The following is a 288358-nucleotide window of genomic DNA, read 5'->3' as shown; positions in this document are numbered from 1 at the left end:
TGAAACTCCCTCTAAATTAGACTGAGATCAGCTGATTGACTTGGCCATTGAAGAACAGTCTATTTCTTCAGTAACTTTGGTAGTATGTCTGTCATAACTGATCTGCACTTCACGTGCCGTCCTATCAGTTCTGAAACTTTTGGCTGAATGTGAGCAGAGCACAGCCCTAGAATATTTGGAATGAATTTTCATAATTCTTTCAGCAGTCAAATCACAAATAAATGCTAGGGACTCTGCTCCACTGCCAGAAATACATGGCCATACCATAACACCACCTCCTTCATCCCACCGTACTGTATCATCGTATCATCGCATCCCATCAGATCATATCATATCCTGTCATACCAAATCATATCTTTTTATATTGTATCCTATTGTATTGTAACCTATCACCTTCAATCAATCAATCAACCAAGAACTTTATTTGTCCCCAGTAAGGGTGATTCAGTGTGCAAAAATATGGGGAGCATAAGAAACATAAAAGCCACATAAAACACGTAAGAATACATAAAAACATGTAACAGCATGATTGACCCATTAGGCACAGAGTAACATAAAACAAGTAACAAATTTAAAACCCAACACTTACATGGCATCCTAACCCTTAATATCATATATCCTATAATATCATGTCATATATTGTTGTATCTTATCCTATCCGATTGACCTCATTGTATTATATCATATCATATCGTATCATATCATATCATATCATATCATATATCACATCATATCATATCATAAATCATATCATATCATATGACATATCATATCATATCATATCATGTCATATCATATCATATCATATCATAAATAATATCATATCATATGACATATCATGTCATATCATATCATATCATATATCACATCATATCATATCATAAATCATATCATATCATATGACATATCATATCATATCATATCATATCATATCATATCATGTCATATCATATCATATCATATCATATGACATATCATTTATTATATCATATCATATCATGTCATGTCATGTCATATTATATCATATCATTTCATATCATATCATATCATATCATATCATATCATTTCATATCATATCATATCATATCATTTCATATCATTTATCATATCATGTCATATCATATCATATCTAATGATATATCATATCATCTATCATATCATATCATTTCATATCATATATAATATCATATCATATATCATATCATGTAATATCATATCATATCATTTATCATATCATATCATATCATAAATAATATCATATCATATGACATATCATGTCATATCATATCATATCATATATCACATCATATCATATCATAAATCATATCATATCATATGACATATCATATCATATCATATCATATCATATCATGTCATATCATATCATATCATATCATATGACATATCATTTATTATATCATATCATATCATGTCATGTCATGTCATATTATATCATATCATTTCATATCATATCATATCATATCATATCATATCATATCATTTCATATCATATCATATCATATCATATCATATCATTTCATATCATATCATCTATCATATCATTTATCATATCATGTCATATCATATCATATCTAATGATATATCATATCATCTATCATATCATATCATTTCATATCATATATAATATCATATCATATATCATATCATGTAATATCATATCATATCATTTATCATATCATATCATAATCATATCATATCATATCATTTAACATATCATATCATAAATCCTATCATATCATATATCATATCTTTTATCATATCATATCATTTATCATTTAATAACATAAATCATATCATATCATATCATATCATATCATATCATATCCTAATTAAATGTAATTATTTTATCATCACTTTAAACACCATTTTAGTCATTATTTCATGCTCATATGTACATATGTGTTTGTGTTAGCCCTTGTGCACCTGTAAAGCACTTTGAATTGCCTTCTGTCTGAAAGGTGCTATATAAATAAACTTGCCTTGCCTTATATCGTATTGTATCATATTATATTGTATGGTTTTGCTCCTATCCTATCATACTGTATCATATCATATCGCATCATATATTATCGTAGCTCATCGTATTGTAGTGTATCATTCCTATCCTATTCTATCCTATCATACCTTATCATATCGTATCGCATTGTGGTATTGTATTGTATCATATCATATTGAATTGTATCGTATCATGTTGTATCTTATTGCTCCTATCATATCATATGGCTCATATCATATCTTACCGTATCGTACTGATCCTATCCTATCGCTCCTATTCTATCCTATCATAATGTATTGCATCGATCCTTTCCTATCATGGCCCATTGTATTGTACCTTCTCATATAGCTCTTATCCTATCCTATCCTATCCTATCCTATCCTATCCTATCCTATCCTATCCTATCAAATCGATCCTATCCTATCATATTGATCCTATCCGATCCTATCCTGTCCCATCATATCATATTTTGTCATATTACATCGTATTTATTATCGTATAGTATTGTATCGTATCTTAACGTACTGTACCATACTGTACCGTAACTTATTCTATCATATCTTATCGTATCTTATCCTATCCTGTCCTGTCATATCGTATTGTATTGTATCCTAACATATTGTATTTTATTGTGTTGTACTGTTCCACATCGTACTGCACTGCATTGCATCATTTCTTTGTTATCCTTTCTAATTGTGTCTTTTTACACCATTTTACACTGTATCCTATAATTTCTTGTCGTTTGGCATTTATCTGTATTGCACTATACTGTAATGTAATTGTGATATGCCACACTGTATTGCACAATTTCCTGTTGTACTCTTTCTTGTCATATCGTATCACATCCCACTGTAGTGTATCATATTGTATCATAAGTATGTATAGTATCACATCACATCCCATCATGTTGTATCATGTTACATCATATGGTGTTGCTTCATATCACATGTTGTTGTGTCATATGACATCACATGAAATCATAATGAATAACTTCTTGGCCTTTCCTTTTATTGTGTTTTATCATACTGTATGATACCATATGTTACCACACTGCATTGAATCCTATGGTATCGTATCCTAAAGGACTGTATTGCTGTATTGCATTATCTCATATCCTATGGTACCAAATCTAATCAGTCTATAATACAATGAGTTCCTCGCTACCATCTCAAGGGCAGGGAAAAAACTCTGCCACGTACGTTAGAGTGATGGCAAGCAGTCACATGTCTACAGGTCCAATAATCCAGGCTTTGTGGTGTGAGCCGTTGGTGCTTTCTACAGGTCATCAGGTGGGCACCCCCCATCACAGGTGTTTCACCAAATTAAGCTCACAACACCTCTGGAGGGCTTGACAGCTCACCCCAGCGTCCTGAGGTGGCCCCCTCAGCCCCTCAGGCTCCACCACCACTCTGTCCTATCACATCTCCCCTCTGCTAAGTGGTTTAATCCAGCGCTCGTTACGCTTCAGCCACAGCCACCTCGATGCTGCCTCCGCTTGCCTGGTGATGTTAGCCACAAGATTTCTTTTGATGGAACCTCTGATTCCGAGTCTGGATAGGGCGCTCCACAGCCTACTGCCACTGGGAAGTTCCATGCCCGCCATCCCACCTGTTGGCATTCATGAATAAGAGCCTGGTACTTCCTAAACTTCCTCTCGTGAGCCTCCTCCATCCTCTCCTCCCATGGCTCAGTCAGCTCCAGAAGCACCACTTGTTTGCTGGCTCTGGACCAAAGGACTACATCTGGTCTGAGAGTTGAGATGGCAATCTCCTCTGGAAACTTAAGTTGTTTCTCTCATTTCCCAGTCAGCACCTGTTGCCAGGATGCCAGCACCCACCGATGTCCCACTGGAGCTCTCCCCTGCTTTAACAAACCTGATGGGCCCTATCCCATGGTACCAAATCTAATCATATTATATCACATCATATCACATCATTTTGATCATGTTGCACCACGTTGTTTCATAGCACACAGGACTGCATCGTATCATATTGCATTGTATCATATCCTGTAGTACCATACTGCATCCCATCGTATCCCATCACATCGCATCAGTTTTTAGCTTTTCCTTTATCATATCGTATCATGTCGTCACATATCATATCATATTGTATCGCATCATTTCTTTCCTATCACATTGTTAGGGTGGCGTATCATATCTGATTGCATCACCTTGTTTTGTAACTCATCAGGTCATCTCGTATGGTCTTGTATCACATCTTTTCACACTGAATTGTGTCACATCAGATTGCATTATTTCTCTGCCTGTATTATTATATGTCACATAGAATCATCAAGTATTATTAAAAATTTGTTTCATAATAAAAAACTTCTCAGAGGAGCTTCAAATACAAATCAAAGGATGAAAGGGTTAAAGCCAACATGATGGAGAAAAACAGCGTCAATGATGATTAAAAAGGCTTTGAAAAGAAAGAGAAGGGAGGAGGAAAGCTCATCTGCTCAAACTACTCCAACAGCCCCGGCGACATACCGCTCATATTCAGAATTTAGCTAGCCACTTCAGTCAGCACACATCAGCAAAAACATCAGTGATGTAACAACAACACCAACGGCCTCTGAAATGTTCTTCACTTGTCTAGAGAAACCACATCAGCCTCTATCATAGCTTACCCTTTCTTTTTGTATTGTTCCGTATCTACGGGATCAGATCACATGGCATCATGGTGCATTGTATTTCACACATTTGCTAGATACTGAAACGTAACGCAACATATTCTATCATATCATACGATAGAGCTGTGTACCATTTCCTTATCTATATATATATATTTTTCATTTCAAACGGTTTTATATCCTGTTAAATTGACTTGAATGTGCCGGATCATTACACTGAACTGCTTCACATATCAGTCTGGAGCATTTGCTCCTATTTTGTCATGTTATGGTTCATGTTGTATTGAATGAAACACATCCTGTCATGTCAGTATATGGTTTCACAGCCTGTGCTAAGGTATCATCATATGGTATGTAAAGGTAAACAGTATTGTCATCACCCTTCTTATCATACATCACACAATATTTCAAAATAAAAGCATGTAGTATGCATGATGGCTTTTTTATCATTGTATGGCAACTCAGGTGTTCCATTATCACATCACACTGTACTGTTTATTATTAAAGATTTGTAATCGTGTTATATATCATTACAGATAATTATTAAATCATACCATTAATTATTATACAGGGTTTTTTTTATATTAAATGTTTTCTCATGTTATAGTTTATTGTTTCATATCATGGAGGATCCCACTGGACCATTTTGTATAGTATCACATCATATGGTTTTGTTATGGGTGGTATGATATCGTAACGTATCCTACAGTATCGTTTTATTCATATTGTTTATTTCTGTAGTGTACTGTAACATACGGTGGCCCTGAACGATCATCAACAAAATAACTGACCCTCTGCAAAATAATTCCCCTGCTGCAAAATATTATAGCTGCAAATAAAATGAAGCCGCTGCAAAATAAGTTAACTCCTGCAAAGTTCTACAGCTGCTGCAAAATAAATAAAGCTGCTGAGGTGGAATAATTCACCTTTTGCTGAATATTGCAACTGCTGCATATTGAATAAGCTGCTGCAAAATAAGTTAACTTCTGCACAATGTTACAGCTGCAAATAGAATAAAGCTGCTGCAAAATAAATAAAGCTGCTGAAGTGGAATAATTCACCTTTTGCTAAATATTACAGCTGCTGCAAAATAAATAATGCTGCTACATATTAAATAAAGCTACTGCAATGGAATTATTCACATTTTACTAATTATTACAGCTGCTGCAAAATAAGTCAGTTTCTGCCAAGTGGTACAGATGGTGCCAAAAAAAAAAAAAGTCTGCTGTGGAATAATTCACCCTCTGGCACAGCTGCTAAAAATAAAAATTAAGTTGCTGTGAATTAAGTCACCCTCTGCAAAATATTACAACTGCTGAAAATAAAAATAAAGCTGCAGTGGAATAATTAACCCTCTAAAAAAATCAGCCACTGCAAAATAAGCTGGAGGTAAATTATTCCACAACAGATTTTTTATTTATTTTTATTTGCAGCAGGTCAATTATTTTGCATGTGCTATAATATTTCACATCAGGTGAATTATTTTACAGTTGACCTTCAGGGCCACCGTAGTAACCTACTGCATTGTATCATGTTGTATGGCATTTGGGCTGACTGCGGCTCACTAGGTAGAGTCAGTCAATGGTGTTTAAATGGGTATGGTGTGTTTGAATGGGATTGGCTTGTACTGGTGGTCAGTTCTCCATGGCAACCGATGGTATCTATCATCATTGTCTGGTGTTTCTCCTCATCATTTCATACCATATTGTATTTTATTGTTTATTTTGAAGAATTTTCCCATTTTTACATACATAATGCTGCTGTCAGGCCAAAACCTCCTATCTCCAAAATCATCACTTTTCGGGGAATAAAAAAAATCTCTGTATTTTTCATATCATTTACCACTGAATGGTCAGAGTTAGCATTTTTGACACTTTTGGCCAAATGCTAAAGATTCAATTTGTTTCATAATCAGTATAAAAAATACAAGGACTCCAAAGGATTAAAGGCAACGTGACAGAGAGGATGATGGTATCACTTACAGTTAGAAGCTGAAAGAGAATAAAAGATAAGTAGGAGACTGGCTCATCTGCTCAAACAACTATGACAGCCCAAACAACATACCACTCATTCATCCTCTTCACACACCTCTTCTCTGTTACTTAGAATTCATACCTGTTTACCCAGAGGATCTGATGAACGCTGCTGAGGCTTTGAGGTCTAAATGAGTCCATATGAGATCAAGAGTCTGTGGAGTCTTATGGCTCCATGGTGTGCTTATAGGCAGGTCTAGATGTGCCGTGGGAATCTGTAACTCTGTAGGAGTCTACTGCAACTATATGACAACTAAAGATACTCTAATCCAGTGTTACTCAACCCTGCTCAACCAGAGAGCCAAATTGTTAAAAAAAAAAATACCTCTGCAAGAGCCACAATCGAAGTGGTGAAGAGTGGCAAAAACGGCTTGAAGTAGCAATAAAAATATGTTAAAGAAGGCAAAAATGGGATAGAAGTGGCAAAAAATTGGACAAAATGGGCAAAAAAGTAGAAAATAAATGGTATTTAATGGCAAAAGACAGCTTAAATGGGTGAAAAGTGGCAAAAATTAATTTAGATTGGGAAAAAAGTGGTAATAAATGGGTGAAAAGTGGAAAAAATGAGCAAAAAGTAGAAAAAATAAGTGGTATTCAATAACAAAAGGTAGCTTAAATGAGTGAAATGTGGCAACAAATGGTGAAAAAGGAAAAAATGGGGAGAAAATGGGGCAAAAATTGGGGGGAAAGAAAACAATTGATATTCAATGGCAAAAAGGAGCTTAAATTGGAAATAAGTGGGAACAAATGGGGGAAAAGTGGCAAAAGAAGTTGCAAAAACGGGCAAAAAGTAGAAAAAAAGTGATATTTAATGACAAAAGGGAGCTTAAATGGGTGAAAAGTGGCAAAAAATGGTGAATTAAAAAAAATGGCAAAAACATGAGGCAAAAACGGGGGGGAAGAAAACAATTGATATTTAATGGCAAAAATGAGCAAAAAGTAGGAAAAAAAGTGGTATTTTATAACAAAAGGTAGCTTAAATGGGTGAAAAGTGGCAAGAAATTGTAAAAATGGGCAACAAAGTTTCCCTTTTTCAAGGGTTTCTTTGGGAATAATATTTGAAATTAACAAATAAATCAAATTTAGACCTAAAAGAGCCACAAATAATCACAAAAGAGCCACGTGTGACTTTGGAGCCTCAGGTTGAGTACCACTGCTCTAACATGTTTGAAAAAGGATATTTGGTAGGGATACTAATAGTCATGCCTTGGTTCCCAACCTGGGGTTCGGGACCCCCTGGGGGGGGCACCAGAGATCTTAGGGGGGGGCGCGAGGCTATGTCTGCTCTGAAGCTGCCAAAAATAGGTTTGCAAATATTGACTAAAACCATGATAAAGCAGCTATAAAGTAGTTCATACAGAGGTCTTTTGTTAAGAAAAGTATGCATGGACCTTTTTTAGGATTTTATCAGTGGAACAATTAAAATCTATGTTGATTTTTGGCAGCAATGTGTCACTTTTTCTTCTCTCTTGGGTCCTAGCGGGGCTCCGCTTTTCTGAGGAGCGTGCAGGGGGGGCTCCAAGGAAAAATGGCTGGGAAACACTGCCTTAAGATGTCTTCTTAGTGTACCTTGGCCCGCTGCTCTGTGGGGCCTTTGTGTGGATAAAATGGGGCACAGCGCCCTCTAGAGCTCATAACGTTTTACCTTGGAGTCTCCCTCAGGAAAATCTTTATTGGCTGTCTGCAGCAGAAACAGTGAACTGATCTCATTGATAACTTCTCATTTAACAGAAAATATAAATACTAATTCAACCCAAATCCCAGAAAAGCTGGGACACAGTGTGAAATATAAAGAACAGAATGCAATGATTTTGCAAATCTCCTAAACCCATATTTCATTCACACTAGAACATAAAAACACATCAGATGCTGAATCTGAGACATTTTACTACTTAATGAAAAACATTAGATCATTTTGAGTTTCAAAAAGGTAGGGACAGGGCAACAAAAGGCTGGAAAAGTAAGTGGTACTACTGGATAAAAGCTGTGGGAGCTTTTTGAAACTACTTAGGTTAATTGGCAACAAGTCAGTAACATGACTGGGTATAAAAGGAGCATTTAAGAGAGGCAGAGGTTCACTAATCTGCAACAAAATGTGTCTGAAAGTTGTGGAGCAATGTCAGAAAAATGCTCCTCTATGTAAATATCCTACCATCTACAGCAGGGGTTCTCAATGCTTTTCAGCCCACGACCCCCAAAATCAGAATCAGAATCAGAATCAGAATCTTTATTGTCATTGTACACAAGTAGCTACAATGAAATTGTGCGCAGTTCTATTCAGTGCAATTAAATGGCAAAATAAAGGTGCCAGAGACCAGGGACCCCCCTGTACCTGAAGGTGGTTTAACAGCCATGCACAATTAAGAATAGTCATGTGCAGACAAGAGACAAGGCCGTCCATGAAAGGGGATAAGTGGGAGAGAGTTCTGGTGCCCAGTCAAACTGGGGGCCCATGGAGGTCAACAAAAACCACGGTCCATTGTAAAGTTAAGCTGTGACTGCCATATTTCATATTTAACCCGAAAAACCACTCTTCTCAAAGAAACAAATCTTTTTTTAATCATTTGTATAGTAAAATGCCTTCTTAAATATGTAAATACCTTTTGTTAAAAAGAATTAAAATGGGGTAAAAAAGGATTAAATGGGTTAAAAATTGCTAAAATTGGTTAATAATGGTAGAAGATTGTGGAAATGTGGTGCAGTTGGATTTAAAGAGTAGCAGAAATGGGTTAGAGGTGGCAAAAATTGGATAAAAATGGCAAAAAGTTAAAAAAAATTTGTTAGTGTGGAAAAAAGGGGCATAAATAGTGGATAAAAGGAGTTAAAATGTGGCTGAAATGGTTTTAAATTGGCAAAAATAGGTGGAAATTTGGTGAAATGGGATAAACATTCATATAAACTACCAAAAAAAGAGTTAACTGAGAAAGAAAAAATAGGCAGATATTGGCAGGAATTGGTTAAACTATCAAAAATGGGCACATCAAATGGTGAATAAATGGGGTATAAATGGGAGAAACTGGATGTAAAAAGAGGGGTTAATAGTAGCAACAAGAATTGGTTTAAAAGTGGCAAAATCAGGCAGATATAAAGTGGTGGAAAGACTTCAAAACTGACAAAAATAGGTGTTAAATAGTAAAAATGTATTTAAATTGGTGAGGAAAAATGATCAAAAGGGGTTAAAAAATGACCAAATTGGTGTGAACAGTGTAATTTAGAAAATAATCTTAGTTATTTTTAGAGCAACTGGAAACCCCCTCTCAGTGTCTCGCGACCCCTATGGGAGTCCCGACCCAAGGTTGAGAATCTAAAGTACATCTAAATCTCTGTGCACAAGGGACAAGGCCAATGCTGGGCCCTCAGGCAGCACACGCATGACAAAAGAGTCCTCATGGGGCGCCAAGGGCCTCGTGGTCAGGTTGCGCCCTGTGTGAGCGGGCGGCCCCGGGTTCAAGTCCGTCCAGTCCAACTCTCCACTGTCCTTCTCTTTGAATAAAGGTATAAAAAGCCAAACAGATGTCTTTAAAAAACCTGCCATCCACAAATCCAAGCTTAAGCTATATCATGCAAAGAAAAAAGAAGAGTGCAGGTGCTGAACTGGTTTGCCCATTGTCAAGAGCTTTCACCAATATAAAACATTAACACAAAAATCCTCCAAAGAAGACAGCTGAGCAGCTCGAATCCTACATCCGACAAGAATGGGACAACAATTTTCTCCCAAAACTTGAGCAACTGGCCTCCTCACTTCCCAGACGTTTACAGACTGTTGTCAAAAGAAGAGGGGGTGCTACACAATGATAAACAAGGCCCTGTTCCAACTTTTTTGAAATGGGTTGCCCCTTAGCATCAGTTAACACAGTATCAGGCCCCTAATCTGGGGTCTCCATATATCTTAGTACAATGACTGTACAGTACAAAACAACACACTGGTATGCAAGAAGACATGAAGGAGAAAAGCTGTTAAAGAGGCACCGCTATAGCCTCTTAGCTTATGGCTCATATGCCATTCATTCTAACTGCCACCAGCTTCACTGCACACAGCATGTAGGGACATAAAACCACATCAGAGAGCCACAGAAATGATGTACATGGCAGAGGTGCAGGATGCTGATGGTACTTCCTTTAACTGTGCTGAGCAGACATTTAATTGTGTTTGTCTGTCAGGATAATTAAGAAGACGAGGGAAGAGTGGAGAAGCAGGAGGGGGTTGTAAACACACAGTAGGGGAGGGAAGGTGGGGTGGCTCATTTACACATCTACAGGCCTATATTTATCTTTTCAGCTAAGCCAAATTAACTGCTGTGATACTGCTTTAACACCTGACTCACCTTTAGGGCGAGTTTATCCAGGGCTGTTTGAAGACTGTGCCCAACTTTGTGTTAATAAACCATTACAGCATGACCGTCTTTAGCTAAACCTCGAAGAGCGTTGTGTGGCGGGTGGTGTTGTTGAATAATGTTCACATAAATACGGGTTTGGACTTTATACCTAAAACCGCCATTGAGGTCAAACTGACCCTATAAGAAAGCACTGATTTCCATATCAGGTTATTATAAGCCAGAGATGCTGCTATGGAATGCCATCTGTTTGCTACTGCACTGTCTAACTGACCAAATATCATGCAGCAAAAATTCCAAAAAAGTTGGGACGCTGCATCTAAAAAGAGCCTAAGCTCATTTAAAATGGACTGAGGGGAAATGGAAAACTGTTCTGTGGTCACACGAAGCAACTTTTGACATTTTTTCATGAAACCACTGATGACATGTCCTGAGGACTAAAGAGGAGACTAAAGAGCATGGGTGTAGCACAGGGGGGAAATAGGGGTACTGGTAGCCCAGGCCCACAGTAGGGGGGCCCTGAGAAGCCTGCAACCAAAAGTGTGTTTTTTTTTTGTTTTTTTTTTAATTAGTTATTAAGTAATAACTAATTACTAGTAATTAGTTATTACTGTCATTACGGAATTAAAAGCCACTAAACTGTACGAAATAAAATGAAATAAAATACTGGAGGGCCCCTGTTTCGCCATTAAAACTGTCCAAATGCAAAATAATGCAAATAAATTTAATCTAACATAGTAAAAATGTTGCTCATAAATGGGGAAATTAAGGTTCAAAAATATTTTAAAATGCAGAGATATTTGTAAAAAATAATGCAACATGTGTTGCTTGGCTAGCTGGTTAAGGGGGCCCCTGTGTAATATTCTTTCTGGGGGCCCTAAATCCTTAGCTACGCCCCTGGTAAAGACTGTGAGTGGCCTTTTTCACCCAAGCACCCCTCTCGGGGGTTTCCAGGGCAGCTCAGAACTGGGTCAGACACAGACAGATCAAGCTGTGAGCCTAAATCCTCGGGACAATGCTGTGAAGTGGACTGTTGAACAGAACTGGTTTGATTTAGGCAAGACCAGGAGAAATCTCGTCTGTCAGGAAGGGTTAACTGTGAACTTCAGGATTGTTTATCAGTAAACTTGTAATCTTGCTTTTCTTGCAAACCTCAGAAATAAAACATTTTAAATTCAAATGCTTAGGTAAATCTATGAAGGAATTCATCAAATAAAGAGTGTGACGGTCCAGTTAAACCATAAAGAGGTCACTTAACTTCATCTTAAATTAGATTTCAGAATGTGAAGGGATTCCTTCAACACGTCTGATTTGTGAACCTCTCATCAAAGACGAGTTGAGGTGGAGCGCCGGTGCCTAAAAATATTATCCAGAACCTGATGAAATCCTGTTTGGGATGTTGTCATTATTGGGTGGAGTAAAATAATGAACCCACGCCCTGTCAGCAGTTTGAATGTTGTGTTAACACAGTTTCAGGGCGGGTGTGTGAGCACAGGTTATTTAGGTTTGTGTTTGTTATGTAGTTTTCCTCATTCTACGGTGGCCCTGAAGGTCAAAGACAAAAAAAAATCACTATACACAAAAAATCTTACTGAATAAAAAAAAAAGTTCAAAGAAATATGAAGATATTTTCACAGGACAAAATTAAACATTTAACTGACCAATCAATATTTCTCCAAAAGTGCGAAGAAATATCACGAAAATATTTCAGTAAATGTAAAAACATTTCATCAGACAAAAACCAAGACAGCAGTAAAGAGTATTTTTAATTAAATCCACATATTTTGAAAAGAAAACAATTGTTGGTTTATAAGAAAACTGGACAATTAAAAATGAATGATTTTTGGATTTATGGTGGGATTAAATGAGTGTATACTTCTTACCACTCCCTCCTCTGATATGTTTACTGAATCACATCGAATCTTGTCAGGAGTTTTTCTTTCATTTATGTGTAAAATTACTTTATCCTGTATCCAGGTGTTTTTTTAAATCAAAATTTAAAATCCACTTCAAACATAAACGCCAGTCAGAAAATGCCAATAGTAAGGGAAATGCAAAAAAGGAAAAATAACCACCAAATGCTCGACACATCTGACCTCCTGCAAAAAGCAACAATGTTTAATGATACTCCCAAAAAAATCATTAAAAACTACTCCTTGAACAGGAAACACAGCAAAAAAGAGCACAGTAAGCACACAAGTTTAAACAAAAGGGGGAAAAAAACCTTCATAGAACACAATACATTTTTCACAATACAGGCAGAAAAAAAAACAAAAACCATTTTGATTCATGAAAACACAACCGTAAATAATAACAAAATGCAATAAAAAAAATTCACAACATACAAAACAATGTGACATTAAACAAAACAATTATATATTACAAAAACGGAAAAAAGAAAATTTGATAACAGAAAAAAACACCAAAAAATACTCAAATAAAAAAGTTGCAAACTTATTTAAAGGTAACTAAAGGTAACATTTCTCTTAACAGAGAAAAAAATCATGAAAGTGTTTCATAAATATATATATATAAACGCTTTTTATAATTTATATATTTTGTATTTTTTTTACAAAATAATTTTGTAATCTTTGAAGTGTTTCTCTGTTTCATAAAATATTCCTTTTAATTTGTGAATTATTTTCAGATTTTGTTTTTTTTGTTTTTTTGTTTTTCACTTAATTTTTTTCCATATCAAATTTTTGTTCAAACATTTTTTTAGTGTTTAAATTTTTTTTTGTATAAGATAAAAAAAATTGTAGTGTTTGAATTTTTTTTTTTTTTACAGAACGTTTTGGAAAATATTTTTTTCCTTTTGTGAAATGCTGTTGCATTTAATTTAATATCTCTGTGTTTCATTCAATTTTTGATATTGCTGAATTTATTCTCAAAATTTTTAAGCCTCATGTGTATTTTTATTTATTTTTTTTCTAGTCCTTTCATTTTATCTGTCATTTTTTAAATAAGAAAGTGCTTTTGAGTTTCCATAGAAATATTCTGAAGTTTTTATAGTCTTTGTGTTTAGCATTTTTTATGTTCTTTAAAGTCTTTCTATAAATGATTTTGTGTTTCAAGCATTTTCTTTTATTTTGCAGAATTTATTTGTTAAAACTTTTATGCTATTGTGTGTTTTTTAACTTTTTTTTTGGTAAAAATTATTTCTTAAGTCATTAAATGTTTTTCTGTGATTTGTTTCTTGTATAAGCTGAAGTAGACATACTTATATAGTCTCTAACTGCTTTTGTGTTTAAAGAGAATTTGTAAAGTGATTTTTTGTTCAGCGGGTTTTCTGTTCTGAATGATTCTATAAATGTTTTTGTGCTTTACTGAATATTTGATTATCATGTGAATTGTTTTTGTGTAGTGTTAAATATTTTTACATCATATAAAATGCTTTTGCATTTCATGCACCATCATTGTTTCAGAATAACTGTGTAGCTTTTAAAGTCTTTTTTTGTGTGTAAAATATTTTTACACAAATGTTTCCTGTCATATGTTTCTTTTTCTTTGTAAAGTATTTTATATTCCGTAACTTTTTTCTGTTGTGAAATGTTTATTGAATGTTTTTATGTATTAACCCTACATTTACCAATGTTTATGAGTTTCATCTAATATTATTACACTTACATTATTGCACTGACTGAACTGTTTTCTCGCTGTTGCCCTTCAGGGCCTCCGTAATCCGCTCTCTTTTCCCCTAAAAGTTTCTTCTTCTCGCCATGCGTCCACACCTTAAAGCGGAATGGAGAAAGAGGGAGGAAGGAGGGGTAAACCGGTTCAGCAGGTATACAGAGGCCTAACCCAGGCTGCCTCTGAGTTTGTTGTCACCGTTATTTCTGACGCGCATGCGCGGTGGCGCCTGTTTCCTGCTTTTCAAATGAGTACCTGTGCTGCTTTTTGACCCACCTCTGCCGACTCCTTGTATGTGTGCGTGATCAGGATACAATCCGCCGTGTTTTCGGTCCTCACACCCACTCTCCCGTTATTTCAGAGCGCTGCTGGAGAATCTACGACTTTACCTGGCCGGGCTGCACACCTGGGCAGACTCACCTGTCCTTTCACCGAAGGTGTTTTTTTCTCTGTTAACGTCAGAGCTGCCAAGGAAACCAGCTTTGGAGAAAGAGTTAAAGAGAATTAAAGCAGGAGAAGCTTACGAAACAAGAAGAAAGGTGCGAGAAGGAAGAAGAGGGGACTGACACCTTCCATTTTTTCTTCCATATTTGGAGTTTCCTGCTTTTGTAACTTTTCTCCCGGGTTCTAGAAGAAGCTTTTCTGTGAATTAAGAGGGACTTGCTATTAATTGAGCATGCCGAGGGCCTTTCTGGTGAAAAAGGCGAACGTTTCGCCGGGAAAGCGGAACTGGAGTGAACTCCCAGATCATGAACGAGGCGACGTCTACATCCCAGGTGAGTCCACGCTGCTGCGATGAGCCATATTTGTCGTAAATATGCGAGAAAAGCCACCTCTGTGGAGACTTTGGCGGGGTTTGACGCGTCTTTTGGCGCTTTTTACGCACGGATATTTGATTTAATGTTTGTCTTGATAGAGGAGGAATGTCAGAGTGGCGGATGGGGAGGGGGTCGGGTTGTGATTGTAACGGGGCAGCTGCCCAGGGACACCGAATAACGGGAAACACAGCGGGCCACGGGGAGAGAAAATAGTCCCTGCGCAAGGGCTGAAACTGCGTATTTCTGACTTTTTACGCTCTTTTACGGTTTGGCTTGCTCTGAAAATAACTTTTTACATACATGTATCCAATTTAAATTAATTTAAACATTAAATGTGATAAAATTCTCCCCTAAAACATCAAATTTCAACACTAAAATCTGTATTTTGCGCATTTATCCATATACTTTTAAAGCTATTCTTGTCTTTTACGCAAGTGTATCGTTTAGTTTGCGTTTTTACGCACTTTTATCAAAATTTAGTACATATGTACACAAAAATATCTAACTTAAAACATAACATCAAGCACAAAACAGTAGGTTTACGCATTTATTTAAGCACTTTTGTCACATTTTTTGTCTTTTTAACGCAGCTATACAGTTAACTTTATGTCCAAATGAACTTTTACGCACATTTATCCAACTTTGGTAGGTTTTTTCACACGGAAATCCTACATAAAACTAACATTTCAGCATTTTTTTGCCTTTGTGTGTCCATATCTTTATGATGATTGCCACTTCATCGTGCGTAAAGGCCTTAGGAGTTATCAGAAAGGCCCGTTGCTTTACCCATGTCGACCTTCAACCCTAGATTGCAGCTTTCTTCCTTGAGGCTTCACCATAATGTTGTTATGTAGCCCTACTTATTCCTAGGCCTACTGAGGAAGGGATTTGGTGTATTTTTCGTCTTCGGTTGAGATTTTGGCACAGTTTTTAGCCATAATGAAGCTATTTTAATCACCCAAAGGTGTTTAAATGTATGTCTTTTTAAGATCCTGTGTTAAAAAGTGGATCAACTCTCAAATGAAGGCTTCTTTTCCCTGTTTGGAGCTGCTGTTTGGCTGTCAAATTGACGCTTTGCATCTTTGCATTTAAATGACAAGTGGAGGGAGCCCACCTCTTATTGAGAACAGTCCCCATTGTTGCCACCGGCGCAGTTTTGATTGTAAGACCCTGTCGGTATCAGATAACAACTAACGGACTACACCCTCTCTCTTCTCTCTCTCTCCAACCATCCCCCCCTTTTCCTCTCCCACTTCTCATCACCGTTAACTTTTAATCATTGACTTCTGCATCCTCTTTGCTGCTTCACACCAGCACAAACGGAACCAATGCTGATTAGTTGACGGTTAAAACGCGTAAAATGAACCGTTTAAGGACGCTTTGCTCGTGTTTGGAGAATTACGCACACAAACCACAACAAGCTCTTTCTCTGCGTCATAAAGTTAAAATTTGGACATGTTTCCTCTCCGAAAGATCTGAATTAACGTTAATAGATTATCGTGAGAACGTATCTCTAAGCTTAAATCTGAGCACCGGTGCGTAATTACGCGGAGTTAACACTCCCAGCAACGGTTTCTGCTCCTGTTTCAGGTATGTGCCGTTACTTGACGTACCTGCCTAACGTGTGTTTTACTGTGAGGGGAGGACACACACTGACACTCTCAGAGGTATGATAATTGGCCTCAGAAACAGACCTGGTGATGAACACCGTCAGGTTGGACAGTTGGAGTTTATTTTTATCGCCTGAACCACAAAACATGCAACCAGGCCTGTTTGGAGAGGCCGATGAGGGCCAGATTAACCTGGTGTAACCCTCATGGAGAAGGAAAACACAACAAAACAAGAGTCTAAAACAGTGTTACTCAACCCTGCTCAACCAAAGAGCCTAATTGTTGAAAAATACCTTTGCAAGAGCCACGATCTAAGTGGTGAAAAGTGGCAAAAAAGGCTTGAAGTAGCAATAAAAATAAGTTAAAGATGACAAAAACGGTCAAAGAGTCGCAAAAATGGGTGAGAAGTTACAAATAAATGAGTTACAGGTAGTGAAAATGCTCCAATAGCAGCAAAAACAAGGCAAAAATAGAACAAAAAGTCACTAAAATGGGCAGAAAGCAGTCAAGAGTGGCAAAAACAGGCAAAAAATAGGAAACAAGTGGTATATAATTGCAAAAAGATGCTTACATGGGCAAAAAATGGTGAAAAGGGCAAAAATGGGATAAAAGTGGCTAAAAGAAGTGGCAAAAATTGACAGAAAAATAGAAACTAGTGGTATTTAATGGCAAAAGGCAGCTTAGATGGGCGAAAAGTGGCAAAAAGAGGAGGCAAAAATAGGAAAAAAGGAAACAAGTGGTATTTAATTGCAAAAAGTTGTTTAATTGGACAAAAAGTGGCAAAAATGGTGAACATGTGCAAAAATGAAATAAAAGTGGCACAAATTTTTAAAAAAGGTAGGAAAAAGAAGTTTCAAAAATGGGAAAAAATGGGAAAAAAGGAGTATTTAATCGCAAAATATAGCATAAATGGGCAAAAAATGGCAACAAAATGGTGAAAAAGGAGCAAAAGATTGGGAAAAGTGGCAAAAAGAAATGGCAAAATGGGCAAAAGGTAGTAAAAAAGTGGTATGTAATGACAAAAGGTGGCTTAAATGGGTGAAAAGTGGCAAAAAATTGTAAAAATGGGCAAATATTTTCCTTTTTCAGGTTTTCGTGTGGAATAGTAGTTAAGATTAAGACTTAAAAGAGCCACATGTGACTCCAGAGCCACACATTGAGTATCACTGGTCTATTATCACGCATCGCTCTCTCAGACGGCCTACATGCAGGTTTCTCTATGTGTGTTATAATAAACTGACTTTAGTATCAGGCAGAAACAAAATCAATCTTAAAACCATCTTTGAATCAAACTTCACAGAGTGAACTTGAATGGATTTGGCGTTTTAACTTTTATTAAAGTGGTTTAAAAATCTAAGAAGCTATGACTTTATTGACAGCATATAAAAGCATCAAACATCTGATCAAACAGATCATGAATTAAACAGCACTAAACAAAGGAAATGAGCTTTTCTGAGCTCTACTATCTCAGCTAATAAAGGCTGTAGACACGTGAATGGAAGCATGTTTACCTTCTTATATTAAACTGTTAATAACTTTGATAAATAGTGCAGGATTGCAAAGGGTTGATACTTTAAGGACATCAAACTCAGCTGCATTTTTACACCTTTATGGGTTCAAAGTTAAGGCAAAGTGAACTCTTCATTTGTGAATAAATTAATGTTTTGCAGTTGTTTATTTGACCTGAATTCCTAACATGGGCAGCACAGTAGTGCAGGGCTAGTAGGGCTGGGAAATATTGCTTTCTGAAATTTACAAATGGCATAAGTTGCAATGTTTCTTTAACTTGAAATGTGTCAGAATACCAGTTTAATGCAGGGATGACCCGAATCAGAGCCAATGTAAGCGTTTTTAATTGATCGGAGATCGGCAATTTGATCCGCCAGTCATTTACGTCAGCTGTTGTAGACGGAGCACAATTTACAGCAGGCTGTAAACGCACCAGTAGCAGCAGCAACATTAGCATTCCTGTGTTTCAAATGTCAGCAGTGTGGAAGAACTTCAAACGTGAGTCCAGTGGCCTCTTGGAGCATCTGTAAAAAGACCGTTTCACGAGGTGGTAGCAGCAGTTAACACGACAAATTTGATCCATCGTCTCAGAACTAAACATGCAGCGGAACACGGTGACGTCACTATAGCAACAGGCAGCTTCACTGCCGTTAGCTTCACTACATTTAGAGCTGTGATGTTTGCCCCATGCCACTGCTGAGCCTCACTGCACAGTCCTCCACCTTTGAGTTAAAGCGTGCAGTATTTCATGCACGCCAGTTTAGTGGGTCTCACACAGCCGAGCATGTAAAGCAGGTCATCGAGAATGTTCCTGAACAAGAAGCTACGCTTCATTTTAAAGTAACAGTGGGTAAAGAAACAAAAGTGAGGGGGGGGAATGTGATGTGGCAGCTCCAGCTGCACTGTACTAACATGACTGCTTGTATTTGATATTTGGGTTTTATTGCAGTGTTAATGTTTTGGTTCATTTCTCTGATTAAAGCTGCAACATTTGAATCAGGATTGTTGTTTTGAATCTGTATGGTTGATCCTATTTAAGTTAAACAGTTTTGACTTCAGTTTTTGTTGTACTAATACAGTCGTGTTAATATTGAACTTTATTTATTTATTGACAGATTATTAAAGCGAAACAGAGCTAATACACCATTTTGAGCAGAACTGTGATTTTATGGGTTTTACAACAATGTTGGCTGTACTGAGTTAAATGGACTAAAACTGAGACCTCTAGTAGTTATTCTGTTCAGTTAATTTTGAAAACAAAAACTATTAAAACTCTAATCTAGGTAATTATGAGTATTGTATCGGGACTCGGTATCGGCAGATATTCAATATTAAAAAGTCAGATCACGTTCGGAGGCCAAAAATGCTGGTCGGGACAACCCTAGTTTAATGCATTTATTTTTTGCAGCAGCAGAGATTTTATGCACATTATGCAAACATTCCAGTGTTTAGTTTTTTAGAATGGTTTACAGAAATCCTCCTTTCCGTGTTTATAAATGTTTTTCTTAACCAGAACAAGCTTCCCCATGGTTGTGTAGGCTGCTGATCCAGACTGAGAGACCATTTAAAGACTCAGGAAACCTTTGTCGGTGTTTTGAGTTTATTAGCTGACACCATGACTCTCCAATATTGACATTTTCACATTATTCTAATTTTCTGACACACTGAGTTTTGGTTTTTCATTATCTGTAAGCAATAGTCATCAGAATTACAAGAAAAAAACCTTTAAATCTATGGGTGGGTCAGCTTTTTTAAAGATATTCTAATTTATTAAAATGCACTTGTATGTCCCAGACATGAGCAAATGTGCCGTGCATGCAAACAAGGAAGGGATGCACGATATTATTGGCACAATATTCTTATCAGCAGATATGAAAATTTCTGCAGAAATGTGTAGCCAATATATCAGCCATACATATGTGCAGTATAAACAATTTATCAACCGTACCCAGCACATTCTTCACTTTACTCTTTCCCTGTGACAGAGGCATCAATTTCACAATAAAATGTAGGTCTCATGTGCAAATAAATAAAGTGCACAAATCCAACATTGTGCATCCCTAAAACAGAGAGGATAATTCTTTCAAAGTAAAATAAAATAATCTGTGTTAGTCATGTAGCCATGCTATGATAACAGGTGCTAAAATGAGCCTCTTAAACTGCCAAAGCTCATCCATTAAAGCAGTGGTTCTCAACCTTTTCAGCTTGCAACCCTCAAATATAGGTGCCAGACACCGGGGACCCCCACTGCACTTGAAGGTGGTGCAGACAAGGCCGTCCATAAGGGGGAACAATTGGAGGGCTATCTGGGGCCCATGGAGGTCGGCAAAATCATGGTCCATTGTAAAGTTAAACTGTGAAATCCATATTTTATATTTAACCTGAATTATAACCACTCTTGTCAAATAAACAAATACATGTCTTATTCTTTTGTGCTGTTGTAAATAGCCTTCTTAAAAATGTAAATCCATTTTCTTTAAAATTGAATTAAAATGGGTTAAAATGGCAAAAAAATTATGGAAAAGGTAGTGAAATGTGATTTTGAAAGTAGCAGAAATGGGTTAAAAATGGAAAAATTAGAAGTGGCAAAAATAAGCAAAAAAATGTCAAAACTGGGCTGAAGTGGCAAAAACGAGCACAGAGTGTGGTAATAGGGATAAAAAAAAGTGTCCATAATGGGTTTGAAGTGGCAAAAATGGGTGAAAAATTTGGTGAAATGTGATTGTAAATTGGTTTAAACTGAAAAAAATGGGTTAAGTAAGGCAGAATAATAAGTAGAGATGGGTTAAATGGCAAACCTGGGTATAACAAATAGTGAACTGTGATGATAAATTGGTTTAATGGGCGTAAATAGTGGCTAATAGTGGCAATAATGGGTCAAAAGAGGCAAAATTGGTGGAAAATGGTTTAGAAGTGAGAAAACAGGAGAAAAAGGTTGTGTAAAGGGTTTAAAATGGACAAAATTGGTTTTAAGTGGCAAAAATGGGTGAAAAATTTGGTAAAATTGGATGATAAATTGGTTTGAACTGAAAAAATGGGTTGACTAAGGCAGAAAAATAGGTAGAAATGGGTTAAATGGCAAACAGTGAAATGTGCTTAAAATGGGCATAAATAGTGGCTAATAGTGGCAGTAACGGGTCAAAATAGGTAGAAAGGGGTTTAGAAGTGAGAAAACAGGAGGAAAATGTTGTGTAAAGGGTTTAAAATGGACAAAATTGGTTTTAAGTGGCAAAAATGGGTGAAAAATTTGGTAAAATGGGATGATAAATTGGTTTAAACTGGAAGAAAATGGGTTAACTAAGGCAGAAAAATAGGCAGAGATGGGTTAAATGGCAAACATGGGTATAGCAAGTAGTGAAATGTCTTTAAAATGGGTGTTAATAGTGGCTAAAAGTGGCAATAATGGGTCAAAAGAGGCAAGAATAGGTGGAAAGTTGATTAGAAGTGAGAAAACAGGAGTAAAAAGGTTGTGTAAAGGGTTTAAAATGGACAAAGTTAGTTTTAAGTGGCAGAAGTGTGTTAAAATTGACAAAAGGGGTGGGAAAAAGTGATGGAAATTGGTTAAAATTTGGCAAATGTGGTGTAAATAGCAAAAATGTAATTTGAAAAATATTCATAGTTATTTTTAAGGCATTTGGGGGGCCCCTCTCAGTGTCTCACAACCCCCAAGGGGGCCCTGACCCCTACGTTGAGAACCCCTGCACTAAAGTGCTGTAGTATGGATGTTTAAACAGAACCCAGCAGGTAAAACTCCTCATCCTGGAGTGCTTCAGTAATGTCTGACAGCCTGTGCAGACTGAAACTCTTGTTTGTGCTCTTTTGATTTTGCATGAATTAAACAAATGTTACTGAGCGTGTTCACAGCGAGGCTGCAGACGCAGATCCATCCTCCACTGATACGATGGAGGGTTTCCTCAGGCCGCTGGAGGTTAATGTTTATTGGATGGGAGGAAATGTAACGGACCCTCCTGACAGCCTCCTGCTGCAGACAGACCGCCCTGAGCAAACACACACCATGTTTGACAAAGTTATCTCCACTGTTGGCTCCATCTCCTCTCTGCCACAAACTGAACGGATAAAAATAATGCATTAAAAGTGACACAGCTCGGCCTCTACCGCCAACATTAAAACCATAGAGTATTATAATCCCCTCCCCCAAACACAAACACGCTAATTAAAGCACACACTTTATTCAGTGCAGAGGGAGAAGGAGGGGTGAACAAACAATACAGATCAGATTAAATGTCCAGTAAATAGCCGTCACCACAGAGACTATCAGAGCACTGGGATGATTAGGAATGGTTTAATGTGAGGAATAAAGCCAGTCAGGCTGAATTATCTAGAATGACTCCTGATAAAGAGGAAGATGAAGAGTCACATCATTAATGCTCCATGTGTCTGTGTGAGCGGCGTCTCTTTACCAAATATGACATAAAGCAGCTGATGAAGCCGTCCGTGCACCGTTAACTCTGCTGTCTGCATGTCTGCTCACCCCGGAGCTTCATTTACATCTTCATTTGCCTTTTATCTGATCGAGGCTCCTCACAGTCAACTGATTCATTGTTTCTACTGAGCACGGCTCAGACCGGCCTGTGGGCTACCTGACACACTCATACACTCAGAGAGGCTTTAAAACAGACATGGATGTGAGGCAGCGGGTCCTCAGGCACCGTTATCCTTCTTAGACATTCTTCTTTGTGGCTCCTTCTGTCAAGCTTTGGTCAAATTGCAGTTGCACCTTTTCACACTATCTTTTACTAGGTTGTAACAATTTTGGTTATTTTGAAGCTGTTCTTAAATTTTGGACACTTTCTGTATCTTTTGATGGTTACTCTGTCTTTGTGATGACATTTTTATCCCATTACATACAGTACATGTGGGGTTTCTTGGTGGTTACTTTGTATCACTTTTTGGTTGTTTAGTGTCCCAACAATTCTGCCACTTCTGTTTTTACCCATTTAAGTACATATTGTGATTTTTTTATAGTGCTTTTAATTTCTTTTGGCTGTTTTTTGTGTTGCTTTTAGACTTTTTGAACACTTTGTGTCTCTTTTTGGTTCAATTGAATCAAAATTAAGTTGTTTTTGGTTGTTATTGGACACTTTGTGGTTAATTAGTGTCTCCTTTTGGTTCTTTCTCTTTGTGATGTCATTTCCATCCTTTTTTAGACACTTTTCATGTCTTTATGGTTACGTTCTTTAATCTTTTTTGGTTGTTTTGTGTCTCTTAAGTGTCATTTTTTTCTTAAAACATTTTGTCTTTAATTTGTGCTAACCCTGTAACCTTTATCTGTTTGATGTCATTTTTATCCTTTAAATCTTCATGTCTGCTTTGTTGTTACTTCGTGTCTTATTTCGATTACTCTATCTTTCTGATGTCATTTAAATCCCTTTTTAATTAAAAACCTTTGATCCCTTAACTTTCTACGTCTTTTTGGTTGTTTTTGTGTCTCTTTAGTGTCATTTTTTAAACGCTTTGTCTTTAATTTGTGCTAACCCTGTAACCCTTGTCTTTTTGAAGTCGTTTATATCGTACATTAGAAAATTCTTTTATCTTTGTTGTTAACCTGAATCTTATTACCCACGTCGATGAAATCGGCAGGGGGTTGTGTAAAGGGTTCCATATCTTTGTTTTTTTTTGTTTGTGTACAAGCTAACTCGAGAACGGAAAGTCGGATCTTCACCAAACTTTCAGGGAATATTGGGATAGTGACAGGGAAGAATCGATTAGATTTTGGTGATGATCCGTGCACCCGTTCGATTTTTGTTGGACTTCGAAATTTTGAACACCATCGTAATCAATGGGAGCGTGAGTTCCTCAGTGGCACTGCTTAGGCGTGGGTCTGCCGCCTCAGACGCCCATTCTAGTTTTGGTTACTTTGTCTTTGTGATGTCATTAAAATCCTTTTTTTTAATTAAAAACCTTTAATCTTTTAACTTTGGACCTTTTTTTGGTTGTTTTAGTGTCTCTATGAGGCCCCTTTTGTCTCTTTTTTCTGTCATTGTGGTAATCTTGTATCTCTTTTAGTTACTTTGTCTTCATCTTTGTCATCTCAGTTGTATCCCTTTTGGACTGTTTTTTGTTTTTTTTTTCTCTTTTTGGTTACTTAAAAAATATATTTTCTGGGTGTTTTGTATGGAAGAGGATTAGGGCCACTGAAAAAAAAAACAACTGATACGCAATATTTTCCAATTCTGAGAAAAAAGTCAAAATGTTGAAATTAAAGTCAGAATTCTGTCATCTCAGAATTAAAAAAAAAATTGCATCTCCAATTTTTTTCTCCAGCAACTCTATTTTGTCACTTCTTTTCTGGGGGGTATTTTGTCTCTTTTTGTGTCCTTTGTGGTTTACTTATTAACTTAATTTTTTAGATTTTTTTTTTTTGCCTCTTTGATACCATTTAATTCCATTTTAGACATTTGATGTTTTTGGATGCTGTTTTGTTGTTTTGTGTTTTTTTCTAGTTCCTTTTCTTTTCTCTTTGATGTCTTTTTTATCCTATCTTCGACACTTTATTTTTGCAGTTCATTTTTTGTTGCATTCTTTTTGTGATGCCATTTTTGGACACCTTCTTCATGTCTTTGTGGTTACTTTGTATTATTTTTTATGGTTCTTTTGTCTCCATGGTGTCAGTTTTTGACACCCTTATTTAAGTCGTAATTTTTGTCCATTTCTGTACTTTTTGTGATTAAGCTGTAAACCTCTTTGGTTATTTTTGTCTCTATGATACTATTTCTTTTTCCACTTTTAGACGTGATGTATCTTTGCATTGGCTTTTTATTTTCTTGTTGGTTACTTTGTCGTTGTGATGACATTTTTATCCCTTTTTAAAAAAAAATTCTGATTCTGTGTTTTTAACTTGTGTTGCTTTTTGCTTTTTCTTTTTTTTAAATCTCTATCTGGACGCAAATTTTAGAAATTTTTTTGTACATTGTGTTTTTGCCCTTTTCAAGCACTTTTAAAAAATCTACCTTTGCAGTTACCTTTTAACGCCTCAACACTTTGTGTTTCTTTGTAGTTAATTTTTGTTTCTATTAATTATGGCTGGGCATTTAACCAAAAATCCAATTAAATTGCAATATGGCCTGCTGCAATTTCCAAATCAAAGGAGGTGTATTATTTAACCAGACATTTGTATCAAAATAGCAGTTTAAAACTGTTTTTATGCACCAGAGATGTTTATATTACATGTCATTCAATAATTTAAGTGCCAATTTTTGAAATAGTCTACGAAAAAATCCTACTTTCTTCATTTTTGTACATTTTTTTTATTATATATGAAAGTTTCATAAAATATCACTCCCTTCAATATAACATTTCATATTCAGTTTGCAGTGCAAGTCAAAATCATCACAACTAGATATTTTTTCAAAGTTGTTCAGCCCTTGTTAAACTAGTCTTGTGTTTTTATAATATAGTTAGCTCATGTCTTTTAGAAAATGCTTGAGATAAGGAAGAAAAAATCGCATATCAAGTTGCAGTCACAATATTGGAGGAAAATGCAATTTGATGATTTTCTCAAATGGTTCAGCACTACTGTTGATTACTTTGAGTGTCATTTTGGTCTCATTTTATAAACTTAATGCCTTATTTGTCCTGTTTGTTGTTTTGTGACTTGCTGGTACTGCTGTTGTCTGCTCATTAAATTTATTGCTCCATTAGACTATTTAGTGTCACACTGAGTCGGTTAAACCACCACCAACAACTGTCAGTCTCTCCAAACCATTTTTTTAGGTCTAATTGCCCTGTGACCCCTTAGACCTTCCATCCTGTCCAGTAATCTATCCATGGCCTTAAAGGCTCCTCTGTCCCTACATCTCCGTGTCAGTTTTGGTGTGAGTGAGCGTTGTGTCGTTGTAGTTTGCTCGTATGAATGCAGAGACAGTCAGGCATCCACCCCTGCGGAGTTGGATTGTTTGAGGAAGGTACAGAGCTGGTGCTGCAAGACCGTCTGGTTGGACGAGTCCAACTGCAATGGTAAATGTGGTGTGGATGTGTATGTAGGGCATGTGTGTGCGTGCAAAATAAACCACATTAAACAATAGTCCAGACATGTGCACACCCACACCCATGCTCGTGTCTACATACACTTATTTGACTCTGCGTGTTTGCTAATTGAGAGATTGTGCAAATATGAAGCCGGGCAGGCTGGCTGCTCATTGGGAAATCCTCTAATCTTTGCCTCAGCTCCCCTTGTTCTCCTCTTTTTCTCAAGTTTAACCTCTACTCTTGTCTATTTTATTGTCTTGACTTAAATTACATTAACTTAAATGAATAAAGTGAAACATGCAGAGGAAAACATGTATTTGCATTCATTTTTTGGAAGATTTACCAATGCAACAAGTGTGATATGCATCTCTGCAGACCAAAGACAAACTCACTGGGTGATCAGTTGTACCGGTTTTTACTTTGCATGGAGATCCTTGCAATTAGGGTGAGATAAAATGCATCAAAAACCAGTTAAAGGCCAACTAAGACAGCAAAACTAACCCTATATGCAGATGATGCAGTTGTTTTTCTTGCAGCCTTAAAAATCCCCTCTAAATGCATTGGACTTAGACTGATATATCTCTCTCTTCCTCCAGTCTCCATCTTCCCTCCATCCACCCTGATGATGGAGGCTGAAGCCAGCCCCGCAGAGACGACACCGCTCTGCCTCACTAGGAACTCCCTGACTGACCTGCAAACGCACGCCGAGCTGCCGTCCAGCACCATGCTGGGCCGACCGCAGAGCCCAGCGAATACAACACAGGAGAGATCGGAGGTGAGGAGGAGGACGCCAAGCGGCTCCACGTACATCAGGTCGAAAATCAAGGTGAGGAAACAAACAGGGACTGAAGAAGTGGGGCTTAAATGGAGTGTATTTGCAGTAGTCTTTAATAGGAGCAAAGGAAGCTTTACAAAAAGGCAGATGACATGTTTTGGGTGGCAGATTTAGGAGGGATTGTAGGCCTTGTTGAGCAGAAGGAGCATTGCAGATATCTGTGGGTAGGATGTTTCAGAAGGTAGCGTCTGTATCGTAAAGGCTCTGTCTTCATATGTATGTATTCTGGTGTTGGAAACAGAGGGCAGGCCGTTGCTGTAGGACCTTGCACTTTATGTGGGGCCAAAAAGAGTGGATCAGGGCTGGGATGATGTGCTATCAGGGCCTTGTGAAGTTGAGTTTTGGACCTATTGGAGCCTGTCCAGAGCTTTTCCTTGGTCTCCGTTGGACTCCATTACAGTGGTCCTAACCAGAGGTGATGAACGATTGTGGTTTTGGCCAGTCTGAGCCTTGAGATATTTTTGGAAAAAGGTGGACTGATGTAATGTTGGACTGGAAAGACAAAATAGAGTCTAGAATAGAGCTCAGGTTGCACACCTCTGAGGATGGGTGAGTGGTCACATATTGAAGAGATGCTAGGCTAAATTCCTTAGTTGGACAGATGCTGAGCATTCCTGGGATCTGAGCATATGGATGAAAGTCTGAGTCTTTCAGTCCATGGTCCTCCAGGTCCTACTCTACTCTTGTGAGGCCTAGATGTTGACTTATGCCCAGAGGTGTCAGCTGGACCCCTTTGTGACAACTTCTCTTTAGCACATCTTTGGGTATAGTTGGCAAGACCGTGTGCCAATGCTGAGATGAGGACTGGAAGGGTTTGCTGTTTGATATGGGACCGGCAGCTGCACTTTTACCAGCACCTGGTGCCTTTCCTGGGCCTGATCCAGCTCACTGCATATTGATTGCCCAGGACCTAGTGGGCTGTTTCAGATGCCGGGGCTACTTGTTGAACTTGTTTTAGGAAAAACACCCCCTTATAATCGTCACTAATCACGTTCTGCTCTCTTCCTACAGGTTACAACAGGGGAGCTACCGTCCACCCCCTCTCGTCTTCCTCTCTCCCTTCCTCCCATCCCCTCCCCTCCATTAGTAACCCTACAAACCACCGTGATCCCAGTCTCCCTGACAACAACAACAGCCCCTACCCCCCAAGCTGAAGCTGTCTCCATGGCGACCAGATCAACAGGTGAAAGTCCGAGTTCAACAGGGCCTGGGGGGAAAGCGGCATTTGTGTGCCAGGTACGCTCACAAAACTTGACTCCATTTTTGACTCAGAATGCTTAATTTCCTTATTTTTCTGTCTAAATTTAAGTTACAGGCTTACATTTTCAGGTTGTACAGTAGGTAATAAAAAATAAGTGTGACTGCTTTAGCCATTGGTGTCAGTGAAGAGAAGCCAATACGAGTAGTGTCGTATACAGTATATTTTTCATAAACTGTCCATATTTTTTAGACTTTAAATTAAGCAATTGTTACATCCCTAGCCCCTGTATGACGGTAAGTAAAGGTTCCCTAACTGGACTGTGTTGTTGCTGTGTAGGTTTGTCAGAAGACCTTCCAGTACCAGCGGATGTTAAACCGACACGTCAAATGTCACAACGAGACCAAAAGACACCCGTGCACCTTCTGTGGAAAAGGCTTCAACGACACCTTCGACCTCAAGAGACACGTCCGCACGCATACAGGTAAGACTTATTCCTGGAAATATCGCCCGATTTGGGCACCAAGTGGTAACCCATAATGCTTTGTGTGGATGTACTTCAAAGAAGATTTGATATCTGATAGCTCAGACTTAAAACCAGGGTGGTAAGGGAGGCCTTCATCCGGATTGGTTTGCCATGTAGATGCTCATGCATTAGGGTCTGTGTCCGCAGCTGATGTTTCTTGCACCTGTAGCTTTCATTTTCAATATCAAACCAATGTGATTAAAGGTTTTTTGCAGCACTCAACTTTTGGAACAGCATCTTGCTCACTTTTCTCTTACAGGCCAACCAAAATAACTTGCTTGGCACTTGAAGGGATATTTCAGTATTTTTGGGATTGAGTCATATAAGGTACCTGTAAGTAGTTGCTGCATTAGCCTCCAGTGATTTCAGTGAGCACTGTACCTTTAAGAAGGACTCGCTGGTTGCAGCTAGGCTATACAACGTAAGAGATGAGTACAGTTTCTCAGTGGAATTTAGTACAAATTTACTAAATTACTAAATTTACGAATTTAGTCGAGCTTAGTGGGCAGGCCGTTAGGTTGATCCAAAGTTTGGTTGAGACAGCAATATGGAAGCCACCGCGGATTAGCTTCAGGAGCTGTTTGAGTCCGCCTATTGTAAGCAGACAGCTGACGTCACACGGGGTTTGTCCAATTCTTTCTACGGTCTATGGGTACAACCAGCGAATCCTTCTTAAAGGAGCAATGCTCACTAAAAACGCTGGAGGGTAATGCCACTTCTGCTAGATACCTCATACAAAAATACTGAAATATCCCTTTAAACTAGCTTTGTAATCAGTTTTGTCAAGGAAACAATTTAAAGTTTACACCTGTTGCTAATGCCAGGAAAGGATTCCATTTCATTGTTTCATGTTTTCCTAGACATTTTTCTTTGAATAAAGAAAAATATTGGACATATGCCTTTAACCAGTGTGCGCTGTGGTACTCTGTCAGCAAGCCTAAGATAAGATAAGAAAAGGTCAGCTGATTATTGTCTTGCAAGTAAGAAATTTGTGCTGGGCTCTTCACCCATGCTGCAGACATAAGACAGCATTCAACAAAACACATAAAATAATTCCCTCCCAAAATTTAAGATAAGAAAAATACCAGCGGATTCTCAGAGTATCAGTGCAAAGACGAATCAAAGTGCATTGCCAGTCCAGCCTTGTTTGTAACTGTTCAAAAGCAAATGAAAACAGGAAAAAGCATGGCTTTCTTACATCCATCCACCCCTGCTGGTCACTTGTTATCTTGAACTGAGTTGTCGTTTCAGTCGTACTAGTACCACACAGTTTTATCCACAAAGTTTATCTGCTGATTAGCATAACTCTAACCTTGCAAAGTCAATGGACTGACTAGATCAGTGTCTGTCATCAGGTTGATCCATCTTGCACAGTTTTAACTCTTCTCCTGATCGGCTTCAGTAGGGGCTCAATTCACTAACTGGCTCCACTGATAGTGAACAAAGATAATGGCTGCCTATTGGTGCTCTGGTCGGCCTGTAATGAATGTGGTTGACAGAATGTTCATCCAAGGTTTCATTTGAAAGATTCTGCCTTTCCCAAACACTGGAGTGTACAATAATTGCATCGCAGTTTCCTTTAAAAGCATATTTATTCCAGAGTGAGGGAGAAAAGCGGTTAAAAAGGCACTGTTGCCTCTAACTGCATGGCAAACTTGGACCAATTCATTAGCAAGACCAGCAGTTTCACTGGACACAGCATCTTGGATTTGTAGGCCACAAGCTAAAAGCTAGCAGCACCTTTTCAACAGCTTTTCTCCCTCTTTTTGTCATACTACTACTCTAATTACCCAGCATGGACGTAAATGTCAGCAGGGTGTCTCAGGATAACACTCATTTACAAACAAGAAATTTTTTCATATTTTCATCCAGGTGTCCGTCCTTACAAGTGCACTCTCTGTGAGAAGGCGTTCACCCAGCGCTGCTCCCTGGAGTCCCACATGAAGAAGATCCACAGCATCACCCTGAAATACGCCTACAAGGAGCGGCGCAACAAGCTGTACGTCTGCGAGGAGTGCGGCCACACGGCAGGGACGCAGGACGATCTGCTCGTCCACCTGCACTCGCTTCACCCCAACAGCCACCTGCTGAAGGGGAAGGCCGCCAGGAAAACGGGAGGAGTCAGAGAGGGCGGGTCGGTGGGAGGATCGACGCCTGGGTCTCCTCAGGGTGGGGACAGCGATGATACGTCAGGATCAGGTGATCAGTAAAGGAAATAATGCTGAAAAAACAATCTCAGGGAGGAGAGTGAAGGATGCGTTTACTGATGGACTTTAAGCTGAAGAGAAGGGGAAAGGGGAGATGCTTGTATATATGTGTGAAAGTGTGAATAGTATACGTGTGAATGGATGAGGGTATTTGTATATAAAAGTCTGCAATGATAAATGAAATAATGCAGCAAGAAGTTTGACTTTGGCTAATATATTTACTGTATATTTAATGGGATTGTGATGTGGATGAACTCATAAACGTGTCTGACATTTTGCCTTATTTGTACTGCATGTGAATATTTCTTGTGGGCTACTGTGTACAGAGAAATGCTGGTTTTGTATTGAAAAGTGCTTTTTCATTAAAGGGGGTAATATATTACAACAAAAACTGTGTCTTCAATTTAAACTCAAGCACTGATTTAGAGCCAGTTAAAAAGATGTTGGAAATGCTTCTAATTTAAGGGCTAAATTATCTGAAAGCTCTGGGTTTATCGGGTTTATTTCTCATGTAATCAGGTTAATTTATGTGGATGGTTATAAACACTGAATTACCCTGATGTCATATTAATGTGCATATATTGGCTATGAAAGGACTTGTCATATATGCTAAAATGCATTTTTCTGCTACATGTAGGTGCAGTTTAGTTTCATAATATGGACTTAAAGTGAACCACATGTTAACTAAAAAAGCTGGGCATTGAGTATTTAGACTTCAGATAACTACTGGCAGGTATATATTACAACATCTGTCAGTATCTATCCAGTTCATCCTTGAGTCACAGTGGACATCTAAGCAAAGTTTGAAAAAAATCCCTCAAAGCATACTAGAGATATTGTATTTACAAGCAACAGATTAACATGAGGCCCAGTGACCTAAACCTTATTTTTCATGTCCAAAATCTGGACAGTTCATCCTTGAGTCATGGTGGACAAATAAGCAAAATTTAAAGAAACTCCTTCAAAGCATCCTTTAAATATCAGACACACTTGCAGGAGATGAACATGACGCCAGATGACTTGGGTCTTCTCCTACAACCTCTAAAATCCTCAGAGTTTTTCACTTTTTTAGAGTGGAAGTGTCTGCTCAGTTTGAGGAATATTGCTTGATACCTTCTTACAATATTGAATTTCAAGCAAAGGATGAACATGAGGCCCAGTAATCTCAGCCTTGGTTTTAAACCTCCAAAACTGAATCAGTCCTACTTAAGTCTGAGTGGTCATTCATGCAAAATTTGAAGAAAATTCATTAAATTGTCATTGCCTTGAGACATCTTTTTCACATGCAAGAGATGAATATGAGGCCCAATGGCCTTGGCCTTTGAGTTATTACCACTGAAATCCTATAAGTTTTTCATTGAATCAGAGTTGGAATTTAAGCAAAGTTTGAAGAAAACCCCTCAAAGTGTTTTTGATTTTGATTTTATAGGTAATGGATGAACATGAGGCCCAAAGACCTTAACCTTAATTTTTGACCTCCAAAATCTGTTAATTTCATTCCTGAATCAGAGTGGACATCTGTGCAAATTCTTAATAAATTCCCTTAAAGTGAACCTAAAATATTAACAAGCAAGGGATGAACATAAGGTCAAATGGCCTTTGTCCTATAACCTTCAAAATCCTAACATTTTGACATTAAGTCAGAATAGACATCTTAGCAAAGTTTAATAAAATCCCTTTGATGTCCTTGAGGTATAGTTTCACAAAAGGGATAAACATAAAAACCAGCAACCTTAACCTTAATTTTTGACCTCCAAAATCTGATCAGTTCATCCTTAAATCAGAGTGGATATCTGAGCTAAGTTTAAAGAAAATGCTTTCATCATCCAAAATCTTATAATTTTATACTTGTATCAGAATGATCATCATGGTAAAGTTTCCCTCGAAGCATCCATTAGATGTATTCAAAAGCAAGGAATGAACATGAGGCCCAATGCCATAAATATTTGACATTTTTTATGGATAGAAATGAGGCCCATTTGGCCCTGGCCTTTGACGTTTGGACTTTATTGAATCAGAGAAGAAATTTTTGCAAAGTTTGAAGAAAGATCCCTTAAGCATTCCTGAGATATTGAATTTACAGGCAAGGTATTAACATGAGGCCCAGTGGCTAGATGTTTGTTTGGTTTTTAACCTTCAAAATCAGAAAAATGTCACCCTTGATCCCTGGGTGGACATCAGAGCAAAGTTTAGAGTAATTCCCTGGAAGTGCCTTTGACATATTGTATTCACTTTCAAGGGATGAACATGAGGCCCAGTGGACTTGGCCTTCCACTTTTGACCTCAAAAATCCTATCAGTTTTTCCATTTAATCAGAGTGAATGTGTAAGGTTCTACCAAAGGTCCCCCAAAAGCTTCTGAGATATTAAACAAATGAGCAAGGGGTGAACATGAGGCCCAATGACCTAAACAACCGATTTGCTTTTAACATCCAAAATCTAATGTTTCATCCTTGTGCCTTTGGGAACACCATGGTAAAATTTGGAGAAAATCCCTCACTTGTTTTGTAGATATAATTGCATACTGATGGATGGATGGATGTTCTGTATGTTAGGACTGATAGCCTGAAAACATTATTCCTCTAACAATCATCAACGCAGAGGCATAAAAATCCAAGATACTCTGGTCATCAGGTAGTTAAGAAGCTGAATTAAATAGTACCAACCCTAATTATTATCTAAGTGTTGAGAAGAATTGAATTGATGAAATACAATGTTGCAATGGAACAAAGTGAATTCTTGCTCTGTCTCTGCGTGCGTCAGGCGTGTTTACACAAATCCATGTGGTCACATATTTTACATTTTAATCCAACAAGTCAATTTGCATCTTTGAATGTGTTTTCAGTACGTTGGCAGCGGCGTTTCATTCAAATACAGACACGTATGAGGGTTATGCTGTATGGCGTATCTTCAAACCTCGTGTGTCACTGCATAAAGTTGCTTGCTTAGCACTTAAAACGCAACTTTTCCCCCTCTGAGCTCTAGTCTTTGTCTTTGTACCACACTGAGAGGCTGTGGTTGGGAGGGTGAGGTTGGATTCTTGGTCTCTGTCAGGTCTTGTTGGAGGATTCCTGCTAACTCTCCTCAGCCTGAGGACACGAGGAGGCGGACTCCAGCAACAGCCAGATAACGGTTTGGAAAGTTAACTGACAATGAGCTGGATTTCATTCATGACAGGTATATTGTAAAAATATCCTGCCTGATACACCAGATTATTACACCAGGCTGATTTAAAGGCCTTACTTAAACACTTCAACAATGCAAGTGGGACACTTACATTTACATAGATCAGATTTCCTTTTAAATGTAGTGAAGGTGAAGAAATTTTCAAAAAGAAATGTAGAGTAAAAGTGCAATGAATATAGAGAAAGGAAAAGTTCTGGCATAGGCTTAAATTTGATAACTAAACCAATGATATTCAATCACATTTACTCAATTTGACCGTTAGATATCGCTGTTTCATTCCCTGTCCATTTGCCTGCCGTATTTTCTGGTCACGTGACCGCTGTCAACAAGGAAATGCGCTTTGTCTTGAACACAAGGCGCCAGCAGCTTCTGCTAACCCACAAGCTAAAGGTGAGTCATATAACATGCCACAACACGGTTAAAACGTCAATTGTGAGCCAAAACTCTTAACTCACACTGCATATTCTCAATACTATGGCTGGGTTCTTTGCAAAAACTCCCTAAAGGCTAATGACGGTGTTTTAGTTAAATGAGTGACCGTGTTAACTAGTGACTTCAACCAGTTTCGTTGGTTGTCCTAGTTACAAAAGGTGCTTATTGCCCTCGTTCCTGTTATTTTCGTTTTAGCAATAAGTTGGCAAAAAAGGGGTATTAAAAAGGGATATTTACGTTTTCAGCATTTTTGTGACTTCAACAAATACAGACGTATTTGGCTAACTCGGTCACTGATTAACACCGGTGTTATGGTTTAAAGAGTGACCGTGTTAAATGTTTACCTGTAGTTGAGAGCGTCAACGCGGACGCTGAGGTTGTCATAGTTACAACGGACGTTGGAGATGAGAGTCCTAACGAATGCTACCATAGTTTACAGTCTTTAAAGGGCATATCTGATAAATATTCGTATATTGAGTAAAAATGTAGTAGTTATTCAATAAAGAGGCGTCCGTTTGGACCACAGTCGTATTCGGTCGCGAGTCTCCAGTTACCCTGCCACTCGTTAAACCGTTTGCTAACGTTAGCTTTGTTACCTAAAGTACCCCACCGTTGTTCTTCTTGTCGTCTTTTCTTCTTTTTGCTTCTGTAGGTGGAAGTCTTACACATTAATATTCAGTATTTTCTCTCAAAACATCGTGTTGTTTGTGTCTCGCTAGGTTCAGAGGGATGCCAGCCTCGGAGTCGGTTCGGTTGGGTCGGAAACGCGTCCTGCCCTCCTGTCCGAACCCTCTGTTCTTAAAGTGGCTCACTGAGCTCCGAGACGAGTCCAAAGAGAAGGGGCACAAGATCCAGCACGTCTACCAGAAGGTAAAGACGAGGGAGAGTTCTTTAGAAGTCTAAACAAAACACTTCACTAGTTTTTGTTCTTCAGACTTCTGTTTATTTTCTGGTTATTGGATTTGCACAATACCAGACTCATACTTTGAGAGGACGACAAATAAGACGGTATTGATAGCACTTTTGATGAACAGAAACAAAAACAGAGGTTCCAATGGGTGTTCCCAATGCATCCCACTAATTTTGTGCTGAAATAGTTTGTAAAAAAGAGGGTAGAAACTACAAAAAGGTAACCATGCAACACTGAAGGATTGGTCAGTTTCTTTGTTGTATGACTGGACTGGTTAGCACCATTTAAGGAGAAAAAGGCGGTAGTTGTTGAAAACCAGTCTTCGATGCCAGGGGTCAGCATGCCTAAGCTTTGATCCTTGCCTTCCACCTGGTCTGCAATGCACCTGACCCTCATGTCCATCCCTGCAGGTGGTTTAACCACTGGGTGGTGGCTCCAGGGGGGCGCCCTGGTTTCCCTATTAGGAGCGAGGTAACTTCAGACTTTGAATTTTGAATCATGATTTCCGAAAGATAGCTTTTTGTCTGGATGCTCCCCCTGCACCAGTTTGCCTTGGGAGACCCTACTAGGGGCTAATGTCCCAGACAATGCTGGTTCACTGGGACACACAGTGGTCAAAATGAGATTCCTGAAGAGGGTGTCTGGGCGCAGCCTTAGAAGCAGCTCAGAGTGAGCAGCTCGGACATCCGGAGAGATCTAGAAGATCTAGAAGTAGAGCCGCTGCTCCTCAGCATTGAAAGGAGCCAGTTGAGGTGGTTCAGGCATCTGATCATCTGATCCTGGTAGCCTCCCTGTGGAGGTCTTCTGGGAGAACCCCCCCTAAACTCTCTGGAGGGATTATATATCCCATCTGGCCTGGAAAGCAGGAAAATCCTTGGCTCTAAACTGTGGGTTGGGACCCAGAAGTGGGTTGTGAATCCTTTTTTTTAGGCTTAGGTGGTTGCAGATGTGTTCGTAGAAAAGAAAGTCCATGATGTGCTTTATTTGAAGAGTATATCTCATGGTTTTGTCACATCTTTTGCTCAGTTTCAAGTTGTAACTGATCTTTTTTATTTAAAAAAATTTGGGTATGATTGAACAGTTTAAGAAATAGGGGTCCCAATTTGTCCAAAAGGAGGCTATAGTGGGTCCTGACCTTGGACCAGTTTGGAACTATTGCTGTAAACAATGGCAAAGGGAAAAGAGATTATTGTTATCTTCACTTATTTCTGTCTTTCTCCAGGCTATCAGTTCTCTGAATAAGTACCCATTACCACTTCAAAACGCCAAAGAGGCAAAAATACTCCAGAACTTTGGAGACGGTATCTGTAAAATACTGGACGAAAAACTGCAGAGATACTACCGAGAGAACGGTAAGACAATAACAGATTCATGCTAACATTTCTTTACTGATTGAATTGCATTTTGATTTGCTGTTGATTGATGGTGTTTCTGCAAAGAGCTAACAAGACAGGCAGCTAAAAAGTTTAACAGTTAACCAGAAGATGAATTAAGATCAAGATGAAGGGGTAAAAAGAAATGATCAAACACTAAATTATAGGAAGAACCCAAGAAATAGACGAATAAGTACTTTAAAAGAGAGGGAATGAGTAATAAAAGATTGGTGGGAAATATCCCCATAAAAGAGGAAATGACAAGTTTAGATAGCAAATATTTAACACACATTAACCATAGAAACTGCGCATGTTTTTAAGCAGAAGGTGAAGGAATGGAAAAAAAAGAAGTAAAACAGACAAATGGATTTGGATTTGGACCACAGAAGGATGGATATCCTTTAATACGAATGATGTTTCCTTAAAAAGTGGATGGTATCAATCAAAACTAACCATTCTTTTTCTGTCGTCCTTTTTTCTCACAACTTCCTCTCCAGGTCCAAACGCTCCTATCCACTCTCTCCCACAAGGGGCGCCCCCTCCTGGCCGACCTGACAACAACAACCTGGCACCCAGAAAGGTAAACGTCACAATTTACCCCAACATTACCGATCCATACATTTCCAGGCACCAAGACGAAGATAAAAGCCTTCTTTTCCTTACTTTTCATAGTCTTCTGGTAGTGATGATGAAAATGCTGTCTCTTTATTGTGGTAAAAATGTGAAATTTTTATCAATATTACTCAGCTTTACTGCAGGAAAAAAGCCAAATATTGCCACGTATCCTGTGTACGTCATATATCTGCTAGAAGATGCCTTTTTCTATATTTGTTTGGGTAGTAGCTGTTAAGGAAAGAGGTGATGCTAAAAGAAACTGAGGATTTCTTAACCTCTTAAACCTGGTGTCCCCCAACTGGAGGACTTTGAGAGGCATTGGCAAACACAGTGTGAAATAATGCACTAATCACGAAATAATATAGTGATGTTGCACATCAAATTAAACAGCAGATCCTGGGCTATAAGAATATATAAAACTTTTATTTTTACATGCCCCAAACACAACTCAAATAACAACTTAATGAATTATGACATACCAAACTCTGTACAGCTCCACTGTGTCAACCCACTCACCATATTTCCGGCTCTACCGCTACGACACTTCATGCAGAACACACGATCAACACCTCAAGTGAAAGCAGAGACTCCACAGATTCTGATGATATATGCCAAAGCGGTCTACACCAAAGTATCTGAGAGATAGAGGCCAAAGAATCACGAAAACAGAAATTGCTTTTTCAAACTATAGTTGTAAAATTTCTCTTTAAAAAAAGATAAAAAAAGAAAAAGAAAAAACTCTTCTTTACCATTACACCAAAAATATTCAAATAGACCCTGTGGTTGCAGAGATATACCCATTTCTGTTATGGGTATGCAATTTTCGAGCAGAAACCTAAAAAATAGGCGCAGGGTTCAGAAGGTTAAATACTAGTGTAACAAATCAGTTTGTAAAGAAAGTAAACATTAAATCTTTTCTAAACAGAAATGCTGAACATCACTTTGGTATTTTTTCAGCCATAAAGGACAACAGTGTTAGATGAAACTGCTGGAGTTGATGATTTAGGGCCAGCTTGTGTATTTTTTGTAGAGAAATGCAGCTGGAGATAAAGAGAAAGACAAAGGAGGAGGAGGGAGGAAGAAGAAGAGGGAGTATGTGCCTCAGAAAAGATCTGGAGGTTACGCCGTTCTGCTCACCCTCTACAGACAGTCACAGGTACGTCTTTGTCCAGTGAAATATGTTTATTTTAATGCGCTACAACAGCAGGTTATCATGCAGCTTCCCCTCTCTGTAGATCCCTGGTAGTAAAGGATTCATGTTTAAGATGGAGCTCCAGACTGAGGCACAACTTCTCTGTGACAAGTCCTTCACTGTGGTGAGTTATCTATCATTTCTATCACATGTATGATATTTTACGTAGAAGATTAGCTATGCTTGAAGTTTCTTTTTTTTCTTTTTCTTCTCTGTTTGCAGCCTGATCTGGGCAGTAAATACACAGCCTGGTCTTCAGTCAGCACGCTTATTCAGAAGAGTTTGGTGATAAAGACTCACAACCCTGCAAGGTACGAAATAATTAAACAATGTTATTTTCACACTCTGCTTAGCATACTCGTAAACAGCTCAAAACATGGCCTTTTGGCTGGGTGACGTCATCTGCAAAGAACCTTAAGAACTGTTCAGGTGTGAACCAGGAAAGACACTTTTAACAGTACAGTTTTACAGATCTTACCTTTAACAGTATTTGTACAGGACTCAGCAAAAAGTGCAGCAATTTTTCTAAGTCAAAGTGAAAAATTGCAGTCTCACACAGTAAATTTCAGGGAACTTTCAGGAGGTTGTGTATGTGTAAAAAGAGCTTCATGCTTTTCTTCACCGTCTACCCTGCACAGGTATTCTCTGACAGAGGAGGGTCTGGCTTTGGCACGGCGACTGGAGTCTGCTGATCCACAGAGTAAAGATTACGCTGATGGGGACAGAGAGGAGGCCAGGAGTGAAGGAGAGGAGGAGGAAGAGGAGGACGGTGATCCTGGAGTGGTAGATCTCACGGCTAGTGATGATGACGAAGAAGAAGAGAAGGAAGATGACAGAGAACAGTGAGTTTTCATTAAATACTCTCCAGCTTCTGCTCTTTTTCTTCCTGAACAATAAGACTTATTTTATCTTTACAGCCCTGCAGAGAAGCTGGCGCGTGTTTCCCAGCCGAGGAGTGAGGTTAATGTAACGAGCTCTTCGGGAAAACCTCAGAATTCACAGCCGACAGGTGGAAGAAAGCTGAGTGGAGTGTGTCTTCTACCTGGAACATATGAAATCCTCCTCTGTGTTGACTTCATTGAAACGACAGGGTAAAAGAGCAGCCGGAGACCTGAGAGCCAGAACGCCGTGGTCATTTATGATCCATGTTTGTGGTATAAAATGTTGATTATTTTGTCTGTGCAGCGGCAGCCACCACCGTAAGCAGGAGCTGGTCAAAGAACTTCAGAGAAACGGAGTCAGCTTCGATGTGAGAAAGCTAAACGTTGGAGACTTCCTCTGGGTCGCTCGAGAGAAGGTTGCGCCTGTTCCAGGTAGAAGACTAAAGGCTGTTCAGAGAAGAATGATCAGAGATTAACTACCTGTTTTGGACCTTCAGATACTAAATGACGGCACATTGGTCCACCCTATGAATTAACAATAGCTCTTTTAGGACGACCTGATATCAGAGCTCACCTGCCTCTCCTGGGCAAAACCACCCGTACATGATTCCTGTGACTCTCTTACTGTGTCTTAGTATTCTTTCATGCTGTATGCAGTGAGTGAGTGAGCAACTGAGGCAAATTAGCCACAAGCTAAGAGGCTAGTGTTGTCTTTTAACAGCTTTTCTCCCTCCTTTGCTTATTTAATCCTACTCATTCATTTTAGGTCATTTCTATCAATACCCTCCTGATTGAAATCAGAAGATTGTCTTAATTTTACTTTTAATTTTTTAACTGATATACTGTAGATGTATGGTGAATACTTCATAAAGAAAAGAGAAAGGAGAGCCAGTCTTATGTTGTAAATTATTCCACATTTTCTTAGCATGAAAGCTAAATTAGCAAGAACAAGTTTGGTCAGGTCTTAGCTTAACGTTAGCCGTAAAGTCTCAAAGTAAAACATGAACATAAGTCCAAAGTCTAAAGTCAATACTTTAATTTTAACATAATTTATATTTAGAATTGAGTCTTAAATTGTGCTGCCTGAGTTGATTCTGAAATAAGAAATCTTCATCTCATCCCCTCCTTTCCTCAGGTCAGCTTCGCGCTCCTGCAGGCCGGGAGCTCGTCCTCGATTACATCGTAGAGAGGAAGAGGATGGACGACCTGTGCGGCAGCATCATCGACGGACGGTTCAGAGAACAGAAGGTAGAGATAAAGCACATTTTTACTTTTCAGTTACTTTAACCGCTTCTTCCAGCTCTAACCCTTAGAGCTCACATGGCACGGATCCATGCCTCAGGCACAACCCTTTATAATCACTTGGTAACGTTTGAACCTTAAGTCATAGGCGCCTAATTGTTTTTTTTTATCTGAAAGCTCTCTGTTGTGCCTTTTTGATTATGTTCTCCATACATTAGTATCTTTAACAGAACATTTTCTAGTGAGCCCAGAACTTGGATGATTTTCCAGGGTCTCTGAGGACGGTGTTGTTACAAATAAGTTGATAACTTTTGAACCATAAGTCATAGACTTTCTTGTCGTTCATTTGCTACCCTTGATGTCTCAGTAGCCCTAAAGGACACCGTTCTAGCAAGCCCTAAACTTTGGTGACTTTTCGAGGTCTTTAAAGATTGCGTCCATGTCGTTAGATCCAATAATAAGCATCTTTTAATCAATTTTTAATCAATTTTTGATAATTTACTTTGGCTTTCTGCCCAGGGCATTGCCATATAGTTTACCGCAATGCATTGTGGGAGGGGCAGTCAATCAGTTGCGTCTCTACTGCTTTGAGGAATGGCACAAATGAAACTAACTGCAAAAAAGCGCATGGACTTTTTCTTTGTATAGATGTAGATATTTTGAAAACCGTTAGCCACAGAATGTTTATTTTTTCCCTGTTTTGTCCCAAAGAGATGAGAACAATCTGTGAAAAGAAAAGGCTTAGTCACTCATGTTTTCTGTGTGTTATAGATAAAAATCTCAGAGTTTCAAATTCTGATTTGTTTTTTCTTGTGTCTTTAGAGTCCTATAAATTTTTAAAAATAAAGTGACATTACTGTAGTAGATATATGCTTAAAGCCCAGGTTGAGCTGAGAAAAAAGATGTATAGAGCTTGACGGTGCACCACAGGGTTGAGGATTTATAAGGTTTTTAAGACAAGAAGTCCAGACGAGATATGATTGTGAAAAAATAGCTGAGCTCTCAGGGTTAATAGAGAAAAAGTTGCCGCCATGAGCAATAGTATCAAACACTGTGAGAAAAATAGTCAATAAAATGAAAATATCTGTCGATTTATTTGCTGTTCATCATACAAAACCACCTATTTGAAGTCACCATTTACTTCATTTTTATCCAACTGTTTCACCATCCTATACTGTCTTTTTTTATTTCTTATGATTTATGGTGGTTGTTTTTATTTGTGTACATTTAACAGCTTTTCAAACACTTGATCAAACTCCTTCTGTTGTTAAACTAGATCAGACTGGTTTTATAATCCTAGAGAAAATTCTAAAAACAGGTATTACAAGGTCGAAGAATGCTAGTCGACCTCACGGGCTCAGCCTTAGAGATAGGGCAAGAAGCTTGGAAGGATCTCGAAGTAGAGCCCCTGCTCCTTCACGTTGCAAGAAGCCAGCTGAGGTGGTTCGGGCATCCGATCAGGATGCCTCCTGGGTGCCTTCCTGTGGAGGTCTTCTGGGCACATCCAACTGGGAGAAGACCCCGAGGCAGACCCACATCTCACTGGAGGTATTATATATCCCATCTGGCCTGGGAGTGCCTTGGAATCCCTAAGGAGGAACAGGAAAACGTTTTGAGGGAGAAGGATGTCTGGGCTGACTTACTTTGCCTGCTGCCACCGCGACCCAACCCCGGATAAGTGGAGGAAAATGGATGGATGGAGGATGCTAGTAAACAAATAAATCTAAAAAAGAAATTTAAAAGCTGCAGAATAAATAGGACTGTCTCTAGCTAAATTGGAAAACATATTTTATTCCCTTTTTTATACACCAACTCTTACCCCTTGTCTCTCTCTCCTGTATCAGTTTCGGCTGAAGCGGTGCGGTCTTCGCCGGCCCGTCTACCTGGTGGAGGAATGTGGGAAGGCGGCCTCTCACCTGAGTTTACCTGAGACTACGCTGCAGCAGGCCATCGTCAACACACAGGTCAGTATACACAACCTCAAAAACACTTTACATGTCAGCTCAGTTTAACTGACAGTAGATCTCCTGATAAAAGCTGGTTTTAACCAACAAGGCCAGAGCAAACAATTAAATAAGTAAATAGTGTAAAGAGTTTTCAGAATATAAATTTGACTTGGACCAAATCTGTAATTTTCTCATTTCCCTGAGCTCATGTATGTACATATAATGTTCTTGATATTGTTTTAATCTGTCTTTAGTTGTTTTATAGAGCGCTTCAATTGTCTTTATCAACAGCCAAGTTGAGAAACCTTTTTTATAATATTCATTCTTGTGATTTTGTGTTAAAAGTGTCAACATTTGTGCTTTCTTGTGCCTTAGGTAGTTGACGGCTTCTTTGTGAAGAGAGTCCAGGATGTGAGAGAGTCTGCGGCCTACCTCACCGTCATGACGCGATACCTGACCAAGCTGTACCAGGTGAATCACCATGAGCTGCGGCGGAGGAGTCAGGCCAAAATCTGTAGAATTTTTGTAGTCTGAGCCTGGTGCTCTCTCTTTGTCTCGGGGTTAGGGGTTAGGGGGCTCTCTCTCTTCTGGGCTTCCTGTCTCTCTTCAGCTGTCCTATCAGAATAAAGCAACAAAAAAAACAAAAAAAAACAAAAAGTATCAAAAAGTTAAAACTCTGACAACCTTACCATTGTGCAAAATATCCAACAGATTTCTCTAATTCTGGCCTCATCTGGGACTTGAGCTTTACCTGTTTTGTTATTTTATTTATACTCCTTTTCAGAACCGTACACTGATCTGTCGCTCCAGAGAGCTGGAGGGTGACGGAGCGAGTGATGAAGAGGAGAGAGGGAGACCCTCCTGCTCTCTCATTTCCTTTGCAGAGTTTAACCACGGAGCCGTCAAAAACAAGGTTTGTGTTCAAAAACTCTCACCGTGGACTTCTTAATGACCCTGTTAAACCAGGAAGTAAAGATCAATAAAGAAAGGCTCTTTACGTTAGCGTTATACTGGATTTGTCTGTGTTTCCTCCTCTGTAGTGTCAGACGGTGAGAGAAGTGTTCGCCAGACAGCTGATGCAGATCAGCGGTTTGTCTGGAGACAAAGCAGCAGCTATACTAGAGATATACAGCACCCCACACAGGTAAATACTTAGTTTTTCAATAAGCAGCTACAATTACCTCTCAAATAGAAGAGAGCTTATATTTTAGTTGACAGTGTCCCCATTCGACTTCACTCTTATTTTTCCCTGGCTGAAGTTTAAGGATATTGTTCGGGAGTAAACACAAGTAATTTTCATTTGTTTGTCTCAGTAGAGATGGTTGTTTGGCTCTTTATTTGGTCCCAGATTGTTTTTTTAATTAAATTTTAAAGGATAGAGGAAAGGAAACTGGCACTCAAATGTGAGTTAGCTACAGTCGCTCGCTCCACAGTTTCATTCAGTTGAAAGTACATCTGTGTATCAATTAAAAGCATGTTTGGGACAACATGAGGATTTTTTAAAGGGGCTCAGCTAGCCTCTTAGACCAGGTGTTCTCAACATTGGGGTCTGGACCCCATTGGGGGTTTCGAGACTCTGAGACGGGGTCTCCAGATGCCTTAAAAAACTAAGAATATTTTTCAAATTACCCTGTTGCCGCTTTACACCAATTTTGCCAAGATTTAACACATTTTTGCCACTTAAGACACATTTTTTCTCGTTTTAAACCCTTTCCACCGCCTTTATTCTGCCTGTTTTTGCCACTTCTAAACCAAATCTTGACTCTCTCCTCCTATTTTTGGCTCTGTTGTCCCATTATTGCCACTATTAACCCCGCTTACCACTTTAATTATTTATTTAGTATGCCGATTTTTGCCAGTTTCACCCATTTCCTCCACTTTTTGCCACAGCTAACCCTTTTTTGCCACTTTATATCATTTTTTTCATCACATTTCACCAAATTTCCACCTATTTTTGGCACTTTAACGCCATTTTAGCCACTTTTTTTAATCCCCTTTTACCACTTAATATGCCTGTTTTTGCAACTTTAACCCACTTTTGCCATTTTATTTGGCTATTTTTGCCACTTTTATCTAATTTTTGGCACATAGAGTCCATTTCTGCTACTTTTAAAATCCAATTTCACCACCTTTTCTACTACTTTTTTTAACCTTTATTCACCCATTTTAGCTATTTTTAACATATTTCAATTGTTTATAACAGAAGGATTTACATTTTTAAGAGGGCTACTTACTACATTAATGAATTAAAAAGATAATGTTTCTTTGAGAAGCATATACCACAGCTTAACTTTACAATGGACCATGATTTTGCTGGGCCCCAGAAAGCTCTCCCATTGTCCCCCCTGATGGGTGGCCTTGTCTCCACATGACTACTCTTGAATGTTCATGGCTGTGGTTAACCACCTCCAGGTACAGTGGGGGTCCCCGGTCTCTGGCACCTTTATTTTGGGGGTCACGGGCTGAAAACGTTGAGGACCACTGAGCTAGACTAAGCTAGATGTCAGGAGGTCTGCAGGACTGTGTAAATTGTGACATTGATCACTTCCACACAAGAATTTTCAGTCAGAAAAAAACACTTTATTGTTTGTTTTATAAATTTTCTGATGATAATTGCAGCACACAGGTCCATTTACTCTGTTTCCATTCATTCTTTGAGTGTCCCTCACTTCCTGACTCTCAGCAGACATTTGCATGTCGTCACAATCATGTGACTGCAGAGAACCGTAGGGCCCTTGGAGCATGAGGCACCAGGCAGCTGCTTATAGTAAATCCATTAATGGTCCAGTTAAAACGACATTTCTGTAATATTTGTTGCTTTTTCTCTATGTTTTAAAAATGAAATTACAATGGAGGTTTTTAAGTTATTAGAAAATCGATAATTTAATAAACCTTTTTTTTTTTTTTTTTTTTTTTTAAGAAAGTATAAATTTTAAACTCCAACTCCTTGACCATATTTAGTCAAATTTTTGCTGTTATGAGAAAACTCCAAACCTCATGAGTGGAGGGTTTAGTATGGTTAAATAAATCCTTGTTTCTTTCTCTCAATCTCAGTCTCCTGACCACCTATGATCAGTGTTCAAATGAAGCAGAGAAAGAAAAACTCCTTTCCTCCATCCGATACGGTAAACTCAAAAGGTTGGTTTGGTCTTATTCATCGGTTTCCAGTGAAATGTTTAATGACAGGATGAGATGGTTTCTTATTTAGACTTTACTCACATAATACTTGGCTCTAAGAAATGCTCTAAAACACCCAGGTACTAGTTAAGGTCCGCACAAAATACTTAGGCAACTTTATTTCAGACTGTGGCGCCCTCTTGTGGACAATACCAAGCATAAATTCTTTTTAAACCATGTACGGTAATCCTTTAAAGTCGTCAGGTTGATCCTATCCTGTCATTATCAGGATATGAAGGAAGTTAATGTTTAATTTTGTTGATTTTGTTTTTTCAGAAATCTCGGCCCAGCTCTGAGCAGAACTGTTTATCAGCTCTACTGCACTCAAGGAGCTCTGACATGAAAACTGCTTCACTCATTCACATTTTAATCTGACAAACGGAGGTAGAGTGAGGATGACTCTCTTCATCATGTGGAAACCTCCAGTGCTCATTAATTCCAGGATGTTGTTTACATGTTTATTTAAACGTAAAGATGCTGCTATATTCTGATCACTGTTAAATATTGATTTTTGTATGAAGATTATCACAGGTGCTTCTTGATGCTGCATTAATAAAGTTTATTTTGTCAAATACTCTGTTGTTTTAAAGCTAGTCTTATCTTTTAAAAAAACAAAGAATAGAGGGCCTGTGCAGGCTTGAGTACCCGTTGACCGTCATTCATACTCAGTTCAGTGGAAACGTCAGTCTCTTTACCGTTTATGATTCACACCAAGACTCTGAAGATAAAGCTGCTTCTGAGCCTCTAAAGGAACTCATAGTGAGCCGTCCTTTCTTCACAACAGAGACATTGCATAAGATTATTACCATGCTGTCAAGTCTTATAACCTTTGACTAAAAATACAACTTTATTTAGAAGCTCAGGGCTCTATTCTCATAATTTGTTACTTTACTCACACTATAAGCATGGCTTTAATTTTAGGACTTTATTCCCACAAGTTTTTGACTTTATTGTGAAATTATAACTTTCTTATTAACCTGAATTTACACAATTAATCTCATGAAAGCATGACCTTATTGTTAAAATTACATAAATTTAGGGCTTTACTCTCATAAATTTATCACGTTATTATAATTTAACTTCTGTTAAATTACACATGTAATGTTATAAATTAAACACTTTGTTCTCATATTTCTATGACTTAAATTGTAAAAATTAGTCTAATAAATTGGAAAATTTAAATGCATAATTTTTGGACGTTGTCTCATAAATGCTGACTTTGTCATGAAATTTTCAAATTTAATCAGATTAACTGACATTGATTTTAAGAAGTGAACTCCTTTGTTCTTGGAAAGTAACACATTTTATAACAAAAGCGTAAGATTTTGCTCTCATCAATTCCTGACTTCATGATCGTAAACGATTGGGGATTTTATTTTATTCCCGTGAAGCTTAAATTTAACTTTTTGGGACTTTTTCATTTAGAATTCTTCAAAGATAAAGTAAGGTAAAATCACTTTTTTGTTTAAATTACAAATTTAGTCAATTCCATTTCAGGGGTTTTATCCTCCTTAGTTTACAACTTGAGTCTTAAAATCATGACCTGATTCTTTATAAAAACTTTATTTTAAAAAATTTAATTGCAGAAAATTTGCGACTTTATTCTCTTGATCGACAGCTTCCTTATTTTAGTCTCATAAAATAGCAGATTAAGTCACATAAATGTAAAACTTTCTCTCCTAAATCACAGGTGTCAAACTCAAGGCCCATGGAACAGTTAAATCCGACCCACAAGATGATCTCAGTTTTCTGTTAAAACCGGCCAATCAGAGGTCTGCAGGTTTCCTCAAGTATAAAAATGTGAACTTATCCTTGATGATTTAAGATATCTTCTTTAAGTTACAAAATCTGAGAAATTAAGAAGTAAAAATATTTAGATAAGAAGTCAGGAATGTGGGAAAAGAAATTAATTTGTGTTTTAACTTCACATTTTTAATTTTACATCTAACAATTAGGACTCAAATTTGGAATTTGGACTTTTTAATTCATAATTTGAGCATTTCAACTCATAATTTTGACTTCTCATTAATATTTTGAGCTTTAAGATTCATAATTCTATTTTTAAGTGATATTTCGACCTTTTTAAGCAAATACTACTTTGTGTTTTACCTCATATTTTCAACTCCAAGCTTTGACGTCATAATCCCATAGTTTGACCTTTTAGACACAATTAAAAATTTTGAATCATATTTTCACTTTTACTTTCATGATTACAAATTTTATTTCATATTTTGACCTTTTAAACCCATGATTTTGACTTTCTAATATATTTGCCACAAAAACCCCCCATTATTTTTCAATTTCAATTTCAAGTTTTGACCTTTTTGAACTAATAAATTTACTTTTCTCAGATTCTGAGCCTTTAAACTTATTTTTTTAACTTTAAATGACAAAACCGTTTATCATCAGTGCTGCGTTTTGGTTTTTTTCATATTTCATTACCGGTAAAAGAAGGTTGACAGTTTATGGTTGAAAAGGTGACCCTGTTAGGCCCTCAGGTTAGTCCTGAGTCCAGAATCCAGCCCCTGCTGTGATTAAGTTTGACACCCATGTCCTAAATTAACAACTTTCCTCCAGTAAAGTCATGACTTTATTCTTGAAGTAAATAGAAATGTATTTCAGTTAATTATAATTATAATAAATAAGTTTAAAATGTAATCCTTGTAAAAATTCACAGTTTTAATCCTGTAAAATCCCAAATATTATGGCTTAAATTTAGGGCTGTAATCTCTTTAAATGTCAGCTGTTGTTGCATAAATGAAGGACTTAAAACTCACTCAAATTTTGTATTTTTAATTACAAATTTAACTGCGTAAATGTAGGATTTATTCCTTAAAATGTACTATTCTAATCTAATGACTGTAGCTAAAAAATTACTTAATCTTGGCTGTAAATACTCTGTTCTTGGTATCCCTTAAAGTCATAAACTTAATATAGTTTGTTGTCATTTTCGTAGCTGGCTGTTGGATTATGACAAATCCAGAAGTATTTCTGAAGAACAGAAAATGTGACATCCTTTTTGCACAGTTAATCCTGTTTAATCAGAATTCAAACAAGGCGGTCAGGTTGTGGCGTCAGCTTCATTAAATCCGTCTTATTTCAGCCGTGGTACAAAAACAAATGGATTTTGATACGAGGGGCAGAGATGTTGATTTATTCTCAACAGACCACAATGCAGTGCAGAAACTCAAACATCATCTGGTTCAATGTAAAAACGTACATGGTGTAACATAACGATGTTTAAAGGAGGATTTCTCTGTTTAATTCTAAAATAAATATCTGAAAAAAAAACCTGACATTATCTGTGGTCAGAATAAACTCATGTGAATCTACTCGCAGCATTTAAAGATAGTAATGAGTAAATCCATCAGATTTAATGGAAAAAGGATGTCGATATGTAGAAAATAAAAACACAGCAAGCCGGACGCTCCAGCAGTCAAGAGGCTTGTTTTTCTTGTCAGTTACTGGTTGAATACATGAGACTGGACAATGTGCACACATACAAACTGGGAATCTCAGGAGTAATACTTTCCTTAAACGGGGTGTGGATATAAAAGTGTTGTAACCTGCTACAGCCGACATGTTTACATGAGAAGAGGCGTGAAAGCTGACAGCATCTGTCACTGCGACTGTCCTCATACTGGCAGGTTTAGACTGAATAATATGAGAATCTTCATCAGTGATCTGACGCATCATCCTGTTTAAATATAGTGTTCAACTGAAATAGAAGAGAGTGATATTCTGTAAATACTCTTATTCTTTTTAATGTGTTTTAACCTCTGGTCCCTAAGTTTGAAACTTCTGTTATTTACAAGGAAAGAAAAGGAATATAAAAAACGGACAGGTCAGACAGGACTCCTCTGCAACAGACTAACAAAGTGCCACTTCTACTGGTCTCTTTTTAAAGGAAAGGTTCACATTTTTTTTGGTCTGTTTCACTTCTAGCCTTACGTCCTTTTTCTAGAAATTTTCAGGAGTGCAAATGTGTAATCGGCTACAGGCGTGAGTCTTTCTCTATCGTGCTGTGGGCGTTTGGTAGGGTCTGAATAGAAAACTCAGAAGGATAAAGGAAGTTTTTTATACATGGATTAAAAAATGCTACATTGTTGAGAGACTGATCTTTGGCCACTGTTCTGCCTCCTCTGCTCTGCACAGACCCTTTCTGTTAGTCTTCATGCTTTATCCTGATTCTTCAAAACTACCAGAGACCGCTAATACAGACTGATGACATCATGATCTCAACCAAAAGATTTCAAATTCATAATCCGATTTCTGAGACTAATGTAAGAATTCTGAATGTAACCTCAGGATTCCAAATGTAATCTCAGAATTCCAACTTAAATTTCAGAATTCAGACTTTAATCAAAGAATTCTGATTTTGACCTCAAAATTCCAACTCAAATTTCAGAATTCTGTCTTAAATTCCAAAATTCTGGTTTTAATCCCAGAATAACTACTCATCTCAGAATTCTCAGATCAATCTCAAAGTTCTGCACTTAATCTCAGAATTTTGCATTTTTTTAAGAATTTTAATCTTAGAATTCTGAGATTAATCTCAAAGTTCTGCCTTTAATCTTAGTATTATCCATTTTATCTTTGAATTCTCACTTTTAATCCCAGAATTCAAACTTTAACTAAAGAACTGCAATTTTAATCTCAGAAGTCAGACCCTAATTTCAAAATCCCAACTTTAATCTTGTTATTCTGACTTTAATCTCAGAATTCAGAATTTGATCTCAACATTGCAATTTAAAATTTCGGAATTCTGTCTTCAAATCCAAAATTCTGGCCTCAATCTTAGAATTCCAGCTTTTATCCAAGAATTCTCCATTTTAATCTCGGAATTCTGACTATAATCTTTGAATCCCGTTTTCAAATTTAACAGTCTGACTTAATCTCAGAAATCAGACTTAAATCTTAAAATTCTGGATTTAATCTCAGCATTCTTAGTCCCATCTCAGTAAGCAGAATTTTAATCTTAGAATTCTGAGATTCAAACTTTAACTAAAGAATTCCAACTTTAAGCTCAGATTTATGACTTCAATCCCAAAATCAGGGTTTAACCTCACAATTTGACTTTAATCTTAGAATTCCAATAATTCTGACATTAATCTTGGATTCTGACTCTTGTCTCGGAATTCTGGCTTTAATCTCAGTATTCCAACTTCAATCCCAAAATTCTGGCTTTAATCTTAGTCTTCTGGCGCTAATCTCAGAATTTTGACAATGATCTCAGAAATCTGACGGTCCAGAACAGATCTACCCTCATCTTTCTTCTGTACATTAATGTCATACTTCCGGTTTTCTTTTTTCCTCTTTTATTATCAACTGTTTTTTGTCTGAGGAATAACGTACATTTAAAAAGGCTCTGTCAGGCTTTAGGTAAAGAAACTGTTTAGCCTTTTTGCCCAATCAGGTGATCAATCAACAATGACGTTAATACTGAGCTCACCTCATGGTGTGGGAAAAAGCAGGAATAATCAACGCTACTATAACTCCTTGAATGCATGTGGGCATTTGAGCGCTGCCAAACAGACCAGAGAAAAACTGGAACCTTTCCTTTAACCCCGCCTCTTTGCTTTCTCTTGCGTGGTCAAGAGTGAGAACTTTAAGAATACGGATCCCCCACTTTAAACTAAAGCATCTCTCCAGTGGTCCCATCAAAGAAAGGCAGGAGTCCTCTTCATTCATTCACACCTCAGAGATCTACGTTAACAGAGTCAAAGACGAGGAAGTCCAGGCAGATCCAGCTCTTCTGTTTAGTTTCAGTCTCAGATCTGAGAGCGTCTGCTGTCCCTAAAATTACTTCATCAAATTGGTTAAAGTGGGAGGAAGGAACACAGTGAAACTTCAGGTGAAAGTCAACACAGTCCTCTGTTTTGGTTCCAGGATTTAATCCTCAAAACAGCCGCTGAAAGCAGCGCCAACATCCTGGATCAGTTAATAATCCACAACGTTTCTGGTTCTCATGTCTCACCTCAGGCAGCCACGCTGATGCAGAGTTTTTGGGTGAGGGGACAGCAGATAAAAACCAAACCCAGTGTCCTCTGCTGATCTGGCTTCAGAGCCTGAACGCATCAGTACAGCAGTCTCTGCCCCGGCGGCTCTGAGCTCTAGTCCGGCATGTCGATGCAGAGTTTAGGGGGCGGGACAAAGTATTTCCCAGGACTCTGTGTGATCACCACGCCCGTCTTCTTGTGGAACATGGGGGCGATCTTTGGGGGAGGCTCGGGAACGGGCAGGTCTTCGGCTGCCTCGGGGTCCTCGCTGCGTTGGAGGTCGTAGGAGACGTTACCGTACTCTCGCAGGAAGGGGAGGAGCTCCAGCAGGAAGTGGCAGAAGTCTTTACGGATGCCAAACCACCCTAAAGGAATATCAGACAAGACAGGAATTAAATAAAGAAACATTTCAGCACTTTTTACCAATGAAACTTCTTTCCCAGCCAACTGTATAAAACTTTTAGACATTTATTTTATGTTCATGTTTTTGGAAGAAATGCAAAATACTTTCACCCATCCACTACCCACTTAAGTTCCAGTCTCTCTGATCTAAAGTTTATAGTGACAATCCTATCAAATGCCCGTGTAGGTCATCATTTATCCAGGTCGAAGCTTGATCAAAGTGTGGCAGCTAGACTCAGTTAAGTCTTCAGCTCTAAAGAGAAGAGATTAACAGCAGCTCTTCAGTGTCTGTAAATACTCACAGTGGTTTCCTCCTTTCTGACCAAACGTTGTGGCCATGAGTGTGAGCAGAGAGAGCCAGAGCGGGACGAAGACACAAACGTAGCTCAGGCTGTTGTGACCGTCCAGCCTGTGCACTAGAAGAATCTGAAAAACATATTCAATGTGTAAAAATATCTGGGAGATGCACAACCAGAAAGGTGGTAAGACTGTGTTTAACATATTGTTCTTCTACACAAATGTTGGAAGCTAAGCTAAAGCAACACAGCAAAAGAATTAAGTTTAGTTGGACTTTTCAGCACTAAAATAAGGAGATTTAATTTCTAAATTATGAGGTAAATTTGTTACATTAACCACAATGAAATGCTCTGATGAAAAAGTGTCTTCTGTCTCTCTATTACAGCTGGACAGAGGTGATGTCTCATCATGATCCCCCTTAAATTATCTTTCAAACCAGCCCTTGATCAGCACCACAGAGTGGCACACTTATCCTGAATAATAACAGCCTTAAACCTCCTCAACCTGGTTTAATCAAAGTACTAAACGTCTCAAATTGGTGCACCGTTTTGAACATCTTAAAGCATTTAAAATATAACAAATCAAACGTTTAATACAAATGACTTTTTACACAGGACATAAACCAAATATAAGAAATAGGCCTGAACGAATTGGGAAAATAGTCTAATTGTGATTTTTTTCACCCAACATTGCGATTGCAATTTAACATGTGATTATTCTTAAGGTTCCTCATCTTATAAACCATTCTATATTATAACACACAAAGCTATTTCCCCCAGAAATTTATATCTAATCAAAACGATTTACAAAATCCCAAAATCTACAAATAAATGTTCCAAATTCCTCCAGAATAACTAAGAATTATAAAAATGTCCCCCACCCAAAAATATTAAATTAAATTACCCAAAAATTTAGAAAGAAATTCCTCAGATTTTTATGAAAATTAAAAAAAAAAAAAATCAAAGCAAAGCCCCCAAAATCAAATCAACTTGTTAAAAAATTACAGACATTTCTCAAATTTTCATGAAATTACCTAAAAGTTTCAAAGCTAATTCCCCCAGAAGTTTGAATCAAATTCCCAAAATTTACAAATAAAAGTTTTTTTAAAATCCCTAAAATTTTCTAAACAAATTTCCAAAGAAATTCAAATCAAATTCCCAGAAATTTACAAATAAATTTGTCAAATTTTTAGAAGATAATTTAAATTTTCAAAGCAAACCTAACCCCCAAAATTCAAATCAAATTCCTAAAAATGTCAAAATACATTTTTAAAATTTATGCAAAATATCTTAAAGGAAAGGAAAGGAAAGTAGGAACCTTGTCAATTATTCTAGAAAATATTGGCACTTGAATGTTTGCATGATGTGGAGAGAGAGCAAAACATGTCTGCCTCAAAAAATGTATAAAATTGATATTTCAAAACACATTTCAGGTCAAAGATATATTGCACCCGCTACGATTTGAAAACTGCACTCGGTCATACTGCCAGTTAATCTACAGTTCTAATTGCCCAGCCTGAATAAGAAGTGAAAACTCACCTCAAAGGTGAGAAGAGGGACCACGATTGTCATCCAGCTGATCGCCATCGTGATGTGAGTTCTCCTTTGCTCGGCGATGATGTCAATAGAACGGAGGAAAAGGACCGACCAGATGATGTAATAGAGGACAACAAGGCACAGGAAGGACATCAGGATCCACAGTGGGACACACACCACCTGGAACCATAAATGCCACAAGTTAGGGCATGATTAAAATTGAGGGATTAAGTGTGAAAATTCTAACTAATAGCTCATTTGTGACGTCTGTTGCGTTTGAGTATCTCACCAGCCATGGCCAGTTAATGATCCTGTCCAGCCTCAGAGCGATGAAGATGAACTGAAGGATGTTTACTGAACACAACACCTCGAGCTGAGGAGAGGAAGAGGGATGAAACAGGATCAGCGCTCTTGTTTTTTTCAGTATTATTCATGTTAGACTATCAGTGTTAATTTAGCAGCTATTTTTAGTTTTAGTCTTTAAATGAAATGCATTTTAGTTTTAGTCACATTTTTGTCATTTCCATCCTTTTTAGTTTTAGTCGACGAAAACTGAAAACATTTTAGTCTAGTTTTAGTCTATGAGAAGACCTCGCATTTTAGTCTTTACTTTTAGTCCAAGCATTTATTCTCTTGTCTAAATCTGGAACCAAGTCATGGTAGTGTGTTCTCTGCACCCTGCTTAACCCGGGGTCCCTGCTTTCTACAGCTTGGAGGCAGAATAGCTACAGGTGCATTGTATTTCGACAGATTTACCCACAGAGGAGAAATATCACAGATTTTGAATGTCCGACAAAAACTACATTACATTTTAGTCTAGTTTTAGTCATCTTGGCAAAAACTTAACTTAGTTTTTGTCAGTTTTAGTTTAGTTTTAGTTTAGTTTTTGTCATGGAAAAAAGGCTGTCAACACAAACATTTTTAGTCAGAGTTTTAGTCGTCAAAATTAACACTGCTGACTTTTTCAGTCTAAAAACAAATCCAAAAGCATGTTAAAATTTGGATCTTCTTTTAAATCTACATATAGACAGTAACATGTAGATTAAACTCTGTCATATGTAAGGCAAATAAATCCCCCAGAATTCTCTTCAAACAGAGAAAGACAGTCCGACAGTTAAGTGATTTGCTGGGGTTATGTGATGATCTACATGTCTAGTCTTGGGCTCAGACTCCTCACCTCAAGCGAGCGGTCGTGTCTGAACCCCCACACGCAGGCTGCTACAGAAACAGGCGACACGAAGAACAGAGGCATAAAGACGAGGAGCCAGAAGTAGTTTCCTCTCGCCACTCGGTCGCACACCAACACCTCGAACATCAGCAGGAGGACGTGGAGCCCCACTGCGATCAGCATAGCTTTAAACTCCACACACGTCTCCCCCTCAGCCCTGCGAGAGATAGCAGAAGAATTTAACACCTAAACTAACTGATTCCTGGCCTGCTGTGTGAGAGGATTTCTCTTTACCTGTACTGAGGGTTGTGCGCCCAGACTCCAGTGCCCACAGAGGCCCCGATGATGACCAGCAGCTTCCACAGCCATATGGGAGTGAACACGGCCCAGTAGCTCCACTGGATGACTCCATCAAGTCTCAGAGACAGCAGCACGGAGAACAGCAGCAAACAGGAGTAGATGAGGAACTTACTGCATTCAGGGAAAGACAGAATGATTACAACGACGTAGCAGTTCAATATCTCTACCTTTGTGAGAGCTACTTCTGGTTTCAGTTAAGGTTTAAGAGGGAAGAGTAAACATCACTGTAAGCTGTCGACAAAAAAACAAGATGTGGGATAACATAAAAGAAGCTGGAAAGATAGAGTCTTGAATGAAGACTATACTTTACATAGAATAAGCTCACTTAAAAACTTTAACATCATTTCCTACCTTAAATACTTCATGCCACCATTTAGCAACGTAAATAATCACCTTAAACATGTAAAAAAAACTTTTTAAAATCGGTTTCCTTCTACGTCCATAGGACTTAACAGATAAATTAATCTGCCAAATCCCAAACGTTATATAGTTAGCATGTTAGCCAGGCCTTGTTCAGCCAAATGTTTTCTTTCCGTCATAGCTTCTTTATTTATAGTGACTAGATATATTCCACTAATACTTCAGCTAAAGTGAGTGAGCATAAAAGATATATAATTGAGTCAAAAACGGTCGTATTTTGTTGTTTCGTACGGTAAACACAAACGCTGCCAGTGTAGCAATGCTAACCGTAGTTAGCTGAAGTGCTAAATTGTAGCATACGTTACCTGGGATTGAAATCCTGAAATAGTCCTCTTAAATTCATGTTGTTAAAAGCTGGTTAGTTTGTCAACATTAGTTGTCGCGTTACTAGCTAATTCACCTCCCAGAAATGTAAGCTACACATGGTAATTTCGGCGGAAGCTAAGTTTTTTTGGTGTAGTTTCATTACAGCTATGAGCTAGTATCTGTGTTTTGTTTTTTTTTTTCTTCAGCGGAAATGACGTAGAAGGGACCAAGCCGAAAGTTTCCGGTAGTTGACTGATGTCATTTTTTTTGTTTTAAGAGATAAAGCGTTGATTTTCGAACATAACAATACTTCATACAGAAAAAGACATTTTTTAAAGCATTTTTGTGATGATTAAAATATAAATAAAGACCCCCGCCGGCTCAAGTTCCAGTTAGAAAAGTTGTTCTCCTGGGTATACATAATTTTATCTTTATTGAATAAGTTTTCATCTTACGCCAAACAAAGACAGGTAAAAATACACTGATTTGCTGATATTAAGCTAATTTTATCCACTGTTTATCCACCTTATTCCTGGCCCCATACTGCCATACTTTGCGTTAAATGTGGGGCAACTTCCGGTGCCCTCTGTCAAACTAATTGAGCATACTAACGTGACATAAATCCTGATTATTTAATCCTAATGTAGATCATAATTATTAAACGTCACCTGTTACAACTCAAACTAGATACTATTACTCTCCACATTCTACTGGAGGACAAAATTAAGAAATTGCTTTTGTTAAAGTACACTACTAATTTAAGCTACCTTTATTAGCTTTTATCAGTATTTGCATTCATGCTCTAGTACAGTGGTTTTCAAACTTTTTTCGCCCAAGGCACACCTAAGGTTTAGCCAGAATCTCTAGGCACACCATATTTAAATGGATACATAATAGACTTTTTAAATAATGTTACAGTCAATGTGGCCTGTAAGGGGAACTAAAGGGGGGAGCTTTCTGGGGCCCAGCCACCTGGGGATCATGGAGATAGAAAAAGTGGCAAAACTACAGTAGACTCCTAGGAATAGGGTGGATAGGGGAAGTGGGGAAAGACGAGACAGTGAGTAAGTTGACACCTGGCCCCTGTGTCAAGGCAATGGTGCATAGTTCTTATGATAAATCCATGAATTCTGGAAATAGTCATTATTTCTATCTTGCTGTGTTGGAGAGAAGCTCATGAAAGAGTAGTAAGTACTTTTACTCTAAAACAGCTTTTTGCTGTTTAAAGTAAATGTTAATAAAAACTAGAAAAGCACTCATAGAGCGCAGACCTCCGCCATCAGCCCTATCTTCCAATAATGAAGAATTTTTTAATAACATTCCTGGATCCAGATGGTGAGCCAGATCGCTCCCTCACAGTGGGGTTGGAGACATGGTGAGGTAAAGCATTGGCTTCACTACGTGTGGACTGTCCTGGTGGAAGCGTTGCCTGCCGGTGCCAACAGATGCACTGGCAGTCTCACCCATGGTGTCATCCGACGACTGGGAGTCATGGCAGAGGGTAAATATTCCTCTATTCCTCCCAGCATTGTGAGTATTCTCACTACAATTCACTGTCTTTCTCTCTGTTACGCTCTGACTCATCTCCTCGATCGGGCGTGCGTCTTTCAAACTCTGTAAACTCCAAAACTTTGAATAGAAACACACCCACAAATGCTGCTGGGATTGAAGTTACTCATCTCCACCATCTCCTGGTGTAAAGTGGTCCGCCGTTAGCCCTATCTCCCAATTGTAAAGAATCCTTTGAAAATTACCTGGATCCAGATGGTGATCCGGATCATTCCCAAAATCTAATCAGTTCTTCCTTATGCCATTTCTGACATGTCCTGAAAATTTCATCAAAATGCGTCCATGACTTTTAGTTATGTTGCTAACAAACTAACAAACAAACCCACCCGATCACATAACCTCCTTGGCGGAGGTAATTATGTGAGGATAATACGTTTAAAAGCACATAAGAAGGTGCCCCCTTTATTAGGGCCCGAGCACCGAGTGGTGCGAGGACCTAATTGTATTCGCAAGGATTATCTTATTTATTTGCCATCATTGCATGGACTTTTTAGCCCCTTAACATTTCTGAATTCGCGGGAAACTTTGCACGTACATCTGGTTTTGCGAAAATTTTGATATTTTTTAGGTTTCCTGTGCGATCATTCAGAATTGCAAAAGTAGCGCCCCCTAACAGTTTTCAAAGTTAAAGCCCCCCCCTTTGACTTTGTCATAGTTTTATGAAATTTTATGTGCAGGTGCAGCTTGGGGAGATCTACAAAAAAAGCCTCATGGGCCTACACTCTGTCTCCAACAGGAAATCCACCATTTTGAATCAATATGCAAAAAAGGGGCTGTTTTTGGCCTTTTCCAGGGGTCATAACTGAACAAACTCGTCTGGGGAATTTCATCCGATCAACTTGTACTTCAGCAAAGTGGTAGAGGGATAATAAGGTATCTTATGGTATGCAGTAAGACATGGTAGATGAAAAGTTATTCTGGGTTTTCTCATTAGTCGAAAGGTGTGGCCATGGCGAGCCCTAAAATTTGCATATTTCTGTGGTAAACAGGAAGTAGTTTATAACTCAGCTGTGTATTGTCCAACTGGACTCATATCACTCAGGTATATTGATGGTCATGGTCTGCACCCATTCATATAGCCAGATTTTTTACAGATCAAAGCACCAACTAGTGGTGACAGGAAATGTCAAGGTTTATGGTGCAATCTACAGTTAAAAAAACATCCAAGGGATCCACTTCAAATTTATATGTGTGCCAGGCCAGTAGATGGCAGTGTGACTGACAATGAAACACATGCATGCACACCTTTCCTTCCTCCTGGTGGTGTCAGCAGACAAACATGGCTGGCACATAAATGTTTGTGTGGACAGATGAAGTCAGAATTTCATCTTTGTTTTTCATCAGAGAAAAGACACGAGAAGTCAGGAGAGGAGAAGGAGAAGGAGGACATTGACAGACACAATGGGGACAGGGACATAAAGGTGAGGAGGAAACTCGTCACTGAGAATCTCTGTTACAGAAATGTGAAATAGCTGAATGTTTTTGTGTCTGTGTGGCACAGAAAACTCTGGAGGAGCAGCTGGAGAACCACAGAGAGGCTCACCACAAACAGCTGAGCCGACTGAGAGACCAGATCGAAGACAAGCAGAGGATGCTGGACCAGCTCACAGAGTAAGTCTGACTGTTTTAAATCAAACTACATTTTCAAAGACGTGAGAGACCACATGCATAAGAAACACATGGCATGAGATATTTTAATCAAAGTCTGCAGTAAAATAAGTAAACTATTTAGACCAGTGTTACTGAAAACTGCTCAACCAAAGAGCCACATTGTTGAAAAATACCTTTGCAATAGCCAAATTTTAAGTGGTGAAAAGTGGAATAAAGAGGCATAAATGGTCAAAAAGCAGAAAAAAATGGTGAAAAGGTTCAAAATTGGAATAAAATGACAAAAACTGGGTCAAAAATGGAAAAAAATGAGTTACAGATAACAAAAATGGTCAGAAAGCAGCAAAAAATATGCAAAAAATAGTGAAAAGTGACTAAAATGGCCAAAAAGCGGAATCAGATTTGGTAAAAAGGTGAAAAATAGGCATTAAATGGTAAAAACTAGGTAACAAGTAGCAAAAATGGGTGAGAAGTGATATGAAATAAAAGGAGTTATAGATGATAAAAACGTCAGATGCAGCAAAAATATGGTTAAAAATAGTAACAAGTGACTAAAATGTGCAAAAAGTGGCAAAAAATGTGATATAAAACAGTGAAAATTGACTAAAATGGGCAAAAAGATGCAGAAATGTGGTAAAAATGAATGAACAGTGATTAAAATGACCAAAAGCAGCAAAAAATGATAAAAAGGTGCAAAATTGGAATAAAATGGCAAAAACTGGGTAACAAGTAGCAAAAATGGGTGAGAAATTATATGAAAAAGGATTTATGGATGATAAAAAAGTCAGAAGTGGCAAAAATGTGGTAAAAAGTAAGAAGTGACTAAAATTTGCAAAAAGTGGCAAAAATGCGGTAAATTTTAATGAAAAGGACTGAAAAGAACGACCAAAAGCAGCAAAAAATGGTTAAAAGGTGCAAAGATGGAATAAAATGGCAAGAAATGGGTGAAAAGTGGCAAAAAGTCAGATGACAAAATGGTCAGAAAGCAGCAAAAATGTGGTAAAAATAGTGAAAAGGGACTAAAATGGCAGAAAGATGCTAAAATGAATGAAAAGTAACTAAAACGGCCAAAAGCAGCAAAAAAAATTGGTGACTAGGGGGAAAAATAGGCATTAAATGGCAAAAACTATGAACAGTAGCAAAAATGCATTAGAAGAAATGATGAAAAGTGACTGAAATTGTAAAAAGCGGCAAAGAAATAGGTAAAAAATTGTGAAAATTTGTTAAATAGTCAAAAGGTGGCAAAATGGGGCAAATTATTGGTTAAAAGTGACTAAATGGGAAATTCTGCAAAGACTGACAAAAATGTAAAAAGTGTGATTTAATGTCAAAAAGCAGCTTAAATTGGGTGAAAAGTTGCCAAAAAATTGCCAAAAGGGGGAAAGAATTTCAAATAGCAAGAAACAGGATGAAGATGGCAAAAACTACAAAATTGGCAAGAGGAAGTGGCACAAATGGGCTTAAAGCAGCAAAAATGGATTAAAAGTGGCAAAAAAAAGGAAAAAAGGGAGAAGAATTAGAAATAAGGGTAATGAAAACACCAAGAGAAAAAATAAAGGTTGACAATTAAAGCCTCCTGTATAAGAGTGGAGACAAACTGATTAATGTTACTTGATATAGATCATTCCTGAGGTCAAATGTTTTTTAAGTTTTTATGGTGAAAAATATTTAAAATGCAGACATAATAGAGCCACAAACCATTCCAGTGAAGCCATACGTTGAGTTTTACTCATTTAGACTAATAACTGTTTGTGACAAGACTGGAACTGGATCTGGAATTTAGTCTAAAACTGTCCAAACGGGGCCTAAAATTTTGACTCCAAGTCCACAGAGACGAATGAAGATGTAGAAAAATCAACAAATCCATTCATGTTTGATGTTTTTTAGATCTGGGATATTTCCACAGATTTGATTGGTTCTCATTGAACCACTTTATGCTGGTTTAAATGATCCTAAAGTTTGTTTATTATTGTTTTTTCAAACCAAAGTAGTGACGTCATTACGACTGTCTACCGTGTGTGATCCTCATGAGGAAGGATGTAAAATCCTCGTACCACTCCTCTTTACTGAGTCAGGAACTTTTAGCTGCATACGACTGTAGTCTGGCTTTACACTGGCTCTAAAAGTCTACACACACCTGTTACACTGTTGTCATGTGAAGGTTCCCTACCTGGAGTCCAGGCACCCCAAGGGGGGGGTGTCTGTAATGAACTTTAATTTATAGAGTCATGATTGAAAATGTGATGTAAGAGGAAGTATTAGAGCCCTCTAAAAGGTCCAACAAAATAAAGAGGATCTGTACATTTCTTGGAAAAAGGTGACATTAAAAAGTACATTTTTAAGATGACAAAGTCGTATTTTTTCAAGAACCTGAACTCAGAATTTTCTAGTTCAAAAGTCCTAAATTTTTACATGATACACTTTAAAATGTCAAGTTTGTAATGTCAGAATTAAAAAAATTCTAAATTTGTGAATTTACAAGGATCCAAACTGGAAACAGTGAACAGAAATGTCTCTTCAGAGTCTGGGGAATAATGATCATGTGATCATTCTTGGATCATTTCCTCACTGATCAATCCTACTAAGAAAAATCTCCTGATTAGGCGATCGACTGTAGGACTTATGGAAGGAAAACAGCTTCTTCTCTTGTCATTTTCTTTTTCCACGGCTCTTTTGGATTTTATAATGTCAAAAAATTCCACCTTTTAGTTGACATAAATGTCCAGTTTTCTTTTTCTGGTAAATTTATGACTTGTTTAATTGTAAATTTATGAGATTTTACTTAAAAATTGACTGAACCTTCTCATTTTTGTATTCTTATGGTGGCTCTTAATGCCATTGTAATGATGGAAAGTTTATATGCAGATATTTATGAAGAACTGGTTTATGCAGGCCTGTTATCCTGGGATTTAGTCAATAAAACAATTAAAAATGATGTTTAATTTCTCAGAGATTGTCCTGGGGGGCTTTAGAGTGTTTAGAGTAGAGGGACCCCAAAGAAAAAAGGTTGGGACCCACTGATGTAAAGGTCCATCATTTCAGAAATGTTCTGCCTTGTAGCATTTTTGGAGCCAAATAAGTGTTTGGAGAAATTTCCAGAAACCAGATGAACAACATGAATATATGTTGATGTGGTTTGTTGACATTTCTCTAGACAGGTACTCTGCCGTTAAAAAGCGTCCAATCAGAGCTTAGCGAGTGTCTCCTCTCAGTCTGAACCAGGGTCTGCTGCTGGAGCAGGAGAGGCTGATGTCAGACTACGACAGACTGAAGAATGAAGAGCAGGAGAAGGACGCCAAGCTGCAGAAACTCCTGTGAGTAAAGGACTCATCCGTACGTTTATTTATGCTGAATGTTAGTTAATGTGGTTTTTGTTTGCAGGCTGCTGAATGAGCAGAGGGAGCAGGCCAGAGAGGACCTGAAGGGCCTGGAGGGTCAGGGTACCAAAGTATCATTTATTTTGAAAGAGCATTTGACTGTTCGGTAATCAAGAAAACGGACAACTTCACTCATTTTTCCATTTGTGTCCAGAATGGAAAAACGAGTGAAGTTGTCCATTTTCTTGATTTCCGTACGTTCAAATGCCCTTTCAAAATAAATGATCCTTTGGTACCCTGACCCTGGAGGAGGCGGGTAAGTATTTCCTGTTTATACAGCGGAGGAGATGATGAGTGATCATCCATGCATGCAAATAAAGACTCCATCCTGTAAAACTCCTGCTGTGTCTGCGTTTTTGTTGCATAACCCCCTACTTACATCTCTGACGGCTCCCCAGGGGGGCGCCGCGCCGCGTCCCCCCTCCTCCATCAGGCATGCCTTGATCCAGGTACCGGCCACAGTGGGGTTTGAACCCCAGCATCCCCTGCAGAACTGGTCTAGTCCAGTCCTCTGTGCTACTGCCGCCATACCTTTCACACTACCACCTCTTCTCCTGGCGCATTTATCCTCTTTGTTCAGGATGTGGCTTTAAAATTCACTGAGACCAAGATGGGAGTTGAACCTGGAACCTCCAGACTCTGAGTCAGTCTACTATCTCTTTAGGCTACAGAGCCAGACATGCAGCAGAGCCTTAGAGGGGCTTTTCCTTCTTTACTTGGACTCAAATCTTGAAAACTTAAAGACATTGGTTAGATTTGAAAGGCCAACTCCTGTCCAGGTCTCCTGAAGTCTAGATTTGGACTCAGACTTTTAAAATAGATGAACCCATGGTAAGATTTGAACCTGTGACCTCCTGGTTCACAGTCAGTTGACTTTTCCACTAATCCACTGAGACACACACCTGTTTATGTTTCTCAGAGGATCTGCTCTCTGCTTTTGGGGACTGGACTTAAAAATGTACCAAGACTCAAACCCACAACCTTCCAACTCTACAACAGTCCTCTTTACTCCTGTGCTTGATCATCCACACCTCCAGCATGAGCAGTGTTTACTTCTATTTTCCTGTTTCTATGCCACTTTGTCTTCATACTTTGTGTTTAATCTTGTGTCTTCTCTTTGAAGGCTGGTGTATTGCAGAAACATAAAAATGATTTTGGTAATTACCAATGCTGTTAATTTAGGGCAGCTGTGGCATAAACCTTACTTTGTGTGGTGGTCTAATAAATTTGTTAAGCACTGTACATACAGTAGATCGATTGATCATTTGGATATTTTATACTTCACAAGACAGAGTTTCCTACGTGATTTAAGTTAATAAAGCTAAATTACAACATAGACATTGTCCTTGAAACATCTGAACATGTTTTCCTACTCAGGAGTATCACACAGGCTTCTTCTTTCTTCGTCTGAAATGTTAAAACAAAACAAGTCAGTAATTTTCAAAATCACCACGATAGATGTTATAAATAAGGAAATTTAGTAATGCAACAGTGTCAAGCAATGTTTGCTTGTCAAGAACATAAGTAAAGCCAGCTAGTTTACTGTCCACATTCTTCCTTTTCAGAGGAAATCTCAGCAATTTTAAAAGCATTATCGCAATAATAATGTTCCTACTCATGCACATAGAATATGTCACCATTTCCTGCATGTTTCTCCCCACTCTCTTCCCTGTTTCCAACTCTATCCACTGTCCTATTAAATAAAGGCAAAAATAAATCTTAAAAAAAAAAGTAGTTATTGTGCTCCAAATGTGAAACCACAGGCAGAAAGCACCTGTTTCACCACAAGATGAAGTATGCTACTGAGGGAGCCCTTCTGCCGTGACTTGCTCTGTATCAACACACTGTTGCTCTGTATCAAAACACTGTTGCTCTGAGCGGTTGTAGGAAGCTGTGCAGAAGCGTGATCACAACAGTTTGCTTTTCTGTTTGTGTACATTTACAGCTAAAAGACACACTAAGAGTCCTTCTTTAAGTGTGCAACCATTACTTTAAGATTGAGCAAATCCATCAAGGTTTAAAAACATCATAAACATGCTGAACTACAAATGTGTAAAACCATGTAATCACTTTAATAAAGATTTAGTTAAACTGCTAAAGTAGGCATTATGTTACAAAAATGGTAATTATGGGGCAAAGTGAGCCAACGCTGTCAGGCATTTAAGATCATTTAAGTCTCTGAAGTTTGAGATTACTTACTTAGGAACATCACTGACTCAAATGCACTTCACAAGTGAATGTTGTTTTGCTATTTCTGTATGTATGAGCAAATCAGGCTTTCCTTTTTCCTTTTATCTTTAAATCAGATGTTTACTGGGCTTATCCGGTGATTTTGGCATGTGTTATGTATATTCAGTTCTTTCTCTTTTGAACAACACTTCTAAAATGCGAGTGTTTTTGCCATTTTAAAAAAGAGAAAACTACTTTCTAACTGCCAGACTTTGTTACCGTTGGATTAAAAAATTACCATCATAAAGGCTCACGTTTTCTAATTCTTCCTGATAGAAACCAGATCAAAATTAGACATTAGACACTCATCTGACTACTGCACATGCTGCATTTGTTTATTTCCAACCCTAGGGGACTTTCTTCCAGGCAAATAGTAATCACATGTAATATGACTCATACACTCTTGTAAACACTTAGTATTTTCAGTGGTTTAATAACCAGTCTCACTCTTGTAAACAGGTTTTTAAGTAGGTGCTTCCCTACTACATAATTGTTTGTGCTTATGAAAACAAACAAGCAGACCGAAACTTCATGATGAAAACACAAACAAATATAATAAAGTCATGAATAACTTTTGAAAAAGTCAGAGCTGGACCTAATGAGTGATTTGAAGATGAATGTCCTGCTCACTCGAGACACTAAAACACAAACACAAAGATTAATATGAAACAAGATAACGTCAGATATTATATTGTTGAGGGAGTCAACGCTGAACTTCAGCACAGATTAACTGCTGGTGTAAAATATGACGCATGCACGGTGTAATCATTTAAATATGAACATTTAATCACTTTATAACAGCACACACCATTCAACTTAACAAACACACATCTTATTCAAAAACAGTTTACTATTTCATCTAGTTAAATTCAGTGCAGAGACTTTACAAAGATTTCAGATATCTCGCGTGTAAATAAGGACATGGAAAAATAAATTAATAAATAACAGGATATTATAGAAATAATACATCATGAAGCCACATCAGGTAGACTTGAAACTTAAATAACTAATACACAAAAAAACTGATGAATAATTCAACCCACAAAAAAACAAAGAAGTGCAATAATCATGTACAGTGCAGAACTTGAGGTACAAACAAACACATTTATGGATAATGAATTAATACTAAACAAACTAAAATCACATCAAATATGCAACAATATGAACATCTCCACCATTTAATGTTAGTGAACCCTGCTCAAAGCACAGAGATAGACATTGTTTAAAGTAGAAAATAACACTTTAAAAATATAATACAACAAAAATATCACTAAAATAACAGGTGGCAAAAGTACAATTACTTTAGTTAGTTTTCTTGGGTAAACATATTGGTCTATAAATTATTCATAGTTTACTCCAGTACTGAGGAGCTACTGATGAGTCGTACAGTAAAACATGTTCTTCCTTATTGGCAAGAATAAGGAAATAGATCTCAAACCAGGTTATTCAAGTAAAGTCACACCTCTATCATAAAGTCAAAGACACAGAATCATTAACATTGTCAATCAAACTGTCAGAGAGTTAAATTTAACACTTTAAAAATTCTCTATTACACACAACATAAGTCAAACTTTGGAGTTTTCAATATTTTGCAGTATGACAGAGCTGCAGGAACTGTTGAAAATGTGTGGTATGGTTCTGACAAGAACAAAGCAGAGAGTCAACCTCAGAGCAAGGCCATGTATAGTGATGAAGAATAAGCACTGTGTGTCCCTTAGAGCACCTGAAGTCACAGGCAGGAACTCTGAGGGGTCGTCTACATGGAGACGAGTTAAGGAGTATCCGCAAAAGTATTTCATCATTTTATCCACAAAGAACTCTATTTTTTTAAACTGGGTCCCAGAATAAACAAATCTGTGTACGCCAGACTCTGTGTGTACAACCAAGCTAGTCTTTCCTGAAATGATGGCCACTTAACCCACATGCGCGAGCCCAGCGATCCACAATAATAATGGCAGATTGCATGACTGTGTTTGAGTCTTCTCCCCTACAACCACCGTAAGCAATAATCCTCATGGAAAACAGGCAACGCCACATATTACAGCCACCAGGGAGTGCAACCACAAGGGCAGCCAGGAGAAAGTTTGGGGTAAGCAATCGCTTGCTCCATAACCATCTTCTCTGTTTTTGGTGCATTTCCATGCCAGTGTTACAGCGCCACTTACATGCCTGGCATATGAGCTACGCGTTTTCAGTCCTTTTCAATTCTTTCACGGTTACACAGACATTTCTTATATGATGCCATTTTGTACAGAAAACTTCAAAATTAAACAGAAATAAATCACTTTTGTCTCCATGTGAAAAAGGCCTACCTTGGTGGATAACAGGGTGCAGATGTGTCTCGCATCAAAAAGAAGCTACTAAAAAAGCTACTAACTAAAGTAAAACTTAAAACGTCTTTTAAACACACTGTACACCACAAGATAAGTTGTCAAGGTAATTTTTAGAACCATCAGGTAATCAGGCCTTTGCTGTCTTTGGTCTGCAATCTGCACGACTACCATATCTTGTGTTGAAGCATCATTCTCCATATACATTCATGTCAGTCATACATTTTCCCACAGATGTGTCGTTACAGCCATCCTGCATTTGGTTTTAGCTGGTGATCTACACTGCAGCATGTCTTAACACAATATTCAGTCATCATTTAACATTAAAACCAAAACCTCCTGTAACAATTCAGACAAAAACAACCATTTAAATGTAGTATTACATATTGCTTTCTCCCAACAGAGACCAGAAGTGATTCTGGACCATGTTAATGGCACATGCAGTTTTGGTCAATGAACTATGTTCAGCACAAACCATTTATGTGTGGATGTCATGGCAAGTTTGTGTTGGCCGAGGCAGGAAGAACTGAAATATTCCCTTAGTTTCCATGTACATTAAATCCATACCTTCTGTGTATTATGGACTGTTTCAGTGCACACTTTATATCGTAGTTCTCAGCAAACAGCTAACACACCAATACAAAAATGTGATGGCACTTTCATGGTGGGTAGTGCCGTCATCTCTGTCAGCACTGATTAGCAGTCAGCAAGGTTCTAGACAACTACGACCTGGAAGGTGGAGAAAAAGATAAATTAGTCAAAAAAGTCCCCAAAAAATTACCGTCCACTAATAAAGAGAAACTGCATTTCCTGCCTTTGTTGAAACTCAGACTGACCTCTTGTTTTTGATGCTTTTCCACAGATCACAGATCTTGTGACTAAAGTGCCTATGACCATCAGAAAGATGATGAAAACCCCAGCTGGGATCAGTCTTCTTCTTGATAAACAACCTAAAAGGAACAAACAAGCAGAGATGACATAAGCAAATCACCAAGCTATCAACATGGATCTTATTCCTTGGTAGTGCTGATAAACACAAAGCGTTCTGGGGCTTAAGAACTTGGCCTCTAGACTTCTTGATATGAGGACATAATGGTAGTGGTTTCATGCTTAGAGGACTATTTCAGCCCATGCAGTGATTTCCAGTGCAGAATAATGCCTGTTTTTAATGCAGATTCTCTGAATCGTTTGATGCTATTATGAACTGTAGATGGTTGGTCATTCAAAGTCTGGAATTTTATGTTGAAGAACATTTTCCTGAAAATTTTCAACACAGTTTCTCACAGACTGGTGAACCTCTGCTCATCTTTACTTCTGAGAGACTCTGCCCCTCTAAGATGCTCCTTTTATACCCAGTCATGTTACTGATATGTTGCCAATTAACTGAATTAGTTGGAAATGCTTCTCCAGCGGTTTTTCATTAGTACCACTTACTTTCCCAGCCTGTTGTTGCCTCGTCCCAACTGTTTTTAGATGTGTTGCTGCCATCAAATTCAATTTAAACAAATACGTTTAATGAAATTGTAAAATGACTCTGTTAAACATCTGATATGTTATTTATTTTCTATTGTTGTACATGAACTGCTGTTACCGCCACAAATTAAACCCAGGAAGAGTTATTTGCTGAAGAGATTGTATCTGATGTAAAACTGGCAAACAAGATTGAAAAATCATAATGTGTTGACCTAATAAAACTGTAGATTTAACACAGTTTAATGAATTTTCTCACCAATTATATTTGTTTCTCCATGAAAGTCAGGTGTGTAGACAGTTGTGAGTTGTGGCGGCATCTCTGTTGGAGCAGTGAGTGGTTCTGAAAGATTAAGACATTTTGTTAACAAAATATTTAAAGGGGCAGCCACTAAAGAATCAGCTGCATTTACATCATTAGGATGCAAAAATGTACATATATTTGGAGAACTTCTGTGGTATGTATATTAGTTATTAACATTAAACACAAGGAAAAAGGTGTAAGAAGCAAACCCTTAGCTTGAAACTTAAACATTTCAGATTTTAGTAGGTGACTCACCAACAACAAGCTGAACAACTGAAGATCGTATCCTGCTCCTCAACTTTGGGATGAAGCACCTGTACCTGCCTTCATCCTCCAGAGTTATATTAGTTATTTTCAGTGAAATGTTTCCTTGTCTCAGATCGTTCGTGAACAGCTCTGTCCTCTGTAAGAACGACGGGAGCTTCATGTCCAGGATCTCACGCCTGTCCCGGTACAGGTGGACGTAGTGGTCATTGTGGTTAGGCTCGAGGTCCAGCTTGGACCACTCCACCGTCAGTCTGACCACGTCAACCGGGGGCTCCACATGACATGGCAGGATGACGTCAATGCCTGGAGAAGCTTTGATTGGCTGAGGTGAACCAATCACCTTAGACTGACCTAAGAATGAGAGAAACATTAAAAAAAGCTGTCGAAAACAAAGTGAAATTATTAGGATTGGCGTTTAGTCAGAATTCTTAGGGGTGAGTCAGTTTGTACTTTGGTTTTGAAGAAAGAACTTCGCCACTTGCATATAAGACACCTGACGGGTAAATAAAGATCATAATTTGTTTGTATGGCGAGTCTGAAGTTTCGTATTACAGCCTAGGAACGATTCATCATTTAAACATAAACGAAGGAGAAATAAAGACTTTGATTTGATTTGCGTTACAAAACAGCTTGGGTTTGGCAAACTTTTGTAGATGGACCATTTAAGTATTACGATACATCTGAAAATTGGTGAACTTTGCCACTTGCTTATAAGCCACTATGAGGAGAAAAAAAACAATAAATGCGATTGAATTTTTCTTTCAAAAGTACCGCTATACAGCTTAGAAATAACAAACATTGCCCTTTTTTGGGAGAAGTACAGATTGAAGTTTGTATTGCACTTTGGGAGTTTATAACACACCAAATAAGCCAACTCCATTGTAACCCCCCAATTTAAAAAGCATAAGAGATTATCAAATAATTTACAAAAACCTCATCTGGCACATTCCCTGTTTTAATGTTTCACTGGTGATTTACAATATAATTCAACATTTTTTAGGTATTTTAAATGTAGGAATCTTCCTTTAATGTAAGACTACATGAGAGGGTCATGAATCATACGGCTTTGGCTAAGGTTAAATTACAAAGTCAGTTAAAACCACATCTGTGATGGCACTGCACATAGGTTACAGTCTGGGATGATGAATCTGGCTCAAACCAGTTTTTTAGCCAACTCAGCTGATGACAGCAGGACTTTTATTACCAAAATAGGTCATAGAAGAGGACCAGATTTTCTGTTGGAAAACCAGTAGGCTAAATGTTACAGACTGATTTGAATGCAGTATTTTATTTTGAAAGAGGTGGTTCATCTGTTTAGAATTCATGCGCTTGTTTGGCCTAAAGACATAGTCTGGATCACAAAAGTACTAAAATACTAAAAAGACGGTTTTATCCCTAGAACAGCTCGGTGGATGGATGAATGGACGTTATTGTGCTGTTCTGTTAAGTGTTTAAAGCACTAAACTTTCACTTTATTTAAAGAGAGAACACAGACCCTAACTGATACGAAGTGGTGTGGTTGCCATAGTTACAGCCCAGCTGCCAAGCAATGGCGTCAGTTTACTAACGATAAATAACGGCTATTTTAGCGTCAACTGTAAAGACGCAAACGAGACATTTTAACAACATTCAGGATGCCTGTTAGTTAAATTTAGCTAAACCGTTAGCGTTGATAACTTTGTATTAACCTTGTAAATGTGTGAAAATGTTGCAGTGAACTTACCTTGAACAGGTGCGACGGTGAAAAGTAGAAAAAGGACAACTATCAAAGGAGAATATACAAAGCTAAACTCTGACAGGTCCATTAAGTCCTTAAAGAATGACAGACTAAAACGAAGAGAGTAGAGAGCAGAGAGACCGACGGCTGAGCAGACAAAGACCATTCTACGACAAAGACGCTCTTGCTCAGGCTTGTCTCAATGACGTAATGACGTCAGGGGAAAAAATCCCCTAAATACGTGAAACATATCGCGTTCGTTATTCTGATTAAACGCCATTCCCCCTTTACAGTCTTAAACCAAGAATAGACTACATCACTTAATGTTCAGAAACAGACCTTTGGGCAGATCAATGATTATGCGAACTTCATCAGTGAAAAGGAAAATTTGTTATGAGATGAAAAGAAATAAGGAAACAGTAAAGGAGCAAAATTGGCATAATCATAAATTTACATAAAACGATTCAGAACAATTAAAAACAGAAAATACAGGGACATACTCGGAATAATAAAACATTAAAATAATACAATTTACACACAGAATCAAAAACAAAGACATTCTAAGGTTTTTCCTTTCAAAGACTCCCATCCTTCAAAAGCTCACTGGTTCTTGAACTTTAACAGCAAACTCATCTTATCAGAGAGGGCGCTGCCCAGGCATAAAGAGAGGTTTGGTCATTTATGGGTGTGTGACAAATGGTACCCAAAAGATAGAACCACTGGAGAATCATTAACAGACACTACTTCTTTTCAGATTCTTGGAAAAAGTCAGAATCCAGAGAAAAATAGTCAGAATTCTGAGGTTTACATCAGAACTGTGAATATTCATCATTCAGAATATGTTGCCTCATGTGATCATAAAGAGGTCAAATGTTAAGGATGTTAGGAGAGATTACACATCATTGCATGTGACACGTGAAACTATGATGACTCAGTGAAGCTACTCTGACTTTAAATGAATTATTGATTCCAAATTTTAAGATAAAAATTAGGAGATTAGGGATAAAACGTCAAAACTATTTGATAAAAAGTCATAATTATAAGATAAAAAGGCATAATTATGGGACAAAAAGTCAAAACTATTAGATAAAAAGTTATAATTATAAGATAAAAAGTCAAAACTATTAGATAAAAAGTTATAATTATAAGATAAAAAGGCACAATTATGGGACAAAAAGTCTAAACTATTAGATAAAAAGTCATAATTATAAGATAAAAGTCAAAACTATTAGATAAAAAGTCATAATTATAAGATAAAAGTCAAAACTATTAGATAAAAAGTCGTAACTATAAGATAGAAAGTCAAAACTATTAGATAAAAAGTCATAATTATAAGATAAAAGTCAAAACTATTAGATAAAAAGTCATAATTATAAGATAAAAGTCAAAACTATTAGATAAACAGTCGTAACTATAAGATAGAAAGTCAAAACTATTAGATAAAAAGTCATAATTATAAGATAAAAGTCAAAACTATTAGATAAAAAGTCATAATTATAAGATAAAAGTCAAAACTATTAGATAAACAGTCGTAACTATAAGATAGAAAGTCAAAACTATTAGATAAAAAGTCATAATTATAAGATAAAAGTCAAAACTATTAGATAAAAAGTCATAATTATAAGATAGAAAGTCAAAACTATTAGATAAAAAGTCAAAAATATAAAATAGTAGGTCATGTTTAAGACAAAGAGCTGAAATAATAAGACAGAATTGTGAGATGAACTGTTGATAATTTAAGGTAAAAAGTTGAAATAATGAGATAAAAAGTTGGAATTATTAGCTATACATAGGTATAATAGTGATGAAAAGTCTTAATATGAGATTTAAAATATCTAAATTATGAAATCAGTTACAGAATTATGAGATTAGAAAGTCAAATTTATGAGCTATAGTAAGTCATAATCATGAGATAAAAAGACTAAATTACCAAATAAATAGTTGAAATTATGGATTACAGTAAATTGTCAAGATTATTAGACTGAAAAGTCAAAACTGTGAGATATAGTAAATCTATGTGATAAAAAGATCAATTTAAACAAGTCAGTAACTTTTCAGTTACTTTACACATCTTTTCCCTTGTCAGATTTTACTTCTTTATTCAGACTAATCTTATTATGACTTCACGGATTTCACAGTTTCAACGTTTTACCCATTATAAGTACTTTTTATATCATGATCATGACCTATTATCTCATCATTCCTCTCTATAACTCATAATTTTAAATTTTGATCTTATAATTTTGGCGTAATATTAATTAACCACTAGTACTATTCTCATAATAACCTTACTCTCATATATTTTAGCTAACTATAAAGCTACAGCTAACAGCAGCTAGCTTAGCTCACCACTAAGACTGCATGGAGGAAAGGAAAAAACTCTGCTTCCATGAATCTAAACTATCAGTTATTTTAAACCATGATACCTTTACTGAATTCCTACAGAAACAGAAACAGAAACTAGTTCAGTCTGCTTTAATCAGACCAGTTTTATGCTAATGTAAGCTAGCATTAGCTTCATGGCTAGTGCAGTGACTTGGTGAAACTGCTGTCAGAATTCTCTCCAGACTTTAAGCCAATAAGAGAAAATCAAATCCTCTAACAGATACTTAAAAGATCAAACTTCTTAGTGTTCTTCAGCATGTTTCCTATCTTCTAAATTTAGAAATGAACACACTAAAGTTAGCTTAAAATAGCCCAGAGTTTCAGCAGCCTGACTCGGCCTGTTTGGGCTCTTGCTTTGCCACGTGAGACAAGTTAAGCCAGAAGGAAAACACCTGTATCAAAGCCATGCCAGGAAATACTTTTGGTTTAAGATTTCTTTTTCAGATTCTTTTTTTTTTGGAATTTCCCCTTGTGGGACTTATAAAGGAATATATTATCTTGTGACCGATAACTTCGGCTTTTTGGGGACTTGACAGATTAGATTTCAATCACCACCCTTTTTAATACACACCTTAGAGAACTTTTTGCCAAGTGAAAGAAATACAATCTAATTCTTATAAAATTTATGTTAAAGAACTGACCTATTTTTCATTAATGGTGCTACAAAACAAGGTTAATTTTATACTTACAGAGCCTATAAAAGTATTCAGCCCTTTGGATGTATCACCCTTTTACTGATTTTTATACATCAATCATGGCCAATAAAATTTGACTTTTTAACATATTTATAAAATATAAACTCAAAAATATTATGTAATGCGAAATAAGTGACTGCATAAATGTTCATTCCATTCAAGTCAGTATTCAGTAGATGCACCTTTGGGTGCAATAACAGCACTGAGTCTGTGTGGATGGGTCAGACCAAAGAACTTTCTCCCACTTGACCATGGAGTCTCCCACATGCCTTTTGGTGAACTCTAGTCCAGATGTATTCTGACTTTTCTTTAACAGTGTCTTTCTCTTTGCCTCTCTCCCATAAAGCTTTGACTGGTGAAAAACCCGGCCAACAGCTGTTGTCTGCAGAGTCTACCATCTCAGCCGCTGAAGCTTGGAACTTCAGAGCAGTCATAGGAGTCTTGGTGGTCTCTCTCACGAGTCTCCTTCCTGGACTGCCATTCAGTTTGTGAGGACGGTCTGATCTAGGCAGGTTTACTCTTTTGACATATTCCTTTCATTTCTCGATGATGGATTTAACTGAACTCTGGGGGATGTTCAGTGCCTTGGATTTTTTAGGTTCATCCTGACTTCCACTCTTCAATAACTTTTTCTCCGAGTTACTTGGAGTGTTCTTCTGTCTTCATGGTGCAATGGTAGCCAGAATACTGATTAACCAGTGGCTGGACCTTCCAGGGGGGTGAATATTTCACACTACATATTTTTGTTTAACTGACATTGCTTTATAGAAATATGTTTTCACTTTGACATTGAATAATTTTAGGCACTGTATCAAGAATAAAAAGATCTCAGATTTAGCATTACACTGAAGTCTTCCTCAGTATTATCTAAGTGAAATAACTCTGAAAAGTCACGCTCAAATAAAAGAATGTCATGATTTTTCCACCAGAGGGGGCTGTTTATTCATCACAGTTTTTTAAAGGTGTGTAAAGACAGACATAGTAGTGCTCTTTGTTTTGTACAGAATTATACAAAGCAAAATTTAAAAAAAATACAAAAATGAGATAGCGTGACCACTGGAAATGATGATATAAAGTGCTACAATAAAGTCTGTGAAAAAAATGCAATGTACAGTGCAACATGCAAAAATAAAGGTCATAAAAATACAACAGAGATAGAAAGTGCAGTCTTTTTTCTACAAAAGTAAATCAATTTAAAAGAACAGTAAAAACTGTAAAGGTGAAAAGACATTCAGGAGTGTAACAGCTGCCTCACATGTATTTTAAAGAAAGTCAACATCAGATAAGAGGTTGATCTAACCACATTCCAACCTCTGTATTGTTCTAAAAAGGATGAGAAGAAGGTCGATTTCAGCTGGCTGTGTTTGACTGGTGTTTTGAAGTGGGGTGGAAAACTGGTTTGGAAAAAAACTCTGCTATAGAGGAGTGGAGGTTTCAAAACTCACAGCAGAACCTCTGATCATTCAAAAAGTGTAAACAGCTGTGTTGTACCAGCTCCTCTGAGCAAAAACAAGTCAACTGGAAGGTGAAATGTGCTCGTCAGGCTTTTGCAAAGAGACTTATCAAAGTAAAACCAGGGTTGTTCAACCTTGAGCTGCCACTTTGGTCCACCTTCTCTTAAAGGAAAGGCTGGTGTAGGACCATTACGCACCATTCATAAGGCACAAGCGGTCACTGAAAAACCATAAAAGTCCCCAGATGTCTTCCCTGTTTAACATCTAAGGTAGGTTTTGAACCAAACTTGCCATGTCTTCCAGGAACCCTTGTTTTAGACTCTTTAAAAAAAGAGTGACATTACTTTGTTAGAAAACATTTGTACAGGTAAGGATGAAATTATTAATTTTTTAAAAAGTCCTTAGTGCTGTTAAACAGAGCAAGGATTTTTGATGCTTACATTATTTTACAGGGAAACAAAATTATTTCACAAAAACCAAAAACTACCAGGGGCTGAATTATTACCCCCCTTTAGAACTGAGCATTTGGTGGAGCCAGACCACAAACCACTGTTGTGCAATGATGTTCTTTGACTTTGTAATACTCAAAGCTCAAGACGAGCAGAAAATAGAGAAAAAGTGGTCTGCTGAGGAGACAAAATGTTGGGTTGCGATCCAGGCATCGACAGAATTCCAGGTGAAGCTGGAGAGTAAAACAAGAGCGAGCGAGTTATATGCAAAACTTGCGGAAGAGATGGTGAATGCCGGGTTCATCTGAATGCCATTTCAAATAATTATTAAACTCAAGAAACCGACTGGAACCAGGAATCTGGTAAATGATAGATTAATGATAGTGTCTTGTCATTGCATAGTACAAATACAATGAAATTCCATTTGGCAGTTTCCTCTGTAGCAGCAAACACAGTCATCCAAGCGGTGGTTAGAAATCCACAGCCCCACGTCATCCATCCCGCTGGTGAGGGGGTGGGCACCCACAAGAAAGATGCTTGGTATGGCAGGTTTGTGTGGGTGATGCTGAACAGTGTCCAGGGTGCGAGGGGTCCATCAGAATCCTGGAGGCCCACTTGTTGAGACGACTCTGGTAGATGTCTTTAAGGGGAGGGAGGGGAGAGCCAAATACCCTCTCTAGTCTTACTGGTGCTTGGTACGGCAGATATGTGGGGGGTTGCTCTTAGCCTCGCCTGCAGCCCAGCTCGTTTGCCCTGCTCCCGCCTTCTCGCAACAACACCGTCTCCACCTGGCTGTAGGAGTCGTGCTGCCTCCCCATCCTCCTCCTTTCAGTCTCCGAGCGCCCCGTTCTACGGGTAATCTCCGCCAGTAAGGATGTAAACTCCATGGGCACGCTTCCTTTGCAGTAGTCAAAGAAGCAGCCTCTTACACACAGAATGTCAGTTCTGGTATGAGTGTAGGACTTTGTTTTGTTGCTAGTGATGGAGCCCCAGGCTGCTGCATCAGTACTCGCCGCCACCATGCTACGTAAACAGGTAGCATTCAGTAGTCTGCTGTTGACCAGGCAGTGTTCTGTGGCAGTTATTGGCAGTTGTGAGCTTCAAAGCTAGCCAGGAGTTGTAGTTGAGACTGAGGTCTTCTTTTTCATCTTTTTCTTGATGTAAGGCGGAAGGAATCATGAAGAAAGAAGGATATGGGAAGATTCTGAAACAATCAGCAACAAAACTGGGTCTGGGTTGTTGCCTTGTCCACCAACATGACAACGACCCAAAACATAAGAGAAGAAACAACCTCCAGAAGACCAGAGTGAAGGTTACTGACTGGCCAGCATAAAGCCCATACATGAATCCCACTGAAAATCTTTGTTGTGAACTGAAGACCAAGGTCCATGCCAGAAGGCCATCAAATCTGAAGAAGTTTAAGAGATTGGCCACAGAAGAAGGGCAGAGATTACTCAGGAGACGTGTCCGAGACTTGTTAGAAACTACAACAACTACGGCAGGCTGTTATCCAGCAAAAAGGAGACTCAACTGACTACCAGCGTCAGTGGGGCTAATAATGTATTACCCTGCTAGTTTTTGTGAAATAATTTTGCACCCGTGTGCAAAGTAAAATAATGTAAGCATCCAAAATAAATCTTTGAAAAATCTATGAAAAGCTGTGTTGAAAATTTCATGCTTTTTTTCAACAACACATCTTTATAGGGGATAATAATTTCATCCTTAACTGAAGGAGCCGAGTTATCCTCAGAGGTTCGGCAAAAACACTGAATATACCATTCCACTTTGAAGACGGCATTTTTCCATCAATCTCTTTGGCAGACCAAAACTGTCAGAGTATTGCTGGAAAGAATAAGACCTTAAAAAGACCCGTACATCCAGACTAAAAGCACTGACAAACACACTGACAAATATTCAAAAATATCTGTTCTATCACAAGTGCAAACCTAAGTGCAAAACTATTTTATTCATTGACATTCTTATTAGGGGAGTTTTATATTTACTCTAGGGGAAGCACAACAGTTGCGTTATGCACTGTGCAAAGACAAAAGAGGAATTCCTTTGTAGGAAGTAGCTTATTATTTATGAGCTTGTTTTTAGATTTAAAAGGGTTTCTAAAGTGTCTAAACAAAAATAAAATTAATGCAGTTATCTACACTTAAAAAAACAGGCATTAAAACCACTTATAAAACTAAATCAAATCCCTTTAGAAAATCCATATCTCCCTCAGGCCTTTTAGCAAGCATGAAATAAACTCAAAAATTAAAAACTACAGTAACATGATGTGAAACAAGTGATAAGAAGTCAATTGAGTATGCGCTTTTGTCAATAGCAAAACACTTAAAAAAGAAACACCTAGAAGGTTAACTGTGACGCTTAAGTTGGCTGGTATAGGAAGTCTGACTTAGCATTAAACTGGAAATAAATACAAAAATATTAGCTTTTAAACAGATCAATACGATTCCTCAACAACATTCAGACTTGTATAAACAGACAATATCTTCTGGATGAATGCTGTAAATGGTAAATGACTTGAGCTTGTATGGCGCTTTTCTAGTCATCAGACTACTCGAAGCGCTTTTACACCACAGGTCACCTTTACCCATTCACCACAGAGGCAGCGAGGAAGCAATTTAGCTTCTGACTGAAAGACGACCTAATAAAGGATGTGATCCATCTATTCAGTCGAGCTCAGACACTTGGAAAATCAAAGCTTAAAGCAGAAGTGCAGCTGGTAATAATATTAAAGAGGTACGCCACTCTGCACATCCATCTACACATTCCAGACTGTTAGCACTAGCCTATATACGGCCCATTAGCCTTCCTTTAGCTCATAAGCTAGCAAACTATGGTTAACTTTGAAGAAAGATAAAACTAAAGTGGTGCATTTAAGTCACAAAGAGGTACCTAATATTAAAGCTACTTGTTTGAACGCTGGGGTAATAAAAAGTCAAAATCAAGACTCTTTTAACCCTTTGATAACCCAAGCATTTTAAAATATTAGCATTTAGCAATTAGCATTAGCCCATATCAGAGTTAAGCCTGCTGTCAGGTCATAGCTAGCAAACCATCATTAGCATTGGCAGGAGATAAAACCCTAGGGATGGGCAGTGATTTCTGAATATTTGAACAGTTAATTTATAAAGCTAATTCATTCAACTATCAATTTCTGTAACTCTCTATAAATCTATATCTCTATGTCTATAACACATGCCTCTGTATAGATCATGGCACTGTCAAAAGTGCTTGATTGAACTTTGAGGTTGACAAAAAGCTCACTGAACTTGCACTGACCAGTACCACTAAAATCCTGCATCACTACACCTGATCAAGCTTTTTGGACGTGAGTAACTGCTCCAACTCCTCAGGTACCATTTTAAGACGAATACTGTTTCTAGGAAAGCCTGAATACGTGTATCTACGAAGGGGCCTGGCACTGTCTGAAGGAGGCCAAGACTCAGACATGTGCTTCGGACCAGCAGTATTTGTTTCACCTGAGGAAGACACCGAATAGGAGTCAGGCAACTCTGCAACATCATCAGTAAAATAAGCAGGACAGCTGTGAGTCGAGGCGCTGGAGCTTTGACTGTCCTGTGGTACGTTTAAGGAGTCAGGATTGTTAGCAGGAATCTGCATCAACTTCAGTTGATTTAGCTCATTGGTTAGTTGTTGGATGATCTCGTCTTTGGCATGAAGGGTTCTCCTCAAGTCCTCACAGTTTGTCTGATGCTCAGCCTCGGAGTCGCTGTCACACTCTTGGCTTGATTCTCGACGGTTACCTGCATTCCTGTCTGGTTCTTGTTTACCTGCTGTGTAAAGAAAAAATAGTTCTGTTAGCACCAAGACAGCAGTTTTGTTACTATACATTCTCAAAATGAACAGAAACTGAGCAAAAGAGAAACTGCTAATAACAAGATCCTTAAACATTTCTTTTAATATGTTTACCCTTTCAGTGGATATATTTCCATAGTTGGGCTTAAAATGGTCTCCCTTAGCCATGTTTTATCAAAAACCTTCTCTATTTTTCATTTTCAAAGGAGTGATTGTTTTGCCATATGGGATGAATTTACAGCTATTACTAACACACTCTTGCAGTGTGAAAGAAACTAGCACACTGCTCTTTATAATCTGTATATTGTGATTAAATACAAGAATATTTAAGTTGCTTGGGAATACATATGATAATGCCTGTAAAAGTGTCCATAATCAACAAAATATGCACAAAGAGTCCACAAATCCCTCCACATGAACTCCTCTTTGGGAGCATAATTAGGTCTGTCCTGTTGAACACATTTAAAAACCTGAGACAAATAAACAGCACACTCTAGTGGACAAATCATATTGTCTTATAGGAGAGTTTTCCTCATGAGTTATATCACTTAGATAACGAGTAATTTTAATGCTAAATCTTAGCTCCTTTAATTTGATAAACAGACCTGTGAAGAAGTATTTGCCCCCTTCCTGATCTTTTTTTGCACATTTGTCACACTTAAATGTTTGCAGATCATCAAACAAATTTTAATATGAGACAAAGAGTAAATTTAGAAAGCTGAGATCAATTTCACGAGCCACATCCCTTCCTGACTACTGCCAGACCTGTTGAATAAAAAAAAAATCCCTTAAATAGAACCTGTCTGACAAAATGAAGTGGGCCAAAAGATTTACAAAAGCAACAGATCATGGCGCCATCTAAATAAATTCAAGAACAAATGAGAAACAAAAGTCATTGACTTCTATAAAGCCATTTCGAGCCATACTGAGAACCCTTATCCACAAATGGGGAAAACTTGAAACAGTGGTGAACCTTCCCGGGAGTGGCCAGCCGACTAAAATGACTCCAAGAGCGCATTGACGACTCATCCAGGAGGTCACAAAAGAACCCAGAACATCGTAAGACCTGCAGGCCTCAATTGACTCAGTCAAGGTTGGTGTTCATGATTCCATAATAAGAAAGACACTGGGAAAAGTGGCATCTATGGGAAAGTCCACAGGTAAAAACTACTGCTGACCAAAAAGAACACAAAGGCTCATCTCACATTTGACAAAAAAATTACATCTTGATGATCCCTGAGACGTTTGGGAAAATATTCAGTGGACTAATGAGACAAAAGTTGAACTCTGGAAGGTGTACATCCCATTATGTTGATAAATAAAACTAACAGCTTTTCATGAAAAGATCATCACACCAACAGTCAAACATGGTGGTGGGAGTGAGATGGTCTGGGGCTGCTTTGGTGTAATTAATGGAATGACAGAAGAATTCTGTTCTCTACCAGAAAATCCTGAAGGAGAATGTTCGACCATCAGTTTGTGATCTGAAGCTAAAGCACACTTTAATTATGCAGCAGGACAGTGATCCCAAACACACCAGCTAGTCCACCTCTGAATGGTTAAAAAAAAAGAACACCATAAAGGTTTTTGATTGGCCTAGTCAACATCTGGACTGAAATCTGATTAAGATTACCTTAGAGAAGCCACTCATACTCTAAAACCATCCATGAATTTAAACAATTCTGCAAAGAAGAGTGGGCCAAAATTCCTCCTCAGTGATGAGATACACATACCCAGACATGCCCAAACACTTGCCTACAGATGTTGCTACCAAGGCACAAGGCACAGAGAGTTATTAGGTGAAGGAGGCAATTACTTTTTCACAAACCTGTACTACCAAAGTCTTTTTCTAAAATCCTTGCAAAAGGAGCTATCATGGAAATTAACAGCAGAGAAAAAACGAATCAAGCATCCATGTAATCTCAACAGAAACAAAAGTCAGGAACCTACCAGAGCCTCGTAATTTCTTGCATAAGAAGAATATACTTAGTCCACACAGTCCACACAGAAGTACTGATAGTGCTGCTGTTGTGATGATGTCTATACTGCAGGTTTTCATGCATTCATCTGAAATGATAACGAAGGCAAAAAAGACAAATACAGCACATTTAGAATGTAGAATTTTCACTACAATGACTGTATTAATAAATAAATGACTACTTGTATGCTTCATGTTGTGTAACTGTGGTGTTACACTACCTCCAATGTTTCCAGCAGTGAAACAGGATGTTAAACAGGATGGGTCTTGTAACATCAGCTGTGATAACACAGCCAAATATCTAATCAGCCAATCACATGGCAGCAACCAGTGAATTAAGGAATTTAGGTGTGGTCAAGACTGTGTGCTCAGGCTCAGACCGAGCATGAAATGGGGAAGAAAGCTGATTCCATGGTTGATGGAAATACCCAGATCAGCCTGTCTGGTGCCAACAGTGAGTGTAGCCTTCACTATTGCCCAACTGTGTGTTTATCAGAGTAACTGGTAGAGTTAAAGCATAAAATGAATTAGTACTCATATACCTGGTATGAAAATCTCGGTAGTTTTCATCTGGTTCATCTCAGGCTGGGAAACTCTGCAGGTGACTCTGTGAAGGAGAGACAATTCAGTTTTGCCATCTTAAATAAAAATTCAAGTTTCCTTAAATTTAGCTGTAGATCATAAAACTTTAATCTCAAAAAGACACATGACATCAGTGTCTGTAGTGCCATAGCTGTTAACATAGCTGGTACCCTTTCCCAGCTCTTCTCAATTATGTTTGGCCAGTAAAGAAGTGGCACTGGTCCATAAATTGAATGGTTTTTAACAGAGAGAGAAGAGAGCTCTGTGATATAAACACCTGATGCCATGGGCATTTTTGAGCACTGGACTATTTGCATGGGAAGGGATGTTTTCCCCCAAATAACTGCATAATGGCTCAGCGTCTCTGCAGACCGCACAACAACAGGAGCACTGAAGCTGTTCCTCTTGGCTGATTAACAAATTTAAAAAGCTATTGTGTTTTATTCATGGGATTTTTGATAAATGAGAGTATAAAAATAAACATTAACCTGTTGGTAGGGTTCTGCAAAGCCACTCTCCTTGTGACGTTGAAACATCCCTCGTAATCCAGCTCAAACTGTGGCTCATCAGCACTGAATTCTCTTCCAACGTCATCAAGAAATGTTACCTCAGGCTTCGACGACCAGCAACCGGACTCACACTGCAGAGTCAATCCAACACCATTCAAAGGCGGGATTACTGAGAGTCTAGGCTCAGCGATGGCACCTAAAAAAAAGAAGTAAATTAGACATGTTTCTATCCACAGTACCTGGGGGTCTAGGTTTTTAGCCTTTAGCTTTAGCCTTCCTACAACATCAGAAACAATCAAAAGATGCGTACATTTCCATATGAGGCACAAAAAAGTAACTACATTAAACATTAAAATCTCTGGACATTTGAAAAGATCTTTGTAAACTACTGTTCTGTACGCTTGACATCAAATAAAATTGGTTTCAAATGTTTATTTACTTGCTCTGATGAAGTCCTTGGCTATATTCTCAAACGGGTGCATAATTGACCAAGTACATTCTTTTTGAAGACTCGATTGCTGTGGCACTCATCGTTACAGTCATGTGCAAAAGTTCTAGGTATGTAGGACATGTCGACATGTGTCGCTGGGAATCCAAGGTCAAGCTCAATGGCATCTCTTTTGCCTGGACCTTTTCACCCCTGGTGGTATGCCTTGAGACTGGCAGGTACCAGTGGTTTTTGGGAATCTTGGGACATCCAAAGCATGACCAGGGGCTTGTGGCAACCTTACTACATTCCTAGATGGCACTCCTGGACATGCTTACTTGCCAAATCCACTTCTTACTCTGCCCTGAAGGTGTGGACTAGAGCCCGACCGATTTATCGGCAGGCCAATTAATCAGGCCGATTATAGCATTTCACAGATTAATCAAGATCGGCCAAAATGTATCCGATATATTAACTTTTTTGCTCCGTGGTGATTGTCTCCTATCGCTCTGTGTTGTGTCTCCATGCTGAACTCAGCCCGAGTGCCTGTCCCCTCCCTCTCAGATGCAGAGTGCAGCAGCAGCTCTCCTTCACTCAGTATTGCCAACTCAGCGACTTCGTCGCTATATTTAGCAAGTTTTCAGACCCCTCTGGCGACACTTTTTCAAAAAAGCAACTAGCGACAAATCTAACTTTTTCTGGTGTTACTGGAGAGTTTTGGAGACTTTGACGTAAAAACACGTATCCTTGTAGTCCTTCTCACTGAGCAGTGCTGCTGCCGTGGGCCTTTCCCCGTCCCTAATCACTCACAGGCAGGCTCGTCCTTGCGCAGTTCGACTGCAGCAGAGCAGAGGACTTACGCTTGTTTCAGATTGGGATCGTGTTTTGCTGCTCGCATGTGCCGCGCGTGTCAGCTCCGGTTCCTGCCGGTGCGGCTTTCACACAGGGCGTGAGTTTTGCATGTCAGCTGCATCTCCATGCTCTCAAAGCCCTGTCCTTCTTCTTAAGTTTTACCTTAGTAAACATCGCTAAAAGCTACTTGATTTAGTGTATAGAGGAAGTGTGTCGGGAACTTTTCAAAATAAAAGCATTCTGTACAAGTGAACAGAGTTTCTCTATAGAAATGCTAAAACAGTCTTTTACTTTGAAAAGCACAAACCAGAAAAGCATTCAAACAGTGTTTATCTTTCCTATGACATATTCTACCAGTGTGGAGACAGAAAGTTTCACTAATAGTAGATCTTTAGAGAACAACTTTATAAAACAGGTGCATTTAAGCTTGTGGCCTTCCTCAGAGTTATCAAGAAACACATTGTAAACATATTCTATGTGCATATTTGCCACAACGATGTAAATATGGCTCTCCAGTTATCATTTTCCTGTCTAATATTGTCCACAGCCACAGTATAAGACTATTATACAGCATTTTAATGTCGTCCAAGTTGCATCTTTGTGAAATAAACAAAGATAAATGCAACTGGTTATTCAAATGTCCACATTTGTGTTCATGTACAGTATATATCTTGTGTATATCAATGCTCTTCTTTCATATATCGGCCAAAATATCAGTTATCAGCCAATATATCGGATCGGCCGATGTATTGGTTATCGGTTTTTCTTTAGCCCCCAATATCGGTATCGGCATCAGCCCCAAAAATCCCATATCGGTCGGACTCAAGCGTGGACCTTCAACAGATTATTCCCCCATCCCCCCGGTAATATGCAAGGACATCCAGAGCAGAACCTGGGTTGTGTCAATCCTCCGTACCGCCCAATGGTGTCCTGAGGTGGCTTACTCACCATTTCTGTGCCTTATTTCAGCCTCAATGTTTGGCCGAAACATGCCTAAAATTTCTGCATGGTAACAAAACACTCAAAACACAATTCTAGATTTTAGCACATCCATGGATATCAAACAGTGGAGAAGGTAAATGATTGTGCATCCTGTGTATGGAAAAGTTTAGTGGAAGGTGGACTGGGCAACCATGACACACTAAATCTTTTCTTTATTTAAGCAAAAACAGATAGCTAGAAACATTATTGTATAAATTCAAGGATTACTGGACATACCAACAACAAGTTCCACTATAGTGTTCTTCTGGTCTTTCATGTGGATGGTCTTGCAAGTGTATTTCCCCGCATCAGACAGCTTGACATCGGTAATCCTCACCGAGATGTCTCCATATTTCAGATTTCTCATGATGAGGCTGGTCCTGTACCAGAACGCTGGGTTCTTCTCTGCGTGGACCTCAAAGCCGTCCCGGTAAAGGAAGATGATATCAGGGTCCAGACCCTCTTTGGACCACTCTACTGTTGGAAGGCCTTTCTGTGTATCGGTACGGCAGGGTAGGATGACCGTTTCTCCAGTTAAGGCCCATATTTTCCTCAATTCGGTGGTCCCAAAGGCTGATCATAGAAATGACAAGAGAAGCGGGAGAGTTTTATTGTTTTGTAGTTGTAACCAGATCCAAAGCAAAGACCAGGACTGACTGAATTGTCTCTGTTGTAGTATTAAAAGTACTATCATTTTTCTAAGTCGTATCAGCCCATTCTTTGTAATGCCAGTCACCATACCAGAGTGGACAAGACAAGGCATCTTTATTGGGAATGCTGGATGTTTTGTCAAAGACGGCTACAGAAGGCGGCGTCAACTGCAACTGGAAACTGCCGTACTTTATTCATATTTTCTGCTGCTTGCCTGTGATTGACAATATTTGTACTTTGGCATTTGATGCATGTTCTATTGCCCATGCTACCCCAATGTTTACCCCCATTGCAAGTAGCCTGCAAACCCAGAACTTACGAAAGTTGGTGAGAGTCTCTTGCACTTCAGCCCCTCCACTGGTGGAGGTCGGTGCTCACAGAAAGGACCAGCAACAATCGAGGGTGTTTCAATGAATAAACCAGGTAAACCCAGTGAAGAAACTGGGGAACACGAATCCCTTGATGACGTTTAATCAGGTGCAGAGGAATAACGTTTCGACGCGCACTGCGTCTTTATCAGAGTCAGCATGATTCGTCGATTCAGTTTCTTCACTGGGTTTACCTGGTAAATCCATTGAAACACCCTTGATTGTTACAAAAGTTGGGGTGCAACTTCTCTTTAAAGATGTAGTGATAGGTCCTAGGACTAGTTTAGAAACATTGATCTCGATATAAACTTAAAACAAAAGTAAGGCAATTTGTGTTTGGTACATTATTTCTTTGCTGTAACGATGCTACCTATCAGTGACCTGATTGGCAGCACCTGTACCAGAAGCTCAAAACAAGAGTCAATAGCAACAGCAAAAAAAGCTGTTTGGCATTGGCAGAGAAGATTTGGCACATTTTTCATGGGTGCAACCTACATACTCAGCTCTGCTGCTCATCCCACAAATGCATTATCCTTACAAATGTGGCATCATTTAAAAGGGTAATAAACAGGCTTTCCAATGGTATAAGATTCATTACCAAGAAGCATTGTTACAACACAGAAATAATGTACCAAACACAAATTGCCTTACTTTTTGTTTAAGTTTAGAAGAAAGCTCATGTTTCACAGAGTGTTAAACCTGAGCCAGGTTGTATAACAGGGATAGCTATAATCAAAGAATGGAAAGAAAAATGCTCATATTACAGCTGGGCTTTGACAACTTCTGGTACCTAAGGAAATTACAATTTACCTGTTATCTTTCCATCTCGAAGCGGCCATTAAAATCTGAAAGGTTTAATCCAGCTCTCTGTAATCAATCAAAACACTGCATGTGACTCCCAAAGGAGCCTGTGCATCCCAGCAAAGTAACACTGTTAGAGAAGTATCATGTATCAGGTCACAACTCGGAGTATGGTTTCAATTTCTCCTCAGCATTCAGGCCAAACAAATGTTAGTCAATCCAGCTGAAAGAAAATCCAGGACTAAATGTGCTTAAACTTTTAAGTAAGATCCAACATTACACCATGAACGCTACATAGCATATTTTCTACACATTTATTATTTTTTTGCCCAAGTTGGGTAAAAGTTTTATCAATAAAATAAGATAAGAAAATAGCCAACAGCTAAAAAGTCCTTCAGTAAGACAGATAGAAAACTGAAAATAGAGTAAAGATGTTGTATTTTAGATGTCAGATATGTTTTTTAGTGGATATTTATTTAATGAGATAACAGTCATTTTGCCCATTAAATTCAAAGGTGATTAACTGTAGATATGATTAGGGTTGACAGAGTGGGGGGAGGAAAATATCTGCAATGTACAACTACATCATAAGGAATCATGACACAGCATTTAGTAAAGGGGTAACGATTCATCTTTGTATATCGATCAGATCGGATCGATGGAAAGTCAAAACATCGATCTAAATGGATGCTTCAAGCTATGCTTTTATTTAGAAATTCACGCCTGAAAGTACTGCCCCCTGACGCTGATTGGTCCTGTCACTTTCTAACCAGGCCCAAACAGTTCAGATGGGAGCTTTGCAAGATGGATTCGCCAGTGAGAAACGCGGATATGGGCGAATCCATCTGCCTTGCAAGGCTGTTTTACCAAGGGGCCTCTGTTAATTTGTCAGTTACCCCCTGATGTCAGTGTTTGGTGCGATGCATTTGCACAGGACAAGCAAAGTGTGTAATGTATTCAAATTTAGACATTTCTGAAGGAGGATATGAAGGTGCTGCATTGCAGCAGCAATGACAATGCACAGTGATTTTTTTATTTCTAAAGTTCATGTAAAAAAGTGCAATCTTGTGCATGTGAAGTTCCACAGGTGCCATTGTCTTAATGTGTCCGATACATACTGTTAACCACAGTTTCCAATATCCAGATGTTTTTTTCAGAGGACTACACTGATGCCACTCCTGCAGCTTGGACAAACGTTGCTTGATCTCCGACATTCAGATGGTAGAGTCAGAATTTGGCGTAAAAAACCTGAACCCACAGATCCATCCTGCCTCGTAACAACGTTTTATGCTGACGATAGTGGTGTAATTGTGTGTTTCTTGGCACACTTTGGGCCCCTTTAAAGGCCGTAGCCTACTTGAGTATTGCTTCTGAGCATGTCCATTCCTTTATGATCACAGTGTACCCATCTTCTGATGCTTATTTCTAGCACGATAATGCACCATGTCACAAGGCTCAAATCATCTCAAACCAGTTTACTGAACATGAAAATGAGTTCACTGCACTCCGATGGCCTCCACAGTCACCAGATCTAGCTCTAATAGAGCTCCGCTGGGACGGGAGATTCGCATCATGGATGTGCAGCCAGCAAATCTGCATCAACTGCATGATGCAACCATGTCAATATGGATCAGAATCTCTGAGGAATGCTCCAACACCTTCTTGAAACTATGCCACTTAGAATTAGGGCAGTTCTGAAGACAAAAGGGCGTCCTATCTGTTATTAGCAAAGTGTACCTAATAAAGTGGCTGGTGAAGTTATGAGCATATTTTTCCAACAGGTTAACATTTGTGTATTATTAATCCTTTTATTAAAAACTTCTGTTCTATGACATTCTTATACTTATGATTTTCATGAGCTGTAAACCAGAAATAATCAACACTAAAACAAAAAATAGTTATGAAATATTTCACTCTGTAATGATGAAGAAAATGTGGAAGCTTCTTGAGAGTCACAGCTGAACTGAACGAGGAGTGAATGAGTCAGCATGGAGGCATGAGTGCAAACCCACTCTGGCGGCTCATGGGTGGAGAACTCACCGGGAGAAGATGACATCAGAGCGGCGGTTAGCAGGAGAATCCTGCACTGCATGGCAGCGGACATTTAAAACCAGCATGAAAGGACGGAGAAAATGCGTTTAAATGAACGGTTAGCTTTATAGAAACAGACCGCAGAATAACACGCATGCAGAGCGAAGTCCAGACCAGTCTGAACTTCAAGACGTCTTGTGACTGCGACGTAGGACGTTCAGGCTGCGGACGTCGTGCGGTGTTGACGGACGAGTCGGTCGTAAAGGCCCAGATCCATTGTTAACAGTGAATTCGGATCGTAAGAACCGTTTTTCCACTGAAAATTTGTGAAAGAGTTATAAAACGATCAGTTATGTCAAACTGTTTCATACAGAAATGAAAAAGAACCAATCCAATGTGGAAAATGCAAGTGTGGCGGAATAGTTTAACGCTAGAAGTCGCTTCAGAAAGAGTCGAGTCAAATAAACCGGCTCAGCCAACGGCAAACAGGATATCCTCCCAAGGCCCTGCGTGCACATGTGGGGACATAACACTTTAACTTTCTTCACAAACTAATAATTTCTGCTTTCGATTTTTTGAGGTATTTGTCCAAAATGTAAACTAAAGTTTAAGGAATTTGCTTAAAATTTTGGACAGTATGCCATTTGGATATTTCAAGGTATTTGCTTGGAAATTTTCAAGTATTCTCACGGAAATTCAATATCAATGTCTTAACATTTTTGAGCGATGATTTTGAAAATTTTGGGGAAATCTGCACTGAATTTTTATTTTGGCGTATTCATGGGAATATGGGAAAATTTGTTTGGAAATTTTCAGGCCTATTTTATAGAAATCACGGAAATTAATTTGAATTTTTTTTAGGAATTTGAATGGGAATTTGGAGGTGAGGAGTGTTCCTTAGAATGCTGAACAATTCCCATGGACATTTTAAAGGATTTGTTTGAATGTTTAGATGTTTTGTCTTTTTCATGAATATCTGGAGAAAGATTTTATAAATTTTTACGGGTTTTCTGTGGAATTTTTCAGGTATTTACTTTCAAATTTTTTTTTTTTTTTTTTAGGAATTCCTTTTTTTTTTTTTTTACATTTTCACTGTTAAAAAAAGACCTTATGATAAAGTTTCACTGAAACATTTGGGGACTTTTCAGAGAAACTTAAGGGTACTTTTTATGGGTTACCTTTGTAAATATGTTTGAGAATTTCAAGCAAAATTTTTGGCAATTTCCTTGAATTTTGGGGGAATTTGAGTGGATTTTGGAAAGAAAAAATTTCCAAGAAATTCCTGCTCGAAGACCATCTATCCTACTTATCCCAAATAAATGGGAGAAACTTAAATGCTTCCAAAACTAAAGCTCAGGTCTCAGGAGGATATACTTAATGGCTGAGGTCGCTATGGCGCCAAAGGCTGTTATAATGTTTGTACACTGTCAGCTTCATTCATGGGAAGGATTGTTTTCAAGTCCAAAGAATGACAGCTCTAAAGAGCTGGAAAAATGTACAGAAATAATACATCACTGCTCAGCTAAGAGGAAATGTAGGAACAAAGCTGATGCCAATCTATTAGTCCCTGTATTAAGGCCCATCCTCCTCTTCCACCTTGTGGTTTGACTAACTTGTGTTTAAGCAGAAGTGGAAAAAAACACAACTATGAATGTCAGAGAGGCATCTAATGAACTTAAGTGGATTACCAGAAAAGCATTTTACTCTGATAGTTATTTAAAATATGAGAACAAGGAAAATCTGACAATAAAAGGTAGTCCTCGTGTTAATCTGACTCATAGATACACACAATTTTATTCATTTTCCACATTAAATTAAGATTTACTTCAAATGTGTTAATGTACAGAGAAAATCAACAGTGGAAAACCTACAACAAATACAAACTTAATGGTTTACAAGGACATAAAGATAAAATAAACAACAAAAAGAGTTATAATCTGCCGCCGTAATCCTACAGTTCACTGTGCCGACAGTATGCGATGCTTACAACTACAGGGTAGATTTCTACGCAGTAAAGCTTCATGCTTCTGGCGGGAATGTCTTGATGAGCTGCTGTGTGTTTCTCTCTAAAAAAGGCACACAGTCGAGGTGCTTTTCCAAACAGACGATACAAAGTGAGAGCCAACTTTCAGCCAACATGACAACTCTGTTTCCAGTCGGAATAAGAGATTCATTACACAAGAAAAGCAGATTTTTGTTCAACATAATATAACAATACGCAGGAAAATTAATACAGAACATGTCTGATAAATAACAAGACTTAAAAGAAATTTAAAGATACAAAACATTGGCAATACACAGCATGTAACAGAAAATAAAGGAGGCATTTAACAAAACATTAGCGTTATATTCTCCCACTGACATTAGAGCAGCTTTATGTGTTTATCATTCTTAATGGGATATGTTACAGAAGATTAATGCCTTTTAAAATGTTTTATCTAATTTAGAAACTGACTTTTGTTCTCCTTTTACATTTTCACCAACGACACATTTTCCTGTCTGGATGACAAAGAAAAGAACAAGAACTGGGCAAAAATGTTGATGTCTGTATGAACAGCTGAAAGCAGAAGTTCACTTGTTAATGCTTGCTTTATCCTCGCCACTCTCCCTCAGTGCACGAGCTCCAGCTGGCTGGTGGAGAAAGGCAGGACCCCGCTGACGTAGTACGCGATGCCCAGAGACAGCAGGGCGATGACCACCAACAGGAGAAGGACCCTCCAGAAGCCAAGGTCCTCCACGAACTCCTGCCAGGTGGTCCTGAAGCTGGACAGGACGCCCTCGCTGCTCTGGAGGTTTGGGTTGAGTAAGGAGTGGCTCTCCATCGCACTGAGACAGACAAAAAAAAAAAGAAAACGGTCAACTTCTTCCCTTCTTTTAAGAGTTACTGTGATTGATTAAAAATCCCATAATTCTGCTTCTGTAGATGAGCTCTGAAAATGTTTCCATACAACAATCACAGGGGCTGTTCTAGCAATTGGGAGGCCCCAGGCAAAGACTATTTTCCACCTACAATGTGACCTGTAACACATATAATACAGTTGAAAATAATCTTAAATTTTATATTTGTTTAAAGACACCTGTGTCTGGAACGTCCACTCACTGGTTAATCAGTATTCCTGGCTACCATTGCACCATGAAGACACAAGAACACTCCAAGCAACTCAGAGAAACGGTTACCGAAAAGTGTAAGTCAGAAACATTTCCAAGGCTCAAATCTACCTAGATGAGCCAGTCCTGTCAAACTGAGTGAGCGTGCAAGAAGGAGACTAGTGAGAGAGGCCACCAAAACACCTATGACCACTCTGAAGGAGTTACAAGCTGGGAGAGACTGCAGACAATAACTGGTGGCCGGGTTCTTCACCAGTCAAAGCTTTAGTGTGGCAAAGAGAAAGCCACTGTTGAAGAAAACGCAGATTAAATCTGGACTAGAGTTCACCAAAAGGCATGTGGGAGACCCCATGATCAAGTGGAAGGAAGTTCTTTGGTCTGATGACCACGAACACACCATCCCCACTGTGAGTGGTGGCAGCATCATGCTGTGGGGATGCTTCTCAGCAGCCAGCCCTTAAAGGCTTGTAAAGGACAAAGATTTAGGGCGCATTCACAAGAGAGCTGTTTGGTCAGCTTTAAACAAACTCTGGTCCTTTTTCCTGGATAGTCCGGTCCGTTTGGAGTGGTTTGAAAGCTCACACGAACTCTTGTGCGGACCAAACAAGCGGATTCTGGTCTGCTTGAAAACAGGGGGTCTCGGTCTGCCTCCAAACAAACCCTGGTGTGGCTCGTTTGAGGTGTGAAAGCAAAGCGGACCAACTTGTGAACCAAAGGCAGTAAGTGGCATAAAGTGTAATGACATGCGGATTTACAAGTGATTTAATACACTTAAAAACATGGCGGTGCCTTGCTTGGCATCTGTGTAGCCATAGCAACACGTCGTAGTCGGTGCGGATTTATTTGTATCATTTAAAGAACGACATGCTGGACAGCTCACCACCTCGCTGGCTGCTTGTAATGCCCCAATGCAAAAGCAGAAACCGCAAGATGGCATAATTCAGTGTTTTTTCATTGTTTATGTGGAATAAAAGACCGGCGGAAGGAGATGGATTTCCGATTTTGTCTTCTTCTACGCCTTCTTCTCTTCTTGGTCACCGTTTGTTTGTGACGACAGCGCCCCTAACGGGCAGAGGTTGTAGGTGTTCAGAGGGTTTGGTCCCTTTGACTAAAACCAGTGTGAACCACACCATAGGACAGTGCAACAATGTTGCAATTTCCGTTCCAAAACAGACCGAGTCCCCCGGACTATCAGGTGTGAAAACGACCTTATTTTCCAGCAAGACAATGAGGCGAAGCATACAGCGAAAGCTACACAGAAACGGTTTAAAGATAACAAGATGAATGTTCTGGAGTGACCCGTCCAAACCCAGTCCTCAATCCAACAGAGAATTTGTGGCTAGACTTGAAAAGTCTGGATTGATAGAATTTATCCTCAAATTAAGCTCACTAGTCCATCATAAATCACCATTATCAACACTTTCATCTCCTTGCTGCAGTCTTTTTAAGTGCTACGCATTCTCACCTCTCACTGTCGGCCATCTGCATGGTCTCCAGCTTGGAGTGCGCTCCTCTGTTGAAGCCTTTCACTTCCTGCTCCTCCAGTCCTTCCAGCAGACGAATGGCGTCCTTGTTGACGCCGCGTCTCTTTGCCAGTACCAGCGGGGTCGATCCATTGTGGTTACTGTAACATGAGACAACACAAACACACAGAGCTGTCAGGATTACGGAATGACAGAGGAAATATCAGGGGTTGTAACTACTTAAGAGGAAAGAACAACATTTAAAATGAAATTGAAGACACAAAAGACAGGTCCCATTTAAAAAGCTGCTGACAATAGGTGCTCATTTAAAGGCTGAGTATGTTGAAATATGTGACAATGCACTTGACGATGACAAAGCAACATAGCATTGCACCTCTTATGGCAGGCAACTAATGCAACACACTTACGGCACCACTACAAAATGCAGTCTATCAAATAGACCAGGGGTTTTCAAAGTGTGTGAGAGTGAGCCTCCTCTAAGAGAAAATTATTCATTCGGTGGACCCCCACCCACAGATTTAGATTTAAAAAGAACTTAACCATATTTTCAAACATTTATGTCTAATTTTAAATATTTTTAACATTTTTATATCTTTGATATTTTGGTTTGCAAATGTTCTTAAACATCTTTAACAGGTAATCAGTTATTTGGTTTCAGTAATGAATTTATTGCCAATACTAACTGATTATTCTGCTCTGATTATCCTTAAAGCAGTGTTACTCAACCAAAGAGCCAAACCGTTGAAAAAAATACCTTTACAAGAGCCACAATCTAAGTGGTGAAAAGTGGCAAAAACAGCCTAAAGTAGCAATAAAAATAAGTTAAAGATGGCAAAATGGTCAAGAAGCAGCAAAAAAATGGGGAAAAAAGGGAAAAAATGGGGATAAAAAGTGAAAAAAAGATGGGTGAGAAGTGACAAAAAATGAGTAACAGGTGGAAAAAAAATAAGCAGTCAAGAGTGGCAAAAATGGGCAAAAAGTAGGAAAAAAGTGGTATTTAATGACAAAAGGATGCTTAAATGGGCAAAAAATAGCAAAGGAAACAGTGAAAAAGGGCAAAAATTGGAAAGAAGTGGCAAAAATGGGCAAAAAGTAAAAAAAAAAACCCTGGTATTTAGTGACAAAAGGATGCTTAAATGGACAAAATGTGGCAAAAAAAGGTTAAAAAATTGCAAAAATTGAAAAAAGTGGCAAAAAGAAGTGGCAAAAATGGGCAAAAAGTAGGAAAAGTAGGAAAAAAGTGGTATTTAATGACAAAAGGATGCTTAAATGGGCAAAAAATGGCAAAGGAAACAGTGACAAAGGGCAAAAATTGGAAAGAAGTGGCAAAAATGGGCAAAAAGTAAAAAAAACCCCTGGTATTTAGTGACAAAAGGATGCTTAAATGGACAAAATGTGGCAAAAAAAGGTTAAAAAATTGCAAAAATTGAAAAAAGTGGCAAAAAGAAGTGGCAAAATTCGGCAAAACGTGGAAAAAAGTGGTATTTAATGACAAAAGGATGCTTCAATTGGTGAAAAATGGCAAAAATAAAAAAAATGGTGAAAAAGGGCAAAAATTGGAAAAAAGTGGCAAAAATGGGCAAAACGTAGGAAAAAAGTGGTATTTAATGACAAAAGGATGCTTAAATGAATGAAAAGTGTCAAAAAATTGTATAAAGGGGCAAAAATTTTTCCCTTTTTAACGTTTTCTGGGGAATAACATCTAAAATGAAGACATCAAAGAGCCACTAATAATCACACGTTGAATATCACTGCCTTAAAGTAACTATTCTAATCATTTTGCTCTATGCACAGCAGAAGTTAGCAAAGCAAATCACTATTTTTTTGTCTGGTTTATGGTTCCGTGCCTCTCCTGAAGTTCTGTGGCGCCCCCCAGAGGAGGCCCAGCTCACACTTTGAAAACCGCTGAAATAGACAAATAAATATTATATTAGATAGATTTTCCAGTGTAAAAACCATCTTCCTAATACATATACAAACGAAACACTCATGTACAGTGCAAAGAAAACATATGAAGGAAACCATTCCAAACACTCAGAAAATACATGAAAGATAACAACTTTACAAATGGATAAAAATAAAAAATAGTGAAATATGAGGCTGAGTATGGAAAGGCGAGATAAATGTATTTCTAGAAGCATGACTTGAAGCTTATAATTACCAGATATCAATCTTGAGTCCATTGGACACCAGGAACTGTATAGTATCCACATGACCACACAGATGCAGCGCCGTGTTTCCTTGATAATCCGTCGCTAGCAGATCGGCCCCGAACTTGTGCAACAGGCGACATATATCCACATTCCCTCTAGCAGCGGCTAGATGCAGACCAGTGCGGCCCCTGTTGTCCCGTATGTTGGGGTCACATCCGGTCTCCAGGAGCCTCTTGGCAAACGGCAGGTCTCCATCTATGCAGGCCTGCAGCAGAGGCACGTTGGTCTGCGATGAGTCGTTAATGAAGACATAGGACATGTCCGAGTGGGTATCAGAAAATTCCAGCGTACCTGCAATGAAGACAGGGCATATGTCTGTTAATACATTTAATGTAAATTATTGGCATTAAGTTTTTCTTTGTGGTTGTTAAATTGAAAAAGTGTTATCAGAACCTTTGACTTCTGTTACATATAGTTTCTTCTCCACCTAATGTCTGTCTGTGTCCACATAAAAGACCTGTTGGACCAGCTGCGTGTAACATGAAGGTGGCGGGACAAAGTCCCAGGGACCTTTGTTGCCAGACAAAGAGGAAATCCCAGCACAGCAAACACTGATCAGGTAGGTTGAACGTTGATGGCGGTGCTAAGGTGTTGTCAACTGTTTATCTGAGGCTGAGTTGGCGCCTGGAACTTTTCTTCATGATGACTCTTGCATCCTGTGATGTTGAGGGGGCTTGCTTGGCTTGGGATGGTCGTTGCAGCCTTTCTGATGTGAGGCCCCCCGGCTCTGGCAAGACTAGTATGGGTGGATACACCTATAACCGCTCCAGCATGCCAATGGACATCACACTGGTGTTTGTGAGCTGAGTGGCTGCCTTGATATCAGTGCTAAGACCTGTCAATGAGCGCATCAGGTGTTCATGGGCACCTGGCACACCTTCTCAAACCTGATCCAGCTCACAGCATACTGGGGGCCCTGTGGGTCAGACCAGGCCCCCAGGGCAACCACGTTGGGGCACATGCTCTTACGCCTGACCTGAAGCTCTTTGTTCTCATTCACTATTGTATTTTAATTAGGACTGAATAATTTGGGAAAATAATCTAGTTGTGATTTAGTTGTGTATTGCAATTGTAATGTGATTTCTTAAGTTCCTTACATTATGTTTTTTTCCCCCCAACAGACACAGTCAATAAATCAATCCATATTATAACAAACACAATGTTAGATAACACGAGAGCTGATCAATTTTTAAAAAATGATTTGACTCGTATTGCAAATTTGATAAGAATTGAAGTATTGAAGGGAGTTATAATTTTCATGTCATTCTCATATTTAATAAGAAAAACATACAGAAAAGTGGGATTTTTGTAGACTATTCTAAAAAAATTGCCTATGGGTGATTGCATGATCTGTAATGCATAACTACTCTGCTGCTGCAAAAAGTTTAAACTGGTATTTGACAGAAATTTCAAGTTAAAGAAATATTGCACCTTATGTGAAAATTGCAGCAGGCCATATTGTGATTTCAACTAATTTCTGATTAATTGCCCAGCCTTAATTTTAACCAGCCATGGTTTCAGCAGACATATTGTACAGGGAGGCACAAAATCATTGCCATCATATTGGTATTGGCAGATATAAAATCAGTGTATGTGTTGGATCAGTAGCATTGGTGCTAGCATCCTAGCTAATAGTTACCTCATTTGGCAAGCTATTACTGAGTTGGAACTGGTGTTGAAATTATTATTTCATCCTACTTTTAACCAAGTCAACCATTTTTTTACCCATTTTGCCACTTATTATGACAAGTTAAAAGATTTTTGCTGCTTTTTGAAATTTTGCAACTTTTTCAAATACTTTTGACCCATTTTGGCAACTTTATTTGAACTTTTTACTACATTTAACCGATTTTTGCTACCTTTCTGTCAGTTTTTGCCTACTTTTGCTTTCAATTGGACATGTTTTGCCAATTTTTTCATCACTTTAAACCCTTTTTTACCACCTTTTTATAACATTTGAACCCTTTACGGACACTTTAAACCCATTTTACCACCTTTTTGACACTTTCAACATGTTTTTGCCACTTTAAACCCATTTTTTGGCCCCTTATGCCATTTCTTACCCATTTTTGACTTTGTCTTGCCACTTGTTGCACAATTTGCCATGTTTTTTTCCCATCACTTTTAAACAATTTTTGCCACGTTTCAGCCACCTTTAGCCACCCCCAGTTGGCTGGGCCCCAGAAACCTCTCCCCTTTATCCCCCCTTATGGGCCACCTTGACTGATAAATTAGTCTATTTTGTAGTGATATAAATATGGATTTTGGCTTAACCTTGGGTGTGCCTTGGGTGAAAAAAGTTTGAAAACCACTGGGCTAGGGAACACACTCAAGAAGCATTGTAAACACTGAATAGTTTGAATGAAGTCCCAAACATAAAGCTACTTGACTGTCTACTTCATGGCTCCTCTCTCAGATCTGCCCAACCCAAAACTCTTTGCACAAGAGACACTTCATGTTCCTAACAAAAAAAGCAAATACTTCAATACTATATGGTGCCATGAGATACAGTCCCTATTATTACTTTAATGATAAGTGGTATCAAAAAGTGTTTAAGACATATTTCTAATCTTTCTGAAAGCTGCCAGTGAAAAACAACAACATATTTTTGCAATTCAGAAATCTTCCAGGTATTGCCCTGCCTTTATTGATAGCAAAAGCAGGAAATTGTGTAATTTTGAGATCTTAGGATTTTTACTTTAGCTGTTGTGATACCAAAAGAGCTTTGAATACCAAAAACATGTTAAGGATTCAAAACGGAGTAACTATTTCCCCCTATGATTTTACAAGACACGAATTACAAGACATGAGGCCTTCATCTTTATGCAAAAATAAGTGATAATACACACAAAAATGTATATAATTTTGCCATTCAAGACGCAAACGTTTTTACCTACTAGCACATTTATTTTTTATGAAAATACGTTTCGTTCAGTGTCAGTTTTCAGTGGAATTCTACCGTAAATTTCGATCCTCAGCCGTTGTCATGGAAATGTACGAGCCGTTGTTGCTAAACGTTTTAATTGTGAGACGGCGATGACGTCACTGCCCGCGGCCGGAGTAGTGTCCGAAATCATTTTTGTGTTTTGCAGTTGAGTCCACTATAAAGTCCACTATAGAGGATATAGGGAGTAGGGAGTAGGGAATGAGTGTGTGGTTTCGGACACAGCCAATGTTTATTGCAACCTCTGGGCCTAAAAGTAGTGCAAAATCAAGCTAGAAGATCATTAATTCCTTCACCTAGTTATAAAACAGCCTTAATAAATCACTGTTTGACCACATTAGTGTTGCATAAATAACTGTTTTAGATTGGAAAATAGGAGTTTAGCGTGTCTGTCAGCTAGATACGTTTAGCTACACCGTTACATGGACCCATTACCACTTTACAGTGAACACAAGACACTCACGTTTAACTACAACTCAATAAATGGCCTTTATGAAGAATTTTTATTCAGTTTTGCACGCATCGATTTCTTCAAATAATCAAGACTGAAAACGTTTGGAAGTGATGCTGATGCTGCTTAAGCTAACAGGCTAGCGGAGCATAGTTAGCCCTCAAGCTAGCGTTTCACAAAACCTATTAAATTTAATACATAAATTGACCGACGTAGACACATGCACATGATACATAATCACATTTTAGATGCTTGGTTGGTTGCTTGTTATACTGCTCACCTGTTTAAGGGTCCAAAATCAGAAGAAAAACAGTAACAGTCGCTTTCCTTCTGAGCTAAGGGTGCTAGCAGTGTTGTTGTTTTGATGCGTCTTCTTCGTCGGTTGGCTGTTGTAATATTTAGGAATCTGTCGCCATCTACTGACAATTCAAACGACTTCCTTTGAGTTTGTTAGTGATACTCAACCCTGCTCAACCAGAGCCAAATTGTTAAAAAATACATTTGCAGGAGCCACAATCTGAGTGGTGAAAAGTGGCAGTTTAAACTTAGTTAAAGGTTGCAAAAGTGGTCAAAAAGCAGAAAATACTGGAAAAAAAGTGGTGAAAAAGGGGGAGAATATGGCAAAAATGGGTGAGAAGTGACCAAAAAATAAGTTCAAGGTGGCAAAAAATTTGTCAAAGTTGCAAAAATTTGAAAAAAGGTGGGAAAAATGGGCAAAAATCAGTAGAAAAGGTGGGAAAATCGGCAAAAAGTGGAAAAACACTGAAGGAAAAGTGGCAAAAATGGGCAGAAAGTTGCCAAAAATGGGTGAGAAGTGTCAAAAAATGAGTTTCAGGTAGCAAAAATGGTCCAAAAGTGGCAAAAACGAGACAAAAAATAAGTAAAAAGTGACTCAAATGGGCCAAAATCAGAAAGAAAGGTGAAAAATTGAGAAATAAGTGGAATTGAACAGCAAAAGGCAGCTTAAATGGGCGAGAAGTTGCAAGAATAGTCAAAAAGGGGCAAAATAATGCAAAAAAGCAGAGTGAAAGTGTCAAAAATGGGCAGAAAGTTGCCAAAATGGTTGAGATGAGGTAAAAAAAAAAAAAGAGCTACAGGTGGCAAAAATGGGTTAAAAATGACAAGAACCATGGCAAGAAAAGAGTGAAAATCAGAAAAAATGTGGGAAAATGGGCAAAACGTATCAAAGAGTGGCAAAATGGGAAATAGGTGGCATTTAATTGCAAAATGCAGTTTAAATGGGCGAAAAGTGGCAAGAAAGGGAAAAAATTAAAAGGGGCCAAAAATTGCAAAAAGTATGATAAAAGTGGCAAAAAGAAGTGGCAAAAATGGGAATCTATCTCAAAGTAAGACATAAAAGAGCCGCAAATCATCACAAAAGAGCCACATGTGGCTCCAGAGCCACGCGTTGAGTATCACTGCTTTAACGTTTATCTGGGGGAAAAGTGTTTTCCCCCTTCCTGTTTTCTTTTATTTCATACATATCACACCCAACTGTTTCAGATCATCAAAAAAGATTGTGATAAAATGCAGTTTTTTTAAATGAAGACTTCATTCATTGTTGAATACAGAAATCCCTCGAATAGAGCCTGCCTGACAAAGTGAAGTAGGCTACACGATCCCAAAAAGCAACACTTCGTGCCACCATCTAAAGAAATTCAAGAAAGGATGAAAAACAACTTCATTGACATCTATCAGTGTGGAAAGAGTGACAAAGCCATTTCTAAGGCTCTGGGACTCCAGTGAACCACAGTGAGGGTCATTACCCACAAATGGGGAAAACTTGGGACAGTGGTGAACCTTCCCAGGAGGGACCACCCCACCAAAATGACTCCAAGAGCGCATCCATGACTAGTCCAGGTCACAAAAGAACCCAGAACAACATCTAAAGACTTGATTTCCTTGATAGATAAGATTATCAATTAAAACCTACATTTTGTATTTTCTCAGGTTATCTTTGTCTAATATTTAAATGATTGAATGATCTGAAACATTCAAGTGAGACAAATATGCCAAAAAATAAGAAAGCAATCATGCTTAGAAGCTAAACACTTTCATTATTCTCAGTTAACACCAACAATGTCAGTGTAAAGAATCTGAATTAGACACTTGCTTAGTTTAGAGACTTTATTTCAAAGTGTGTGAGCATAAAAATACATGTAACAGTATCCAACATCTTATGACATCTTTCTTTCTTTTGTTATGGATCCTCTTTGAGGAAAACTGAATTTCTTTTATGTCAAAAACTCAACTCCAGGCTCTTGTCACTGCATGAAATATGCGATAAGACCAAATGGACATTCATCCTGTTATTCTATCTGTAAAACCATCAGCAATAGAATATATTTTCCATATAAAAACATTGTCCTAAAGGCATTGTACCCAATAATATTTAATGTACACATCATTATCTTCCCATTCCCTCCCATTGCAGTAAATAAAACCAGGGGATAGTATCGTGACTTAAGTAAAATAATTACAATCTAGATTACAAAAAGACAAAGGAAGACAAAGAAAGAAGGGGAAATAAAATAAAAAACAAAATAAGTAAAATGAGACACAAAATCAGGGCTACCAGCAGAGAAACAGAGCTATGTGCTCAACAAAGTGGTCTTAGTGGTTACAAGTCACCCAGTAGCTTTCACTGCACAAGGATTATCAAAAAGGAGGTTAAAGTTCAACCAATTAACTCCATTTAAAACCAGCTATGTAAAAAGTGATCAGTTCTGATGTAGAATGAGCAAACTCTTCCTCCTTTTATATCCAGCGACAGAGAAAAGACACATAGTCAGAAAAAAAGAAAATAAAACAAATGGCAGACTTTTTCTCTAGCATACGCTGCTGGGAAATCCCGTAAGCGCTATCTATATACAGCAAAAATTAACAACCTAACAGAGAGAGTGTGCTTGGTTTAAAACTGAATGAAAGCGAGTTTTTTTATTGTGATTTTGAAAAAATAAGACACTATTTTGGTCACTACATACAAATTAAGTCAGCAGAGGTGGAACTGTGAATGGGTTTACCCTTTAATTTGACATTAATTATTACTATTTATTGATAGAACCAATCTGAGGTTACATCAGTGCAATATCTATATGAATGAGTGGCCTCAGTCAGGTTGTGTAATAATACAGTTTGATGCTGCAAAAGTTTGACTGTAATGTTTATGAGGAGATTTATTGCTCAGCCATTCTTATGCATGCATTTTATGCAGAACTTACTGTAAATATTGCCTTTCAAGTCAACTGTCAGGGTATTGTAGCACCATAATTTACAGAGATCATATGAAACATGCATGGTAATGACTGCACTGGTGATTTAACATGTACAAAGCCTAAACAAGTATAGTCATTGTTACAGTTTAAGTGGTTGTAGTAAGCTGAAAATACAAAAAAAGCAGATTTTTTGGCGGCTGTTTCACAAAAATTGTGTTTTTGAACCAGCTCTGATAGAAATCTACTTCAGATAGGCCAGCCACAAAAAGGAGACGTCATTCTCCACCATCAAGACTTTGGATTAAAATCACAGACCATAAAAAAGGTGACTTAGCCTCCTGGTCTGACAAGTGACACAAATCCAAAGTGCTTTAGATTGATTTTCTATAAGTAAAAATTAGCTGAATATGTCCCAATTTCTAGGTTATAGCCTTCTCAGTTAACAAAATGTCATAGTTTAGACTGGCAAGTAGCCACCATGGCTAACTGGTAAAGCATGTCTCTGTTTTAGTTTTCACTACAATACACTTGGAAGTCAACTGTTCATTATTCTAGGGTTTTTTTTTGTCTGGCATTTTCTTTTATATCACTGCTACTGTAAAATAAGAATGGGCTTTGTGAAATCCTTCCTGGGCTAGCACCAGCCAGAATCCATTGTAACGCACTCCAAAAAACATACTTCTAAACTTAAGCATTTTCTTTATTTACTCCCCTTTATTTATGACTTTTTAGCTAGCTGAAAGTAGCATTATATTCACTCAAAGAGGCTTTTGCTAACGCTGCTTTTGTTAACACTTATGCTAGTGTTAGCTAATTAAAAGTGTTGGATACTCAGTCTAGAAAACAACTAATGACCTTGACATTTTCTTTCTTTACTTTCAGGTTAACAAGTAGCTTTAAGCTAGTCATAACTTGCATTCAGTTTAATATCTTTCTTACAAGGACGTCAAAACAGGCCTCGCATGCAAACCCTACTGATACTAGCATTGGCTAATGACAAAGAGTTTTCTAAATGACCTCAAAAGCAGATGCTTAGTCTGAGGGTTTTCTTTCTTTCAGAGTTTAATCAATGTTTTTTATCTAGCCAAAATTAGCATTCTTTGAAATATTGTTCCTGGTATTTTGAATGGGCCTTGCTAACCCTACTGATGTGCTAGTGTGAGCTAATGAAAAAGAGTTGGTTACTCAGTCCATGAAACAAACTGTAACTTAGCATTTTCTTTCTGTACTTGCAATTTTTATGAATAGCTTTTAAGCTAGCCAAACTTAGTATTCTGTTTAAAATCATTGTTTAAAGGAATTTTGCATAGGCCTTGCTAACCCTACTCATGCTAGCGTTAGCTACTGACTAAGGGTTTTGTAACTCACTGCTAAACTTGAGCGTTTTCTTTGTTTATTGTAGTTTTATTAAGGACTTTTAGCTAGTCAAAATTAGCATTCATTTTACTACCATTATAAGGAATTCTGAAAGTTCCTTTTTTTCGTCCCTTTACCCACTGTAAACATAAAAGAATGGGCTATATAGCTTGGACATTAGCTGATTATTTTGCTTGTAATAACCCTTTCCAGCTCTAAACTCACAAAAATATGGACTCCTTTGTCTCCAGGTCTCCAAAGGAACAAATGGGCTTTTTTAGGGCTTCAATGCATAGATGGCTGGGTAAAGTCATATGAGCTACATATAGTTTATGTATTTATTCAGCCTTTCCAAATAACTTTACTTTCTGAACTGACTTATCTGAAGCAGACGTCCAGCTCTGGTGTGTAAGCGGTGCAGTGCTTTCCAAAGGGGGTGGCACTCTCCGAGGTAGCCGAGAATGATTCTCGCCAAAAACCGTAACGAGAAAACAGACACAAAATAAACATAGAACATAAACAATAGCACCATTGTCAGTGATAATCTAGAGAAGAGCGTTCACTCTGCAGCCCTTCTCTTCTTTCATTTTCTCCCTCCAGCTCTTCTTTTTGTATAATAAACAAGCCATTCATTCCTAAAGCGGATCAAAAACTGATTTCTGGTACATCAGTGAAGCAGGAGAGGGGCTCATTTTCAGTCAGTCATATGTTCTTTTTTTATGGATTTCCTTATAAATCAACGCCACCTTTCTTGTCTTGTTGAAGGTGTTTTCATCACCTCCTGATGTTTCCCTCCTCCTACTACAAAATCTTGCTGCAGACTTGGCATCGGCTGACTTTGGAGCGCTCCTGACCTCCCTTCAGGGTCTCCTGTGCTGGCGAATAGACAAACTCCAGGCCGGGGTCTACAGTGGTGAGCCAGAAGCTGTACTTGTTGGCGAAGTAGTGGCAGGTTCCTTTGGCTCCGTTGCACTCGATGAATGGTGTGGCACGGAAATCCTCAAGGCAGGAGCCTGGGGACACCAGGGACTGACCACCGCCTTCTGCACCAGCTGCTGTGTGCTGCAGAAGAGATTTGATAGACATGAACTGTTGGCTCTGCTGGAAAGCAATCATGTAAGTCTTCTAGCTCAACACGTTTAACTTTTAAGACGAGTACATATAAGGGTATCACAAACTGGGTGCTTCTTAATTTAGAGTACCATGAGGAAAGAGTATCCAATCCAGAGACTTCTCCAGCCGGGGGGACAGTTGGGGATGGTCAAGTCCTGACTGTGGACCGCCACAGCCTGAGATGGAGCCTCACATACAGAACACCTGCAAGGAAAGCTTTTTAATGCACCTGTACTCAAGAACAGTATGGTTATTCATAAGAGAACCCGCCAAGTATGGCTTACGATACTTGACCCCATACCTATTAGTACACCAAGACAAAGCTGAAGACAGTACCTGCTGATGTAAGGGCGTATCTGCTCCTCAGCCACAGGCATCATGGGAATTGGAGCAGTTGTGGAGAGCCAATAGGATTTGTCATTGCGACTGGCATAGTAGCAGACCTCATTGGGGGAGCAGTAGAGGAAGGGGATGGTACTGAACCTGGGGAGGCATGATCCTGGCTGACCTGGAGAGACAAAACAAGAGAGGAAGCTCATACCTTTGTTTTGGCAGCTTCAAGGTTATAATTGCTTGACTTGTGTTTTTGTCTTTCCCTACCCAGATCCTGGTTGTGGGCCTTCTCCTGCCCCTCCACATAGAGCAGACTGTACCCATCCCAAAGCTTAGCCATGCCCTGAGGACACATGGGCACCCGGGAGTCCTGACTGTGCTTCACCAGAGTGTAGCCGATGCTGAAACTGCGGCCAACGCTGCCAGGGGAACCGGGAAGACCAGCTTTACCTGGAAGACCTGAACAAGAAGGAACAACAGAAATTGTTGGTTTTAAAGATTGAAAGTTGCGGTTTCGTTATCTTGCTAACATGTTGATGGTGCAGGATGTAGAATGGGAAGATTTAAACACATGGACTTCTGACCTTGTTCTCCAGTGGGTCCAGGGAAACCTGGAGGTCCAGGGTCACCGACAAATCCTGGCAGACCAGGAGATCCAGTCCTGCCAAGTTTGCCAACAGAGCCTGGACGGCCTTTGGGTCCTACAAAATAAGTGGAAGACAAATGGCTTAATACACTATATACTACGGGAAATGTGTTAATCCTCTTACAGTTAAAAGTCAAAAACAGGTCAACCTAGCTTAGTTTAGCTTAGCATAAAAAAAAAAACAAATAAACATCTAACTTGGAATGCAACTTGGCTAGTCGTATGTAAATATCGGGGCTCTTACAGTCCAAACAAAACCTTCCACTAAATCAAGACTGAGCCAGATTGTTTACATCCTCAAAGACTTGTGAACAAGTTTGAATGTTTCTCCCTTTACCTGAGCGTCCAGGTAGTCCTGGCTGACCGGAATCTCCAGAGCCACCAGGGAGTCCATTTTCACCGGGGAAGCCCACTTCTCCGAAGGGCCGGAATTCTGGCGGTGGCACATTCAGCGTGATTCCTGGAATGCCTTTGCGACCGGGACGCCCTAAAAGCGAAAGCAAGGAAGAAGAAAAGATGGAGGTAGGGAGAAAAGAAACACAGCATGAACATTTAAGAGGAAAAAATGAGCTGTATCTTGAAGTTAATTCATGGATTAATAATTAAATACCTCTTAGTCCCTTTGCTCCTTTGTTTCCATAGTATCCAGAGTCACCAGAAAAGCCTTTGAGACCAGGGCCTCCGCTGAAGCCGGTTTCACCTCGTTCTCCTGAAGTGCGATATAAAAATCTTTCACTATTTGATCATTTATTGTTAAAACAGTAATTCTGGGTGCCTATAAGATCCATGTCATATTTGAGTTTGAAACCCATAAGGAACTCCACTTCACCTTTAAAACCTGGACTGCCAGAGAGCCCAGGGCCTCCATTGAGGCCTGGTTCTCCTTTCTTGCCAGGAGACCCAGGGAAGCCTGGGAGACCGCCATCTCCTCTGTCTCCCTGTATAGAGCCTGGACCAGGAGGCCCTGGAGGACCTGGAGGGCCTTGGAAACCTGGATGAGGAAGCAGATAAGTGGTTTAGAAGGAGGGGAAAGAAATGGCAAGGAACAAAAGTCAAAGAAAAAGACAAGGTAATAGGCTTAGAGGAAAGAAGAAGAAAGGATGATTAATTAAAACACCTGCAAACACAACAACAACACACGTATGCAATAAAATACAAACATAACACAAATCAGCAGCTTTTCATGTAACAATCCCACAACCCTTAAACATTTCCCATAAATGTAATGGCAGTTGCCTTCTGCAATTTTAATAACTATTACACCTGAAGTTCACTTAAATGTAATGTGAACAAAACAAGAAAAATTGTGGTCATTGTTTGTGTAGCTTTTTTTACAACTGCCAGTGGGTTCAAGTAAGTTCAAGCGCACCCTCCCCCCCCCAAAAAAAAAAAAAAAAAACACAGTCATGGCAATTTTTTGTTCGCCATGATACAGGAAGTAGTTTTTTCTTGAGTCTTACAACACTAGTTGAGCCATGAATCTTAGCAAAAACATTTTTAAATAAGAAAATGAGAAGATTTATGTTAATTTGGGAAAATTTGGCAAAATTCAAAGGGTTCCTCATGGATTAAGCCCTCAAAGGGGTTCATCTGATCCAAATGTAAGTAATTGTACAGTCCATAGAAAGCTGGAAAAAAAGCTTTTTCTGGATGTGAACAAAAATCATGGACTGTGCAGGCTCTCCCGGTTAAAGCAAAAGGCAGTATCTTAAACATATAGGGTAAAAACTTCCTGTTACTGAAAAACAAATTTGAGTGGACGAGGATTTTAAGGTATTACAAAACAATAAAACTGGTTGGGTGAACAGTATTTCTGTGCATTATTCATCATTTCCTCAGAATGCTGTTTGGACAAATCCACTATGCTTAGATTCATGGCTCTTTCTGTGTATTTAGACTGAAAAGACTACTTCCTGATGCATGCCGAACAAAAAGTTGCTATGACTGCATTTTTAAATGTGACTTGAATCTAAGCTGACTTGAACCCACTTGCAGATGTTAAAGCTACAACAAACAATGACCACAAAAAAATCTGTTTTCAAGTTCATATTGGTATATGGTGGGAAATTATTACAATGTTTAAAAGACTGACATTTTAACTTTACCACAAACATATCACATCCATGCCAATGCTAGTAGTAAGTAGTAGTTAGTAGTAGTAAATTTGTCATGTTTGTGGAATTATAAGGTTAAAACTGCAGAACTGCATTATGTTTGTAGTTTATAACATTTGTGGACAGTTATTACATTTGCAAGTGCAAAGGTTGAATGAGCCTATGAGAGAAAAGGTATCAGAAGGAAGAAAACAGGAAAGGAAATTGTGTTATTGAAAGAAAAGGAAGTGGTAGGAACTATTAAGAAAATAGACTCAAGGAAGATTCAACTGAACTTCAGGAAAAGGAAGGCAAGGGGAGTAATGGCAAAGGAGACAAAGTAAAGGAAAGAAGAGGACATTTGGTGAAAGTGGAGGGAAAACTGTATTATAAAGAAAGGGGTGAAGCAGTCAAGTCTTAGATTGGGCAATGAAAGAAAGGTAACGAAGGATGCAGGGAACAAAATGGATTAAGCAACAGAGAAAAAAACAGAAGTACAGAAAATAAAGGAAAATAGGTTTGCAGAAAGAAAAGAAAAGGTATAAGAAATTTCTAGTAACAGAAAATATGATCGTATTTACCATATTCTCCATCAAGTCCAGGAAGACCGGGGTCCCCCAAAGGTCCAGGAACATCCGACCCCACAGTTGGACCAGGAAGTCCTGGTCGTCCAGGGAATCCTGGGAGTCCCTGACCACCTGAAAGAGAAACAAAGCAATTCATTATTAGAAACTAATATCTAAGTCAAATCAGCATTTTAATTTCATTAAAATCTATCTCACCTGAATCTCCTCTCTCTCCCTTTGGTCCAGGGAAGCCTGGACCTCCAGGGAAGGAGACCCCTCTCTCTCCCTTCTGGCCTTGAGTACCTGGAGCACCTGGGCGTCCACCTGCACTCCCACCTGGAAACAAAAACAAAACAATCAACAGAAGTTCAGCTTTAAAATTCATACACAGCAGTTCAACACTATCTAGGAGCTGATTTCTGTGACTTGCTTTAACCAATTTCATCAGCCCAAATTATTGCACTTAATTCTGTAACTTTGACTGTTCTTCGCAAAATGAATAGCTGGTAGTCTACAGCTCAGATAATCTACCTTATAGTCATCCAAATCTGAAATGCTCTACCCCTTTATATTGTAAAGGTCAAAGTCAGAACTAACCACCTATAGGAGGGATATTACAGCAGTACATGACAGAAAAATGAGAATCTTGATAGTGTTTCATTCTTCTGTCCATGAGAAGCCTAAAAATAGGCAGCTGTAAAAATAAAATGCATTATCGAGCTCTAGAGTAAGTATCTAAGTCCTTACCTGGGGTTCCAGGAAGGCCTTTAGGTCCACCAAGTCCATTAAGTCCATCCAAACCAGGGGGCCCGGGCAAACCTGCAAGAAGACAACAGAGTAAGTAGGTATGCGTGTAGTCTTATATTACTTCCTGCTCTGATACCACTTCCTATTTGGGAACAAAAGTTAAAATCAACCACAAATATTTTCCTCACCTTTGGCTCCAGGACCTCCAGGACCCCCAGGGAGTCCAGGAGACCCATCTGGCCCACGACTTCCTGGGAAGCCTTGCTGGCCTTTTGGTCCAGGGAATCCAGGAGAGCCTGTAGAGGCAGATATACATCTGTGAGTGAAGGTATATAACGGCACAAGGAAGTTCGGAATGCAGGAATGATGGGTAGAATGATGGGAGAACAAGAATTGGGGGTTGGGGTTCTGGGAAGGCAGAACCATATGTCGAGCCTTCTTGTGGTGTTTTGGAGCTAACTTGACAAACCCTTGTTAAGGGAGGTGCCCACTTGATATTCTGATGATGCTCTCTCTTCCCATTTATTCCCTGTTAGGGTTATTGGGGCCATTTAGATTGCTTGGAAATGCCAATACCTGGAGCTTGCATTTACAGAGCTAGGGCCTGTTGGAGACGGAAATGTTTGAGTTGCAGTGGTGAATGAGGGCCTTGTGGTTAAATATATACTTAACAGTAGGACATGAGAGTTAGAATTCCTCACTGAGCACTCGCCCTTTCATTGGGAACAATTATTTTACATTTACTCCAAAGAAGTGGTCATTCAAGTATTTTGTTTAAATTCTTCTGTTCTTCTCACCGTTTATACCAGGTCGTCCTCCTTCACCAGGAGCTCCCTTTGCTGCAGAGAAACCTGGACTTCCTGGAAAACCGTTGTCACCGGGAGCGCCATCATTGCCACGGCCGCCTGAGGGGGTGACAATTGGACAAGAGGTTAGGTTGATGGAGTTCAAAGATAAGCAGGCCAAGAAGACATGAACACACGTTGGGGATTTTGGTTTTCGGTATCTTCTCTTTTGGTAGGGCAACTGAAGGTATTACTTTTGGTTATTCCAGAGGCACAAGTGTGTTTTTATGTGCACATTTCTTTGGGGTTCACATAAAAATATGATTAAACAAAACATAAAAAGTCAAAAGAGATTCATTAAGTCTTCTGTTTTGTCAAACAGGTGTCGTTCCTTGATCTTCTTTTGAGGCAGAATCAACATGGATGGTTGGTTTTACCAAGTCTTACCTGGGTAGCCTGCATCTCCTGGCTGGCCTTTGGCTCCAGGACCTCCTGGATAACCAAAAGTATCTCCGGGTTGACCTAAAGAACAGGACACGTCAGTCCATATAGCTATAGAATTAGGCTGAATAACATGGTTTGATGCAAAATTATTTCAATGCTCACCTTTGCCACCAGGACGGCCAAATTCACCAGGGTTTCCAGGAAGACCAGGTGCACCATCATCACCCTAAAATAAGCCATAAGTGTTAATTTCATTGTCTGAACTCTTTGAACATATACATTTAGTATTTTCCTTTCTTACCCTTGGTCCAGTCATGCCAGGGAATCCCATGATTCCACCTTCTCCCTTTGGTCCAGGGAAGCCTGGACTTCCTGGTCTTCCAGGAAACCCAGGCTGTCCTGGCTGTCCTTTACTCTGCTCAGCAAAACCTGGAAGTCCAGGCAGACCCTGACGACCAGGCAGACCTGGCAGACCTTTGTCGCCTGAAAACAGACCATGAGTTGGGAGTTAGAGGTGCAAGATAGTGGAAGAATCAGAGCATACCTTTTGTCTCCCAGCTGTAACTTAGAAAACAGAAACAGAAAGTGGCATCACCTCTGGGTCCTGTAAAGCCAGGAACGCCATTGACACCAGGGGTCCCAAGTGCTCCTTTCTCGACAAACTCAGATCTATATGGAGGTGAGGGCAGGCCAGGGAGGCCGGGGTATCCTCTGTCACCTACATAAGTGAAAACAGAGGCATAAGTCTGGCTCACTGAGTACCTGAAGACAACTTTGGGGTTATTCAGACAACAGAAAAGAACCTGAATTCCCATCACTCCAAGCGAAGATGAAGTGACATTAACCATGCCTATTGTTTGCAAGTAGAACACCACAAGTAATGTCAGTTGAAAGGGCAGTCTATGACGCGTACCAGTACGTGTTGCATCTACACAACCAATCTAGCCCCTAATAAGGCATTCCAGACCAGTTTGGTATGCAATCCGAGCTACAGAGCATCAAATTGTTTTCAGTTGCCGCCTAGCGTTAGGGACAGAGACCAGCAGTGCTGCATGGGAAAACATTCAAACACAGTAGCTATGTCTCAATTCATTGACTACAACCTTTGAATGAAACTCCCATTTCAAAGGCTACCTCTTCTGGATCCATCTATTGCATACTTTATGACCTCACTTGTTCAAAATTAGTTGATCCTGAGTGGCCCATGCGAGTCAGGAAAGATGAGTACTTCAGAGGATGCTTACCATGAACTGAGACACAACTTATGACCCCCAATAGATCATATTTTCTCATAGATCCTGTTTATCTCAACACTGTTTTTATTGATTCCCAGGGTTAAATTATCTTAGTTGTCTTCATGCTTTTCCTAATACCTTTCAGTCCAGGAAATCCTGGGCCACCCAAGAATCCGTCTCGTCCAGGGCCTCCAGCAGCTCCTTTTCCTCCGGGAAACCCTGGAGATCCAGGACGGCCTGGAAGACCTGGGAAACCCATCAGTCCTGGGAAACCCCTCTCACCTGCAAAAAAGACGCCACAAAGAATCAAAAGTTTTAGTGTTTTTTTATGGAAATTCAAGTGCTCTATCTCTGACAACAGACAGCAGCTTTAGTGTACCCTTAGGTCCTGGTATGCCGGGGATTCCCTCCCTGGTTCCTGGTCCTGGGGGACCTGGGGGTCCTACTGGCCCTGGTGTTCCAGGGGTGCCGGGAAGTCCTGGGGTTCCCTTCATCCCAGCAGGTCCCGGAAAACCTGGATCTCCTCTGTCTCCCTTGCGACCAGGGAAACCTGGAGATTGAGGGACGATGACAGGCGAGAAAGGCAAAAGAAGAGAGATTTCATCAGATATAGGTCATAGTCAACATTTTAAATGGAAATACAGACAATAATTTGTATCTCAAAAACTGTATTGTTACAAAACTATGTCATTTGTTAAAAACATCACACTTACCTCGCTTAAAAAATACATTGACTTACCTCTGAGTTAATAGTTCCAGGTTAATTACCAAACAAAGGCAAATCAATGTCATTTATATCAAGGTTAAAGCAACAATATGTACCACTTTGGTTTCTACCAACTGTCTATGAGTGCAACTGTGCAGTCATAAAACACATTAAGTGCTGTGCTAGCACCATAGCTTTAGTCATTGTATTAAACAGTGCTAGGATGGAATAGCTGGTTTCTTTTCAGCTGAACATCGGTGTATGAACTAGTGCTGTAAAGTTTAGCACATTTGTCACAAGAAAGGAATCAAGGCGTGCTGCCAAAGTTACATAGTTCTAAAAGCAGGTGACTAGGGCACTCTGTGGAAATGGGATGGATGTAATTCTCCCTGTTGAGAGTTAATGTGCTATTCTTTTGACTTTGAAACTATTATTGTAATTAGTATTATAGGAATTAGTATGTACTGAATGAAATCCATGAATCTCCAGAAGGTCCTGTTTCTGCAAAAAATACAGCATTGTGTTGCTTTAAGGGCAGATGTTTTGGCAAATGTTTGGGTCTTCAGTCAGTAAGAAAAGCTGTCAGTCATTGAGAGAGGTAAAGTGGAATCATTTTTTTAGTAATTTTGATGATGGATCGCAAGGATTTAAAAGTTCTTAATTTCTTGAACAATTTTCTTTCCCAAAATTCACTCAAAGTCTGTAAAATTATAAAGAAAAACCTAAAATATCTGTGAAAATTCCTAAACAAATTTTAAAGTACTTCATGAAAAGTACCCCAAATATTTTTTTTTTTAAATTTTCCAAATGTGAAAGTTTATCATAAAGCCTGAACATTCAAAGAAATAAAACCCCACAATACAATTTAAATGCATGAAAATTTCCATTTAATTCTCCTTAAATTTGATCTAATTACCCCCCAAAATGCAAATCAAATTCCCCAAAAATTAAAATATAGACATCTCTCTTTTCCAGTGGTTGCTAAAGTAGGGGTTAGGGTCAGGACACCAAAAGGGGGTCATGGTAACCTGACACGCCAAACCTCCCATAGACAGTGTTTGGGAAAGGGCAGGGACTTGTGGGTGAACATTCTGTCTGTCACATCTTTATGGGCCAATCAGAGCAACAAAACACGTGATGTAGCCGCAACAGAGGTGCGCCGCTACCTAGGGGTAAACTCCATGGAGAACTGCATAAAGCGAACCATGGCGACTGTAGACATGTCAGTCCAAGACTTTTGTCATTTTTGTAAAGAAAACAACTCACTGCTGTTCTTTGTTCTTCTTTTAACAAAGAAGTGTCATCAAGTTCTGATAAAACTGGTGCTTTAGCAGCATCCATGCTTATGTCTTCTGCCACAATTGCACCCGCCTCTTGTCGCTGGTGGCTTACGCCACGACTCTGCCGTGCCCAAAACCACTGCCCCTTGATGCTTATTGGTCCTGTCACTTTCTAACCAGGCCCAAATGGTTCAGACGGGAGCTCTGCAAGATGGATTCACCAGTGAGAAACACAGAAACGGGCGTATCCATCTGTTTTGCAAGGTTAGGGTCATGAGATGTTTTCTGAAGAAACTGAATTTTTAAAACTTATTTAAAGTGGAGTAATTTACTAATTATCAATATCTTCAATGTAAGATATAACCATAGCTATTGAGGTAGATTCAAGCTAATATGAAAGTAATGTGGGAAAAAAAATCCTCAAAAATGCAAATTTGAATTTGATAATATATCATGCTTTAGCTCCAGGGATGGTGGGTCCACAGTTTTTGGCATTTTCATTTTGGGGGTCATATGCTGAAAAGTTTGGAAACTACTGCTCTATGCTCATTAACATATATTTCCAAAATTCCCATGAAACCTAGTAAATTTCCCCCTAAAAGAGCCATATGAATCTCCAAAATACACAAACATATCCCAAAAATTTCCATGAAAATACTTGAAAATTTCTAAATATATTACCCAAAACAAATTCTCTAAAATTTCCTTGAAAATTCTCAATTTTTCTATTGCAAATTTCCCCAACATTTCAAGCAAATTACTTAAACTCAATAGGCACTACGGCCGTTTTTCCCCAAAAAATCTAAAAGCGTAATATATATCTTTGCTGTTGGAAAGCCAAAACATAATGTCCTTATTTGCACATGCAGAGTCTTAAGAGGTTAAGGTAGAAATGTTACATATTGTTGCTTTAATCACTCTCACACAATTTGTCAAAAAATGCACAACAATGTGGCCCCAAAGGGTTTCCTTACATTGTTTCTTTGCCTATTTTGAGCTGAAATTGCACTTTATGTGGGTACATTACTAAAGACACATTATTACAATGATGTGGCTGTAAATAAAGTAAATAAAATGGCTATAAATCAGGGTATGATATCCATTAGACCATATTTGCAATCATACTATACCCGCTCTTAAAGTGTCAAGTGCAATTCCAGACTGAATTAGACTAAGTTAAAGCATGGCATACTATGCACTACTTTACATTCTTAAAAAACAACTGATTTTCAACACATCAGAGCATCTGGAGTCCAACTTGTTTCTATTGATGGAAAAAGCAGAGATGAGTTGAAAATTATGTCCTTTTTAAGAGTGTATAAATGGCTTCTACGTTCACTGACACAACATTGACGTATCAAGCCATCACTCGAGCATTTAACCCAAACTAAACTCATCTAGTACAGATTGCGCTCCAGTTCATTAAACCATGACATTAGTACCATCTGCAAAAACAAAACATCAGTCGAAACATTTTTATTCCGTATCTCTTGCAGCAAAAATGTCCATCTTTACCCACCGTAATAAATGTTTTGATTTATTTTAAATCAACTCAGGAATTTCTAAAATCAACTGTCTTAATATTTTTGCCATCATGAATAAAATTTGTGTATTTTTTTGGGGATGGACATTTCTTGCTGTGCAGATGAGAAAAGGAGGAGTCCGCACACACTTTGAAGAGCGTTGCAGATAAAGCGTTTGGTCTTATGCATAAATAGCAGAAGGATGAAGAGATGGAAGCAAAGGATGGATGGATGAATCGGGGGAAGAGTTTGTCTCACCTGAGCAGCCTATAGCGAATGACCCAACACCAAGAAAAGGATGGAGAGATGAGAGGACGGATGGAGATAATGGTGGTGGTGTGTAGGAAGGAGGGAGGAAAGGAAGGAGGAACACAGGACAGAGAACAAACAGGAGAAGAAGACATTCTTTTGGGTGATGCAGAGTTTCATAAACACAAGAACAAAACAGGCAACTGTGGGGATTGATTTGTAAATGGAGGATTGTGGAGGAAATAAGAGGAATAAATGAACAGGGATAAAAGTGAAGGGATGAGGAGTGACAACAGCATAAATCAACACCATGGGATCATTTTTCAGACAATTTAAACAGAGTTAGAATTTTGAAAAAAGGTTTGGTTTTCCATGTAGTGTCATAATGACAGACCACTACTGAATTTCCTTCCCTTACCTGGTGGTCCACTCAGTCCTGGGTTTCCACGGGCTCCAGGCGGACCAGTAATACCACCGGTCGGCTCACCTGGGGGTCCTGGAAGACCTGGGATACCTGGAAAACCATCACCGCCTCGCTCTCCCTTCTGTCCAGGAATACCAAAGCGACCGTCACCACCTGAAAGAGACAGGAAGTCAAGTACAGTCCCAGTTCCAAGAGTCTTACAGACCCAGATAGGCAGACAGGGCAAAAAAAAAAAGGCTGGAAAAGTAAGTGGTACCAATAAAAAACCAGCATTTTGGGTTAATTGACAACAGGTTACTTGGCATTAAAGGAGCAGTTCAGAGCATTTTTTGGAATCGAGGTTGTATCTAAAAGAGGCACTACTGTCTCACCAGGTAATCCAGGTCCTCCAGGTGTCCCAGGCTGGCCCTTGTCTCCTGATAATCCAGGCAAACCGTCCCGTCCAGGAGCTCCAGGTGTGGCTCCTAGCACCTCTCCAGGCTGGCCCTTGGCTCCAGGACGCCCAGGAACTCCATCCTTGCCTCGACCTCCTTCAAACGACCTTCCTGGGGTACCTGGAATTCCGGAATCTCCTCTGGGTCCTGGGAAACCTGCACGGAGAAACACAAAATGGTGACATTCATTTCACTAGGTGTCATGGCTTCATTTTAAGAGTGTTGGTTGATCTGTCTCCTTATGGATATCTCAGATGATGGAAGTTACCTTGAGGTCCAGGTTGGCCACCAAAACCAGGGTCTCCTCTCTCTCCTTTAGCACCATCGAACCCTGGACGTCCAGGGCCTCCTGGCTGACCTGGTTGACCTTTAGAACCTTGAAGGTGCACAAGGTAAGCATTGATTTTTTTTAAACATGATTATCATTAGAGGTATTTTTCTCTTTTGTCAGCTGCAACAGAGGAAAGACACTCAATATCATACTCTAGCATGAAAACACAGTTGAACAACAGCCAGTGTTAAATGGTACATCACATTTAAAAGGTTGTAAGTAAGAAAGAGACATGAATAACTGTGTAGAAAGTTTGAATTGTACCTGGTCGTCCCGGTATACCAGGGACACCGGGGTCTCCATCCTCACCAGGAATGGTGCAAGGCAGCACTTGGCCTGGTAGCAGTCATAAACATGTTAGCAAACACACTAAAGATACTAAGAAAAACAGTTACAACATTGAACAATCAATAAAAGCATTGACTACTTGATCCTTTCATTAACAATAAAGTTTTACTGCAAAATTCTTCGAGACCTGGCCAAAACACTATTTACAAACATTTCCTGTCAGACAAGAGGCTCACCAGGTTGTTCTGCTTTGCTAGCTTGAATTGTAGCTTCACTATTGATCTCTGTGGTGTAGCTTGTTAACCAATAGTTAGCTGAAAGAGTGGCTGTGATATACCGGATATCCTCCTGTTGTTACAGTGCCAAAAGTTAAAATCTATGCCTGGGTCATCAAGGGAGAGTACAAGACTGCTACATTCGCGATGCCTGCAAAAAATATTAACCCTGTAGATCTTTTACCCTTTTATTGATTTTATGAAGCAATCATAGTTCATACAATTTTTTTTGACAAAAGCAGTTACAACTATAAAAGCACCCGGAGAGTGCAGACCTCCGCCATTAGCCCTAACTCCCAATAGTGAAGAATCCTTTAAAAAATTCCTAGATCCGTCCCCATGTGCCCCCCACCACGGCATTCACCGATTACTCCCTCCCTGATGGGGTGGAAACACGGTGAGGCAAAGCAATGGCTTTACTATGGGTGGACTGACATGGCAGATGCATTGCCTGCCGGTGCCAACAGATGCACTGACAGTCTCACCCATGGTCTCACTTGACGACTGGAAGTCATGGCAGATGATGAATATTCCTCTATTCCTCCCAGCATTCTGAGTATTCTCACTACAATTCGCTGTCTTTCTCTCTGTTACGCTCCGACTCGTCTCCTCGACTGGGCGTGCGTCTTTCAAACTCTATAAACTCCAAAACTTTGAATAAAAACACACCCACAAATGCTGCAGGGATTGAAGTTACTCATGTCTGCCATCTCCTGGTGTGAAGTGGTAACAGCAGACCTCTGCCATTAGCCCTATCTCCCAATAGTACAAAATCCTTTAAAAAAAATTCCTGGATCCAGACGGGGATCAGTCCCAAAATCTAATCAGTTCTTCCTTATGCCATTTCTGACATTTCCTAAAAATTTCATGAAAATCTGTCCACAACGTTTTGAGTTATATTGCTAACAAACAAACAAACCCACCCGATCACATAACCTTGACGGAGGTAAAAAAAACCTCTTTACAGTCAAAGTGAAACAGATTTCTACAAAGTAATATCAATTAAACAAAAATATGTAAGGTAAAATAAGTGACTGTATGAATATTCACCCCCTTTAAAGTGACCTAGCTCAACAGAGCTCTAGGCAACTGGTGCTAGTAGTCTCACAATTAGTGAAATGGGGATCATCTGTGTGCAGTGAATGTGTCTCAAGTGATTGTAGTATAGACACCTATGTCTGGAAGGACCACTCACTGGTTAATCAGTATTCCTGGCTACCATTTCACCATGAAGACAAAAGAACATCCCAAGCAACTCAGGGAGGTTATTGAAAAGTATAAGGGATGGATACAAAAAAACATCCAAGGCACTGAACATCCCCCAGAGTTAGATAAATCCATCATCAAATAATAGAAGGAATATGGCTCATGTGTAAATCTGCATAGAGCAGCTAGACTGTTGAAGAAAACTCATTAAATCTTGACGCAAGTTCACCAAAAGGCGTGTTGGAGATTCCGTGGTCAAGTGGAAGAAAGGTCGTTGGTCTGATGAGCCCAACATGATGCTTTTTGGCCATCAGACAAAGATGCCAAACACTGCACATCACCACAAACCACAGTGAAGAACAGTGGTGGCAGCATTATGCTGTGAGGGTGCTTCTCAGCAGTTGGCCCTGGAAGGCTTGTAAAGGGAGAGGGCAAAATGAATGCAGGACAACCTTATTCAGTCTACAAGAGAACTAGGGCTAGAGATTTATTTCCCAGCAAGAAAATGAGCCGAAGCATTTAGCGAAAGCTACACAGAAATGGTTTAAAGACAACAAGGTGAATGTTCTGGAGTGACTGAGACAAACCCCACAAAGAATATTTACGCAGTCACTTTTTTACTTTTTACATTACATTATTATTTTTTTTTAATTATACATTTTTGTACAATTGACATTACTTTGTAGAAATCTGTTTCACTTTGACATTAAAGAGGTTTTTATGTTATTTTCTTTGTCAAAATGCCTAAGTATATTGACCATAATTGATTGCTCTAATCAATTAAAGGGTAAAGCATCCAGGTACTGTTTATAGGTACTGAAGATGTATGATCTAGAAGCATTTTGGGCTCTTCCATTGAACATCCGGTTCAAAGCCAATTTGCATTTATGGTTTTTTTCACGCTTAAATCTTGCAGCTCTGAACCAAAACTTAAGTCATATGCTTCTATCTAATAGTCTTATTAGGTTATTGAAATAGTCAAGAAATGTTAAAACATAACAGTCATCTAATATTTAAGTCGGAGGTTCTTGTTGTTCAAGGCTGCTACTTGGTCCAGGTCTGAAACTCTCATTCAGTTTTCTAACCTACTTTAAACTAACACAACAGCTCTAAATGTCAATACTAGAAACACAATATTTCTTTATCTCATATCAACAATTTTCCAACCATCAGCCAGGAGAAATTCCCATGAATGTCTTTCGCAACTTTGATTGTCTGTCGCCTCCATTCACGCTGTTACGACTTCCAAATTAAACATTTTCTTTGAGGTGAATTTATGTTTAATCATGATGATTATTGTGTGTTGGGAGGTTGTTAGTAGCAAATTCATCACATCAATTGTAGTTCCAAAAAATATTAGATGGGAATAAATTGAATATAAAATCAGGAAAGTTAAAGTTATGAATTCAGTTTGTGTTTGGGGTAAGTTATACTTTAACCTTTGCTCCCTCCCCCACCCCGACCCTTATTGGTTAAAAGCACTTAGCAGAGGCAGGGCTTGAAAACATGCGCCAGGTTTCAGCAGCTTTGATTGGAGGAAGAGATTGCTGTCCAGTAATGCAGTAAAAAAATTCCACGTTGGAGTCTCTGAAACGGTGTCCTGAAACTCGACTATAAATCATCGACTGACTTTGCCAGAGTGGAATCCCTGTGGCGCAGGGAGCAAGAGGCTTCCATCGGCTCCATCATGAACAAATGATTCACAGCGAGTTTTCAGAATGCTAAAGTCTACATATCCAAGAAATACTGCACGGAAATCATGGACTCCTACTCAGCTGTGCCATTACAAACTCTATTTGTCCAAAGAAGCAGACACAGCTCCTTTCAGATGACCAGATTTTCTTCTTTGAGTTGAGTTGACCATGTGTTCACAATGCAAACAAAGTTAAACTTCTTGGTTAAGGACTTTAAAAAAAAAAAAAAAATCTTGGAAGATGATTGGACAAAAGCCTGTCATATTCATACTGGCCAATCAGAGCAACCAAACAAAATGAGGTGGTCAGGCATGCACACCTCCGGTAGTAACCTGAGCTCGACAGACCGGTGCTCCCGTAGTTAGTGAACAGTAGAGCTTGTTGGTGGATAAAACTCATGCCGAAGCGAGTCAGTAGAAGTGCAAAAACATCTCTGCCAAGAAAAGCTTACCGTGTTGCTCTTATCTCTTGTTTTAATAAAGAAATGTGGCCCAATTCTGAAAAAAACTGTCGCCATACTATGGCTACAACAAGAGGAGGCTACAAGAAACTCATTACACCAGCAGCAGCCACTGTATATGCGGGCCGACAGTATTACTAAACTTCTTTATTTAAACAACAAATGTGGTCCGGTTCTGATGAAATTGCTGTTATCCTATAGCCACCATTTTAGCTAAACACTACACCGGCGCCAACCAGCTAACTAACTAAAACCCGCCTATAGCTACCGTCTCGTTCTCCTGAAATGGCACTGATTGCTCAGGTCTGTTCTCAGACTGGATTTGGCTGATGACAGACAAGGAATCTGTCCAATCAATCTGCTTTGTAAAATTATGGAAAACCCAAGACAGGCTGGCAGAATGGGATGTCAAGACTTGTCGATAGGCTCATAAAGACTACTGCCTTTAAAGAATGTTGCTAATCCACTAAATAGTCTGAGACAGACAACTGTGACCAGGTGGCACTAAAGTGGGAGTCCATCTGGGGCATCCAACTGGAGCTTAGCCAATGTAGTCCTTTGGTTCCATGTCGACCTAAGAGTGATTGGCACAAATGGCAAATGGATGATCATCAATGGGTCCTTACAGACTATAGCTTTCAAGGTGAATTTAGCCAACCCACCAGATCGACCTCAACTTGCACAGTGCCCTGCGACAGACACCCTGACGGGGTGTTTGCAAGACCAAGTAAGGCCAAAGTGGAAACCTATCTGGGATACTTAACTGGAGTTCAGCCAATCTAGTCGTCAGTTTCTATGAAGACCCAAGGTATGCCCACCCTTATGGTCATCATTAGGACCATACAGACTATAGCCTTTAAGGTGAACCTTGTGTTTTTTTTTCAATGTCTTCAGGATTGTCTAAAAAGGACCCAACAGTAACCATCTTCGGAGCCTACACTTCCAACCCCACATACAGGGCCCGATTTGCTTGGGCAGCTTAAAAATCCACTGGAGATACTCATTTGTTTGCAATGTGAACACAGAATTAAGAGAAAGTATATCACAAAACCCAACTAGCTTTATAAAGTTTGATGAACCCTAGTGTTATAGTCTGTTTTATGGAATAATTTCCCTAATGACAATTCCCTTTGGTCCGGTTAACTCTGGACTAATGGGAACATATCTAGCCGGTTGCTTGATGGGTATACTTCAGTGATCCACCAGAGGCTACTCTGCCTTTAGCTGTATATTCTGTACCAGACTTGTTACTCTGGCTGGTGGATGAAAAAGTTAGTTACCCACCCGTTCCCTCTCCGGCGTCATTAACCCCTCCACAGCCGGTTTCACCTGGACAGATACACATGCACAAGGAAGATTATAGAGGTGGAGGGATGGATGGAGTAAGAGAGAAAAAGATAGTGAGAGAGAGAGAGAGAGGTAGAGAGAGGTAGAAGATGGCAGCATACAAAGCCAGTCAGGGTCATTTGCATGCGCCAGTAAAGCAATTAAAATGTTTTGTCATCAAACAAATCAGCAATCAGTTACATTCAATTCACTCAAGGCTCATTCAGTTAAGGCAAAAGCATATTAAAATGCTTGCTTCGATATAAATATTGCTGAAAATAAGATTATTCCCACACAATGAGGAGAGAGAGGGAGAAAGTGATGAGATGCAACAAAGAACTGTTCAACACAGGCTACAAGTCGAATTTACTCCCATTTCTCTCAGCTCATATGAGTGACAATAACCTCATATAAATTAGAGCAAATTGGGATTAGAGCAAAATTAATCATTTGTTTAGCATTAGCATCATGGTATGAAAGCACACATTCATACATAAGATGAGTTGCCAGCTTGAACTTTGTGTCACTTAGTCTCAGAGAATTAGAACCAAATAACATTAGCCCAAAGGTGTTTTCCAGAGGGCTTATGTCCTGTAGTTTAGGTCAACAAATCTTTAATTTAATGGTTTAAATTTTGCATTAAAAATGAATAACTGGAAAGGATCGGAATGGATTGAAATGGATTCAACTGGATTAGGTTGGATTGGATAGGCTTGGATTGAACTGGATAAATTTAGATTGGGTTGGACTAAATTGGATCCAAATAGGTTGAAATGAATTGGATTTGGCTGGGATTGACTAGATTGGGATGGGTTGGATTGCATTAAATTGGATTTGACCAATTTCGACTGGAATAGTCTGATTGATTAGATTGATCTGATAAGACTGGATTTAGATGGGTTGGATTAGAATTAACTGGATTCATTGGATTGAATTGGGTGGATTAGATTGATTGAATCCATGTGGATTGAACAGGACTGATTTGGATTGGGTTCAGTTGAATTGTACTGGATAGGTTGAATTGGATCTGATTGGCCCAAGATTGCCTCGATTGGGATGGGTTGGATTGCATTAGCCCAGATTTGATTGGGTTGGACTGCAATTGATTAAATTGGATTGATTGGGATTGATTAGATTAGATTTGATTAGTGTTGGCTGGGTCAGGATTTGGTTGGGTTGGGCCAGAATGAACTGGATTCACTGGATTGGACTTGGTTTAACTGGATTAGATTGGATTGTTTATGGCCCGTTTTGATTGGCTAGAACTGGACTGATTTAGATTGGATCTGACTGGATTGGATTGGTTGAATTGGATTGGCTTGTGCATGGATTGACAGGATCGGATAAGTTGGATTGCATTAGACTAGATTTGACTGGGCTGGATTGGAACAGGTTGAATGGGATTGATTTGGATGAGATTTGGTTATGTTGGGCTAGGTTGGTAAACACTGGATTCACTGGACTGCACTGAGTTTGCTGGGTTGGGTTGGATTGGATTACAAAATATTTAATAGGTTGAATTAGACTGGATTATGTTGGGATTGATGGGACTGGGACTGGTTTTATTATACTGGGCCAGATGTGATTGGAATAGGTTCTACTGGATTGGTTTGGATTGGGCTGGATTAGGCTAGAAAGGGTTTGTCTTGATTTGGATTGAGATAAATTAGATTGGGACTGTACTGAATTGGACTGATTCAGATTCAGTCAAATTGGACTTGCCTCAGATTGGATAAATTGGAGAGGATGGGGGTTTGGTTCAACTGGATTTGAATGGAATGGACTGAATAGGATTATTTGGATGAAACTGGATTGGATTGGGTTGATTAGATTGATTTTGATTGGATAAATTGGACTGGAAACATTGCATTGGATCAGATTCAGTTGAATTGGGGTGGACTGGATTGAATTGGGTTGATTGGAATAAAATAAGCTTCTAGGCATGTAACCTAGTGCTGTGGGATGCATGTGCATTATGGTCTGCATCTGTACAAAACAACCCTTGGAAATAGTAAAGTTATGGAGAGGTTCCAAGCAACATCCCCAGTAAGACTTAACCAAGTAAAAAGAGGTTTATCAGCACAAATATAAAATACAACCCGGAAATTAGTTAGTCAAACCATCATTATTCATTGGATATACATCTAAATACAATCAGATTATCAGATTTATAATTTATATTATAGACATACCAAATGAAACCCCTATCTCTGAGACTAAACAAGCACAGTTGCTGTTGCGCAGTCAGCATTAAAATGTCATCATTGTGTGCCAATCATTTAACAAAAGCATCTTATGGATTCTAGATTATTGGCTGCAGAAGAAGTGTTTAAGCACATTAATGGAGACCATTAATCATGTAGTTAACAGTATGCTGCTGCAGCTGAGGCATAAAGGGCAGGAAGAGAAATCTAACAAGGGACATGTCGTCCCTTCAGCTCCAGGAAAGTTGGGCTTCCTTGGCTTAAGCACGTGGACTGGGAGAAGGTTGTCCCCGACAAATTTCTGCTAATGGTTCAGGATGTTAAGATGAGGCTGTTATAGTAATGAAATTACAAAGTAGATGGGAAGTGACTGGATGGGATGGATGTTTGATTGCGGTCTCAGCCTGTGGAGATAATAAGGTATGACATCCACAAACACACATGGTCTTTCCTGACTCTTCTCTCAAATTCACAAACTCATACAAACATTCACGCAAGCACAATAACACAAACCACACACTTCCTTTCTTTCTCTTTAGCTCCGCTTGTTTTACGCTCATGACTTACCTCTTGGCCCAGGTAAACCTGGTGGCCCTGGTAATCCAGGTATGCCAGGTTCTCCATCAGCTCCACGGAAGCCTGGTGTTCCAAGATAGCCAATGCCAGGCTCACCAGGACCACCAGGAAGACCTTTGGCCCCTGGAAACCCTGGAAAACCTTTCTCCCCAACTGTTCCATAGCCGGCATCGCCCTTTCATCAAGAAGACAGGAAGAAGGAAATGCTTTAGACTCTGTATCTGCACACCAGCCATTAAGAACTTCTCAAAACGTTCAGAAGACTAAGAATGTGATCATCATCAACTCACTGGGGGTCCAGGTGCACCGGGAAAACCAGGAAGTCCATCTCTGCCTGGTTTTCCAGTTTCACCAATTGGTCCTCTAGGTCCAGGAGAACCAATCTCTCCTTTCACCCCCAAACCAAGGGTGGGGAAGTATGGTGCTCCCTTCTCACCTTTACGACCAAAGTAACCCCTCTCTCCAGCCCGACCCTGTGGAGGGCAGGAATGATGGGGTTTTATAAAACTTTAGAGAAGGCAAAAGTGATCAGTAAAATCAGAATAACAAAATGAAGTCTACACATATACTTACAGGAGGTCCCTGAACACCATTGAAGCCAGGAGAGCCAGTGTCACCAGGTTCCCCCTTTCGACCAGGAAACCCAGGGCTGCCATTGATTCCTGGGGCTCCAGGCAAACCAGGCAAACCAGGGATGCCGCCTCCTAGGCAGGCACAGTCGCCAGGCTCACCTAAAGGGGAGGGTACAACAAGGTAGGTAGCGTACGGAAAGGACACGATTGAAAAGAGTAAATTTCTTGACACAGGGCCACAAACAAGCTTCTGTTACTGTTACTGTTAAGGTCTTTGCACAAAGGGAAAGTGCTGATGGCTTCATCTTGCAAAGGAAAACAAACTCACTAAAACATTTGTGGTATTGGTATTTGGTGTAGTTGCATAAGCGTACCTCTGATGCCTTTGAATCCTGTGTTACCCGGCTCCCCTCTGGGGCCAGGCTGCCCAGGCACTCCTGGGTAACTAGTAGGGGGACCATCAGGTGAACCTGCACACACAAGCATGCCAGGTATGAAATTAGATCAAGGATAGACTCAAAACTCTACACTGGCCTCCAAGTATCCAAAATGTTTTTTGGATCCCACACTGTATCAACCTGAGTTTAGTTGCACTGGCTACTATAAGTTATAAAACCAAAAGGCATTTTTGGACCATGGGAACTTTTTCAAAGTACTATGAACAGTTGGAAGAACAAACCCTCCACTCAAAACTTGGGGAAATTTTAGTTCTTTGAAAAGACTCAATATTTTTGCTTCTTCTTCAGAGTTAGCCCACCCCCAACATGAAAAGGATCACTGAGTGACATTTTTACCAGTATTGGCCAGTAGGTCTTTAAATAATTAATCTATCTTATACTGCAAGCATACAAATTTAAACAAAAATAGACAACAGGACTTACATTAGTGTCATTACTGTCTCTTAACTTTCTCTTTGATATAGCTCAGGACAATCAAGCTTTGTTATATACAAAATCTATGTCGGTTATGTAGCTACGTCATTGAATCTAAAGCTAATGAAGTTTTGTTGACTACATAAGATGTGAAGGTTACACAGCAAAGTAGCTCAATCAAAAGCTAACCAAGCTATGTTAGCAACAAAAGCTACATAGGCTACATAGCTAAATCTTAAGCTAACAAAGTTTTGTTAGCTACATAAGCTTTGTAAGTTACACAGCTATGCAGCTTAATCAAAAGCTAACAATGCTGCATAAGCTATGAAGACAAGGCAGCTAGCTGCTAAATGTTATGCTAACAAAGCTATATAAGCTACTTGAGCAACATAGTTTGCAAAGTCATGTAGCTAAATCTAAAGTGAATGTAGAGTTGTTGTGAATGTTAAGCTAATGAAGCTATGTTAGCTTCATAAGATATGTAGCTTCATAGCTACATAGCTAAATCTCAAGCTAACAAAGCTATAAAAGCTACATAGGCTACATAGCTAAATCTTACGCCACTAAAGCTTTGTTAGCTACATAAACTATGTAGGTTACTAAGCTATATAACTAAGTCAAAAGCAAACTGAGCAGCATAAGCTATGGAGATAAGGCAGCTAACATTGCTTAATCTCAAGCTAAAAAGCTATATAAGCTACTTTAGCAACATAGATTATGTAGTCATGTAGCTAAAACTAAAGTTAATGTAGTGTTGTTGCATAATGTTAAGGTAACAAAGCTATGTTAGCTTCATAAGATATGTAGGCTTCATAGCTACATAGCTAAATCTCAAGCTAACAAAGCTGTAATAACTACATAAACTATACATGTAACTTTAGCTACATAACTAATGTAGCTAAAGCTAAAGCAAACAAAGCAACATTTGCTATGTTAGATTATGCTACGTTTAATAAAGCTGTAGCCAGTTGCAGTCATGGGTAGCAGTAATTGGAACGGTGGCTTAACTTCAGCTTTGTTTGCAGCGAGGTTATTCCATGAATGTAACTGCCAGATGTTTTTTCTGAATAAAGCTATGGAGATAAGGTAGTTCAAACTGCTAAATCTTAAGCTAACAAAGCTATATTAACTACTTAAGCAACAAAGGTTATGTAATAATGTAGCTAAATCTAAAGTTAATGTAGCATTTTAGTTTAAAGTTAAGCTAGCAAGGCTATGTTAGCTTCATTAGCTATGCTGGCTTCATAGCGACATAGTTAAATCTCAAGCTAACGATGCTATAATAGCTTCATCAGCTATGTAGGTTATGCCGACTTTTTTTCTGAATAAGGCTGAATTAAGAAATAGCCCTTCCTAAAATGTTGTGCCAAACTATATCCCTTCCTCTTTGACAGAGGCGGCGTCTCACAGTAGTGGTCTGTAAACAGTCTGCAGTCAGACCCCTCTATAATAACGTCCCCTGTTTGAGCATACCATCCTGAGTGGGGTATCAAAAGAAAACAGACTATGGTGGAATTGAAATTGCAGATAAACATGGGCTTTAAAACTTTCCTTGATGGCATTCAGTTCCTCTGAAGGAGTCCTCAGGATTCATTGATCCAAAAATGCCTGATGGCTATCTCTAAGGATCCTATAACCTATATATTTTTAACCACATGCTCTTAAACCCAAATATCTATATAACATAAGCAGCACAGTGCAGCTTCACAGTGTGAAATCAGGATTAGTCCCTTTGGTCAGCATGTAATATGAAAGAATTCAGCTGCTCTTGCAAGATGACAGATGCTTACTTAAGTAAAAAGCATAAAGTTGTTTATATTTTATAAGAATATAAAACAGTTTTGCACTTCAATGATTTTACATGGACCATCATGGCTATAAGCTACTTGAATCAAGCAGCATAAAGGTTTCTTACAGGTTCACTTATTGAAAACTCTCAGGTGCAACAAGAAAAACATGAGTATGATCCCCATTACTCATTTTTTCTATTTATTTTTTTCCATTTTTGTCTACTTTGTTTATGTGTAAATAACCTCAAAGTAAACAAAAAATCCCTGCAGCCATGCATTACTTCCATGTAAAATCAGGGAATTAGCAGGCGACACCTTGTGGCCAAAGATGGGAAAAGCAGCTTGGAGTAGAGAGCGCCTCCCATCCAAGTCTGAAGCCTGTAAAAGCTCTTCTCAGCTATACTTACCACCACACCCTCCACAGAGTATAGCACTTTTAAAAAAAGCATTTAGGCAGTGAGATACTGCCTGCTGAAAGGGTTTGTTTGCTGAATTTTATTGTTTGGCTGGCTGAATATTGCCCATGGCAATCATAGCAATATGGCCGCCTTTAGAATACCTGCCTTTGGGCCTTGGGGACACCTCAGGATAGATGACACATGGACCAACGGCAAGGCCTTGGAGGACAGTTAAATCAGTCAGGCATGTTGTTTTTAACTCTTTACTTCTACTTAATGCTAAAATTACTTATATGGCTGGGAATAAAATAACTTGAGGTTTAATTGCAAATTATCTTATGCCAACTCAGCTCTGTAAAGGTAGAGTTTTTTTTTTTTTAATCTTTAATCAAGGACTTACTGTCCATTACTTTAGTCACAAGAGATAGTAACATTTTAGCTCTTTTGATTATTGCTGTATACTCCTTCAAAGACAAATCAAAAGCAGACAACTTTAAGTTTAAATCCTAAAAACAGCTTACAAGTCAAATAAGTATGATGTTTAATTTTAGTAATCGATTGTTGTCCGGCCAAAAGCCTTACTGGATTTCCATTTCTCAATTTTGCAAAGTCAACCCATGCCATGACCACCTGTGAAGGGAAATCAAAAGAGCTTAGGTTAGTCCATGCTATTGGAACGTACTGGTAGGGCCCTGCGGGCCGGGAGGTCCAGGAGGTCCTGGAAGTCCAGGGGAACCAGGTAGTCCTTCTGCGCCATAGCTAGGTATGCCTGGACTACCTTTCTCTCCTTTTGGGCCTGGGGTACCGGGGAAACCTGGGGCTCCAGGTCGACCTGGTAGGAGGGAAAGGGGTATGATTGGTTTATGGTTTCTACTATAACCCCCAACCCCAATGACTGAAATTTGGGTCCCATAGCTAGATTGATTACCTGAACCAAAACCACCAATTCCAGGTGGGCCTGGTGGTCCTTGAAATCCTGGAGGTCCTTGGTCACCAGGGGCCCCGGGCAAGCCACTCAGACCTGGGGTCCCTTGTAGCCCTGTAGTCAAGAATTGAAGAAATGTGACTCTTACATTTTCAACAGTAAACCTAACAGCTGAGTCATGATTGATCTACTGATGTGTTTTTATGTAGTTAGATTATATTACCTTGAACCGAAGAGCCATAATCACTAATGTAAGCAGGAGGTCCTGGTGGTCCTTGATCTCCCTGGTCTCCCTAAAGGTGCCATACAGTACACTTATTATTTTGTATGTAGTCAGCTTGTAGGGAAACAGAAATATATCTCCTGTGAAACTCTACAAATCAAGACTAAGGCCAAAAAGTGCAGTCATTCACTTCTATTTACCTTGGGTCCGATGTATCCTGGTTGGCCTGAGTATCCTGGGGTACCTCGTAATCCCTGTTTGGAGGAAAAAGTTTGAACTAATTGTAAAAATTGTAGTTTAAGCTGCTGTGTCAAAATATACCAAAGAGGAACCAGGTGGCATTTTAGGGAGGGTTTAGGGCAAGATGCCTACGCCCAGAGAGGTACTGTACCTAAGTTCCTCATAACTTACTAAACCTCAAGGAGCAGTGTGAAGGATCCCCCCCAAACTTGAACTATTACAGTTATCAGTTTGAGCCATGTCTGATGACTTCCACCCTATGATTTGATCTGACAAGGGTATGCATGGGAACCACATTATCAACCTACCTGTTGTCCTGGAACACCTGGAGCTCCATTAAAACCAGGAAGGCCCTGGGAAGACATTGCCACAAAGGAAGAGGTAAAAGAAAGGTAAGAGACCTATTTAATCTCGAAGGAAGAGTGGATGATCGACAGTACATGCACAAACAAGGCTATAATCTTAAAGAGGGGGTATTATGCCTTTTTCAAGGCTTTACACCATCTCTCTGATACCCACGTAGCAGCTTCACATGGTTCACAGCTCAAAAAAACTCCTCATGTTTCTCACACTGGCGTCCTGAAAAATCTTATTTTAACCTCCGTCTGAAACACTTCATTTTCGCTGCTGTCTCTTTAACACCCACCCCCCTCCACAGACATGCTTTCCTCCGATTAGCCGATTTTTCCGGAGGCTGGCCAGGGGCAGGACTCAATGTTTTGTGCCCGCCCCCTCCAATGTGGCCATGTTTACGTGCTTGGAAACTTTGAATGAACCGGTCCGACTGAGTAAAATATGGCGAATTTTGATATACATCCGTACGTGTTAGACCCGGACTCTGACCCTGATAGTTTGGAGAGGGGGAAGAAAACCAGCAGTAGCGAAGGATAGATCAGGATGTATGTGTTTGGTAAGTGTTAAATTACTGTGTTACTAAATGGCTAAAAGGCCTTGTGGGGGCGCTCTGTTCCGCTTTCCCGGCATCATGGGCGAACCAGTCAGGAGATCCTATTGTGATGACCTCATCAGTTTGCTCCATTGAAATCTCATCTCGGGAAGATCTCGGAGAGATTCCCAACGAACCGTTTTCATCAGTTCCCGCTAATTCCAAGATTACTGCCACATACGTTTATCTTGTGGTTTGAAAATTTGCATACGTGAAGTATGGACACCCAAAGTTGTGACTTTATATTTATGTTTTAAAAATCTGGAAAGTATAATACCCCCTCTTTAATAGTTGGAAAGCATTGCCACAATGTTGATGGGTAAGGGTTCACTAAACAAAATGCCCTAATCTTGTTTCTTTTTAGTTCTTGTCTAGAGTACAGCAGTCTGTTTGGGCTTACTCTTCCACCAGGGTATCCGGGAATGCCCTTCTCTCCAGGTTCTCCACGATAGCCAAAAGGTCCCTGAAAAAATGTACAAGAAAGGTTTTATAGGAAATTTATTTCCCAGATTCTCTTTTGGATGTTTCGATAAGATTTATAATTCTCTAAAGTCAAAAAGGAATACTTACAGGTCTACCAGGACTACCGGGAAATCCTCTAAAGCCCTTTGGGCCAGGTTCACCCTTTCAGAAAACAAGGAAAAAGAAGGTTGTAGGAAGGGCAGCATACTTTTACAAGGATAAAAAGTAACAATGATCATTCAGTGAATAGACTGTACCTATTTTTGGATTGCCCTTTTAATTCTTTGCATTTAAACTTACCTCCGTCAGTCACGCCAACAATAAAGACAGGCAAAATGGTGGAGGATTTGGAATCAAGCAAAGGGTGGATAATTTGGTATCTTTCCATCTCTATGGGTAGTATAGTGAGGGTAGCCTGCTGCCTTTGACATTCACAATAGGCCTTTCCTATTGAATTCCACTCTCAAACAGTCCTAAACCTAAAACTGAACACAGTATTCAACATCCTCAGAACAGCTTTTTGGCTATTCTTGGGGATACCTTGGTGTTTCCAGGCAGGTATGATGTGTAGTCCCTCCAGAGCATCTGCCCTGACATATCGTCCTTGTGATGTCCTTCCAAAAGGGGTTACTGGGGAGTCATCCTTGTCACCACGGCCCAAATTCTGGCACTCACAGACCAACTGCTTCACTCAAAGCCTTATCAAGATATCCCATCTCTTGCCTTTGTGTTAAGAGATGAGCGAAACCACTCTGGGGACAGTTTTCACTTGGTTCCACCACCTTGTTCTGAACCTAACTGAAGTGGTATCAGAAACCTATCTAGCCATCAGTTTCCTTCTGCTTTTCACATTTGAGTCAAGATGGAAGTATGCCAAACATGATTTTCAAGATCCTCCTCACACTTAGCACAGTTTCTTGGCTATTCTTGGAGATTCCTTGGCTTTCCAAGTGTTCTTCATCTATCTACCCTGACAGATAAGCCTTGTGAGACATCTCCTTACAAAAGGTGGGAAATAGGAAGTCATCCTATCACCACAGCCCTGACACTGTCACTTAGGGACCAATTGCTTTACTGCAAGCTTAATCGGACTGTTCTATCTCTTGCTGTCGACAAACTCAACTGGCAAATTGGTACTACTACCTTGTTCCTTTCATCAGAAACCCAAGCTCATGAAATCAGACAAAGGTCCAAATGACCCTAATCAGATACCTACAGCAGTCTTGACCGGCTCTCTTCAACAGTAGAGAGCAGATGCCCAGCAAGCCCAACCTCTTGTTGGACATAACTCAATAAGCAAACTGGTACTACCTTGTATTTTTGGTCAGAGAACCGAGCTAGCGCCATAAGACAAGGGTTTGAGTAGAAGTCACCCTAATCAGATATGTAGAGCAGTCTTCATTAGCTCTCTTCAACATTAGGCAGCAGTTGCCCAACAAGCCCAACCACCCGTTGGACAGAGTGTGGAATCAAGAGGTTTGCAACTTTGCTATTTCTGCACCTGATGCAACATCGACACTACTGTTGACACGGTACCTACCATCAGCAGTTTTCAAGATCCAGAACTTTACAATGTGGGGCAGCAACTAATTTCCACCTCAGATTTCATTTACTCCCTCTATCCTATTTACCAGGAATACTCTAAATATGCCACTTTTTTTGATCCAATCAGGGAATCCTGGGACATATTTAGGGCCACTGGAATTTCGAGAAGAAGTACTGTCATGTATCCAGATTTTGGAGTTACTTGGCAAAGTGTTGGAATACCACCAATGTGATGCTCAAAGTAAGCAACAACCAGAGAAAACTTAGGATGCCTTTAGGTTCTGCATCATATTGTTGGCCTTCCTGCTCTGCATTTGAACTATTAGAGGAGTTGCATTTTCCAACACACCTGCATTCCTTTGTCTCCTTTGGGAAAACCCATAAACTCCACTACACCATTGACCATTGGTTGTCCGGGGTCACCTGGCAAGCCCACATCGCCCTGGATTACGTAATCGAGGAAGAAAGAACTGTTTACACTTGTCACTGGACGTCGGGGAAAAGGCGGAACAAGGTACGGTGGAAAGCCAGTGGATGGAAGAGTTTTGGGGGAACAGACAAGATGGGAAACCGTTGACTGGAGGACGGCTTAGTTTGAACTTGGCAGGGCTGTTGTCCCAGGTGAGGAGAGGAGCTAGGAAATTTTGGGTTGATGATGACAGGCTGGTTTTGGGGTGAATTTCATTGGCTCAGGCTTCTAAAGGAGTCAGTCTATGTTGGCAGAAGGCGAAGAACCGCTGTTGTGAACCCAAGGCTACAACTGGTTAGAAGATATGTTTTTTGAAGGCAGATGATATTAGTATGCATTACTGGAGGTCAGAGAGTTTTATGCTCCACAATACAGTTGGCCCAAACTGAGATCCAGTGTAAGTAATGGAGTAGTTCCTCTTACCGCGGAAGGTAGAAAAATTATGTTGCAAGTTGCACAACCTAAGGTGAGTTTGGATTTCTTGGTCAAAGGATGCCATTAAGCCTGGACTTTCAAGATCAACAGCTTAACCGTTAAAGACCTGTACCTTGGACCAAGACTACAATGAAATTAAGTGAAGTGAAAGCTTTAGTTCTGCCCCCTGAGAGCCAGTGCCTGAGGAAATTTCTTGGACTGACGTTCTGTTGGACCAACCTCATCCAGTTCTACCCAAAGTTTCCTCCTCCTCTGACTCCTCACTTTCTGCGCCAACCAGTCCTCCTCCCCATGGCTGTAAAGTTTGCTGCAAGCACTGCTCCTCCACCTATTTTCACTTCCAGTGTCTAGTATCAAAATGGCCTGCTGACCTTTTTAGTCACTTTTAAATTGAGACCCCACCACATCCGTGTGATTGTGTGTATGAGAGTGTGTGTTGTCACTGCTCCTAGCCTTCCCTTGCAGTGTTACCTTATCTCCTTTGTAGATAGTGAGAGTTTGTTCGCTTGTTAACGACCCGTCGCCGGGAGTACCACTGGGTCCAGGAAGACCCACGTCGCCCTGGAGTCCGAAATACACATAACACAGCATTAGCCAATCATTTGGTTGGGGGAGGAGCAAATGAGAAAAGGGAAGGGGAATGAAGGCCTTAATGGGGAATGAATAAGTGGAAGAAGAGAAGGAGGAGAAAGGAGTAGCAAAAGAAAAACGTATGGAAAAAGAAGCAAGGAGCTGATAGAAAAATACATAAATAGTCTGACTGGCCAAAAATGTGTAGACTCAAGCTGAACGTGACCAAGGAGCTCAGAGGCCATGCATCTTATGGGAAAGCTTTTAACCACACGATCTCACATGGCTTTAAGTTCTATTATTGGGATTTTGTTGAGTATTCTTTATGGTACAAAGCCTAACCCATAGAGAGAATATAAGGCATTTAACAACTTTTAGGTTATTTTTTTGTTCTTTAATGATTATTTTGGCTGCATTAATGCTAAAAACATACATTTTGGAGGGCATGTTTTTTTTCAGTAGAATTTTGAGACTTTTATATTAGAACCTGGAACGGGTAATTGAGCTCTGTTCATTTTTTTTATACATTCAATGTATTCCTGACCAGAAATGCCCCATTTATACACATTAAAACTATAATTTTTGATCCATCAACCCATGCCATAAAAAACAAAACAACAACAACAAAAACAAAAACTTTTAACGAGATAAGGCTTTAATTCTAAAGTCATTGTTTCAAATTTGCAGTTTCCCTGTTTCCCCAAATATTAGCCATTTCCCAATATTTGGCATGAGGGGATATATTTTATGCTTTTAATTGGTTTCTTATGGGGGGCAATATTGTACAAATTGAGCAAAATCTTAAAACAGCAAAAAGGCATAAAAATCAAAGCTGTTTGCCACTTTGCATGTAGCATTCAATTTTTTTAACTTCTTATTTTCAACATGAAAAACATCAAGGAGTTTACACTAAAACTGACTCTAAAATTTGTAAGAATTAATCAATATTTGATATTTATGATCAGGTCTGATCTTGACTTAAAAAATGCAAAAAGTGAAGTTTTTTTTAAATGTGAATTTTTAGTTATTTATCGTAGCCAGGTATGTGGTGAGCATTACAATATTTCAAATCTTAAAATTCAAAGAAATGATAATGCATAGAAATCTAAGCTGTCACACGCTAAAAAATTCAAAGCTGTAATAATTACCCTGCAAGGAAATTCAATTTGCACACAATACAAAAAACCCAACATTTTTTTGTGTTTTTTTTTTTTTTACATTACAAACATCAGAGTTTTTGCACTTAAAATGGCATTAAAGTGGTTAATTTTTCAGGATATTAATAACATTTGATATCTGTGATCAGGCCTGATCTTAATTAAAAAAAAATCATTTTACAACATCTGATTGATAGAGATTTTTTTTTTTTGTTATGTAGCACCGTAGATGTAAAATATATTACAGTGTAAACATTAATGTGGCAGACATAAGATATACAGTGCTTAACAAATTTATTAGACCACCTGTCATATTTGTCTCAGAGACCATCCAGCATCATGAAGCGCTTTATTGCAGACTCTTTCATTTTCAGTGAGCTCTCCACGTTTTACCATTTTGAACAGGAATGAGGGATTTCAAACTGAATTCACCTAAATTTGAGCTGGCTCACTGGGCTTCTCTGAGAAGTCAGAAATTAATCAAGCATAACATTCGACCACTAAAACTCATTTTTCTGTTCAGGAAAGCAAGTAAAATAACTATAATTTGACATATTAATCAAGAAACAATAATGTGTTTTACTATTTTTTCAGTTTTTTTGTAAATCAGTAAATTTGAAAATTCATGGATAACAATAATAATTACATTTTAGCATTAAAAATATCATTTGGGTTAAGGAGCTTCTACATATTGGTGTATTAACCATTGTAGAAACATAAAAATGATTTTGGTAATTACCAATGCTGTTATTTTAGGGCAGCTGTGGCATAAACCTTACTTTGGTTAGGGTTAGGGTGGTCTAATAATTTGTTAAGCATTGCATACCTTTAATAAATACACTTGAGAAATGATTTCCATAAAATAAAGTGAAGTCAAAATCCCTTTGGGTTTGTTTTTCTCAGCTCTGTGTTCATAATGACAACAAAGTGCTTCCTTTGGCATATGTTTCATTTGGAAGCTAAAACATGCTTCATTTTGCTCTTTTTTTTTTAAACTGGGAAATGCTTACTCTCTCACTACTATCTCTGTCACCTTATGGGGAAAAGATCGCCAAATCTGATGCTGTTTGTAGTGGCAAAATGGCAGAGTTTTGGCTCTCGGGTACAAATGAAGAAGAAACAGTTTTGTTTAGTCTATGCTGTAAACTGAACGAGTTGAAAATACTCAATATTAAATATTTTTTCGTTTTTGTCAAAGTTTTAAGTAGTGGAAATAAATTGATTAAGCAATAAAAATGATCAAATGTGGAGCTATAAAGAAGTGAATTCATTTGCATCTGATATGGCCAGAAAATTAAAACTTGCGAAGTTGTCGAGTCTTATTGTGAAGTTTGAACAGGAAGAGCTTAGAGTTCAAGTTGTTAACATATCGGAACACCAAATCTAGGTGGCAATGATACCAGAAGATTGCTTGTTCTCTTCTAACCCCTAACCAACTGTATTTTTAATGTACTTGTAGGCTTGTAATATCAGTTGCATTGTCCTTAACATCTAACTTTAATGTTAAAAGATGCGATAAGAAATTTGAATAATGAAAAGGAGGGGAAAAAAAATGTGAAAACATACCATAAAGAAGTAAGAGAAAAAATAAGGACAAAAATAAGAAAGATGAAGTGAGAGCTAATTAATACTTTATCTTCAGTTTCTTATTAAACAGTTGAACATTAATTTGAGATTTCAAAGTAAAGAGAACCACCAGTACCTCACATAATTTCCAGAGAGGAATGAATTAAAACAGGCTACAAGTAAATCCAGCTGTTCCCATACTTGGACAAACCCTGAATCTTTGTGTTTAGTCTTTGAAGGTTTTGGCTGAGCATAATAATTTGGCATGCATGCAGTGTGTAAGGAAATGACTGTTAGTACTGTGGTGTGATTGCTTAAATGAGATGGGTTGGTGGATGGGGGTTTAGGAGTCAAAAGAGCAGGCAAAAATTAATCCCAGAGTTCACCACCAGGTGCCCGGATGCAGTGAAAAGGGTGACATTGTGCAATGTGAGAAGTATAGGAGCGAGTGATTCCAGCACCAAGTTACAATCCACGGATCATCCTCCAGCATGACAGCTCAGAGAGGAATGACACTGACGACTAAATCAAGGTTGTTTTTTATTGTATTCATATTTAGTGCCACCATACAATGCATAGTCAGGTAATGATGAAACAAAACCTGATCGGGACATGTATGATTCAACTTTTGATCCAATTTAGGTGTAAAATCTTCAATTAAGATCTCTGAACTGTCATTTAACAGTAATGGAAACAAGTGATGCCACTAGACAACTTACAAAAAATATTTAAGTCAATTCTGAATCTGAGAGTTAAGAAGTATTGTGGTCAAACATGAAAAAATGTGAAGGGCAGATTTTAATTGTCAATATCCACCTTAATAAAAAGTAAAAATGTAGAGAGAAAAAGTTTAAATTCCAATAAAGAATTCAAACTGATGATGGAAAAGGTTGAAATGTTACGTAGAGACAATATGTTAAGAAAGAAGTGTTAAAAAAGGTTAAAATGTCAACAATTTTTGAGTCTTAAGACAAGCATTGAAATGTTGAGAGAACAAAGATTGAATTTTCAGGAAAAAGTTGAAATGGCGAAAAGTAAATTAGGAAAATTGTTGATCTATGAGAAAGAAAAATGAGAGATGAGTATAAGTAGAAAAAGTAGAAAAAGTTAAAATGTTGAGAAAAGTCAAAATGTTGGGAAACTCTAAATTTGAAAGTTGAGATAACAAGTTGAAATTATGTGAAAATTAAAGTCTAAAAGAAATGCAGAAGAAACACTCAAATATGGGTAAAGTGATAAAATGTTGGATAAAAAGTTTTTAATGAAATAAGTTGAGACATTGAGACAATTTTAAAAATAAGTTTAAAATGTTGAGAAAAATGTTTTTTTTTAAAAAGAGATGAAAAAATGTTGAGAAATAGGAAAGAACAGGGCATGTTATGAGAGGGGAAAAATACTGTCAAAAAAAGTTAAAATGTTGAGAAAAATGTCAAAATGTTGGGTAACTTTAAATTTTGGGAAAATAAAGCTGAAAAGTTGGGAAAAGGTTGAAATTATGAGGGGAAAAACTTAAAATAATGCTCAAATCATCATAAAATTGTTGAAAATAGTCAGAACGTCGAGAAAAAAGTTTGATGTTTATAACAGGTTGAAAAAAGGTGAAAAAAATGCAAACTGATAATTAAAATTTGAAATGTTTAAATGTATTGAAAAAGTAACATTTTCAGAAAAAAAGGTTGAAAAAATGAGAAAATAGTCAAAATGCCAAAAAACTGAAATGTTGAGCAAAATATTTCATTATCAATGAAAAAAGTTGAAACTCTGGAAAGAAATGTTGAAAACGGTGAAAGTCAACTGTTTAGAGTTGAAATGTACAAAAAATTTACAATGTTGAGTGAAACACTGAAAAAATTAGTCGCTTGAAAAAATTTTCAAAATACATTTGAAATGTCAAGAAGAGAGTTGAAACTTTAAAGGGGAAAAAGTCCAAATGTTGAGAAAAATGTTACTACTGAAAAAGTTAAAAAGTTAAAAAAAAAAGATGAACTACTGACAGAAAGTTGAAATGTTGAGAGCAGAAAAAAACTTCTGGGAAAATCAAGAAAAAAGGGTTTAATGCTGCAGAAAAAGTTGAAACATTGAGAGAAAGTACAGATGTTCAGAGGAAAAATATAAATGTAGAAACTTTGAAAAAAACTGAAAACTACCAATAGTTGTAATATTACTAAAGAAGTTAATCCATTAAGTAAATGTTTGAAAAAAGAAAAAAAAAGAGAAAAAAAAGTCAAAACACTAAGAAAAAAAGTGAAAAATTGAGCAAAGATTAAATTTTTAGAAAAAGGCATTCTGTAAAATCTGAAATGTTGATCCAAAAAGTTAAAACTACGGAGAGAAAGTGTTTAGAAACAGAAAAACTACTGGGACAAAGTGAAGATGATGACAGAAAAAAAAAATTAAGCTTATAATGTTGGGGAAAAAAGGTGGAAATGTTGAGAGAAAATTGAGATGTAAAGACAGAAGTGTAATTGTTGAGGAAAAAAGGAACAAAGCTGAAAAAGTACAAAAAAAGTTAAAATGTTGAGTATATAGTTGAAATGTAAAAAAAAGAAAAAAAAAACATTTCTGAGAAAAAATGGAAATGTTGAGAAATCTAGAGTGAAAGCCTAACTATTGAGACTTATGCAAGTTTGACCTGCAGAGTTTTTTACTTGGCATTTTCAATTTATTCCCATCATTTGGGCTTTTCTCTCAGTGCATTAAGGAAAAAAAAAACTTTTTCCATTTTTAAAGCCTGACCCTTATACTCTTCCATAGCAAATTTATACCATCCTTATCAAATCAATGTAATATGATGGACAAAAGTTGAATAAAACTATTCAAGTGTAAATGAATCTGAATCTGTGTGAGATTGTGAGTTGTCTAAGTGGCATCACAGATCATTTAAAAGAACAAACCAGACTGAATCAGGCAGGGCTTCATGTGATCTTTTTATCATACAGGAAACAGATGCAATAAACATTTCAGTAGTTGTGTCAATCTGGGGTGAAGAGACGAGGAAGAAAGTGAAAGGATGCAGGGATGGGGTGGGGTTACAGAGGGAAGGATGGGTAGATTAATGTGTTGGACAGAAGAGGTGAAAGTTGCCAAACCACCACTAGTCAGATTTGTCAAGCACAGAATAATGTCCAATCAATTCATTCAAAAAACAAGACATTTAAGGAGGCATGCAAACAAACATGGATGAATGCATGCAGACTCATACAAACACATGCCTAGGACCCAGGTAGAGCACTCTATGCCTGCTGTTGTAATGTGCACGACTGCAGCTAATGTTTAAGAAACGTATAAACCATAATGTTCTACAACTAAAGCAGAGTAAAACTAATGCAACACGTCTCTCACACAAGAGAAACAGCAATCTATAGAAGGTGGCTCTTCAGATTAAAAAATAAAAACGTTTCTGTTCATCTCTACATGAGCTCTACAGGTAAGAGATCATACCTTGTCTCCTTTCTCTCCTTCGTATCCGTCACTACGACTCCCCTAAAAACAAGAGTTAACAGAAACGCATTTGGAGAAACAAAGGCAAAATACATACCAAAACAGAAGCATTATTCATGTACAACTTTTGTTTATTGCCTCATCTTAGAGTATAAGCCAGTGATATCTCTTTTTAACTTACCATAGGCCCTGGGAGACCGGGAGGACCAGGTGGGCCCTAAAAATCAAAACAGAGTAACATTTAATTTCACAGATAAGAAAAATAAATCTGACCAAATATTGACAGTTGAATAAAATAACAAATGAGTGCATTTATAAAAATCAAATGTGATTAATCAATGAATGGACAAACATGGAATGTTGCTTTTATAACCTTTAATCTTGTTTTTGTGCTTTTTTGGAAGTGATAAAAGAAAATGGAAGATCACACAGTGGGGCCAACGACCGTTCATATCAAAGTATTTGACCTGGTGGAGACTTACAGATTTACACACAGGCTGTGCGTAATACTGCATACCTCACTGGAACAACTGCATAGCTGTTTAAATAAGAACGTCACAAAACAAGCTTCTAGACTTAGATTTTGCTATGATGTTTTTGGCACTTTTGGCATTGGCACTGACGCAGCTGTGTTTACATTGCAGGCAAGCAGCTACATGCCAACATCCCAACAGGTAGGAGAGAAATAGAAACAGTGCATACGCTTCCAATTTCGTCCTTTGTATATAAAATGACTTCAAAAACCTTTGAAATGAAATTTTACATGAATTCAAGATGACTGTAGAAATGAGATTACATACAGGATAACCATCGGGGCCCCTTGGACCAGGGAAACCAGACGGACCTTCAGGACCTCTGATACCCTGCAGAGAAAGAAGATTACCTCTCAGTATTTTACAAAGGAATATACAGGAGTTAAACACTTCTAAGTGCTGTGGATTTTAGACAATTATCCAGAAAAAAAAAACTTACAGGTTGGCCTGATTGTCCTGGGGATCCTGGAATACTCTGAATTTCGGAGGGAAAGGATAAAAAGTAAGCAACTTCATCACATCATTATTTTTTATTTGGATAAATACAAGCAGTTGGAATTTGTTTTGGAGGACAAACTTTCAATGAACACTATAGACATTAGGCTGAAGTTAAAATATTAACTGCTCTCAATTTTACTGCAGAATTTCTGCAAAACTCCTTATGGATCAAATGTGATAAATCCTGTAGACAGATCCAGAGCCAGTAAATATACTAGGCCGGAGCAATACTGGAAGAACCTGGTGTTAGATGCCTCCTCTTTCTCCAACATATTGCATTAGAAATACAGGACTTACTCCAAACCCGTCCACTGAGACGTATCGCGGCTCTCCTTTCTGACCTTTTGGCCCAGTAGGTCCCTGATGGAGAAAAACACGTCATCAGCATCATCTGTTTACTCTGCATCATCCAAAATATACAAGCTGATGACAAAAGGATATATTTGTCCTCACAGCATATCCAGGACTTCCAGGTACTCCGATTCCAAAGCCGGAGTCTCCAGGTTCTCCTCTTGTCCCATTACAACCGTCCAGTCCTGGAGGTCCTCTGCCACCTTCCTGACCGGGGTGACCCTGAAAAGTTCAAGAACATGCATCAATGAATGTGAATGTTCATTTTTGATAACTAGAAACTCATGGTCATGCTAGTGTTTCAAGTTCACTTACAGGCACTCCGTCATTTCCTTGGAACCCTGGCACTCCCATCGGTCCCTGCAAAAGGAAACAATCCATAATGTTCGGATGCAATCGGATTAAACAGCCACACCTTGTGGTGAATGTGATCGCTGGAGACAGTTGATAGGCCTCATTCACCGATATCGCCTTTAGATTTTTCTTAAATGTATTTTTAAGACGGTTTCAAAGAGACCAGCATTCTTTAAATGATTAATGCCATGTGCTTGTAAGCTTGAAGCCTGTGCATGTTTACTTTTTAAATTAGCATAGGGAAATGCCCCTTTAATGTTCATGTGAGAACATGAGACTACAGGGCTGTGTGCAAACACAGAAATAGAGAGGATGATGACAAAAGTTAAAGCAACATATTCCAGTTCCTCTTGCAGGAACTCAGGAATTCAAGGTGTTGCCAGGCCAGACTGGATATATATTCCTTTCAGTAATTTCTGGGTCTACCCAGTGATCCCCCCCTCCCAACTGGACATGCCTGGAAGACCTCCAAGGAAGTGCCCAAGAAAGGACACACCTGATCAGATACTGTAACCACCTTAACTGGGTCTTTTTGATGCAAAGGAGCAACAGCTGTATTTCAAGGCCTTTTTGGATGTCTGATCTCCTCACCCTATCTCTAAGGCAGAGTCCAGCCACCCTGAGGAAGTGCTGATGCTGCAAACCTCACCGTTGTTGCTTTATACAGTAGCACCGCAACAAACTGGACTCTGAGTGTAAGAAATACTTATATAGTTCTAAAGTGGATGTAGTGCTGCTCCTAATGTGACTTTTGGATATATAATAGAAACGCACATGGTGGATAAAATCACTCATTTAGATAACGCCATTATCAGAAATGTCATGCATGGCTCTGCAGTCAGAAAAGGATGCATTATAGACATGTTTTCAAAATGAAAAAGAGTTGATGTAAACCTGTATCTATTCTAAAAATTGATGCTCCTAAAAGTTGGTGAATGAGGCCCAGTGAAACAGGTATAATTTATAAATATCACATCTTTTTCAAGATGTGATATCTTGCCTTTTAAGTGACATATCAACCATGTCCAGATTTAAAACACCCACTTTGTCTCCTTTGGGCCCAGATGGTCCTTTCAGTCCGATGTGGCCCTTCTCTCCTTTAGGTCCTTGAGGCCCTGGACCCCCTCGTGCTCCCTCTATTCCAGGCTGGCCAACCTCCCCAAGAGGCCCAGGACGACCCTAAGAGAAGAGAGAAGACACAATCATTTTTTTTAAAAAGGGGGGATTTGGTGTCCTCTAGTGGTAGTGTAGCAGATTACATCCAACAGGCAGCCTCTCCCTCCAAACATGGAAGAGTACTGATGGATCCTCAAGTTAATGAAAACACAAGCTGTGTCTCAATTCAGGGGTTGCATCCTTTGGAGGGCACATTTCAGAAACAGAATACTTTGGTAATTTAAAGGGTAAATTTGGATATCTTAAGGTTTCTCCTACACAAAATAAGCATAAACTATTTCTTCTCAGCAGTGAAGGAACTATATATCCCACAATCCATTGCAAAAACAAGACCCAACAAATAATAGTGTACTTGTTTTAAAATGTAAATGAACATTCCTTGCATGTTTTTAATATTAATATAGTAACACATTGTAGTTTGAGTATGGGGTACTAATTTGGATATGTATTTTTTCATTGTTGGGAAAAATGTATTTTTGTGTTCTAACAAGTTTGTTAAAGGTTTCCTTTGGATGTGAAGTAGATACTTTCCACGTTAGCAACCGAGGATACGCCAATTAGCCGGCTGAACAGTTAGAGTTGGCTCGCTTTGTAGCTGGCACTTGAATTTAGAGTTGGTTAAACTTTTTATTGACATTTCTAATCAGTTTAGGCCCATATCAATGTGAGGCTCGGTGTTAGCTGTAACACAGCCACCAGCCACTAGTAGGCATTGTAGTTGTTCCAAATGCCACAGCGCTCTTTACTCCAGTATAAGCAATCTCTTACTGATAACATCAATAGCATCTCATAGAAACAGTGTAGTTTAGCACTACTGTGACTTAGGATAGTGGTTTTTCAACTTGTGCTTTGGGACCCTAAAGAGGTCATTCAGTAGGTCATGAATGTGTGCCCAACATGAAAACGTGCTTTCTTTTGCCCTGTCTCTTTGATTTTTCATCTTTTTTAACGTCTGAGATCCAAACTGGACTATTTTATATGATAAAAATGACACTATTTAAACATTTCAGAAATTTGGGTCAAAATTTCCCATTGAGAGGGTGTTGGTGGGTCCAGAGGCCTAAACAGCTGAGAACCACAGGTCTAGAAAATTGTTGTCTTTTTTTAAACGTGCTTTTGCTTTTGCTTATTACCGCCATTTTTTGCAAACCGAACGAAAGCGGTGGATTGGCCAGATTCCAAGTCTGTCATTCGGATGATCCATCATTCAGATTCAAGCCTGTTTTCAGTCTGAGAATTACAGGACTGTCGGCATCATTTGAGGAGGAGGCGGGAGCTACAGTATGGGCGGCTAGTGACGAGATTAGCATGGATGCAACTATAGCACATGACAGTTTGCTCTGGAAGTAAAATTCAATTCATTTTCTCTGTAGCATATTTGATTATTAGCCATTTTAGCAGAAGTATCCATGTTAGACTTACCACAGTGGAAGGATGATATGTACTCTTGTGGAGGGCAAAAATGTGTATAATATTATACTAATTGTAGGAAAAACAAAGTTTATTTGTGATCTCAGCTAAAAAATACTACAGTACCCACAATCCTTAAGTGTCACAGTGACATCTCTGATTGGCAGGGTCTTTGGTTACCATTGACATATCTACCAGGTGAGCAATATAAAGCAATAAATACACAATCTACAGTAAACTACAACATTATCATTTGAAATGTAAACACTACAATAAAGATAAGTATATAAAAGGGTAAATGTGTGATAATGACCAGTAAAATGAACCGCAATGGACTGTGGGATACGTAGTTCTTTCCTCCTTGTAAAGCAAAAAGCAACTTTTTTCTTATTCTGTTTTTCGAATGCCATTTCTGAGCTGAATCGGATGTTTTTTGGTCATGAGTACTCAGGTAGCTGTTCAGCTTGGTTCATTAAAAGCATTGGGGGCTTGAATGGAGAAATTTCACATCCGGAACCAGCGGCGCCAAAAAAGTGGGTGGGTACTGTTGAACTGGACAGTCTAAATGAATGGATATTCTTACTCTTCTCCTGACTGGCTTCAGCCAGAATTTGATTTACTTACTAGCTCCACTGATAGTGAACAGTCCTAACAGCTAACTGTGGAGCCTATATTTTGTAGTTTACACCTTGTTTTGCATCTCTGATTGGTCCATAAAGAATGTGAAAGATAGCACCCTTTGAGTATTTTTTGAAAGGTCCCAAACACCGTCTATGGGGTGTTGCCCAGATGGATGTCCCATGCCATGGGAATGTTAACAACTGGAGTGAAATTAAAAGTCTGCTGGCATCTGAAACTATAAACATAAGTCACTGACACTTGTAATCCTCTTGTATATTTGATCAAGTATAAACACAGTGTCTTACTCCTATCATCAGCAGTGTCAATTACACACCATCATCCACCTGACGAGGGAGTAATCGAGCCGGAAATCACTTGCGAACAAATTGCCGGGGAGGCCATTTTGTCTTTTGTGTTGTAGATTTCATGGGTTTGTTTACACGAGACGGGGACAAGTCCAGGCGGAAAAACCCAGCTGTGGGTTTTCTTTTTTTTTCCCCTTCAACACTTGAGCTCACTGGCTTCACAATCTCAAATCTCAGAGTTGGTGAAGTGCTTCAACTGGGCATGTAGGGGCATGTGGGCTCTGAGGGTGGTCTGGAGGAACAACTACCGTAGAGGGATATATGTCTGTTTTTGACATTTTTACAAAACTTTAAAGATGTTGAGAACAAAGAAGGCCAATGATGAACTATTTTTGGATAAAACTGGGACAAAGGAGATGTTATGTCCAACCACATGAGGGCAGTAGAAAGACAAAGAACCTAGCATGAGCAGGTGGGTCAAATAAAGAGGCTGAAAGAATCCCCCTCTTTGCAAACACATATGCACATTCACACTACTGACAACCTGCCATTAGCTTATATTTGCAGCAGTATAACAGGGTAGGGAGAGAGGAGACAGATGGAAGGAGGAGGAGGCGGAGAGAGGGACAGATGTCTGTGCTCGGGTCAAAGGAAAGTCAAAGGATTTGAAAATATGACTCACACAGGATGAAATCTATCATATTACTGCCTTTATGTCCAACTATAAAGGTCGTACATTTGAGTCTAGCATGGACTTTCCTTAAATTTGGCTCCTTGTTCTTCATATCATAAATTGGAGTTTGTTTCATTCCTGTAAGGCGAGGAAATGCTCTCATAAATTCAGCCGTAAAGACGTCACATAGTAAACTTAATAGGGGAAGTAAAGCAAGGCTGCAGATGTACATTTATAGATGCATTATAGAGCTCATGTAAATGCATACAATCGTATGACTAGTACATTACTAGCAGGCATGTTTTTAGCCATTCTCATTATCTATGGCTAAACGTAACCTACTTTAGCAGTTCAGCTCAAACACCTAAAGTCAAGTGAAAAGTTTCTAAGCCTAAAACAGAGATGTATGCACACATAATTCTTTCCCTCGGCATACATATGAACTCACACCCGACATTAAACTCAAGGTAAAGGATCCCAAACCCCTCCATTATTTCCATGCACACACACATGCATTATTTTACAAAAAGGAAAGCACTTGTCTGCTCCACACCTGGTCCTACACTCTCATATGTCTGCTCTGCCTGCAGACACTAAATGGTTTAACTCCTGGAACAGCATAATGAACATAAGGAGGGCGTCATCATTGGAGAGGGTCAAATACCAGCCAGAGAACTGTTAGCTTTTGCGTTAGCCTGCAGGGAGCATCAGACAGGTGGCGCTTATAGCATCCAATGCCATCAAGATAAAATCTGACTATAAAACATGAAAGTCTAAATTCCTTGCTAGGACTCTGAATTTATGTTAACTCTAGCATGGCTAACATTAACCAAGTCTCAGATATAAGGAAGGTAAAAAATCCCAGTTTATAACCCTGTTAGCTTAAAGATGCTTAAATGCTATGGACATATTTTCAAAGAAAGGCAACAAACTTTATCATTTAGCAGTTTTAATATAACAGATGATATTATTATTGGTATATTATCAGTACAAGCAGATATTAGCTCAGAGTGTAAATTAACAGTATTAGCAAATCCTATAATATCTGGTGATATTTGACAGTATCTGCCATCGGAGGCTGTAGACTGTATCTAGTAAAAATACTGTTCTGTATTGGCTATAAATATCTACATTTATTTGCTGTGAATATCAACCTATAATGGGTTCAAGTGTCAGCCAGTATTGGCCTTAATTAGTCCTAAATCAGCTGTATGTATTGGGCTTTATCAGTTGCAAATATCAACCAATATAATCAGTAAATATTGGGCTAAAATAGCTGTAAAAATCAGCAAATGTTTGTTCTGAATGTAGGCCTATGTCAGCTGAAATATTGGCCAATATTTGATGCTAAACACTGGCCTATTTTAAAAGTAATATCATCTGTATATAGGCTGTAAATAATGGCCTATATGGTGATACATAATGGCCTATACTGCCTGCAAGTATTGGCCTTATATTAGCTGTAAATATTGGTCTATATTTGCTGTAAATATAGGCCTATATTGGTGATAGATATTGGCCAATATTGCCTGCAAACATTGGCCTTATATTGGCTGTAAATATTGGCCTATATTTGCTGTAAATATGGGCCTTATATTGGCTGTAAATATTGGCCTATATTTGCTGTTAATATGGGCCTTATATTGGCTGTAAATATTGGCCTATATTTGCTGTTAATATGGGCCTTATATTGGCTGTAAATATTGGCCTATATTAAATATAGGCCTATATTGGTGATAGATATTGGCCTATATTGCCTGCAAGTATTGGCCTTATATTGGCTGTAAATATTAGCCCGAATTGGCTGTAAATATTGGCCAAAACTGGCAATAGATATTGGCCTTAAATTGCCTGTAAATATTGGCCTTATATTGGCTGTAAATATTGGCCTGTATTTGCTGTAAATATCGGCCTTATTGACATATCAGTTGTAAATACTGGCTCTATATACTTACATGGCTGTTGAGTTTGAGGCAGGACTAGCAGAGTTACATCAGCTGAAGTATTTTTCTTTGTTTATCTTTAAAAGCTTGTTTCAAACACTAAAGTTTTAGATCCAAACTACATTTATACATCGGGATCAGCAGTGGTATTGGTTTAAATGATTTTACAAGTATTGGCAGGTCTGGAAGTTTTTGTGTTTTGGATGAGGTTTGACCTGCTTTCTGTATTAGTATGTGTTTGTCGTTAATGAAATGTTCCCATTCATTTACTGCACTTGGTTTTAAACGTGACAGTGATCCGGTATTAGACTTGACCACACTGTGAGTGGGTGCAGCTCTTCTTCCAGCCCACGTGGCCTCGGGGCAGGTATCACTAATGACAGGGCTGGGCCGGGTAAAGGCAGCCTGCCGGAGCTGTCTGGCCTCGCAGCCCGCACTCACACCTGGTTTCACCAGGGGAAAATATGCAGAGGTGCCACTTTCTCTCACGCCTCACCTTTCGTCTGTCTCACCCTCTGTCACTCCTTCTTTTGCAGCCTCATCACCTTTAGCTTGACTTTATTGATCTCCTTGTTGGCTCTTATTTTGCATCTTAGTAAGCAGCTCTGGTCTATCTGTGTTTATACAACCGCTCCAGAAGAAGATGTGCCTCTTAGGGTCATCTCGTCAAAAAGGCTCCAACAGCTTTCTAGTATCTATTTTCAGGTCACGGGGGGTCACTTTCAAAGACTTGGCTGACTCTGTCTGTCTGCTGTTACGTAAAAGGTGAGAGGTGAAGTGTGAGTTAAGGTGAAGCACAGTCTGCCGTCCTGCTCGCTCTGAATAAAGGTTTTCTTGTTCTCAACCCCAAATGTATGGCTGTAGATAGACTTTAATGTTGTTAAAAGCTAATAAATCCACTAAAATCCAGTCTTTAGAGAATCTCTTTCATGGTCAGATGGTCGTGAGTGTCAGATTATTAGAAGCAGGATGTGAGATGAGTCCTGAAGCTTTGGAACATCTCTGTTTATGTCCTAACATGGCGTGGGATTAAATGATACAGAGGAGATCACAGAGAGAGAGACGAGATAAAAGAGAAGGATGAAAGGGAACAAAAAGGGGAAAAACAACTATAAAGATGGAATAAAGCTCCATTAAATCACATCAGATTATGCTGGCTGAGAGATGTCTCAGAAAACGACCACTGGGTGGCGATATACTCTTTCACACACCTTCCTCTGACCTTCATTGACCTCTGATTGCTGCAACTTTGCAAACTAGTGAGCGATGTTTGTAAAAATGACCTAATGATAAAGCCTGGAGTCACCATTTGCACTCATCACCCATTTGTATTCTGCTAATTTTTATCAAAAGTTTTCACTTAAATTCTACAACTAGAGGGCAGAGTAAGTTGAAAATGTAGGAATGGGTATGGAAACCTCTTCCAACATGTCCCATACCTATGTAGCACAAATATAGTTTTAAAAAGATGTTAAAGTTAACTGTGTGGATGGACACACTGAACTACTAAGTAATATTAGACTTCAAAGCTAGACTTACCAGATGAAAACAGGTACAGGAAAATCAATCACAACTGCTTTGCCCATTGTTGCTGTGCTGTTGTCCAGGAGACGTTTTCTTTGAGCTCACTAAGAAAGTCCCAACATTCTACCACACACACACACACATTGTACAAGTCTGAGAGCCAAAAATCATCGTTAAAATTGAACAGTAATAATTATAAATCTGAAAAGACAGCAAGAAGGTGAACTGAGTATAAATAACTGAATAATTTTTCTACATTTTAAGTCTGTATGAGGAACTGAGTTCCTTAAAATGATCAAACAAATGTCTCATGGAGAACAGCACAGCAACAAGGGGCAGAGAAAACACGATTGGTCAATCCTGTACCTGTTTCCTATTGGTTGGTTCTTAAAAAAAAATAAAAAAGCAGAAATATGTTAAGAGTAAAGAAAGTTTTGAGCGTACAGAGTAAGTTTCATACATGAAAAGAGAAATTTTGAGCTTGCAGAGAAAGTTTTGTATGTGCATAGAGAAAATTTTGAGTTTCGTACATGAATAAAGATAGTTTTGATCATGCAAAGTAAGTTTCTTTCATGCAAAGAGAGTTTTAAATATGCAGGGTAAAATTCGTACGTGCATAGAGAAAGTTTGAGCATCCAGAGAAAGTTTCGTAAGTAAATAGAGAAAGTTTTGAGCTTGCAGGGAAAGTTTTGTACGTGCAAAGAGAAAGTTTGAGCTTGTAGGGAAAGTTTTGTACTTGCATAGAGAAAATTTGAGCTTGCAGAGAAAGTTCGTACATGCATAGAGAAAGTTTGAGCTTGAAGAGAAAGTTCGTACATGCATAGAGAAAGTTTGAGCTTGCAGAGAAAGTTTGTTCATGCATAGAGAAAGTTTGAGCTTGCAGAGAAAGTTCGTACATACTTAGAGAAAGTTTGAGCTTGCAGAGAAAGTTTGTTCATGCATAGAGAAAGTTTGAGCTTGCAGAGAAAGTTCGTACATAATTAGAGAAAGTTTGAGCTTGCAGAGAAAGTTCATACATGCATAGAGAAAGTTTGAGCTTGCAGAGAAAGTTTGTTCCTGCATAGAGAAAGTTTGAGCTTGCAGAGAAAGTTTGTTCGTGCATAGAGAAAGTTTGAGCTTGCAGGGAAAAATCCGTACATGCATAGAGAAAGTTTGAGCTTGCAGAGAAAGTTCATACATGCATAGACAAAGTTAGAGCTTGCAGAGAACGTTTGTTTGTGCATAGAGAAAGTTTGAGCTTGCAGAGAAAGTTCGTACATGCATAGAGAAAGTTTTAATCTTGCAGAGCAAGTTTCATATATGTACAGAGAAAGATCTGAGCATGCAAAGCAAGTTTTGTACGTGCATACAGAGAGTTTTGAACGTGAAAAGTAAGTTTTGTAAATGCACAGAGAAAGTTTTGAGAGTGCAGCTAATGTTTTGTTTGTGCACAGATTAAATTTTAAGCATGTAGAGTAAATTTTGTCCTATAATAAGTTTTGACGTTGAAGTTTTAAGTTTTATTGTTTTATGGTTAAGTTTTATTAAGTTTTAAAGTTTTAAGTGTTCAGAGTAAGTTTTGTACGTGCACAAGTTTTGAGCATGGGCAGAGAAAATCAGTGGCAGTTAACAAACAAGAAGAAGCCACCTGAATGAGAGAACGGTCTGAGAACGAGCGCAGAAGATTTGAGTAAGCAACTAAAGATTTCAGAACAAGCAGACATTTTGAGCATTAACAGAAGATCTAAGTACAAGTCAGCAGTTTTGAACACAAAGGCAGCTTTTAATATGAAATTTGAAGAAAAATCTGAGCCAAAAATCAGCATTTTATACACTTGAAACACTCATGCAATATCAACTCCCTTACAATGCTAGTTATGACTACAAAACATGATAAAATTAGTTGCTTTAGACAGTGGAAGATTCCTACCATGTATGTTTTGGTTAATCCTGAATTATGGATTTGGTTTTATGGGCAATGATCAAATTTTCCAGGTGGTTTTTAGACATTAAACTAGTTTCACACTTTGGTTTTTGGATACATGGGGACATTTTATCAGAGATCTGTCTGTCCCTTTGCCATCATCTCCGCAAGTCTCGACCCCCTTGCCAGTTGGCATCCCCATCTGTTTTCACGCCTGCCCGCCCGTCGGGTCTCCAGCCGGCTCTTCCAGTCCTTCCATCCTCATCACCTTCCAGCAGACTGGTCAGTTTGTAGGCCCAAATCCCCTCCAGCACAAAGGGCACAATGGAACCTATTCTGGGCCGCTAAGCTCTCTGGACTTAGCGCTCCCATCGGGCCGACCTCACTTCCTGATGGAGGAGAGTGCTTGGACAGACAGATTCTAGCTGCCATGCATGTGAAAATCAGTGTATGTGTGTGCCGCCCATGAATGCACGCGCTCAGAAACATGAACACACACCCTCAGGCCCTCAGAGGATTTATCAGAGCGCATTGTTTTGAGCAGCGACTCTGCGCGGGGGAAGATTTTAGCTGTCACACCGCATGCTCACTGGGGGACGGTGATGGGAGCAACGTGTAGGCCAGGGGTTGGCCGCTTGGGCGGACGGTCTTTGGGTGCAAGTTTAACCAATGAAGCGGTTTGATAACCTAATTACAGTTTGCAAACACTCACATGAGTCGGCAGAACCTCAAACGCTGTCGAGCAGAAGTTCAGAGCATGGCTACAAAGTGTGCTAAAAAGGACGGGACTTTTGATGCTGTTACAGATGAAACAAGTGAAAACACTAACTAAAAAGAGCCGCTTTCACAGCCGTCTGCTCACACACACAGGAGAGAAAGAGAAAAATGTCCTCTAGATGGGAATGTTTAGATTGTGCCATCTTTTTCCCTCCTATCCCCTCCAGCGATCAGACCGTGAACCCAAACACCTTGGTTTATCTCAGACGTGTTTGTCCTGCTCAGGGTGAGTGATGATACCGCGACCAAAGACTAAAACAGACAAGAAAAAGAGGGGGGATCTCACTATCTTTGCATACAGGCGTTTCAGATGGAATTTCCACATATAGAGTCCTATCGAATTTAGGAGTGAAAGATGCAATCGAGCCTGTGGAGCATATCAGCAGCCTCCTCTGTCAGCAGCTTTTGAAAGAGACAAGAAGTGTTTATACCTTTGAGAAAAAAGACGCAAATATCTTCTTGCCACACTTTACACAACATTTTGTGTGGACTCTGAAATAGCCTTTAGGAAGTCAGGTGGCCAAGTTAGAAGAGCAGTGCAAGAGTGGATGACAGGGTCAAAAAAAAGACTCTACCTTCTCTATGATGGCCTTACTTCCTGTGATCTCCTGTGTTCGACTGAAATTCAACCTTGAGTGATACTAACTGAACCTAAAACCTAAACTAGGGGTGTCCAGACTATGGTGTTTCAGGTCTACTGCATCAAACCCATTGCCACAGGTGTATAAAATCAAGCATCTAGCCAGCAGTTGCCATTTCGAACATTTGTGATCCCAAATGGGTTGTTCTGGAGAGTTCAGTGACTTCAAGTGTGGCACTGTGACGAATGACTTCGCAATAAGATGGATCATGTAATTTAAATTCTGCTGGATTTTCCACAGTCCACTGTAAGTGATATTATTAGAAAGTGGAAGCATTTAGGAGCAACAGCAACTCAGATTCCATAGCTGAAGAGTTCTGAACTTTCACTGGCATTCATGTTAGCACAACAACTGCTTTATGGGATGGGTTTCCATGGCCGAGCAGCTGCATGCACGCAAGTCCAATTCCAAGTGTAGGATGGAGTGGGATAAAGCCAACCAACACTGGACTGTGGAGCAGTCGAAACGTGTTCTAAGGAGTGGCGAATCACACTGAATCTGAGTTGGGTGGATGCTGGTAGAACATTACCTGCCGGACTTCACCGTGCCAACTGTGAAGTTTGGTGATAGGGATAATGGCATGGGGCTGTTTTTCAGGGTTTGGTTTAGGCCCCTTCTCCGGCTAAGGCTAATCTTAATGCTACAGCATACCAAGACATTTTGGACAATGCTATGCTTCCAACTGTGAGGCAACAGTGTTGGGAAGACCCTTCTCTATTCCAACATGACTGTACACCAGTGCACAAAGCAAGGCCTATAAAGACATGGTTTGGTGAGTTTGGTGTGGAAGAACTTGACTGGCCCACTCAAAGCCCTGACCTCAACCCCATTGAGCTTCTTTGGGATGAACCTGCATGGCGACTGCAAACTAGGCTTTCTGGTCCAACATCGGTGCCAGTCCTCATTGATGCTCTACAGAATGAACGTACTGAAAAGAGGTTGCCCTCCTGATTTGTGCCATGAGCAAAGCTTTCTGAGATTACCTGCAGCCCAAACCAGGAAGGCCACTTTTAACAGCTTTTCTCCATTATAAAAAGTTCAGGGGGTGGAGTTGCTGATTACCAAGGAAGCCTAGCTGACAGAGCATACAGGCAATTGCAGAGAATACTCATGGTTCATCACAGATAAGCAACAAAACAAGAAACAGAAACAGAATGACAGCTTCCAGTAGTAGTTCACTCTGTCTTATTCAACAGTCTTTCACCCAACATCCTGTTTTCATGGCAACGATAAACCTAGTGTAAATAAACATGCTGGCTCTGTCATAGCAGGCCACCATGACAAGACCCAGGCTGTTGTAACAATAAAATAAGATTTCAAATTCAGATTCATTGTCTTAGACACATCAGATTACATGCTTTTTATAGAAGAGAGAATCCCCCTGTGGCCTATCATCCATCTGATTTACAGTCTCTAAATTCCTCAAACAGCAAACACTGCAGATGTTGAGCTGTTTCCTCTAAACATCTGAACCATCGCAGACTACTCTCCACTTCCTGGGTGTCTCAGTGTTTAGAGCGAGGCTCTGACCCTTTGAGACTTACAGGGTTTGTTTCATCTGCTACAGACTTTTACAACACGTCGAGTACAGAGTGTTTGTTCCTGTGTTCATGGCGACAGATGGAAGGACGGAAAAGTGATATCAGGGCCATTAATGAGGAAGCTCTTTGAAGTATTGCTGTATCTCAATATTAAGTCTAACCATGTGTGGTAGTGATGTTATTTTTGGTCAATGTAAAACGGTGTAGCTGTAAAACATTTTATGTGTTGTTCATTTGAAAAAGATGAGGAGAATCCAGTTGAAAATTTGGAAACTCTGTCAGACCCAATGGAAAAATGCTTACTATCTGAGTTGGGGAAAAGAAAACAAACTGACTCCGAAGTCTACGTTGGAGCTCTGGGGATCTACCACTGTTGATCAGTCAGGGTCCAGATGTTTATATTTAAGTACAAAGTATTTGAATTTTACATTTTTTATTTAAAAATGTGCATCACATGCCCTCATGTTACATATTGTATCGTGATTCAAATTCTATCTTGGCCCCTTTATCATGATACCTATTTATCATGGCCTCTGTATCGTAACGCCATTTTGTTGTTTCCTCTATATTATGATGCTTTAATTTCTTTGCATCTGTTGTGGTATGTAATGTAAAGTGGCCTCTGAATCATGACACTGTTGTATCGTAGCCTCTGTATTGTGATATGTATCTTATTGTTAACCTCTGTATAGTAACATGATCGTTACCTCTGTATTCTGATTGTAGTGTATCATGGCCTCTGTATCTTGATCATGTATTATGGCATCTGAGTCTTGATTCTATAGTTTCATTGCCTCTGCATCGTGATATAAAGAGTATCTTGGCCTCTGTATAATGATATAAAGAGTATCCTAGCCCCTGTATTGTGATATATAGAGTATCATGGCCTCTGTATCGTGATATAAAGAGTATCTTGGCCTCTGTATCATGATATAAAGAGTATCCTAGCCCCTGTATTGTGATATATATAGTATCATGGCCTCTGTATCGTGATATAAAGAGTATCTTGGCCTCTGTATCATGATATAAAGAGTATCTTGGCCTCTGTATCATGATATAAAGAGTATCTTGGCCTCTGTATCGTGATATAGAGTATCTTGTCCTCTGTATCATTATATGTACAGTATCATGGCCACTTAATTGCAGTATTATCTAACCATGGCCTCTGTTTTGTGATATTTATCGTATCCTTGCCTCGGTAACATGTTATATATTGCATTTTGACATTTTTATATAAATTTGTTTACTATCATGGCCTCTGTATCAGGATATGAATGGTATCATGTCCTCCTTGTTGTGATATGTACTCTAACCCTAACCCTGGTCTCTGTATTAAGATACATATTGAATTGTAAGGCTGTTGGAAACACCTAGCACCATTAGGTGATTTAGTGCTGTTGACCATGATTTGGTCAACATATAACGCAAACCTTGCGACTCTTTAATATTAGCAGTGTAATTTCCATTCGACTTGACCTTCAGACTAAGCTAGGGTTAAACACAAGTCCTGTTGACCTGTATCTGTTCATAATGGTGTGAATCGGTTGGAAGAGACACCTCCATTCTTTTCACATGATGCATCCTCTTCTTTCTAGTTCTTTCCGCCTGTACGCTCCCTCAGTCTGATTCCCAGCCTCTCCTCTGTTCCTCTGACTCATCTGTTTGTGCTGACGGCCGCCATTAAAACAAACAACCTGTTCCCTCTTATCACCAGGTGCTTTCCCCTCCAATAAAAACCCACTTAGCGGTCAGCGAGACCCCTCTGTCCCACGGTGATGATGTCATAAAGTTGTGCTGTTTTCTCAGCTGTCAGACAGAAAGTGAACCACAGTGTTAGGAGGGAAAAAGTTAGCTGTGAAACCTTTTGGCTTGTTGTCCTTTCATTATTTTAATACATAACAAATTGAGTGTTGTGAAGTGGACCGAGGAGGGATTTTCTGCGTCTTTCTCAATCCACAGCAATAAAAACTCAACTTTTAAAGGTCGAAATTAAGATTTAGCCTGAGGTGACAATAACCTCAGAGTGCAAACAGCAGATGTAATGGGCATGTATGGCTTTAAAACCAAATGTTCAGATATGGTTCTTGTTTAATTACCAGTTGTTTGGCTCTCAGATGGACTACATGGACAGTAATAGCCTATAACATGTTGAAATGCTCTTTTTTAAGGGGACATTGAACCTAACAGTCCCATCATATCCCCAATGGTGTATTTTATTTCAAAGGGACAGGGACAACCAAGAAAGAAGCCAGAAAAAATAAGCAACATGAGGCCGGACAAGCTGGGATTTACAAGGCTAAGGATCAGCAAAAAAATATAGAGAAATGATGGGAAAAAACCTACAAGGAAAAAAGAAAACACAACCTTGCACTGAGTAGCATGTTTATGAGAAATTATAACGAATTCTCTTTCCATTCATATATATAATTTACCACATATAAAGCTGGACAACACATCTCCATCTCCCCTGTTGCACAAAAGTGAAGCCAAAATACCCTTCTGGTACAAGGCATATTTGAAGCCAGAGTAGGGATTGGCTAGAAGAGCCATATATAGAGCAGAGAGGACAAAATTTCATGTTATCAGCCTTATTTTAGAAAAAAAAACATGGTTTATTCTTAGTTTAGGGGGAAAGAGCTACATTACCCAGAATCCTAGAGGGTTTCAGCAACATCTCTGATTGGCTGTTACCATGGACATTCTCACTACCTGCTTGAATGTTAGCTTTAGGTTGTTAATGATGACTCAACATACTGTGTATGCTAGCTTAAAACCTAAGAGCTAACATTTGCAATGGATTGAGGGAATTGCAATGCATTATGGGCTTTGTAGTTCCTTCACTCTTGCATGCAAATTTCTATTTTTGCCATTTTTGTCAATCCTGTTTCTTGCACCAAAAAAAACTGCTTAATAGTCACGTGTTTATACTTAGCCGTTTAGCTTGTAACAGGGAATAAATAAAATAATAATTGATTAAAAGGTTATAAGGGTATAATATCTAACCTTGTTACAAAGTCCATTTACTTTAAAATGTATTCCACGATTCCTCTGAGTGCACAGTAATAACCAAACGAGGGAGAAAAGCGGTTAAAAAGCGGTGTCAATCCCCATGTTAGGTCTTTTGTAGCGTGCAACATTAGCAGCTGTATGCACTACAGTAGTTACAGTCATCTTTTTAGAAATATTTATTATAAGGGCTTCTGGATTTGGAGGTCAAACATTTGGTGAATAGTTGGCAGGGCAATGATCCATTTCTAAAAAGCTGTCTCAGTGACAGAAGTCAGCGTCACCCATCAAACAACCGTCTGTGTTTTAGTGTCGCTAACAAACAAATCTGAGGTCTGTTGACAGCAGATCCAGACAAGAATGTGAGAAACGATAAACAAAAACAACACATCCATCTTTCACACGATTCAGCAGGGATGTGAAAACACGCGGCAAGAAGACCTCCATGTTTTCCACCATCTTCGAGTCTTTCTGTGTTTATAGCGCGAGACGAGACGGCGTTACAAAAAGATCCAGCTGTGTTTAGTTAGGTTGGACTGAGAATCCCCGCAGTTGGTTAATGCTCTGCTTGTGTGCATATTTTCTGTATCAGCGTGGGACACTTCTCCTCTACTTATCTGTTCTGGCGACTCCTTCAAAATAAAAGCGCAGAGATAGTCCTACTGCTTCTCTTGATATTATCTGACACCCACACAACCTGCAGGTGAACTCCCTACAACTTCATCAGAAGCAGAAGTGTTGGTAGCTACAATCTGTCAGTCTGGCCGCACATAGAAGAGCTTAAAATTAGGCAAAAATAGGTGAAATTCACAAAAAAATAGCAGAATAAGTGTTGAAAGGTGTTTTAAAATTGGTTTAAAGCAGCTTAAATGGACAGAAAAAGTGGTGAAAGGGATTAATACTGGCAAAAATGGGGGAAAAGTGGCAAAATTGGGCAGAAAAAGTGTTGAAAAGGGTTTGAAAAAGTGGCAAAATAGGCACTAAAAGCGGTGAAAAAGGACGTTTAAGTGGAAAAATGGGTTAAGTGAGGGAAAACGTTTTTAGGTGCCATTAAAGTTGTAAAGCCCATTTCAGACTAGGAGCATGACATGCACATCTCGACTGCGACACGCCTGGATTTTCAGTTTGATTGCATGTTAACAAGTCAGGGCTTTCAGACTGCCTGCATGTGCGCCGCATCTTGCACGCCAGATACGTGCGGCTCAGGCACGGGGAATTTAGAGGCTCAAAGTCTCACCTATTTTTTCTGCGCACCGCATGCAGGTATGGACCATATTAGACAGAAAATGATAAATGGAGAGCCATATTAACCTTGTTGTAGCACATATGCACACAGGATATTTTTACAATGTGTTTCTTGATAACCCTGAGGAAGGCCACAAGCTTAAAGGCGCCTGTTTGATTAAGTTGTTCTCTAAAGATCTACTGTTAGTGAGACTTTCTGTCTCCACACTGGTAGAATATGTCCCAGGAAAGTCAAACACAGTAAGTGCTTTCTGGTTTGTGCTTTTCAAATTAAAAGCCTGATTTAGCATTTCTGTAGAGAAACTCCTTTCACTTTTACAGACTGTTCTTGTTTTGAGTAAATCCCGACATACTTCCTACAGACACTGAATCAAGTAGCTTGTAGGGGGGTTATTCAGGTGAAACTTATGAAGAAGGACAGGGCTTTGAGAGCAGGGAGTCGGCTGACACACAGCAAACTCGCGCTCCGTGTGAAAGCCGCACCAGCAGGAGCTGGAGCAGACATGCATGGCACACGCAAGCGGCAAAACACGATCCCAATCTGAAACGGGCTTTAAAGTTGGGCATTAAATTGGGTGAAAAGGGTTTCATAGTGGCAAAAATGGGTTAACAGAGGCAACAATAGGTGATAAGTGGAAAAAAAAATTGCTGAACAGTCCAAAGTACTGGCAAAAAAAGTGGAAAAGGTTCTAAAAAGTGGCAAATGGCTCAAAAAGGTGGTGTTAACAGGACTGAAAACTGGCAAAAAATGTTATGAAGTGGGAAAAATGGGTGTAAAGAACAGTGAAATGTAGTTTGAATTGGCAAAAATGCACAGAAAATATTGAGGAAGGGGTTTTAATGGTGGCAAAAATGGCTTACAAGAGGCAAAAATAGAAATAAACTCCAGAAAATTGATTAAAATTTCGTAAACAGCCAGGAAGCGGTAGCCAGGAATTAAAAAGTGGCAAAATAGGATATAAAACTGGCAAAAATGGGTTCAAGTGGCAAAAATGGATGTGAGGAATATTGATGTGCAGTTAAATAAAGATAAATGAAAATAATGGGCAGAAAAAGTGGTGGAAACTGTTTCATAGTGGTGAAAATGGATTTAGACAGGCAAAAGGGGAGGAAATTGGTTAAAAGCTCCAAAAACAGGAAGACAAAGTGGTGGACAGCGATTGAAGATGGTGAAAGTGTTTAAATCTTGGTTAAATGGCTGAAAAATTGCAGTAAAAATGGTGAAATGGGATTTATCAGTGGCTAAAATGTAAAAAAGGAAGAAAAAAAATGAACAAAAGTGGCAATAATGGGCAAAAAGATAGTGAAATGGGATTTAAAGTAGCAAAAATGGGTCAAAAGTGGTAAAAATGTGTTTAAAGTAGCTGAAAAGGGGTGAAATGGGGCAAAAATGGGTTAAAGGAGGACAACATGGGTTTAACGGAGCCACAAATAAATAATGACAACATCAGAACTCAGCACTGATGCACTGATATCATGAATACATCGCAGCTGAGGAGGGCCCATTCTCTTGGGTTTGTAGGGGGCCCAGCCAACTCTGTAGGCAGGCCTGGAGTCAGTCACAACTTATTTTTACTATCTGTCCCTGAAGCCCATCTTGAAATGAGTAAAAGAGTTTCAGTCATGCTCCTGCAGCCTCAATCTGCTGCAGGGGTATTTGAGCCTGGAGCTAATGACTTTAATTCTTTTTAACAGTCAATTAAAGGCAGTGGAGGAAGTTTCATCAGGTCGTAGGAGCTTTGACGGATGGCGTTCTGCTCTGTGACTCCGGATCTGACTCATTCCTGTTTGTAATCGCTCTGTTTTTATGTCTCAGACTTCATGTGAAGTCATCGGCACATAAAAATCTGCATTTCCTAACGGATTTCTTCACTTTTAAAGGCACTGTCATGTTTGACATTTAGTCAGAGCTGCAGGAAAAGAGCAGAACAACTCTGTTGAAAAGGATAAAATGTGGTAAATGATAGTTTTGATTTGTGTTTGTGTGCTAAGTGGAAATGTCGTAAATAGCCGTGCCGTCATCATCAAATCATAAGAGGCTATAAAATCAGTAATAACCGGTTTGGTACATTCCTGCGGGCACTCTCAGTGCGTACCTGTGAGCGCCTGACGTTAGATCACCCAGAGGTGGTCTGATTCTTGATCCTGACTGCTTCCCTCTGGCATTTGTTCCACATCATTTACTGTTTTCCTTTGCTCTTTGTTTTATTTGTTTCAAGTGTTGATAAGTGACTAAAATTAGGACTGAGAAAGTGACATTTATGGCCAAAAACCTAATAAAAACATGACTTATTGGTACTTTTCTTTAAGACTTTATTGCACTTCAAGGTAACCTTCAAAGCCGATGATTTGTCCAGATTCCATATCTCTCATCAGGTTGATTTATACTGCAAGACTCCCAGCTGAAACAACTGTGCCCAGTCTGAGAATGGACGGACTAAACGGCGCCAGTATTTCAAGCTAATCTGAATTTGAATGTGCATTTATTTTATTTATGGTGGCTTGGCTGTTAGTGCTGTTTCCTCACAGTAAGAATGTTCCTGGTACGATCCCCGTTTGATGGTTTTTCTGAGTGCAAGTTCTCCCCATGCATGCATGGGTTCTCTCCTCCCACAATCCAAAGGCATTCTTTTAACTGGTGACTCAAAATTGCCCATAAGTGGGAGTATAAGCTAGCCTAGTTGTTTGTCTCTTTGACAGCACTGTGAGAGACTGGGGATCGGTCCAGGTTGTACCCCACTTCTCGGCCCAAACGAGGGTTTGGCAAACCAACAATATGGCAAAAAATGTTCTTTAAAGACCGTCTCCTGTCTGGGAGGTAGGCAGGACAATGAGGAACCAAAAGCAGATCTTTGATAACAAAACTCTGGCTAAAAGTACGAATCTGTAGCTCTTCTTAGCATGCCAGGGATAGGGTTTATTAGTGCCCATGGCATGGGTCACTTGCACATCTGTGAGGGCAGCATTAATACTGAGAGGATCATGGGAGTTTTGGAGCAACATAATCGATATTGTCTTTTAAAGGGGATTCCTGCTTATTTCAGGTAGATAAGCCACATTCTGCATGAGTTACAACAGCATGGCTTCACAATAAAAGAGTGACTGTTTTAGACTGGGCTGTATGCAGACCAGACCTGTCTCCCACTAAAAATGTACGGCAAATTATAAAGTGCATAATACGACAACAGAAAAACTATTGAATGTTGAGCAATTTTAGATGAACAGCAGGAAATAAATCTTCATCTTTCAGAGTCTTCAGTCCTTAGACCCTTATGCAGTGTTGCTCAGAGGAAAACATGCTTGTGTCCCAACTTTTTTGGAACATGTTATTAGCATCAAATTCAAAATGCATTTATAATTCCAAAAAATAATAAAGGATTTTCAAATCAGTGTGTTCTGTTTTCATTTACATTTTCCACAATGTCCCAACTTTTTTGGAAATTTGGTCATTAAAGCTGGTCTTAAATGATTTTGAGCTAATTCTAACTCCAGGCTGAAACTACAAAGGTCAAAAATGAAAACCAAAATGTGACTCAAACTTATTTGCACTTTCATCTAAAGTCTAAAATAGAGACAAAAATCTGAAATAGTTGCCAAAATTCAGCATTAACTTCAAAACCCTGTTTAGTGAGGCCTCTAAAACCAAAATACATAAAATAAACAATGCTTTGAGACATGAGACACAAACAAAGCTAACAAAAAGAAGAGAGAGTGGTCAAAGGAGATCTATACATTTTCTGTGTTGTTGCAGTTCCTAGGGGAGCCATGTGAGGGCAGTAGAGCGCACTAAAAACTCTGAAGCTGCATCAACAGCTCTCTGATACAGATCTTAAACATGGATTTCTTCTATTTGTGATGAATATTTTAGGAATGTGGTCTTTTTGACAACTTTTTTGTTACTTCACCTCTTTTTTTATGTTTGTGATGTGAAATAAAGCTCCAGGACACAAGAGAACAAAAAAGAAAAGGAAACAAGAGCGTGAAGACTAAACCAAACACATGAAAACACTTCTCATCCTGTCTATCACTGAGTCTGTGATCCCGTCGCCCCTGACCTTCTGGACTAGCCTTACCTTTGTGTCGGCGGTGATCTTTGACATTCCCCCCGACTAAACTCAGACCCTGAGTGGGCTCCGAGTGTCAGGTGTGTCTATGTGTCTGAGAAGTTCAAAGCTGAGCTCCTTGTTTTCAGCTCCCATTGAAAGACAAGGAGACAGTTTTTGTTTGTTGAGACATTCTGGACAAAAGGACAGCAGCATGGCTGCTCAGCCAGCATTTAAAAACGCCGGTGTATGTTTAAAGAAGAAGCCTAAACAAAGACCGCCACCATTTTTAGACACCCCACTCCCTAAAAGGAGGGCCTCTGTCTGATAAAATGCCATCCAGGGGCCCATACAGGGGACACACTGCAGATAAGACCTTCCTGTAGATACATCATACATGTCAGGCATGAAGGTAACGGCACAGGTAGAGAGAGGTTGTAGATATATGGAAAGATAAAGATAGGCAGAAGATCAAAGTTGGCGCTCATGCTTGTCTCGAGGTCACAGCGCTGCCAGCTGTCATTATCATGTGCAGTCAGAGCCAACATGCATGACCAAATATGTTATGACTCTTCATGCTATTGTTTTATCCCTCTTCTTTAACAGCGTCCTTCTCTTTCAAACTGTCTGACTTGCAGTTCCTCAACTGGCCACTGGAGGCTAGCTCTGTAAGTGACTCAGCTTCCATCAACACTCATGTTAAATTGCCAAACTTTCTTGAAGGATTGGAAAGAAGTCTGGCTACAGAAGCAGACACCCTCTCTTGCAGAGCATCACTGAGAGACGCCACATCTGTCAGAAAAGAAAAACTTTCAAAATAAAATCAGATTAAACTTTCAGTAAGCTTAGGGTGAAGGTTTTGGTAAGGGTTAGGATACCAAAAGTGTCCCTGGGTGACAAAATACAGGATTCTTCATTCTAATTATACTTCTTTATACTGTTTTTCCCTCATCTTTCAATCAGAAATGATTTAAACGGCATAATTTGCCTTCAAACTAACTTGCAGTTCTTTAACTGGCCACTGGAGGCTGGCTCTTTAAGTGAGTCGATCCCAATTAACACTGATGCTAAATTGCCTGACTTTAGAGAGGAATTGGAAGGGGTCTAGCTGCAGAATCAGACGCCCCCTCTTGCAGACCATTACTGTGAGATGCCACATCTGTCAGAGGAGAAAAACTTTCCAAATAATATCAGATTAAAGTTTAAGTAAGGTAAAGGCTAAGGCAAGGGTTAGGATACCAAAAGTTAAAAGCCTGACCTGCAAAACCTGATTAAAAAATGTTTGATAAAGCCGATTAACAGTTAAAACCTTTTTTTTGGGAGATTTCAAAAAACAGACTGTGGCTTTTATACCAGGTTTATGGTAAACTCAGACAGACGGAGCGCCGTTCTTACTCATTCTCTTTCTTCAATCAGCGCTGGTAACGTCTAAGATGCCAAACTTGTGGCTCTAAAATTTTTTTTTTTTTTTTTTGCAGTATTACTTTTATAATCCACCTGTTTTATTTCTTATATTAGACTCTATGTTCCAATTTCCTTTTCTCCTATTTACCCTACACTCCTCTTTTTGGGTCAATGTGTTGTTCCTCTTCCTTCAAGTTCTGACCTAAAAGGATTCCTGCCAGCCTCTCTCCATCCCTCTCTACCTGCCCCAGGATTAAAATGAAGGAATTCCTGGATGGAGAGACGCAGTCTTTCATCGAGAGGCCCTGCAGAGGGGGATCCATCCTTCGTTTCTTATCTTCCCATCCCACTGAGACGCTCGTCCACTATCACTTTACCCTCATGGTGTTTTAAAAGGGGAAGCCGCTGCACTCTCTCTCCTCCTCTCTATTCATCCTTTGCTCTCCTTTGTTGTCTGGAGGTTTGTGACAATGTTCGTGTGCTTTTTCTCCTCGTGTGTCTGTTTTATGAAGAGTCTCACCAATGGCGCCAAGTCAAAATTCATTGATCTTTTGAATACATGGGGGGAAGGGCCAAAATTTGGAGTGGAGAACCAGGTCTTAAGAGTTAGCTTGTAGACCTGCCTTGGTTTTAATTGTTTTCATTGGGTTTTTAACTCTTAATTCGAAGTACACTCTCCCTAACATGATTAATTTGTGAATTAAAGATGTCATCATTGCAAAAACAAAGTGACAGACCTCATATTAACTCCAGAAACCCTCCTGGAAGTGTATCAACATTAGGAAGTCCCCTCTCTGTGTCTGACTGACACACTTGGATCTCCAGTTAAATTTAATAAAGCACATCCTTCCTGACCCCTCTGCTGTCTTAGAAAGCTCAAACACAGACGAGTAAACCCTCCCGTCATCCCGAACACTGCCCTCTGACCTGCGGGGCTTTACCCAATGGGAGCGGATGTTGTTGGAGCTAATGGATCCAACATGACAGAGATATTAAAGCCAGGAGTCCGACGAGTCCTGAAACAGTGGAGCTCTGTGTTGTCCCAAAGTCTCAGGACTTTAAGTTAGAAGCCCTCTGGCTAATGATAATGAAAACCACCTAAAACCAACAGTATATATCCAGTCTTAGCTGTCAGGCATTAGCAATAGATTTACAAGCCATACCATTCTATTTATTTATGTGATACAATCATTAAATCTAAGAGGTGTGTTTGTTCCACCAATTATAACCGGATGTTTGTTTCTGTGCCCCAAGGAAACATCTTTTCATCATATTTAACGTCCCAGCATGCCTTGCCCTGCTCTCCTCAATCAGTAATCTAATAACAACATTTTAGTGCCAGCTACATGCCCTGCAGAGCTATTGGCACACTTGTTGGTGCATAAGAGTCAAATGCAAACCCTCCACGGTGGAAATATAAAGAGGAGTTCTTGATTTGAGAAGGGTTCGAGGACTGATGGGGAAATGAGAATGCAAACTAGGCTGTTCAAAGCTTTGCAGATTTCCGCTCAGCCTTGTTGAAAAGAGGCAGATAAGCAGGTTGATTGCTCTTTCCTGTAATCAATTACATTTCCTGGCTACACTCTGCAAAAAAGCTCAAGCTTACATCTGTTTAGCAAAGTTTAGCACAGCGGTTCTCAAATGGTGTGGCAAGAACTGAGGGTTGGTGCGCCATAGCCACCATACATAATTACTGCGGCTGTACGGTCTGGAACACTTTGTCGAGAGACACACATGGTTTGCAATTATAAATAGTTTTTCTTTATTGTTAGTTGCAATTTGCACGTATTGCTGTTATTCATATGTGGATGTTCTGGGAAGGAGGAGCTGGGGTGGAGGAGGGTTGTAAAAAGTGTTTGGAGAGGGAGCAGCAAAGCATAGCTAGGTTAAATATGGCAGCATGAGTGCAACTAGCCAATAGCATGCTTGAAAGCTAATCAGCTGGCTGTCAGCTGATGAGGGCTTTGGTGAGATCAGCTAATCTCGATCTCATAGCAGTGCTTGACTCTGTGGCCGGCCTGAACTAATGCTACACCTTGCTACAAAATGAGCTAAATTTTTTCATGAAACGGTAAAATGTCTGAGTATTGTGAATGAAATATGGGTTTATATGATTTTCAAATCAGTGCATCCTGTTTTTATTTACAATTTACACAGCGTCCCATCTTTTTTGGAACTGGGGTTGTACCTTTTCACAGTTATCCTTAACTGGGTTACTCACACAGAAAAAAAACAACTAAACGTGAACTCCTGAATACTCTAAATGCGGCCACATGAGCTGAAGATCGCTGGACTTCAGTGAGTCATTTTGTACATGCACTCCTGTATATTCCTTAACTTTTTAAGAATTGGGGGCTACACCTTTAAATTACATTAGCAGAGAGTTTTCTGTTCTATTAAGGCATATTTCCTCTCTTTCTCTGTTAAATATGAACAGCATTTGTTCCAACTCTTCTGCCTCTTACCCTTAGGCGGTCAGATTTAAATCCTTTTTTTTGCTACAAATTTTATGCTTTCACTCTTTGCATGGGAAAACATGCATGACATTTCTCTTGTCCAAAATACTTTCTCATTAAAAAGACTTTATTATTATTTTTCTTTTACATTCATGTTAGTACAGTAACTCTTCTCCTCTATTCTGCTCTGTATCCCTGATTGACTCTCTACCAGATGAACTTTGGGTAAACTCCACTCCTCGTTCATGGATGACCGTGCGCTCTGACAGGCGACTGAAGCTTTCCCCTCAGGCATCAACAGAACATCTCTGAACTCATGTGACAACATTTACTCTGTCAGAGCTCAGCCCTGTGTGATTCCTCTCATTATTACCTCCAGTGTTGTTTCTGCAGCCATAGGTGCCAGCGTTTCCTGCAGGTACAGCTCCTACATTACATAATGAACATCATTTATGGGACGACGAACATCCTCGTGAGTCATATAGAGGAGAGCGAAACAAGCGAGTGATTGTGAGCCAAAATAAACCAAACGTATGACGAGTCAATTAGCGGAGAATATTAGCTCATGGAGGAATGTCTCCTGTCAGATCTTTGTTCATTGTGTTTCACAGAAGAAGCTGAGCTAAGGGAAGAGGGCGCGATGATGCTTTAATAACTAAAAATTACATGTCAGCAATTTTGAAATCAAAACTGCTGATGCAACATTAATGAACTTTTATTAACTCTGAAACAGAAGAAGGATGTTGAAAACCAGGGCTGTCAAATGAAAACATTCATTAAAATAATACCTGATGTTTGATGGTTCACCCCTTTAATTGCATTTTAATTTCATCAATAAAATTCAGATATTTTTCATTTAAAACTTGAGCCGATATTGACCCAATGGTACTAAACTTCTTGTTTTACCTAACCTCCCTGTTGCACCAAACCGTCTTTTGTGACCTTCTGGATGAGTCGTCAATGTGCTCTTGCAGTAATTTTGGTAGTATGGCCACTCCTGTGAAGGTTCCTCACTGTTCCAAGTTTTCCCCATTTGTGGGCGATGGCAGAAAAGTTCATAAAGTGGCAGGAAGAGTGATGTGAAGGGGTTAAAGAGTGGCAAAAATAGGTTTAAAGAGACAAAAAAAGTAAAAATAATGTAAAAATTAAAAAAAAAAAATAAAAAGGCATGAAAAATTGGTTACTTGTGGCACAAATGTTTGAGAAATTGCCAGAGTGGTGAACAGAGGTTAAGAGTCATGTGATGCCTGCAGCTCTTTAGATGTTGTTCTGGGTTCTTTTGTGACCTCCTGGAGGAGTCGTCAGTGTGCTCTATCAGTTATTTTGGTGGTACAGCCACTTCTTGTGAAGGTCCACTTCTGTTCCAAGTTTTCCCCATTTGTGGGCAATGGCAGAAACAGCAAAAAGTGGCAGGAAAATGATATAAAGGGGTTAAAGAGTGGCAAAAATGGGTTTAAAGAGGCAAAGAGAGTTAAAGAAAAAGTATAAAACAATTGGTTACATGTTGCATAAATGTTAAAGAAATTGCCAGCTGGACAAGGGGTTAAAGAGTGATGTGACACCTAAGTTCTTTAGATGTGGTTCTGGGTTCTTTTGTGACCTCGTGGATGAGTCGTCAGTGTGCTTTTGCAGTATTTTTGGTTATACAGCTACTACTGTGAAAGTCCACTTTTGTTCCAAGTTCTCCCCATTTGTGGGCAATGGAGGATATGGACAAAAATTGGGAGGGAAAGTTCTGTAATGGGGTTAAAGAGTGGCAAAAATGGGTTTAAAGAGACAAAAAATGTTTAAAAAAAGCATAAAAAATTTGTTACATGTGGCAAAATGTTACAGAAAATGCCAAATAGCCTGGTGAGAAGGGGTTAAAGAGTCATGTGACACCTGCAGGTCTTTAGATGTTGCTCTGGGTTCTTTTGTGACATCCTGGATGAGTTGTCAGTGTGCTCTTGCAGTAATTTTGGTAGTACGGCCACTCCTGTGAAGATCCGCTTCTGTTGCAAGTTTTCCCCATTTGTGGGCAATGGCAGAAAAGTTCAGAAAAGGCAGGAAGAGTGATGTGAAGGAAAAAAAGAGTGGCAAAAATGGGTTTTAAACAGGCATAAAGGTCCAAAAAGTATAAAAATGGTTTACAGATGGCAAAATTGTTTGAGAAATTGCCAGATAGGGTGGTAAACAATTGTTAGAGTCATGTGACGCCTGCAGGTCATTAGATATTGTTCTTAGCTCTTTTGTGACCTCCTGGATTAGTTGTCAGTGTGCTCTTGCAGTATTTTTGTAGTACGGCCATTCCTGTGAAGGTCCACTTCTGTTCCAAGTTTTCCCCATTTGTGGGCAATGGAGGAAACAGGCATAAGGTGGCAGGAAAATGATGTAAAGGGGTTAAAGAGTGGCAAAAATGGGTTTAAAGAGGCAAAGAGAGTTAAAAACGTAAAAATGACTGGATAAAGAAGTGAAAACTGTTAAAAGAGTGGCACAAAGGGGCAAAAATGGGTAAAATCAGTATTAAGTCCCAACATGGGAGGGCCCATTCTGACTTTTTCAGGTGTCCAGCTAGATCAAGCTAATTTTAATGTTTCATGTAAAGAAACTGAGTGAGCCTTGATGCAGAAGTGTACCTAAATTGCTGTTTTAGGTCTGTGTCTATCTGTACTGCACTATTAATGAAGTAAAACCCTCCTAAATTAAGCCCCGCCTCCCTGCCGAACACAAACCCTGCCTCAAACTCATCTCCAGTGAACTCCTGCTGCTAACACGCCTCACCAATCCATCGGGTAAACACAAAAGTAAAACTGAAGAGACAAATAAGCACCTGAGCGCTCTAAACATCTGCCAACAATAACTTAAAGCAGCTAAGTGAGTGTCATTTAAGCTGAGCAGAGAGCCCGCATCCAGAGAGCTGCTTTTACCTCAGCTGTGTCATTTACCTACACGTAACCCGGCGTAATGTGGCTGTAGTCACTGTGTTATTTACCTGAGCAGGTTTACAGTAGTAAGTGTAGGCTGCTGTGTCAGACAGTAATTGTTGTTTGGATTCAGGCGGACAGACCGAGCTACAGCGTGGAGCTTACTGTTAGTCTGCTTGAACCAGAGGTGAACATACAAATGAGCAGGTGTAGGCTTCAGCCTTCATCAGCATCACCTTCATTGGGTGGAAAATGACCAATTTGGAGTATTTCTTTTTATTTCATATTTCTGTCTGTTACAACACCTGTGACTCACAAATGTTTCCTACAACATCATAAAATAAATGAAACCATCCCTTTTATTTACAGCCTCCACCCTCTGACCCAAAGATGCTGACGCACTTAAACAGTCTTGTTAATTTACAGGAATTTATAGGAAGCCAGCAGGTTTATAACATCTTATAAAACAACCACAAACTCCCCTCTAAAGCGCCTCCATAAATCTGACAGCGGATCAGCTGTGTTAACACGAGCACAGCTGGCAGGTGGACGACATGTATGTATCCGTATAAGAGCAGGGAGGACGTAACGTTTCAGCTACAGCACCAATCCTCTACATCCTCCAACAATCTGCCAACACTTGTTTGGATACGGATGCTTACAGGAGACAGCTGATGTTTGATTTCATCGCAGTAATGACAAGAAAATGAGTCCCTCGCCTAAAGTGTGTTTGCTTCTCATTGTTCGCCTGCAGAAATCACAATCGGCCTGTAGAGAAGATGTTCAAACTTGTAGAACACAAACCGACAAAGCGATCGTTGTTGCATCTGTCTCAATGTTTCTGTTAATGACAGAAACATCAGTGATAAAAACAGTTGAAATTAGAGCCTGGAGAGATAAAGCAAAGGTAATCGACGTGTTTCAGGATATTAAATTCTTACAACTGAAACCTCAAATGAACTAAAAACAATTCACACAATTAAACGGCACTTTGAGGCTTGTGTCTATGCCAAATAACGTCTATTTAAGTCTGAAAGTGTCATAGAAAACACAATAATCAGCCTGATTGAGGCAATGAATATCACATTAAACATTATGACAGGATAAACAGCTGATCTGACATGGTAAATTATTAAAGGCTGTCTTAAGCCTCAGGCATCACTAGGGACATTTTTGTCAATTTGGGCTAATTTTCCCTCTTTATCTGCTCACCATGTTGGCTGTTTTAGTCCAATTTTTTGCAGCAGAGTTTCTTTCTAGACAATTTTTTAAATTCAAATTTCAATTGCTCTAGTAGGTCAGGGGAACGTGAAACAGATTTACTGCCCTTTAAAGCCATTAAGGACAAAAATGTCCACTTCCAACAAACTACTTTATAAACTTAACAGATTGATTTCTGTTTCAGCTGTTTTTTGCATAAATCTCTTAAACAATTTCGGCTGTGCTCAAAACTACTAAACATTCAGTCATTTTTAGGATTTTAACCCTTTGAATGCCAGTTTGATTACTTAAAGCCAATGTTTTATATGAAAAAAGTAAAAAATGTGATATCCTTCTTAAACCAAATGTTGGATGGCTGGGGCATTATTTCTAAATCCAGCTTGGACATGTCAATGATTATTAAAAATATTGACTTTGATGCATTATTAGTTTTTGTGTAGCATCAGATTTAAAATTTATGTCAATGATTAGCCAAAATATAGACAAAGCTAGATGCTAGGAGGTCTTCAGGACTGAGTTATTTCTGATATTCATCGCCTCTGTGTCAGGTAAATCTTTTAAACTGTGATGAAACTCACTTTTTTGATAAGTGTAGGGATAGTATCAACACATGTAGAAATGTTCTGATGATAATTGCAGCGTGAAGGTCCATTTAGAGCTTTAAAGTACTAACTTTCCTCAGTTCCTATTTATTCTTTATGGCTGTCCCAACTTCCGCCCCCCTTTAAGCATTTTGGATCAAGTGCAAGCAACCTGTACTCAACAGAAAACCAATTTTACCATTTTAAAGATGTATTTTAGGTGGGAGAAAAGCAGTTAAAAGTCATAATGCTGCAAGTGTTTTTAAAATGCTTTTTATTTGTAGCTTATGGCTGGAAGCTGTTGCCACTTTTAAAACAACTTTTCCCTCATTCTACCAAATCAATCCATAAACTGTTAAGTAGACAAAGTAGAGTTTCAGTCGACTCACCCTGCTGCCTTTCTCGGGGTTGCACTTGCATCCACCGCTACAGTCCAAACCTGCACATGGTCCGTCAAATTTGGCACCCTGCAAGAACAAAAAGACATGAAGATTAGAAACAGTGCTCTGGAAAGATAGAAGAGTGGAACCAGATTCATGCATTTCCTTATTTAGCAAACATGAACATTCAGATAAAACCAACAGTCATCAGCATACAAGGTGTTTTTGGATATTCAAAGGAGCCACTTCTCAGTCAAAAATGAATAAAAAACCCCAAATATTAGGTCACAGTTGGCCCTCTGTTTGTGCTCTCTTAATGTAAACAGAAATGGCACCAAGGTTGTGCAGTGTTTCAGTTTTCAGACGATGTAATAAGCCTCCTTCGTCGCAGTTTCTCTTAAGATAAAGCACACACTGGCACACACAAAGACAACTAAGCCTGAAAGTTTAAACTCTATCATTTCCATTGTGAGATTTTTAAACGGATTTCCACAGCATGATGAGAAATAATAAGGTCAAGAATCTTCTTGTAAACTGTGCTCTTGCAAAATACCACGCTTTCTCCGTTTTTCTTACGTTTTTGCTAAATTGGCCCCCCTTTCATCCCTCCCACCCGGTGTGCCCATGCAGCATGTCTAGTTCATAAACTCCCAGTGAACTATAGATTAACCTTTGTGTGTTCAAGGTGGCATTCCTGACATATCTTCCAAACATCACGCAGTGCTTTTGGAGGTGGAAAGCAGCACACTGAGAGCTTTTATAAGCTGACACATGAGTGGCATAAGCTCACATATATGAGGCACCTATAATGACACCTATGGAGTTGTATGGTGGGTGGCGAAGGAACACATGTTGAGTAGGGGTTAAATTGAGTGATATTTAAAAAGTGTCTGATACCATGGCAAGAAAAACAGAAGTCCCAGACACCAATATTGCATATTTATTGATAAATGATAAATATATACTAGAAATGATAATGTTTTGTCCTTATATTCCATTCTTAACTATCTTAATATAAATTCAATATTCTACCCAGTGACCTCACTATGAATTTAGCAACGCGTCTCATAAGAGTCCACGGTTAATGAGGTCTCTCTGAGGTCAAACTCAAAGGTCAAGGCTGGCATTTCAATGTGATTAGTGGATGAAAGGGTGCTGGTGGGGTGGAGAGACGGGGACAGGAGGGGAGGAGGGACAAAAGGGTGTTGACTGGGGTGTGATGGAGGCTCAGAGGACAGAGGGTGGATGAGGTGAGAGTGTGCAGGCTGTATTAGTTCATATGACTGCAGTCCGCCAGTGTTCATAGCCACTATAATTGAGGTCAAGGACCCTTCAGGACCCCTGTAAGTAGTCTGGGTGTCTGTCTGCCACAATAAAAGCCTGGGAAAAACTGCTGGGTATGCCGTGAGAAGGCGTCAGGGAAATATTTTGTTTAAGAGGGTCAACAAGAAGAGGACAATAGCTGAATACACCTTCACGGAGCTGATATACAATACATCATATTTTTGTTTATTAACTGTTTGTGCCAATTCATCTCTTTTGGTGTAAGGTAGGGATTTAGTCCTAGTACATCACTCATCCCTCATCAAATCTTTATCTTTGTAGGCCTTTATTTAAGGCTTGAATAGGCTGATATTTATGGCCATTACCGATCAATATATGAAGCCCATACAGGTCTTAAGGATAGGATAGGATAAAATTCTGATATAGGCCAATAATCTACAGTTGATAAAGGCCAGTATTACAGCTAAAATGGGCCGATATTGAAAGCTAATATGAGCCAATATTACAGCTGATATGGGCCTTTATTTATATCTGATACGGGTCAGTATTACAGCTGATATGGGCCAATATTTACAGCCAAAATAGGCCAATATTCACAGTCAATAAAGGCTGAAACTTACATCCAATAAAAAGCCAATATTTACAGCCAAAACTGGGCAATATTGATTGCCTATATTGGCCAAAATTTAATATTTAAACCTGAGTCAGGCCAAATGTTAGGGCTGATGAAGGCCAATAATAAGAATCAATATAGGACTATATTTATAGCTGGTATAGGTCAATATATACAGCCAACATAGGCTTTATATATTGACCTATATATATAGCCAACATAGGCTTACATTTGTGGCTGATATCGGCCAATATTAACAGCTGATATAGGCCAATATTTACAGCTAATATAGGCCCATATTTACAGCTAATATAGGCCTATACTTACAGCTACTATAGACCTATATTTACAGCTACTATAGGCCCATATTTACAGCTAAAATAGGCCCATATTTACAGCTACTATAGACCTATATTTACAGCTACTATAGACCTACATTTACAGCTACTATAGGCCCATATTTACAGCTAAAATAGGCCCATATTTACAGCTAATATAGGCCAATATTTACAGCTACTATAGGCCTATATTTACAGCTGATATAGGCCAATATTTACAGCTTATATAGGCCTATACTTACAGCTACTATAGACCTATATTTACAGCTACTATAGACCCATATTTACAGCTAATATAGGCCTATATTTACAGCTACTATAGACCTATATTTACAGCTACTATAGGCCCATATTTACAGCTAAAATAGGCCCATATTTACAGCTAAAATAGGCCCATATTTACAGCTACTATAGACCTATATTTACAGCTACTATAGGCCAATATTTACAGCTAAAATAGGCCCATATTTACAGCTACTATAGACCTATATTTACAGCTACTATAGGCCCATATTTACAGCTACTATAGGCCAATATTTACAGCTACTATAGGCCAATATTTACAGCTACTATAGACCTATATTTACAGCTACTATAGGCCAATATTTACAGCTACTATAGACCTATATTTACAGCTACTATAGGCCAATATTTACAGCTACTATAGACCTATATTTACAGCTACTATAGGCCAATATTTACAGCTAATATAGGCCTATATTTACAGCTACTATAGACCTATATTTACAGCTACTATAGGCCCATATTTACAGCTACTATAGGCCCATATTTACAGCTACTATAGGCCCATATTTACAGCTAAAATAGGCCCATATTTACAGCTACTATAGACCTATATTTACAGCTACTATAGGCCCATATTTACAGCTAAAATAGGCCCATATTTACAGCTACTATAGACCTATATTTACAGCTACTATAGGCCCATATTTACAGCTACTATAGGCCCATATTTACAGCTACTATAGACCTATATTTACAGCTACTATAGGCCCATATTTACAGCTAAAATAGGCCCATATTTACAGCTACTATAGACCTATATTTACAGCTACTATAGGCCCATATTTACAGCTACTATAGGCCCATATTTACAGCTAAAATAGGCCCATATTTACAGCTAGTATAGGCCTATATTTACAGCTACTATAGACCTATATTTACAGCTACTATAGGCCTATATTTACAGCTACTATAGACCCATATTTACAGCTAATATAGGCCTATATTTACAGCTAAAATAGGCCAATATTTACAGCTACTATAGACCTATATTTACAGCTGATATAGGCCAATATTTCCAGCTAAAATAGGCCCATATTTACAGCTACTATAGACCCATATTTACAGCTACTATAGACCTATATTTACAGCAACTATAGGCCTATATTTACAGCTGATATAGGCCCATATTTACAGCTAATATAGGCCTATATTTACAGCTAAAATAGGCCAATATTTACAGCTAATATAGACCTATATTTACAGCTGATATAGACCAATATTTACAGCTAATATGCGCCTATATTTACAGCTAATATAGGCCCATATTTACAGCTACTATAGACCCATATTTACAGCTAAAATAGGCCAATATTTACAGCTAATATAGGCCTATATTTACAGCTAAAATAGGCCCATATTTACAGCTAATATAGACCTATATTTACAGCTGATATAGGCCAATATTTACAGCTAATATGCGCCTATATTTACAGCTACTATAGACCTATATTTACAGCTACTATAGACCTATATTTACAGCTACTATAGACCTATATTTACAGCTACTATAGACCTATATTTACAGCTACTATAGACCTATATTTACAGCTACTATAGACCTATATTTACAGCTACTATAGACCTATATTTACAGCTACTATAGACCTATATTTACAGCTACTATAGACCTATATTTACAGCTGCTATAGACCTATATTTACAGCTAATATAGGCCTATATTTACAGCTACTATAGACCTATATTTACAGCTACTATAGACCTATATTTACAGCTACTATAGACCTATATTTACAGCTACTATAGACCTATATTTACAGCTACTATAGGCCTATATTTACAGCTGATATAGGCCCATATTTACAGCTAATATAGGCCTATATTTACAGCTAGTATAGGCCTATATTTACAGCTACTATAGACCTATATTTACAGCTACTATAGGCCTATATTTACAGCTGTTTTAGGCCCATATTTACAGCTAATATAGGCCTATATTTACAGCTACTATAGACCTATATTTACAGCTACTATAGACCCATATTTACAGCTGATATAGGCCTATATTTACAGCTAATATAGGCCCATATTTACAGCTACTATAGACCCATATTTACAGCTAATATAGGCCTATATTTACAGCTACTATAGACCTATATTTACAGCTACTTTAGGCCTATATTTACAGGTGATATAGGCCCATATTTACAGCTAATATAGGCCTATATTTACAGCTACTATAAACCTATATTTACAGCTGATATAGGCCCATATTTACAGCTAATATAGACCTATATTTACAGCTACTATAAACCTATATTTACAGCTGATATAGGCCCATATTTACAGCTGAAATAGGCCCATATTTACAGCTGAAATAGGCCCATATTTACAGCTAAAATAGGCCCATATTTACAGCTAATATAGGCCCATATTTACAGCTAAAATAGGCCCATATTTACAGCTAAAATAGGCCCATATTTACAGCTAGTATAGGCCAATATTTACAGCTAAAATAGGCCCATATTTACAGCTAATATAGGCCAATATTTACAGCTAAAATAGGCCCATATTTACAGCTAAAATAGGCCAATATTTACAGCTAAAATAGGCCCATATTTACAGCTAAAATAGGCCAATATTTACAGCTAAAATAGGCCCATATTTACAGCTACTATAGGCCAATATTTACAGCTAAAATAGGCCCATATTTACAGCTAATATAGGCCAATATTTACAGCTAAAATAGGCCCATATTTACAGCTAAAATAGGCCCATATTTACAGCTGAAATAGGCCAATATTTACAGCTAATATAGGCCCATATTTACAGCTGAAATAGGCCAATATTTACAACTAATATAGGCCCATATTTACAGCTGATATAGGCAAATATATAAAGTACAGCGGGTATAGGCCAATACTGACAGCAGACTCAGGCTGATTCTGACAGTTTATAAATCAGTTCTAGATATTTGCAGACACTTTGATACCTGCCTTTATATTTATTTTCTAACAAAATTGTGCACATTAGGCAGATAAAGAGCAAATTCAATGTAAATTTGTTTTTCTGTCCTGTCTTTAGCTAAAGATAAATCACTTTTAAGTTTCATCCCGTGTCCCCTGCCTTTTGCCCTCATATCTTTTTTCTCTTTTGATAGAAATGAGAAAAAAAACGTTCAACAAGATTAGAAATGGCATAAAAACTTGTAAAACACGACAAGTTAAACAGCAAAGCAGGAAAGACAAAAGATTCCTGCTGCCAACTACCACTACTGGTGCCACTGACATAACAAAATTAGTCACGACCCGAAAAGCTCCAAACAAAAAAAAAAAAAAAAAAAAAAACTGGTGGTGAGGAAGGAAAAGAGAAAAGAGGGGAAAGTGAACTTGGCACCGAGCAGGGAGAGAGGAGAGAGAGAGAGAAGGGGAAAGGTCAGTGGTGCTGGTCCTGCTTTCTTCTCTCTGATCTCCTCTTCTGCTCTAATCACACTGACAGAAGGAGGGCAAGAGAGGGAGAGAGTGAGCAGGGAAGCAGCGAAATTTGGGCTAATGGACGGAGCAAGGTAGGGGGAAACAGAGGGATTGAAAAGAAGGGGCTAAAAAGAGAGACAGGCTACAATCAGAGTCTGGCAAGGAAACTAGACAAGAAGCTAAAAATAGAAGCAAATTGAGAGATTTGGAGCGTCAGAAGTACTCCAAATGAAGTCCTTAAAAGAACAACTAAGGAAAAGGAGCAGCTTTATGCAGCTTGAGGGGAGTGACTGCAAACAGCACTCGTGGATGATGTATGTCTTACAGTCCTTTCTCCGTATTACATTACCCTCATTATTTTGCTCTGTTATCCTCCCTTTGTTAGCCATGAATACTCATTCAGGTTTAATCCAATCAGAGCAGGTTACCTTGGGTTCTGAGATCCATTGTTATGGGACATAATCCAGCCTCTACCTGAGCTGGGCGGAGATAAACTTTAAGGCACTGATCCTCGCTCCAATTCAATACCGTCCACACCCAGAGCTAAAAGTGAAGGATGATCTGAGCAAACAGATGCTAAGCCAGCACCTGAGGGAGAGCATTCAATCTCGCAACAAGGCCTGTGGTATTTCACACAATAAAGAATCAGGGAGAGGTAAATAAACGCACATGGAGCGGGGCACGTGAGGAAGATGAAGGTGTTTCATCGCCAGAGCACACAATTGTACCACTAGACTTTTGAGCGCAATATTTTCCATGTCCTTGAACCCAAGATTAGCACTGAGATTAACGCAAAGCAGGTAACCGGGAAATCAAAAATCAGCTTCAAATCAGGATTACTGGGATTTGCGTATGACCTGCTTCTTGCAGTCAGTGGCACATTATTACAAACATGTAATACACTTGTAAATACACAATCAAATATGTAGAGGGGCAGATTCAAATCATACATGTGAGATTTGATGTAAATCATTAGTTTCATATAAGAGTTACAGTGACTTCCTGTGAAACAGCATGATAACGAACAGCTCACCAATAAAGAAATGGCTCAATTGTGTCACTTCCTGTTGCCAGTCGGAGTGCTATATCACAATGATTAAATTAACCTTTGAATATGTAGAGGGGCAGACCGTGATCACACATGTGAAATTTGAAGGCAATCAGATGTTTGGTATGAGAGTTGCACAGGCTTCCTGTCAAATTGGCGAGATATTGAAATGCTCGCCATCACCAGTGAGACATCCTTCAATGAAACATATCTGTGTTGTTGCCAATTACTGAGGCCTTTCTTTCAAAATCAGAGCTAAATAGTTTAAGCACAACAAGAGGAATGAAGATATGACCCATTTGTGTCACTTCCTGTTGCCAGAAGGGGGCGCTATGATGAGATGGTTGCATGCGAATGTGTTCAGTGTGATACTGTTGTCTTGCAAGACAGAGCAGATCACAGAATATTGTAAACTAATGTTACAATAGGTTGAAATTATTTGGCACCATCAAAAATGCCTTATTTTGAAATTGAGTTGAAGATGGTTGACTTCCTGTTGGGATTTGGGCATGGGTCCAAGAGGCTTTTTTGTAGGTCTAATGATGACCTATATGCATACCAGAAATCATAAGCCTAGGCTGAATGCTGTGCCAGGGCTGTGTATTTCAAGGGAAAAGTAAAAAAAGAGAGAGGGGGAAATGTTCAATTGCCAGAAGGGGGCGCTGTGACAAAGTAATGATATTGAGGCATGAACGTATTCAGAATGAATGTGTGATCATGCCTGGGAAGTTTGGTGATGATTGACATTTGCATTAAAAAGTTATAAGGCATTACTGATGTATTTCACTGCAAAAAAAAGTATAAAAAAGTACTTGAAGTTCGAGCTCCAGTCACGGCCCCACCCTTTCATTAAAACTCACAATTTGTACAGCATTTGATCCCCAGGTTGTCTAGTATCAGCAAATAAATTCTGGTGTCAATCGGATGAAATCCCTCAGAGCAGTTCATTAAAATATGAAACCTGTGACTTGTGAGACTTTTCAAGCGCGTAGCTTTAACCCAGTCCCATACCTCGTGTCTGGAGCCCTGCTTGATGGATTTGCATAATTCCACCAAAATACAAAAATATTCCACTGGGGGACAACTTTCAGTAAAGTTGAGTGAGTTATTGAGCATGTTAAAGCCCCAAATTCTTCTGACAGGAAAGTTGTGCATACAGATACACAGCAGAGTTTTGGTTGCACATGTATGGATCCTCCAGCACAACATTTTTCATCTGGAGAAATTTCCATCTGCTACAGGACTAAACATGTACTTTCTCAGTCAAACCACTCAATACTAAAGGACCATGCTGATCATTTGCATAAACTCGCTGACTTAACGTGATCCAACAGGCACGTTTCCAATTGTCTGCATAAATTCCCCACTGTTCATTCTTTCTCCCATTCTGTCATCCCAGCATTACTCAGATATGTGCCTTTAAGCTTTAGCTAATGTTCCTCTATCAATCTCTGCTGTTTACTCATACTTTACTGTCCAAACACTTTTCTGTACATGGGAATTTTAAAAGCCGACTGTAATACCCGGCTGCTTAAATCTCAGGCTATTCATACACCTGAGAGTGGCAGCTAGTGGGTGATGGCTGAGGTCTGGACTTGTCTGTTCATTCCTATAGGGTCTGCTGATGTTATCCGGATGAGGGGTGAGTCTAGGGTTACCCAGGGAGACAACAGTGTATGATGTGACGGGATCTACAGTTCATTTTTCCACAAACATTAGACACATGCTCAGTATGCTAAAGGATGCTTTACTTTTAACATGACGGTGGTACTCTGAGATGATAAGGGAAGTTGGATCCTCAGGTGGGAAAATCTACCAGAGTACCTTTATGAGTGGAAACCATGCTACTTCTTCCATAACTCTCCTGAAGGATCGCAGTCACAGGGTTTGCCAATCTGTTATCTGTATGACCTTGATGAATTGACCAAGCAGAAACTCTACACCTCGCATGGAAAAGGGAAACCAGGGCTTTCCCCTGGATCCATGCCAAGGAGGTAGGATTCTTGGCAAGGGTTCATTGGCTAAGCCTTGACCCACTGGGCTCTTTTGGGACAACCAAAAACTGTTCCACAGAGGAACCATCCCGCAGGAATCACATACAGGAACAGGCACAAAGGAGTACCTCAATGAATGCCAAGTGGCATGCATAGAAGTCAATTTGTTTGACCCCTTACATCTTAGACAGTTAAGGGTCTTTGATCATTTTTCTTGGTGAGTAAGGAACTAGGAAGGTGCACAGTTGGCTGACTAAGCCAACTGACTAACTGATAAGGTGTTGTCCTTACTGGTTGGTGCCAGAATAACTTTATTTAGTCCATGAATGTTACTCTCATCTGTACTGTAACCACTAACCAGGACCATGACTCCAGTTAAAAGCTTCTGCCATACTACCATACTGCTCTACCACCAGGACCCAGTCCAGTATAGGGGCTGGATAGCATCTTGTAGAGGGAAAGAGTTTTGGTGGTATTTAAATCTATACAATGGAGGTAGAAATGTATCTTGGTTGAGCAACTTTCAACTGGCTTTAAAGCAAAGCCACATTCATTAAAGGCAAGAAGCTGTGTCAGCCATAAAGGTTATGTTAACAGCTGATGTAGGCAAAAATTTACAGCTGATAAGGACCAATACAGGCTGATATAGGCTGATATAGGCTGATATGTACAGCTGATATAGGCTGATATCTACAGCTGATATAGGCTGATACGTACAGCTGATATAGGCTGATATTTACAGCTGATATAGGCTGATACGTACAGCTGATATAGGCTGATATCTACAGCTGATATAGGCTGATACGTACAGCTGATATAGGCTGATATTTACAGCTGATATAGGCTGATACGTACAGCTGATATAGGCTGATATTTACAGCTGATATAGGCTGATATGTACAGCTGATATAGGCTGATATTTACAGCTGATATAGGCTGATATTTACAGCTGATATAGGCTGATATGTACAGCTGATATAGGCTGATATTTACAGCTGATATAGGCTGATATGTACAGCTGATATAGGCTGATAATTACAGCTGATATAGGCTGATATTTACAGCTGATATAGGCTGATATTTACAGCTGATATAGGCTGATATCTACAGCTGATATAGGCTGATATCTACAGCTGATAAAGGCTGATATGTACAGCTGATATAGGCTGATATGTACAGCTGATATAGGCTGATATGTACAGCTGATACAGGCTGATATTTACAGCTGATACAGGCTGATATTTATGGGATGCCGATGGCAACAATGAAAATGTGAAAACCCATGTTTGTTCTGTTAAGAGTAGCTAAGCCAACTCTTCTTAAAAGCAGAAGCATCACAGTTGTAGTCCAGCCATGTACACGTCAAACAAAAGCCTTGAATCCTTAAGTTGACCCTTCATGCTTCCCATACTTAGTGCTGCATGGATATGTCTGTTTAATCCACATCTTGTCAATCAACAGTCTTAAACCAATCAGGAGATGCCATTACACAATGATACCCAGTGAGCGTAATAATAACTGTTAGGAGACGCTGCTGTCACTTTTTAACAACAAACTCTGACAGTGATTGCTGAAAAAAAACCCTGGAGGACTTTCTTTACGTTTACCCTGAGATGAACCTGACATTTAGGAAGGACTTTAAAGAGTAAAAAGCAGATGGATGGATTTTCTTTGGCTATTCTGGGATTAAAGAAGAGAAAGAACAGGAAAGGAGGTGGTGATAAGAGGAGGAAGAAAGAGTCTCTCCTCTTTTCTGTTGTCACTATCATGAAATCTTTGTTTTGTCTTTCTCTGTTTCATCCTCTAAAAGTCCATCTCCCTCCTCCTTCACCATCAAATCTCTTCATCTCACTCTTGTTTCCTTTCCCTTCATCCTATCTTTCCACTCCCTCTCCCTCCTCTTCCTCTGCTACATCTGTGACCCTGACATCCACCACAGGAGACGACCCAGCTGTGTTTGGGCCTCCAGCGCTCCTCGTTTACTTCTGTTTATCCCGCGCTGCGTCCGGAGCTGTATGGATGTACATAAGCGCACGTGCAAGCTTTGTGTACTCGTACACAAAGCTCACGTGAATTTCTGCCAGTGCTTTTGGGCCACCCAGCTAGAGTCAGGTCATCTACCAGGACTTGGCCAGACAGCGGAAATTTGCACCCCTGAAAGTGACCCAAACAGGACGTGGGACACAGCCGGATAACATGGCCGCCAGCTGCAAATGTAAATAGAGTAAACCTCTGATGTTGTCTGCACATCAGAAAGTATAAAACATGCTGAAGAAGACACTATGCATGGTTTGAGTTCAATTTAGGACTCTGCATAAGACAGAATAAACATTACCCTCTCTGCATTTCTCAACCTTAAACCCGTTAAGACTGCGTTCATGTTGTGAAACGTCTCAGAGTCATCTACTGTAAAAGCCAAACACGCTACACGATGAGGCTTTCCTGGCAGACTCTCTGAGTAAACTGAGATTAAGAAGCGCTAAACTCCCTAAGTGCTGCTCCTCTGCCGTCACCGAGGACAGACAAACTTCCAAGTCATACACAGAGAGAAATTAACACGGACAAGTTGATATATTGGTCTTTAATCCGAGCAAATTGGCTGTAAAATAAAACTGGCAATGAAGAATGTAGATGCAAAGGATAAAAAAGGCCTTTAATGTGATTTACAGAGCCATAAAAATATGACGCCTGAAGGGGAGCGTTTCTGAAATTTAAGATACAGGAGTTTTTGGACCGGGTCCCAACAGAAACTGATGTTCTCTGACCTTTCACGCCTTGTTTTTCTCTCTATAGGTGTCTCAAAACTCTCGTCGTCTCCTGTCAAAGTCGACACTTGTTATTCACTTGTCATATGCAAATCCATCATAGCCAATGAGCTCTGTTCATCAGCCAGAAAAAGTCTCTCCAAGCGTCTCTGATAAGAGTGCGACGCAACGCTGAAGATATCTGGCTCTCTGACAAGACAATATTAAAAGATACTACAGCTTCAGAGTTAGTCTTACATAATAAATGACATGTTATCTTGCAGATTTAGACTGTTAAATACAATATTCAGACTTAAAAACCATTTATGATGTATGATATATTGTATTCAGGCAACCTTGAGCTACTTTTGAGTCCTTAGAGTACAAACAAATTCAGGCATCAAGTTTGGCCTGCTTTGGTTCAGCTCAACAATCCCAATCCCACCCCAATCTTGGTCATGATTCCACAGCCAATGTCTATCCCGTCTTGCTCAGTATTAAGCATTATTTTCTTATCTCTAAGATGGCTCTTCATTTGGTGCCACTTTGGCTTTTGAATTGTGTGTTAAATAACAACAAAAACGGAGGAAAGGAAACTGGCACTCAAACCAGAGCTAACTACAGTAGCTCAAACTAAAGAGCCGAGTCTTAGAAGTGGTTTGATTATAGACAACGCATCATTACGCAAAGTATCTAATCGTCTCCATTGATTATGAAGGAGAAAAGCGGGTAAAGAGGCACAGCTAGTGTCTTTGCTCAGTACAAGACTCCTCAATGACTTAGTCATTAGAGGTATTTTTCGCTTCCAAGCCAGGTAAAGTGGTTAACCTTGGGAAAAATCACCTTTATGTAAAGTGTAGGGATCATCCCCAAATTTTGTAGAAATGTTCTGATAACTGCAGGTCCATCTAGGGCTTTCTTCATTTCCATTGACTCCTTACTGGTCACTTCCTGCCTGCCATCTTTGCATGTCATTGGATCATGTGACCGCAAACAATCTACACAGCATATTGCTTTGGTAATGACTGTGATTATGTTCCCTTGTTGCATATTTTTGATTTAAACTAGCCAAATATGGTTGGTTCCTAATCAGTCTGGATAGCAGGAGAAAAGGGACAAAGAGAAGTGGCAAAAATGGGCTTAAAGTGGCTAACACTGGGAAAAAAATGGCAAAAAAGGGCAGAAAGTGGCAAAAATGGGTGAAAAGTGGCAAAAAAATGAGTTACCAATGTTAAAAATGGTCCAAAAGTGGCGAAAATGTGGAGAAAAATGAGTGAAAAGTGACTAAAATGGGCAAAAATCAGAAAAAAGGTGGGAAAAATTGGCAAGAAGCAGCAAAAAGTGGCAAAACGGGAAATTAGTGACATTGAATTGCAAAAAATTGCAAAGAGCAGGATAAAAGAGTCAATAAGGGGAGAAAAGTGACAAAAGAAGTGGCAAAAATGGGCTTGAAGTGGCTAACACTGGGAAAAAAATGGCAAAAAAAGGGCAGAAAGTGGCAAAAATGGGTGGGAAGTGACCAAATAATGAGTTAAGAAATAAAAAATGAGTGAAAAGTGACTAAAATGGGCAAAAATCAGAAAGAAAGGTGAGAAAAATGGGCAAGAAGCAGCAAAGAGTGGCAAAACGGGAAATTACTGGCATTTAATTGCAAAAGGCAAGCTTAAATGAGCGACATGTTGCGAAAAAATCTTAAAAAAGGGGGCAAAAAATTGCAACAAGCTGGATAAAATGGTCAAAAATGTGCCAAAAGCAGTTAAAATGGAATTAGAGTAGCAAAAAAATGCAAATAAGGCCACTGGAAATATGCAGACAAAAAATACAATTGCATTTGACAATTAAAGCCCACTGTGTAAGTGTGGGGAAATAAATTATTAATGTGACTTGCAATGGATAATTTCTGAGGTAAACTTTTCCTTTTTAAGGTTTTCTGGGGGAATAATATTTTAAAAGAAGCCACAGATCATCACAAAAGAGCCACATGTGGCACTAGAGCCTCACGTTGAGTATCACTGATCTACAGCATAGCTAGTATCAATGCTGCCAAAGAAATGCTGCACAATAGAACTAAAATATATCAAACTGACACTTAAAGGTGTGAAAACGACAGAAAAAAAGTTGGAGATCCTTATGAAAAAAAAATGTCACATATTGTGCAGTATGATATAGGTCCTGAAACGCCCACTTTCTCCACCAGTGGTGATAAATAAAACTAATTCCTACTTGCTTGAACACATGCATAAATCCTGTATGTGATGCCACACAAACAGACACGCCGAAGTCTCTGTCCTCTGGCCAAGTATTCAGCAGTCATGATGGAACAGAAACGCTGCTATTAGACAGGATTAGGACTCTACTTGCCTAGCCTTGTTGGCTCTCTGCCTCTTTCTTTCCTACTCCTTTTTTTCCCTTCATGAACATAATTAGAGTCTTAAGGGGGGAAATTTAGCAATTTTATCATGTTTTTTTAAGAACAAAATGAACCAAGGCGAGAACGGGCACGCTCACAGAACAGGAGCTGGGTAACATGTTTTTGCTAACACCCCTCATGCAGGTTAATGCAGTGTATCCTCAGGTACTGTTCCTGGTATTTCTGCCCTGCCCTGGTGCTTAAGTGTCTGAGAGGAGATGTTATCAGCTGAAGGAGGATTGATCTGCATTGACAGAATGATCTGTATACTTACGTGATAACTGCGCCCCACCTTCCCTCTTAAAATGATCAAACACCTTTATCGGTCATGGATGCTTTAACCGCATAAATTCAGGAATGTACTGTTTTTTCCAACACAAGATATTTGAAATCGATCCCAAAAATATAGGTCAGCTATTCTGGGTATCATTTTTTATCTGCTGTTACATGCAATCCACCTCACATGCAAGGTGAGACATCCTGACACTAAGATCAAGGCCCTTGACCTGACTGCTTAGTCCGACTCATATGCATTCACGTCTAGAGGTAGGGGTGTCTCCATTCTTGCTGGAATGAAGGGGTACAGGGGTAACGTGGCCCTTCAAATGAAGATTTTCTGCAGAACCCAGTAAAATGCATTGCAAATTATCTGCAGCATGGCTGCACCACTGATGAAAGAAGCATACCTGAATAGCACTCTGACGTGGCTTGTATACAGTTGATTATAGTGCTCTATATCAGGGGTTCCCAAACTTTTCAGTAAGCCACCCCTAAAATTAGTGCGCCAGAGACTAGAAATCCCTCTCTGGAGGTAGATAAAGTGTATAATGTTGGGCTCAGTTATGCGCATTTGCTAACAGGCCCTTCAGCCTACAACAGGATTAGGTTTAGGCATTATCTAATGTTTTTGCAATGCATTATGGTCCTTTATTTCTAAACAAGCCTCTAAAAATTGCCCATTGTTACATTGCTCATGGTAGAAATGTCTGGTAATATCATCATATTTGCTACACTAACACTGTTGATCCTAATGGTTTGCTTAGAGACAAACCAACGCCCCTGTTTCATGGTGAATTTTCACATTTAAAGGGTAAAAGATGTTTAAAAGTGTCAATTCTTTCTGGCTTTGCATTTCTGCACAGTTCCATAATGCTCTGCATGTAGCTTGCACTGCAAAAATGGAAAGCGATGACACTTTTTAACGGCTTTTCTTCCTTGAATTGAAAAATTCATTAAGTGAAAAAAGGGGTTAAGTTAGTAAAATACATGTTACTGAGTTATGTTTCATTGAGAAAACCACTGAATTAAAAAAGAAATTAAGCGATGGAAGTTGGTGGCACTTGATGATTGGTCACTGTGCAGCTTGGACTCCTTTTTGGGGCAAGAGGGGCACTCAAAAACACTGAGTATGGGTGAAGGGTCAGGGTTCAAATTTTAAAACGGGACAGAGCTCAAACCTGCAAAACCATCTCCTTTTTAAAGTTTACTGACTGCCTTCAATTCTTGCAGGACAGTCGAGGGACGGCAGACAGAAACATATTCTTTAACACTGTGCTAATTTCATTATTTGGAATCAAAGAATACTGAATTGACTGCATTGAGCATGCCCACTCTTGAGCTGATATCACTGTTTGTTGAGACACACTTATGTTTTCATTTCACTGGTGCGAGTGCGCCGTTCTGTGCTCAGGCATCGAACACTTCCTTGGCCATGTCATAGAAGGAAGAGGTGGGCTTTGGCACGGTACGATTGCTCTTGCAGGTGCACAAGCATGGTTGTGCAGAATGGATGTGGCATATACAATATGACCATTCCTCTCAACAATCATTTTAGGCAATGGCGTAGCGTAAGATAGCCAAATCTGTCCGAAAAATCTTGGTGTGATAACGTATCCATGCTCAGGCCTCATTTGAACAATGTAAGTCAAAGGGATGGGGGCTTCCTCAGCACATTTGTATTGCCCTATAACCTTGCAAAGCAGAGGGACTGTCCACATTTCATGTCTGTCACCGGGCAGATTCATGTTGTAGAGCTCCAATCTGAAATGACAGTGCCAGGTCTGAAAACAGATCTGACCAATCAGCTTCATTTTAGGAGAATTAGGCGGTAGCTACAGGCAGGGGATAGATGACCAGATTTCTTCATTGAAACGAGAGCAAAGCCCCACAGTGAAAGTTTGCCAACCGGCATGAGCTTTATCCACCTACAAACTCCACTGTTCATAAACTACAGCAGCGCCACCCTGTAGCGCTTGAGTAACTTCTAGAATTGTGCAAGCCTACTATCTCATCTTGTCTTGTCACTCTGATTGGCCCACAGTGAATATGACAGAACATTCATCTGGTCACCTTCTGAGAAGATTTCTAAATATTCTTGTTCTTCCCAAACACTTTGTATTGGAGGTTTCCAACATGAATGCTAAGTATATCTTTGCAATGGATATGTGAAACAGACCATCTGCTGTGTCATGTAAACTGTTTAGGTGTTTATTTCCAATAAAACTAGATGGCATTGATTTACTTTTGGACTTTTTAAGCCTCTATTTATAGAGAAGCACAGATGAAAGAGTGTGGAGTGAAATACGGGAAAGTACCCACAGGCCGGACTTGAACCAGGGCCACCCATGTCCTTGGGGTACCACCAAACGTGCCATTGTTATCATGACTGCAGAGGCACAACGGTCACTCCAGCCCTTCAGCTAATCGAATGTAGAGATGCTAGCTAGATTGAAAAAATTTACTTTGACCAAATCCTGTTAGCATGTTAGTGGCAGTTGCCATTGTATGTTAGCATCAAGCTAACAAACCCAGCCTCTCTGTAAGAAAGCACTGGATTCTGTCATATTATCCAGTGACTCCAGGGGGACAGAAGTACTGTTGCCCCAACAACCAAAACACATACCGGGGTATCTCACAGGATGCCAAGATTACTTGATACTTGTACTACCCATGTTTCTAGTCTCGGCCCCCTACGCCGTCCCCCGGCTGGTATTCAGACCTCCAGCCAAGACGAAGTCCGACACTCTGCATCGTCAGAACCTGAGCTTCCGATCAGGGTTTGGTTTCTCTTTTGCCTGCTCTCCAGTCCAGACCTATAAACCCCTCTGGGTGCAAGACTGGGACATGAAAATAGACCCCAGCTGCCAAGTATAGAACGGTGAGTCAAGAGCATGCAGGGTCAGCGATCACTTTAGGGGTGGGAAGAAACACCTCAACAAACTTAAAGTGAAAGAGAATAACTTTACTGTGATAAAACAAACTCAGACACACGTCTGTTTGATGATCATAAAATTTTGTAAATACAACATCAAACTCTGGAATTCCCCTTCCTTGCAGATTTTATTTTATTGTTCTGATCGCCACACCCATTGGCAGCAGAAATGATGACTCATCATATTTTCAACCTGATGTTGAAAGACAGACTGGGTCTAAATTTATCTGTGCATCCTCCACCTTTCAGCACAGACTCAGACACAACGCGAATGAACCTCCTTAACCCTTGGCGTGCCAGAAAAGGTGGCCAGCTGCCCACTGGCAAAACTGGCGTTAACAACCAGGAACAGGCAGCTTCACGCCAGCTCGCTGATGTCATCGGCGGCAATAAAAACCAAACCCGAGACGTTGAATGCAGCAGATTTCTGCAGACGACACAGACAGAGACAAAGGGAAGAGACTCAGGTTGAAGCCAAAACAAACTGCCAGCTGCTGTCCGGACAAGAGCGCAGACAAAGAGGGGGGAAGAACGCGGCGTGAGCAATGCAGCAGATGATATGTGTGTTTAGGTGTAAATCAGTCATAAATTACACACCCAGAACAGATGAGAAAGGAAGGTTTGGCACAAAATGATGGCTATGAAGGGGATGTTGACACCACAGGTTTTGGCGACTGCTCTGTTTTGACACGTGAAATGAGACAATAGAGTTGGAAAATTATGGGGATTAGGTTGGAACAGGGATGCTCCGACTTTGTTTCTGAAAGGTTTGAAGTTTGGGGGTTAAATCGACCACAAGTCAGACTTGGAACTGAGCGTTTGTGTAATATTTCCTTAACATTCCTTGGCTATTTGGAAAGAATTTAATGGGGGAATTTTTCTTGGATTTTAGTTGATTATTTTGGTAATATAGAGGGAAATTTGGGGTATTTTCTCTGAATATTCAGCTGTATAAAACTGGAAATTTTCGGTAATATTCCATGGCATTTTGGTGGAATGTTCTTGTAATTTCATGTAAAATTTTAGGTGGAATTATACTGTAAATTATGGCTGGAATTAACTTGAAATTTTCTGGATATTACTAGATATTGAAGTTGAATTTTGGGATGGTTAGGTGTTTTTTTTTTTTCTTCAGAAATTTTCCAATATTTTCTTTTAGATTATGCTAGAATATATTTCTGTTTTTTGGTGTTTACTTAATGCAACAATATAAGACTTTTCCATTTTTAAATAGTAGTTTCAAGGTCAATCTGACAGTAAGATTACTTTGAATGGGAGCAGTGGGTTTTTCACATGGCATCCCAGTCACCAAGATGCATAGACGGTTCTAGTTCACACACCTGCATCAGCTAACAAGAAGCCAGTTAGCCCATCTAAGTACTGTATGCATAAATATCACTTTAATTTCAAGTCTGACAGCAAATTGCCATTTTTCTTATTCTTCTTCATACCAATACACTTAACTTTTATGGATTTTCCAGTCCAATTAAAACATTTTTTTCTTAAATATATTGCTGGTTTAAAAATTAGTATTATGAAATATAGTTTTGTCAAATCTGTATAAACCATACATATTATTTCAAGCTTTAGGTATAGCTTGGTGTATCTATCCTCTTGTTATGACTCTAAATTACAAAGTCAACTTCCAAAAGGCTAGTTCAGAGTGCAATGAGTGCCATATCCTCAGAGAAAGTCCTGTACCTTAAGACAGTGGTTGTCAACCTTTTCAGCCCGCAACCTCAAGATGAAGGTGCCAAAGACCGGGGACCCCCGCTGTACCTGACCATGGCTGAACACAGCCACGAACATTCAAGGATGGTCATGTGGAGACAAGGCCGGCCATAAGGGGGGATAAACGGGAGGGCTTTCTGGGGCCCAGACAAACTGGGGGCCCATGGAGGTCAGCAAAATCAATGTCCATTCTAAAGTTAAGCTGTGATATCCATAGTTTATATTTACCTGAATAATAACCACTCTTATAAAATGAATAAATATATCTTTTTTTATTCTTTTGTACTGTAGGAAATAGCTTTCTTAAAAATGTAAATCCCTTTTCTTAAAAACAGGACTGAAATGTGTAAAAAAAAAAAAAGGCTTAAAAATGGCAAAAATTTGGTGGAAAATGTTATGAAATGAGATTTTGAAGGAAGTAGAAATGGGTAAGAAGTGTCAAAGATTATACAAAAGTGGCAAAAAGTAAGCCAAAAATGGGTTTAAAGTGGCAAAAATGGGTCAACCGAGGCAGAAAATTGGTTAAACTGGGAAAAATGGGCATATAAAATAGTTAAATGTGGTCAAATTGGGCAAAAATTGGTGTAAAAGGTTGTTAATAGTGGCAGTAATAGGTCAATATAGGCAAAAATAGGTGGAAAGTGGCAAGAATTGTTTAAGAAGCGGCAAAAATAGGCGGGAAAAAGTGGTGGAAAGAGGTTAAAATGGACAAAAATGGGTCTTAAGTTGCAAAACAGGTAGAAAAGTCATATTAGGGGATTAAAAAAGGTTTTGGAATGGGTTTTAAGTGGCAAAAATGGGTTAACTGAGGCAGAGAAATAGGCAGAAAAAGGTTAAACTGCGAAACATGGGCATAAAAAATAATGAAATGTGGTTGTATTGGGCAAACATGGGTGTAGAAAGTGGTTAATATTGGCAATAATGGGTAAACGGAGGAAACAACAGGTGGAAAAAAGTGGTGGGAAGGGTTTGAAATGCACAAAAATGGGTCTTAAGTGTCTTGAAATTGCTAAATTGGTGGAAAAAAGTGATGAAAATTGGTCAAATGTGGCCAAATTGGTGTTACGTGGCAAAAGTGTCATTTTAAAATCATTCAGCATTCGGAGACCCCCTCTCAGCGGGACCCAGAACCACTGCCTTCAGAGCTATTAAATGCACAATTGAAGTCTGCATCACCAGCCTGGCAAATGGAGAAGTAAGTTAGTAGGCCAAACGAAAGCAGACTGAGTGGTCTAATTCTCTGTCTCTTTATTTAAAGCAGCATAAAAACTCAGCCGCTCTTATCTACATCTTTAATTTTGCCTTGGCAGCCTGAATGCACACAAAGATCTCCAGCGCCAGAGCCGCCCTGGGTCTATTTTCACCGTAAACAGGTGGAGCCGAGGCTCCACGTCCCATTTCTATCCAAGCATCTGGGTTTGGTTTGGTCCTGGGACGCCTCTCCTGCTTGTTCCACTGAGGGGGAAATAACCCTGATAAATCACTTCCCCTCTCAAGTGTTGATAAAACAAAACTTTATGTGTTACCACTCAGAGAAATTAGCCCCACACAGAAACCTCACACCAAAGGACATGTGTTTTAATATTAGAGTGGGGAGTATTTATGATCTGATTTCAATTAGCCCAGAGGAGCAGAGCCAACCAGACAAACGATGCTAACGATAATATTTACAACACACGTTCAGACTGTAAAACTGGAGGTTGGATCAGCGTAGCCAATGTTTGGATAAGCTGAGTCTGAGCAGAGCTACAGTAGACAACTGCAGAGTATTAAACATGAAATTTAGCTGTCAGCGCCTCTTATGAAGTGTTATTTTTAAAACTTTAACTACTCACAACAGAAAGGAACAAGGCATTTATTCCCTTTAATAATGCTAAACTTAACTGAACTTTCCCCAACAATGCAAACAAACTACATTAACTCCCTCAAGAAAACAACTCCGCAAACCCAGGCATGCAAAAACCCACAAAGCGACAGTGCCCACCCTCCTGATAAGTGCTATGATAATCACCCCTTTGAAATACATTAAACAGCCCTCGCCTGGAGGGCCAGATGAGGGGCTTTGAAGAGGAGAGGGGAGGTGAACGGAGGGACGGAGGGGCTGATAATGGAGGAGTTAAAGCAGAAAACAGCACCGGCGGCTGTAATGGCTCCCAACAGGTAGAAAAAGAGGGGGTAATGGTGGACAGGTGGGGCTGATGGTGTGAAAATAATCTTCTGTGGGAATGATGGGAGGATGAGGAGGAGGATCTGGTTTCAGACTTATGTTTTGTAGCTGGGAGCGATGCATAAAAAAGAATGAGGAGGTACATGTATGGAGAGAGAACATGACAATAGGACAGTAATTATAGCGGGTATATAAGCGGGCAGAAATCTGAGCTACGGCTAATGTGCCTCACAGGGGCAAAGAATCTTGTCACATAGCTCAGAGGCTCAAACATGCACTGCCCACACATACATACACATAGAAAGTGCTTCTTTACGTGTAGTTTAAGGTTTCAGCTGAACAACAAGTGTAAACCGATCAGTGGGTCCCCACAGATCATCGTGAGGGATAAATACCCCTGAACCCTGCACCGTATGCACGCACCAGTGTGGGTTTTTGTGTATGTTATGTGGCTGTAGGCTACACACGCCATCAGAATGACGGCCTGGTAAAGGTCTTCATGTCCGTCACAGTCCTTTAAGTGATAATATCAGTGTGAGCCCACAGGGAGGATTAAATACTCTTTGAACTGTTAAAGTACCTACGTAAGAGAAGGAAACTCGACAAAATAAAGCAGTAAAATGAGGTGATATTAATGAGTCAGCTGGCTGAGAGTGTAAAAAAGAAAGCAAGGAGTGCTTAAGGCCACTCGTACCATGCCCAGGCCTGTTTCAGCCTAAAGTCCGGTGCGTTTGGCCAGTGTGAGTGCAATTCGTGCAGCAGTGCGGCACGCTTCACGACCCCGGCACAGAAGGACAAGGTGGGCCTAGGCACGGAGCGGATGGGCTAGTGCAGTAGTTTTCAACTGGTCCAGCCTCAGGACCCACCAGTCTGTCTTATGACAGATCGCGGCCCAAGTTTCCAAGCAATTTTCAACAACTTATATTTAGTTAATTATGTTGCAGTTGAGCATGATTGACCAAAACACCTGATATAAAAAAGAAAAAGGACAAAAATGACCATATTTACACCCTCTTTCCCCATCATTATGTGTCAATTGTTGCCAGTTTTCCAGAGAACTTGTGAAATTACTTCATCATCATGGGAAAAGTGGTCATTTAGTACAAGAATAGGAGATGAATTAGTTGAAATACTGATCAAACATTTAAATTTACCCAATTTCACAGTAAAAAAGGGTAAAATAAAAGGTGTTAATGCATGCCCAATAAGGACTTCAGGACTTTTGCCACCGTTATTTTTTCCATACACCTAGTCACGACCAACTGAAAACTGCTCCGCGACCCACTTTTGGCTCCAGACCCACCACTTGAGAACCACTAGCCTATTGTGAGTGCACCCTAAGAGTAAGAACAATGCAAGTTGGTACAAAATTCCTCTTCTCTTTGCATATTTTTTGGTGTTTTACTGCTCATGTTTCATTCAAAAAGACCAGCCCTAAGTAAGGGGTGTCCAAACTTTCCCACCGAGGGCCAGAGCAGGCCCCCAAAACCAGTCTGAACTGCTGGAGGTCGGTTCTTCCAAGGCTTCCACCCCTGCCTGCTACCCATCCCTACGGGTGGTGAGCCAACAGGGTGGTGGCTCCATGTTGTTACGTTGGGCTGAGCCCGGAGAGAGTCCCAGCCACTAGATGCTAGCCCTGCAGGTCTGGCTCCAGGTTGGCACCCCTGTGTCCCTATTCCGAGCAAGGTAACTCAAGTTTCTTGGTTCCGTGTCATGAGGGTTTGTAGTGCCACATTATGCAATAATACCGCATTATGTAATAATATCATAAATTTTCAATTCATTATGTAATAACGCTGCATTTTGTAAGCCACTAAGCAGTTAGGGTTAGGGCAAAGTAGTAGGGTATACCCTGGAGCCCACCTTAAGTCCTAGGGTTAAGGTTAGGTGTTTAGTCTAGATCCCTGAAGGGGGGTTAGGTTTAGCCTTAAGTCACTAAGCAGTTAGAGTTAGGGCAAGGTAGTTGGGTAGGGCATACCTTGGAGCCCACACTAAGTCCTATGGTTAAGGTTTTAAATAATGTGGCGTTATTACATAATGTGGCGCTACAGGGTTCTTCTGAATCTCTCTTTGTCTGGACCCTCCTTCCTCAGGAGGAAAATTAGACACCCCTGCCGCAAGTGGACATACATCCATGTATTTCTTTTTCTCTGTTTCTTTCTTTTCTTTATATTTTTCTGGGCTTTTTATGCCTTTATTAACAGAGGATGATGGTGGATGGAGTTTTCTAGTGCTGCTGGTGTTTGCACTGTCATTATTCAAGCAGAGGTATCCAAACTATAGCCCGGGGGCCAAATGCAGCCCAATTCTGACAAAGACTTTTCCGTAAAACACTACTCTAACAGTGATCCAACAAACACTGACTGGCCTCATAGAAAATGAAGAAGCTCCACTATCTCTGAGCCAAGGAGCTCCTCAGGTTACCTCACTGTATCCCGCCGCCCTGCCAAACAACGACCTGGATTGCTGTTTCTCCCGCTGCCAACCAGGAATTATTTTTAGCAACGGAAGTCTCAGAGAGAGGTGCAACTTCTCGGATTCTACTACAGTGAGCATCTGTGTTTGCCTGTATGACTAGATCTCAGTGATGTATACTGATGATTAAGTGACACTTATACATCCGTGAAGCCTGTTCCTGTCTGTGTTTTTGCGCCTGTCTCCCATGAGCGCTAACTGCTGAATTCCTCACCTGCAGGCTGAAAGAAAACAACTCTGAGATTGAAGTCACAGACTCATGTTCTTCTTTTTCTGCTTACTCCATTCCCTTTAACCGCCCACTTTGCCCCATCACATGCATAGTTTAAAGGAATACTTTGACATTTGAGAAGGTCTCTGTTTTGCTAAAGATTTATGTAAAGACAATACCTGTTGAAGTGTGCAGCCCAGGGTACACGTGATTGACTGAAGGCAAAGTCTGAAACGTCTAAGTGGTGAAAAGTGGCAAAAACAGCTTGAAGTAGCAATAAAATAAGTTAAGCTGGCAAAAATGGTCAAAAAAAGCAACAAAAATGGGTGAAAATTGGCAAAAATTGGAAGGAAAGGGGGTAGAAAGTAGCAAAAATTGGTGAAAAGTGACAAGAAATGAGTTACAGGTAGCAAAAAATGGTCCAAAAGTGGCAAAAAAATGAGTAAAAAGTGACTTAAGAGTGGCAACAATGGGAGAAAAATGGGAAACAAGTGGTATTTAATGGCAAAAAGTTGCTTAAATGGGGGGAAAGTGGTGAAAAAAAGGTGAAAAGGGCAAAAATTGGATAAAAGTTGCAAAAAGAAGTGGTTAAATGGGCAAAAACTAGGAAACAAGTGCTATTTAATGACAAAAGGTAAATTAGGTGGGTGAAAATGGGGAGAAAAAACTGTGAAAGAGGGAAAAAATAAGATAAAAGTGGTTAAAAAAAGGGGGTAAAAAGTTGCAAAAAGTGTCAAAATGGGAAATCATTAGGGTAAAAGTGCTATTTAATGGAAAAAGGTATCTTAAATGGCACAATGGGGTAAAAGTGGCAAAAATGGGCAAAAAAGAAGGAAAAAAGTGGTATTTAATGGCAAAATGTAGCAACATGAGGAAACAGCTTCTAGAAATCACTTTTTATCTTGCCTATTTAGATCCATACCAAAAAACCACAACTTTTACATGGATAATAAAGATAAATCTACAAGAACATGACTTTAAGTGGGAAAAATGTCCACACTGGAGCAATTTTATTTGCTAAAGAAGACTATAAGAGGAAGCACAAATCCAAGGTTTGTTCAGACAAGTTAAGAGCAAAAAGTTCTGCAGGTTTTGGACCTTAGGTCTTTGTGAGTTTATTTGTATAGTTGCAAATTTCAATGATAGTTGCAAAAAAATGCCGCGCAGATGGCCAGGCGGTCTAATGCCCTACCCATGTACGCTTACGGTCCAGGACTCTGGCCTGTGGTCCTTTGCCGCATGTCTCCCCCACTCTCATCTCATTTCCGACTCTATTGACTGTCCTCCTCTGTCCAATAAAGGCACTAAAAAGCCCAAAAATATATCTTTAAAAAATTCTTGCAAAAAGATTTGTATTTTTCCTACAACTTTAAAGAATCTAAGAAAAAGTATTGTAACCCGAGGGTCAAGCTTCCATCTATAAGACTTGCAAAGCAATGGTGCCAAAATCATTAACAGTTCAATTTTAATGAAGCCAAATTAATCTTTTTTATTGATCTTGACATTTTTAAAATGGTTAGAATACAAGTCAACAACGTTACAATCCAAGGAAATATGATTTTAAACATTTTCCTTGGAATTTCAAAACTCTGAGTCACTGAACCTGGACTCATTTGGTCTTTTGCTTTCTTTATTCCTCTGTGAGTCACACTGAAATGTCAAATCAGCCTTATAACCGCAAGTCTGATACCTTTTAATGTGGCTAAAGTTCATCCGCACCTCCAGACAACTCCAAACCGCTATGAATAATTCTCCTGAGTTCACACCTGTTTGATCAGGACATTTCAAAAAGTCAGACTCTGAATGCTGACTCACTCTCCATCCATTCATCCGTCACTTGCATCTGATTTATGCTGACTAACTCATAAATAAGACCGCAGTCTGCTGCCATTCACACAGACAGGTTGATCAAAACCACAAAGGGTTAAAGACGACGCTCTGATTCACTGTTTGGCGTGTGCCAGTAGCCTTGACAGACTGACCACAGAGGGCGTTAGAAAATCCCTTTCTCCCTTCATCTGATCACAAACATGCAGGGGACTTCCACCCACTGACCCCAAACGCCCACACCTGAGAGCCTGCAGCAATGAAAGAAGACCACAGGAATTGTACAAGCTATAAAATTTCACTACAGCAGCAGGTTCAGTCTGTTTAAATCTCTCTCATTACAGTGACTAACTCACCTGGCTGCAGGGTGGGAAACTCTATTAAAGCCAAACACTACACACGTGGTGCTTTAAGTAATCTGTGGTGTTTGTTTTGACCTGTTAGAGGAGGCAGACGGGTGGGGACAGTCTGGTTTACATGAGGCAGAAATACTGAATAAGCGGATGTTAATATAATCCACATCAGATGTTTAGTTTTTACACCGGTTTGCTCCATGAAATGTCCAATCTAAGCGAATGTTTTCACCAGCCGCCATTGTTCACAAGCTTGCATCCTGTTGTATGGGACACCAAGGATAGCTGAACACACAATCACAAGCTGGCTTAAGGAGGAAGCACAACAAACACAGCCATGGTATTTATAGTAAACATGAACTGTAAAAATTGATGAAGGAGCAACTTCTTGATTTTTGGCGACATAAAATATATCTCAACCAAACTGACAAGAAGAGGAGATGGACTAACTTTGGGACAGTGACAGATGTAGCAGCTAGCTACTTGCTAACTCTTAAGAGTGTTTTTCATCCATTTTTTTTATTCTGTGGCTAAAGCAGGGTACGGACTACAACTGGGCAAATTTTTGGATAGCTTCCCCCCTTACAACTCAAGTCAACATACGGCAGACTGTCCAATGGTTTAAAAGATCATCTTTCCAGGTTTTCCTTCATTTGAGTAGTGTTAAGGGTGATTTTGCCCTCCCAAATCTGCTTGGAAGACAATCAGGACCAATTTAAACCGAATTCGAATAATGAACATGTTCAACAGTTATCACTGATGTCCTGTTGTGTTGGGGGAACACCAAGGAAGCTGAACACAAACTGTGTAGATTCTCTCATTGGGAAGCAAGCTGGCTGAAGGAGGAAGCACAACAAACACAGCCAGTGAACTCATAGTAACCATTTCTCTGTTTCATCAGTTGACTGACATCAGAAATGGAGCAACTTCTTGATTTTTGGCGAATGTCCATTAACCTAACACGCCACCCATGGACCTCCCATGGACTGTGTTAGGGAGAGGGCAGAGCCTTTGAAAAAAAAAACTCGGAGGGTGATTGATGAACGTCTTTACGGGCCAATCAGAGCAAAAAAAAACACGTTACATCGTAGGTGGGCACCGCCACCATAGAGAACTGCGTAACGCTTACCATGGCGACTGTAGACATGTCAGTACACGACTTTTGTCATTTTTTTTAAAAAGAACACAACTCACTGCTGTTCTTTGTTCTTCTTTTAAGGGAGAAATATCGTCAAGTTCTGATAAAACTGGCGCTTAGCAGCATCTACGCTAGTCTCTTCTGCCATAATTACACCAGACTGTTGTAGCTTTTTGCTTACATCATGACTTCGCCGCCCCTGAAGGTACTGTCTCTTATTCAACCAAGAAATCTGGACAAGCACTCTGTGGATGTCAGGAAGCAAGCAGGCTAAAGGAGGAAGCACAACAAGCACAGCCATGGCACTGATAGTAAACATACGTCATAAAGTTTGATGAAAGTCAGAAATGGAGCAACTTCTTGATTTTTGGCGACAACCCAACTATGTATACAATGTGTTCTGTAAAACACACTACATTTAAACAGAAAAGGGGGAGGAGTTAGACTAAAATTGCAACAACAACAACAGATGTAGTGGGTAGCTAACAGCTAGCTACAGTTAGCATGTTTCTTCTAAAGTCGTTGCTGTTGGTGAATGAATCAGTTAATGTGTGGTGTGCTGTGTTGGTCGTCCGTCAGAATTTATTCAGAATTAGATTTTAAAGATCTTTTATGTGCCAGCCTTCAGAGTTAGGCATTTTTAAAGTTGGGGGTGTATCTGAGCTGTCTGACAATTGACTTGAAGCACTAGCAGCTAATAATCAAGGGTAAGCATTCATGTTGGAGGCGATATCCTGTAAACTAGCCCTCCTCTCCTACAAACACTCCTATGTGTGGTCCAGTAAGTCCTGTGACATGATGAGAGCTGTAATGCTAACACACTTTGAGCTAAGTATGATGTCCTTAAATGGAAAAAAATCTAAAAATGACACCTTCTGTATGCTCTGCAACTCCTCTGTGAACTATATATCCCCTCTAAAATCCACAGATACATGGAATAGGTGAGACAGAAGTGAATCTGTGTACCTCTGAGTGGCTTTTCTCTGTTTTACGTTTTTCAAGGTTGTCTCTTAACAAACTGAGATGTCCTTAAAAGGTAAGTGTTCCTGAAACTCAGGGTAAAGTCATGATGAAGGCTTTAGACACAGGAAAAACTGGACAGGGTGCAGCTGCTTTCAGGAACTGCTTCAGTTTGGCCTTGAGTTTGTTCATTAACTCAGCAGCTCTCTAGCCTTATTTAGGATTTAAGTCTGCTCATCTAATGGAGCAAACTAGATATTTTTTTAATTGCATGATGTGTCATTTTGCCATGAATCTTTGCACAAGGTAATGGCAAATATGAGCAAAGTCGTCAGGACAATACGTAGTAAAAGTAGCCTGCAGACAGGGACAAATGTCTATACTATGCTATTCTGATGCTATAGGACCCCCTTCTCTTACTAGTCAGTCAGCCTTTCAGCAGCTCCTAAAGCAGCACGGTGAGGTTAAAATATCAGCCTGACACTCCTTTTGTGATCCCATCCTCGTCTTTCTCTCTCTGTTAACACACAGGAGAACAACAGAGTCACCGTCAGACCAGTAGGCCATGATGGAAACCAGTAAAATAGAGCCTGAAGCTGTGAATGGGATGACAGAGAAGAGAGTGAGGAGGGGATACACATTTCAGATGTAGGAATGTTTAAGAAAGAGAGAGAGATGAACTCAATAATGTACTAATGGAACACAATTATTTATTTATTAGACACAGAAACTCAGAGTTTGGGTCAAAAGTTGCAGAAAAAGCTATCTATGGAGGGGCTGTCCCATGCAGAGAAGATGTACGGAGGCCCAGAGATGTCAAACATGATAAAAAAGTTAACTCTACACTTAGGAGTTGTGAGCAAAACAGACTTACAACATTAAACCAAAAAAATTAATTTATTTTACTTGTGCTTATTATCTATATGAATGGAAGTGAGGTTTGATATCATATGTTACAAGGTGACATGATATGGTACCAAGTGATACCGTAATGTACCAAGCCAAATTATGTGGAACCAAGTGGCATCATATTGTATCAAATAATATAATATGGTACAAAATCTAATTATGTGGTACCACGTGGTATCATATGGTACCAAGTGGCATTATATGGTACCAAGTAATATTACATGGTACAAAATCTAATTATGTGGTACCACGTGGTATCATATGGTACCAAGTGGCATTATATGGTACCAAGTAATATTACATGGTACAAAATCTAATTATGTGGTACCATGTGGTATCATATGGTACCAAGTGGCATTATATGGTACCAAGTAATATTATATGGTACAAAATCTAATTATGGGGTACTGAGTGATATCATACGGTACCAAGTGGCATTATTATGGTACCAAGTAATATTATATGCTACAAAATCTGATTATGTGGTGTCAAGTGACATCATATGGTACCAAGTGTTATCATATGGTAACAAGTGGCATTTAATGGTCCTAACTGACATCATATGGTTCCAAGTGATCATATTGTACCAAGTGGCATCATTTGGTACTGAATGTCATCATATGGTACCAATTAATTTTGTATGGTACCAAATGGAATCATATGACTCCAAGCAATATTATATTGTACCAAGTCTAATTATGTGGTACCAAGTGATATCACATGGTGCCAACTGGCATCATATGGTTCAAGTTATATAATATGGTACCAAGTCTTATTATCTGGTACCAAGTGACATGGTATGGTGCCACTTAAATTACATGGTACCAAGTAACCTATATGGCAGCAACTGGCATCATACAGTACCGAGTTATAACATGAATTCAACTGACATCATATTGAAGCAAGTGGCATTATATGGTACCAAGTGACATCATGTGGTACCAACTGATGTCACATGGTACCAAGTGGAAACAAATGGTTCTACATGATACCATTTGACATCAAGTAACATACAAGGTACCAAGTGGCACTGTATGGTATCAAGTGACATGGTTTGGTACCACTTGGCATCATATGGTACCAAGTGATATTTAATTGTACCATTTGACATAGTTTGATAGAAAGTGAGATCATATGGTACTAATCCACATGATGTTACCAAGTGCTATTATATAATACCAAATCACATTATATGGTACCAAGTGACATCACATGGTACCAGGTTTGATGTACTTCAATCAGAACCCAGGGCTTAAGTTCCCCTTAATAGCACTGCTGTGACAGCAGCATGTACTGCTTCATGAGAAAGAAATCAGATCTGGACCAGGTGCACTGCCACAGAAAACAGCTCAGCCCTTCTAACTGACTGTCCCGCCACTGTGCTTTCACTGTCCTGCAACTGTAACCCTCCCGGAGGAGCAAGTGGGAGTTCTAGCTTTTAATTTTGCAATCACTTGTGGCTGCATGTTTATATGAAGGGAACAAGGTCAAGTAGGAATGAACAAAGCATGCATGTATTGTAGAATTTTTTGCACTGTTACAAAGATAATTCTTATTAACATCTCTTTTTTCACTTTTTCACAAATCTATCCTCTCTGATGACAACTTTGATGAGTGGTTGTTGTAAAAGAGGCCAGAAGTTTAAAGTAAAAACAGCTATCTTAGAACTACTCATCTTCCCTCTAGACTCTGTGTGGGGGTCTTCAGGTGTAATAATGTAAACAGAAGGATTCAGGTGGGTAATTTTAGCAACCTGTGATCATGTGAGTTCCATGTGGTTAAAAACAGAGAAGGAAAAGTCACACAGAGGAGACACATAGGGAAGTTTCCCCTCAGGTCTGAGCTAAAAAAAAGGAGATTTTAGAAAGAAAGCAGCATGAGATCATTTTACATGAGGGACAATCAGAGGAGGAGCAGAGGAGGAGGGAGTACTAAATCATAAAGTCCCACCTTTAACAGACTGTCTGAGGTTAATACCGTACACAAGCTCAGGGAGACGCAGGGTAATGAGAGGGAGGCGTTGGGGGTCCCGGGGCGATGAATTATGTGTACATCAACATAAAGAAGAAGAAGCTCTTTAGATGAGTGCGTGCGGAAGCTGCGGTTGTGGTTTGAAATGATGAAAGTAGAGCTCTGTAGGTGACATCGTTTAAAACGCTTTAAACAGCTCCTTCCTGTCAGCTCTGATTCACACTTTAAGGTGAGACGGACGATGAGAGGGGAAGTAAGGGATTACAGAATTAATGTAGAGAAAGGACAGATTAAACAAGCACGGAGCATCTGTCAGCCTAGCTTTACAAACCAGCACATAAAGACGACCAAAAGGCACTATGAGGGCAAGGAACCACAAACAAATTCACTGAGAATATCTCTACATTCAAGGGATTCCAAAAAAGTTGGGACGCTGTGTTAAATGTAAATCAACAGAACGCAATTGAAAAATGAGGCAAAATGGAAAACTGTTCTGTGGTCAGAAGAATCAAAATTTGAAATTCTTTTTTGGCATCATATCCAGCTTGCACATCTGTAAAGGAGCTGTCAATGCTCAAAGGAAAATAGAGGTTTTAGAGCAACATATGCTCCCATCCAGACGTCTCTTTCAGGGAAGGCCTTGCATCAGCAAGACAATCCATCACAACAGCATGACTTCACAGTAGAAGAGTCCAAGTCCTGAAATAACCTGTCTGCAGTCCAGATCACTGATAGAAAACAATCGCCGCATCATGAGAGGAAAAATCCAGTATAGAAGATCTAGGACTGTTGAGCAGATAGAACCAGACATCAGACAAGCGCCCTAACTTTTTGGAATTGGGGTTGTATTTCCTGTGATATGATACGCTGCTGTTAAATTCAAATGAAGGCAAACCATCACATGTAGGCTGACATTTAACTATTCATGCTTTTGCAGATAATTTAGAATGAAACTGAAGAAATCTGACTCCCGTGTAACTGATTTGATCAGATCTACAAGCAGCAACCGCCTCCACCCCCTAAAAAATGCAACACTGACCAATTGTCATGATCAAACTCATGTTTGCAGAAGTACATCCATAACTGAATATCATCCTGGAATATCATGTTCTAGAAATGAAGTCAGAAAATCAGATTTCACAGGAGAACTGAGGATGCCTCCATCCTGATGATGACTAAGGATGAAGGCATCATGTTTTCAGCTTGGCCATCCATCAGAACACAATATCTCAAGAACACGTTGACAGATTTTCTTCAAACTTTGCACCAAAGTCTATGATTACTCGAAGATTTAGTTATTATATCTGGGCAATCATAGGTCAAAGTTGCTTGTGAATGCAATACCTAAAAAAAATACTCTTGGTTGGTCCTTCCCTATGAAAATTCTATAAATCTGACTATGACTGAAACCACCCCAGCCCTCTTTCTTAACCCACTGTTTGGATGTTTGGTTTGGTAGTTTACTGATGTTTTATGTAATCTTTTTTGACACCAAGACAAAGATGCTTTCCTTATCTAAGTTCAAAGACAAAGTCTTGTTTGTACGTCCAACCTGGGGCTAAATATCGTCTTTGCTCATCATGTTTTGAAACAACCACTTCAGTGAAACTTCCTCTTCAAAAATCAGATTATTGTGTCTCAGTTGTTGATGCTTTTTTCAGAATGAAAATTCCTTCAGTCGGCTCAAATCCAAGGACAGACTGTTTTTGTTTTTGTGCATTCAGGCACTAAATATCACCTGTGCCTGTCATATTTTAGAATTTTCAAAGTATTGTTGCATGCTTAAAAATCAAGTTTGCAAGTTTACCAGTTCTCCCAGTGTATGAGTGGGTTTTCCTTTCCACTGTCCAAAAACACACTTGTTAAGTTAATTTGTGACTCTAAATTGTCCGTAGATGCGAGTGTTTGTATTAAAGTTTCTCTGTCTCTTTAAACTCAATGGCCACTTTATTAGGTACACCTCTTTAATTGCTTGTTAACACAAATAGCTAATCAGCCAATCATGCGATGGCAACTCAATGCATTTAGGCATGTAGACGCGGTCGAAATGACTTACTGAAGTTTAAACCAAGAATCAAAATGGGGTAGAAAGGGGTATAAAGAGTTACTTTGACAGCTATTTCTTATTTTAGTTTCAGTCTTAGTATTTAGATTTAATGCCTTTGAGTTTTAGTCACATTTTAGTCATTTCTATCTTCACAGTTTTAGTCTCTTTTTAGTCTACGAAAACTGAAAACATATTTGACTAGTTTTAGTCCATAAAAAGTCCTTTCATTTCAGTCTTAACTTAGTCAAAGCATCCTGTCTTAATCTGGTACCAAACCATCATAGTGTGCTCTCTGCACTCTGCCAAACCTGGGGTCGCTGCTTTCTACAGCTTAGAGGCAGAATAGCGACAGATGTGTTGTGTAATATGACAGTTTTGGAATGTCTGATGAAAACTGAATCACATTTTAGTCTAGTTTTAGTCGTCTTGACAAAAAAAAAATTACTTTTAGTAAGTTTTGATCATCAAAGGTCTACTTTTGGCTAGTCTTAGTCTAGTCATTCTCATGGAAAAAAGGCTGTCAACAAACAATTTTAGTCATAGTTTTAGTCGACGAAGTTAACACTGATCTCCTGGGATTTTCACAAACAACCATATCTAGGGTTTACAGGAATGGTCCAAAAAGGGGAAAACACCTCATTAATGTCAGAGGTCAAAGGAGAATGGGCAGACTGGTTTGAAACTCAAATAACCACTCGTTACAACTGAGGTATGCAGAATACCATCTCTGAACGCACAACACATCTAACCTTGAAGCAGATGGGCTACAGCAGCAGAAGACCACACCGGGTGCCAGCCTTGTCAGCTAAGAACAGGAAACCAAGGCTACAAAAAGAAAACTGACCTTGCCACAAAGCTCAAACCATCTCAAACTGGTTTCCTGAACATGACAATGAGTTCACTGTACTCCAATTGCCTCCCCAGGGATGTGGTGGAACAGGAGATTCTCATTATGGATGTGCAGCTGACAAATCTGCAGCAACTGTTTGACACTATCATGTCGATATGGACCAAAATCTCTGAGGAATGTTTCCAACACCTTGTTGAAACGACGCCATGAAGAATTACGACAGTTCTGAAGGCAAAAGGTACTAGCAAGGTGTGCCTAATAAAGTGGGCGGTGAGTGTAAATCCTTCGTGCTCATATTGTTTTCAAATAAACTTCCTCAGAAATCTGATTTCACGAGAAACTTTGCTTATCCAGCATAAAAAAACGTTTCTGTTATCAAATTTCCAGGACAGAGTGGGGTTTTTTTGTTTGTCTGTCATGGCATAAAATATCATCTTTGCTCCTTGTATTCTCAACTGAACTTCCACAGATTAGATTTATCGTGTCTAAAACGAGCTTTGCTTCTTGGAAAAAAAAAAAAAAATTCTTAGGGAATTTTTTTGTGTTGATACAGTCAAGTTTGCCTGTTTGCCCGATGTGTCTGTGAGTTTTCTCCTCCCACAGTCTAAAAAACGTGCTTGCTAGGTTAAATGGCGACTCTAAATTGCCCGTAGATGTGAGTGCAACCATCAGTGTTTCTCTGTCTTTACATATCAGCCTTGTTCTTCTTTCTTCTTTTATGGCAGTCGGTACCTGTTAGGGTTGCATTACCTCCACCTGTCTTATCTATATTGTCCACAACGTGATAACTCATTGCAAGTTATGGCATTAAATGTGCAGTTTCTCCCCTCAGAGTTTTATCTAATTCTGCTTCAACAATGTCCATGAAAATTCAGGACACTTCAAGCACCATTTCAATTTAGCTGCACAGTCTAATACCATCAAAACAGAACAATCTTCTGTCTATGCAAACATTTGATTGGATCTGGAGTTTCACACTGGTACCCCAGCTATCCCCCAACTGCCTGCTTCCAAAACTCTTCTTTGCACATCTAATTTTTGGAATTAATTCATTTTTTGAGTATTTCAAGCTTGTATAAATCCACTGTTGTAAGAGAGAATCTCTTTGCTTGCCTTATTTGGTGGAAAACTCTTCAAAGAATGGCAACCATTTATCTACTTGGCACCAAATCTCACCTTTACTCATCCAATTTTTGACTTCAGAAATCTGATTTCACTATAAAACAACTCTGATTGTGTTTGAAGGGAATCTTACGGTTTATCTATCGCCAAAACAAAATTCTTTGCTTGTCCTGTTTTGAAGAAAACTCGCCATATCTGTACCAAAACTCATAACATCTTTGCACCAGCATTTTACTGGAATCCTTTGGCTCAGTAGTCGTTGCACTCTTTTTGCACGTCTCCTCATAACTTTGCATTTCAGACTTTTGCATCCAAACTTTTCTTTGTGTTGTTCAGTCAATAAAACTCAGCCTTTGTATGTATAATGTGCATTATTTCAGAGAGGAAAGTCCTCTCAGCTCTGTAACTTCAGGAAATAAGAGCAAATCCAGACTTTTATTGTTTGATCTTCGCTTGAGAGAATTCACCTTTTGATGTTTGAGCTGCTTCATGAGATTGAACTGAGTGGCTGCATGTACTTTTACAGGATGAAACGCCAAATTAAAGGCTTTTCTACTAGTTGAGACATATAGTTTTAGTTCAATCAGTGCTAAAAGTCAAGATATCCCTAAACACAGCGTGGTTCGCATGCGTGTTTTAGCACGCTACAGCAGTAACCAGCAGCAGTCTCTCTCAGACAGCACAGAAATGTCTTTTATAGCTGCAGGCCAGACTGTGTTGACATATTTCTATTATTAAAAAAACATCAATCTGGATACCAAAGACAACGGCTCGCCTGCAGGGGAACTCACATAATAGGAACGTTTGGACCGGGGAGGTGGGGGCGGATTTTTTTTTTATCAGGGTAAAGACGGGGAGGTTTGGCATGTTGGAGCAAAATGAGCGTTTGACAATATCGGCTCCAACAGGCAGACAAAAAAAAATGAATGTTTGCACGCAATTTGATAACGAAGGTGGATGGAGAAGTACATTTTGTGCATCAGTACAATAGATTTCTCAAAAATAGATCTTAAACCTGGATGCTCATCCAGGGTAATGTAAGGGATCTTTGGCTTGAGCCTTTGAAAGGCCTCTCAAGGAGCCTACTTTGCATCACCTTGTTGAATTGGATTTAAATAATGCTTGAGTTTGAGCTACACCTAGAGCATTAACAAACATGATCAACACATCAACAGACTGTATATTAATGCTAAAAGACTGGGCCACTAAAAGGTCTGGTAAATGGGCCCCTACTCGCATGCCATTCAATTAGATCTGTAAGACTAGCACTAGCCTCATGGTTAGCATTTGCTGCCTGGGCCTGGCTCCAGTCAATTTTGAAGTGGACAGAGAGAAATGTTGCTTTACACAGCAATAAAAGCGTGCCAGTCCAATGGGCCTACCCACAATGCTAGTTTAACCCTTCAAGCCCGTTTTTTTTTTTTTTTTTTTAACCCTTGTGTCTCACCTGGACTTATTATCTTAAAAAGCTTGTAAAATATCAACCCTATGGTGCACAGTCTCTCTTTCTCTCTGAGTTATTCAGGCTGACTCTTGTGTAAGCCAAGTGTAAAGACATGCACAGTTTGGCAAAGTAAAAGCCTGCCATTGGTTGAAACAGCCCATCACAAAGCACTGTGGGAAAACAATATAGTGGGTCGTCATGCTCAGCTAGCAAAAAAAAAAAAAAACAATCTAAAACGGCTTTAAAAATGGTTAAAGTAATGTTCAACTTTGGTTTAATTGGTGTGAATTTAATCTTTAGAGACCCTGGAAAGTTACTTAAGTTACAGGCTTCTAGAAAAGCTTCTGTAAGGGCTACGAAGGCATGGATAGCATCATTAAAATGGCACAATGGAGGGCTTCCAAAGGGAAAAGTCACAAGAGGCTACAATGTATGGTTCATAAGTGATCAAACTTTAGATAACATGTCTCTTCTTGTCATATGCCACAATGTTGGTCTCAGAAGGTTAATAAAGGATTGACCATGTTTTTGCTAAACTCCATGGGCCCCAGAAAGTGACCCTTTCCCCCCTTGTGGGCACGGACATGATAACAGACTGGGGCACTTTGTGGAAATGAGACAGATGCTTTTCTCTCTATTGAATGTAATTGCACTGTTAGATTGATTTAAAAACCGTGCTTTTAACCCTCAGGCATCACTAGGGACATTTTTGTCCATTTGGGCAAATTTTTCCTCTTTCTCTGCTCACCATGTTGGCTGTGTTAGTCCATATGGTCTACTTTTTTGCAGCAAAGTTTCTTCTGAAGCAAATTTTTTTAAAAATTTTAATTGCTCTAATAGATCAGGGGAACACTGTGAAACCAATTTACTACCTTTTAAAGCCATTAAGGACAAAAATGTCCACTTCCAAAAAACTGATATAAAACCTTAACAGTTTGATTTTTGTTTCTGCTGTTCTTTTGCATAAATCTCTTAAACAACTTCAGCTGTGCTCAAAACTACCAAACATTCAATCATTTTGAGAATTTTAACCCTTTAAATGCCAGTTTGATTACTTAAAGTCAATGTTTTTTATGGTAAAAAAAGCAAAAAAAAAAAAAAAGTTATATCTTCCTCAAACAAAATGTTTGATGGCTGGGCCATTATTTCTAAATCCAGCATGAATAGTCAATGTTTAGCCAAAATATTGAGTTTGATGCATTATTAGTTTTTGTGTAGCATCTGAATTAAAATTTACTACCCTTTCGAATCATTAAGGACAAAAACGCCCACTTCCAAAAATGGCAATAAAAATAGTATAAATGATTTTTTTTTTCTGCTTTTTTTGGTCAAATCTTTTGATCAGCTTCAGTTCTAATTAAAACAAACAATTACTGAATAATTTTCAGGATTTTAACCCTTTAAATGCCAGTTTGAATACTGAAAGTTAATGTTTTTTATGAAAAAAAAAGAAAAAAAGCAAAAAAAAAGTGATATCTTCCTCAAACCAAATGTTGGATGGCTGGGCCATTATTTCTAAATCCAGCATGGTTATGTCAATGATTAGCCAAAATATTGACTTTGATACATTATTAGTTTTTGTGTAGCATCTGATTTAAAATTTACTACCCTTTCGAGTCATTAAGGACAAAAACGTCCACTTCCAATAACAGCAATAAAAATAGTATAAATTAATATTTTTTTCTACTTTTTTTTTGGTCAAATCTTTTGATCAACTTCAGTTCTAATTAAAACAAACAATTATTGAATAATTTTCAGGGTTTTTACCCTTTAAATGCCTGTTTGATTGCAGGATGTAAACAATGTCGTGTTATATTTTTTCTAAAAAAAAAAAACCCACACAAAACAGTAATTATTTTCCACATAACTAATGCTGGGGGGGTGGGGGGTGTTTCTTAAATCAGTCCTGGGTATGTCAAAGATTAGCCAAAATATTGACTTTGATGCATTATTAGTTTTTGTGTGCCATCTGATTTAAAATTTACTATTATTTCGAGTCACTTGTAGACAAAACAACCACATTTTTTGATCTTTAAGTAATCAAAATGGCATTCAAAGGGTTAAAATACTCAAAATGATCAAATGTTTGGTAGTTCTGAGCACAGCTGAAGTTGTTTAAGAGATTTATGCAAAAAAAACTGAAAAAATATTAATCTGCCATGCCTAATTTGAGAATTGCAAACTAAATTTCACTGCAGAACCTTGATATTCACTATCGATTAAAAAAAAACTATTCATTGACAGTTTTTTAATTCTTCTTAAAGTTAAACGAGCATTTCTTTACCTAATATTAGTAACATATTTGGTGCATCCATTGTACTTAGCTGTTAGTCCTAAAATGTCAAAAGGTGGCCATGCCTGGACATCCAAAAAAGTTGGGATGCCTCAAAAGAATTGAAAAGAGAATCAGTGGCTCAGACATTTAACCCCCAAAATAACTTGTCTATAAAATTGTTTACTACAAGCTCCAAAAGTTGGTTGGAGACAGGTTGAAGGTCAAAAATTTGCAAGGAGGCTAGTGCTAATATTACAGATTGAAACCACAGACACTGATATTACAAAGTCATCTAGGGAGGCCCCAATTTACTGGGCTTTCAGTCGCCAAGCCTTTTCTATGGGCAGGCCTGTCCTCATTTAAATATTTCAAGGGGGAATAACATTTAAACTTCTCTTTTAAGGTAAAAGAGTTAAATATTGTGGCAGAAAGTTGCTAAGATATGATGAAACAACCTACAGGTTGCAGAAACGTGGTCACAGAAGCTCATAATCGACGTAGAATCAGTAACTATTACTAAATACTCCACTATTTGCAGATGATACCCAAGTGTTCCTTCTTAAATCTAACATCCTATGTACATTCATCATCTTAACACTTCATTAACTGCATTCTTTGAAGTAATGTAATCACAAAAGTGTCACCTCCAGGGATTTATCTCCTGAATGGATTCCTGCACGCCTCTTCCTGTTGAAAAGTTACCGAAATAAATTGTACGTAAACCTTTGTATAGGTTAAGATAAAGCGACCAACTGTACACTAACACTGATATATAATGTGTTGTAACAGAGTGATTTTCAGCTGTCTGCATCCTGTCACCTCCTCTTTTATATGAGCAGGATTAACTGTCACCCCTCTCCGGTATCCCGGCGCTCTGCAATACAAGCAGCATCCAAGCATCTCTTTCTCATGTACACTGTGTAATGAAGAGTCTGCATTAATGAGAGCATGGAGCCAGAGGAAGACATACATCGACTGAAGCATACCACCGCTCGGCCTGCCGTCTCCAAGAGAAGAGCGCCGGTATCTGCTAAAGGATATTTAGGATACTTGGGAAAAGTCTGGAAGCATTTTATTGTGCTTGGATACCAAACAAGCTTCTTCGACATGTAACAGGAGCTGTTTCCTCCATGTTTGTGGTTTAAGATGCTTGTATGTGCTTGTGTAAAGTACCTACAATGCAAATGTGACCCACCTATAGTTGTTACAAAATGTCACAGAGTTAAACATTTCCTGGAGCTGTAATTAGATGTTGTGGACAGATTTGTGAATGTAATTATGATAATTACAGAGTTGGGTTTTTTTTTACCTTGGGATTTATGTGGCTTTGTTGATGAAAGATAAGATGAAGCAAAAGAGATTAAAAAAAGTTCCCTTTGTGGTCACAGTTTCAGAAATCAATGCTACTGTGGTGTGTGTTTACTAGAAGTATAAAGGTAAATAATAGATTTACATAAGCATTGCTCTGCGCATTATTTCTTCTTATTTCTTAAGAACCTGTTTTGAAGTACCCTTTTTTAGTTGACTACATATAAAACATTTTTATGAACTGTTTAATTAAAAGCTTTGTCTGTTTTACAGTACCCTTGAGTCAACAGGAAAACCTTCTGCCTCTTGCTTCACTTGGAGTACCCCCAACTTCTTATTCTAAGAACACGTAGAATAAGAAGTCATTGTATCTGCTACAAATGCCAATTTTAAGGTACCCTTAGCATCTGTTATAAACCACCTGAAGCATATCTTATACGCTACCTTTAGCATCCATTATAAAGTACCCTGAGCATTTGTTATAAAGCAACATTAGCATAAGTTATACGGCAACTAAAACATGTAATATGAAGTACCCATAGCATCTGTTAAAGCTACAATTAGTATTTGTTATTAGGTACCCTTGGCATCTATTATGAAGTACCCTTAGCATGTGCTAAAAAGTACCCTACCCTTGCTAAGGTCCCCTTAGCATTTGTTTTAACCTACCCTTAGCATATGTTATGAATAAACCTTAGCATCCTTGGCATCTGTTTTAGGGTACCCTTGGCATCTACTTTCAGGTACCCTTAACATCTGATTACAAAGTACCCCAAGCACCTGCTACACAGTACCCTTAGAATAAGGTATCCTTAGCTTCTGTTGAGAGGTAGCCTTTGCATGTGATTTGAAGTACCCTGCGTTTTGAGATACCATTAGCAAATGTTATGGGGACCCTTAGTACGAGTAATGAAGTACCCACAGTATCTATTGCACCTTTTGCATAAAGTACCCCTAGCATCTGTTAAAAGGTGCCCTTAGCATCTGCTTTGATATACCCTTAATGTATGTTTTGAAGTACCCTTGGCATCAGGGACCCTTAACATCTGCTATAAAGCACCCTTAGAATCTGATTTGAGGTTCCCCTTAACTGTCCTACTAGAATCTCCAAGCATCTGTTGTGAGGAACCCTTAGCATACAGTATCTTTATTATCTTTTATAAAGTAGTACCTTTGGCACTGTTCTGAGGTACCCAAAGCATGTGGACCCCTTACTATCTAATATGTAGAAGTATCACTGGCAGCATTTTGAGTTACCCTAAGCATGCAGCATCTTTTTAATATGGTGTTTTATAAGAAGGAAAAGATTTTGGAACAATATCAAGGTGTGGGTAAAAAAAGGAATTCAACCTCTATTTTTGGTTTTGAAAGGTTTTGGTCTGACACTTCTCTACAAGTCCACTGTAGCACAGCTGATCACTTTTGTTCCATGTCACCTGACTCCTCACGTGCTAAGCAGCAGGAAAGAGTTTGATATATCTGCAGACAGATTTATAGTTTGTTCTCAGTTCTCAAACAGTACTTAAGGCTGTCTGTCTGAGACACCAATATGGTTACAAAGCATCCATATTTGACAAACTTTGAATGAAAAGTGGCTCACATTTCCACCTTACAAGTTATGGTAAGCTGGACATGCCTGCTCCTGTAATCTAAGTCTGCAAGATTTTGTAAGTGATCATATTGTACAACAAGCCTGATCCATTACACCCTGAAACCAAAGCAGCCTGTATTTGTACGTATAAAGATCAGTTTCTTCCATCATAATCGCACAGAAGCAAATCAACAGCCTTTTACGTCCCTCGACTGTTTTTGTTTTTGTATCTCACATCAAGATTCTGCACCCTCACTCCTCCCAGGAATCTCTTTATCTGATGCCTTTATCTGATTCACTTCCACTTTCCTAAAAAGCCTTTCAGTCTGTCCTGCCATGTCTTTATCTGCATTTCTGTGACTTCAAGGGGAACTCTGACAGGGTCTTTTGGATGTATGACTGTCATTCAAAGCCTTACAATGAATGAAAACATGGGTTGGGATAAACTTTGTGCTCCAATTACCCAAACAGCCAAAATCAGTCAAACAGATAAGGAGCTACTGATTCCTTTCCAGATGTTCCCTCCTCCATTAAGGCCAAAGGTGGGGTGATTCAAGTTATCCCTCATGGCGGGGGCAAATGAATGATGGGATCCAGAGAGCAGCGGAAGTCACCAAACCAGGTGTGTTTGCCTGAACCCCTCAGGTACTGCAGTCGCTCTGCACAGTGTTTACAGTGACTGATGGGAATGATTGACCTGTGAACACCCAGACACATTTGTCTCAACACCACATTATGAAGCATTGTGTCTCTCAGCTAGACGTGAGCATGTCTGCAAGGTTGGAGGTTGTAGAAGAGGTATGGGTGAGGAAAAAGAGAAAAGGTGTGTTTTCTGTTATGCAATATCTGTGGAAACCACATACAGCAGCTTGGCCTGACAGGATGCAATGTGGGCAAAAGTAAGTAGCAACATCAACTGCATTCAGATGTTTCTTATCACTGTATCCTTACTAATTTTCCACAATGTTCAATCTGGGACGTTTCAGACTGGATGCATGGCGGCCGCGTAACTTTGCAAGAATCTAGACCAGTGTTACTCAACCCTGCTCAACCAAAGAGCCAAAATGTTGAAAAAAACATTTGCAGGAGCCACAATCTTAGTGGTGAAAAGTGGCAGGTAAAGAAGTTAAAGGTGGCAAAAGTGGTCAAAAAGCAGCAAACACTGAGAGAAAAGTGGCAAAAAAAGGGGGTAGAATATGGCAAAAATGGATGGGAAGTGACCAAAAAATAAGTTAAAGGTGGCAAAAAATTGTCAAAAAGTGGCAAAAATTGAAAAAAAGGTGGGGCAAATGCGCAAAAATCAGTAAGAAAGGTAGGAAAATCATCAAAAAGTGGCATTTAATTGGAAAAGGCAGCTTAAATGGGTGAGAAGTGGCAAAAATAGGCAAAAAGGGGCAAACACTGAGGGAAAAGTGGCAAAGTTGGCAGAAAGTTGCAATAAATGGGTGAGAAGTGGCAAAAAAAATTAGTTTCAGGTGGCAAAAATGTTCCAAAAGTGGCAAAAACGTGACAAAAAAAAAAAGTAAAAAGTGACTCAAATGGGCAAAAATCAGAAAAAAGGTGAAAAAATGGGAAATAAGTGGAATTTAACTGCAAAAGGCAGCTTAAATGGGTGAGAAGTGGCAAAAATAGGCAAAAAGGGACAAAATAAATGCAAAAAGCAGGATTAAAGTGTCAAAAATGGGTGAAAAATGACAAAAAGAAGTGGCAAAAATGGGCAGAAAGTGGCAAAAATGGATGAAAGGTGGTAAAAAACCGAGTAACAAGTGGCAAAAATGGGCTAAAAGTGGCAAAAACCATGGCAAAAACTGAGTGAAAACCAGCAAAAAGGTGGGGAAATGGGCAAAACACATCAAAGAGTGGCAAAATGGGAACTAGGTGGCATTCAATTTGCAAAAGGCAGCTTAAATAGGCGAAAAAGGAGCAAAAAGGCAAAAAATTGGCAAAAAATTGCAAAAAGCGGGATTAAAGTGTCAAAAAGAACAGGCAAAAATGGAATAATGTTTCAAATTAAGAGATAAAAGAGCCACAAATCATCACAAAAGAGCCATCAGAGTATCACAGATCTAGAGAGAATAGAGGCCTCGCCTATTATCTACCTTACTTTGGTTGGTATGGGTGCCCACATTGATATTGCAAAACACACATGTTGTGTTTTCCTGGGCCTGATCCAGCTCACTGTATACTGGTTGCCCAGGACCTGGTCTGCTGGTCTAGGCACCAGGGACAGTCAGCTGGGAGGATACCTGGAGAGATAGGCCAGGAGGATGGCCATCAGGAGGCCAGAGCAGTACAGGACCAAGGTCGACACGGGTAAGTGCCAAACTGGCATACGCTCCCATACCTGACCTGACCTGACCTGCAGCAAGGCGTGGCCGGAACACTTTGCAAACTTCCTGTGGAAATTTGGGCAAGGCTTGCAAGCTGTTAGGGCATGCTTTGAATGATGCATACGACTAAACTTCTTTACATCAGCTGGCTTGTCTGAATGTTCACTGCCAGGGAAACCACCTGCTAGACACATCCCAAGGTAAGCTATTGATGAATATGCTGTTAAAAGACATTATTACGATGTCGCAGATATTGAATTCCAATTTTATATACCTGAGTTTGTCCGGTAATCATCATCCAAGCTGCTGACAAGTATGTGTGTGTGTTTGTTGGCCGCACATTCCTCTATCTGCACGTCTCCTCTATCTCCTCATGACTTACATGACAGGACAAGAGACGTACATAGCTGTCCCTCATCGCTTAGTGAGTGTATGGTGGAAGTGTGTGTAGTCCTGAGTGTGTCAGCAGGGGAGCATCCAGCTGCTTTTCCTGACCCACTTTCCCTTTGGTACAAACAAGTCTACTTTCTCTCCATCCATCAGCTGCTTTAGTCCCCATCTTCAGCTTCATTCCAGGGTCTGAAGTGGCCTTGAAAGTCCTTGAAAGTTTCTGAAAACTCTCTAGATGTTTGGGATGGAAAAGATGACCTTAGAAGACATTAGCCACTCTAAATTCTTGGATGAAAACGCCAATAGGAATTTGAGCCAATTTCAAGTCCTTGACTTCAGCTGAACAAGTTTTTGTCAGAGTGTTAGCCACTAAAATTAGTATAGAATATGGTACTCAGTTATATAATTGGATGCTATCAAGAAGGGCGCTTTGATACACAATAGTGCACGTCTGAAGAGAGAGATAGAGAAAGCTGACAAGCATACATACAGGCTAGGACCAATCCACACAATGCTAACTGTTATCTGGTGCTTTTTAGGTATCATTAAACACAACTAGCAGCTACATGATAACAAATATCGGCTGGAGGTCTTTTCCTTGCTCATTTATTTCCTTTAATTTAGGAAGACATATTAAAGAGGTATTCCAGGTGTTCTCACTGTAATTTAAGATGCTGTCTGACAGTTTATAAAGGAAAAAAATGCCCCAAAGTTGAGGATTCTGCTCACGACTCAGCATTCACTGTGCAACTGCATGCAGCTATACAACCACTATATATCAAACATGCCAGAAATCCATCCACCAAGTTCGAAGCAGCTGGTGGGATCGTTGTTTGCCATCCTGACCCCCTGTACACTGCACAACAAACGATGCGTGATCAGACTGAAAGTTCCCCCGACCTCCAGGTGAGTAGTGCCACTCAAAATTTCTGTATGAACCTGCCCACTCAGCTTTCGATGCCCCTGGTATTCTGGGATCCCCCTGCCCTTTCAGGAGCCTTAGTGGAAAGCATCAAGCAGAAACAGCATATATTCCTGCACTTCCTGAACCTACAAGGAAAACCTGAGGTAGGGAAAGAAGGAGTGGCAAAAAACCTGGAGCAGAGCAGGCATCAATGACAACAGAATTACTTGATCAAGTCAGAAATAGAATAAAGGAGGAGCTGGGGTGGAGGAGGGTTACAAAAAGTGGCTTGCAGAGGGAGCAGTAAAGCATGGCCATGCTAGAGCAGTTTAAATGAGGCAGTATGAGTCAAAATCCAATACTGTGCATCCTAAAAAAATAATTCAAAATGCAACATAGTAGAATTTCAAAATGTGACTAAACAGGATATTTATTGTGTTTAATTAAAGAAGTTCTGAGATTAGTCGTGCCCTAGTTTTTACCATAGACCTCATTACAACAAGCAATGCTTGTTATAGTATGATTTTCATCATATGCTGTGGTTTTAGGCATGTAGTCTGCTAGGGATTCATCACCAGGCAAGATATTCCAGCACCCGGGAGAGGAGAAGCAGAGGGAGCAGCCGAGGTCAAGCTCCACGGCATCTCTTTTGTCCAGGCCTTTTGATAATACACCCCGAGGCCACCTGTGGTTTTCAGGTCTTTGGGACATCCATGGTACAACCAGGGTCTTGGGTAACCCTGCTATCCACCTGGATGGTACCCTAGGCAGAGCTTTTGCCCCTGGTTTTATGCAAGGACATCCAGAGCATGGCGTGGGTTGTGTCAATCCACCTTCTCACCCAATGGTGCCTTACTCGCCACATCTACACCTTACTTCAGCCTCAATTGTTGGCCCAAACATGCCTAAAAGTTCTGCACAGTACTGTAAACATATGATTGAATAGCTTTGAATGCTTGTGATGAGTGCTGTAAGGAATTATGGGTATTTTCAAGTAACTACACTCCAGTATTTTGGCTTCTTCTAGTTTTCTTTGACTGAATCAACAATGTAAACTTTCACTGAACCGTTGTTTATGGTTGTTCGCAATTGTCAAGTATTTCTTGGCATCGAACCCCTCCATTGAGCTGTCATATTGTTTCGTCTTGACTTATTTGGATGATTTATGCTCATACGTCGATGACAGCGTGTTATTAATGGAGGAGCTACTCAGTATCAATGACCTGACAGAGCTCCTACTAAATGCAGACATGAACCCAAACTGAGCAGATAAAGGAGCACAGACGAGGGGTCATATCCTGTCTAGATGTTCACCTGGACATTTCTTAGTGCAGGTGCATGTCTTGTGTTTGTTTAAGCCTTATACCTATAAAAACGGGAATTCAGGACACATAGGTTAAATTTCCTGTCTGTGCGTATGCGTGCTTCATGCCTCCATCTATCAAAGCAGGAATGTAATGTATTTGTCTGTAGATTTGCCTCTTTAAACCTTTGATGTGTGTTTCTCTGTATGTCTAGTGTACGAGTATCGTTCCATGACTGCTTACAAGCACGCATGCCGACCCCAGGTCAGGCAGCATCTCCAAATACCTTTAATGGTTTGTTTTATTTCACTTTGGCGCCACAGAAACAATCACACAATCACAGAAAGGCACTGAAGAGTCGGGGCAGGGTGATTGACAGCTGAACTGGGAAGATCTGAATCGCCCTGATGCACTTGACTGTGACCACCTGGATCTGCAGGCAGGTTAAAACAAACTCAAGCAGATATTTGTAAGAGAGTTCAGCAGCAGGATCCTGGTGTACTTAAACACTATGCATCTCTGAAGGAGCGCTGCGTGGACATGCCGACTTTGGACCAAGCAGTGGCTGCTTGTTTATGCCAATACACCTTTCAGATTTGTGGTTTTGGACCATTGCAATCCAATAATGTCTCGCATGTGTGCCAGCATGAGTGCTGCAGAGATCTGAACCACATCATGGACTGTATTTGTTTAGGTGCTATGTGCAAGCATATGCTTGTGGTTGTCTTGTTATCTTTTGCAAACTTTCCTCATTTTTTCCATTTCAGCTGAAGTGTACTGTCTGCACACGCTGAAGCTCACCTGAACCTCCAAATTTAGGTGCAGAGAGAGGGCAAAGACACAACTTTCATACTAAAACTTTCCTCACTTTTGAATCCTATTAGCAGTACTGTCAGTCATCGTCGTTTGAGTGAATCTGTCGTCATGTCATATTTAGGAAAACCGCCACAAAAGACGATGAAAACTCCCTGCTTCACGGCTACATCTGCAACCAAAACAAACAGTACATTAAACAAAATCAATGTAGGGGGGTTGGATGATGTGATGCAATTAAGAGGGAACAGGGCTTAGTTAAGGAAGGTAAAGCTTATTTCTTTTTCAATCCATGAAAAGTTCATTTTTTCATGGTTCTACTTATAAAAGTAAGGCTGTATCCAGACAGGAAGTCAAACAATCGAAATTTAGGCAGAAGAAATATCAAAGTGGCAAAAAAACACTTTAAAATGAAAACAGTGGACTACTAAAATGTCATGAAAAGGATTTGATTCATTGCAGTTAACTACAGAAATCTAAGATTAATTGCATTTCTTCCCAGTGATCATATCTTGGGCACACTGACATCAACTTTCACTGTTAAGGCCCAAACATACTCGAGTGGACGTCCGCAAGGTCAGTGCACGCAAAGCTCAAAATATACAACCGCGCGAACTCTGCTCCGCGTACTGGTGTCACATAAAACACTGCTCGGCATGTTTTTTTCACATCAACCCACATTAAATGTGACACCGACCTGCATTTCACACTTGTTTTTTCACGTCAATACTTCGCGTGTCCTTCACCAACATGGCATACTCCCCTTCCTCGTCTCTTGTGGCATTTAATGGCCGTACATATCACCGTCTCTTAATTTTATTGCTTTGCAAAGCCAGCAGGCAGAGCATCTCCTCTTCCTCGTCATCAGTGTTGGACGCCATGACAGAAAAATGTAAACAGCGCACACGGTTTGTGGGAAATGTAGGATTTCAGGGAAATTTCACAGGGAACTGCTACGCGGCAGTGTGCTCAACTATGGATGCGCTGATGGCTGCCGACATTCCACGTGGAGTCTGCTACGCTCACAGTACGCTGGAGTATGTTCGGGCCTTTATGCTGATGACACCCAACTAGGCCTATCCAAAAAAACTATGTTTTTCTAATTGTTACTAAATCCACACCAGCAAAATCTGACAGGTTTTTCGCTCATGATCAATCAATTCTCTTCTAATAATTCAGGCTCACATCCCTTTGCTTGGACCAATGGCACGTGCCGTCGTTCACCAGGAGCGTTCCAGGAAAGAAGCTGGAGACCTGAGATCACAAGATGCAAGTGCAAATAACAACTGATCATTTTGACTTTCTGGGGTTGATTTGTCATTCATTTCAGTATTTTTTTTAAATTCTGCCATGGGTGAGTACATCAGGAAGTCTATATGTTTATGTTTTCTACAAAGGATGTGTGGTGTCCTGTAAAATGTGTGGTGTTCCACTTAAAAAGTCCATCCATCCTCTGTAAGGCTTATCCCGTTGGAGGTCGCGGGGGGCTGGAGCCTATCCCAGCTTTCATTGGGTGAGAGGCGGGGTACTCCCTGGACTGGTTGCTGGTCAATTGCAGGGCTGACATATAGAGACAGACAACCAGGCATGCTCACATTCACACCTACGGCCAATTTAGAGTCACCAATTAACCTAATGAGCATGTCTTTGGTGGTGGGAGGAACCCGCGCATGCACGGGGGGAGAACATGCAACTCCACACAGAAAGGCCCTGACCAGGAAGCAAACCAGGCAACAGCGCAAACCCCTGTGGCACCGCCAGCCCCCGGAGCTCTATAACCCACTGGTCAACCAATGGCCTGTTGCTTGTGCCACAGGATGAGTCGTCATGTTGATATAGTGATAACTTTCTAGCAGGAGTCCGTGCACTTTTGTACTTTGAAATTGACAGGATGTTTTACACGTATTTCCTGCTGTTTGGATTTATCAGCTTTATATGGATTGAGGCGATTGAGTGGTGGCAAAAATAGACCTAGTGGATACCATAAGTCAGACTATCCACTGAGGGCCACATACACAAATATATAAGGATAAACCCCATCACTCCTGAGTGATTTTCAGACACTGTAATTGTAAAAAAAATACAATTAAGCAATGCTCACTCGTGTTGCTGTTGCTATTAGTGATGTCTTTGATGCTGTTTATCCTGCTTTGTTCTGTGCACAAAGACTCAACACGAAGTAGCACTTTAGGGCAGAAATTCCTGATCTGACACAAACTTAACCTGGAGCACTGCAGAGAGCATGTGCATCATCAAATATCCATCACTGTAATGAGAGAGTGTAATTACACAGGTATGTTAAGTGTGTGAGAGTGTGTATATACCTGCATGTGAATGTATCACTGCTGGTTTAACCCAAGGCCTCATGAAGAGTGTTCTCAGAGGAGGCTCATACAAGAGTTAACATGAACAACAGTTCTGACTGTCAAATCAGCTCCTGTCAATCAGTCAAACGTTACACACTAACACACTAAACACACACACAGAGTGTCTTTTTTCTCTAAATACCGCTGTAATTACACTTCTTTAAGACTACAGAGGGACATCTGCTGAAATGAGCTTAATTACCTGGAGCAGGTGTTAGCAAATACACACTGACTGCACCACTACCAGATCAGATCACGTTAGTGTTTCTGGATAAAGGTGTTGAACGCGTCGGTGCATCTGCACGGCCTGAAGGCCCGAGATTCAGGAGGGAGATAGGTAGAGAGGGATGGAAGAAGGAGGAGAGGTAAGGTAAGGAGAAAGGAAAAGAAAGACCTCGAAAGGCCTCCTATCAGTGACTACGTCCAGACTTTTGCCCACTCAGACTCCTCTGTTACCTGGAGTACACCTAATGCAACACATCCAACACTCTTTGGTGCCAATACTTCACTAATTGATAAAGCGTTTTACGTCTCCGACAATATTAACAGAGGCCAAAACAGGATCAGCGGAGCCAGCAGGGGGGTACTGTGCTGTGTATGCATACATGTATGACTGTATGTGGAGCTTCTGCTGTGCAATGCTCTCTTACATTCCTGCAAATCCAAAATGCAGTGTGAATTGACAGTTAGGGACACGTAATGTCACAACATCATGGTATCAATATGACAGTCTTAAGTCGTTAAGATGCTAAGCTATACCAGAGCCATCCCTGTCCTGATCATGTTTTGTGTTACCTTATAAACCTTCTGCATGTGACACTACACAATCCGTCCCACTCTGGCCCGGATGGAAATATACGTGTAATACCAGTGTTAAATGAGTACTTGGGTAGTGCACATTTTGATCAAGGAAAGTTTATACAACTGTAAATGTGAGTAACAAATGGTTGCAAACATTTTCATTAATTCTCTGAGACTTGCATTGTTTCATATGACAGGAAGTGTCACTGCTTGTAAAAAGTTTAATAACTTTTGAACCATAAATCAAAACCTCATTGTTCTTTCCACCTGAATCCAGCCGTTTTCCATTCTAATGATGCTATCCATGCCTTTAAACCCCTTGCAGAAGCTTTTCTAGCAAACCTGGAACTTTGTTCCAGCTAGCTTAAAAGCTAATAAAAGCTAACAGCTATACTGTTGCTTTGTGAGGGGTTGACAACCAATGGCAGGCTGTTCTGCTGTCACATCATGGTGGAGACGGCCTGAATGGTTCATAATGGAGAGAAAGAGAGATGTAGAGTCTGCCATGTGGCCCACTGTGCTAGTTATTTTAAAATTAAATGGTAAAACTCACAATAATTGGCATAACTGTCACAGAGAGGCTACTGTTCTGTTCTTTGGGCCATGTTCTGACTTCTTAGGGCTAAAATAATGAGCCAGTTTTCCACAGCAGACCAGCACTCAGTCTTGGCTGTTACCCAATGCTCTGGTATCAGAAGCATTATTCTGAAGGAGAAAAATTGTATTGCAACATCTCTAGTGCTAAATTAATACTTTTGTCTGTAAAAGTCGCCGGTGTAGTGCACATTTTGATCGTGGAAAGTTTACGCAACTTTTAATGTCAGTATTAGATGCAAGCAAACACTTTAAATAGCATTAACTAGACTTTTCCTCCATCTCAACAACACATAACTAGTGTTTCCCACATATGAGACTATGGGGTCATCCCATCCCATCTTATTTGCAGATTTATCTTTAGTGAGTTTCTGCTTTTTTTTTTTTTTTTTTTTTTTAACTGTTTTTAATAGTCGGGTATCATATAAAGATGCACAAATAAAATCTTTCACCTATTGAAACGTTTCAGCAGCTGAGCTGCGTGTATGAAGGCTTATTGTCAATAAAGTTGTGTATTGCAACTCTCATTCTGTGTGCAACAGTACAGGATGATATCAACAGCAAGTAGCTGCAGAAAAAGCTTAAACTATGGCATAAAAAGCTAAATATTAACTCTGAGATGTCACTCCTGAAAAGCTGCATTTACTGGAGGACAAGAAGTGGATGCCTCAGCAAATATACTTGGGTGGCCTTTCCAAGTACCCCCTATGAAACTAATTGAAAACTTACCAGTCATTTCCCAGTGTAGTCTCTAAAATATAATTCTAGTTTTTAAATATAACAAAAAATGCAATTGAGGACAAAATAAGCCAAATTAGCTTAAAAAGTGTCTTATTTTCCATGCACTTAAAAAAATGTTAAACATTAAAACTGAAAGTATAAGTTAAGCAAACACTAATTTCAATGTCTCTCTCTGATGTGGAATTCCTCCCCCTCCCCTCTTTTCTTCCTCCCTTTAATTTTGACCCTTTCTTCCTCCTGTCAGAGCCCTCTGCCCCACTGCCCTCTGAATGTGCCCCGACACAGACGCACCAAGAAAGAAAGAGAATGAAAAGATGGACGGACAGACAGACAGAGAGCAGGGGGAGGGGGGTGGGAGAAAGAGAAGAAAGAGGGAGGGGGATCGCCCCCGTAATTTACGGCTTTTCATAGTGATGCAAAAAGGTCAATAAATTGAGTTGATGTGGGGCTATTGAGACGCTCGCTGGGGAATGTGCATACAGACACATGAAAACAACAAGGAAAGCACACACACATGAATATAATATCAAAAACACTCATCTGATGATCAGCGGTGAGTCTCTTTGAAGACTAATAAAGTTACTCAGCAGAGCGGTCAGCTGTTTGTCTGTGTGTGGACGAGTCAGTCCATGACCTTTGCTAATAAAGACAGTGACAGATATACGGCCGTCTCTTTGTGTCTTTTTTTGTCTTTGAACTCACGGTAAATCTCCGTCTGTCACTCTGCTATTCCTGAATCTCCTTCTCTCTACTCTTTTTCCTTCTCTGTTTCTTAATCTTCACTCAAACTCACTTAAATCCTCTCGTATTGCTGTTCCTCTTCTTTTATTACCACTTTTTAGTCAATGAGACTGCGAAAAAGGAAACGACTCTTGGATTTAAGTGTGTAAACTTTCTTGTATGGCTGCGTATTTAAGCCATAATGAACCATTTGACTTGGGCTTTAACAAAAGCAGAAATACAACCACAATTCCAAAAAAGTTGGGGCGCTGTATAAAATGTAAGTGAAAACAGAATGCAATGACTTGCAAATTCATAAACAGATTAACATAAACAACATATTAGATGTTGAAACTGAGACATTTTACCATTGCATGAAAAATATAAGCTTTGTTTGAATTTAATGGCAACAAAACATCTCAAAATAGTAGTGAGAGGACAAAAAGGCTAGAAAAGTAAGTGGCCTAAATGGAAAAATAAACAACTGGAGGAGCATTTTGCAACAAATTAGGTTATTTTGCAACAGGTCAGTAACACGAGAGGGTATAAAAGGAGCATTTTAGCGAGGCAGAGTCTCTCAGAATAAAGACGGGCACAAGCTCACTGATCTATGAAGGGCCTAAAAATGTGGAACAATTTCAGAAAAATGTTCCTTAATGTAATAATGCAAATTATTAGAATATCCCACCACAAATGAAAGTTAAAGCTGTGTCACAACAAGAAGAACACATATGTGAACAGGATGCCAGCACCTTCTCTGGGCCAAAGCTCTTTTTTAAAATGAACTGAGACAAAATGGAAAACTGTTCTGTGGTCACATCAATCAAAATTTGCAATTCCGTTTGGAAACGACACCCAACGTGTTCTGCTGCCTAAAGATAATAGGGACCATCCAGCTCGTTATCAGCGCACAGTTCAAAAGGAGCTACACAATGGTAAATATGGCCCCGTCTCTACTTTTTTGAGATGTGTTGCTGCCATCACATTCAAATGATCTAATATTTTTCATAAAATGTCTCACTATCTAGATTTTCAAATCAATGCGTTCTGTTTTGATTGACAGTTTACATAGCGCCCCAACTTTTTTGGAAATGGGTTTGTACATAAATAATGCAACCTGAACAGCTGGGTTATTATCAACTCTTGTTAACCTGTTTATCTGTTGTTGACTGAGTGCTAGAACATTATAAATTATATGCAATTACTGCTGCCATCTTCTCTGGGCCAAAGCTCACAGGAAAAATGGAAAACTGTTCTGTGGTCAGATGAGTTGTTATCAGGGCACAGTTCAAATTTTACTTTTTTGAGATACATTGCTGCCATCAAATTCCAAATGAGCTAATATTTTTCTGTTAAAAAGCTGGCATATCTGATGGTGTGGGGTTACATTAGTGCCCTTGACATCTGGAGAGGCACTATCAATACTGAAAAGCAGATAGAGTTTATAGAGCGACGTATGCTCCCAGGAGTATTCAGCTTAACCTCAGCAGACTTGAGCTGTATTAAAAGGTTAAAATAATCATGCAAGTGCTAACAAAACTTGTAAAATGCCTGCTGCTGTTTTTGAATATTGCAGCGATGTTGTGTATTTCTGTTTTTCTCATGCATATTTCAAATACCTGTGAAGTGCAGAATCTGTTGGTGGCTTTAATGAAGTTACATTCAAGTTTTTATATGTTTAATATTTGCTAGTATTCTTTAAGCTGACATGGTGATTTTACCTACTTATATTAGAGCTTTAAAGTGGGTTAATATATGAAGCGGCTCACACACAGTATGGTGTGTTAAAGCCGCTCAAAGAGAGGAGCAGAAAACCCCGTTACACCCCCCCACACCGCGACAGACAGCAGCCCTTTTGAATGGTAATGCCATTCTCTCCTTAGCTACGGTAAAAACAGCACATCACAATGCACTGCTCATCTTCTGCACCACAGTCCACCCTGCAGGGGGTCACACATACACATGCATGCATCGGCCTCACAAAAGAAGGGACGGGGTTTCTAGCTGAAGGAGCAGCGGTATGTCCAAGGGAGATGGATGGTAACCTGCTGCAGGTTTTTACTGGACTACAGGCCACACACTAACATTCATATACACACCACTCACACAAAGACGGTGGTATCCTTTGAGGTTTAAACAGAGCAGTCCCCAGACACCACTTTGCTCCATGTGAGGGGCTTAAGGGGCCCCTGGGGAACTGTGAAAACCTGGTGACTTTGTAGGTCAGGGACCTGTTGCTGGTCAGGGAGAGTGAGGGATACCAGGCTGCTAAAATAAAGGGTTAATCTGTAAAGTTTTGGGTGCTGAGCTGTGACAAAAAGAAGCTGAAAGATGAGACAAGGAAAATGCATTTCAAATTTGCTCTATATGATACATAAGCTTAGCTAAAGCTTTGTAGTCTGTTAGGACAGGGGTCTCCATAATGACAAAGCTAATCAGGCTCAGTCAGGCTAGATTTAGGAAATAAACCAGGATATAGGAGTAGATATGGGAATAGTTGGAGTGCTTACAGTGTACGAGTGAAGTCTGGAGGGACTGTAACTGCTAACAATGATGCTTTCTGGTATCAACAGAGCTCATGCTAAATTTTTCCTCTGGCTCCATTTTTCACTTTAGTCACATCAAGAACATTTTATCATTTATAGAGGCAAATCACTTTCAAATGTAATCTATGAGTCTCTTGAACTATCATAATTAGTGTTGGCCTTGAAAAACGTTATCAGTCGACCTTAATTCAACAGCAACACAAAACTAAAGTCTAAAAATAGTACACAGTTGATCAAAACACTCTCTAAAAGAAGCCAAGTGTTAGTTCATGCAGGACACGATACCTCATATTCAGATTCAAGGTAAAGCGTCACCTCCTCCACCCCAGCCTCCTCCTTCACAGCATAAAGCTGCTGCACCCTCATATTCAGATTCATGCTACTGTGGATTAATTTCTTCTGAACTAACTGTAATGTATTCAGTATACATTGTCGTACAAGTATCTACTCATATGGAGGTTTCTAGCCATGCACTCCCTGGAAAGTCAAAACATGCTGCTTGACCAACTGAGGGAGCATCTTTTGAGCCAAGCCTTCTCCGCCAAGTAAAACCGTAGATCCAATTTGGCAATAAAATGGTCAAATGTATGATGAGAGTGTTCCTGACTGAAAATGGTTTAACAAAAGTTTGGCTTGTTTTATAGGACAGTTAGAGTTAAATGTTGCCCTAAAAATTCCAAGGCATGTAGAGATGTGCTGCCCAAGCGCGCCCACGTGGCACAATTTTTTTAACCGTTTTTCTCCCCGGCTATGTCAAAATCATCCATAAAGGTGGAATCCCGTTAAGTATATCAACCCTATTTGGTACCATTAAAAAAATTAGACCCTTTAATACAAGAGAGCTAGTAGCAATGGACCTCTTTGTAAATCCTGATACACTTGAAACTATTTTACTGCTTTATCAGTCTGAGTTGAACAAGTCTTTCATCGTCAGATCACTCAGAAATTCTGTTTAGAGCTGTTCCTAATCATGCTAGCCTACGCTATGCTACATTACAATTTATCGTCCCCTTAAAGCAGGGGTGTCAAACTCAATCACAGCAGGGGCTGGATTCTGGATTCAGGACTAACCTGAGGGCCTAACAGGGTCACCTTTTTAACCATAAACTGTCAACCTTGTTTCACCACTAACAAAAAAAAAAAAGAAAAGTTTAAAGGCTTACAATCTGAGAAAAGTAAATTTATTAATTCAAAAAGGTCAAAACATGAAATTGAAAAAATTATGTATTTTTTAATGCAAATATATTAGAAAGAAAGTCAAAATCATGAGTTTAAAAGGTCAAAATACGAAATAAAATTTGTACTCATGAAATTAAAAGTCAAATATGATTCAAAATTTTAAATTGTGAGTCTTAAAGGTCAAACTATGGCATTATGAAGTAAAAGTTTGGAGTTGAAAATATGAGAAAAAATACAAAACAATTGGTTAAAAAGGTCAAAATATCACTTAAAAGAAGAATTATGACTCTTAAAGCTCAAAATATTACATGAGAAGTCAAAATTATAAGTTGAAATGCTCAAAGTATGAAATTAAAAGTCAAAATCCTAATCCTAAGTCCTAATTGTGAGATGCAAAGTTGAAAATGTGAAACTAAAACACAAATTAATTTATTTTCCCAAATTCCTGACTACTTATCTAAATATTTTGACTCCTTACTTTTTCAGATTTTGTGACTTAACAAGGATATCTTAAATTAAGGATAAATTCACGTTTTTATACTTGAGGAAATGTGCAGACCTCAGACTGAGGGGCCAGTTTTACCAGAAATATGAGATCATCTTGCGGGCCGGGTTTAACTGTTCCACGGGCCGGATTTGGCCCCCGGGCCTTGAGTTTGACACCTGTGCCTTAAAGAAATGTCTTTGATTCAAGTGCCAGGTAGAGTTAGCAGTAGAATAAGAACATTAAAACACTTGAAACCGACAACAAACTTTGCATGTTAACAAAGACGTACATACAGATAAATAAGGTTTTTCTGTTGCTAGCAAATCCAAGCTAGCACAAGCCAAAATCTGTAAACAGCTTACTTTTCCTTTACACTTATAATTGTCTCTTTTCTCCTCAAAAGGGAAAAGAGGTTCATAACAAGATCAAATCGCAGCTGAATATTGCCAACAGCTTTAACGTTAGCTTAACAGCTCAGTGTAGCAGCTGCTTTAGCATTAGCTGTGTAAGGTTACAGGTGTAAGCTAGCTTCACTTGAGACTGAGCGCCGCATGAATGGCGGTATTGTCGATTTTAAGGAGGCTGGGGGATTGTGAGGGCCTCAGTGAGTGAGGCAGAAAAGGGTTAATTGGCCCCTTTTTACACAGAGCTTACTACCTATGACCCAGTAAGTGTCAGGTTGCTTTAAATCTTTACGTTTTTTAATCTGGAGACCGCTTAAAGAGCTTTGTGGGGCTGGCTTCATAGATCTGCCGAGGAGCACTCCAGTAAGAAGATTTACATACAGTTGACTCTTAAATGGGCTACATTCCTATCCCCGATCCAAAGGCGGGACTACATATGATAGAAAGACCCGGAGTAATTAAGTTAGCTTACTTTTTACTGTGGGGATTTCTGGTGCTCATTTGGGAGTAACTTTACAGCACACTTTGCATTCACAATTAATCAGCACTTTGAGTGATTTACAAGCTCTGAAAGAGCAAAGTGTGTGTCAAGGTGTGTGTGCTTTAGGTGTAGGCCACCCAGGAAGCAAGATGGTTGCCAGATATTGCAAGTGAGAGGTCTGCAAGTGCATCTCCACGCAGGACGAGGTTGGAAAACTAACAGTAAATCACTTCTCTCGACGCTAAAGAGCCGTATCACTGCAATCGTACATCTTGTTCCTCCCTATCTGATCACTAATCCCACAACATCTGTCTTGCCGTAACATGTGCATCCTTTCCTGACCCCCGTGCACCATGCATATACAGCTCAATGCTTCCAGACCTTGAATGAATCAAACCCTTCCTTTTCCGACGTAGTAAATTATGAATATGTCTGCCAAATGGTTCTTGGCTTTCCCTGAAATGTAAACATTAACCTCAAGCATCATTCATCAGCTGCAAACTTTTAAAGAGGAAGCAGAAGATCTAACGTTTATACAGTCAGGACAGCAAACTCCCTACTCCCGTCCTTCGACGACTGTGGTTCCTTCTACTTCACGTCAAGGTCAACTTTTGGGACCCGTTTCAACTGTGGCGTGGTTAAATACCTTGTAGAAGTCCCAGTTTTGTCACTCAAGTCAGGAGTTGGAGCAAATATTTGAACAGCCTTGTCATCTGAGTTCATCTCATAGTGGACGGGATGCTGAGCGCCAATAGGGAAATACAGGGGGAGGTGCGCATGCCGGCGTGAAGTCCTCCCATGTGTTTTGGTATGTTTGTGTATATGCTTGGCACTCCTTTGTCTGCATGAATGAGGGAAAGAGGTCACCAGCAGAGATCACAGATCTGGGGCACAGCGAGAGAGAGGGAGAGAGAGGTGGTGGTGGTGTATGACGGATTCATCACGTGCCTTCAGACAGAGCCTTGCATGTGATCGTGTGTATTCTAGAGGTTGGTTGGAAAGGAACAATGAGAAGAAGAATGAACTTCAGCCCAATCTTTACAGCCAGATTCTCGCACTGCAAGGGAAGGTATTCCATAGATCGCCTTGTCTTCTTGTCCCCCCTTCCGCCTTTTCTTTTATGCAAGATGAACCGATGCCAATGACATGCTGAGCGATCGCTCTATAGCATCAGTCACGGCTGCATTTCCTACCAACTCTTCTGTCACTCCACAAAGGCCTCTATCACAGAGTGCAGAACTGTTTAAGGATGTTTTAACGGTATATCCAACGGGTATGCAGCTTCTCTACTTGTGATGCAAAGGCAGAAAAGTGAGTCAGAGGACAGGCGTAGCTACAGTTTTTTTGTTGAAACAGATTTTCCAAATTCAAAACCCAAAATCTCTTGCAAGTTTGCTACTCTATTTTGCAAATTGTACATCTAACTATAGACAATGAGCAAAATTTAGGACAAAATTTAGGACAGCTACAGTTTTCTTGGTCTTGGTTTGGGTGATACCAGAAGAACGTTGCCTGCTTGACAACATTGTGCCAACTGTGAAGTTTGGTGGAGGAGGGATGATGGCATGAGGCTGTCTTTTAAAAACATTATTTTGACTTTAAATGTCACGTTTTTCCTTTTAAACCGTTAAGTTTGACTTTTTAATCTCAGATCTTGAGTTTTTAACTTATCGTGCTCACCTTTTAATTGCAAAGTCATTTATCATCAGTGCCAAGTCTTTTTTTACCCCATAATTCATTTGGGGTGAAAATAAGGTTGACATTTTATGGTTAAATGTTGGCCCTGTTAGGCCCTCAGGTTAGACCCAAGTTAAGAATCTGGCCCCTGCTGTGACTGAGTTTGACACTCTGCAAAAATGCTCTTTGTTTATGGACACGTTTGCTGCTCAGGACATCTTGCACTCATTCTATGCTTCTCTTTTGGCACAGATAGGAAACTATTCCCCGAGTTTACTGCTGGGTCTGCTGTCTTCTTCATTTAATGCTAAACGCATAAGCAATTCTACTCCCAGGTCAAAGGGCGGTGGAACAGAACACCTTGTCCAGTCTGCAGTCTAGTCTGATTGAGGCGCATACATGCAAGAGAGGACTGTTGCATAAACGGCATGTTGAGTGTGACTTGAACAGAACGAGATAGCATAAACGAAGAAAAACGCTTGTAAAGAGAAAGTTGTCAGAGATTCAAATATGGGTCCCCTCCCTCTATCTGGATGCACTTTCACAAAACATACCAGCTTCTAATTAAAGACAGATGAAGATGGCTTGCGTGCAGCGCATGCATTATTATCTGCAGCACATTTTATGGACAAGCCACCACCAGTAAAGCACAGATGGATGACTCTACTGTAGAATTAAAATTGACAGCAGCTTTGTGTTCTGATAAATGGTTGCAGAAATTATTCTTGTGTTCTACCAACTTGGACAAGCTTGTGTCAAAACATCTGGCAGGTTGCATTTTAAATTCCACAGAGGAGGTAGGCCTATCATATCTTAAAGTGTCGCCCATATTGAGAAACGGCATTTAAATCGTTACCGAGCTCTGTGCCACAGAAACACCTCCAGCATAACTGCGATAAATCATTCCAGTGTAAAACTTTTGGAGACAGATGAGGCTCTCTATGCCAGGTTAATTCGTCTTCCCCGTTGGCCTCATTTAGGAAAATCAGGCTTAAACATGACTTTTCATCCACATACTGGTGGGTTATTCTGCCTGATGATACAATTCATAAAAGCCTGATGTGAGGGGTTTCAGGACAGTATTGTGGATGGTATGTGGAGCAGGTGGTTGCTCATAGTTTTTCTCACAGAAATACAGTAAAAGGTCACAACAAACACACATATAAACACTCTGACTCTGCTGTTTTCTCATGGGTTTCCTCAACAGAGTGTCAAAAGTGACACCCACACTAGATGGGACATCCAAAACAGATTGTGGGCAACCTTTATAAATCAGTCACTGTGGCCAAAATGAAATCAGTCATATTTCTGAAATGTACTGGAGCAGAAAGAACATCTGTCAGAGGCTGAGTTAAGACAAGGCTTCACGACATGGATGGCTGGTTATCTCCTTTACATTCCGGTGTAAAAAACATGATAAAGGCCCTATAAAGTCACATTTAACTCATGTTGGGTTGCTTTTACTGAGACTTAATGGTTGGCGAATGGAAAATAATATATTCCAAAAAGGTAAAATTTCATCCAGTTCTAGCACAACCTAAATCCCAAAAAATTTGGGGCACCGTATAAAATGTAAAGAAAAACAGAATGCAATAATTTGCAAATCTCATGAACCCACATTTTATTCTCAAAAGAGCATAAACAACATTACAGATGTAGAAACTGAGACATTCTACAATTTCATGAAAAGTTATTAGCTCTTTTTAAATTTGATAGCAGCAGCACATCTCAAAAAAGTAGGGATGGGGAAACAAAAGGCTGGAAAAGTAAGTGTAGGATCCACTTGCACCTAATTAGGATAATTGGCACCAAATCAGTAACATGACTGGGTATAAAGGGGGCATTTTAGAGAGGCAGAAGCTCTCAGAAGTTAAGATAGGCAGAGGTTTATCAATCTATAATTCCACTTGGAAATGGTGGAAAAATAGCAGAAAAAGTTCCTCATTCTAAAATTGCTGACTTGAATATCCCACCATCTACAGTCCATAATATCTAGCCTGACACGTCAGATGTATTTGTTTCACACATCCATCTGGGAAAGCTTCAATAGGAAACGTTTGAGAAAAGGCAGAGGCTTTGAAAAAACTTGGAATTTGATTGGATGAACGTTCTGTCTATCACATCTCTGCAGGCCAATAAGAGCAACAAAACACGTGACGTAGCTGCTATCGAGCTGCGTGTGCGCAGCTACTGGGGAATAAGGCAAAACATGGCGACTGTAGACATGTAAGTACTCGACTTTTGTCGTTTTTGAAAAGAAAACAACTCACTGCTGTTCTTTGTTCTTCTTTTAACAAAGAAATGTCGTCAAGTTCTGATAAAACTGGTGCTTTAGCAGCATCCACGTTAATCTCTTCCTCCATAACTGCACCAGCTCTTGCTGCTGCTTGTTTAAATCACGACTCCGCTGTGCCTGAAAGTACTGCTGATTTGTCCTGTCACTTTCTAACCGGGCCCAAACAGTTCAGACGGGAGCTTTCCAAGATGGATTCGCCAGTGAGAAACAAGGAAACAGGCATATCCATCTGCTTTGCAAGGTTACATACTATCATCAAACGATTCAGAGAATCTGTAGAAATCTCTGTGTGCATGAGACAAGGCGGAAGGTTAGAATTGGATGCTTGTGATCTCTCACTCATGCAGCAATTGAATTAAAAACAGGCATGATTCTGTACTGGAAATCACTGCGTGGGTTCAGAAATCATTGTCTGTCAACACAGTGCCATCCACAAATGCAAGTTAAAGCAAAGAAGAAGCCACGTGTGAACAGAATCCAGAAATGCTGCAATCATCTCTGGGCCAGAGCTCTACTTTTTTGAGAAATACTGCTGCCATCAGATTCAAAATGATGTAATATTTGTCATAAAATGCTATCTCTCACTATCAAATCTGCAAATCATTGTATTCTGTTTTTAAATCAAACTTTATGTAGCGCCCCAACTTTTTTGGAAATGGGTTTGTGCATACATAATGCAAACTGAACAGTTGGGGTTCTGTTAGCTCTTGTTAACCTGTTTATCCATTGTTGGATGAGTGCTAGAACATTATAAATCACATGGAAGTGCTGCTGCCATTTTTTCTGGGCCAAAGCTCATAGGCAAAATGGAAAACTGTTCTGTGGTCACATGAATCAAAATTTGAAATTCTTTATTGAAACCACAGTGCCATGTCCTTTGGACTGAAGAGCAGAAGGACCATCACGCTTGTTATCAGTGCGTGGTTCAAATGCCTGTATATCTGATGGTATGGGGTTGCATTACTGCCTATGGCATGGGCAGCTTACACACCTGGATGGCAACATCAATACTAGAAAGTATGCTAAGATTTAAGAGCACCAAATGCTTCCATCCAGATGTCTCTTTCAGGGAAGGCCTTGAATATTTCATCCATCACAACAGTCTGGGTGATGAACTGGCTCGCCTGTAGTCCAGACCTTTCACCAATACAAACATTCGGTGCATCGTAAAAGGAAAAGTCCAGCAAACACCAGACACTTTAGAGCTAGAATCCTGCATCAGATAAGGGACAACATTCGTGAGACTGTTGTTAACAGAGGGGGATGCTAAGCATGACCCTGTCCCTCTTTTTTTCAGAGGTGTTGCTGCCATCAAATTCAAAATAGGCTAATATTATATAAAATGGTAAAATGTCTCAATTTCAACATCTGATGTTGTTTATGTTCTAATGTGGATAAAATGGGTTTATGAGATTTTCTCATCTTTGACTTTTTTTAAATTTACATTTTACCTGATGTCCCAACTTTTTTGGAACTGCAGTTTTACAGCCGTAATGCAAACTGAACTGAGGTTTCTCAGACTTGCTTCCACTGATTTTCTGCCTCCATGATACACTGCTGTGACATCACATTGCCATCCACTCCACATAGGTCTCATTTTCAAGGTTTTTGCTTTCTTACTTGCTTCTGAGTGCAAGTTAGAAGTTGTCTTTTCATATGTGCAAGAGGAAAGATGCAAACTGCGAAGAAAATTAGTTTTTAATACAGAATCAAGGATGCAGAGAGGAAGATAAGAATCAAATGTTGCAAGAGCTGGAAACTGTTGACCATAGCTGGAAAACATGAATTCAAAGAAACTTTAATAGAGCAAGTTCAAGCGAAGAAACTTTTTCAAGCATCACTGCCAAAGTGTAATACAGACCCTAACACCATTGGTAAATAAACCCATGATTGACCTCATGGCATGGGGTATTCACGCTCACCCATGTGCTTCTCGCTGCACGCACACACAAACCTGCTGCAGCACGTTACCTGTTTAACTTTTCCTGGCATGTTCCTAAATCACACATTGTATAACAAAGCCGTGCTGCATGCTCGATGTGCTGTGTAAATCACAGCCGCCGAAGTCAAAACCAGTCATAAAACATGGTGGGAATCATTACAAGCCTCGGAACAATTCTGTTAATGTAGTGGAAAAAAGAACCAAAAGGGAAAAGATAACAAGAGCAGATAACGAAAGATGGATCTTAAGCCGTCTTTGTGGTGCTGTTGGGCTTGTTTTAACCCGTGGTGAATGGTACGTGTAGGCCCTGCAGAGTGAGATGTATTGACAAGTAAAAAGCCTGATATGAATAGAATGTACAAAAAAATTCCTGTCGAGGCTGGTCATCACAGACCCAGAGACTAATCCTCCTTAAAACAGAGCCAAAGGGCCTATTATCGCAAATCAGAGGTTTCTAGGAATGAAGAGAAAGACGAGGAAAAAAGAGGACAGAGGAGGAAAGGGTGAATTTTGAGGGGGCTTGAGCGATGTTTTATTCCATGAATTACAACGCTGGAAAATGTGCATTAAGGGAGGATGTTGGAGGAATTTGCTGCTCTATTTTGGGATCAGGCTGACTTTTATATGGAGAGGAAGCTTCAAGAGAATTTGGTTCAGGCCCTGTCCACACAGACATGAATTCAGGAGAATAGGCAAACGTTTTTTTGCGTATCGGTGTTTCATCCACACGGAAAGCTTCAAGAGAATTTGGTTCAGGCCCCGTCCACACGGATACGAATTCAGGAGTATAGGCAAGTTTTTTATAGTATCTGTGTTTGATTCACACGAAAAGCTTCAAGAGAATTTGGTTCAGGCCCCGTCCACGTGGACAGTCTGTCTTTTGGCGTTTCATCCACACGGAAACTGCGTTTTGGGTGACTGTAAACAATACTTTTGAAAACGGGTGTCACTGAAAACTGTTGTTCGTGATGTCAAAACAAAAAATATCAAGAATGTTTCATTTGTTATGTACAGAGGGTGACTGTAGGCTAATCAGTATTCCTCGCTACCATTACACCACGAAGACAAAAGAACACTCCAAGCAAGTATAAGTCAGGGGATGGAAACCAAAAAATCTTAAGGTACTGAACATCATCCAGAGTTCAGTTAAGTCCATCATGAAGAAACGGAAAGAGACTAGTGAGAGAGGCCACCAAGACACCTCTGACTACTCTGAAAGAGTTCCAAGCTTCAGCGGCTGAGACGGGAGAGGCTCTGCAGACAACAACGGGTTCTTCACCAGTCAAAGCTTTATGGGAGAGTGGCAAAGAGAAAGACACCGTTGAAGGAAACTCAGATTCAATCTGGACTAGAGTTCACCCAAAGGCATGTGGGAGACTCCATGGTCAAGAACAAGAAAGTTCTTTAGTCTGATGAGACCAAAATTGAGTTTTCTGGACATCAGGCAAGACACCAAACACTGACATCACCACAAACACACCATCCCTGCTGTGAAGCACGGTGGTGGCAGCATCATGCTGTGGGAATGCTTCTCAGCAGTCGGCCCTGGAAGGCTTGTAAAAGTAGAGGGTAAAATGAATGTTGCGAAATATAGGAAATTTCTGGAGGACACTCTTATTCAGTCTGCAAAAGAACTATGGCTTGGGAGAAGATTTATTTCCTAGTAAGACTCTAAATGGTTAGAAAACAACAAGGTGAATGTTCTGGAGTATCACAGTCAAAGCCCAGACCTCAGTCCACTCAGAAATAGTGGCTGGACTTGAGAAAGGCTACACAGTCCCGATCCCTGTTTTCTTGAAATTTTGTTGTCAAAAAAGCCAAATTATATCGACCAAAGCGGAAAGCCCTGAACAACCCAAAAACATAATGCCTCTGGCACTTCACTGTCACCAGCAAAGAGGCATAAAAAATTTCTTTAAGTTAGAGAAGCTAAAGCATGACGTCTGGCACTTCTGTTTGGGGAGATTAAGGAAAAGATTGGGTGAGTGAAGAGAGCGGCAGCTGAGTGGAGTTTAAAGATGGAGAGAGTGACAAAGGAATGGATGGATGATGGATGGATAGCGTGGGGGACGTTTGTTTACCCGCCTCCATCGTCACGCTGGCTGCCTGTTTTGAAAGTACAGTACCCCCCCCCCCCCCCATTATACATTTACCTTCTCCATCTCTCACCCCATAGGTCGATCCAGCATGTCTAACACCAGGAATTCACCCACCTGATCATTGTCTGTCACTCAGCATTTGTCCTGAGGTTCACAAACAATCAAAGGTAGTTCAGCACGTCAATCGTGATCAGATCAGACCGGACTTAAAGGGGCGACTGTAGCCCTGAGGTGGATTGTGGGTATTTAAACAAACTCACTGACAAGTGGCGGCTCAGGAGGGGGATCAGGGTGTCGTGTAAAGATTAAAATCTGACACACGAGCATTCCTCCCAGCAGGAAAGGTTAACCCAAGATGGTTACTGCACTGTAAAAACTCAGAACTTAACAAGTGTGTTTGTCTTATTTTGAGTCAATCATTACACCAGATGTAAGCCACGTTCACCTCACAAGTACAGATGAACATATTTCAAGACAAAACAATAAAAAAGTAAGGCCTGAAATACTTTAAAGAAGTTAAAAACACAGCAAAAGTTGACAACCGGTTCCTAGTCCTCTAAAATGAATCAGGCAGTATAAGATGGAAAGGATGAAGCCGTTTCTCCTCTTGTCCTTTTTTTTTTTCAGGCATTTGAACTGCAGAAACCCCTCTGTGCTTTTCCAAACATATTGAAATGTAAACTCTACAGCTGGCTGAAGGAGACAAGCTGAGACACAAACACACTTTCTTAAACCAACATACAGACACGCAAACACGGTCGTACACATGCAGGCATGGACTGCAAGTCGCACCGTAGGCTCCTACGGATGTATGTCAAAGATTTTCAGTCTGGAACTTAACAAAAATAAAGCTGGGTAAGTTATGTACGTCAAGAAGAGAACAAAACAAAGCACTGTGGTCTGCGCGGCTTGATGCTTTTACTTCTGTGAATATAAAAAGAAACTGATTGCGGTAAAAAAAAAAAAAAAAAAAACTAGACCGAACCTCTCCCATCTCTTTGGGACCAAAGAATTATAAAAACAATCACTCTGTGACAAAAAGTCTTCAAAATATTCACAAAAAAATTCCTTGAGCATTTGAAAATTTGAGTCATTTTTTAAAGCACTTCCTGTCTGCAGTGACTCTGAGGGACATGTCACAGCCTCTCTGTGTCGCTTTCTCTCTGTCATGTGCATGTGCTGTTCAGCGTAGCATGACAACGAAACAGCCTGACATTAGCTGTTACAGCCCAGTCACAATGCATTCTGGGATACAAACAGACAATATGATGGCAAGCTAATTCGCTAGCTGTTGGAGTGATAGAGAAATGGATTATAAATGGATAAAAAGACATCCGATATCAGCATTACTGGTGTGGATTTGAAAAAAAAAAATTAATGCAAATTCCTGAACGTTAGCTGGGTTTCCATTATCCTAGAAATGCAAAAAATCTAAATAGCGCAATAAAAAAACAGTAATGGAAACAACTGAATTTCGAAAAAATTTCCTAGCAATTCAAAAACATTACAAATGCATTCTCCAAAGTTCCATGAAATTATGGAAACATCCAAATATCCAAATAAATTCCATGAAAATCCCATGGAAATTCCTGAAAATTTTAAAGGACAACCTCTCGCAAAAAGTTCCCAATCCAATTTCCAAAAATGTATAAATAAATGTCTAAAATTCCCATGAAAAAGCCATAATTTAAAGAATTTTCTCCAAATCTTACAATGAAATTCTCCAAAATATATCAGCATTCCCTAAATTTCAATGACAATACTTGAAATTTCCAAGATGATTCCCCAAAAACCAATGTTTCCCAAGATTTCCAGTTAAACTTTAATCGACATTCCGGACAGAAATCTCAAAAAATCTTTTAGCAGAAATAATTACTTTGTTGTAGGAAAGTCAAAATGTAAAGTCCTCATTTGTGCCTTAAGGGTCTTACTAGGTTAAATGAAAAACTACTTTTCCCAAGTGTATGAGGCTAGTTTCCCCACAAACTGTCCTTTTCTTGGGATCTTGACCTCATTACAACAGGAGAGTCAGAAATGTTACCTCAAGATTAAAAGATATAAAAGTCCAGATCCTGATGAACTTGTGTGAATTGTAGGCTCAATTTCCTGTTCTTTGCTGACAGAAGGGCTACCTGGTGCGGTACCATCCCAAAACAGGTATAAATTATTGGTCTGTATTTCAGTGGTTGGGTCAGAATTGCTCCAGATGCGTCTTGGCTTTGTCTACATGATTGCTGCCATGTGATTGGCTGATTTGGCATTTGTGTAAATAAGCAGTTGAACAGGTGTACCTAATGAAGTGGCCACTGGTGTAAGCACTTCTGCTTTAAGTTTTTACATCCCATATTTTAATAAAACCAGCTATAAATGTATTTTCAGTTAAACATGACCTGGATTTCATGTCCTGTGATATCACAACTCTCCTGAGGCTCAAACTGTCAGACTTCTGTGTGTCTGATTTCAGCTTTCAGGAGCCTCCAAGTGTCTGAAAGATAAAAATGGACATCTGAATAGGAATTCATTACCTCACCTCCTCAGGGGATCCCTACAAATATGAAGAATGAGTCGCTAAAGGGCACTAGATATCCACACACCTCCATACACACTGAGTATACATCAGGCGTGGAAGCGCACGCACCAAGGGTCTAATTTGATAATTGCCAGCGCAGCATGCCTGTGCAGCACTCAGCATAGCGCTATAGCTGTCTGATGGTATGTCACACACTCATACACACACTCTAGTGCTAAAAAGATGACGTTATCTTCATGCCTGGATCACTTTTATCAGTTTAATCACAGTTACAGTGGTATGCCTCACTGCATTTGCTTCAAGCTTCGCCCATAACGACCCACCGTTACACAGGACATTTAAATGTCCTGTAAAAGACCTCACAGTTTTTTTCAAAGAAGAAAAAATGGCTTAAAGTGGAATACAGTTGCAGAAAATTTTTTAAATAGACAAAAATGGGAAAAAAGTGGCAAAAAAGTGGCAAAAATGGCCAGATATTGTAAACAGGGCTAAAAGGTGAGAAAAATAACTTAGAAGTGGAAAAAATGAAACTGGGTTTAGAAAAGTAGAAACAGTGGTGAAAAGGGTTCAAAAAAAGCAGGGACTAAATGGCAAAATTACATTACAGAAATGCAACAAGGGGAAACAATGTGAAGAAAAACTGACAAAAATGGGTTGAAGAGGCAAAAAATGGGCACAAATTAGTTGGAATAGCCAGACAGACTTGAAAAAAAACAGGTCAAAATGTGACAGAATATATATGTTAAAGTGGGGGAAATGGCTTAAAATAGAATGCAATTGCAGAAAATTTAAAAAAGGTAAAAATGGGTGGAAATGGTGAAAAGCTGTTAAAAAGTGGCAATATTTAGTACTAACTGGCAAAAAAACTTCCAAAAATGGCAAAGTGAAGTAGGAAAACACGGCTCAAAAGTGAAGTAGACGTAAACAAAATTGGCTTACAGTAGGAAAAACTGGCATAAATGAACGAAAATAGTGGTTAAACTGGGTTAAAAAGCTCAGTTTCTACCTATCCAGCACTCATGCATTGGTGTCATCAAAAAATACCAACTGTGGGGGCCCATTCACCGAGTTTTTATGTTGAAATACAAAAACATGAAAAATGATTATTGTTAAATCTAATTGATTTTGATCTATTCTGTATAAATACAAATGAAAAGATAAAATCATGTCACTTGGCAATCAGGAGTTTAAAGTAAATATATTTTCCAACTGGATAATAATAAATTAACCATAAAAGCCCAAAGTGACATATATGTTAAATTTCCTATCCTTCCTACATTTGAGATACGTAGTTGTGTGTTTTGTTTTTTTTTTAAGTCAGAAATGTTTCTACTGAGTGTGTGTTATGCCCCAAATAATTTTGCTATGATGAGAAATAGATGTGGGTTTATGAAGATTGGGCGCAGATTTGGGGCCAGATCCCTCCTTTGGATTAGAATCAGCTAGGCCAGTTTATCTTGTGGTTCTAAAGACTATTTTGCTTGATTTTCCAGTGGTGTGAGGTGTTTTAACCATTTCTGATAGGCTTGGAAGATGATCAGGGCCACATTGATAAAGGGTCCAAAATTGGATAAACTTAAATGAGTATCTCCATCTTTCTGCAGTTGTCAGAGAGCAGTTAGTGGTAGCTGCTACTGTCCTAACACTTTCAGGTCACGGGACTGAAAGCTATGAATTGGAATGGTGCCTTTGCATCAGTCTATTGCAGCTACATTGCATCCAACCTTTAGCCTTCATAAAAACAAAAACAGATGAGTCATTGAAGTTTTTACCTCCAGAAAGTTTGCACCAATAAAAGAGTGAGCTATAGATACCAAAAATGTTTCTCTAACTAGGCTGTAACCCTGTTTATTTTTGCTGTAAAAATAAGCCTTTTAATATGGACCCTAATGGGAAGTCCTTATGTTTGGAGCCAGCCTCAAGTGGACACTTGAGGAACTGCACCTCATTTTTTTACATCAGAGATTGCTGCTTGAGCTCAACATACAGGATAGGGTCATGGAGTGATAACAAAATTCTGATAAACAAACACACCGACACTGAATGAAGCTCTATTTTAATGACGGTGACGACCCCGCTGGCTCTAATTGCCGCTCCTGGTTTAAAATAACCGAGACGCAGTGATGAGCGGCTCAGAGGGGAGAGGAGTGTCGGATTCACTGCCTGACTGTCTGAGTCACCCAGAGGGGGGAGACAAGAGGGAGGAGGGATAAAGTATAAAATTAGGGAGCATATTTATCCTTTAATCTGTTTTGAGACGGTTGCATGGCTGCAGCAAATCCAGGATACAGAGATAGAAGTGATGAAAAGTTTTCTCATGATAAAACACATGCAGCAGGATGAAATTAATGTCAAGATTATTTTCATTCCAAGTGTTTAAAAATCTTTAACTCTTGGCAGCAGGAACAGAGTCATGAGGCGACTTTCACCAACGTTTCTGCTTGAGAGGATGATCTAAATATGTTTTAATGAGTGTGATACGCAGCCAAAAACTGGATTTCCTCCTAGTTTTGGGGTTTAGCTCATTTATTGTGACCTCACACACAGAAGAGAAGGAAGCAGTTGCTGAAAATGTGTGTTAGTGTGTGTAAATACACGTGTCAGTGGTTGACCAACGCTTCCTCAAGTGTCCAAGATCTAAAAGGAGACAGAGGTTGGAGGTCGAAGCAGGAGTATTCCTAATCTACTGTGTGTATTTTTAGACATGATAACAGAGAAGTAAGTCAGCTCAGAGACTCAAAGACAAAATAAAATGAGTTGGATAAGCTGCCATAACTTAGATTTGATCAGCCATTTTGGTCTGAAAGTAAGCCATGATGTGATAAATCACATGTACAAAGACCTTGACCCCTGACTCTGACTACCACCACATTAACTCTTCTTCCAAACCATCCGCTTTAACACCTTCCTCCTCCCTCTGAAGAATTCCCATCCTGGGTCATTTGCAGCTTTTGACTGCACCTACACAGAACTGTAAAGACGGCGTGTTTACCTCCAAGAAGAAGGGGTGAAATTCATTGAAAATCTTTTGTTGACAGTAAAAAGGCTCGGCTAAACTCAAGGGAGCGCTTGCTTACAATCACCAGGTCAGGACATGAAGGGTAGGAATGTGACCAGTGTTTGTAGGCTACGGGTCACAACTTTTCTCTATGATCACAAACTTGATGAAGAAGTGAGGCTGAATGACAGGGAAAGGGACAGTAATAAGAAAGATGAAGGTAATAAAGTATCATACCTGAAAAAAAGAGACTAAGGAGCTCGTCTCCTTTCTCTACCTGAGCCCACCTCCACCTGTTATCTCCTCCTGAAGCTCTCTCTCTTTCCTATTGTCCTCCTCACGTTCCTCAAAAAAAAACCTCTGACTGTACCTTTTCATAATACACCTGCACACTGCCAAATTAAAGAGATCAAAATATGAAAGTCAGTGAAAAAAACTAACTCACTAACTAACCAACCAACCAACTAACCAACAAAACAAACAACCAAACAACCAACCAAACAACCCACAAAAAAAAAAATAGCCAAACAAACAACTAACCAACCAACCAACAAACCATCAAACCAAAACAAACCTATTGTCCAACCAAGCATCCAATGAGGAATGAATCAACCAACTTACCAACCAACAAACAACTAACAAACCAATACAGAATGGACCAACTGACCAACTGGGGAAGAACCAGCCAACCACCAAACCAACCAGCTGATCAACCAACCAACCAAGCAAGGAGTGAATGTAACGACCAACCATCCAAGAACGAACAAACCAACCAACTAACCAACCAACCCACAGAGAAAAAAAGCAACCAAACCAAAGAAGAAAGAACCAACAAACCAACCAAATAACCAAACAATAAAAAAACAAACAAAGAAGAATGAACCAATCAAACAACCAACTAACAAACCCACCAACCAACCAATCAACCAACCATCTTTCCAACAAAGAATAAACCACACAACCAATGAAAAAACTAGCCAATTAAAACAAACCTACTGTCCGACCCAACCAACCAACAAGGAACGAATCAACCAACTTACCAACCAACAAAGAACTAACCAACCAGTACAGAATGGATCAACTGACCAACCACCAAACCAACCACGAGGAACAAACAATCAATAACCAACCGACCAACGGACAAACCAACATCCAACCAACCAACTAACTGACCAACAAACCGAGGTACGAATCAACCAATTAAACAACCAACATAACTGAGCCCTCTGACTAACTGAACAATTGACTGACTTCTTAACAGAAAGAAGAAAAGGAAGAGGAAGGAATGAAGATAAAAATGAAATGAGAAAACCATCATAACCACAGGGCTAATATTTGAATTGCTATGGAGAAAAAGACAGAGATTTTACCTCCTGAGCCTCACTGCTGACCTCTGCAGCCACCTTACCAAAGCTAATATAGATGACCACCCACTGAACTGGATCAAAGAAACTCAGCAGCACAATGCTATTGATGTAAAAGTGTATCATCATAGTGCTTTAATGGCTGAACATGTGTGAGCGAGAATTTGCTAACTCTTTTCAGGTACAGAACTGGCAGCTCTGCACTTAGTGTTTGGCATATTTATATCGGCCATAAATAATATTCTCCCCAGAGCTAAAGAGAAGATATTTGGAGCAGGCAGAGAAATTCTGTAACCTATATCTTTGTCATTACGTCAAAGAAATTTCCACCTGTTTTTAGGATGATTTAGAGGATAGAAGGAGGTTACAGGTACACCTTGAGGCATGTTTTTGAGACTTTGCTGGGTAATGCACATTGAAAACTCTCTGCACCTCATCACTGAGCAAAAACCTTTACTTATCCTGTATTTAACACGAGAGGTTTGCCCCAAACTGCATTTAACAGCGTCATCTGGATTAAAATATCAAAGTGTGACATTAAAAATGTCCTTTCAGTGGCTGGTTTGCCTCCACACTTTTTTGAAAAACATGCTAAAAATGAAAAAAAAAAAAAAAACTATTAACTTCCCTTTAAAAAAAAAAGAAAAAGACCCCTATGAAAGAAACAAATGAAAAAATGCTCCTGAAATGTCATCAGCGCTATAGAAAAACACCTGGCTGCAGAAACATGGCCTTTACACTGTTTTCAAAGACCTCTAACTGGCTTCAATCCAACTTTATTTGTATGCCTCTGTTTACACAGTCATCCGTCAGAGTAGACTTAACAGCATTCCTCAGACCTACAGCTCCACAACAGAGTAAACCTCAGGTAAACGTCCAGCATATACAAACCCTCCCTGGTTAGTGTAATATTTAACTCTCGCTGTCCTTTTCCAAGAACTGCTCCTTTAACTGCGACATACAGAGAAGATGTTTAAACTGAAGACTGGACCACCAACATCAGTTACAACCAACCAATCAGACGCCTCGGCCGATACTTTCCTCTGTTTATACAAAAAAGAACACAGAGTTATACACCCTGCAAAAATGTATCTATTCACATTGAGACAAACAGTGCTGTGAAAAATATCTCCCTGTCTGGGTTTAATATTTTTGCTTATTTGTCACAATTGAAGGTTTCAGATCATCAAACAAATTTTAAGACAAAGAAAAAATGCAATCCCTCAGTCTGGAAAGACATTTTAAGTCTGGGACTCCAGCCAACCCTTGTGAGAGCCGTTATGCACAAATTGGGAAAACTTGGAACAGAGTGGCCAGCCTACCAAAATAACACAAAGACTGCATCAACCCTCATCAAGGAGGCAGGCCCGTCCACAGAATTGGCTAGACCCCTGAGTAACCCAGAGAATGGGCCCTCCAAAGCTGTGATTTATTAAAGATATCAGTGCATGTGTGTTAGCCCAGTAGCATTGGTGCTAGCCTCCTGGCTAACAGTTACTTCCTTATCAAGTCATTATTGGATATTTGGATAGTAATTCCTGCAACTTTTAAACCCCTTTTCATTACTGTTTGCACTTATTTTGCCACATTTGTCAATTTTTGCCAATTTAAGCAAATCTTTGCTACGTTTAACCCTTTTTACTACTTCAGGCACCCACTTTTGCACATTTTTAACTGCTTTTCCCCATTTTAACCCACCACTTTTCCTACTTTAAGCCAATTTTTCCCCCTTTAACCCCTAACAGTAACTTCAAACCAATTTTTTGCCATTTTCCAACCACTTTTCAACATTTTTACCACCTATCTTTACGTATTTTATTTCCTTCTGCCAATTTTTGCCACTTTTAACACATCTTCACTTTCTTAAATGCTTTCCACCATTTAACAGCCCATTCTTTCATAAACCTTTTTTTGTAACTTCAAACCATTTTTGCCACTTTTTAGCCAATTTTCACCATTTTTACAGCCCCTAGTTGCCATTTTAACCATTTTTGCCACAGTTCACCTCTTCCTTCTGCCAAGATTTGTCACTTTTAACAACTTCTGGCCCTTTTCAACTGCTTTTCACCACTTTTACCACCACTTTTTCCCATGTTATCTTTTTTTCCCACTTTAACCCACTTTTCAACCCTTCCTTCCACCAATTTTTGCCACTTTTATCCCATTTTTTCACTTTTCAACTGCTTTTCCCCATTTTTACTATCCATTTTTGCAACTTTAGACAGTCTCTGCCAATCTTTCACCAGTTCTTTCTGCCAATTTTTTGCCACTTACTACCCTTTTTTGCCAACATTCATCTGTATTCTCCATTTAGATTATTATTCCATGTTTAAAGTTTGTCCAGTTCCTCCCTTCTCCAATGGTAAATTCAGGTGTAAAGTATGATTTATGATCTTCTGGCTTCTTCTGTGACGTCCTGGATGAGTTGTTGATGCCCTCTTGGAGTTAGGCTGGCCACTCCTAGGAAGGTTTATCACTGTTCCCAGTTTTCCCCATTTGTGGGTAATGGCTCTCTGGAGGCCCAAAGCCTTTATTTTAGGGCCAGGTAGGTTTGGATGACTTTTCTTTCTAAATGAATTAAATCATCCTGTAGAATTAAAATTTGTAAAATATATAAGCGTGACAAATACGAAAAAAAAAAACAAGAAAAAAAAAACAAGAAACCAGGGCATTGGTGATGTTTCTTGATGTCTTATGAGTCTAAAAATAGCTGCCATTCATGTCTATGAATCCTCAGTTGACCTACTGTAAGACCAACATGCATACAACACGCCGACACACGATGGCCGAGCGCTGTGCTGTGGAAGTTGGCTGGGCGGTGCGAAAGGCCGGACATGAAAGGACGCAGACATGTCACATCAGGACGTCAAGGAAGAGGGATGACCGAGTGACAGGGAGAGAGAGACAGAGAGGGTGTTTTTGTGTGTCAGCTGGTGGGATCTCTCCGGAAACATCAGCCCTTCTTGTCCACCTTATGTGATGGGCAGCGGTTACTATGGCAACAGTGTACACAGAGCCGAGGCGGGATTTGGCTAACGTGAGCTCGGAGACGCTGAATGGTCCCAGTGACTCAGCAAACAAGAGACTTCACTGTAAAAATGCTTTTAGTATACATTTCATTGAGTCTTTTAGGAGCTTTTATTATGACCGATTTTCAAAATAAAAGCCTTTTTCCTCCTCTAATACCCTTTTGAACCAACAATCCCCTTTTTGTTCGAGCCTGTCTGCTAACACATGATACACACAGTCCATTTTTAGTCCTTTGGGTGCACACAAACACTTTGCCAAGAAGCCATCAGGTAGGTATGCAGAGCAGGCCGTCGTCCAGCAGTTACAGGTATTAAACAAGAGAAGAAGAGAACAGACAGATGATACGGGAGCATGCACACCCACAGATACAGTAAATCACCACGCAGTGTGGGTGCTATGATCCGTTTAACCCCCACAGATATTTCTCATTTGTCTCAGAGAGTTGCAAACAGACAACTGTGTCGTTTATTTATGGCATGAAGCTGCTGGGAAGACATCATATGAGGGAAAAGAAGAAGAAAACACGACGTGACACGACACAGACGGCTCAGAATGATGCTACAAAGCTACTGCACTGACAGATGAGAGATTAAACATGAAGTAATAGCAGTTAAAGCTGTCACAATATCAATATTAATGTTTGATAGGAGACTTTAGGATCTAATCATTTCAACGCCTGTTACAATACCAGGGAAAAATAAAAGTCCCGCTCACCCAAAACTTGGATATTTATTTTATTTTCAATTATCATATACATGTATTTGCATTGTCTTTGAACAGGAAGTAGTCTTCACCAAGAGAGGATGTGTGCATACAAGGACAATAGGCTTATCTCACTATGCAACACAAAACAAAATTATTTCTTTACTCATATAAAGTTGTGTTATTTTTCTGATAATGGACAACAAGCAAGAACTTGTTAGGGCCAAGAATTAACTACACTTCCACTTAGAATTCCAAAAATTTCTTTAAAAAAAAATCAAGATTTTCAAAACATATACCATCCACCCAAAAAAATCTCTAAAATCTCTGGCTTTGGGAAAATTATGAAGGAAATTCCAACCCCAAATTTGCCAGTTAAATTACACAAAAACAAATTCCCATAAAAGTGCCTAAAAATTTCTAAACAAATCAAGTAGAACTTTCCCCCAAAAAATCCACCAAAATTCCTGAAAATCCTCAAGCAAATTTCACCCAAAATTTCCACTCAAAATCCACCCCCCAAAAACCATATATTTTCCCCAACAATTTCATGGAAAATCCCAAATAAATTCCACTAAATATCCTGACAAATTCCCTGAAACTTCCAAATAAAAATTTGGGGAAAATTATGAAGGAATTACCAACCCCAAATATGCTGATTAAAATTCCCCAAATTCTAAAATAAATTCCCAAATTCCAATTAAAGTGACTAAAAATTTCAAAGCAAATCAAGTAGAACTTTCCCAGAAAATTCCTGAAAATCCTCAAACAAATTCCTCAAAATTTCAAAGCAAATTACACCCCAAATTTCTTATCAAAATTCAAAATATGTACAAATATATAACCCCAGAATTCTATAGAAAATTATTGTATAAATTTCCCTGAACGTTTGAAGAAATTTCCTAAAAAAATATGAAGGATATTCCAAAACCAAATCTGCCAATGAAAAGTCCTGAAACTAGAAGAAAATACATTCCAATAAAGTACAAAAACAAAATTCAAAGCAAACCCTCCAATACTAACTAAAAATCAAACTTTCCAAAATATGCAAACATTTTACCAATGTTTTTCATTAAAAATATCTGAAAAATTTCAAGTAAATTTCTTAAAATTTCAAAGCAAATTCCACCTTACATTTCTAACCAAACTCCCCATAGAATACAAATAACTTCAATATTAATTTAATGGAAATTTCCATGGAAAAAAAAGCACAAAAGTGAATTTTTTTAAGGTTATCAACATGTTGTAAAAATGTATTTTGAAGCATCAGAGCTAAAATAAAAAGCTAAAAGAGGGGAGCTGAAATCAGTCCAGTTTGACTTTAATTTGCAGATGAATATCAAAACTTAGAGTACCGATCTTCTGGTTCTTTATAAAGTCCCAAAAACTGAAAGTGCAAATCACAGTTTGCCTTTAACTCATCACAAAACTACATGTTTCTTAAAGACATGCTCCCTGAAAGTTTTACCAAGTTCAATGCTGCAAAATCACCCAAACTAGGAGCTTGGACAGAGGAATTTTTGGAATGTTTTTCAGCCAATTACTTCATATATTCATTCATTGATCATTTTGCCAAAGAGCTTAATCATTAATAAACTTTCATATTGAGTTGAGTTGAAGAGCCAGTCTGAGTTATACTTTAACATCCAGTCCATTCCTCTACCAGACGGACACACGTTACACTCCAGTGGAGAGATATTTAGACATGGACTACTGCACAGAAGAATTAACAATTAACCTCAACAGAATAAGGAGCCATTTCTCAAAATACACTGGGTGACCCGCTTCATATAGAAACAGACTTATTTTATGCTCATCACCACCAAAGGAAAGACTTCTTCTACCTTCAAAGTCTTTATCTGTTCTTCAGACATCTGAGAGCCAGACGGATGCACATCTGCACTGCATTATGGGTGTTTTCTAAACATGGACATGTACACAGGAACAACAGAGTTTACTAAAACGATGAAGTTTGACGCCGTTCATGGGCTCACAGATGTCATATGACAGACAGTGTACGCCAACAGTCACAGCTTTAAAGGCTGGAAACAGGACGTCCCATGTAAACACCAGAGATATGAGCGACGTATGGAGGACATGTTTCTGTTTCTGTACATCTCAGAAACCAACGGGGGAAGAAGAAGGAATTCAATGTAAACTGAGATAAAACAACCACATGGCACTTGTTTAACCTCACAACACAACGCTATCTCGACAGAGCATCATGATGTATGATGTGTGGTTTGTGTGACACACTCCACTAGCTGCTAACTGCTTTAGCATGCCTGTACACACAATGATCACAGTTCAGCATGGCCAGCCCACCCACTCTGTGTTTCCACGTGTATTTATCATAAACATACATGCAGGAGACAAGCAAGGGGAGGAAATAACCCCCTGATGCATGGGCAATTTTACACGTGACTCAAGTATATGCTCTGGAATTTGCCCTGCTCTTTAAATTGCGCTGTCACAGCTTTCATGATAGGTGCAAGTGTGTGGCGTGTTGGCTGAATCTAAGTTGACTCATTGTATAGGCTAACCAAGCTGGGAAAAGTTCGGAATGAAAGCATTCCTTACAAACAAGGTGAGGAGAACTCCTCCACATAAATGCAAAATTAGGCTTTTAATTTGAAAAGCATGAACCAGAAGCATAACTGTGATGTTTTTATGTTCATTGTGACATCGTCTACCAATTTGGGCATGCAAAGCTGCTAAAACAAGGTGAATATCACTCATTTTTATCTAATTTTCTTGTCTTTTTTGGTCATGAGACACACAGGGCTCACAGTGAAAATAGGCGAGCCCTCTATTCTCTAGATTCTTTGTCCATGAGAAGCACGGCACATTCATGTGAGACAGGCATGTAGTCTGAAAGCCCTGACTTGTTAACTGGCACGCCAGAATGAAAATCAAGCCAAGACGCAACCACCGTGCACCCAGTCTAAAACAGTCATTAGTTTTTTCAAAGTTCCTCTCCACATGAGCTTTGTTTAGTCAACTTAACTAGCGTTTTTTATCCAAAATATGTACTGTGCAGAACTTTTAGGAATGTTTGGACCAAGATTGTGCTGATGTAAAGCCGGTTATACACCGCCGCGCAGTAACTACCTTAAAAACTGCCTCCCTGCCGGAGGAGTCCCCCGAAATGCCGAGTGTTTTTTAAAGTGGTTGCGGCCGCCACGGTACAAGGCGGCAATGACGTAGAGGTGCTTCAGTGAACGTCACAGCAGAGCCCTCCCACAAGTCCATCACAACCCCCCCTCCCCAAAAACACGTAGAGTACCTCACAATATCTGTATATTAACACGTATATTGTACTGTAAAAACTGAGGGAAAAATACTGTTCTGTAATCAAAATAATTCACCCTAGAAAATACGTTTCAATGGTTGGTTTCACAATTTTTCTTCTGGTTGTCTTTGTACACAGGAGGAGCCGTGTTGTAGAGCTCAGGATACTCCGACACCAACATTATGAGCTCCTCCATTGTTTCATTTGACCCATGAAGCTGACTACTTAGGGGTTTTCTCCCTCCTTTGATGTGACTGGCTGCTGCTGCCAGAAATTTCAACACACTAAACTCAGAGCGGCAGGGCAAAATCTGTGCGCGTTCACGTGGGCAGCAACCGCTTCTGGGTCCTACCGCCGCAGTTAACACCGCTTTCTGTCTGCTGCCCTTCCCTCACTAAAATGACTGGAGGTGGTGAGTTGCCACGCGGCGTTGTGAAAAAGACAAGGAAGCCATAGGCAGGAAGCCAAGGTCAAGCTCAACGGCATCTCTTTATCAGGGCTTTTTCAAACCTAATAATACACCTGAAGACTGCCAAGGGTTTTCCAGTCCTTTGGACATCCACAGCATGACCAGGGGCTCAAGGCAACCCTATCAGTGAAACAATTAAAATCTATGTTGATTTTTGGCGGCAGTGTGTTGCTTTTTCTTCTGTCTTTGGTCCTGGGGCGGGGGCTCAGTTTTCTTAGGTACATGTAGGGGGGGCTCCAAGGAAAAATGGATGGGAAACACTGACCTAGGGCACCATATGGGTGGGGCTGACTCGAGCCTGTGGTCCTGCTATGGATGTCCAAACGGTCCAAAAAACCACAGGCAGTCTCCAGGCGTGAAAAGGTCCAAACAAAAGAGATGCCGTCAAGCTTCACCTTGACTGCCATGTGTGTCGACATGTCGGACTTCACTCTGGCCATACTTCACCCTCTCACCAGCCCCAGGTTGACTGTACATATGGACTTCTAAAGCTTACTTCCTGTGCCATTTACTTTCTGTAATAAACAAGTTTAATTCAGGTGGTGGCTTTACTGTATCTATCAGCCCTTGACCTTGTGATGACACCTCACAAATGCACTTATATGATTGGGGGATTACCTGATTCGTGATATGCTTCTATGAGAACAATATCTACTGTAGCCAAACAGGTGTTTCAAACAGTTGTGGACATGTGCAAAACAAGTTTGAAATGTTTGTACTGTCTGAAAGCTGCTATCTAATGTTGTTTTTGGATGTTAATGCCTACATAAATGCACAAATAGCTGAGGTTTCAGAAGCCTACACTTTCCATAGTTGTTGCAGGATTACATACAGTACATCCATGATGCTTCGGTGCAATACAACCTGTAAGAATCTACGGTAAGAGACAGATCAATCCCTGGTGATGAATGGGGTAATTTCTGTCTAAAACAACACATCATCCCTGGCTTTCAGGACAGCGTTGAAACAAGTGAAACTGCAGTGAAAACAGGTTGAGATGTACAGATGATGGACACCCCTTTTCTTTGCCCCCCCCCCCCCTTAAGAATCACAGGGTCTTAGGCAAGCTTTACACAGCTGGCAGGCGTCACAGTCTCATACACGGCGGGAGTCCTGCCTGAACACGCCGCCCGCTGTCCGCCCCTCGACTCCCCTCCTCACCGCAGGAAACCGCCACTCTGCCGCGATGAACGCACAAGTGGTGAATCCCACAGGGGATTTTGGATCAAAACCCGCACTGAGTAAATAGAGGCAGACTGGGGTCAAGTGTCCCGCTGGGGAGCCATTAGAGCTCGGCCGTCATCACAGCGAGATGGAGACGAACTAAGAAATGACAAATTAGATGTATAGATGTGAAACAATATTGTGCATCAGTGGGATAATATTTCCAAGCTGCAGCCCCGTTGAGAGGCTATTATAGAGATGCAGCAGATAAAAGTAGGGTTAAACATCCAGATGGAAGCATTCTGGGTCAGAATTATTGAAAAAACATTAGATGATGATAAGAGACGCTGTGGTGGAGGTTAAGTGATTAACAAACAAGAGAAGCAGAGCTGTTTGATCCCTCTAGCTCACAGTAAGTGGGAGAATTAAACACATTTGGGGCGCTACTTTCTCCTTCTTTGGTGTCAGTACAGTGTACAGTTTCCAGTAGAAGTGTAGAATATGGAAGGCTACAGCCAAACTATGCTGGGCCTGCACCCATGTAGACAGGGATGTACTAGCAGCATTCCCTCCAAATACTGCCAAACTGTGCTGCCCCACCATCTACCCTCTCTGCTGGTGTACATCTGGCTGTGTGAGATTTAAATTGCATGTAACTCAAGTACTGAGTGAGGAGGTGCTAGCATATTAGCTACATTCTGCAAACCAACTTCCCACCACGTACCATCAGGCGGTTCCTAAACAGTATGAAATTTGAACATTTTGTGTATGTGTCCTTGACTTTATACGAGCCAGCTGTACAAAATTATTATTTTGGTAACTTGGATATAAAATGAATTTCAAAGTAACATCACTTATCTAACTTTTAGCTCTTGTAATACATCCCATACATGACCAAAAACGAGGGTCCACTGACCCCACCATTCCTGAAGGTGTCCTCAAACATGCCCCAAGTCATTAACTCAAAGCTGTAGAAGAAAATGACTTTTGGTGGTGTGAATGCTATAAGAGTGGGGCATTCGTGTGGTCGGAAGGAACCATTAGACACATTTGACTTACATTAGAGGCCTGAAATGAAAAAAAAAAAAAAAAAAAAAAAAACTACATCAAAATTGCAATTTCAGCTAAAATTGCTTGGGGATGCTGAGAGCTGAATTGTGGAAGAACTGCTGAAAATAGCCAAAATCACAAAAATAGCTGATAATAGCATAAAAATAGCATAAAATAGCATAAAAGTAGCTGAAAATTGCATTCAATAGCTCAAAAAAGGATAAAAATAGCTGGAAGTAGCCTTAAAAAAAGCTGAAAATAGCCTAAAAATAGCTTAATGTAGCCTTAAAATAGCATAAAAATAGCTGTTGTGGCTTAAAAGTGGCTGAAAATTGCATTCAACAGCTGAAAAAGCATAGAAATAGCTGAAAATAGCATGAAAATAGATAGATTTTTAAAAATCATAAAAGTTAGAAATGAGGAAAGTCATAGCAGTCGAATGACGAAGAAACTGATTTTTTTTAAAGTTTAAACAGTCCATACGACAAAGTTTGAAGGAGGAGATAGCCGGCACAGAAAAGAATAATAAACAAAATGGCCGACGCGAATATCAACAGTGTGGATGCTCAGCATCTCCACTAAATATTAAAAATTAGTCCAAAAGACTTGTAATTCTGATGTGAGTGAGGATAACAATGTTAAATGGCACTTCAACCTACTTAAGATATTTCTTTGTTTAGCTTTGCTACTTCATTCTTATCTGACATTGCTTTTATATCATTCCTGATAGCATATTAGCTTCGGATCAAGTGATGTGGACGCAGGAACTGGTAATCAATTGCTACAATCTTAGAAAATACCAACCTGATTCATCCAACTTTCACTATCCTGTATCACTTTTTGCCACATTGGAATTGCATCAGAAAAGCATCTTGTCCAGTAAAACTGGATGATTACTAGGGAAAGCAAATCTTTTTGGGCCACCAGACTGTTGTTTTAGGATAGGCATGTAAAGTTGTGAAAACCCTTCAGTGAACAGGTTAACGTCGAGCAGTGAACCATAGTTGTACATTTACTCGCCTGTTTTCTCTCTCGGCACTGACCCTCATGTTAGACGTCCACTACGCATTCCTTTCCTTCCACTTGTCTCAGCCTCTCCACAGAAAGCGTCAAAGAGCGACCAAAAGAAGAGAGGTTGGGGGGGGGGGGGGTGCTGGCGGTTGTCAGGGAGTGCCCTTTATTTTCCCTGGGTGTTGTGTTGGTTTGTGGGTTCCTCTGTATGTTCTTGTGTTAGCTTTGTCTTCAAACAGTGAGGAAGAAGAAGGCGGGAGAGGGTGTTTTTCTTTTTCTGAACTTTGTAGGCATGTGGGTGCACTGACATGCAATGCTTCATGGGTAATTAAACAGAGCAGGTGGATGCGTCACTGATTGGCTCATGGTCAGGGCTTTTGCAGAATTTCATGGTAGATACTTGGTTAAAGTGTAAAGCCTTAAAGGTTGAGACTTTTCATTGACAGCATGCTTTAATGTCAATCCATCAGTATGTCCTGAAAAGATCTCGGTAAATTTTTCAATACTCTTAAGTCAATAGACACCACTGACAGTCGAGGCCAACAATGACTACCAAAACTAATGAACCGAGAGATCTTGGAAAAGAGAATTCTTTCTGATGTCTGATAAGGCAAGCTGGTGCAATACCTAAATGCATTTGAAATGCAGTTATTGCACTTGAAAAGAAAGAACAGATTCAGATTGCTGTTTTATGACTTTTAATGTTGCATAACCAGTACGTTTGAATGCTTCTTGGATATTTCTATTGAGACATGTCGTTCTAAAGAGGCTTTGGCAGATCATTACTAGCCCCCAGTGCAATTTAAATGACTAATTGGCTATTGTGTAAGACGTGGCAGCCTCGGCGGGTGCCTTTACCCATCAAGCACGAGCCCCTTTCATATTGCAAGTTCAAAGTAGACTTGCAGCATCTTCCATTTATTGTAAATGTTGAAGAGTCATAAAGGTGGAACAACTGGTCAGCCATGGACAAAGTAAGAGAGGTGGAACGGGCAAGATGAGACAACAGTGAAACATTCGATGAAAGAATGGAAGAAATCAATGGGAGAGGCAGAATTCCATTTACCTTGGAAGCCCGATGGCATGGCTTAGAATGGCTTCACACCTGAGTTGACTGAGTTCTAGTTACTACAACTCAAGGCAAGTCAGGGAACTAAAGTTCCTCAGAGTTTCCAAGTCTGAATTCAGACTTGCAACGGGGTCATTCACAATGTTTAGGCATCTTATCAATGATGCAATAAGCACCGAGAACACTGGACAACAATAAACGATAAACATGGAAATCATGTTACAGCTATAAAAAAAGGATTTCTCTGGCTTTTAAAACAGCAATTTTAGTACTAAGCATGTCAATTCCTTTAGACATATAAGTTAAAATATTCCACCTAATGTATCTTCAATGTAAAACCAAACCCCCTTAGCAGATCATTTACTCTGAGACCACCAACTCTGCAGTCTTCAAACCTCCTAAAAGGCCATTAGCTGACTAACAGATGTTTGCCTATATAAACTCTTCCAAACTAACATTTAGACTTCGTAGCAAACAGCTTTACATTCCAAACATTCAATATTCTAAACTATTTGAAGAAGTTCAACATATAAGCAGTGCAACAGAAACTGAAAGGCTAAACCAAGGGTAAGGGGTGAAGCCAAGAGTGTTATTTTACAGTACAGGAAGAAGTGGATCCTGGATAGATGTGCAGTAAGTGTTGAGGTGTAAACAATGACCTTCTGGTGTGAAGGAGCCTCATGGGAAAGTCTGTTAAGGAGATGGAAGGCAGAGCATTGGTTTAATTTGGTCGTAAACAGGGGCTGAGTTATGGGGTAGAGGCCCAGACCCTATTTTGCTTCCTTTTTTTGTTTTCCTTGTATAGACAAAGTTATGGAGGTGGAAGAGCAAGGGGTCAGCAACAGCACCTAAGGTGCAGTTTCATTTCTCTGTATCCTTGACACCCTGTCTCTGTTAAACCTCAAACATGCTGTTGACCAGTTTTCTGACAAACATCTTGGGTTTGCTCATTTAAGGAAATCATGAGCCAATGACATTATGAGATGGATAGATTTCCGCCTTAACCTTCTGGTGTTAAACCTTGGAACCAGTAACATGTTCCAAAAGCCTAGGTCTGTTTTGCATTTCAATCCAGACTCGGTTTTGTGTTTTACTCGACACTGGTACTAAATCGATACTTTTTAAAAGATGCCAGTGCCAAAACAGTGCCTGAATCAATAACATATTTCATGCCTTTCCTTTGGAGTGATAGAGATTGTGTTGGGTTGGTGAGGTACTAAATTAAAGTATCAAAATCTGTCTTGTAATTCAGTACGGTAGGTTGATGTGTTGGTACTGGTACTGGATTACAACACTCATCCCTAAACCAGACTGAACTTTTAACTTTGATTTGATTGGATTATTTGCATTGGCCAAGTAAGTAGCATGGCATTTTATCAAACAAAGGAAAGTCAGAAACCTCCATCATTATATTTGAAATAAAGTCGCATCAACATTTTCAGAGTAAAACCAAGATATAGGCAAGGTGTACTGAGTGGTCACAAAGAGACTTAAACGAGTAGTATTAGTATGGCTTTCTATTATGGGTAAGGTTGGAAAAGTTCAAACTTCCATCATTGTAATGGAAATGAAGTTTTGCATTGATATTTTCAGAAAAAAAAACAAGATATTGCTGGGTTTTCATTTGGACTCTACATAGAATCAAATCTGAACTTTGAAGGCAAAAGTTCTTAAAAATTGAGTTTTCGTTGAGTCCATTGTTGTTTAATAATTGTCAGTTCTACTGAGCATGGTCCCATCAATCAACTAAAGACTAAAATGAGCATTTCAGGTATGGTATTTCACTTTGGGTAAGGTTACGGAAAAGGTTAAGCTTAGGACTCATGATAGAAGTAAAAAAATAACTCCATTGTGTTAAAACTGGAACTGAACTGCATGGCCTTATAAGAAAAAAAGGTCCAAACACTTCCCCTTACTGACCTGTGTCTCGCAATAAATTTAGATATTTCAAATAAGGCTTAGCTCAAGACAAAAGACTGTAAAGAGCCACTGACTGCATCCATTCCTCCTTCACTTAGCAAAGCAGCTGTTGTTAGCCCTTTGTGTGCCTAAATCATCTCTTAAGACTCACTCTTGTCGTTTTCAACTGATAGTATCTACAAGCTAAGGTCCGGTCAAAGACTATTTCCAAAAGTTGGAGCAAAGTTCAGACTTCCTCGAGGTGTTTTCCTGAAACAGTCCCTCTAATTTGAAGTGGTTAAACCTTCCCTTATTTTTCTCCATCCACTTTTGCTCTAACCTTTCACTGTCCAAAGCATGGAAATCAAGTCATGACAAGAACTCCCCTACTAGCGCTAAAACAAATGATGGTGTTTTTGAAGGAACACTGGGTAATTTGGGCTTTTTGTCAACCAAATAACAGCCTCTGAAAAGGCTTAAACTTTTGCTTTCCACGCAAAAAGAAGCTGTCCTCCTTCAAGTTCTGGGTTGCTAGTTTTATGATTCAACTCAAAGAAAGTGTTTGATTCTATTATCTGTCGGATTTATGGCCCGTCTTATCTGTCCAATCAACAGGTGAATCCATGGTCACTTCCTCTCTGACTGCTACATCTATATATCCATCATCCATCTCTCCTCTTATCAGCCACAGCCTCAAAGAAAACACTTCCACCCCAATAAACACATAAAACACTGACCTCTTCGAAGGTCTGAGGCTGTGTGTACAGCTCAAATCCTAAAAAGCGTGTGTGCTCTTGCATTATGCTGCCAACAAATTCCTAAAAGTTGCATTGCATAATGGACTCCTGCGTTTTAACAGTGACCCGTGGTGCACCGAGAGTTACAAACCACACAAGTCTACCTGCTGGCGCTTTGCAACCTCTGACATCCACCTCCAACTTTGACCGCTCACTGCTTAGGTCTTCACAAAGATGGATTTATAGGCGTTGTAGTCCTTTAAAAATATGACTTTTTGCACCGATACCGTGGGGGGATTTCACCTGTTTAACCAACAGAACATCTGCTGGAGGATCCGCATGGGGAAGCAAAATGACAGATAGGGGATCAAGGTTATTGGATGTGGAGTAATTAGTCTAAAACAGCTGGACTGTGCAGACTAAACAATGACTGGTGACTCATGAGGAGACAAGACTAAACACCAGTCCATTTGCCTGAAGCAGCATTGCAATGTCTAATTACACCTGTCCCTTCAGTTTAAATCTTCAACAGCCAAAGAGACATCCATGCAAAGACATGGATGCCTTCCCTCTTGTGTCCCTTTGGTTACCTTTGGTATATCACAAATCTGACACAGTTTACATATCTAAAATTACAAGTGAGAACATCCATAGTAGATGTTGGGCTTATTTGGACTACTCAGAGTCTACTGAATATAAACTTTAGTGTAAATGTCACACACCTCTATAAAAAAAGATGCAAATAGAAGAAAAACTGAGTAATGTAGCCATCATCAGGAGATTTTTTCAGCTGGACTGCTCTTTTAGGCAGTGTAAGTTTTGCCAAGGTGTACCTAATAAAGTGACTAAGATGCAAAAAAAAAAGTCATTTGAGGATTATGCAAACAGTTTTAAAATTAATGGAAGCCAACCAATGGATTTGTGCAAAACTGTAATGATAAAAGTGAGAATTTACCAGTTCAGACTCCTAAATGTCAGCACTTTTAGGTTTCCTTCTTCTTCCTTGACGGGGACAGGATATTTTGAGTTGTCAAAGGGCAAGACATTTGAAGTAGGCTTGGGGAAACCCATGTGTGACATTTAATAGACTAAATTAGTCGTTGGTTCAGGCAGAAAATCGCCAGGGACCGATAGAGCAGGGGTCCATATAGGCTAGAGTTCTCAACGCACTGGTCATAGGACTGAACTCCAACCCTTGCGCTCTTTGGTGCCCTTCTTCCCAACTCTTTCTCTCCAGTGTTTCCTGTCTCTTTCTAGCTGTCCTATTGAATTTGACAAACTGTCTTAAAGTACGTAAGAAAAGTACAAAGTACAAAGAAAGAAGAAAAACAACCCTAAAAACTCTTTAAACATTTAAAGGTAAGTACAAGCAATGGTTCCCAACCCTTTTTTTTAAGAGCCCTTCTTGCTTGTGTCTCACAAAAGTCGAAAGACCATCGTATAAACTATCCACTGTATATGTAATTATAAATTTGTCAGCCTCAGAGGAGACAAAGCCTTATTGGTTAGGGTTAGTAGAGATATTTGGTGGACCCCATACTTGAACCCAACAAAATAAAAGCCATGGTAATAGTGGGACCCAAGGAACGACTACACCTGCATTCACACAATCTAAACCATGCCCAAGCACGTATCACCCTCAAGGTCCAGTTTGTTGTGCTGACCCTGTTAGTGCTCTGTGCTATGCTCAAGTACAGTATAATTCCCCGGCCCTGGTGTGGTTCAAAGTAGGGGGCTTCCACATGGTATGGTTTCTCATGCACAAGCACAGGTATGCCATGTTGACAAGATAATGATGCATTACTTTGCATATCAGAGAAACTTAGGTGTGTTTGAGGCCTGCATTAGGCCAAAACGACACAAAACATTCCCGCTCTGTTTTCTTCTCTAATGTGCTGACCCTGAATCCTGCATGTGCCTTTTTACAATGTGTTGCCGTACGTACAGGTCCAGCAGTACCTTGAGCTATGCAAGTGCAAGCTAGTGGAGGACCTTGGAGGGGATATCTTTCTTCTGAACAGTATGGGGAAACTGGGCCTAGCATCAATAAACCCTGGGGCATGTTTTCATACATCAACACATTTACATACAGCTAGAAAAGGTTGATTTACTGTAGTACTTTCATAAAAACTAGATGCAACTTGTAACTAAGATAGTCCCAATGGAATCGTCCTAAGTCTAACTAACCTGAATAATGCAGTTAGAGACTGATTTTTTTTCTTCCATGTGTACCCCTAAATCTGACCCAAACTCGACCAGGAATTCTAGGCCTGCTAATTAATGTCCAAGCCCGACTTTGACCTAGAAATCACACAGCATAACTGCATAGCATAGCAGTCATGTTGCCATCTGCCATGGGAAACCACCAGGAACAGCACATAGTGCCTTTGCACCAAACTACATTGTGTAGGGTTCGTACGAAATAAAAAAAACACAAAAAAAAAACATTACTTACATGTGGTTTCAGATGCCAAACTTCTACCTTGGCTGGTTATGCATGAATATTGTCTTTAATCTAGTACTAGCATGGTTTAATTCCACCTGGGCCTTTACTAATGATATTATCCATTGTAAGTGTTTAAATAAAACAAAAAGAAAAAAATCAATTGGGTCACTGAGTTCAATGACAATAAGAGAGCGGGGGAGGGGGAAGGTTAAAGAGGAAAAGAGTAAAAGAGAAGGGGAAAGAGGGAAGAGGGGGGAGGTAAAGGTGAGGAGAGGAAAGAAGAGGTGCAGACAGGTGTGCGACCTCTTCAAGGAGCTGGAGGGCAGCGGGGTGATGGGGGGGAGTGGGGGTGGACAAAAGGGGCTGAATGAATGAGGGAGGGTAGTAGCTATGGCGAGGACGAGGAATGTTCATGTCCCCCCTGGCAATGGTTCATTAGCTATTAGCCCTCACAGGCTGATGGGTGCTAAGCCCAGACCTGTCCCCCCACTGTCTGTCACGGATTCCAGGGTCCTAAATGTCATGAGGAATGCCGGTGGGATCGGGAATGCCGGAACATTCCAGAAGGAAAAAGGTGCACCGCTTGCTTGCAGGTTGCACTGAATCAATCCTAGAAAAGGATCCGGGGGTTATTTTTAACGTGACTGTTAACATTTTATTAAACTCTCTTTTCAAGTCCAAATCTCACCTGAGGACAGTTCTAATTTTAGAAATATGTCGTACCTGGTAATCATACCTTGAATTCATGAGAACCAGACAAATGTCAGAACTTTTTTCTTTGAAGTAAAACAAGCTCATCAGCCGACATTTGTCCCAGTCATAAAACAAACACCAAATGCATTTATGATGCCAAACATTACACAAGGTTAGGGCTCATTTGCCTTTACTTAACCCTCGGGCCTCAGTAACAAAAAGTTCCTTTTGAACTGTTCAGTGACATTTATGTACTCATCCAAAAAGTTCCCTAAGAGAAATACTAATAAATATAATTTTCTACTTTTAAAGACCCAAATGTTTTCATTAGTTTCAGTCCTGTTTAATAAGGTAAATCATTTGATCATTTTTATTGATTTAACCCTTTAAATACCAGTCCACATACCAAATACAACAGATTTTTTTATTGTAGAAAAGGGGGCTTAATTTCCACACACTCAATGCTTGATCAGATTTTTTTTTAAATCGAAGGACACAGAGTTGGATATGTCATTAATAAACAGCAAAACTGATTTTTGGTGCACGTTTTGATTTTTTATTGATTTATTGTGTCCGATTTTATAAGTGACACAAATTTTATGTTAGCATGTGTAAAGATCCTTATCCAATCACTGCAATAAAACTAAAAATTTTTTTTCTACTTTTAAAGAGTCAGATCTTTTCATCAACTTCCGTCCTGTTTGTTAAAAATGAATTATTTAGTCATTTCAATAGATATCAATAGAGTGATTTAAAAAGAATAGCACCATCTGGTGATAAATACTATATAAAAAAAATTAGAGCCTTGGCTTTATATCTGAAGCCAAAAACAACAGAGAACATGATTCTGTGCTGAGGGTTAAACAACAGTTTCCTTGTTCAAGTTTGGTACACTTGACTGAAATCCACCATTTTCATGCTGTAATGGCAAAAGGACTAAAATGATGTTATAGTGGAAGTTAATGAGGACATTTTTGCCCTTAACATACTGAAAGTGAGTATTTGATCACAAGGAGTACTACAGGCATATTTAATTAACATTTTAAATTTAAAAAAATCGGGCAAATATGCACTTCTCCACCAAACTGCCTAGAATTGACATTAAAATTGGAAAAATAATCCAAAAAAGACAATTGAAAAGGACAAAATTGCCCCTACAGTGGCCTAAGGCTTAACCACATTTTCTTTTCAAATTTGGTCCACTAGATTGGAATCCAACTGATTTAAATCGACTGCTGTAAAAATAGTACCATCTGGTGAAAAGTAGTTAAAGAATTAAAATGTAAGCCTGGCTTTATATTGGAAGTCAAAAACAGCAGAGATCATGATTTATGCTGTAATGCCAATAGGACCAAAAATCACTGTTATAATGGAAGTTAATGGGGACATTTTTGCCCTTAACATACTGAAAGTGATATTTTTGATTACATGGAGTACCTCAGGCATTTTTTAATAATTTTTTTATATTTTCAAAATTTTGGGGAAAAATTCACTTCTCCACCTGTGCCTAACATAGGCACTAAAACTGGATTAAATAATCCAAAAATGGCCATTGAAAAGCAGTGAGGTCTGTTCAGATTTTGTACACTGGAATACACCAATTTTAGATTAATGTCCTATCTGTTTTTATGATTAAGAAACTTACTCAGATTGTTTTTGGTAAAATGAGATACTGGAAGCGTTTTTGTGGCTGGGGGTCAATGGGGCTTTAAAAGGGAGTTCCCATGTAGGAGCATGCAGTGTTTTGAACCATGCACTTGAGAAGCTTAGACTGTGTACAAAATACTGCAAAGGCCTGCTTGTTCTCTCTGCACAGCTAGGAAGGGTAAATGTGCTGTACATCGACAATATCACTGCCTAATTATGTCAACATTTGAGAAGTTTCAGGGTAGAAAACCTCCAATTTCAGCTCAGGATTATAGGAAGAATTAATGTAAGAAACTGCCTTCTTTACTTGGAATGAACCGCTCCCCTAAGCTGCAGTTTTTCCTGGAAATGAGGGCACGGATATCAGACGTTTTCTCTACTGTTATAATCTGTTCCTGGAGGCTCAGTAGTAACTCAACCAGTCAAACCGTTGTATCAGTCAATCTTCTCCCCTGCAGAAACAAACCAATGACACCATCTCCTCTGTTTTTAGGCCTTAAGGTTACAGCTGAGGGTTATGGAGTGTATCAGTGTTGGTGTCATTCGGTGTTTAAGACCTTCGAGTTCAAACGACGAAGCCCGAAGCGGCGAATCTCAAAGCAATGTCAAACAGCTAATGAGGTTAAAAAGATTTGTGACGGTGGAATACTCAGTCTTATGAGATCATGGGAGAAGTGACAGGCTTCCCAGAGCTGGTTAGGAAAATTGGCTCCTATTGGGAAGTTTGCTTAAATACGGACCTTTACAGGGCATGTCAAGTAAATACTGACAACTGAAGTTAAATCCATCAATCACTGCCAGTCAAATCAATGTGATATGGTGACGGATTATAGCAAAGTTTACAGCATGTTGGTGCCTGATGTGCATTTGCCTATATAGGCTGGTTTGATGGAATTGAGCTGAGAAGATCAACACACAAAACCCCAAATTCCAAAAAAGTTGGGATGTTGTGAATAAAAACAGAATACAATGATTTGTAAGTCCTTTTCAACCAACATACATATTTTGAATTTGGTGCCTGAAACATGTTCCAAAAAAGTTGGTACAAGAGCATGCTCCCTCTTATAACACCTTGAAAGCATCTGAGGACTGAACACTTTGATTGTTGAAGTATTGATGAGGAGTCTGGTCCCTTCCGTCTTTTATTGTAAAGCCATGCTGTTGTAACTCATGCAGAATCTGACCTGGCATTGTCTTGCTGAAATAAACAGGCATATAATAAAGAAACAAATAGAGATTAGAACATGCAACTAGACATAAACATCATAAAATGCATATAAATATAGAAATAAATAAAATGTGTTGAGATAAACTCGTCTTCCATGGCTGAAACTTCCTCTCAAGTTGTGTTATTTACTTTAGCAGACATGAACTCAGCGGCACACTGACCATTCAGGGGAATAATGAAACCTCAGCTCACCCCCGTCTACCGAGCCCAAACCCTCACACAGAGCTGAAGCGGCTCTCTGGCCGGCTTGTGAGTGAGTCGGCAAGCTATTTAAGGAACAAGAGGGCCAACTGGGCTCTGTTGACAAACACACTGACCCCAATTTAAGACGCTGGTAGCTTACAACCAGCTAAAAAAGTGACCACAGCAGACCTGAGTGTCAGCTCCTGCTCATGCAGAGTCGCTGAAAGTGTTTCTGATGCAGATAAAGGTGAGAGCAGTGAATGTGAGGTGTGTCGTTGTTCTGCAGCGTGAGTCAGCACAATGAGCATCTGTCCCCCCCTCATTAGTAGCCGTTTGGGGCCAGGGTGGGCGGCAGGGAAGCGAGCCAGCGGACTAGCTGAGGCCCTGCGCTCTGCAATGAATGGAGTTAAAGCTAAAAGAGCACGAGGCTCGGGCTGGAGCTGAAGGAACCGTGCCAGGTAGTGCTAATCCAGCAGGCACTTCAGTCAGGGCGCTACAATGAACACTATGCAGGTCAAACTCTTTTCACTGGTTAAACGGATGTTTGGAGGCTGAAAGAATGACGCGGAGAGAGCGTGCAGCTCTGAATACAACAAGAGACAAAAGGTCATTTAAAACATCAGTTATCTTTGGGATGCTCTCTTTAGGATTTTTGGACTTTTTTAAGTATTTGCCTAAATTCTATCAGCCTACCTTTCCTGATTTTACATAAACATTTATGTTTAACTGAATTAAACTTCTAGTATACATTTTAAAATAATGTTATGCCAGTCAAGCACAGGGAAACAAATACAACATAAATAGTCACACTCTTTCCTACTCTTTTCCTAATTAAGAGCCACCATTTATCATTGTAAGCTTGTCTTTAGATTGAGGGAGGAAGCCATGCATATACAGCAAAACATAACCTGACCCAACAGATACTGTTCATTTTTCGTTTACTTGATGTATTTATTATTTCATATTCTGTGCTAAATCACAACTCCTGTCTGTCAGCAAAGTACCCCAGAAAAGCTCATGTAAACAGAGGATGGGACATTGTAATGGAGCCTGAGCAGCGCACTACAATGTCCTATCCTGTATGCCAGCAAAGTACCCCAGAAAAACTCATGTAAACACAGAATGGGACACTGTAATGAAGCCTGAGCAGCGCACTAGAATGTCCTATCCTGTACATTAGTGAAGTACCCTAGAAAAGCTCATGCAAGCACAGACTGGGACACTGTCATGGAGCCTGAGCAGCGCACTAGAATGTAATAAATCAAATCACTTTTGCCCAAATGTGCATACATTTATTATTTTTTACAAGATGTTTTTTCACGAGAGATGTAAAACAAATGTGCACTTTCTTAAATTTGACGAGTTAAGTGACAAAAACTACAGCAAAGAGGAAAAATCCCATTTAGCCACAAAAATTGGAATTTTCCGATTATCTAATGCATATGATACTTCTCGTTTTGAAAATTGAAAAAAAAAAACTATTTTTGGTGTATTTAACCCTCTGTAGTACCTGTCTCATAATATAGATGTAGCTTTTTAAAGTGCTGATGGTATGGATTTTCAAAATAAAAGACACTTTGTAAGTCTATGATGGGAAATATCATATAACTGTTCAAATCAGTAACAAAGCTTCTTTATTAAATGTGTTATCGACATATTCCTTTTTTTTTCGGAAATTGGAAATAAACCTGCTAAAACTGGTGCAGCCCCTTCTTTTCTTATATTTGTGGTTCATGTGTTTTGTGCATCGTCCCTGCCTGCTGCAAACAGATTCTAAACCATGCTGAACCTCCTAATGATAATGCTTAATACTTCATTTAGTGTTTAAAAGCTGCAATATGCAAGCTCCCATACACTAAAGACATCGCACAGAGCCGTGGACAGCAGTTTGTTAAGTTGAATTCCTGCAGAAATCCCTGTGAACAGACGATCTGATAGAGATTTAAGGAGACTGAGACAACAAAAGCTCTTTGTGACATTATTGTTACACCTGCCAGAAGCTGTCTTACACTCGCTCACACAGCCAGGTATGAGCACAGGAGACAAAAGTGGGCCAGGGTTTGCGTGTAAGGCGGGAGTCCCGCCAGCTGCAGGTCAAGGCTGCGAGCTCGGGGCCGGTTTATGGTCTCGTGCCAGAGGACGGAGTGACCCAGTCCCTGAAAATATCCTCCTCTGAGGCTTGAAAAAGCAGCCACGACGCCTTGTAAACAAAATTCCCTGTACTGTTTGGAGTTCCTTTAGAAATACCACACAGAGATAGAACTGATCCCAATGAAATTTAAGCTTGATAATGATGATGAAGTAATAGTCAGGACTGCGTCCTCGTCAGCGCTGTCACAGATGACGGATAGTGCCGATGGGGGTTCAACTGCGGGGCGTGGGTGATCGCTTCACACTCAGCTACAAAGCACAGTAAATTACACCTGACTGATGTGGTATTTTACCCCTCTGGACAGGCCTAGAAGACAAATTGGTGAGATTTATGACCTCTGCAAGACATCCCTGATTGACAGAGGTCAGCCACTGGGTAAGAGCAAAGAAATACAGCCGCTTGCTCTTAGCTGACCAATGTTCAGTGCTTCCAAAATTTACCAGATAAAACAACAAACTGAAGCTAAAACATGTTCATGTCAGAGCAAAAAGACATATCTGTTGGTCACACAGCATGTAAGCTCCATAAAAAAACATTTCATGGCATTAAATCTACAAGTTATTGCTTTCAGAGTTGTGTTTGCTCGTACAGCAATAAGCTGTGGCACTTCCCTCGCCCGAGGCGGTGTTTTCCTCAAAGCAGAGCCATCACCAACTCTGGCAGAGACTTCAGTGAAGTTATGATAAAACGTGAAGCAAGACGAACGCAGACAAACTGGCATCACGGACAAAACATCCAATAAAAGAAGGAACCTGATGTACGGTTCGTCACAGAAGAAGAGGAGGGAGGGAGCATAGACGGAGGTCTCTCTGAGGTTGTTACCTGGATTAGCCGGCTGGCACAGAGAAGGATGAGTGTGAGACAAAGAGGTGGAAAAACAGAGCGGAGGTATTCCTAATTACAGGGACAGGCTGAGACACAGCAGGGCGGTAATAGTACACAATAACTGACACATCTCATGTGCCAATGATAGTGTTCCTATCACACTGGGACATCATCAGTCTGAGACCGTAGGGTTTACCTCAGCACAGGTTCAGTTAGCCAGGGTACAACCCTGATGTCAGCAGTACAAGTATAGAGTAATTATTGTTGCAGAACTCATGAGTGCATTTTAACATTATCAGAGCATGACTTATGGAATTTGGACTCTAATCTGTCTTCAAACTTTCCATTAAAACCAGCTTGTTCTCCAAACTGCCTGCTTACACTTAGATTTCCTCTGTTTGGGCTCTAAATGTCAGCTTACTCAAAAATTTACTCCCTTGCTTCAATTTCCTAACCTTGCAAAGCAGATGGATACGCCCGTTTCTGTGTTTATCACTGGTGAATCCATCTTGCAAAGCTCTCATCTGAACCGTTTGAGCCCGGTTAGAAAGTGACAGGACCAATCAGCAACGACGGGCAGTACTTTCAGGCACAGCAAAGTTGTGACGTAAACAAGCAGCAACAAGAGCTGGTGCAATCATTGGTGAAGACATTAGCGTGGATGCAACTAAAGCGCAAGTTTTATCAGAACTTGACAGCATTTCTTCGTTAAAAGAAGAACAAACAACAGCAGTGAGTTGTTTTCTTTTCAGAAATGACAAAAGTCGAGTACCTACATGTCTATAGTCGCCATGTTTCATGTTATTTCTCAGTGGCTGCGCACGTGCAGCTTGATAGCGGCTACGTCAGGTGTTTTGTTGCTCTGATTGGCCCGTAGAGATGTGATAGACATAACGTTCACCTTATCACACTCCAATTTTTTTTAAATCCTCTTCCTTTTCTTAAATGTTTCCTATTGAAGCTTTCCCAGATGGATGTGTGAAATAAATCCATCTGGCGTGTCAGGTTATCAATTTCCTGCAATCCTACTTGAACCCTTCTTCTCTCATTCAGGTTTATTCTGCAGGTTTGTGAAACTGCAGAATTACAGAATTACAAACTTCTCCGTGCCGTACGAAAATTTCTCTGCATACGCTCAAAATTTCTCCTTGCCCCTATAAAACTTTTGCAGTGCAGTACAAAAGTCTCTCTGCATGTGCTTAAAATTCTCCCTTTAGACTTACAAAACTTCTCTGTGCCTTATGAAAATTCTCTGCATACGCTCAAAATTCTCTCCTTACACTTACAAAATCTTCTCTGTGCCATATGAAACTCTGTGCTTTATACTTAAAATCTTCCTCTGTGCCGCTCGAAAATTTATCCGCAAATGCTCAAAATTTTTTCTTTACACTTGCAAAACTTTCTCTGTTAACCTGGCACGCCAGATTTGAGAAAGGGCAGAGCCTTTTCAAAAAAAAACTCGGAGGGTGATTAGAGGAACGTTCTGTCAGTCATATCTCTACCGGCCAATCAGAGCCACAAAACATATGACGTAGCAGCTACCAAGCTGCGCCCCTACCATAGGAGTAAAACCAAAGAGAACTTCGTAACGGGACCAACCAATGGTAAAACAGGTACAGAACCGACCAATCATGCTCTGCCTGTTTTTGCTGTGATGTCCCCCTTTTCTGGATGAGAGAATCCCAGCATTCTACCACACACACACACACACACACATCATCTCAGTTAACTTCCAAGCCTTATAACACCAACTCAGTTCCTCCTACAAACCTATTTTTTACTTTAAAAAGTAGACAAATTATGTTTTTTTATGCTTGATTCACCTTTTTTGCCATCTTTCACAGATTCAACAACACTTTTGTATACAGGTTGTTTGCAGTGACATGCTTCAAATATGCAGACATGATTGATCCATCCTGTACCCGTTTCCTATTGGTTGGTTTCTTAAAAATGTCAGAGAGCAGAAATACCTTTCAAGCACGCAGAGAAAGTTTCGTACGAAGGCAGAGTGGCAGTTTCACAAACAAGCAGAAGCAACAAGCTACTAAAGACATGAAAGCAAGCAGACATTTTTAGCACAAACAGAGAAAATCTAAGCACAAGGAGATGTGATCAGAACAAATCAATAACTTATGCTCTCAGTGCATGGGTTTGCAATAATAACTTCACATGGAATCAAAGGAAAAAGTTGAAGAAAATGTTACAGGAAACTTCTGCACACTGTCTCATTACACAAGGGTTAGGGTTGATGACTTTGCTAACCTTACTTTAAAAACCATCAAATTTTCTTAAACCCACAAGTGAATAGAGGGACAAAGATTCAGTGTGTTTACGGTATTAGCCAAGCTTTCCACTCATAATGAGGTGGCGCTAACACCGGCATGCTAAAGGTAAAGTCAAACAGGATATTAGCACAGCACACACATTTGCTTGGCTTTGGTTTACATTAGCTGCCGGCCACATGTGTCACAGTGCAACAAAATGAGCTAAAACATTTACACCTGCAGCTTTATTACAAACCACAGTGACATTAATGTGGACTGAAGTTGATAATAAACACCCGATTAGAGAACATTAACGGTAATTACGAAGCCACTCAAAGTGACAGTGCGTGTCCTCACAGGAGGGTCGGCTCAGACCACCACAGTACGCCAGCCAAACAAAAGGACGTGTGTTCCCTCTGCACAGGCATGCATATGATAATTGCAGTGAAGGGAAAAATGTTTGACTTAAAGGCCTGATGTTGGTGTCTAATGCCAAAGTAATGATGTTGAAGGGGAAAGAGCAGAGCATCAAAGCTAGGGGGGAATTGAACCTGTCAGGCTTCCTGACTTCAAAACAAAACAAAAATTCCCCCATGGGGGTTCAGTTTCCAAGGGTTTCAATTAAACATCAGGAGTCAAGGATATCTGAAGGAATTTTGTTGGAAAATGTTAAAGATGCTTGAATATGAGGAAAGGGCCGACATTTATTGAAACACCAAGGCAACAAGGTGCAACATTAGCATTTATGTGGAGCTTGGTTTCCATCATAGACAGTATAAAACTTGGCTATTGTCTCAGTGATGTCAACCATTGGTCTCTGAAGTGCCATTTAAAAGAAAAACCATGGTTGCTGTCATATTGATGCTATTGGATATGTCTCAAACCGACTCAAGCCAAAATTGTGGACTTGAAACTGGCCTTTAGCCTCCTGTGGAACATTTAAAATCAACATGTGTAAGCCTTAATATTGTCAGTGGATGGGTTATAAAGAAATTTACCATTTGTAGAGTGTGCACCATTGAATAAATGAGCTATACAGATCTTTAAATAGGCTGTAAATGCATATACTTCCACTGTAAAAGTGGACATTTTAATATGGGTGTCAATGGCACTTCTGCTGCTTTTGGAGTCTCCCTCAAGTGGACAGTTAAGGAACTGCAGTTTCTTCCGTTGCTTTCACACCGGCTTGTTACCGTGAAGGTTGTGTCTTGTTTTCTATCCAATATACTAACTTAAGCGTTTCATCTGACCCTTTGATTTTTTTTCTATTTAACTTACTTTGACACGTTTTGACTGCTGACTTTCTGCAGTCTTCCTCAGATGAGTTGTGTGAGGTTGCACTGATGTGCTTATCAGCTGATTTTATGCAGGTTTGGTCGTCCTGTCAATAACGACAAGACCTTGTTGTCTGGCAGCTTTTTGAGGACACTATTCAAGGTGTGGGGCAACATTTAAGCACCACTATCATGGTTCATAACTATATGGGAACATAGATCCCTGTGCAGATGGAGTATGTGGAACTTGAGGGTTGCAACCTTCTTTTGGCTCTGTTTTTGGTCCCCACCAACTATGATACAGTATTTCCCCCATTCCTGATTTCTTATCTTTTGCATATCACACTTCAATGTTTCAGATCATCAAAAAAAAATTAATATTAGACGACGATAACCTGAATAAATACAAAATATGTTTTTTAAACAATGGTTTCTCTATTTATTAAGGGAAAAAGCTATCCAAACCTACCTGGCTCTATGTGATAAAGTCTTTACCACTCCTGTTAAATCAGGATTTCACTGTGATTCACACATTTTTTGAAAGCTAAGCCCAATTTCTCTAGCCACACCCAGGCCTGATTGCTGCCAGACCTGTTGAATCAAGAAATCCCTTAAATAGATCCTGTCTGACTAAGTGAAGTAGGCTAAAAGATCTTAAAAAGCAACACATCATGGTTCATGCCACGATCTAAAGCCGTGGTTCGCCTCTGGTCAGGCTTCAGGACCCACAATGAATTCCTCAGTGAGAATTTGCGACCCAAATTTCTGATATGCCTTGACTAATTGTCCGAATTTGATGGAAATGTAACTATAGTGACCTTGGAGAGAACAAAACATGTCAAACCAAAGGATCGGGACAAGACAAAAGAGTTTCATAAACTTTTTGATGCAATTTTAGTTTCCAGGATCACATTACTGACCCACTGTAAAGGGCCCAATAACCCACTTTTGGGTTGAGAACCACTGATCGAACAAAATTCAAGAACAGATTAGAGAAAAAGTCATCCTTTCATTTGGAAAGGTTTACAAGCCATTTCTTAGGCTTTGGGCCTCAAGCAAACCATGGTGAGAGCCATTATCCACAAGTAGGGAAAACTCTGAACCGTGTTGAACCCTCTTCAGGAGTGGCCTGCCTGCCAAAGTTACTCCAAGAATGCATCGTCGACTCATCAAAAGTGGGCCAAAATTCCCCCAAAGTGATGGAGTTTTTGCAAAAGTTTGCTTGCAGCCATTGCTGCCAAGAATGGGCACAACCAGTTATCAGGTTTTAGGGGCAATAACTTATCTGCATAGATCCCTTAAATAAAATCACAATTTCAACAGCTGCCAAGTTTCCATGCCCTACAATGTATAAAGTATTAAGTTTGTAATAAATGTGGGGTTGGTTGAGTGCTGTTGCAAATCCAGTTCAATGTGAGCACTATTCAACCCTCCATACTGCACAAATACTGAATCTATTGTTGCAGCATCAAGTTGCCCAATTTTCCCACCTCACCTCCTGATAAAAGGCCTTTTCTGGGTAAAGGGTTCAACTTTGAGGTGTTACATGAAAAGTAAAGAAAGGAACAATGAATAGAGGGTTTAAAAGTACAAGTTAAACAGAAAAAGGAAGAGTGAACGACAGACAGAAGAGAAATCCCAACAAGCGGGAAGAAGTAGATTGGAGGTCTAATCCGTCTGAAGTGCAAACAGCCCCAAGGCGAGCAATGGCATTAAGGAGAAGGGACCAGGCACGTCGAACAAGCTAAGACAGCACTCCCGCCGAGCATCCAGCCAGCCAAACACTGCCCCACCTCAGCTCCTCTCTGACAAGGCTAAAGACCTTCACAAGCACAACCCCGGGGGCCAGAAGAGAAAGAGAATACCCCCACCCACCACTACTCTTTATTCTTCCCTTCACTCTCTGTCCGTGGTGTTTTTACTTTTACTCGTCTTCCTTTCACGAGAGGCAGAAAACTGAAAGACAAAGTGCGATAAACAAATCTGAAGAGCGGGCGATGGAATGTTAAGCCGTCACCGCGGCCGCGAACCCCTGCTGCCTTTGTGCTCGCCGGACCTCTGACCTCGGGAGTTCACCGCGACCAATCGAGGGACAAACTGACAGCGTGTGCTTCGTATGAAAAGAGAAGGCAGGGGGGATGTGAGCTGTGAAAGTGGCCGTGCCAAGGCTCCACAGATGGGGAGAGTTGATACGGTGACATGTTACAGTTTCCTTGTCCTGTCCTGCCATTTGTTGCCACAACCTTCGAACTGGCTCTTCCATCCCAACACAAACTGACGAGTTTGATGATCTGGCAAAAACGCCAGCCTTTACCAGCTGCCAGAACTCACACATAACCCAATCACAGACCTGATAACGACCTTTGACGCCATATCAACAGATAAAACACACAAATAAAGTCTGACTGCAACAACTAAAGCGGAAAAGCCCATGACGAATCCAACACAGTTATGAAGAGTCACAGTGATTACAGGCAAACAGAATCTCAATCATTGTTATCAATCGCTTCAATCAAGATGTGGTACATCTGCAGACTTTCAATGCATTGTAACCATACTTGGAAACATTACTAGAAAGACATCCACGCAATCTTTGTTGAAATTGAAAGATGGATGGACTTACAAGAATAACAAGGGGGAATTTAAAGTGAATTCAAACACTGTTACCAAGTCAAACATGAGGAAAAGGTAACTAGAGGGCACTAAGAAGGATCTGTCAACAGTTACGCCAACACACCTTTTCCACTCTGTTGTCTTTGGATGTTTTAACAGTCAAGGCAGGAATTTGCAGATACTAAATATCCCGTGGAGTTAAAGACATGAACCATGCCAGGTATCATGGATAAATGCCTCAAAGGTCATTGTCAATCATGTTTTTAATTCATAGATGCTTCTTGTTGGTCGGGAACATCTGTGGACAAGCAGGTTTCCTCAACTTCCATTAAAACAAAGACAAAGATAGGATGGTATTCAGTGGAGGAATGGCAGTAGACAATACCCAGATGGATCTACGTAATTATCAGGACTTTTGAAATCCCACTTATTTTTCTAATGGATAAGCTCTGGACACTATTGAACTTTACAAAGGTTCACAAACTACAACCACAATTACAGTCAGTCCAGACAACTCATTTGAAAACGCAAACCTGAAGAAGCTACAGGTGGAACGCATGGTTCCCTCATAATAAAGTCTAAGTAAAGTCAGTTTCAGCGTGTGGCAGGTTATTTCTCTTTGTGTACTTTGGACCTGCTACTGACCGGCACTTAAGAACCTGAGCTGTGCACAGGGATCTCGGTTTAAATTGGTAGAAAAGTCTTAAATGTGACTTTTGTTTGGTTTTCTCTTTTTTATATAGTTTTAGAAAACTTGGACCAAACCCGTACTTCCTGACTTTGTGCAAACCAATTCAGGTTTCCTTCTACTGCCAAAAAGACATTGAAGAAATGTGAATGTTGGTCCCTCTTACTTTCTCTGTACAAGTGATTTGATTGGAGTATTCAACTGCCAAAAGACTCTGAGAGACTTCAGTAATGGCAAGTGGTAGAGGGCTAACAGGGAACGGCAGATGGCAAACGTCAGACGGCCAGTTTCCAAGGAATAATAGCAAATCGCCAATGAATAATTGAAACATGCTTTTACTATCTAGATCAGGGGTGTCCAAACTTTTTCCACAGAGGGCCACATACAGAAATACAGTGTTTAACCCTAACCCTAACCAAAGTAAGGTTTATGCCACAGCTGCCCTAAATTAACAGCATTGGTAATTACCCAAATCATTTTTTTAATGTTTCTGCAATGGTTAATACACCAATATGTAGAAGCTCTTTAACCCAAATGATATTTTTAATGCTAAAATATAATTGTTATTGTTATCCATGAATTTTCAAATATACTGGTTTACAAAAAAACTGAAAAAAATAGTAAAGCGCATTATTATTTCTTGATTAATATGTCAAATTATAGTTATTTACTTGCATTCCTGAACAAAAAAAAATAGTTTCAGTGGTTCATTGTTATGCTTGAATAATTTCTGACTTCTCTGAGAAGCCCAGTGAGCCGGCTCAAATTTGGCTGAATTCAGTTTGAAATCCCTCATTCCTGTTCAAAATGGTAAAACGTGGAGAGCTGACTGTAAATGAAAGAATCCGCATTAAAGCACTTCATGATGCTGGATGGTCTTTGAGACAAATATGACAGGTGGTCTAATAAATTTGTTAAGCACTGTATGTCTAAAAATAGCCATTGAGTATGCCTAAATGGCTAGTTAATGGCTGGCAGGGCAAATAGACAGTTATTTTCAGGTGGGCCTGTTTAGCCCTGGCTACCACTGGCTCTGCCTCTGAAAAGTTATCAGTGCTGCTATTTGCTGGGATAATCCATCAGGAGGTTATTAATCAAGATATCTTCTTGTCAAAATGTTTGTTTACAGATTTAACATGGTAGCACTGCCTTGTGCTTAAAACAAGAAGAGCAATACAGTTAAGCACAAGCTTCATGTTTTAATGAGGGCCACATTTACTTTTATCTCCTGATTTTGCTGTGGACCAATCAAAAATGGGCAACATTTGGCCCCTGAGCCATAGTTTCGACACCCCTGATCTAGAGCTGTAAACCTTTATGTACCACCCTATTCTGGATCATGGATCCCCTGTTTCGATCACTTAACAGAAAAATCTGGCTAACATTGGTTCAACTTTCTCAAAGATGAAGAAATTTCCCCTTTTTAAATAGGTTCTGATTATTGGTTGGACAGGCACGGGCACCAATAAAAGGAGGGGGAAATGGGGTTTTCTGGGGCCCAGTTGTTTTGGGGTATCATGGATGTCAGCAAAAACAAAGTCTACTGTAAACTTATGTTGTGCTGACCATATTTTGTTTCAACCTAAATACTAACCATTCATGTAAATGCAAAAAATACACACTTTATTTATTATTTCTCTTTCCCAGCAAAATGTTGTCTGTTTCAAACTGTAAACCTCCATTCCTTAAATGGAAGTATTAATAGTGTTGGAGGGACAACTGAACTCAACCATTTACCGTGGAGTGCAAAAAAGAGAAGTAACTGAGGTATCAATACATATGTATTGATATGAATAAATCACATCCGGGGTTGGGTGGTGGGGGGGGGGGGGGGGGCGGCAAAAAACAGGGCCTTTTAGGGGCCCAGTCATAGGACAGGACCATATTTTTAGAAATGGTATTTTCTTACCACTGCACTGACTATTTGACTGGAGTTTTCAACGGCAAAGAAGAATTGGAGCACATCAGCACGGCCCATTTAGTGTAGTTTTGTCAAGCAGACTGACTATAGGTTTGAACGTGAAACAAAAAGTCACTTTTGCCACCCAGCCCATCTTTTGGCGACTGATTACACAGTTAGAAAAATCTTTCAAACATGCCAAAATACAGCATCATTCAGATACCCCAGAGCCTGATATTTAGTTACATTTGTGTATACTGCTGTGGTGTTACATAGCCAAAAGTAAGCCCTCTGAAATGGTATTCGTGAGGGTATTTCCCAATGGAAAGAAAGGCCTTGATCCCACCTGCACCACCTCGAACACATATACAATTTTATGGGAGGTGGAAGCGTGCATGTATGCATGTAAGCCACACAAGTTGCAGAGTCTTTACTGTGGGCGTGAGTAAAGTAACAGCAGGGGCTTTTCAACGCGATGCTAAACCTGCTATATGTGGTTTATTGGTTTCCTAATGCACTTGCTCTCAAAGTGTTTTAGCATTCCTCCAGGGAAACTGCAGACAGTAGGTAGAAAGAAGAGGCGGGGTAGAATTATGTCAGCTTGAAAACATGCAAAAAAGGGCCAAAAGTGTAACAAGGAAATGACAAAAATGCTACAAAATTAAGAAAAGGGAGGAATAAATGGTGCACAAGAATCCCCTACAAGTTCCACAAAGTGAGCCAGAGCACCCTGAACCGGATATTTCAAACTCCAAACAATCATTTTCTCCAGATTTCATAATCGCCTCTTTCCCTTATCACATTTCAAAACAGCCTCAGAACTTTGTCATAAACTTGACTAATCCCACGTCATCCACTTTCATTGTGTTTTTTTTTTAGGCAAAAGCCTTTAGGAGATGTAAACTGAAGGACTACCGCCTCTAATCATGCAGGAACTGTCATATTTCAATCAGCACTATACTGAATGTGTACTCTGAAATATGTTTAACCCTGCAGTAAACTCATACATCATGCTTGATTAGCTTTCACTCTGCAATTTTGTGGTTGAGGCTCTTGTCACCTTTTTTTCCCCACACACGGCAAGAAAATGAATTACAATGTTTTGATCAGATTCAGCAAAAGGCTTTTTCTTTACACTGAGTGATGGATGCAATCAGAGAGATGCACGGTCAAATACTAATACTATCCTGATAGTGCTGATCTGCTTTTGAGCCAGATTCATGTGTATAGTGCAGCTCAAGACAGGAGAAATTTACCTCAGACAATAAAGTTTACCCTGTTGTATTATACAATAAAATAATACTGTATGATACAGTAAAACAATGCATATTATATTGTCGTATTGTATTGTATCCTTCTATACAAAACTGTATTGTAAATTCTCCACCATACTGTGTTTTATACCTCGTCCTGCAGAATCATACCGCATGCTCTCATATAGTATCGTATTTTTGTCTTATTGTATCCCGTGATATCGAGGGTATCATATTGTTTATTATTGCATCTCACTAAACATATAGTATGGTAGGGTAGGGTATGTGTAATATATTGCATCCTAGCATATTGTACCATATTTGTCTAATCGTATTGCGTCATATTACATCATATTGCATCATATTACATCCTACTGAACATAAGGTGACATGGTTTGATCCTGCATCCTATCAAGTCAAAATATATTTTATTTTAACCTGTTATTTTAATGTATCTCATCTCATCATGTCATTTCATATACAAATATTTCATACTGTATGATACTGTATCATATCATATTGTATCACATTATATTTTTGTGTTTCCAATCATATTTAATGATGCATATCTTATCATAACCTACTGATCAAATGGTATGCTATGGTAAAGAAGAGTTAGGGTACGATATGGCACAACATGGCATTGCCATTACGGTAAAATACGGTACAGAACAGCTTTGAACATGATTTTGTCTTGTTTCATATGGTATTGCATGGCATGGCATGGCGTGGTCTGGTCTGATATAGCTTGGCATGGCAAAGCATTGTCTAGTCTGGTCTGGAATGGCATGGCATGGCATGGCAGGGTTTGGTCTGGTCCGGTCTAGTCTGGTCTTGCATGGCATAGTATGACATTGGTATTGTATTGTAAAGTTTGGTTTGTTACAGTATGGTATGGTATAGCATGGCATTGTAATCTACGGTATGGTATTGTAAAATATGGTTTGTTACAAAATGGTATGGCATAGCATGGCATGGCATGGCATGGTAATCTATGGTTTTGTATTATAATATATGGTATGGCATAGTATGGTATGGTATGGTATGATATTGTGTAATATTTCATAGTACCATATCCTCTGAACCTTTACACATTATATTGCATTGTATCTTACAGTATCATTTACATTGTATCATATCATATTTGTATCCAATTGTATCATACTTTGTCCATTTTATCTTATTATACTGCATCATATCATACAGTAAAGTATCTAATTCTATCATATCCTGTTCAGTTCATCATCAAATGTATAGCTTTATCATAAAATGTCTTTCTCTATCCTTTCTCACCGTATATTATTTAGTGTGTGGTATAATGTCTTATCTTCTTGTGTTTTGTCATATTGTTTTGTATCGTATCATTTTGCCTTTTATAGTTTCATATTACATTGTATCATATCCGATTCTTCTTGAGTGTATTCTTTCTTCTCATGTTTTTTTAATCATAAACACGTTTCTTATCATTCAAAATTCATGTATTCTGGTGTGGATTTATAAAAAAAAGTAGTAATGATTGGTCTAGCAATAGATCAAGAAAATTTTAGAAAATTTTTGCCCCACAGTTCCATCTGCAAGTTGCTTATTTTGTCTCAACCACTGTCAAAAGCTTAAGAGAAATTGGGATTTCTATCAAAAATGGCAAAGAGCAGCAGCAACTTCTCACATCTGAGCAAGTGGAATAAGTAATCCATAAGTCAAATCGTACTGCTTAGAATTTAAGTAATAAGAAGAATTCAAAACAGGTGCAGATTGATTAAAGTCTAAGAAAGAAAGAAATATTTGGGCCATGAACCACAGGAGGGGTGAAGAGTGTGGCAGGACCACCACTCACAAATCAAACCACAAATCAACCAGTAATGGAAGCCCTGACTTGTGGAAGCAGCGGAGACAAAAAGTGATAGGAAAGAGGGGTGTGAGGGGGTAATAATGATCGGGTGAGGGGGGGCAGAAGGGAAAGGAAGGGGGAGGTGGGGGCTGAGAGTTGAGTTGGGGAGGGTCTGGTAACCACAAATCAAGCAGTGATCAGTCGCCTCACTTAGTGTTTCTGGAATGTTCCAGCCTATAGCACCTGCAGGTAGCGGGAGACAGCTCGACAAGTCCTGCCAAGCTCTGGAGGAATTCAACAGAAAGAGGGAGGGGGAGGAGGGGCAGGGGGGGATTCAGGGCTGTCCCTTCACCATTTGTCAGTTTGCCTCTCAACAGCTTTATCACATCAATATATCTCCGTGGAATTACAGACTGTAAAACAAAAGTGAATACAATGCCTGTAGTCAAAAAAACTAAGACAGGTACTAGAGTATGCTCAGAACCTCTGAAGAGACATTTTATAGAGTCCCACTGATGCACTGAGACTGATTCTCTGCAGAATTCATACTTCCAAAACCCTTATAAATCCTTAACAGAATGGATGAAGAAGCATTTACTACCTTATTTTTATTTCATTAACAGAAAATAGTAATGTGAATGGCTAGTTTTCAGAGACATTAACTTCACTAGAAAGCATCTGCATAGTCACAAAGTACAGTTAACAAGCTCCCAGCGCTCATGTCTTTAATAATGTCACCTATATTCTCTTTTATAATATTAATCTATTACACTACATTTTGTGACTCCATAAACCTTTTCTTTATATTGTTATTGGCTTATTAATAAACACTCGAAATCAGGAACCTAGCAGCATAGTTACATGTTAAATGGTGAGCCACCAGTTAAATCAATGCCAGTTAAACCATGACACCTGTTCTGTACGTCAGATAAATAATAAATAATTTAAAAAGTCTCATGCTAATTGAATCTTTCGGCTGTTTTCATTATTTCTGAGACTTTAATATAAAGTTTTCAACATGTTATACAGTACTCTATTTCCATTTAAGACTAGATTTTATTTTTAAGATTAGATTTATGGCTTTTATTAAAGGTAACTGACCTCCTGCAGCCCAACTGCAGTAGTAGCTGCAGGGCCATTAGCTTCTCTTAGATTCAAGTAAGGGGCACAGAAGTAAAAGGCAGGGAACCTCTTATGCAAGCGTACGAACAAAACAAAAACAAAAAAAACAAAAAAAACAAAAAAAAGAAAACCTGCCCCGAGTATAAATAATGGTGGCGATTGGCCAAAGACTAGCTTTCACCTATAAGATCAGGATTAGTCCCATGTAAAATCAAAAGTCAACTTTGGGTTAGACTGGATTGGAAAGAAGTCCTAATTTTCATACGAAACTTCACCAATAAGGCTAACTTATATATTTAAACCAAAACAACTCCGTCGTTGACCTAAGGTATTTTTCATGCCTATTCCTAACAAAACCTAAGAAGAATTTTAAATTCCTTTGAATCTAAACAGATGACTACAGTTTTGTAATAAAAAAAACTTTCATTTACTAGGGTATTGCCATCAAATACTAGCTTTACTTTATATTTTTCAATTCCAAATGTGTCAAAATGTATAACTGCCATGTTTTCTGAGTCCATAAAAGGCCTTGGTACAATACCTTGCTGAAATGACCGATATCTATTCTATCATACCATATCGTATCATACCATACCGTATTGTATCGGATTTTTTCATATTGTATCATATTGTATAGCACCATACCATATCCTATCGTATCGCATCATATCATATTATAACCTATTGCATCATATTCTATCAAATTGTATCGTATTGTCTTGTACCATACTATATCAAATCGTATCGTATCATATCATTTCGTATCGTAACCAATTGTATCGTGTTTCATCATATCGTAATGTTTCGTATCGTATTAAATCGTATCATAACCTATTGTGTCATATTTTATCAAATTGTATCGTATTGTCTTGTACCATATCATATCAAATCGTGTCATATCATATTTCATATCATAACCTATTGTGTCATATTTTATCAATTGCATCGTATTGTCTTGAACCATATCATATCGTACTGAACCGTATCATTTCGTATCGTATCGTAACCAATTGTATCGTATCTTATATCATATTGTATTTAACATATCGTATTATATTGTATCGTAACCTATTGTATCATATTTTATCAAATTGTATCGTATTGTCTTGAACCATATCATATCGTACTGAATCGTATCATTTGGTACGAACCAATTGCATCGTATTTTACCATACCGTATCGTTTTGTTTCGTATCTTATCATATTGTATTTAACCTATTGTACCGTATTGCATCGTAATGTAGTGTATCCTCGCTTATGGTGTACATTCTCAGTTCTTTAGTTTCCGGTTGAATTGTAAAGACAGGCAATGTATGGAAGAGGAAGTTTTACCAGATGCTCTTTATCACTAACTGCTGGTTACACCAGAAGTCCTAAATCATCAGACAACAGCCTGTGGATTCTGAAATATTAAAAAAATGCTACCATCCTGTTGTTCAAAAGTCATTGGTAGTCATTGAGCATCCAAGAATCTTAAGTTGTGCCGGCCTCTTTTGCCTCCCTTTGCAAGCAGTGCTTGTAATGACAGGAGGGATTAACTTGGAAAATAAACACTAAAACAAATGTATAATCCTTTAAATCTTAAAAAAATACACTTATACCTGCCACTAGAGTTAGCTAAAGCTTCCGCCCAGGCTTGATTTGCTAAATTCTGCCCATACGACATCTCCACCAGTGCCAAATTTGCTCTTTAAACCTCATTTGTCTTCCAGAGATTACACAGTTTGAACAAATGTGTACAAGCCATCCATCATGCATTCCAGCTGGGTCAGAACAAACACAAAGAGTTCATTTCTGTCCAGGTAGAATAGAATCACTCCCTCCTCTTCTTCCCGTCATTCCTCAGCCCCTCTCCTCACCATTCCTCCTCACCCTCGTGTGATGTTTTCTCTGTGCCAACAGCTGTGTCAGCCCTAACACTCTGGAGAAAATCCTCACCGTTTCCCATCTCCCTGGATGTTCCTTGAAACATCCTTTTGAGCAAACCCTCATGGGTAATAACTGGTGAATGTTAGAATAATCTGTAAACATAACAACCAGGGTAAATAAGGGGGAGGGGGTTGCATTTCAGAGCTGTTAAGTGGATCAAAGTTTTATTTTCCACAATGCTGATGCTTTACCTTTCTACTAATGTAGTTTCATTGAGAAACAAGCATTTTAAAGTCTAGTATAAAAACACTAATGGCCTAAAATGCAACAGATATCTTCTCCTATGCTGGAAGTCAGTGCACTTCACACTTTTACGAGGCCAAAAACTAAACTTAGTCTTATCTGGACCACTGCTGCACCATCCAAAGACCTGAGATCACAGCAGCTAAGACCACCCATTGAACTCACATCTGTCAGTCACACAAACCCACACGAATCGATCCACCCCGTCACATAGTCACCCACACATACACAAGACAAAACAACAGGGAGGTGGAGAGTGGGTGGAGGAGTCAATTCAAAGTCAATGCAGCTCAATCAGCTGAGTTCTATTGAAACGAGGGAAGTTTTCTACTGCTATGTTCCTTAGTCAGCATCTCTGACACAGCTGGTGGTGTTTTAACATCATTTTGATACTTTTTATCACTAGGACAGCTGTAATGGGGTTGGTTTTTGATGAGATGTGGCTTTACCTTTGTGGTACTTGTACTTTATGAACAACAGTTTGCAACTACCTGCTACTTTACACTTCTGAATCGACACATTTTGGAGAATGAAATCAACATTGTCTTCCCTTTATTCCCCCAAAACTTGATTTACTTGCTTTAGTGTACCACAGGGATAATCTAGTCCTATAAAGTTTTGAATGCTATTGAATCAACAGTCACAGAGTCACGCTGATGACCACTCAACAGTCACAGAGTCACTCTGATGATCACTCAACAGTCACAGAGTCACTCTGATGACCACTCAACAGTCACAGAGTCACTCTGATGATCATTCAACAGTCACAGAGTCACTCTGATGACCACTCAACAGTCACAGAGTCACTCTGATGACCACTCAACAGTCACAGAGTCACTCTGATGATCACTCAACAGTCACAGAGTCACTCTGATGACCACTCAACAGTCACAGAGTCACTCCGATGACCACTCTACAGTCACAGAGCCACACTGATGACCACTCAGCAGTCACAGAGTCACTCTGATGACCACTCTACAGTCACAGTCACTCTGATGACCACTCAACAGTCACAGAGTTGCTCTGATGACCTCTTAACATTCGACAGTCAGACTGATGACCACACAGCAGTCACAGAGTGACTCTGATTACCAGTCAACAGCTACAGAGTTACTTTGATGACCACTGAACAGTCACAGAGTCACTCTGATAACCTCTCAACAGTTACAGAGTTACTCTGAGATGGAGATTGTAATGTTTTATTAAGGAGTATAGAAATTTTCATCAAACTCAATAGACAGAAAAGTTTTCAATGTTCTTGCACTCCTGGAAGTGTGTGAGGGTTTTTCTGCAAGTTCTCAAAGTTAAAAACAAAACAAAAAAAAAATTGCCAGACATTGAATCTTCCTCATGTTTTGCAGTATCTTTAGGTTTTAACTAAATTCATATAAAAAGTTATTGTATTGGTATTGTGACTTTTATTTCTAGATATAAACCCAACATTCGACTTCCATTTCCTTCTATGCAACATCACTTTGACAGAACATCAAACATTATGCAAGAGGAGTGCATGCAATAATGACTGAAGGTCAGGACTGACAGCTTTCATTCATTCCACCAAGTTTTTTTTTCATGAAAGCTTTATAAATGATTATCTAAAAAGCTTGTACCAAAGCAGGCGGGTAATGACGAATCACAGCTAGAGCTAGGGTTAAATGAAAGACAGGTTGCATGAAAACTGGCTGAAATTTTACATGAAAAGCTGAGAATCATTCAAACCGAACTGCTAAACAGCCTTCACATAGGTCAGATCAGTGTGAGAGGAATTGAATATTTCATCATTAGGAGGCTGTCTTGCAGGCCTGCAGGTGTGGCTTGCTTAAAGCATGTTTCCTAATAATCAAACTGAGCCTACATAGTCATGAGTGGGCGTGGCGTGTCTTGCAAATCCTCTGAGCGGGTAGACTCAAATGTGAGCTTCTTTTCTCGCTCCCTCAGGCTACATATAAATGCAAACTTCAGTGCAAAGCAATAAAACCTCCACTGTGCTGTTTAAAATGAGTGGTGCTTCTTTAAATCACCAGCAGTCTTTGGTTTTACGCAAAATCACGCGCACAAAGTGCGTGAAAACAGTGGCAGAAGTGTGGTTAAATTTCAGTACAGTGACAAAAATAATCAGAAATGTATGTCAGGCTGAAGACACCCACCGGGTGACGCGTAGAGGAGACCTGTGCATGGTGCATGCCTGTGCAGAGGAAAGCATGCTCTTAAACGTCTCTTTAAACGTGTAATTAATGCAACACTCGCCTGATAAATTCAAGCTTAAAAAGTCGATTCCTGCAGACTGATTCACTTTGGTGCAACTGTTTGCGCCACATTCATACAAATCGTCCACAGTCGCAGTGCAGACAGAGCCGGACTGGGCTTCATTCAGCCTGATCGGCTCTCTAAATAAACTAAGAAGAGCTACTTGACTTGAAGGAGAGGATAGTAAACAATCAGGACTTACTCCGTGCGCAGATCTCACAGCCAGGACGACAGCTATCACACAAATCCTGCGAAACAAATAAACATGCAGTTAGTGTGTTTATTTCCACTTATCATCAAGTAACCTGCGCCGAAGCTGAGCTAAAGCAGCTCCACACCAGCCGAGAGCAGCTCTGCTGTCTGCAGAACCCCAAAACCGAGCTCTAAAATCTGACTTTGTGCGTAATTTTCAAAGCAGACGGAGCTTACAGGAGTTTCATTTTGATCCGACTGGCACAGAGGGAACCGCAGGTCGAGACTCGACTCCCGTGTCTTCACCAGCAAGGCACTTCAAACGCGCTCATCGACGGCTCCAAAAAACCCTGTCATCTACCCGGAGACACAGAGGAAAGAGAGAGATAAAGTAGTCCCCCCCGCACCGATAAACACAGCCCTCCCGATCACAAACACACTCAGATTCAGGCGCTAAAACACACACAGCACAAAACCCACCAGAGACCGAGATTTCTTTCATAAAATCAGAGCAAATCCAACTCACCAAAGTTGCAGCGGTGAAGTCGCTGCTGCGCTCTCCGGGCTGTTGCGCTTCAACTCAGCAGCGCTCCACAGCAGCAGGAGAGGAGGGGCCAACAACACATGTCATTCATGCCTCCATACCTTTGGCTACAACTGATTTTACCCAAGCACACAGAGCAGGAGCTCTTCAAACAGTCTGCTGCTGCAAACGGGACTCCTCTGTCCCGAGTAAGGCTCGAATTTAGACTGAATCCTTGGAAAATCCAAGATAAGGCCAATATTTCCCACCTGGAAAGATCTGTGCATACACGGTGCTGCATTGTAATTTAAAGAAAATGTTAATGGTTTTCCTTTCCGTATCTTCAAATACCCAAAAAATATCTCCCGGAGTCAATTAAAGAAATAATAGTAAGAAATAATGATAAGGTCAGATAAAAAGAACATTTAGGAAGGAGTTATTTGTATTGTACACTTAAAAAAATAAGTTAACTAATAAGTGGAAAACATTGAGAGATAAAAGTTAAAATATTGACAAATAGTCAAAATGGGGAAAAATGTAGTTGAAGAAAAAAAAATGAAAATGTGGGACTAAACATCCCAAAGAAAGGTAGAGAAATAAAGTCAAGATGCTGAGAAAATAAGGCTTTCAAGAAAAAAGTCAAAATTGTGAGGGAAAAAGGAAAGAAAGACAAAGTTATTGAGAAAAAAGCTGAAATATTAAGAAATCAAATTTGTTGAGATTACAAACTCAAAACATTAGAAAATAAAGTCAAGATGCCATTTTTAAAAGCAAAATGTTGAACAATTGTTGGGCAAAACGACAAAAAATTGAAAATGTAAATCAAATATGTACAGTCAATAAAAGCCAAAATCCAAGGTAAACAGTTAAAATGTTGAGTTTTTCAAAAAGTTGAAATGTTGAATTTAAAGAAGTTAGAATATTGAAAAAGAGTAGAAATGTTGAGAAAAAGATGGAATGTTGAGGTAAAAAGTCCAAAACCTGAGGAAATAGTCAAAATGTCGAGATAAGAAAAAGTTGGAACATGGAGTCAAAAATAAATTAAAATGTCGGAAAAATGATTAAATGTTGAAAAAAGTTGAGAAAATGATTAAATGTTGAGAAATGTTGAGTTAAAAAAAGTTAAAATATTGAGTAAACAAATCAAAAAGTTAAAGAAATAGTAATGAATTGAGATTACAAACTCGAACCACAAGAAAAAAAAAAGTCAAAAATGCCATTTTTGAAAGCAAAATGGTGAACAAAGACTTAAGAATGTCGGGCAAAACAGCAAAACATTGAAATGTAAAACAAATATGTACAATCAATAAAAGCGAAAATCTTGGGTAAACAGTTAAAATGTTGAGTTTTTCAAAAAGTTGAAATGTTGAATTTAAAGAAGTTAAAATGTTGAAAAAAAGTAAAAATGTTGAGAAAAAGATGGAATGTTGAGAATAAAAATCCAAATCTTGAGAAAATAGTCAAAATGTCCAGTTAAAAGAAGTTGAAACACTGAGTTAAAAAAATT

At 39.4% G+C, this 288358-nt stretch overlaps 7 protein-coding genes across 9 annotated transcripts; 2 read left to right on the top strand and 5 right to left on the bottom strand.

Annotated features, from left to right (window-relative positions):
* The first annotated feature begins 14892 nt into the window (after positions 1-14892).
* On the top strand, positions 14893-31706 carry ovol1a (ovo-like zinc finger 1a). The gene is made up of 5 exons (XM_041779848.1): positions 14893-15424; positions 27171-27400; positions 28421-28645; positions 28947-29091; positions 31006-31706. Exons 1-5 carry the CDS (start codon positions 15325-15327, stop codon positions 31341-31343), a joined length of 1038 nt encoding a protein of 345 aa, XP_041635782.1. The 5' UTR covers positions 14893-15324; the 3' UTR covers positions 31344-31706.
* A 3126-nt stretch (positions 31707-34832) lies between these two features.
* Positions 34833-46867, top strand: mus81 (MUS81 structure-specific endonuclease subunit). Its single transcript, XM_041779618.1, has 17 exons — positions 34833-34915; positions 35677-35827; positions 37090-37219; positions 37738-37820; positions 38886-39011; positions 39091-39171; positions 39270-39358; positions 39686-39889; positions 39965-40138; positions 40233-40360; positions 41064-41176; positions 43015-43134; positions 43492-43587; positions 43901-44029; positions 44157-44260; positions 46171-46254; positions 46570-46867. Exons 2-17 carry the CDS (start codon positions 35687-35689, stop codon positions 46634-46636), a joined length of 1869 nt encoding a protein of 622 aa, XP_041635552.1. The 5' UTR covers positions 34833-34915; positions 35677-35686; the 3' UTR covers positions 46637-46867.
* A 2551-nt stretch (positions 46868-49418) lies between these two features.
* On the bottom strand, positions 49419-56974 carry tmem185 (transmembrane protein 185). The gene is made up of 7 exons (XM_041779857.1): positions 56780-56974; positions 55989-56165; positions 55704-55911; positions 54816-54899; positions 54530-54706; positions 52997-53120; positions 49419-52657 (listed from the first exon to the last, which is right to left on the bottom strand). The coding sequence occupies exons 1-7, from the start codon at positions 56815-56817 to the stop codon at positions 52407-52409; spliced, it is 1059 nt and encodes a 352-aa protein (XP_041635791.1). The 5' UTR covers positions 56818-56974; the 3' UTR covers positions 49419-52406.
* Positions 56975-66373: 9399 nt separating this feature from the next.
* LOC121504238 (CD276 antigen-like) lies at positions 66374-71835 on the bottom strand. The gene is made up of 5 exons (XM_041778932.1): positions 71658-71835; positions 69923-70285; positions 69623-69706; positions 68730-68843; positions 66374-68622 (listed from the first exon to the last, which is right to left on the bottom strand). The coding sequence occupies exons 1-5, from the start codon at positions 71815-71817 to the stop codon at positions 68597-68599; spliced, it is 747 nt and encodes a 248-aa protein (XP_041634866.1). The 5' UTR covers positions 71818-71835; the 3' UTR covers positions 66374-68596.
* A 3810-nt stretch (positions 71836-75645) lies between these two features.
* Positions 75646-89829, bottom strand: LOC121504665 (butyrophilin subfamily 3 member A2-like). The gene is made up of 6 exons (XM_041779665.1): positions 89655-89829; positions 86032-86367; positions 83514-83730; positions 82986-83050; positions 82416-82532; positions 75646-80443 (listed from the first exon to the last, which is right to left on the bottom strand). The coding sequence occupies exons 1-6, from the start codon at positions 89716-89718 to the stop codon at positions 79953-79955; spliced, it is 1290 nt and encodes a 429-aa protein (XP_041635599.1). The 5' UTR covers positions 89719-89829; the 3' UTR covers positions 75646-79952.
* A 1581-nt stretch (positions 89830-91410) lies between these two features.
* ankrd46b (ankyrin repeat domain 46b) lies at positions 91411-100248 on the bottom strand. The gene is made up of 4 exons (XM_041778814.1): positions 100126-100248; positions 96399-96741; positions 94219-94377; positions 91411-92471 (listed from the first exon to the last, which is right to left on the bottom strand). Exons 2-4 carry the CDS (start codon positions 96707-96709, stop codon positions 92255-92257), a joined length of 687 nt encoding a protein of 228 aa, XP_041634748.1. The 5' UTR covers positions 96710-96741; positions 100126-100248; the 3' UTR covers positions 91411-92254.
* A 1728-nt stretch (positions 100249-101976) lies between these two features.
* col4a6 (collagen, type IV, alpha 6) lies at positions 101977-286918 on the bottom strand. Of its 3 annotated transcripts, XM_041779395.1 has the most exons (49): positions 286855-286918; positions 286566-286685; positions 286339-286384; positions 172464-172541; positions 143746-143880; positions 142663-142707; positions 142450-142569; positions 142294-142356; positions 141938-141973; positions 141766-141828; positions 141147-141182; positions 140966-141007; positions 134703-134792; positions 131891-131944; positions 131721-131783; positions 130683-130727; positions 130335-130388; positions 130135-130204; positions 129915-130025; positions 129669-129818; positions 126301-126396; positions 125928-126085; positions 125645-125827; positions 125346-125529; positions 122533-122577; positions 117590-117661; positions 117263-117370; positions 116932-117150; positions 116555-116713; positions 116146-116154; positions 112758-112928; positions 112517-112660; positions 111739-111861; positions 111445-111626; positions 111306-111369; positions 111147-111221; positions 110712-110819; positions 110103-110210; positions 109915-109986; positions 109384-109503; positions 109183-109299; positions 107338-107499; positions 107119-107217; positions 106846-106995; positions 106447-106563; positions 106130-106321; positions 105866-106037; positions 105619-105733; positions 101977-105478 (listed from the first exon to the last, which is right to left on the bottom strand). In XM_041779395.1, exons 2-49 carry the CDS (start codon positions 286574-286576, stop codon positions 105218-105220), a joined length of 5097 nt encoding a protein of 1698 aa, XP_041635329.1. In that variant the 5' UTR covers positions 286577-286685; positions 286855-286918; the 3' UTR covers positions 101977-105217. The 3 variants fall into 3 exon arrangements, with proteins under 3 accessions (XP_041635329.1, XP_041635331.1, XP_041635332.1); XM_041779397.1 differs by lacking the exon at positions 116146-116154; XM_041779398.1 differs by lacking the exon at positions 122533-122577.
* Positions 286919-288358: the final 1440 nt, after the last annotated feature.

Source organism: Cheilinus undulatus, linkage group 22 (assembly GCF_018320785.1).
Source record: "Cheilinus undulatus linkage group 22, ASM1832078v1, whole genome shotgun sequence".
NCBI classification, from domain to species: domain Eukaryota; kingdom Metazoa; phylum Chordata; class Actinopteri; order Labriformes; family Labridae; genus Cheilinus; species Cheilinus undulatus.
The sequence above is the reverse complement of the archived record's forward strand: the minus strand, read 5'-3'. Positions and strand labels throughout refer to the sequence as shown.

What these genes read in the sequence shown, in the direction of transcription:
- ankrd46b (XM_041778814.1), bottom strand. Translation starts at nt 96,709, where the DNA reads ATGTCCTATGTCTTCATTAACGACTCATCGCAGACCAACGTGCCTCTG. An exon ending in GGACTCAAGATTGATATCTG is followed by an intron (nt 94,378 to 96,398) that starts GTAATTATAAGC and finishes CTCATGTTACAG; the next exon opens with TAACCACAATGGATCGACCC. An exon ending in CAGATGGCCGACAGTGAGAG is followed by an intron (nt 92,472 to 94,218) that starts GTGAGAATGCGT and finishes TGTCTGTCTCAG; the next exon opens with TGCGATGGAGAGCCACTCCT.
- tmem185 (XM_041779857.1), bottom strand. Translation starts at nt 56,817, where the DNA reads ATGAATTTAAGAGGACTATTTCAGGATTTCAATCCCAG. An exon ending in TTTCAGGATTTCAATCCCAG is followed by an intron (nt 56,166 to 56,779) that starts GTAACGTATGCT and finishes CCCTGAATGCAG; the next exon opens with TAAGTTCCTCATCTACTCCT. An exon ending in TCATTAACTGGCCATGGCTG is followed by an intron (nt 54,707 to 54,815) that starts GTGAGATACTCA and finishes TTATGGTTCCAG; the next exon opens with GTGGTGTGTGTCCCACTGTG.
- LOC121504665 (XM_041779665.1), bottom strand. Translation starts at nt 89,718, where the DNA reads ATGTCCGCTGCCATGCAGTGCAGGATTCTCCTGCTAACCGCCGCTCTG. An exon ending in TACCGAGATTTTCATACCAG is followed by an intron (nt 82,533 to 82,985) that starts GTATATGAGTAC and finishes TTATCATTTCAG; the next exon opens with ATGAATGCATGAAAACCTGC. An exon ending in CAAGAAATTACGAGGCTCTG is followed by an intron (nt 80,444 to 82,415) that starts GTAGGTTCCTGA and finishes TTCTTTACACAG; the next exon opens with CAGGTAAACAAGAACCAGAC.
- LOC121504238 (XM_041778932.1), bottom strand. Translation starts at nt 71,817, where the DNA reads ATGGTCTTTGTCTGCTCAGCCGTCGGTCTCTCTGCTCTCTACTCTCTT. An exon ending in AGTTGTTCAGCTTGTTGTTG is followed by an intron (nt 69,707 to 69,922) that starts GTGAGTCACCTA and finishes TTAATCTTTCAG; the next exon opens with AACCACTCACTGCTCCAACA. An exon ending in TGGAGAAACAAATATAATTG is followed by an intron (nt 68,844 to 69,622) that starts GTGAGAAAATTC and finishes TGTTCCTTTTAG; the next exon opens with GTTGTTTATCAAGAAGAAGA.
- ovol1a (XM_041779848.1), top strand. Translation starts at nt 15,325, where the DNA reads ATGCCGAGGGCCTTTCTGGTGAAAAAGGCGAACGTTTCGCCGGGAAAG. An exon ending in ACATCAGGTCGAAAATCAAG is followed by an intron (nt 27,401 to 28,420) that starts GTGAGGAAACAA and finishes CTCTTCCTACAG; the next exon opens with GTTACAACAGGGGAGCTACC. An exon ending in AAGCGGCATTTGTGTGCCAG is followed by an intron (nt 28,646 to 28,946) that starts GTACGCTCACAA and finishes GTTGCTGTGTAG; the next exon opens with GTTTGTCAGAAGACCTTCCA.
- mus81 (XM_041779618.1), top strand. Translation starts at nt 35,687, where the DNA reads ATGCCAGCCTCGGAGTCGGTTCGGTTGGGTCGGAAACGCGTCCTGCCC. An exon ending in GAGATACTACCGAGAGAACG is followed by an intron (nt 37,220 to 37,737) that starts GTAAGACAATAA and finishes CTTCCTCTCCAG; the next exon opens with GTCCAAACGCTCCTATCCAC. An exon ending in GTGACAAGTCCTTCACTGTG is followed by an intron (nt 39,172 to 39,269) that starts GTGAGTTATCTA and finishes CTCTGTTTGCAG; the next exon opens with CCTGATCTGGGCAGTAAATA.
- col4a6 (XM_041779395.1), bottom strand. An exon ending in TGGCCAACCTGGACCTCAAG is followed by an intron (nt 117,151 to 117,262) that starts GTAACTTCCATC and finishes TTCTCCGTGCAG; the next exon opens with GTTTCCCAGGACCCAGAGGA. An exon ending in TTGGATACTCTTTCCTCATG is followed by an intron (nt 105,479 to 105,618) that starts GTACTCTAAATT and finishes TCTCTTCTGCAG; the next exon opens with CACACAGCAGCTGGTGCAGA.